At 36.5% G+C, this 287,208-nt stretch overlaps 7 protein-coding genes and 2 long non-coding RNA genes across 15 annotated transcripts; 3 read left to right on the top strand and 6 right to left on the bottom strand.

The window, feature by feature from the left end:
* Window positions 1-22,577: 22,577 nt before the first annotated feature.
* LOC106062039 (uncharacterized) lies at window positions 22,578-59,315 on the bottom strand. The gene is made up of 13 exons (XM_056004555.1): window positions 58,551-59,315; window positions 55,198-55,325; window positions 54,255-54,411; window positions 52,924-53,316; window positions 50,753-50,881; window positions 44,813-45,009; window positions 44,044-44,161; window positions 42,736-42,836; window positions 40,693-40,814; window positions 37,891-38,004; window positions 30,996-31,187; window positions 25,457-25,694; window positions 22,578-24,780 (listed from the first exon to the last, which is right to left on the bottom strand). The coding sequence occupies exons 1-13, from the start codon at window positions 58,684-58,686 to the stop codon at window positions 23,215-23,217; spliced, it is 3,591 nt and encodes a 1,196-aa protein (XP_055860530.1). The 5' UTR covers window positions 58,687-59,315; the 3' UTR covers window positions 22,578-23,214.
* A 5,050-nt stretch (window positions 59,316-64,365) lies between these two features.
* LOC129921704 (uncharacterized) lies at window positions 64,366-69,313 on the top strand. The gene is made up of 3 exons (XM_056004226.1): window positions 64,366-64,645; window positions 65,566-65,726; window positions 67,849-69,313. The coding sequence occupies exons 2-3, from the start codon at window positions 65,593-65,595 to the stop codon at window positions 69,032-69,034; spliced, it is 1,320 nt and encodes a 439-aa protein (XP_055860201.1). The 5' UTR covers window positions 64,366-64,645; window positions 65,566-65,592; the 3' UTR covers window positions 69,035-69,313.
* A 9,822-nt stretch (window positions 69,314-79,135) lies between these two features.
* On the top strand, window positions 79,136-89,746 carry LOC106066234 (uncharacterized). Its single transcript, XM_056004231.1, has 3 exons — window positions 79,136-79,282; window positions 79,620-79,691; window positions 87,197-89,746. Exons 1-3 carry the CDS (start codon window positions 79,276-79,278, stop codon window positions 88,123-88,125), a joined length of 1,008 nt encoding a protein of 335 aa, XP_055860206.1. The 5' UTR covers window positions 79,136-79,275; the 3' UTR covers window positions 88,126-89,746.
* Window positions 81,749-85,195, bottom strand: LOC129921705 (uncharacterized). Its single transcript, XR_008773690.1, has 3 exons — window positions 84,261-85,195; window positions 83,674-83,783; window positions 81,749-82,823 (listed from the first exon to the last, which is right to left on the bottom strand). It is a non-coding gene; the product is annotated as an uncharacterized LOC129921705 (long non-coding RNA).
* LOC106066232 (uncharacterized) lies at window positions 89,609-98,153 on the bottom strand. Of its 4 annotated transcripts, XM_056004229.1 has the most exons (4): window positions 97,955-98,153; window positions 96,354-96,516; window positions 95,356-95,409; window positions 89,609-94,057 (listed from the first exon to the last, which is right to left on the bottom strand). In XM_056004229.1, exons 3-4 carry the CDS (start codon window positions 95,399-95,401, stop codon window positions 93,171-93,173), a joined length of 933 nt encoding a protein of 310 aa, XP_055860204.1. In that variant the 5' UTR covers window positions 95,402-95,409; window positions 96,354-96,516; window positions 97,955-98,153; the 3' UTR covers window positions 89,609-93,170. The 4 variants fall into 4 exon arrangements, with proteins under 4 accessions (XP_055860204.1, XP_055860203.1, XP_055860205.1 ...); XM_056004228.1 differs by lacking the exon at window positions 96,354-96,516; XM_056004230.1 differs by lacking the exon at window positions 96,354-96,516 and having other exon boundaries at window positions 98,008-98,147.
* A 7,494-nt stretch (window positions 98,154-105,647) lies between these two features.
* LOC106066233 (double-stranded RNA-specific editase 1-like) lies at window positions 105,648-179,664 on the top strand. The gene is made up of 12 exons (XM_056004225.1): window positions 105,648-106,329; window positions 111,324-111,382; window positions 112,591-112,662; window positions 114,894-115,084; window positions 116,196-116,371; window positions 160,524-161,107; window positions 162,049-162,198; window positions 162,383-162,500; window positions 163,465-164,226; window positions 166,350-166,566; window positions 167,392-167,553; window positions 177,967-179,664. Exons 1-12 carry the CDS (start codon window positions 106,152-106,154, stop codon window positions 178,106-178,108), a joined length of 2,811 nt encoding a protein of 936 aa, XP_055860200.1. The 5' UTR covers window positions 105,648-106,151; the 3' UTR covers window positions 178,109-179,664.
* A 1,646-nt stretch (window positions 179,665-181,310) lies between these two features.
* On the bottom strand, window positions 181,311-199,529 carry LOC106076102 (cyclin-T2-like). 4 transcript variants are annotated; one of them, XM_056004220.1, is made up of 12 exons: window positions 199,405-199,529; window positions 197,165-198,188; window positions 192,888-193,045; window positions 192,442-192,523; window positions 191,233-191,445; window positions 189,730-189,790; window positions 189,048-189,110; window positions 188,856-188,907; window positions 188,662-188,752; window positions 188,226-188,301; window positions 186,373-186,446; window positions 181,311-184,652 (listed from the first exon to the last, which is right to left on the bottom strand). In XM_056004220.1, the coding sequence occupies exons 2-12, from the start codon at window positions 198,170-198,172 to the stop codon at window positions 182,664-182,666; spliced, it is 3,867 nt and encodes a 1,288-aa protein (XP_055860195.1). In that variant the 5' UTR covers window positions 198,173-198,188; window positions 199,405-199,529; the 3' UTR covers window positions 181,311-182,663. The 4 variants fall into 4 exon arrangements, with proteins under 4 accessions (XP_055860195.1, XP_055860199.1, XP_055860197.1 ...); XM_056004224.1 differs by lacking the exons at window positions 197,165-198,188; window positions 199,405-199,529 and adding an exon at window positions 195,355-195,438; XM_056004222.1 differs by lacking the exons at window positions 197,165-198,188; window positions 199,405-199,529 and adding an exon at window positions 195,307-195,436.
* An 11,820-nt stretch (window positions 199,530-211,349) lies between these two features.
* Window positions 211,350-214,661, bottom strand: LOC106059459 (uncharacterized). Its single transcript, XR_008773691.1, has 3 exons — window positions 214,515-214,661; window positions 213,885-214,021; window positions 211,350-211,654 (listed from the first exon to the last, which is right to left on the bottom strand). It is a non-coding gene; the product is annotated as an uncharacterized LOC106059459 (long non-coding RNA).
* Window positions 214,662-222,657: 7,996 nt separating this feature from the next.
* On the bottom strand, window positions 222,658-285,798 carry LOC106059460 (uncharacterized). The gene is made up of 3 exons (XM_056004297.1): window positions 285,780-285,798; window positions 224,027-224,181; window positions 222,658-223,010 (listed from the first exon to the last, which is right to left on the bottom strand). The coding sequence occupies exons 2-3, from the start codon at window positions 224,178-224,180 to the stop codon at window positions 222,796-222,798; spliced, it is 369 nt and encodes a 122-aa protein (XP_055860272.1). The 5' UTR covers window position 224,181; window positions 285,780-285,798; the 3' UTR covers window positions 222,658-222,795.
* Window positions 285,799-287,208: the final 1,410 nt, after the last annotated feature.

The following is a 287,208-nucleotide window of genomic DNA, read 5'->3' as shown; positions in this document are numbered from 1 at the left end:
TTAGATTGAGTCAAGACCATTCTTATAGAAGGTCACAACGTCACAACCTGAGGGCAGTTTAGACCAATATCTAGTTGCCACGTCGTATAGACCTGTTTCGCGGCAACGAGCTATTGGTCAAAACTGCCTATAGCTTGTGACGCTTCAAATCAGTGTTCATGCCATCTATAACGATATGTCTCGATTGAGCCCTGAATTCGAATTCAAATCGTACAACTTTTTTATGCATTTCAAAGCGATCACGGTAACATTCACACAGATACCCCATCTTTCTACGCCCTCCCCCTTTTTCTCTCAACTGGTTCAGACAAGTGATAGTCATAGCGCATTGAAAAGGCTCAATTTAAGCTTTGTTTTCGATAAAGCCTTTTTAAAAAAAGTTTCTTGTTTGATACTCTGCTTATTCTACTAAAATGAGATCACTCGGGTGTGACCGGCACCATCTCACGCATTTCTTTTTTTTACTCCTTTCTCCTCTTTCGGTAAAATTGTACTCGCGCACAGGGTTGAAAAGTGAATCTCTGCTGACGTCATGTGTCTGGTCTTGTGTCTGGGTCAAATCACTGACACAAGACCATGAAAGCCCAGGAGAAGCATGAGTATATTTTTTTTTTCGCTAATTTATTTTAAGTGAAAATAAGCGCTAAAAGGGGAGGGGGGAGATTTTAAAGCATCAAAGTTATTTGCCCTCTGGAGATCTTTTTTTTCTTTCTCTTTCTCTCTCTCTCTTTCGTTTTTTTTCTCTATATATACATTTCACTATATCTCTCTCTCTCTTCCTGTGTGTCTTTCTCTCTTACTCTATCTCTTCCTTTCTCTCTCGTTTTATCTCTCAGTCTTTTTCTCTCTAGCTCTCTCTCTCTCTGTGTCTGTCTACCTCTCTACCTTTCTCTCTCTCTCTCTCTCTCTCTCTCTCTCTCTCTCTGAAGAGGTCTAATTAATATTGAAATGCTGAAAATTTGCATTAGAATTTCATTTAATAAAAAATAAAATGCATGATATTGAAAGAAATTATATGGCGATTGTAAAACTTCATGGCGATTTCATTCTTCAGTATTTTTAGGCTAAGTCTTTACTAGAGTGATACTACCTAAGTTACAAAAACTCACTTATCGGATCCATCCACAACCCTTATGTGGCTTCAGCTCAGAGAGATGTACAATCAACATATTCTCTCTCGGTCAAAACATACTTAGCTAATTGAGTTCATTGACCTGGAAGAATAGCGCGTTAAACGAGAAATGGCTGTCTCCTCTACCACCAAAGCGAATGTTACCGTATTAACCTGCTTTATATGTAGACAGGAGCACCTCACGAGAATAAGGCTCCACAGTCACATAAAAAGTGTTTTACCAGTTGTATTATTGTCTTTCTACGACTGATGAAAAGGTCAATGTATCAATTCCGTGATAACTATATTTGATTTTTATTTATAAGATTTTGTATATTGTTGTCACAGCCTAGTTCTTGTTGTAGGCGTGATGACGCGAATGTCTCTGTGTGTTGTAGATACCTCTTCTGGTACTACTATAATGTTCTCTGACTTATTGAGTAAATACTTTCTCACACGCTCTAGATTTGCAGGTGCGTGAGAACACTGACATACTGGACTCACCGACCTCAAACTTTTAGTATCATTAATATACACGATGGTAGCAGACATGGATTTTATTGACACAATACGTAAATGAAATAATTCACAAAGATATTGGCGACTTCAGCCATCACAAATCATATGTCCATGAGGAATATATTCTGAATACAAATCAATTATAACAACATGAGTACATGTACATTATTCCACTGTAAAAGATATCCATAGCACTCCTCTCTCTAAGGGAGTCTGAAAACAACTGAGGTGTCCACCTCGTGGTCAGTCCCCGACCAAACAAAATCTCGTGCTGACAGCACGGAATAGTTAAGTGACTACTAGTCACCAAATATTACAGGGGTTCTAAAACTGATATATGACAATTGTCCATATGGTCATATATCTACAGTCTTTAACAAAGCGTACCCAAAGATGATTCATATATATTGTCACCACCTCAAAGTTGGTGCCATAGAGTAGAAACCCTAATTCTGTATTGTGTATGTTAATTCCATATTGTGAATCTTATTCACAACCCATGTAGCACTAAGGTGAACACTTTTGACCTTAGGTGAACCAGAGAGTTAAAGGCAGTCAGTCCACATAGAGATCTTGTAGCAAGCACTTGCATTGAGTCACTTAAGATATAAGCAGTAGAGTTAGATGTTTAAAGTAGTTGGTTATAGAATAAGTACTAAGTTGTGATATTCGTATATTACTGTTGGATTAATACTGACCATTCCTGGGTCGAATTGTATGGTGTATTCAATATGTGGTGTTATATTAAACTTATTGTGTCTGCTACACCCAGCGTCATTTCATTATTCAGTGATTTGTAACAAGAACCCAATGTCACCACCACGCCTACATTGATAACCACAGCCACATTCATAACATATAAAATAACGCAGTGACATTTATGGTGTCAGAAGCGGCCGTAAACGACATTTATGACAGCATTGTTCAAAGTCACTTTAACATGATATGCTGAGACAACCTGCGTGGACGAAACTAGACAACCCTGATCTTACAGCCTGTGTGGGTGAAACTAGACAACCGTGATACTACAACCGGTGTGGGTGAAAATATAGTACTACAAGTCATTCAAGTCATCGCTTGAAGACAGCTGATATATGGTCAGTCGAAGTAGCTGACATATTCAAGAATCATCTACATCAAGTGCTCGTCATAATTCTAATGACACACTCCTATTGTCGCTGTCTAACAGCACATTTAATAAGAGAGCGCTCTCACTCTTAGACCTCTCTTGTCGTCACTACCTAAGGTCATTTTAGTTATGTATATTTGTTTCAGCAACTGTACGAAACAGTGGATTACCTATCAAGCACATGAATTATTTATTGGATTACCTGTCAAACATCTGAAGTATTTATTGGATTACTATTTTTCAAGAACTTAAGTACCATATCTTTTACTATTGTACTGTGGATTTAACAAGTGGATTATTTATGAACTGTAACATTGTACTGTGGATTTAACAAGTGGATTACTTATGAACTGTACCATTGTGCTGTGGATTTAGCAAGTGGATTACTTATGAACTGTACCATTGTGCTGTGGATTTAGCAAGTGGATTACTTATGAACTGTACCATTGTGCTGTGGATTTAACAAGTGGATTACTTATGAACTGTACCGTTGTGCTGCGGATTTAGCAAGTGGATTACTTATGAACTGTACTGTGGACATATTTTATGTGGAGCATCACCGGAACTTTATGTACAAGTCAAGCATCAAGTGAATATTTAAGGGAAGTAACTTTAATTACCCTTAGTATTATCAGTATTGATTAGTTCTCTTGAACTACACCACAATTTTCTTCATTGTTTACATTTGTATTTATATATATATTTGACTTTAGGGACTAAATTTAATTATCTATTGAGTCTGAGCATTTATATTTTTTTTCAAGTAAGCATCCAGGTATTGGTAGGGACTCTTTAGATAAAGTAAATACTTGATCGTATAGCTGTATTAGTCAAGTTTGTATTTGTCAAGTATCTATCATATTGTTAAACTCTTGTATTGATATTGTCTTGTTTACATCTGTTGAATTTTCTTTTGTGTCATTGTTATTTCTCATTGTAATTCTTTTGTCTACTATTTCTACTATCTTGTAATGTCTCTTTAAAGCAGACTGTTTAGTATCTATAGTGTATTTATGTTTGTCTAATTACTTATTAATATATATATTTATTTTACTTCTTATTTCAACCTATTTTTTATTATTATCAACACTACACTACACACTTGATAAACTATGGGATATATTTTGATTTGAGATGGTGACAAGATTGATTGTATATAATATATACTCTGAGCACATTCAACTATTTTGATACTATTGATACATTGATCACTATTTATCAGACTAATAAGGCTCACATAATTGTGAATTATTTGTTGCAATAAATTTTTACATTGCAAGTGGAGATACTAAAAATACATAATCATATAATTGATCAGTAAAGTATTACATTACGAACTAGACAAAGTACCAAGAATAACTTAAGATACCTCATAACCTCAATTGTTTCGCACAAAATATATATCTACTATTACCTGTAATTACTATTTGAGCAATAATAAGTATTTATTGTACAATATTTCAATTACAAATATCTAGTACACATATCTATTACTAAACTATATTACTAATTTGAATCTTTGAAAATGGCTGAGTATGAAAAACTAATAGAGATAGTGGATAAACTAAAGTTAAAAGAAGATGATAGAGCTGCATTCATTAAAATTGAAATAGATAGAATTAGAGTAGAAAAAGACAAGCAACGGGAAGAAAGGCTACATGAAAGAAGACTGAGAGAGAAAGAACAAGAAAACTTAGAGAAAGAAAAAGAACGCCAGCATGAAATAAAATTAAAAGAACATGAAGAAAAAATGGCAAAACTAGCAAAAGAAAACAAAGACAATTCAGCAAGTCAAACTTCATCTCATCATCAGTATCATAGCAAATTTAGGAACTTTGACCCAAAAGAAACATTGGAAAATTTCATTATTCAATTTGAATACATCTGTCAAACAGCAAATATGAATAGTGCACAAATGGCTCAACAACTTCTAGCTAACCTAAGAGGTGAACCACTAAACATCATCGACACACTAACTATGGAGCAAAGAAAAGACTACAACACAGTAAAACAAAGACTAATTGAACATTTTGGCAAAACGGAGGAGCACTATCGAAAACTTTTTAGGGAAATAAAACTAGCAAAGAATACAGATTTAAAAAGAACAATACATGACATGCGCCAGAACATGACAAAGTGGCTACAACTCGCAAACTGCAACTTAGATGACCCCAAACAGATCTTAGATTTTTTTCTCATTGAGAATGTGTTAATTAATGTTACAGATGCAGCATTCTCATTCCTGAAGGAGAGAAAAATAAAAAATGAAGCTGAATTGATATCAAACTTAACAACATACAAGGACTCCCACCCAAACATCACCATTGACAAAAGGGAATTGTACAATGTAGCTGCAACAGTGACAGAAAACCATCCAAGAACTACAAATAAATTTAAATATGCCAAGAGCATACAATGTTTTTTCTGTGGCATACTGGGTCACACCAAAGCAGAGTGCAGAAAGAGAATGGCATCAGAAAAACAGCAATATGTAAATAGAAACCATAAATATGGAAGAGATAACAGAACTTTCAAGAGCTTCAGTCCTAACTATAATAGATCCTATCAACAACAATATAACAGAAGAACATGGCAAAGCTACAGTCCAACTAACAGTAGATCACATCAAACAAACAGAAGATGGCAAAACAACAGAATGTCTAGAAGAGATCAATTTCAAGATAGACAACATACTTACCACAATAACAATCATACCAGACAAAACATAGCAGCTGTAGCAACTGAAAGACCAATAGAATATGAAACAGTAGCATATATACAGACAAAGGTAGCCAAATTAAAAGTGTATCCTGCCTATGTGGATGGCATTAAGGTATATGCATTACGTGACAGCGGCTGCACCTCAATCATTGTAAAGAAATCACTAGTAAAACCTGAACAGATCCTAAAAGACAAGGTCACACTGACTTATGCAAATAAAGACTTATGGGAAGTATGTGAAACAGCATTAGTTTTCATTGAATCACCATGGTTCACTGGTCAATACAAAGCCATAGTAATGAACAACCCAGCTGAAGAACTAATTATAGGGAACATAGAGAATATAGTTGAACTATCAGAAGAAGCCTTAGTAAAATGGGCTAATAGTGTGAATCAAGAAAATATTGAGTTAGCATCAACTACTAATTCACATGATTACAACAATGTCAGTATACATGAAGCAACTAAAGATAATCAGTCAATTACAAATGCAAATAAAATAGATGTAGAAAGTCAAACTCATTTGCTAACAGAAGCATCTAAACTAAATAAAGATTGCCAAACAATTAACACACAAACAAATGATAGTGAAATACAAACAGATGAAATACAAATAGATGATAAAGATAAAGCTGAAAAACAAGAAATACAAAATGACATTAACACTAGCTCACCTAAAGTAATAATAACAGAAGAAATATTAGCCTTGACATTTAAAAACAGCAAACAGATAGAAGTATATGATCTAGAAGTCAATTATCAGGATGTTGTATGCATAGTTGATGAAGAATCCACAATCACTTTTGTAGAGCCCAATTTAGTAGAAAAAGAAGATTATTTGAATGATATAGCCATTGTAACCTTACCAAACTCTAGAAAGATAGAATGTAAAACTGCCATAGCTGAAATCAAATCACCATTTATAAAAGGGAAAATAAAAGTTGTAGTACTTGAAAATACTATCAGTCCAGTAATTATTGGATCTTATCCAAAAGTTAAAGTGCATCAAAAGCCAGTAATACATAAAACAATATGGTTTTATGACCTGTCTGATTCTGATTTTCAGAAAGAAATTTTTCAAATAGTATAAGATATAACTTGTGATTTTGGATATAAAAAAGTTTGGAAACATCCAGAACTTGGAGAGTCAATGTGGGTACAAATAAAAAACTTTGGCCATTACAAAGAGTTATTACATAAAATATACGGAACACCAATTAAGGGACTCACAATTAACATCAGTGTTGTTGACTTAATACATCGCATCTGGTAAACATTGAGCATTATTCTGTAAACATTGAGCATTATTTTGTGAACATTGAGCATTATTTTGTAAACATTGAGTACTATTTTTAAACATTGAACTAGAACTAAGACTTCATTTTAAAAAAAAAAAAACTCTATTTGTAAACAAACTTTGGAATTTGATTACTACATTGTAACCAACAATTTTTTTCACATTCTTTTGTCAACAAGAATAACATTTTTTGTACTCAACAATGTAAACAAACATTGAATTTTTTTCCCAACTTATTCAGTACCTAGCTTAATTTTTTCCATGCAATGTAAACATTATTTTTCCCATTGTATTGAGAACAACTTTGAATTTTTTTTCTACAGCTATTGTAAACAAGATTGGAATTTTTTTTACTATGTCATTTATCACAATTATATAACTTAGTCACATTTTTCAATACTATTGAAAAAGGAGATTGATTCATAATGTAACTTATTTATTCAATGTCAATTAGTGTAATTAAATATTGACATACACTTGTATTTTTTGAAAACATTTTTGTCAAACTATTCTTATGAACTTTATTTTTGTAACAATCATTGATGTAAACAAGAAGATTGTTGTACAAACTTTTTGATATTTCAAGTGCTGAAAGAGACACTTGATATTATTCTTTTAAATTGGACTTACACATTTTTTCACAACAGATTAAAATGAATACAACTAAACTAGTAGGATGTTATGCTTGTATATATATGCTTGAACAAATTAACGTAAACTCAAAGATTGTATCACAACTGACACATTTTTTCAGTTGAATCTTTTTTGACAAGAGTTTTTTGAACTTTGTACACAATAATTATTTGATAAACAATGTAACATTAAACTTTTGCCATTACTAGCTACAAATTATTTGAACTGTCATATGGAGAAATACTTAATTGAAACATAAGGTGCATGCAACAAGCACCATGAAAGATATTTATTTTGATTTGATGTTCATACTTTTGATCCAATATTTTGATACTTGAATTATACATATTTACTTGTGTAATATTAATGCACAACAATTTTTTATGGAGATGTCAAACCTCATATTGAAGTAAACAGATACATTGAATTGGTAACAATGATCATTAAACAATTTGATGTTGAATTTTGACACATATTTTGAATTTTTCTATACTTATCACTTACATATTGAGACTTACTTGTAACATTTTCTACATGATTTGTACATATTGTACTATTGGTGTTAAAAAACCAGACTTCTAACATTTCTATAGTGTCAAAGATTTTTTTTATAAATAGATATTGTGAATAAAAACTTGTATTAATTTTTCACATTGTGACATAGGAGATTGTCATTGAAATTTTTGTCACACTTTGCACATATTATTATGAAAAAGACTTGTAAATATTGAACACATTTGAACATTGATGTATATATTAGAACTACATGTAAAGAATTATTTGAGAGGTTAAGTATTTGACTCAGAGAATTATTTGAATTGCCTTACAAGAATAAGATGAATTAGAGAATTTTGCCCTTGTATGAATTTTTTTTGATTCAGCAAATATTTTGTGTAACACTGTCATATTATATATTTTATTGCAAGTTTGTAGTTCTATTTGAACTCTGCAATTGTACATTTCATAGACCCCAAGAATTCCAATTGATCCTACTTAGGATAATTATGTCGTCAAGCTGAAAAAAATTTCTTCAAAATTTTTTTTCAAAAGGGGGGTGATAGGTAATGTCACCACCTCAAAGTTGGTGCCACAGAGTAGAAACCCTAATTCTGTATTGTGTATGTTAATTCCATATTGTGAATCTTATTCACAACCCATGTAGCACTAAGGTGAACACTTTTGACCTTAGGTGAACCAGAGAGTTAAAGGCAGTCAGTCCACATAGAGATCTTGTAGCAAGCACTTGCATTGAGTCACTTAAGATATAAGCAGTAGAGTTAGATGTTTAAAGTAGTTGGTTATAGAATAAGTACTAAGTTGTGATATTCGTATATTACTGTTGGATTAATACTGACCATTCCTGGGTCGAATTGTATGGTGTATTCAATATGTGGTGTTATATTAAACTTATTGTGTCTGCTACACCCAGCGTCATTTCATTATTCAGTGATTTGTAACAAGAACCCAATGTCACCACCACGCCTACATTGATAACCACAGCCACATTCATAACATATAAAACCACTCAGTGACATATATATATGTATTCTTATTCTCCTTTATAACAGACAAACGCACGCTTTTTTTTATGGTTGGGATTAAAGGAAGACAAGGTATGGGGTACAGTGCGAAAAGTCTCTACAGCTAACTTAACTCTTTCTCTCCGCAATTATTTTTCCACGTTTTGAAGGAATTCTTCATTTGCTCATTACAATTTCACTACCCCTGTTATGATTGGGCTTCAATAACACACACCAGGGGTCGGCAACCTTTTGAGTCGGAAGAGCCAAAAATTACAATTTACAAAATTTCAAAATTTTAAAGAGCCACAAGATTTTTTTTCTTCCAAACAATAAATAGTACTCGCATAAATAAAGTGTTTTGATTGAATAAACGAATCTATTTATTCATAAGAAAAAAATATAAATGTATAATAGTCTTTTACACAACAAATTATATAAACACTAACATTTGTTTAATTTGGTCCGGCAGGGTTTCATATATATGCATGTTTTTCGTATTTTCTAACTATGGCTTTGCATGGTTTTAGAAAGTTTGGATAAATTTGGCTCATATCTTGTTTTTAGTTTCAAACACGGCTCTAAATTTCATTCGTTAGTTAGCTTCTTTTTTTAATTTAATTACTTTAATTTTAATTATATTTATGATAGAGAACGCCTTGCTGGCACGAATATGCCGATCCGATGATAGTCAGCTTTCAAAATGCCAACTTTTTTACCTGACTGTAGCAATCTGGAAGACTATTCCAAGCGTCGAATGTGAGTGCCTCATCTCGTGGCATTTCTTTTAAAGATGTCCACTTTTTTTGCGTTACATACATTTCTGGATCTTCAAATCTTCCATCCTGATTTTGAACTCTGTATATAAACACCATAAACGCTTGATTGAAGAGAGTCATAATAAGGAGAAAGTAAAGACTTGTACCAGTTACCATGTTATCACTATTTTGTCAAACATATTTATATGAAGGATTAATACTGACTATTAATGGATTATTATTTGGTGTCATTCATCAAGTGGGGATTTAAGATATTGTATTGTTGTAACTCCAGTGGCGGACTGATAGGGATAATGTGTGTGCGGCCTACTGACACACGCGATTCAGGCCAATCACACAGTCAACGGCTGTTGATAGACAAGGACAGTACACGCAAATATGACCCTTGCTATGGACTCTTGTGGTGGACTGATAGGGTTAATGTATCGAAAGCCTTCACGGACGAGAAACAGTTTGTAAGAAAGGTGAGTCCAGGACAGCCAAGCAGTAAGGACGGTGCGGTACCTTGTCAGTCCTCGAAAATGTAGCTGTACGAGGTAGAGAGACTAGTAGTGTTTAGTAGGTCGTTCTATTGTGTGTTTAGCAGTGTTAACAGAAGGCCTGATAGAGAAAATCGTAAAAGTATAAATTAAACGTATCATAATTTGTGTCTGATATATCAAGAGTTATTTCCTCATTTTGTGCGAGATATCTGAACGTGCAAGTATTCATCCTGATTATACCAACATTTAAATCATACATTCATCCATACATCAACGCCTACATGGTAACACTATCAGATGGGCAAGGTCCTAGAAACTGGCCATCCAAAATAACGCGATGACACAGTCTGATGTAAGAGAACTTAAGGCAAAAAAAAATGTGTGAGAATTCTTGTGAGGCTTGCTATTTCTAAATTCAAATACAAGAAACCTACATTTTCTGGCTTTGTTGGCCTACCCTTTTTGTAGAATTCCGAGAAAGTTGTTTTTTTTTTTGTCGACATTAAGATTTTTTTGAATTTTTAAAAAGTTTGCAATAGAGTTTCAATGCGAGGAGAGATGTCATATTTTTAACCTTTAACTGTTTCTTTTTGAGGTTGTAAAAAATGTTTCTATGCCTCAATTTAGTTGTATGTCTTCATCAATGATTTATTGACAGCAGAATCTGTAGGAGTTATAAGGAAGCCATTTTTCTTTCTGCTCCTTGTTCAAGCTGACATGCTCAACTAGGTAACGCAAGGTTTCCCAAACTTGTTTGACAACGGGACGCTTGACACATTCGGAAATGAGACACTTGCGTTATTGTCAGGATTTTATAAAAAATGAAATAAAAACAAGCAAGTTTTTAAAATACTTTTTAAAAAAACGACAATTCCTTCATTTATGAAGCTGCTGTTTCTTTATAATAATAATACTAATAATTTAAAAAAAATATTGTAAGATATGTATTAATAATAATAATAATAATAATAATCTTTATTATCCGTAAGGAAATTGGTCTTACAATTTGTGCATTACACCAAACAAAAAACATAACTATAAAAAAAAATGTACATTCACACCTGACTCACTTATAATTTACATGTGACAAAGTTTATACCAGATTGTTCTTATTTAATGATGCGATTGCCAGGGGAACAAAAGAGTGTTTGTGCCTGTTTGTCTTTGCTATCGGTGTCTTGTATCTCTTTTGTGATGGTAAAATCACAAAATCCTGACACAAAGTGTGATTTTTTATTTCTATAAACATTTTTTAGTTTTTTTATGAATTTTGGTCTCAAACGGCTGCCTAAATAGGGTTTGTTTTGACAATGATTTTACCAGCAGCATTTGAGAATCTATGAAGTTTATTTTTATTTCTAATGCTCAGATTGCCATACCAAGCAGTCATATTGAAACTTAAAATATTGCAGATGTGAGCGTGATATAACATAGCCAAAGCCTTTTTGCTAACATTAAACGAGGACAGTCTTCTCAGTAATCGTAATCTTTGCTGCCCTTTTTTGCTGATATAATCAGTATTAGCAGTAAAATTTAGTTTATTGTCTAGAATAGTACCAAGGTATTTAAAGGATTGCACAATTTAAATAGACTTTCCAGCTACAGAAACAATATCATTTTCCTTATTGTCCCTGCAAAAATCGATTGTCATTTCTTTGTTGTTGTTTTTTTTTTAACTTTCACAATAAAAAAAAATCTTTACAGTATTGTTCAATGTGTTCAATGCGAAATGGAATGCGCGGGGCCCAGGCTGGGTAGGGATAAGTATAATGTCAAAATTAAGATGTCATGTGGCCAGCACAACGACCAACCGCCTTTACTTTTCCATAACTAACGTTAGGTACCCATTAGAGCTGGGTGGACTCAGAGGCGCCCGAAGATCATGAAGTTAAAAATCCCAGTCTTCACCAGGATTCGAACCATGGATCCTGGTTCGGTAGCTAAGCGCCTAATACCACATTGGTTTAAGATAAAAAGGGGATATAAAGAAAGAATTATCTTTCACATTACGTTCATTGTTAGTTCTAGACTGCATTGCAGCCAAAATGGCCACATTTCGTTTTTATAAAAGAAAAAAAAGAAAATAAACTTTGACTCTTTTTTTATCTGCAGACAAAATTTTTTTCTTTTTTATAATGGAGAGGAAAAAAAAAGACACTTTTTGCAATGAGTGTCTTTGTCTCTGAGTCAGAGTGTTTGGAGAATGATGTCAAATTTGCAATGAAGCCTTATTCCCGCGTTCGTTAACAAATGTTCATTGAGGCCTTCGTGACATCGGCAGGTTTTTACTTTTGGCTCCCATGTGTGTGTGTGCGTGCGTGTGTGTGTGTGTGTGTGCGCGCATGTATTCAATGCCCTGCATGTATTTGAGGATATGCAATATGCACTTCAACCTAGGGGAGGTAAGCATTTACGCCCACGCTCTCCCTCCTCTCTCTTCGATGACATAGTAAACAAATAGCATGCAAAATATATACAAAAAAAAACTTATATAGGGGGAAAGGACTGTACATTCCCAGTCATATATCTCCATTCAGGGCCGGCCTTAGGCCACTGCAGCCTATGCGGTCGCAGTGGGCCCCGCGCTTTCATAGGCCCCGCGCTAATTCTAAGTGTAAATTATTAAATTAAACCTATATAACTTTTATATAATAACAGGGTTTCAGTGGCTTTCTGATTCTCAGGAACTATCCTGAAAAGGCAAAACATACGAAAAAGTCCTGGAAATCTCCTGAAATTATTAAAATCTCCAGAAAAAAATGGACAAGATTGTCATTTTTAGGGTGCCAATAAATAAAAAGAGCATTGTGGGCTTTCATTTAATAAAAAATAATTACAAAGACGAAATTATCTTCTAATAACCAAAAATCTTAATTTTGACATTATGCTTATCCCTACCCATACTAGGCCCCGCGTAATCCGTTTCGCATAGGGCCCCGCAATAGCTAGGGTCTGCCCTGTCTCCATTTCTGTAAGATTTATTTCCTTTTTTATATCAAACAAAATGAGTATATTTATTAATCGGTTAATTTATTGATTTATTCAATGAATAATTCTGCCAAATTTGAACGTGATCCTAGAATGGGACGTGGGAGAGATCACGTGTACAAGATGTGTACCAGACAGACAGAACGGAAGTGAGTTCATGTGAACTTTTGTACAAATGTTTAACAAAAATGTAATGGCAGTTTCCTTGTTGTGTGTTTGTTGTGTTGTTGTATAGTAAAGTTGCAATTATACATAAGACACTGAACCATAATCTTCAAATACAAAAACACAACCTAATAAAATGCTCAGAAAGACACAAAGATAAGGGCAGATTCATTGTTCCATAAGCTAGGACAAATTTGTACAAATTTCTTCCCTAGTGCTGTTAGAGCATGGAATGGGTTACCTGAGCCGGCCAGTAAAACCAGTAACTTGGCAGAGTTAAGTCATTGGTTAACATGCATGACTAGATGCATGACGTGTAGGGCGTTATCATCTTCTTTTTTGAGGTCTACATTATATAAGATAAGATAAGGGAAATAAAGTGTACTTGACTGTAGTGGTGGTATAAGCTGAATTAGTCCAACTTGAGGCTTACTGAACGCAATCATGAAATAGAAACAATAGATAGCTGTACAGTCAGAGTGGCAACCTTGAGGCTTTCTCCCCCTCCCCTTTCCAACTGGTCTGGACAAGTGCCTTTTTACCTGCCTGGGTGGATCACTTCGGGGACCGATTTTGAGTTTGTGTTTCCACACAAACTGTCTTTGTAACCTTGTTTTTTGTATTTTGCTTGTTTATTATTTATGATACTGAGTAACAACAATTAGACTGTATGTGTTCTAATCACGATGTTGTCAATATTTCTTAATTCTTAAAGCTAAAGACTGTCCACTGGTAAATCACCTTAATTAATCGTCATTAGTCAACTAGAGAGTTTATTGTAAGATCTAAACTTATAGATACACAAACTTCATTTAGTCTTACTGTATTTAAGGTTTTGAGAAACTCATGTTAGACAGTTAGTATACAGAGCCGCACCATAGGTGACGGACTTCCAATGCGACATATAGTGGTGTGAATAGATTGACAGGATTGATCTTATATATGTTACTATTAGTCAGTTGGTGTTACGACCTCAAGGTGACATCATCGTGTTTACGCACTTACACTCGACTGTGGCCTTTACCTATTTAACTTTATTCAAGTGTGTAAGTCTGGACCTAAGTTTTTTCAACTTTTTAATGTGTAGGCTTTGTACTAGGGTATTTTAAACACATCTAATATGACCGTACAAAAAACTCAGACATCTCCTGAGTAATCAGTCGAAGTTAGACAGCCATCATACAAGATTAAGGCCTACACCATGGGTAGCACGAAGGGGCGGGGGGGGGGAAGTAATAGTATGTTCAACGGGTTCTCGTATAGAGTAAGCGGGTAAGCGGGTGGCATGAATGGTGTGGGGATAGTTTTGGAGACAGAGGTGGAGAGCTGGTAATGGAAGTTGTAGTTTACTGAATCGAGGTCGTTCGTTATCGTAGCTTCAACACTGGTCTGCGACGTCACAACCTGTGGGCAGTTTAGACCATTAGCTCGTTGTTACGTCGAGACCATTCGCTATAGAAGGCCTCAACACCGACCTGCAACGTCACAACTTGTGGGCAGTTTAGACAAATACCTCGTTGCCACGTCGTACAGACCTGTGACGTGGCAACGAGCTATTGGTCTAAACTTCCCGCAGGTTGTGACGTTGCAGGGCAGTGTTTAGGCCTTCTATAAGGAATTGTCTCGGTTACGTCGTACTGTGACGTGGCAACGAGCTTTTGGTCTCCACTGACCACAGTTTGAGATGTTGCAGGTCAATGTTCATACCTTTTTTGACGATTGGTCTCGCCTGAATGCGGTGCATAACCACTAGTCCGATTCATTGATTTCACTGGACTATGTTGGTCAAATACAAAATAGTGACTACAATTGCCAGTTGATTTTTTTCTTTAAGAGTTCCAGCGTTCTGACTGGATATATTAAATCAATCTATAAGAAGATATCCTCCCAACAGCAAGTGACTAGACCAGATGCGTAGTGAACAAAATGTGCACCCGGGGAAAAGTACTTTATTGCCCCCCCCCCCTTTTTTCCAATTTTCCATAAACATCACATGAAATATTAGTTAGTATTAAGTTTCCCTTTCAGACATTGCCATTTATGGCATAGAAATATAGAAATAAACTAAATGATTGGTTATTTATTTTTGTTTATGACTCATGTTTTGATAGGTACAAGAAATAATTGTTTAAAGTATCAACTTGATCGTTGAATGCGTGAGGGAGAAATAGCGTTAACAATGATTTAAGTGGACTAAACTCAACAAATTTAGCCATACATGTGAATACTGAAGGATTAGTTTCCCTTGCTGGTATCAAACAAAATAATTGATTACAAGTAATTAATTGTCTAATTAGTTACTCTTTTTTTATTCATGTCTTGTCTATGCCAATGAATAATTGTGCGAAGTTTCAGCTTGAGTCGAGAATGGGTGTGGGAGAAATAACGTGCGCACACTTTTTACTAGAGAGACAGGCAGAGTGAGTTGATATAAGGTTTGTAAAAACACTTTACAAACAGTAACATTTGCTACTTGACTTACTTATGTAGACCTCATCTTTCATACTGTAACATATTCAGTACAATGTGGTTCAAATCTCTTTTGTGGACTTGTAGGGGAAAGGAGAGTCTTTTAGCTGCCTTTAAGCGCTCGGCTAATACTACTCAACTAGTGTCAAGATTTGAAGTCGGGCCCCTCTGATGGGTAGCCTAGCGGCTTATATCAACTCAGCCACACATCTCACTGCAAACAATGTGTCTGTGCGCAGCATAGTGTGCGTGTTGAAAGGGCTAGGGAGGAAAGAATCCAAGATGGAATAGTGTAGACTAAATTATTATTGATGTACTATTTATCGTTTACCAAGACTAAAGTATTCATCATCTACTATATATATATGAGTTTGTACATAATTAAGAGTTTCATCATCTCGTAACAGTGTCAATGTTATTCAAATCTGTCTCAGCGTATACCCTGCTCATAAAGAGTCAGTCCGAGAAACAGGAAAACTCCTAGATTAACTGGCGCCCCATAATCCTCTGCAAAGCATTTATCGAAAAGTGTCCCCCACTTCGTCCCCCCCCCATTTTCCCTATCTTCTCCTGAGCCACAGTGTAAAGTGGGATGAGATTTTCAGAGGCGGAGATGGGATAGCCGGATGACACAATAGTTTTGCTCACAGAGTCATTGGAACCCATCCGTCTTCTGTGCAGCGTGCTACGCCCTCGCACGCCATACTTCTTTGCTTTTGCTACATGAGAATACGGCGGAGTGAAAGAACGGTGGAAATCACTTCTTTGCTTTCGGCTTGCCAGGCAGATTAAAAAGCAGGCTCCAATCATCTGGTTGAAAAGCTTTCCATTACTTTCTATGTACAACTGACAGAGTGGAGCAGAGTCAAAGCGATGTTAAGATAAATGTTTCGAAAGAAAAACGTTGTATGTATGGTTTTGTAAAAGTGAATGCGCGAATAAAATGTTTGTAATCAAAATAGTGAAATCTTGCCTAGACTGGAAAATGGAAACAAATTCTTATCTGATAATGATTATATCACAGACCTATATATTTATTGAGATTGCTATGTACGTATCTCTTTTTCAAGCTGTAAAGGAAGTCGCCTTGAATCTAGGAGAATCGATCTTTTCTGCCTTAGAAAAGTAATGATCTTTAGTTTTCAGAGTTTAAAAATAATGCATACCATTTTGCGGATTTTTAATAGAATGGGCTATTATTAATATTAATCACAGGTTTACGCAAATCTATGACATGTTAGTTTCTATTGAGATGATGTTTAGAAAATCCTAGATCCAAATAACTCAAGCCTGTTGATTGTACATTTATATAGACTCATTGCTTAGATCTTTCTAGATTATGTATCTAAACATTGCAAAAGAATAATTATAAGACGAGAGTGCTCTTATTATTTGGTGTTCAGTTACATAGGTTAGGGTTGAAACAAACAACAACTTTACTTCTTATAACTACTTTACAAAACAACGCCTTGTTTCAGCTATTTTATATATATATATTTTTGTCACATTTTTTGTAGTGTTAGAGATTTCTATTTCTAGTCTAGGTATAATATATTTTATAATATAGGTCTGTGTTAGCAGGATGAACATCACTATTCGCAAAAAAAAAAAACCGCAAGCTTTGTATGAAATCTTTGCATTTTAGTTTCGTATTTTCCCAAAAGGTCACATTTTATGTATAAAGTCAAAACAGAAGTAGCGCAAAAATAGGGTATAATAGGTAAAATACATACATAGGTCTGTGGTCATATTTATTGTTAAAAAGAGAGTTGGTGAAGTAGCCTTAAACCTTGATTATTATAAAAAGTTGCAAAAAAAAAACAACAAATGACTAATAAGCTGTGTAAATTCTAGAAAGGAACTAAATGGAAATTTTGACTTCCATTCTCTCTTGAAATATTTAGGAGACCTGGTTCTCAAATTTAAAGAATGCAGACCTACTCTCGAAGTTCGTTTGATAGATTTAATTGGTTGCTTCGTTTAATTCATAATTTTTTTTAACAGAGCTTATATCAACTCTGTCTATTTGGTTCTTCTTCTTTGTTCTCATTTTAATGTTGGAGATGACAAGACCAATATATGAGATGAACTGCGCAGTGGTTTCCAAATCAAGGAACTCTCCATATAGCTTTCTTTCTATTGGGGTGTTTTGTGGCCAGAGTCTTGTACGGGCCTCTTGGTAACAAGAGCAGTTTTGGTTCCATTTTGTACACGTGTCTCCCACACCAATCTAAGATCAAGTTGAAATTTCGCACAATTATTCTTTGTTCCTGACAAAACAAGAATCAATTGAAAAAAAATTAAGCAAATTAGTTAATTAATTATATGTTATTAATTATTTTGTTTGGTATCGAACAAGGGAAAGAAATCGTTTCGGTATAAATAGAATCAGTCCCCTTTGTAGAGAATTAGGTCCTAATAATAGATAGCTATGAAAGCTTCTATTTTCTTAAGCACTTCGCTGGCACAGTGGTTAGTGTGTTGGCTTGATGAGGCTTGAGCCCTTGAGTTCAAATTCAAGTCGTACTTTTCAAATAAAAAAAAAGCATTTAAAAAGCTATCACGTTACATTTAGACAGATACCCCCTTCTCCCCCCCCCCAACCTATTCCCAATTACTCCAAACAAGTGTTTGGGTCCTAGCACACCGAGAAACCTAAAAGCATGACATTGCACTAAACAAAAACATTTTCTCAAAAAAAACATTAAGAAATAATTTTAAAAAAAGCGTTTATTAAGTGTTACTGTATCAACTAGGTTGAATCAGTCGTATTGACCTAGACATAATCAATCTCTGCGATAGGAAATATTTTTACCAATTATTTTTGTTTAGCTTTTAGCTTTCTCAATGCGCTATGATCCTATCACTTGTCTGGACCAGTTGTGAAAGGGGGAGGGAAGAAGGGGGTATCTTGGTGAATGTTTACATGATCTGTTTTTTTTTTAAATTCATAGAAAAAAAATGTTAACTCAAGGGGACTAATACAACCTATACCACCACAGCTGTCAAATACGATTCCTTTCCCTTGTTTAAGATACCAAACAAAATATGTAATTACCACTAGTTAATTAATTAGTTAATTTTTATTTTTGATAATTGTGTTGTCAGGTAAAAGAAATAATTGTACACAATTTCAGCTGACTCTGTTTTTTCATTCTAGGCTAACCAGACGTGTTTACCCGTAAGGGGGACAAACTCTTAAACATAAAAGACCAAAAGAAGATTAAACCCTTTACTATGATATAAAAGGAGGACCAATCCTTAAAAGGAAAAAATAACATGAAGGACAAACTTTTAAAAAGGACAAAAAGGACTATAAACACAAAGACAAACTAAACTTTGGAATTTAGATTTTCAATTTATTTGATGAAACATGTCCGTTTTAATGACTATAGAGCCTACTTCATTAACTCTATCTCTCCGTAATTATTTTCCGCGCTCGCAAGGAATTATTTATCTCCCCATTCGTATTTCACTAGACTGTTAGGGTAAAACTTCAAAAACGTTTTTCTTTTAATCAGAAAATGTTATAATTGGTAAAATTAGATACATGCACTTTTATCGAACACAATTTAAAGTTTATGAATCCAAAAACTCTGTTAATTTGATGGGGTCAAATCAACGATGGTATCGTCAATCCGGAGAGAAAGAGTGTAAAAAAACAGTCTATGAGATAAAGCGACTTCTCCTAGTTGATCATCATTTACAAGACAAAAAAAAACACGCGGGGGGAACTCAGAGCACGACATGGACCAGCGAAAGCACACATTCAAAGTTAGAATTATGACCAGGAATGCAGCGGAAAAAAAAATTATCCCCAGATCATGAGCATCTGTAAGAAACGGGTTTCTTTTAAACAGCAGAGAATGCATATCCATTATTTCAAGATGGAGGTTGTCCAAGCAACGTACAATTTATTTCTCTGGATGATTGAGTTAGAAGATGGAAGGATTACAAGATAATCATCATAATATACAATGTAGTAAATAGCTGAGTGTCACGAAATGATAATTGACAAGGTCAATGGCATGGTTGTTCTAATTTTATAAATAATAAAAAGAATGTTTACATTGTCATTGCCAGAAACAACAGTAAATTTCTAATGGTACCATACTAAATAATAATAAAGGGAGTTAAGAATAGTTTTCTGGGGGTGTTTTTTTTTTTGTAGTATTTTGGCGAGTAAATTCATTTGATTAGTAGGATTCTCTTAGGAAGAACCAAATGATAGAAGATAAAAAGGACTGATAAATATTTAAATGGCTGTCTTCCTGCAGAAGTTTAAAGCTAGGACATTCCAGTTTATGTGTACGCGTCAAGGTCTCATGCAGTGTGTACATGTTTACTACACATTAGTTTCGAGAAGATACTATACATCGCTCATACTACTAGAAATAAACACAGAGATGTATCAACAATAAAATTAGCTTCAAAAGTTGAAAAACAAAGGTTTAGTATTTTTCTACGATGTGAAAGAATTTTTTTTCTTCAGAATCTCATTTCTCCGGGTTACATTTGTATCTCAATAAAAAGAGTACAATAATTTTAATATATATATATTATTCTCAAAACCATTGTTTTTTTTTTTTTTTTTTTTTTTTTTTTAGCATAGCTGCCTTTCAGCTTTACAATTAACACTACTGACGTTTTCAACTAATATTTTATATAGGAATAAAACTTTGAAACTAGCCCGAACATCATGTATAGTAGTAAAAAGTATAAGTTCCCCTTTCAGACCTTGTGGTCTATAGGGCAGATAATGTAAAGGTCATCTGTTTTTGTGGCATAAGGTTAACAAGGGTGTCATGTGGCCAGCACAACGACCAACCGCCTTTACTTTTCCCCAACTAATGTCAGGTACCCGTTAGAGCTGGGTGGACTCAGAGGCGCCCGAAATTAAAAATCCAAGTCTTTACCAGGATTCGAACCCCGGTCCCGGTTTGGAAGCCAAGCGCTTTACCGCTCATCCACCGCGCCTCCCGAACATCATGTATAATTCTAATTAAATAATTAACATCCACAAACATATTTTCTGAGAAACACAGTGACAAAATGAAAGCATCTTGACGTGACCTAAATCCTAACTTTCCCAAGTATGGCAGGCTACCCTCCTAGAAGAAAAACTGAATTTAAACCTCCATGCCTTGCGCCTATACCCATACATAGTAAAGGCTTCTGGAATCAACACTTGGGGAAAAATCAGGGGCCGGTGACAATTAGGCATCTTGTAGCACAGACAGTGCCACGCTCTGTGGGAAGCTGCGATAAAGATGATACTAAACTATCGGCATGGCACATGACGTTCTTTTTGGAAACATCCTCTGGGAGGGGGGGGTTAACGCTGCGTTTGATACATCGTTTTCGATCATTGCTAATGCCCAGGCTTTGGTCTTATTTCTATGAGATGATACATGATTGAAAGAGTCCATATCCTAGTTGTAACTGTTTCTACACACAATTAACAAAGATTTATCTAATAAACATGTTAAGTTGGTCAAAATCAAAACAGAAAACACACAAGAATTAGAAACTTGAGACAAAACAACAATATTTCAAACACAAGATAAGTGGATTAAAAAAATTCATAGCTGCGTCAAAATATCCTGCCTCGGGTCAAAACTATGATACGAGATAGTGTCCAGAGATACGAGATGGTGTCCAGAGATACGAGATAGTGTCCAGAGATACGAGATAGTGTCCAGAGATACAAGAGAGTGTCCAGAGATACGAGAGTGTCCAGAGATATAAGATAGTGCCAGAGATATGAGATAGTGTCCAGAGATATGAGATAGTGTCCAGAGATACAAGAGAGTGTCCAGAGATATGAGATAGTGTCCAGAGATACGAGATAGTGTCCAGAGATATGAGATAGTGTCCAGAGATACGAGATAGTGCCAGAGATACCAGAGAGTGTCCAGAGATACGAGAGAGTGTCCAGAAATACGAGATAGTGTCCAGAAATACGATATAGTGCCAGAGATGCGAGAGCGTGTACAGACATATAAGATAGTGTCCAGAGATACGAGAGAGTGTCCAGAGATGGATGCAATGGATTAAGGAAAATGTTTATGAGTTATAACAACATTCTATTGCTTGCATCTTCAAGCGTCTAGCACTCTGAAGAGAGTGACACAGAATGGAGACATTGACCTCTTCTCTGACACCACTTCATTGTATGAACTTCCGGCTGCTTCAGAGATGGAGTATTTTGATTATTTAAAATAAAACTTTTGTAACGACATCTTATGAGAATAAAATCAGCTAAGCCTGTGTATTTACGCGTCTTAATTGTATTCAGTTTACATTTGAAGTTAGGCGCTTATACAATGAATGATGCTTTAATGTGTCATACATAACGGCAACGCTCTTTTTTAATTGAGAGAAAATGAAAAAAACAAGAATAACATTTTTTTAAAAATATATTAATTAAAACGACAAAACCTCCATTGTGTAACTTTAAATAAAATAAAAAAATTTTAAATGTAATTAGAACAAAAAAAGTTTAGCTCAAATTGGGTATTCAAATCAGCTTGTTGATCGAACTATTCTACCAATCAGGCCAGGGGGCATTGTATAACATATCTATTAGTTATTGGTACGTTTGTTACACGTAGAATTCTTAAGATCCAGTCTAGATATAGATCTACTTCTAAAAATCTAGCCTAGAGCTAGATCAAGAATCTATACTTTATATCTACTATACGGTACATTTACGTAAAAATATAAGCAAATCTTAGATTAAATATAAATAAACTTAAAACAACTTTAAATTTAATAAATAACTTTTATTGAATAACTCGAATGATGTAGATCTATACCTTTAAATCTATACTTAGAAGACGATGCGAAATTTTTTCCTGAACAATTAACATTAATTTATTAAACTAATGAATCAATAATTCCTAACATTTGGAAATTTACGAACGCCATTATCCTTTCAAGAACGCGATTCTCCTTTCAAAACCGATGTTGGCCCTAGATCTAAGTCTAGTTCTTAAGCCAAATTTACATTTATTTATTTTTTACTTGGGAAAATGATAAAGGTCCAACAAGAGTTTTCGCCATGTTGCCAACGAGCTAGTAATTCTTTTCTCAGCGATATACATCAACGGTTAAATTTCCAGGAAAATCGTTAGAGCCATTTTTGTGATCAGCGTCCGTACAGCTTCAAACTGTTCCAGGTTCCATGAAGTTTTGACTAGAATAGATGACCAGGGACACCATCCACGGTCCTCTAACGCAGAAAGCAATCATAAAAATCTTAACAAAAATCTCTAGTAACGGTAGTGTTACTTGTTCTGTATTTTCCATCTTGAAGTCAAGCACTCACATGACCACCAAATGTTAAGAAATTTTAGACATTTTTTGTTTTGTTAGTTTCTGGTCACTCCCTAAAAGTTTTTATCCACTTTCATCATTGTCCTCCTCACTGCTGCTTGTGGACAGGTCGCTGGTCAGCCGTAAACGGCTTTTTTCCTCCAGCTCTCGGTCTATCATGACCTGAAACTGACACAGTTTATTGCGCACATGTCTGAGGTCATACTGCAACTCCAGTTGGCTCACCTCAGATGATCCCGCGCGCATGTGGTTTGACGGGTCAACGCTCGGACTGCCACTCTTGGCCGCCGGTAAAACAGGGGAATTAAACGCTCCATTTCTTCTAACGATGTCTTCCATTCTGGTTGTGCTGAGTGGCCTCCCGTTTCGGGAGCAGGCGATCTGATCCGAGATATCGATTAGGAGATTACTCGAGGAAGTCTTGTCCTGCGCTCTGTTCTTCACTGACAGTGCTTCCGGTGCGGAGCGTCTCCTGGCATCGGCGTTGAAATTTAGCTCTAAAACATGGCGTCTGAGTTCAGGAGTTAAATTATTCCGCTTTAACTCCGAGATTCGAACCGACGGAAGAGTTAGGTATTTTTCTGGTCTATAGGCGTGGGTGGAGTTCGTGTTTACATTGGTTTCGGGGACAAAAGGAACCTGAAATCGAACTATAGATTTCGACCCATTGTTTTGTGAGCTTAAGGGTCCGTTCAGTTTTCTTGAGTCTGTGCTACTTCCCAGACTTTTCAACGAAGTCACACTTCGGTCCACTATAGAATGAGCACCAAGTCTATTTTTATCGCGGTCATGTAATGTGATTGCGTCGCGACGAATCGATTGACCAAAGTCCTGGTTTTTAACCGGAAAAGTTTTCGGGTCTATGTTTATTTCATTACGTCTGCACGGAGGGAAGTCAGGGCGAGAAGTGGCGCCCTTTCTACTCTCCCGAGAGGAGGGGGAACCTGGCGGTGCGTCGACGCAAGAGCGATTAAAGCCAGCCGTTTGGGGCATAGTCGCGTTTTCCAGCAGATTTTCGGAATCTGAGCCCTCAGCTAATCTCATCATCCTAATATTCATGTCTGTCAACCGCTGCTGGATGTCCATCATTGCGCGATAGGTTTCTCCGGCTTTCTCGGCTCGCATGCTGCTCTCTTCTCTTGCAAGTTCGTTTTTGGTGTCTTCGCCGTTGCCAGCGACGCACTGGAAGTCCAAACTACCGGCGTCCTCGTTTACATGCCGCGGCATAGCAGAAGTTTCCGATGATGTCATTTCTTGTTTGAAGTTGTGGTGAAGATCGCATGTAGACGTACTTTGAGCACCATCCCCAGAGGAATGCCTCTTTGTGGAAAGAATGTCAGATCCTCTCATGCCCAATTCAATCTCCTCGCTCTCACTTCTGTGATAGGATGTAATCCTGATGCTTCCAGCACCGGAACCGTTGTCGGAACCTGTCTCCCAGCTGTTTCGCATGGTTATGTCACTGGACTCGCTCTGTGATCTGGCGGCCACCTTTCGATGAGCGCACCTATACGCGAAACAGATGACCATGATCGCTAGGAATGCCACTCCTGCAACAGCCCCGATTATAATGGCGTCCAACTTCAGGGTGGCGTACTTCTCGTCATCCCAACTCTCGATGCGCTTCCGCTGTGAAAACAAGAAAACGAGATTATTAGCTGTAATGACGTAATCAGATTATGTAGTGTAGAAATCTAAAATACCAAAACCTCATTAGTTATGACGTAATTCAGAGAGCAATTTAGACTCTCAAAGCAGCTAAAAGAATATATTTTAGCGTAAAGCTAAATTGTCTAATAGACAAAGAAGAATCATAGAATCATACTTTATAGCATTTTCTTTTACTTTCTAATCTTATCTTTCGACATCACTGTGCATGTCCGAGATATATACTTACTTAGGTAAAGGAATGGCAAAATTCTTCTTTAAAGATTAAACAATTTCAATCCACAATCCACAAAGTGAAATCACGAACAGAATTTTATTTCAATAATACATTCACAACAGTAGACTTAACATGAAGCTTTAAAGTACTTCGACTGCTTATTATCTTCCCTTGTGTTGAGGGTACAGGTTCTCCATTATAAAAGGAAGGGCAATAACTCTATTTATTTTACTTACGTCTTTTTTTTTTTTTAGCCTTAATGCAAATTCGCCGTTTAATTCTCGAGACCAATTAGTAAGTAAACAGCTTGTTTGCACATCTCGAGAGACCTAGACGCGCACAATTATATGACGGATATTTACAAGTACATACACTTTTTTTTGAAAGTTTTATCACACATGTAAGAAAAAAATATATTACCACCAAATTGGAAGGGCTGGTTCTCCTAGCGCTGGTTTTGATGGAGCTAAGTTTTGCGACCGTAGAGGTGTATGCTTCGCTTGAAAGAGGCGTCTCCCACTTTGTCGGAGTAAGGGTGCTGCTCAGGGAAATGCTTACTTCCTGGGAGGGCAGTCTCAGGGCTTGAAAGGTGCACCGATCCGCATTCTTGGCTCTGTCCTTGACCTCAAGAGTAGCCTGAGTGTTGCAGCAGGTGAATCTAAGGGCGATAAAACATTGACTAGTACATGTTAGACTCAGAGTGAGAGTAAAATTCAGAGAGTGAAAGAAAGGTTCTGACAGTGAAAGAAAGGTTCTGAGAGTGAAAGAAAGGTTCAGAGAGTTTCAATAAGATTCAGAGAGTGAAAGAAAGGTTTAGAGAGTGAAAGAAAGGTTTAGAGAGTGAAAGAAAGATTCAGAGAGTGAAAGAAAGGTTCAGAAATTGAAAGAAATGTTTAGAGAGTGAAAGAAAGGTTCAGAGAGTGAAAGAAAGGTTCAGAGAGTAAAAGAAAGGTTCATAGAGTGAAAGAAAGGTTCAGAGAGTGAAAGAAAGGTTTAGAGAGTGAAAGAAAGGTTCATAGAGTGAAAGAAAGGTTCAGAGAGTGAAAGAAAGGTTTAGAGAGTGAAAGAAAGATTCAGAGAGTGAAAGAAAGGTTCAGAGAGTAAAAGAAAGGTTCAGAGAGTGAAAGAAAGGTTCAGAGAGTGAAAGAAAGGTTTAGAGAGTGAAAGAAAGGTTTAGAGAGTGAAAGAAAGATTCAGAGAGTGAAAGAAAGGTTCAGAGAGTAAAAGAAAGGTTCATAGAGTGAAAGAAAGGTTTAGAGAGTGAAAGAAAGGTTTAGAGTGTGAAGGAAAGGCTTAGAGAGTGAAAGAAAGGTTCGGAGAGTGAAAGAAAGGTTCAGAGAGTGAAAGAAAGATTTGTTTTTTTTTAAGTGATTTCTGTATTGTCATCGACTATGAATAAATATAGGCCTACAAGATTTCAACTTGATTCGAGAATTGTAAGTGGGAATAAAAGCGTGTAATATAAAGCCTCTTCTCTCAATAAGTTGAATTTATTTCCCTTGTTCGATACCAAACAAAATAATTAATTACTAGTAATTAATTGACGAAGGGATTTTTTTTTCATTCATGTTTTGTACAACAAATAATTGTGTAAAGTTTCAGCTTGATCCGAGATTGGGTGTACCAGAAATAACGTGTAAAAAAATTTTACCAGCCAGCCAACCAGACAGACAGACAGACAGATTGGGTTGATATAAGCTTAGTGAAAAGAAAGGAGCGTATGAGTGATTAAATGGAAACACATCTTATTCTTATCTTACCATTACTAAAAATTCTGCCCATTGTACGACCTCCCCATGCGCCTTTCATCGACACCCACTCCACTTTTGCCCACTCTCTCCCAGGCGCCCCAGTCAATGAATTGAATTATGGCTACGCGTCCAGACGATGGACTGTCGCTGTACCGTCCATTGATCTAATTAGTGGTCACAGTCAGTGGGAGAAAAGAAAACACAGAATGATATGGAGGTCGTGTTAATATCTTAATTCTCAGAGATCGCGTTCCCCCGCGGTAACACATTTGGTAGAAACGCGCTGTGTAAATTTATATGGATCAGTGTCTTCAAAACGAAAGTAAATGTTGGCGCGCGTTCTACGATACAAGGATCAGTAAATGTCAGCATGTTCGAAGTAGTACAAAAAGTTCAACGTGACTTTACGAATTCTTTAATCTCGATCCGTCATTTCCGGAAGATGTTAAAGGTACATTTTAATCATTATAACAAACTTATATCAAATCACTCTGTCTGTCTGTCAGTCTATCTGTCTGTCTGTCTTGTAAAAAAAGTATAAACGTTATTTCTTCTACACCCATTCTGTGGCAAAATTTGAAGCTCCAGAATGTCCAAGTTTATTGATAGTAAAACTAAAAAAAAATCTGGAAGGACAAAGGTATAGCCCTCGCTACTAAAATCCTTCAGATGCAGTTCTTGGTCATGTACACACTCTTGAATGCTTACGAATCTTGGACGCTGACTGCTGAGCTAGAGAGATGGATCCCAGCAATGGAATTAAGATGCTAAAGATCCTAGGTATCAAATATGTAGACTGCATCACAAATGAAGAGGCTAGAAAGAGGATCAAAGGGCCCCACGATGACCTGCTAACAACTGTCAAAAAACGCAAAATGAAACTTGCAAGCCATTTCACATGGTCCTCAAGGCTCTTAAGGACCTTCCTTCAGTACCAGGAAAAGAAGAGTAAGACTGTAAAAAAATATGGAAAGACAACATAAAATAATGGACAAACCTGTTATTTAATGAGATTCTAATCTAAGTCAAAAGACAGAGAAGAATGGAGAAGGTCAACATGTGTGGTGTCCCAACGGTTCAAATAACTAAGGGATAGGTGAAGCTGAAGCTGAAATCACAGCAGAGTCTAACTCAGCGGTTCTCAACCTTTTTAGTGCCGCGACCCCCTAATACAATATCCCACTAGGCAGCGACCCCCAACCGTAATTTTTTTTTTCGTTCATAGGCCTAGGTAAATGTGAATTTGCTAATGTAATAAATTCGTTATAGTAATGTCTATATCTGATACATGACGTATGTATTTTGATCGAGATATAATCCATTTGATCCTTGCATTGAAAAAATGTAATTCTTCAAGGTGAGAAAGGTGTCTACCAGGTCGGCTATTTTCTGATTAAAAAACAACAACAACAAACTTCTAAAAAAAAACTTTTTTAGAACTTTCCCTCTCGACCACATTGTCACACTGTGAAGTAGAAGAACACGCTAAACACAACAAACTCATTTTACAAAGAAGTAACTAGCAATGAGAAAAAAAACAACATGTTTACCTTCCAACAATGATGTTACACTCACTAACTCAAAATGCCATCCTGTATCCACAAACAGATTTATCCGTCTTCGTAAATATGTCACCCTCATATTTTTATTTTATTAAATTTATATTTGATGGTCGTTTCATAGATTATGAAAACATGCTGAATCTCAGTAATGCCCCTTTGTTTTGTTTATCAGAAATGAAAATGTATACCGACAAGGGTACAATTATGCTTGTTAAAAACGGCCCCCAAAAAATTCCGATGATAAATAGACCAAAAAATCCAAATTTCTGAAGGTCTTAGGCGACCCCTGACAAATTATCATTCGACCCCTAGAGGGGTCGCGATCCACAGGTTGAAGAAGCCATTTATACCATTAATTTATGTTGGCTATATATCTAGATCTCATGCGGGAAAGGGGGGGGAGGAGGGGGGAGTGTACAGGATTTGAACTTGGAACGCTTGTAATTGTAGTCCACATGCCCCGCGGTTAGGCAGCCATCAACTGGACTTTTGTTTGGTATAATCTTTTCTTATTAAATACAGACGTTACTTCGTATAATCTTTTCTTATAAACTACAGACGTTACTTCAAAAAAAAGAAGCTGATTACGTCCTATTCGTGTTCCTAAGTCAGTCATGCATATTAATCAATGACTTATATTCTGCCAAGTCACTGGTTTTCCTGGCTGACTCAGGCAACCCATTCCATGCTCTAATAGTACTAGGAAAGAAGGAACATTTGTACACATTTGTCCTAGCATATGGGACAATGAATGTGCGCTTATCTTTGTGTCTTTCTAAGTATTTTATTAGATTTTGTTTTTGTATTTGAAGATTATGGTTCAGTGTTTTATGTATAATTGCTACTTTACTTTTGAGTCTTCTATCCTGAAGGCTTACTAAATTTAGTAATTTTACTAAAGGTGTTACTCTTATCAAATGTGAATATGTGAATATTCGAAATCCTTTGTTATGAATCTTACTACTCTATTTTGTGTCTGTTCCTAGGTAAATCTAGTCATGCATGTTAACCTTGGTTAGGCCAAGAATAGAATATGCATCCTCCGTTTGGGACCCCTCAACTCAATAAAACATTTAGAAACTGGAACAGATACAATATAGAGCAGTGAGATTCATAACAAACAAATGTTCACATTTGACTAGAGTAACACCTTTAGTAAAATCACTAAATTTAGAAAGCCTAAATGCATGACGCGTATGACGTAATCATCTTCTTTTTTGAAGTAACGTCTGTATTATATAAGATAAGATAGGAACCGATGTCATAAATTCTCCCAAGTCACTGGTTTTCCTGGCTAGCTCAGGCAATCAATTCCATGCTCTAATAGCACTAGGGAATAAGGAGCATTTGTACAAATTTGTCCTAGGATATGGAATGTGTCTTTATCTTTGTGTCTTTCTGAATATTTTATTAAATTTTGTTTTTGTATTTGAAGGTTATTGTTCAGTGTTTTATGTATAAATATATCTTTACTTGTAAGTCTTCTATCACGAAGGCTTTCTAAATTTAGTGACTTTACTAAAGGTGTCATTCTAGTCAAATGTGAATATTCGTTTGTTATGAATCTCACTGCTCTATTTTGTGTCTGTTCTAGTATCTTTATGTTTTCTTGGGTTGAGGGGTCCCAAACAGAGGATGCATACTCTATTATTGGCCTAACCAAGGTTAAATAACATTTTAGTTTTATATTCTTTTTAATTTGTAGAAATATCTTTCCTAGTTTCCTAGTTATAAGCTACCTTGTTGTTTGGAAAAAAAACACTTTCCAATCAAAATCGATACGTCCTCCTCGAGGGCATTAGCAAATGTTACAAGATGAAACAAAGAAACATTAGCCAGACATATCTTTCAGCTGTTAGACAGCTTAGATGAAGACAATAAATGTGCCATACGATCGCGAAATGGCATCGCCAAAAGAATAAAATCGTGCATTTCAATGATTGGCAAAAGGGGGGGGGGGGTAGAATTTACATTGAATTACATAATAATTCAATTATGCTATATGAAATGATTTTTAGAACGCTGCTAGATCAATATCATAATGTTTAAATATTACAAAGATTATATCAACTCACTGTGTCTGTCTGTCTGTCTGTCTGGTAAAAAGTTTGTACACGTTATTTCTTCTAGACCCCATCTCGGATCAAGTGACAATTTCGCACAATTATTTCATTTACCTGACAAAAAAAGATTAATAAAAACAATTAGTTAATTAAATTAAGTATTGGTAATTTATTATTTTGTTTGGTATTTTAAACAAGGGAAAGAAATCGTACTTGACAGAAGAAGTGGTATAAGATGAAGGAATCTTGAGACCTGAGTGAACATTTGTTTTATGCATAAAAAAACAACAACTCATTTAGACACTCTCTAAGATACCCGCTTCTTCATTCCCCCTTTCACAACTGGCCCAGACAAGGGATAGGATCATAGCACATCGAGAAAGATAAAAGCTAAACAAAATAATAAATTAAAAATATTTCTATCACACAGATTTATTATATTTAGTTCAGACGGATCCAAATTAATCCAAATTAATTGATACAATTACACTTATTATAAGCTTTGTTATTTTAAAAAGTATGTTTTATGTATTTCTTTTTTCTTTTTAAATGACTTTATGCTTTTTATGCAAATTTTGTCTACCTGTATTTGGCCACTGCGGTCTCATTGTCGCTGGAATATGAAACCAGCACATCTGTTATGGATCCGGTTGGAGCATTGACGAACTCTGCAGATGACACCCCCGTGGCGTTGTCTGCAACCAACACATCGACTCCCCATTGTTGCAGATGGCAGGCAATGTCAGGCCTGCAGCCTCCCCGAGAAGACAACACCCTTGATTCAAAAGAAGATTAAGATGTTCAGTGATAGTTCAGAGACATTAAAACTGCTGGTTACATGATCGAAACCATTAGGTGTTTTCCAATTATTGTTTTTTAAAAGGGTGGTGGACTTACTATCAATACCATTACTTAAAAGCTAAAAAATATTAATATCCCCCATAAAGGGCCTCATCTTGCCTGTCCAATCATAGTGTGTTTACAAAGCAAGTGTAAGATGTAGGCGACTCATGAATGGAACTATTAAAATAGATCTAGAGCTATATGTCAACACGGCTTCACCGCTATAGCGAACGGATGTACGAAAAATGCTTTAGAAAAACAAATTTTTAAGGTTAATTTCATTAAAATATGAAATAAATTGACTATAATTAGTATGTTCATGTGTTAAAGTATAAAAATATTATTGCTAAGAAAAGTTTTATCATCTTAGAGTTGAATTAGACCTAGGAATAGAGAGATGTGCAACCTTTACGTCTTGTCTAATAAAAAAAATGTACGCCAGGACTTACCAATTCGCAGAAATAAGGAACGAATTTATGTAAAAATGCTTTTGAAACACAAATTTCAAGGTTAATTTCATTAAATAATGAGATCAATACACTATATATTTTTATTTTTATGTGTCAAAGTAAAAAACTATCTGTGCAAAGTGTAGTTCTTAAAATTAGATCTAGCTCTAGATTCTTTTGATCTTCTCTCGTGTAAACATGGTAAACATGGCCTAGATCTATGAAAACAACATATTTTCATACAATTGGGCAAATGTTTTTTTTTGAGGGTCTTAAGTTTGTTTTAGGGCTATAATACATACGTTAGGGTTCCAGTTAGTACCCAAGGAACATTTATGCCAAGTTTTATCAAGATTGGTGAAACGGTTTTGATTTCTATGCGGGACGTACATACATACATGCATACATACATACATAAATATATATATATATACATACATACGCCTTACCTTCTACTTTATAGTATAGATGAAAGGGGAGAGCTGGTATTTTCAAGTGTAAACAAGCAAAATACAAACAAATACGTTTTAAACCACAAAACATTTTAAACAAGAGTACAAAGACAGTTTGTGAGGAAACAAACTCAAAATCAGCCTCCAAAGTGGTCAGACCCAGGCAGATAAAAAGGTAGGTTTAAAAATTTTTAGAAAGAATATCAGAATGAAATTCTATCACAGGCAAATGACATAGAAAAATGGAGAAAGAAGGTTGACAGATCTTAGGTGGTGCACCAACGGTCCAGTAGACCAAGGGGATACATTTTTCGTTTTCAGAAAAGAAAAAAGTAGCGTTTGCATCAGAACTTTGAATGGTCTAAAATATCATGATGTCGGATTTTCAATATCTTTTCCAGTTTAAAAGATCTAAACGGGACGGAAGGACGGAGAGACAGATCACACAAAACTAATAGCGTCTTTTCCCCTTTCGGGGGCTACTAAAAATACGTTTTTTTTTTAAAGACAAAGATTATATTTAGTATAATTGTATTAATTAACTAATTTCTTGTTGTTGTTTCTTTTAATTCATTCTTGTGTTGGCATGTAAAAGAAATGACTTTGCGAAATTTCAGCTTGATAATAGATTTGGTGTGGGAGAAATAATGTCTACAAATTTTTATCAGACAGACCGACAGAGATAGTTGATAAAAGCTTTGCATAATAAGGACAAGCATCGCAATTTTAGACATTGTAATTTTCGCTCTATAGTGGAGTACATAATTGTGTTACAACCTTACTAATCCTTAAAGATGTGACTGCCCAGTGATCTTTTCACAATCTGCTGATGGGTCTCTATTTATGAATTCCGACTTCCCCAGTGAGCCTGTATGCTCTGTCTTCTACTAAAATATTTAAAGTCAAAACATTCCGAGGGCCCTAACGAATGCGTAACGGCTCTCTAGGGGCACTGTGGTGCATAAATTGTCTACATAAACCACTTAGCTAAATGACTGGGCTATAAACCCTGGACTCCTAGATATTAATTATGGCTATGGTTACCGTTAAGATATTTAGGAATTCGGTTACGATTTGGAGGAAACTGGGTTGAAGAAAGTTATAATACTATTAATTGAACACATAATTCTTTCATTATCATAGTTCACCATCTCTATAAGTAGGCACGGTGGCTGAGCGGTAAAGCTACTTGGCTTCCGAAGCGGGGGTCCCGGGTTCGAGTCCCATGAAGACTGGGGTTTTTAATTTCGGGATCTTTGGGCGCCTCTGAGTCCACGCAGCTCTAATGTGTACAATTATTTGGGGAAAAGTAAAAGCCGTAGGCCACAGAAACAGATGCCCCTTACATCATCTGCCCTAAGATCACAAGGTCTGAAAGGGGAAACACTACTTCTATTACTACCATCTCTATAGCATCATAGGTTTCAAAGGTTTCATTATAGTGTAATTGATACACGATACTCTTTTATTGTCTATAATAATACTCCTAAATGGCTCCAGACCTGTTCATTGAATAAAAGCCTTTCAAACGATCAACGGGATACTGGCGCCTTCTGCGGTACCTTTCCCTGAAGGAAGATTTTTGCGAGCCCTGAAGACCTTGTAATATGGCCTTAGAGTTTTAGTTTGCGAATTTACTTTTTTTTTAACAGTTAGCAGGTCATCGTGGGGTCAAATTGCTGTAGTAACTCTGTCTCTAATCTCTTTGTTTGTGATGCGGTCTTGAAATAAACTAATAAATAAATAAAACAAGATATTAAGTCCGAAAAAACTTCAACCACTGAAAGAGGGAAGTAGTATACCGGATTACGGTTACCAGAATTATATATTGTAGTAACTCTAGAGGCGACTGAAAAGGTCAATAGGTATGCTATCTACTGATACACACGACCCAGGCCAATCACACAGGTCAACGGGTCAACGGCTGTCGATAGACAAGGGACAATACTTGCTAGTTCACGCAAATATGACCCATTTTGTGGTCATGTGATCCAGAGCATTCACGGACTAGGTGTGTAAGAAAGGACAGTCGAGTCCAGGACAGCAAGAGAAGGACTGCGTTGTATCTTGTGAGTCCTCGAAAATGTAGCAGTACGAGCTAGAGACACTTGTAGTGTTTAGTTAGGCAGTTCTGTAGTGTAGCAAAGCATTTGAAGTTAGTGTAGCCAATTGTGTTTATTGGCTGTTGGTGTATTTGTAATTAAACCGCCACATTGTTTATCTTGTTGTCAAGTTGATGTTTTAGATGTGTTGTGTTGTTGGGCAGTGTTTACTGAAGGCCTTGTAGAGAAGATCGTAACAATATCTTTAGGGATAAAATAAAATAAAGGTGGTACAGTAGCATAAATAATATTTTACAACACCATCTAACTCACTACAATAATACAACCGTTCAGTCTAACGGTCTAGAGTCGTCTCCCTTAACTACGACCAGATGACAACTATGCCACCCTTGTTGCATCATTCATAACCAGTCGCTACCACCTTACCAACGACACCATAGAAACGCACTAACACACACAAACACTCCATAAAATCCCAGTGATGTTTCCCGAAGACAAAAAGTCCGGTGCATAGCAGATAGACCAGCTGTTTGAGTGCATCCATCTTCAGTTCAGACAAATGGAACCAAAGATAGCATTGTTCCCCAGTGGAACAAGTTGAGAACTTGCGTTACAAAGTAGTTAGAATGGAAACCAAGGTATTACAGGTAAATGTTTTTGTACCGAGTCAGACCTAAGGACCGCCAAAGACTAACGTACAGAGATGTCTGCAAGCGAGACATGAGTGCCATGGGCATCGACCAAAGTATGTGGAAGGAGATAGCTCAACACCGGACAGCATGGAGACTGTACGTGATGGTACGAACTTCGCCGAATGCAAAAGAAACGAAGCTGCGTCAGCCAAGAGAAAGAAAAAGAAAGCTGCCCTTCTAGATAGCCCTAACACAGATGCATATACATGCACGAACTGTAGCAGACTCTGCCGCTCCAGAATTGGCTTGATCAGTTACGCCAGATTCTTCGGGATCTCAAGACGTAACCAAAGCCAGTGACTTATCTGGGCGCATCCATTGTCTGCCATATATAGACTTGGTGGATGGTTTCATTTCACGATTAGACATAGATCTGAATCTATTTAATGTGCTCAATCGATCTTATTGCTATGTGTTTAGTTATGTTCGCCCGACTATCTACTGTTTCACAAGTTGTATATCATAGCCATTTATCAGAACCTTTATCTGAGAATAAACAAAATCGTTGTTGGTGCCTCGTGGCTAGGTGTCCTAAATATTTCATTGCTAAATTCTAGTGTTACTTTTATTAACTCTCTAAAACAATAATTATAAAAAAAAATTAAATGGTTTCATGTTGCATCAGAACTTTGAATGATCTAAAATATCATGATGTCAGATTTTCATTTTCTCTTCTATTTTCTGAGATCTAAATGGGATGGACGGACGGACGGACTGACAACACAAAACTAATGGCGTCTCTTCCCCTTTCGGGAGTTCTTCCCCATGGATAAGTTTCATTTTTTTAAAGGATTTTTTGTATTTTGCTTGTTCCAACTTCTAGAACGTCGACGTTTAGGCACTTTCAAGTATAAAAAAATTTCCCCTTTCAGACCTTGTGAACTATAGAAGAGGATGATGATGATGTTATGGTCATCTTTTTTTTGGCCACCGGTTAACGAACAGGTGTCATGTGGCCAGCACAACGACCAACCGCCTTTACTTTCCCCAATTAAAGTCAGGTACCAAGCGGCGTCCTAAAAATTCCGAGATTCAAAATCCCACTCTTCACCAGGACCCCAGGTTCGGAAGCTAATCACTTAGCCACTCAGCCACCGTGCCTCCCATCTCAAGAATAGAGAGACATATTGAAGATCAGAGCAAATAATTAAAACGATTAGAAATCACTAGAAGTGAGTCCCTGTGACTTCATAAAGTTGTATAGGCAGACTTTTCGAGGGGCTGGATAGCATCCACCCCTTCTCGGTCCGAATATGACCCACTGACCTCTGTTTGAGCATCAGTGTCTTTAAATATAACAAGAGTATGGCCCATGGTTAAACGCCATAAACAGGTCGCACATTAAATGCTTATACACATCATTAGCTAGAGCCTCGGAGGCTCTCTAGCAGTGCTTCGCGATCTGAGAGTAATTACATTTGAAGTGATCCTTAAGGCGCGTGAGCGCGCGAGCATGCACGCGCACACACACACACACAGAGTTTAAAATCACTGGCTGATTACAACTGTTGTACGCAAACTTTTCTTTTTCAATAACAAAATGAGAACTTCACCTCGATTACTTTCTGCTGCAAGTGGATCATTACTTGAAATTAATCACATCCTTAACTGGAAGAGGTCAAACGTGGATAACTTCATTTGTATTGATCTTCAATCATTGTGAGTTCGCCATTGAAAAGATCAAGTCCCTTTTAACATCAGAAGCACTTAAATTCTTTCCTGTCTTTTAGAATGTAATGAAGGTAGCACTTGATTTTATTGTCTGCGGGGCGATACCGTAGTAGTGGGAGCTAACTCGCCACAGTTGTGTTTTGCAACAATTACTTCCCCTTACATTGGAATAATAGTTTGACGCCATCAACAGCATGCGTCCGTAGTCACAATAGATTACAAGATTTTACTTTCTTTTTTTTTTTAATTAAATTTTGATCTGAATCTTATGTAAATATTGAAATGATTGGCATACTTTTAGAAGAAAATAAGCTGAGCATTTAAAACAATGAAAACCACACAAGATAATGAAATATTAACAAAAAAAAAAAAGATTTTTTAGCTTCAGAAAAATAAATTGATATTGACAGTATCTTTCCTTACAGAGAATTTATAATTATTAGGAGCAATAAAAAATTACTGAAACAAAACAAAAATTAATTATCTCTTTTCAAGATAAACCAATTTTTTAACCTAATTAAAAACTAACATTTGACGTCTGCTATCACCAAATGACACCAATGTATGAGTTATCATACCTTTTCTTATAAAATACAGACGTTACTTTAAAAAGATGAGTACGTCCCACACTGTGGTTAATCTAGTCATGAGTGCTAATCAATGACTTAAACTCTGCCAAGTCACTGGTTTTCCTGGCTGACTCAGGCAACCCATTCTATGCTCTAATAGCATTATGGATCCTAGAAATTGCAACAAGAAATGTGCCTTTATCCTTGTGTCGTTCTAAGTATTTTATTATTTTTTAATTTGTATTTGAAGATAACGGTTCAGTGTTTTATGTATAATTGCTTTTTTACTTTTGAGTCTTCTGTCCTGAAGGCTTTCTGAATTTATTGATTTAACTAGAGGTGTTACATAAATGTGAATATTTGTTTGTTATGAATCTCACTGGATTTATTGGATAACAACATGATGATCACGTGATGGAAAAGTATATAGTTCTGTACTTTTTAGAATATTATTGCAATCTTATTTGTTAATAAATCATTGTAAAACACTATATGTGAATTGGAGATACATATTCCAAAGTGCAACAGTTAAATAATTTCACCAACATTGGGCACACCAGGAGACTAGAGTCATTTTGATATCAACATAAAATGGAGCGAAATGAAATGGTGAACAATGTGGAACATGTTAGTGATCGGAAGACACAAGGCGAAAGTGATGAAATCATAGTTTGGACATTTATTAGTATTCACACACAAAAACAGTGAAAAAAAATTTTTATTGGATACAAGAGTTTACCTGCAGAACGGCGCCGTATGGTCCAATGCGTAGATCTCTGGCACCACCGAGATAGTTTCCAGTAAAGTTTCTGTCAGTCCGTCCAAAGTTCTTGTGGCAGTCAAGTTCACAGATCTGAAGCATAATCAAACACAAACGGTAAGGAAATGTGTGAGAACTTTTGCCAGCGTCGGAGCTTTAAATCGGAGAAGGAGAACATTTTGTAGCGATGTGACAAAATAGGTTTAAAAACAGAATAAATAATAATTTGCGCAAAGCACTGTAGAAGGAAATTATTCTCCGGCAGAAAGGCCACAAGTTTCAAAATCTCATTATCAAAATTTCAGAATCTGAATGTTATGAAGTGTGTGTATGTTTTTTGGTGACGGTGGGAAAGGGTTAGCGATTAGTTGTGGTACTAAAAGTCAGCAAGTACCATTTGTAAGCCTCCATGCAGTAAGGCTCCGTGCTGTGATTAATCCCTTATAGCAAGGTCCAGGTATCTGGAAGTGTTCTGTAGGGTTCGCTTGTCTCCGTACAGGGCAGGAGCCCCCTCATGCACCAGTTCTATCTGTTGTTTCAAGACTAGTATCTTCGATTGTGTTTCTGAGCATTCGTAGAGGATGTGTTCTACGGTCTCATCTTTCGTGTGGCAGTGTCGACATCTGGGATCGTGATTCTCTCTGACCGACCCTAGCGAAGTAGGCTCCTTTCGGACAGTGTCCAGTGCAAAATCGTGCCAAAATTGCCGGATCCTTTCTGTCTAATTGCCACCCTTCCTTTTTGGGCGTTTGAGAACCTTCCAGACTTCCAGTCCCGTGCTACAATGGTCCCTGCTATCGTACCAATTGGACTTGATCCATTCACAAATCCTGGATTTTGCACTTTCGTATGTTTGAGACTCCTCTGGTGGGTCTAGAAACGTTCCTAGATTGCCAAACTGTCTTTTACTCTGAGTCCACAATGTGAGGGAATCTATTGCCTGCTTTGACAGTAGTGTATACACGCGGTATAGATTGTTAGTTGCTTACAATGTTAGTACCGTTAATATCGTAGAAAGTGACCTCTTTAGGCTTTAGTATTAAAACAAAACTAAAAAGTAAACTCTAGCATTAAGTCACTCTTCTGTACTGAGAGATTGCTTATTGGCGCCAGTGTCTTCTTTGTGTTTCGTTTGAGTCTAGTAGTTCTCATTACGTTTTGTTTATGATGCGAGTCTTCTACCTGTAGACAGCGAGACATTCTTTAAAAGAAAGCTAAGCATTTCAACTGACAAAAAAAGACTGTGATTAGCTATTTTTTAAATAAACATATTACGTATGAGATATTTCATACCTGGCATTGATACAATGAAACAATACGTTAAGGAAACAAGAGATGTCATGATTTGAACTAAGATTTACATTCGTTAACTTTTTGTTTACTTTACATGTTTGTCTGTCAAGAACAAAAAAAAGATGAAAGAAAATCTTTAAACTCTCACACCATCTTTCGACACACACGCAAATAAAAGTAAAAAAGGAAACAAAAACTTAACTGTAATTCAATCTAAAAAAACTTGGTTTTAAATCTTGTCAAAGTCAAACTGCGGTTCTTGTGGTTTGGTTAAGTGATTTATATAGGTAGGTGAGCACTTTACTTTACTTTGTGAAACAGACACAGAGAAATTATATAAATCTTTTTTTTTCTTTTCTTTTTTCATGAACAGAAACTGTTTCGTGTTTTTATTTTATAAGTAAGGGGGCGAGGTGGCTGAGTGGTGAAGCGCTTGGCTTCTGAACCTGTGGTCCTGTGTTCGAATCTCGATGAAAACTGGGATTTCGAATTTTGGGATTTTTAGGGACCCCAGAGTCCACCCAAGGCTAATGGGTACCTGACTTTAGTTGAGGAAAAGTAAAGACGATTGTTCGTTGTTCTGGTCACATAACTCCCTTGTTAACCGTGGCCCAAAGTGTCAGATGACCTTAACATCATTTGCACTATAGATTGCAACGTCTGAAAGGGAAACTTAAACTTTATTCTATAAGGAAAGGGAGATATAGAGAAAGAGAGAGAAAAAAAAGATAATGAAAGAAAAAGAGAAAGACAAGGAGAAAGTAGAAGGAGGACGAATATTAGAGACAAAAAGAGAGAGGGGGTAGAGAGGGGAAAGAGAGACAGATTTTAGAGTGAAATAAAGAAAAGAGAATGTAAAAAAGATAGAAGGGGGGGAAGAGAAAAAGAGAAAGCAGAGATTGTAGAAACGACAGAGTCATGTGTGAGAGAGAGATAAAAAGAAAGAGGCGGAAGAGAAAGAAAGCACACGAGAGACGTGAGAAAGAGAAAAGAGAGCAAAAGAGAATGGACGAGAAAAAGAGGAGAAAGAGATAGAAAAGTAAAATATTCATCGTAACTCCTGACACTGGCAGAGTCCTGTGCATTCAGTGTGCCTTGGAAAAATTAGCATATACTTTTTGTCATACTGTTACTACTGACAAAACTATTGTCACGTTTAAGAGACAACCTAAGCCAATGACTGTGTTGCGATTCTAGACATTCGCTGTAAGCACTTCTTTGGGGAGCATCAGGAACACTAGATACTCAGACCTTTGTAGGCCAGAATTGACCACAACCAACATGTACTTCTCTGTCGTACGGCTGACTGGACTAATAACTCTTAACTACTTCAACTAACAACTACTAACACTGTTGTGGGATACTTCAGTCCAGGACTTCAATACTCAGACCTTTGTAGGCCAGAATTGACCACAACCAATATGTACTTCTCTGTTATACGGCTGACTGGACTATTAACACTAAGTACTTCAACTAACAACTACTTACACTGTTGTGGGATACTTCAATTCAGGACTGACCACCACTGTCACCTCCGTATTTTGAAACATGGGAGAGTGAAAACTTTTCATCCATTTGAGAATCGTTGGACGAACCTTGCCTGTAACGAACTAAATGTTGACAAAGCGCTGTAGAGATACTATAAGTCTTTTTTTTTAAGTCCTAAGTATTTTAATATATGGATAGCGCTGTGGTCGAGTAGTAAATCGCTTGGCTTCCGATCTGAAAAGTCTCGGGTTTGAATCCCGTGGGATCTAGAATTTGGGGATTTTTTAAGGCGCCCCTGAGTCCCTTCCCCAGCTTACTTTAATGTGTACCTGGCATTAGTTGGGGAAAGGTTAGGGCGTTGGTCATTGTATTGGTCATATGACACCCTCATTAAACGCGGGCCACAGAAATATATGACCTTTACATCGTCTACTCCATAGATCGCAAGATATGTAAAGGAGAACTTTATTTTAATACTTATATTTTACTCTACTCGCTTTTTGAATAATATTTGTATTATTGTTTCCATTTTCCAATAATACATCAAGAGGGAAACCAAAGAAACCCAATTCAGAAATAGTTTATAGGGTACTCATTTACTACTGATTCATGTAAGGTAACTGCACTAAGACTAGCGAATCTGCAGAATGAACTGCACTAAGACTAGCGAATCTGCAGAATGAACTGCACTTAGATTTGTAAATCTACAGAATGAACTGCACTTAGATTTGTAAATCTACAGAATGAGCTGCACTTAGATTTGTAAATCTACAGAATGAACTGCACTTAGATTTGTAAATCTACAGAATGAACTGCACTTAGATTAGTGAATCTACAGAATGAACTGCACTTAGTTTTGTAAATCTACAGAATGAACTGCACTTAGATTTGTGAATCTACAGAATGAACTGCACTTAGATTTGTAAATCTACAGAATGAACTGCACTTAGATTTGTGAATCTACAGAATGAACTGCACTTAGATTTGTGAATCTACAGAATAAACTGCACTTAGATTTGTAAATCTACAGGATAAACTGCAATTAGATTTGTAAATCTATAGAATAAACTGCACTTAGATTTGTAAATCTACAGATTTAAAACCCACAAAACTGCCAAATATCTTACAGATAAGAAGAAAAAAAAACTGGCTAGAATCTATAGATTTAACAAGCTGAATTTTAGAGTCGATTGGGATAAACCTTTGTAGACAATAGCCGTGGAATTGAGATGTCACAAAATTACTCCAGGCATCACATATGAAGACAGCATAACAAACAGGGAAATATTAAGCCGATAGGGTTCCATGACGACCTTCAGTGCTTTTAAAAACACCAGTTAATACTGTACGGCCATATGACTGGGCTTGAAAAGATTTTATTTATAAAACAATTCCAGGGAAAAGAATAGGCAGACACTCGATGGAAGAACAGCATTAAAAAATGGACGGGCATATGGAAGAGACTTTATTCTTGGCAAAAGACAGAGAGAAATGGAGATAAACGGTCGACAGATCATTTGTGGTGTCCCAGCAGACTAAGGGACGGGTGAAGGTAAAACTCTAGGTTTCTTAAACGCACATATAAATTGTCTGAAATTCTAGCAATTTAAGGATCTTTTTCAAACACTGTTTGAGACTCAATTGATCGCAATAGAAATGTCTTTCAAAAGTGATTACAATAATTTTAAGTTGAAATATTTTTTTCAAGATTCTCACAGCGCCATCAGTTGAGTCATTTTGAATCACGATAGTGTATAAGCATGTTTTTCAAGACATGGTTTGTTTGCTTTCTTTATCAGAACTATGAAATTTTATTGTTACTTTAGATCAGTGTTTCCCAAACTGTGTTCCGCGGAACCCTAGTGTTCCACGAGGCCCGAATAGGTGTCCGCGAACTACTGACATTATTAACTAGTACGCCACCACAAGAATTAATTTCTCTAAAAAAATAAGCAAAGTGTTCTGCTAATAAATACTCAAAATGTGCGAAGTATTCCGTTAATTAAAAAGTTTGAGAAACACTGGTCTAGATAATAAACTGACCTCATTATCGAACTGAACGGTAATTTTAATAGAAGCATCTTGATCTTCGTTTCTGATCCACAGTTTGAATGTGTCGTTCTTCGTGGGGGAGAAAGGTAGACCTGTAGATTGTAACAATATATATATATATATATATTTAACTTCCAATGAAAACAGCTGAAAAAGAACAATCATGGATTTTGCGATGGTCTTAGGCGACCCCTCGCAAATGGTCATCCGACCCCCAAAGGGGTCTTGACCCATAGGTTGAGACCCCCTGATTTAGAGGGATAACTTGTTCAATATTATAAAAAAAAAAAACTATAACTAATGTCACTTCATAAATATTTAAAAAAAAAAAGAATTTTTTTTATCCAAAAACAAAATATTATAATTTAAAACACGAAGCAAGGGTTTGAACCAGATAATCACGAAGAAGAAAAATGCAGTTTGCCTTTGAAATCTATAGCTACCCATTTTTAATAAATCTTTAGACATATATTATTAACAAGCCAAATAAAAAAAAAAAACTTTACAAAAACAAAAAACAACCAAGTAAAATGAAAAAAAGCACCGCATAATCACTGCCACATCTTCTAACACAGCAAGATTCATATCATTCGTATCCACTTTTCTAAACAAAAGTTTAATTAATTACCAATTATTGATTTACTTATTGGCTGATTTTTATTTTCATGTATTGTCTTCAACAATGGACAATTGTGCAAAATTTCGATTTGATCCGAGATTGGAAAGTGAGCGAAAAAACGTGTCAACTAATTCACCCAGACACGTGTCAACTAATTCACCCAGACACATGTCAAATAATTCACCCAGACATTTGTCAAATAATTCACCCAGACACGTGTCAAAAAAATCACCCTGACACGTGTCAACTAATTCACCCAGACACGTGTCAAATAATTCACCCAGACACGTGTCAAATAATTCACCAAGACACGTGTCAAATAATTCACCCAGACACGTGTCAAATAATTCATCCAGACACGTGTCAAATAATTCACCCAGACACGTGTCAAATAATTCATCCAGACACGTGTCAAATAATTCATCCAGACACGTGTCAAATAATTCATCCAGACACGTGTCAAATAATTCATCCAGACACGTGTCAAATAATTCATCCAGACACGTGTCAAATAATTCACCCAGACACGTGTCAAATAATTCACCCAGACACGTGTCAACTAATTCATCCAGACAGACAGTCAGCCAGAGTACGTAAATATATGCTTTGTTAAACTAAATTTATGTCCCTTGTCATAGAACTCGCGAATGTTGATAGAAATCAATCCATTTCAGACCAACCTTTTGTGAAATTGTCTGGAACTGACATGGCAAAGAGTCTGGGAACCACTCTTACTGAGCTCAGGCGTTGAAACGGAATTCCTCGTGCGTCGTATCCACGTAAACATAGATAAAATGGCTGGAAAGATATATAATAAAAACCCACAGATCTAAGTCTAAAAACACAAGTTTAAATCAAGTTGGTTAACAACTTAAAGATGCTAGATCTTCTATATTACAGAAGATAATTACTTCCTACGCATTTCATGTTAATCAATGACTTAAACTCTGCTAAGTCGTTGGTTTTCCTGGCTGATTTAGGCAACCCATTCCATTCTATAATGGCACTTGGGAAGAAGGAGCACTTGTATGAATTTGTTCTAGCGTATGGAATAAGATGTGCTTCTATCTTTGTGTCTTGCTGAGTATTTCATTAGGTTTTGTTTTTCTGTCTGTAAATTATGGTACAGTGTATTATGTATAATAGCTAGTTTACTTTTTATTCTTCTGTCCTAGAGTATCTCTAGGTTTTGTGATTTTACTATTGGTGTTACTCTAATCAAATAGGAATATTCGGTTTTAACAAAGGATGCATATTCTAATATAGGCCTAACTAAAATAAACAGCATTTTAATTTTATGTTCGTGTTTGATTCAATCTTTTGCTTGACTTTTTAAAATAATTTTATCAATATGGGGGTTCCACGATTGCTTCTCATTTATTAGTACACCTTGATATTTCTAGTTTTTTGGTCTGTGTGACCCTAACAAAGAGAAAATCTGAAACTTACCTGCGCGGGTGTAAAGAACATTGCTTGGACGCTGACAGCGTCTGCGTGCTCGTTCGACTGTTGTGTCCTTTGCAGGTTCGGGTCAATCATGGGGGAGCTGAGCAAGACCTTGCCGAGGTCATCGTACAGGTCCACTCTGGTTATGTTGAACAAGCAGATAAGTGACGTCATGTGAATAGTCACTATATAAGGGTCATCTGAAATGACAATAACACAAATACGGAAAATGGCAAATAGCCTAGAAAGCGAATAAACATGAGATGTAGCATGTGTCATATTTCTTCATCATCAGTTTAAGCAGTACAAAAAATCTTCAAACTCCATTTATGTTTTATTAGACTAGCAATTGGAAGAATAACAATTAACACATAAAAATGCTTTGTAAAAAAAAATGCTTATAGAAAGCGTATTTGTATCAATTAGTTTTGGATCAGACATGTAATTAAATTTGTAACAGATCTAGACCAACAACAATAAATCATAGAAAAATTGTACCTATTGTCTTTGTTTAACGCTATTTCATGCTTTTAGCTTTCTAAATACGCTATGAAGTTCCCAGTTGTCAACGACATTCAGACCCTCTCGTTGGATTCGATCTCAAAAACACTCGTTTTGGAAGACACACTTTAACACTAGACCACCACGCCACTATTATTAATTAACCGACAGAATCAAAAACAAGAGAACAATATTAAATATGCAATTTACAACATAGCCGTCTTCTTTTTCCAAACATGAAAATAAAATTTATCCTTACCACTGCGATACTTACAAAATTATAGATATGCGTAATATATTTTGTAAAAATTTCATAAATTTGTTAAAAAGACCTCTTTAGAGTGTATAAGCTAAAAACAATAGCTCTTTTTCAACATTGTGGTGTAAAATATAGGGCAGTGACAAAACACAGTTTAAAGAGGAAAATATGGGGCAGTGACATAACACAGTTTGAAGAGGAAAATATAGGGCAGTGACATAACACAGTTTGAAGAGCAAACTATAGGGCAGTGACATAACACAGTTTGAAAAGGAAAATATAGGGCAGTGACATAACACAGTTTGAAGAGGAAACTATAGGGAAGTGACATAACACAGTTTGAAGAGGAAAATATAGGGCAGTGACATAACACAGTTTGAAGAGGAAAATATAGGGCAGTGACATAACACAGTTTAAAGAGGAAAATATAGGGCAGTGACATAACACAATTTAAAGTGGAACTACATTTTTGTAAATCTCTTTATATATAACACAACTTTCATGCTTATAGCTTGCTCAGATCGCTCTGGTCCAATCTCAGCTGCGGACCGGTAGGAGCAGGTTTACGTGCTGCCTTTAGGCGTTCAGAAAAAAACAAATCTGCTCAACTAGGGACTCAAACTCAAACCGCTTTGTTAGCTAAGTCATCGACAAGCGGTTCTGGTCTCTCAGCCACAAATCCCACCCATTTCTAAATAAATATTCGTTGTTTCTCCTCAATTTTCTGGTCCTTTGGTCAAATCAGTCGTTATAAGTTCAGCACATGGCAATAGATCCGGTGCATCTCTTACGGAAGTGACCAAATAGTTCCCGCTGGGAATATAATCTCGACATCGCTCACGGTTTACGTCCCTTTTCCCGCCACATGCCAATCAAACTGAGGTCAGACGTTATGACTCTCGTTGGACTCGCACTGACCGCCGCCGACCCAATGGAAATGAACACGTCACACAAGTGAATATTTTGTTCATATCACTTCTGGGTTTATTTGTTCACGTTACGACCTTCCCACCAAGATGCCATTTTAGTATCAAGTCTACACAGATGAACTAAGATCACATTGTCAACACACTGGAGCATGCCGGGATATTAAGAAGGCAGAATGGAAAGAAGGATGTAACGTTAATGTTGAACAGGGCCGGTTTAAACATTGTTGAAGCCCTATACATCAAAAGAGTTTCATTCAACGTCTCCGCCTGTCCTTTCCAGTATTAAATAAATTTGTTTGGCTTTATGTCTTGACAACAACATAAAATGCAATGACCCTTTCTAAACTTGAGATGTAATCGATTACAAACTCTTGACCACATCGTGCAATGCATTGTCCCTTTCAAACCTGGAGATGTAATCGATTACAAACTCTTAACTCTTTATATTTTTAGTTTTGTTTTTCAAATCTGGGAAGTAGTCGATTACAACACTTGTAGTCGATTGCAACAATTGTGGTAACATGAATTAGTATAATTAATTCCCAACGTCCTACCCAGGGTCGGACTTAGGCATAGGCAAACTAGGCACCTGTATAGGGGTTCCAGTAATGAGGTCCTTGCAAGGACTAAAATAATGAGAGAAAAAATAGCGACACTTAGATCTGATCTCAAACATAGTAGAATAATATGACTTTATGATTATTAGATCTAACTCTACAATGGAAATTGCGAGATATGAATGTCAGTGATTTGTCGATCTACATATAGACGGGCAGTTTTCTAATAAATTGAGTTTAAAATTTTTTTCACAGTTTTTTTTATTTATTTTGGCCAACAAATTCAGTTCGCCTAGGGCATCCAAATATACAAGGCCGGCCCTGTCGTACCACACAAATTGCCCATGATATAGAGCACAAATACCAATCTTTCTGTACTTCCAAAAGCACGATAAATAAACGAAACAATTATCATATAACAGACTATAAACAGACTAAACATAAAACTCTTTTTACTATTCGTCCACTCCGATATCACACACTAATGGAAGTTGACATTATAATTCTCTTAGAGAACAAATCGCATCGTACTAAATTTACATAGGACTTAATTATCTCTTAGGACGAAATTATCATCTTTTTTTTTTTTTTTGAAGTAACGTCTGTAATATATAAGATAAGATAAAATAGTTGTTTCTGCAGTTGTTGGGATATTTATTGACGAACAAATTGTGTTATCAACTAATGTACAATTAAGTAAAAAAAAAAAAAACATTAAAAATACTTTTTTTTAAAGACAATAGCTCCTTTATGAAAAGTATTGAGCGTTTTGTTTTTCTCTTTAAAATTAAAGAATGTTAGATTTAAAAACATTTTTTACCCCGCCCCTTTCCCATTCCCCTTTCCCCGAGAAAAAATCCTGGTTAAGTGAATGTATAGATCATAGACATAAATAATTATAGACAGGCCGATTAAAGAGTTTTATGAAACGAAAATTTGTGACTTGCAATTTTGTGTACTTTATAATACAGCATTTATGAGCAGTATAAAAGTTAAGTGCTTTATTTTTAACTTTCTTTTTTTAATATACACAATGATACACACCTATATATATTGTAAATAGGGAGGCAGTGTAGTTTTGTTTAATCTCTAAGAATGAAGATCATGCAATTTTTCATAATTCGGAAATCCGAATGCAAAAGAAATACACGTTTTCAAGTTACATGAAGTTACTTCCTTCGGCCAGTCTATATTTATTTATGTCTATGGTATAGATCTAGTACACTTTGTAATATTCCAATGATAAGCATTAAATCTAGACTTAGAAGACGTTGCGCAAAATGTTCCTGGACATTTATTTAGTAGACTCTTCAGTCAGAAAAGCCTTTCATTCAAAAATTCCCGAAAGCGATAGTCCTTTCAAGAAAGCGGTAGTCCTTTCAAAACCGATGTTGGATCTAGTTTAGATATAGATCTAGCCAAATTTATTTTTTCTAATTTTTTACTTGAAAAATGATAACGGTTAAACAAGACTTTTCCCCTTGTGGCCCACAAGCTAGTAACTTTTTTCTCAGCAATAGGCCTATACATCAACTGTTACATTTCGACGAGATCACAAAGGCTGAATTTGAGATCAGCGCAAAAGCCCCCCCCCCTTTTTTTTCCCATGAAGCTATTACTTGAATAGAAGTTTTGTAAAAAAGAAACAAAGTAAAAAAAAAACAAAAGATTGATATGTAGATGCTAAAATTTTCCTCGTACATTGATAACAGTATAACTAAATCTATACCGGGTATTTAATATTTAACATATAATTTATTTATTTCACAGGTACCTGGGAATTATACAAAATCCTAAGGACATGAAAGTCTTTGGATTCACTGTAAGCACTCTTGGGTGCTTGAAGTTTCCCTCAAAAAAAAAAGCTTGATCTAGATCTAATTTAGATGTCTGTCATTTGTTTAAATTACGTAGTGCAAAAATAACTAGTGGCGAGAATGTAAAAAAAACCTATGAAGGGACATAACGCAGGTTAATTGATGGAACATTCACAGGGGAGAATTACTTCCCCTATTTTTGCAAATACATCTGATTGAGTGACCTACATAAGTTGATTGTCTAACTTAAGATATAAATGCAGCCTTAATATAATGGAGAATGATGTCAAGGTTTCTGTTTATCGACATTTTCAGTCCCGCTATAAGTTTAATCCAATCTTTTATACAGTTTCTCTTGTCAGCTTGCAAACTGCGTGTCTTTATAATTAAGATCTGGGTAGGTGAGAAATGATCTCGAAAACAGCTTTAACGATTTTTCTAGCAATTTGACAGTTTGTGGATATCTTCAAGGGAAAAAAATACTAGTCAACTGACAACACCGTGAAAACTTTGGTTTGACCGTTATAATTTTTCAAAATATAATCATCTAAAAATTATATTTTGGTCTATTTTGAACACACCTCAGAGAGGAATTCCCATAGTTCTTCAAGTCAGAGGGGAATAAATAAATTGACGTGGCGCGCCGTCTTATGTAGAAATCATCAGTTGGACTTCTAGAATTCATTTTTTCTACAATTTACATTCGTATGTAATACTTATACAATTTCTCAATACACAATATCAATAATGTATCTCTAACTAATACTATATCCCTAAAGCTCCAACTAGTAGCAGTATACTGTTTTTGACTACACAAATTTAATGTTTCTAAGTTAGTACTAACATAACTTAACTAGAATCTTCTCTCTATATTCAGAGTGGATCTTTTCAAGGTTACAAACTGATTTCTCTACGTTTGGGGTGGGGTAAAACTGTTCCCTTTGTTTTTTTTTAATGAATTATACATTAGTTATTAAGAACGAATTTAACTGACATAGAAGAGAGCACCTGGCTGCAGGCGGCCTCGGAACGAGACAGCTGAAGATCACTTACAAAGGCCGCGTGATTTTAGGACAAAGCAAAATCCACTGACACAGACGGCAAAATGAAAAGCAGTATCAACCACCGGTGGAAAATGGTTATTCCTACTCTGGATGTGGCAAAATATGTAGGTCGCAGCTGGGGCTGAGTAGCCATGCAAAATAATGCATTTCTCATTAATCTTTGGATTCGAAATTATGTTTTATTATTATTATTATCATTGAGGGCGAAGTTATCGCTCTTCTAAGTAGTCATTGATTATAGATCTAGTTACGTTCAATTCCTTTTAGTTTTTGTGTTGTTGTTTTTCTACAAAACTCACTCTGTCTGTCTGCCTGTCTGGGACAAAAAGTTTGTACCCAGTTCCGACATCAAATCTCGTATCAAGCTAAAATTTTGCACACTTATTTCTTTTACCTGATAAAAAAAAATCAATGTAAAAAAATTATCAATTATTTTATTAACAATTGGTAATTAATTATTTTGTTTGGTATATTGAACAAGGGAAAGAAATTGTACTTGACTGTAGGGGTTGTATAAGCTGAATTAATCATTTTTATAGGTCTCCGTTTCAAAGTAATTTTATACAATTTTCTATGCATTTATACAATTTTCTGTTTTTATAGGCGCCTCATTAGCAGAGTGGTTAGGATGTTGGCTTGAGCCATGAGTTCGAATTCAGGTCGTTGTATAAGGTTTGCTCTTTACAATAGTAATTTTTTTATGTTTCTCTTTTTAACTTTTTTTTTCTTATTTCAGGTAATGGCACAATATAGTATAGGACTAAATAATATTAGTTGAGCACAATGACTACTGCAGGACATGTCACAAGGACTTACGAGCAATAGGTGGAAGCTCCAATTTCTGCATGTGGTAATCTAGAAACTCAAACACAAAATCGAGTTCAGTGAATCCAAGGACTGTAATGTTCTTAGCATTTTGTATTATACCATTCAGTGTCCATGTTCCTGAAATAGAACAAAAAAAAAATAGAATTTGTTGAATAATGAATATAGTTTAATTTTACTGTTATCAATGTGCCGGAAAGATTTTTTAGAATCAACATAAATGTATTTTGTTCTTATAATTGTAAAATTATTCCGTTTAAATGTTTGTTGAAATAAGTTATGTCCGTCAATGTTTACCCAGTTATAATCACGTTACTAATAAGACGAATGTAGATATCTGTAACTTCAATGTTAAGGTTATGTATGGAGAGGAACGGAACCAAAAAAAGTACAGATCTTCAACAACTGATGTTTCAGAAATATCTCCACATTATAGTTCTATGAAAAAGTAGAAACACCAAACTCTGGGAGATGGTCAGATAGAGAAATATAGAGGTGCATATCTTAGAGAGAAAGTGGGGATGGACAGGTCACACCCTAAGAAAAGCTGCCAACTACAAAGCTAGACAGGCCTTAGATTGGAACGTCCATGGCACAAGACCAAATAGAACCATTACGAAACAGTGTACTAGATGAGGCTGAGGTGGTAGGAAAGAGATGAGAGGGTAAGAAAGAGCTGAGAGGGTAAGAAAGAGCTGAGAGGGTAGAAAAGAGTTGAGAGGGTAGAAAAGAGTTGAGAGGGTAGAAAAGAGTTGAGAGGGTTGGAAGGAGTTGAGAGGGTAAGAAAGAGCTGAGAGGGTAGAAAAGAGTTGAGAGGGTTGGAAGGAGTTGAGAGGGTAGGAAGGAGTTGAGAGGGTAGGAAGGAGTTGAAAGGGTAGGAAGGAGTTGAGAGGGTAGGAAGGAGTTGAGAGGGTAGGAAGGAGTTGAGAGGGTAGGAAAGAGTTGAGAGGGTAGGAAAGAGTTGAGAGGGTAGGAAGGAGTTGAGAGGGTAGGAAGGAGTTGAGAGGGTAGGAAGGAGTTGAGAGGGTAGGAAGGAGTTGAGAGGGTAGGAAAGAGTTGAGAGGGTAGGAAGGAGTTGAGAGGGTAGGAAAGAGTTGAGAGGGTAGGAAAGAGTTGAGAGGGTAGGAAAGAGTTGAGAGGGTAGGAAGGAGTTGAGAGGGTAGAAAAGAGTTGAGAGGGTAGGAAAGAGTTGAGAGGGTAGGAAAGAGCTGAGAGGGTAGGAAAGAGCTGAGAGGGTAGAAAGGAGTTGAGAGGGTAGGAAAGAGCTGAGAGGGTAGGAAAGAGCTGAGAGGCTCTATCCTGTAACACTATCTACTCGATAAAGGGAAATAAACTAGTAGTGAAATAAGTAGCCCATATTTCCATATGTACTATTTAGAAGTCTCCATCTATCGCAGCGAGTAGAGACCTAGGTGAGCACGCTTGGTGCTGTCAAAGGGAGAGCAATCTTGATTTGATTTTCGATTTAAAATACTCTCTTTTAAAGAAGACATCTCGATACGTCCTAGCCAGGCCATTTCTTGTGTCAACACTTTTTCATACGTCGGAACGGTCAAATTGTAGACGCCTGGAGAATGAATTCCTGAAGCTCAGAAGACACCAGATCCCGCTTGTAAGAGAAGCTCGCAGCGCTGCTCCAGACCCCCAAGATGGCTAAAGGGGATCGAAAATACATTTTAAGGGTGCTCTCACTATTAACGTTTTGGGAAACACAGATCCACAATCTATATAGTTTAACTTAAAAAAAATAAACAAGGAACCTAAGTCTTGGGAAAAGGGATGTGACTTCGTTTCCGAACATATGTGCATTGTCATGTATAAAGTTTATATCAATGATCAACGGACTCTTTCTGTGTTGTTCAACTTGTAAACGCCTCATTTCTCCCACTTCCCATTCTCAGATCAAGTTAAAACTTTGCACATCTATTGTTTCTAACAAAACATGAACCTATCCAAAACATTAACCAATTAACTAATTAAATAGTGATAATTAATCAATTTTGTTTGATATAGGGAAATCGATCCTACAGCATTGCTATATGGGCTGTAAATGTGGAGTTCTTGCCCTTAGATAAGCACTTATTTTAAGGTACTTTTTACATTTAGCTTGTTATTAATATTTGAATGCCTAAGGTTTATGTTTTTTCTTAAAACAAGCTTACCTGCATCTGGCATGTCAATCTGCCACTGACGAAGTCCAGGGTTCAGCTGATACATAGCTGCTGCTCTAAGCTTTCGTATTGATGAATTCTGGGAGTACTTTGAATGAGAGTGCGCAGGGTAATTAATCCGATTCGAAACAAGATTATATGGGTCTTTCGTCCTGAATTTGTGGTGCTGAAAATTTGAATAAATGTTTTTCGAATAGAAACGCCCTGATGTGACGTTGCTCTTGTCGGCAGTGTTTTGAAGTCGACTTAAAGTGCGACCTGTTGACAATCGCGACGAGTGGACTTGAGGTGCTAGTGAAGTCTGAACATTGATTGTGCGCTTTCTTTGGTCAATGTTGACTTCCGTTGACAAAGATCTTGTGTGTCTCGAACTGACAAACATACCTGTCCAACAGTAATAATAATATGAATGAATATTGCTTCATTTCGAACTTAATAATAATAATGATAATAATAATAATAAAACAGAAAGTTAAGTTCCCTTTTCAGACCTATAGGACCTATAGGTCTATTATCCTATAGGACATATGATATAAAGGTCATCTGTTTCTGTGGCTCACGGTTAACGAGGGTGTCATGTGGCCAGCACAACAACCAACCGCCGTTACTTTTCACCACCTCAAGTCCTTTTCCGTTCAAAGTGCCTTTTTAATTGTGTAACATTTCAACATAACATATATACACGGCAGACATTATATACAGATACCCAACTTCACTCGCTGACTTCCTCTCTTCTTGTTTACACACTCGTCACTTCCCCTAAGTCCCCTAACTCTCCGATACCCAACACTTGACCGTGTGTCACGGTTGACCGACCAGTAACCGTGTCCCGACAGGTACCCATTAGAGCTGGGTAAACTCAGAGGCGCCTACAGATCCCGAAATCAAAATATTCAGTCTTCGCAGAGATTCAGTCACCGCGCCTCCATAACGATCTGAAGGCAGAAGATATATAATATGTTAAGATACAATGCACACTACATTTATTTACAAAACTGAATGTCCACATGTTTGGACCAATGAAATGTTTGTATCTAATGTATATGTCCTTTTATTACTACCTCCACTATTCGACTTTGAAGTAAGGTATGTCATCAGAAAAAAAAAATGAATTCAAAGATTGTATCTGTTTTATTGACGGCGCGGTGGATGAGTGGTTAAGCGCTTGGTTTCCAAATCTGGAGTCGTGGGTTCGAATCTAGGTAAAGGTTGTGATTTTGAATTTTGGGATTTTTAGGGCGCCTCTGAGTCCACCAAACTCTAACTCTCCAGTCTAAAAATAATTCAATGGAAACATTCAGAGTAAAAATAACAATAGATACCGGAAGGATCCATTAGTTTAGGAGGCAGGGGATCGTTCTCTTGTACATTGATTAAAAGTTTGTAAATAGTTGAGTCCACGTTGAACTGGAAAGGGGTGTCAGGGCTCAAGGCTTGAATAGCTAAAGTTGAGATTCTTAACAAGGTAACAGGGTGTGGCTGCAAGGGGAAAAAAAGTCATTAATATATCTTGTACTAGAAAACATAAAACTTCAAAGAAAACCAATTTAAAGTACATTTGTTCTACTACTTATCGAATACAGATTAACAGGAATTATAATGCTCGTAGGTATATGAATGGTTAGCTTATTTATTCTTTATTTTTATTGTTTGTTTTTTTATTGCTTATTCAGCATTTTTATTGCCCCCATTATTACATAATCAATAAAAACAAAATTAAATAAATGTCAAATATCAGAACTGTATCATCTAATTGAATTACATTGTCAGAAATGTGTATGCATATTTAAAGATACACATTCCAAACTTTTACTTTATAAAATTTACTTTTTCTTGATTTATTTCGACAAATGAAGTCACTGTCTGTCTATCTGTCTTTCCAGTACAAATTTTGTACACATTATTTCTCACACGTCCCATCCTTGCATTAAGTTGAAACTTTGCACAGTTATTCATTGTCTATGACAACTCATGAATCAATCGAAAACTTACCAATTATTTATCAATTAGTTTTATTTAATTAATGGTGTTTTATATTGACAAATAAAGAAGACAGCCTTGTAGCATTAAGTAATGTTTGGTTCTTTCCCTAATAAAAACTTTGTTGTTGTTTTTTTTTAAAGTATTTTTTTAGATTTTGTTTGTTAGTTACTTTCTTTAGCCTAATAAATATCTGTTTACCTTATGTTATTTTACTTTATGTATTTTAATTTCTGTTATTTCACTTGTTATTTTTACTGTTATTATACAACGATGTCTCTGTACCTGAATGATAGACGAGAGATCCTGTGGTCTACAAAGTAACTGAGACTCAGATCTAGACTGCACATCAATTCTGGAGGATGACACTGATCCATTCTTGTTGTCAATGAACTGAGTCCTCCAGGCAGCACCTGGAAATATCCACAACAAATACAGTATTGTCCATTATCCATGGATATTTATAAGTACTGCTTCTATTGTTTGTCTTCCGTTTCGGGTGTTTCTTTTAGAATTGAAGATGCTTACGTCCTAGCCCGAACCTCCCGCAGGACGTCATGCGAAGGCGGCGGGAAGGGTTCTAACTCGTCGAGGCTACTGTCAATGGCATAGCAAGGGATTTGGAGGCCCGGTGGGGGTGGGGGGGGGAGGAGCTTGGCTTCTTTAATTGCCCCTTGCATTTTGACATTTGACATCATGACATGAGATAATGTACTTAATAATGTCTAATGTGTGGAATACTAGTAAATTGTCACTAATTAACATCACAACATAAAAAGCTTTATGTAAAAAAAAATTTTTTGACACTTGCAATTTGCCCACCCCTCAAGTGGTGGCTTGGGGGGATTTTCAAATGTGGACCCCCCCCTTTTCCCCCACCCTAGCTACGCCACTGACTACAGTCCAGAGCGCATACATGTATTTTTGTTTAGTTGGTTAGGGGAGATTTGCAAAAGTTTCTGTTGTTCCTTGAGAGTTGAAGGTGATCTACTTCCTGGCCCAAACTTTTCGCAGCACGACGCGGAATGACAGCGGCAGTATATGAACCAGAGACAATGGGGACGACCCAACAACAGCCCAGCGCCCATATCACACCACACGATGGGTGGATACGAATATGTTTACAAGTAGTAATCTTTATTAAATACTTACTTAATTGGGCCATTTATTTAAACCCATATCTAATCTTTGATAAATTCCTTTCGAGCTTAGATCAAAATATAAACTGAAGCTGCATTTAAACCGAAAAGTATTTTTCATCTTAAAAAAAAAAGCTTATCCAAAGGTGGAGAATTTCGTCCTTAAAACTATATCTACCAAAAATGTTCAAGTTATTTCCCTTAATTGATATCAAACAAAAATGATTAATTACAAATAATTACAGTAAATAATTGTTTCAAAGTATTAATATGATTGGAGAAAGTGCAAAGGAGAAATAGCGTTTACAATTATTTAAAGGGACTAAACCCATCAAATTTAGCCATATATGTCAATAGTGAAGTATTAGTTTTCCTTATTGCTATTAAGCAAAATAATAAACAAAATAATGAATTACTAGTAATTTATTTTCTAATTGGTTAATTTTTTTTTATTGATTCATGTCTTGTCCATGTCCATGTATAATTGTGCGAAGTTTCAGCTTAATCTGAGGATGAGTGTGGGAAAAATAACGTGTACACACTTTTTACCAGACAGACTGACAGAGTGAGTTGTAAAAGGTAGATTAATAAGTCTTTATGTTTTCTTAATTGTCTGTCTTAGGTAGCTAATAGTAAGATGTTGATGATGCAAAAGAAGGATGTGTTTTGGCGTTCAAACCTGAAAGTATTATCAATGGTTCAAGTGAAGACAATTATAGATATCTTTACACACACACACACAACCACACGCCACATATAGGCACTTTCACGACATGGTACAAGCCCAGTATACAGACGTGACATCACGGCAGGGCGATAGAAGGGTGGGGATATCCCATGTTATCAGCCAAACCACCTGGGCAGTGTTGATAACAAGATACGAAAGATGCAGGAAACTGGTGTTTCGCGCGCAATAGGACCGACAAGTGGCCAGACTGGCGAGGTGATTTGTTTTACTAGCAGATCGAACCACTAATGACCTTTTTGTTTTAGTACTTGGCTGTCTGACAAGAAAAAAAAATGTTTGACAAGTTTCGAATGTTCCTTCAGGATTTTAGATTATCTTTCTTGTACTAACCTCCCGCAGGACGACGAGGGATGGCAGCGGCCTTTGACATTTGTGACCAGTGATTGAAGACGGCTCTGAGCGGGTAGGGTTTGAACCCAGGACCATCGAGACGAACGATCGACAGTCCAGCGCGCATACCTAACGACCAGGTAGCCATCTGTGAACGCATCTTTTTTTTACATTTTTATTGAAATGAGACAGATTGACAGCCCACTAATGACTTCATAGTGTGTACTTAAGGATAGGTGAAAGAAGGGGGTATAGAACTTTTTTAAAAACACCTGTATGGGCTTGAGTTAGAATACCACAGTTCAGAGACTAAAGAACTGAAGTTACAATGTTAAGCATGGAAGGGAAGAACAAATAATGTAAATAAAGAGTACCTTTCAATCAGCTTTATATTTTTTATTCAAATGTTACCAAACCACAAAATAATCCAATTTCAAATATATATAATTACAATTAATTCAAATTCCTTTGTTCAATGTTACCCCTACATAATCAATTAATCGATGACTGTATCTACAATAGTTCCATACTATATGACCTCGAAAACGCTTAATATCAAATAAAAATACTTTTCAGTACTACAAGGGTACCCCTATCATAAAACTCATAGGTTGAAATTGACTAAAAAAAAACACCTATGTATTAATCAGACGAGGATCAGGAACCTTCAAAACAACTGAAAAACAATCCAGCGCGCATACCGCATAACCTCTTACAAGTGATAGTGTCCTTATGCTAAACCCGGTAAGGTCTGCTTGTAATGCAATAATGTTCTTACACCCAACCCCTAGTGCTATTAGAGCATGGAATGGGTTGCCTGAGCTAGCCAGGAAAACCAGTGACTTGGCAGAATTTAAGTCATTGGTTAATATGCATGAACAAATGCATGACGCGTAGGATGTAATCATCTTCTTTTTTGAAGTAACGTCTGAATTAAATAAGAAGAAGAAGAAGAAGATTACTGATATGTAATAATGTTCTTACAATAAAATCAGCAAGGACTTTTTAAACGTAATTGTGTTCTTATCTATATGTACATTAGTTGGTAGTTGGTCGCTGTGCTGGAAACAGATGACCTTTACATCATCTGCCCTATAGACCACATGATCTGGCAGGGGAACTTTACTAACTAACGATCTCCATTCCAGAGGTGATTAAAATATAAAAATAATAAATAAGTAAATACATCACTGTCCTCTGGTAAGAAGACTAAGGTGAAATGCAATATTTCGCGTGGATACGTAGACCCATCTGTGACTTACTTTTGTATGCCTCATCTATCGCAAATATTTAAATATTATGGTCATAATAATATAATTACCATTGCCTTAAATAGAGACACTGTTATCGGGGTAGGGGTTAAATCCCCTTCCAAACACACACACACACATAACTATTGTTACCCGCTGTCAATAACTCACCACGTGTGATGTCATCATGTACGTTTTCATTGACTACTGCTGAAGCTGCAGTCGCGACATTGCTTAAAGTCGACTCAGCAGATAGTTCAGCGACCCAAAGCCAAACAACATAAAATGCATGCAGCCTCCAAAACATCTTGTGTTTCCTTTTCAATTAGTGTTAATCCTAACTGTCCCAAATCCTAACGCAATCCAACAAATGTACAATCATGTAGCTACTAAACAACAATCTAATAATACCCACTGAAATACTTCAGTAATGTTATATAAAGATTGAAAATGTAATAACACTGCACATAATTTCTCTTAAAAGTGATGTACTATTGAAAATGTCTTTGGACTTTCTTCTAAATTTTGAAATTAACATTTTTCGAATTCTAGTGCCAAAAATCGTGTAATAAAAAAAGAAAACAGCTGATCATCGTTAGAAATCCTGGCATATAGAAGAGCAGTTGTTAGAAAAACGATTCGTTAATGTATCTCCCAACTCTTCCAGTGACTGCCACAGAATTATTATGAAAAAACTTAAGCTGATTGCAATGCTGATAATATATGACAACTTTTTATTCCTATAAGACTTAAAAACACGGAGACTTGATCCTATGAAAGATTTATTTCTCTCTTTAATAGAAAAACGTGATCACTTTTCAGGATCGTAAATAAACTGTTAACTTCCATGCAAATGAACAGTTTAAATGACATCTATATATGTTGTTAACAGCTTCCCTGGTCACATCTGATTGAGTTACACACCTTATCGTGAGAGATACACATTAGTAAATACGCATTAAATATTTATTGAACTGTGTATCCTATTATCTAGAAGTGATATCAAAGTACGTCACTCTGTCTAACCTTGAATGGTCGACTTCTCTGCGGGGCATCGTGTTTTTTTTTTTTTAAATAACAATTTTAGCGTTTATCTTGCGCGGCAAATTACTTTTGCTAAATTTAGTTCGCCTAATTAAGTTTCAGGCCAATCTATTAAAATGTTACACATTTTTTTTTTTTGCTCTTGATCGATAGATTAAAAGGAATTTAAAGATTATATAAACAGTTTCCTAGCCTGGGGTCCCGGGTTCGAATATCGGTGAAGACTGGGATCTTGAATTTCGGGATCTTTGGGCGTCTCTGATTCCACCCAGCTCAAATTGGTACCTGACATTAGTTGTGGAAAGTAAAGCCGGTTGGTCGTTGCGCTGGTCACATGACACTCTCGTTAACCGTAGGCCGCAGAAACAGATGACCTTTACATCATCTGCCCTATAGACAACAAGGTCTGAAATGGGAGCTTAATCTTTTTTATTTTTTTTTACTCCCACTAACCCAAACTGTGAACTCTTGTGTTCCACGAGACCTGAATAGGTGTTCCTCGAACTGCTGGAACAGTTATCTAGTCCACCACGTGAATTCATCTCTCTAAAAAATAACAAAAGTGAAGTTTCCCGTTGAGGAAAATGTTTGGGAAACACTGAGCATAGGGCCTCCAATACATATTTATCACTGAAATATAATACTGGACTTTAAAAAGGCCCCGAAAGGACATAGAATGTCAAAGAGTTTAGGGCTTTTTAAATTATAAATCTGGCACTGTTGATTTGTATTGATCTTAGAACTTTAGTTTGATGTTTAGGATAGGGGTGATAATAGATGAAAAATAGACTTACAGAACTAAAACTATATGTAGTATTTACTGAGGACACTAAACTAAAACACGAAGTTAAATCCTATTGACATGCTGGATAAATTATAAGATAGCATCTTTAAGTTTAGGAAACATTAAGTCTATATTCAAAAGGGGAGATTATGACCATTGACAACCTGGTCACGCTTTCAATAATAAGACACGAGTTGCTGATCATGAGCTTGTCAAATTATAAAACTATATAATTATAGGACAGCGAAAGTTGTCACCCTTGTCGTTACTATTTATAGCGTATTAGTCATCAAAATAATTCAGAAATGAAGACATAATGTAATCTGAATAAAAGATGCAATATAGGTCTTTGTTCTAATACATGTAATCCTTTGATTTTGTTATAAACATGTTTCTGAAAATCTTTAGATAGACTATTATTTAAAAATATTATATAATAATCTAGATTTTTAAAAATACAAATATAATATCGCAATGTAGAGTTGCAAAATGCTTATAAAATAATTTACATATATCTGATGTTCCTTCAAAGTTGAAGATCATTTACTCTTAGTTCAAACCTCCCGCGGGACGACGGAGGATGGGAGCGGGCAGGGTTTGAACCCTGGACCATTGATAAGTTTATTTTTAAAGCTTGTGCAATTTTATTCTTCGGCATATTTGAAGAGCTTTAGGCTATTAACTATAAACGCACAGTGTGATAACAGATTCGCAATATATATTTCTCATAGGAATTGTTGAGTAGTTACCCTTTTCTAGGCTTGTACACGAGTTATTTGGTTGTTCTTTCTAAATTAAATGTCATAAAAACATCAAAGGAAATACAAATTAAGCTCGAAAAGTTTATTCCTACGCAATATTAGGAAATAACGAGATGTTCAAGATAGTAGCAGAGGAAGAGAGAGAGAGAGGGAGAAAGAGGGGGGAGAGAGGGAGGGAGAGGAAGAGGGAGGGGAAGAGAGAGGAAGAGGGAGGGGAGAGATGGAAGAGAGAGGAAGAGGGAGGGGGTGAGATGGAAGAGAGAGGGGGAGGGGGAGAGAGAGGAAGAGGAAGAGGGAGGGGAGAGAGAGGAAGAGGGAGGGGGAGAGAGGGAGAGAGAGGAAGAGGGAGGGAGAGAGAGGAAGAGGGAGGGGGAGATAGTGCGAGAGAGGAAGAGGGAGGGGGAGAGAGGGAGAGAGAGGAAGAGGGAGGGGGAGAGATGGAAGAGAGAGGAAGAGGGAAGGGGAGAGATGGAAGAGAGAGGAAGAGGGAGGGGGAGAGATGGAAGAGAGAGGAAGAGGGAGGGGGAGAGATGGAAGAGAGAGGAAGAGGGAGGGGGAGAGATGGAAGAGAGAGGAAGAGGGAGGGGGAGAGATGGAAGAGAGAGGAAGAGGGAGGGGGAGAGATGAAAGAGAGAGGAAGAGGGAGGGAGAGAAATGGAAGAGAGAGGAAGAGGGAGGGGCGAGATGGAAGAGAGAGGAAGAGGGAGGGGGAGAGATGGAAGAGAGAGGAAGAGGGAGGGGGAGAAATGGAAGAGAGAGGAAGAGGGAGGGCGAGATGGAAGAGAGAGGAAGAGGGAGGGGGAGAGATGGAAGAGAGAGGAAGAGGGAGGGGGAGAGATGGAAGAGAGAGAGTGAGAAAGAGGAAGAGGGAGCGGGAGAGATGGAAGAGAGAGGAAGAGAGGGAGAGGGAGAGGAAGAGATGGAAGAGAGAGAGAGTGAGAAAGAGGAAGAGGGAGAGGGAGAGATGGAAGAGAGAGGAAGAGGGAGGAAGAGGGAGGGGAAGAGATGAAAGAGAGAGGAAGAGGGAGAGGGAGAGATGGAAGAGAGAGAAAGAGGGAGGGGCGAGATGGAAGAGAGAGGAAGAGGGAGGGGGAGAGATGGAAGAGAGAGGAAGAGGGAGGGGGAGAGATGGAAGAGAGAGAGTGAGAAAGAGAAAGAGGGAGGGGGAGAGATGAAGAGAGAGGAAGAGAGGGAGAGGGAGAGGAAGAGATGGAAGAGAGAGAGAGTGAGAAAGAGGAAGAGGGAGAGGGAGAGATGGAAGAGAGAGGAAGAGGGAGGGGAAGAGAGAGGAAGAGGGAGGGGGAGAGATGGGAGAGAGAGGAAGAGGGTGGGGGAGAGATGGAAGAGAGAGGAAGAGGGAGGGGAAGAGAGAGGAAGAGAGAGGAAGAGGGAGGGGGAAAGATGGAAGAGAGAGGAAGAGGGAGGGGGAGAGATGGAAGAGAGAGGAAGAGGGAGGGGGAGAGATGGAAGAGAGAGAGTGAGAAAGAGGAAGAGGGAGCGGGAGAGATGGAAGAGAGAGGAAGAGAGGGAGAGGGAGAGGAAGAGATGGAAGAGAGAGAGAGTGAGAAAGAGGAAGAGGGAGAGGGAGAGATGGAAGAGAGAGGAAGAGGGAGGGGAAGAGAGAGGAAGAGGGAGGGGGAGAGATGGGAGAGAGAGGAAGAGGGTGGGGGAGAGATGGAAGAGAGAGGAAGAGGGAGAGGGAGAGATGGAAGAGAGAGAAAGAGGGAGGGGGAGAGATGGAAGAGAGGAAGAGGGAGGGGGAGAGATGGAAGAGAGAGGAAGAGGGAGGAAGAGGGAGGGGGAGAGATGAAAGAGAGAGGAAGAGGGAGAGGGAGAGATGGAAGAGAGAGAAAGAGGGAGGGGCGAGATGGAAGAGAGAGGAAGAGGGAGGGGGAGAGATGGAAGAGAGAGGAAGAGGGAGAGGGAGAGATGGAAGAGAGAGAAAGAGGGAGGGGCGAGATGGAAGAGAGAGGAAGAGGGAGGGGGAGAGATGGAAGAGAGAGGAAGAGGGAGGGGGAGAGATGGAAGAGAGAGAGTGAGAAAGAGGAAGAGGGGGGGGGAGAGATGAAGAGAGAGGAAGAGAGGGAGAGGGAGAGGAAGAGATGGAAGAGAGAGAGAGTGAGAAAGAGGAAGAGGGAGAGGGAGAGATGGAAGAGAGAGGAAGAGGGAGGGGAAGAGAGAGGAAGAGGGAGGGGGAGAGATGGGAGAGAGAGGAAGAGGGTGGGGGAGAGATGGAAGAGAGAGGAAGAGGGAGGGGAAGAGAGAGGAAGAGAGAGGAAGAGGGAGGGGGAAAGATGGAAGAGAGAGGAAGAGGGAGGGGGAGAGATGGAAGAGAGAGGAAGAGGGAGGGGGAGAGATGGAAGAGAGGAAGAGGGAGGGGGAGAGATGGAAGAGAGAGGAAGAGGGAGGGGGAGAGATGAAAGAGAGAGGAAGAGGGAGGGGGAGAGATGGAAGAGAGAGGAAGAGGGAGGGGGAGAGATGGAAGAGAGAGAGAGTGAGAAAGAGGAAGAGTGAGGGGGAGAGATGGAAGAGGGAGGGGGAGAGATGGAAGAGAGAGGAAGAGATGGAAGAGAGAGAGAGTGAGAAAGAGGAAGAGGAAGAGGGAGATATGGAAGAGAGAGGAAGAGAGGGAGAGGGAGAAAGAGAGAAAGAGGGAGAAAGAGAAAGAGGGAGAGAGAGAGGGGGAGAGAGAGAGGGAGAGAGAGGGGGAGAAATGGAGAGGGAGAGAGGGAGAGGGAGAAAGAGAGAGAGGGAGAGAGATGGAGACTGGGAACAGAGAGGGAGAGAGGGAGAGGGAGAAAGAGAGAGAGGGAGAGAGATGGAGACTGGGAACAGAGAGGGGAGAGAGTGGAAAAGAGAGGGAGAGAGAAAGGGAGAGACAGCTCGAATACAGAAAGAGAGAGAGAGAAAGAGAGAGAAGGAAGAATACAGAGCGAGAGAGAGTCTGAAAGGACGAGACAAATTGAGATACAAAGAGAGAGAAAGAGAGAGAGAGAGAGGCTTAAAATATATAAAGAGGTAGAGAGGCTTAAAAAGATATAAAGAAGTTGCCGAAAACAAGTCAGAGACAGACAAAGATATTAAGAAAAAAGATGGAAAGAAAAAGAGAAAAGGGAATAAAGAGAACTATAGAGTAAGAGAAAGAAGAACTGATAGAACAATTAAAAGACTCTTAGCTAATTAAATGTGTCCAGTAAAAATTACATTTCCTCCAAGTACAAACTATAAACAACATATCGTACACTTGTGTGTGCGGGGAGGGGGGCAAGTAATTGGAGAAAGTCATCAGGAGAAATCAATCAATCACGTTCCCTAAGATTTCACTTGTCACTGGCTGTCTACATTCAATCGAACTGTGTAGTCCAAGTTTTCTTTTCAAACTTTAATTGCTGGACACTTTTATTTCTTTATAACAGAATTAATCATCCGTTTCGGGACACGTTCTGTTTCGGAAAATGACCTTAAATTAATAATAGTTGAAGCGAAATTGTAAACATATGGCCGATGTATGCTGGGCATATGCATCGGTGCAGCTAATGTATGGCGTTTGTGACATTATAGTTTCATTTTAAGTTATGTGTTCAATCGTCAGAAGAGGAAGGTCACAATTGTAAAGCAAGATTTGGAATCAAGACTTCACCCACGGGTGCAGACTTTCGTCACAACATTGATGGAAAGTATGCAACTTTTTTGTGTGTTCTTTCTACATGCTACAAGTTAATTCTTGGAACTATTATATTAATAGGATCCGATATATTCCTTTTGGATAATTTCCTTATGGATAATAATAATAATTATTATTATTTAAATGTTTCATTCATATTTGTTATTATTTTCATTGTGAACACATTCCCGAGAGAAGTGATATTGATAATGATCGAGGGCTTGAGAGTACAATGGCTCAGATGTCAGGATTTTTTTGAGTCTATCCCCATTTCAAAATAATTTTTTATCTTAGCTCAATTTTTTCCTTAAACTTAGCTTTACATTGAGTTTAGTTTTACCTTGAACTCATTTTTACCTTTAACTTAGTTTTACATTGAGTTTAGTTTTACCTTAAACTCATTTTTTCCTTAAGCTTAGTTTTACATTGAGTTTAGTTTTACCTTGAACTCATTTTGTCTTAAGCTTAGTTTTACATTGAGTTTAGTTTTACCTTGAACTCATTTTTTCCTTAAGCTTAGTTTTACATTGAGTTTAGTTTTACCTTGAACTCATTTTTACCTTAAGCTTAGTTTTACCTTGAGTTTAGAGTCAACTTGAGTTTCTTTTTACCTTGATCTTAAGTTTACATTAAGTTCATTTTAAGCTATTCCTGAATAGTTTTAACTGGTCGTGTGGTGTGTGCTCTGGACTGTCGTCTCAATGGTCCCGAGTTCAAACCCTGCCTGCTGTCATACCCCTGTCGTCCTGCTGAAGGTTTGGGCTAGGATGTAATAATCTTAAATTCTGATGTAACATCCGAAACATATCAAACAAACAAACAAGCAAACGGACCAAACTCATTTTTATCCTATGTTCAGTTTTAACGTAAGCTCAGTTTCACCTTGCGCTGAATAATAAAAATCTACTTTAAAAAAAAATCTTTTCTTTTCAGTTCTAGTCTACCTGGAGACACCTGAGTATGACTTTTCTGGTCTTCCCCCTCATGATGGTCTCTGGAGTTCTTTCAGACCTGACCATTACAGTCACACATAAGGACCAAAATCAACAGAATACATTCAAACAAATTCATTTCTCGGAAGCAATTTTAAATAGGTATTATATTTTAAACATATTTTTAGTTTAAGATTTATTATAGTTCATAATTATATTTTCGTAAATATAATTTTTAAAAAATAAAACAAATTTGCACACAAAAACGCCATAGTCTATAGTTTTTTTTTTCCTTTTGATTCTAGTGTTAAGTTCGTTAATTATTTATCATATAAAACTGCAGTTGAAGTTGATCATGCAAAAATTTCAGGATATGTGTATCACATGACTACGCAAATCCAGTTGCGACCAGCATATTTTTCCACTTCTGGAGCCTGTGAAACACTCATCCTTGATCTTCAGAATAGAAGACATAGCCATTACGTATATCATATTTGGATTTGTCAGAGGAGAATATTTACATGTATTCATATTATGTGTGCTCAATATGTGCCAAGTTGAAATCTTATCTTATATAATACAGACGTTACTTCAAAAAAGAAGATGATTACGTCCTACGCGTCATGCATTCAGTCATGCATATTAACCAATGATTTAAATTCTGCCAAGTCACTGGTTTTCCTGGCTAGCTCAGGCAACCTATTCCATGCTCTAATAGCACTAGGGACGAAGGAGCATTATCAGTTAAAACTGCAGTTAAATAGTCTAGTTCAAATAGGTATCGTAACATTAAAAACTTTTAATAACAAACGCAGCAGTTATCAACTATTTTGTCATTCTGCATTTAAAGAGGGTAAAGTATAAGTTATGGGAGTCAATATGTGCAATTGAAAGTAGCAGTATTATAAAATGTTGTTTTGCAATATCATGAATGGGGTTGTTTCGAATTTTTTTCTGAGTCGCGTGGTTTTTAATTTCTGTTTAAAGTGGGAATCTGAATAACGAGTTAGATCAATATTTAGTAGTTTTAATCGATTCATTTGCAGCAAACAATAATTTATTATTTGCAGGTACATCAAGTACACCCTTTTTATAGCTTACAGCTTATAATAGATGAAGCCCAAAACGTGCGGTATAATACATTCTAGTATTAGGACTTATTATAGAGATCTAGGTCTAAATTGGCTATTAGGTCTATAAAGATCTAAAAGCATTAGGATAACCAACGCTAGAAAAAAAAACATCTTTAATCCATATCCTTCCTGACCAAAATAGACTGTGTCCGACTGATTTTAACAACCAGATCAGATAGACCTACTGTACGAGTGTAGTCAATGATACTACAAGACTACTCTGTGTTGTTGTTTTTTTTTTGCGCGTTATGCAATAGTGTTAGCTTAATGTGGAGTGGTCAGACAAGTAAATAACACACTGGTCAAGCATATTCGTAGATCTACTTTACACTAAAATAGTTACACACCCTCCCTGTCCAGAAAGTAAGTAGACCATGTGTCCGACTGATTTTAACAACCTAGTCAGAGAGACGTACACATGCGTACTGTAGTGTGAAGTCCATAATGACAAGACCACCCCCATGTTTTTTTTTCTTACGCGTTTAACGGTTATGCTATATAGTGTTGTATGTTGAGTGGTCAGACAAGAAAATAACACATTGGCATTGTTAGTCAAGCATGTACTTTACACTAAAATAGTTACACAGGTCAAATGTTTCATAAAATTCCAAATATTTTCTTTCTATTTCTATGATTACTAGATCTAAATGAGAAATTCCTTATCTAAGTTGATAGAAATTTTTTTTTCAAAACGTAACAGGTAAAGATTTTAATTCAAGTCATAGATACAAGCCCACATATATATTTAGACATCTTTTTATTTTTCTAATTTTATTGTGCTTAACATTTGTGTTAGAAACATCTTCTTTATTACTGATTTTATAATGGATAAATATTTCTACAATGTTAAAAGAATTATATCAAACCCAGGCATAGGGTCGGATGATTATAGCTAGATCTAGATTACCCCCCCCCCCCCCAAAAAAAAAAAAGTTATAAAAAAGTTTGTTGTAGTTTAATATCAATTTTCTTTAGTTTAGTTTAATTATATTTTGAAATTCATGATAAACTTTTAGTTTAACTACTTTATTTTAGTTGAAACTTAGTTTTAGTTTAACATTTTAAATTTAGTTTAGTTCCCATCACTAGAAAAGCTTAGTGATGTTCAATAGATTTCTACCCAATAAAATATTTTCTCATTTCTGTTTCAGCTTCCAGAACTGTGTGTGTAACTCTACGTCTGCTGCCTGCGTCTTCACCTACTCCCAGGGCGCCTCCAAGACAACAAGGTACATCACCAATGTCGAAACCAAACTGTTACCTTCCAAGGAGCTCGAGACGCAGGTGGTCAACTATTACATCTGCGGAAAGGTTACGTCCAGGAATCAACTCTTGTGCATGAGGCAAAGAGAAAACAAGACCTGCCCTGTACTAGGGGTTCATCCTTATTACTTCAGAGAGGAGAATTGTGGGATGGAATGCGTTGGTCTCACGTGGATTATCAATCAATCAATGACTATCGACTACAATTCGAGCACCTTGCTTAAATTTGGTCAGTGCCAAAGTCCGTGTTCCTCGTCATCTTTTAAGCGCGAGGAGTCGACAACCATCTCATTGAAACCTGTTGGACAGTCTCCAAATTTGATGTCCAGCACCGATACAGGTCAGAGAGAACCACAGCAACACGATGAAGATGATGAAATCAACTACACGTTTATCTTCATAGGTGTCGCTGTAGTCATTGCTGTCGTTATTGTACTGACAGTCATCATTGTACTTTTGTGGAAGCGATACTTGGCTGAATTAAAATCAAGAAACGGAACTCCGATCCTGCGTTCTGGAGCTGCTGCTACCGGGCAAGCGAACGATATGACGTCAAATCTAAACTACTCTCAAACCAGCATGTATAATGACGTATTCATTCTGGATGAACAATTTATCGTAGCCTCAAGCTCAGACGATAAAATTATAAACACTGCTTCGTCTTCGGAGCCTGTTTATAGTATCGTAAACAAAGATTGCAGTTCCAGAAACAAACAAACTCTTAGAACAGGAAACATTCCTATATATGACAGTTTACGTGAGAACAATTCTGAAACAGTTACTGCGAGATATCGCTTTGATCAGAATGTTTTAAACGAAGCGACCTTATATCAGAATGAACATGTTTCTATCACAACAGTATCGAACCCAGACCAGATCGTTGTGTCTCCCAACAACGTTTATTCTAAACTTGGAGAGGAAGTGAGAGACTGTTTTAATATGTATGATGTTTTGACCAGTCCAGAAGCACACGCTGTTGGACAAAGCGAGATGTCTACGCACGCAACAAAGGCAGCATTCAAAGAGTATACCCTCGCGAAGCCAATCTCTGATACAAAGAGCTTACAATCTTAGTCAAACTTGAGGTTTCTTTAAGAGATGCTTTCAGAAATGTAGCCTCTAATTGAGGCTGAAAGTGGAATAAAGGATTTTTTAAGATTAAAAACATAGTCGTGTATCTTAATTAGAGACTTAAGCTCTGCTAAATGATCGGTTTTCCTGGCTGATTCAGGCAACCATTCCATGCTCTAATAGTCCAGTTTTATTTATTGATAGATTCTCTTGTTTATGGGTAAAGTATGAACTGTATTTTTAAGGAGAATGTAAAAAATTAAAGAATTTCATTAAAAATCATTATTTTAAATTCGTTGTTATAGAAATTAAAACTTAAGCTAAAAAGATTATGCACATTGTTATTTACATAATAAATGTGATACATAATACACTTTTTTACCATTTTTTAACATAACAATTTTAGAAGGAATGATTAAAAAATATTTTTATATTTTATTTGCAATTGGCTTTCCTTTAAAATAAACTCTCTTGGTAGAATAATATGTTTTGATTTTTTTAATATCAATTTAATATTAAAATTGTAAAAACAAAACCTCATAGCGCACTTGACTTGATTTGATAAGTAAGCCTTGTATCTTTTTTTCAGCTTTGGTATTCACTATATAGAGATGGAGAAACAGTAAGAAGTACCTTTAACTACTCAGAGAATTCAGTCCACATGGGTTGTTGGTCTCATTAAGCGACATGTTGGCTTTACTGTTAATGTTTACTACTTTTGAGCTGGAAACAAAGTAGAACAAAATATGTAATGATTTAATAGTTAAACGCTTAGAAGTTTGGGTTTAATCAGGGATTTCCTTAGTGACGCGAAGGTAAATTAAAAACATAGAACAGATATAGCTTAGAGAAGAACGTTTGTAGTAATGGTTAGGTAAGGACATGTTTGTTTTCTAGATCTGACGACGTGGACTGTGCACTTAATTGTAAATATAAAATTATATTACTTCAAAGTAGCCGGATTACCTTACTCTAATCCTTTTGTTTAAAGACCAGCTCAGGAGTCATTCGCTTTTACACTCAATGTCAGGTTAGAATTATCACATCTATGGTATGTGATGTTATCGCATGTCAAAACGTGTCTTTCTGTACAAGTGTATTTAAGTCAATGTTCTTGAACAGTGATGCCCGACCTAATGCGACATGCGGGCCATTTTATTTTCTGACACTCAAGTCGCGAGCCATATTAATGAAAAGCTACAGAAACGAAATGAAATTGACCTGAAACTATTTAATTAGAAGCCCGTGAATCTAGTAATTACATAAAATAATGGGAAATGTCACGTTCTTTTTCTTTACGAGCCAGAAAATGGCTTCTTTTCTCTACTAAAAAAATGAATAACATTGTAGCTAGCTATACCAACGACTCATTTTCTTGTTTCTTTTTTGTAAATATTCCCGTCGATCCTCCAATCTCTGGGCGTAGTTTAACAATTTTTATTTGGTGTTCAAATCAAGAATGCCCACATATTTATTGTATAATGTCGTTTATATGTTGATCTTTTTTTAAAGAACTGGTTTGATCATATTGTTAGACAAGACTAGCTGTAGAAATCATCATTTAAGATACAGAAGTAATAAAGTTACAACAAAAGCTAGATGAACATCTTGAAGTAATAAGTCTGCATCTTTCTTCACTTTTTAAGCTTAGAATAAATATTTATTAAGATAAATTTATTATTTTTAAGGTTATCGTAGTACCGAATCTCATTTTTTACACACAAAAAAAAAAGAAAAGGAAAAAAAAAGTGTGTTTTTAGAAAACGCCTGCTTGAAACTTCGAACCAAGTACCTTTGGCACTAAAAGCCAACACTCTACGTAAACACCACAGGAACGATGAAAATATTGCAAATTGAGGTTATATAAAAATATTTTGAATGAAACTCGCTTTTTTTTAAAGATAAATCTACAATTTTCTTTCAATACTTTTTTTTACAAAACATTATTTCAATATTTCTTCCAAATGCTGAAATTTGTAAAAATTAAAACATTAGATTTCATTTAAAACAGTTTAATTTAAAAAAATATAATGTTCTATGTAGTTGACATTTAAAATTGAAAAACTAGTAATTTTTATATAAATTAAAAATAGATGACATCTTTTTCCAACAGTTATTAGCCTTTGACGATGACCTTTTGGTAGATTATTTTCGTAGTACAATGATATAGAGAACTCTAGGGACATTTTAAATAGCAAAATTTTGCATTTTTCGTCAAAAAAAATGTTATTTAAAGTAAATAGACACATTATCACAACATATATAAATTATATTTTAGCATTACATATTATAAAATTTTTAAACAAACAAAATATATATTATAATCTATTTAAAACACAATAATAAAATATTTAAACTTGTACATTTTGAATAAAAACCAATTTTTCATTGCATATTTTTGTTATTTAATTTTGAAGAAATTTTTCTCTTTTCGGTTACGGGAAATAGAGAGAAATTTCAAATGTACTACTAGTCTTATTACTTACTACAAGTGGACAGGGACAAAATATTAAATTACAAAACAAACCCTAAAATCTATACAAGTATGTTTAGAAAATAAAAAAAAAAGTCAAAGGCGATTCAAACTTATAATTGGAATCTCCATATGTATTGCAAAATTTCTGGTTAATGAGCAAAGAAATTATGTACACTTGCCAAAGATTAGGTACATCTAATTTTTAACTTTTTTAAATAAACGTATAGACGATATCCATAGAAGTGTGGCGAAAATGCATTTTTCCTAATCAGTGGCGTTAAAGACACGTCTAGTTTGACAACTACGCTTGGCTGAGCATGTATCCTGCATTAGGATCTACCTTGCGCAAGGTTAATTACTTTGGCAAGATGAAAGTTGATAGGCGTAACAATGGTGACTCCCGAAAATGTTTAAAGACAAGCTTAGGCGCCATTCTTCTTGAACCATCATAGAAGAGAGATTTATAGATGCAGGCAGATTACGAACAAGGCAATAGCAAAATTTTGCATGTTGTGACAACCTGTAAACACATATTTCTTTGTCGTTTTAAACTTTTTGACCTGCATTCTCAAATATTTTAACGTTTGCAGAGTTTCAAGGGACGATATCTAGGGTTTGAACTCGGGACTATTGTAACTGAAGTCTGAAGCGCATTGTAAAATTAAGCCAGTCATCCCTTTGGCACAATGAAGGTCTCAGGGTAAAATCTTATCAAGTGTCTTATTTTATATTTAATGATGGATCTTAAATAATGGCGGCATTCGTTAACTATTAAAATTATTCATTCCTGTTTATATAAATTAGCAAATGACACTAAATAAAAATCGTTGATTCATCAGGTCAAAGCGTGGTCGAGAGGCTAAGTGCGCTTGAACTTGGCTCGTCTTGGCTACCTAGAGAGTTGTGTTTAGTAAGCGCCTAAAGGCAGCATGGAAAACCACTGGTCCACAAATGAGATTGGACCAAATCGCTCTGAGCATGCTAGTTAGCAGCTATATAGCGCTATATAAAAGCTATAATAATAATAATCCTAACAGTCAAAAATATCGATGTGGCAGAGTTTAGATTATCTTGTAAACTAACAAAAACAAACCCGAAGTTTTGGAATGTAAACATCAAATCAATGTTTTAAATGTAGTGCAAACAGTTACAACCATAAAAGAACAACTTTGATAAAGGAACATAACTCATGTTATTGTTAACACAGAAATTTCATCAACAAAGGTTATTGTTCCTAGCCTTTTGACCACTGCATTAATAAAGATTTTCGACAGTAGAAGACTGTACGGACGCACAGCGCTGTAGGACCTCACCACTAAATAGGACCTCCACGTTTCAAAATTATTTTTGTTATAAGTACGCAACTAAATAATGGAAAACGGAGCAAATTAGATTAAAATGTAGAAATCACCTATTTCTCTTTTCAGATATATGACATGCTTTTATATGTATCAATATTACCTAAAATGGTAGTGGGTCTCCGTCAAAATCTTGCAGTGGATTAGCTAGGGATTAGGGGGCCCCTGCATTTTGACATTAGAGATCATGACATGAGATAATGTATTTAATAAATATATATAAGTCTACATTTCAATTGGTACAATATATAAATAACATAAACATATCGTGTGCGGCAAAGGCATTTATAACATAATCTAAATCAATGCTGTCTAATATTTTTTACTTGAAGATTACATAACAGTGGCGTAATAATTAATGTAAAAAAAAAAATTAGGATATTAATTTGCCCCCCTCAAGTGTGAGCCTGGGCGGACTTTCGAGTTTGGACATCCTCTCCCCCCACCCTAGCTACGCTTCTGCATAGGGTCTACACTTACTAAAATCCGGGACTGATCATATTAATTATTTTCTTTACCTTTACTAATGCCAACAAGGAATCTTTTTGTTCTTGGAGTATCACATCTCATTAGCCAATAGGATTAGCTCGTTCAGCTATACCAAATTGCGATGTAAGAAGCGCGAAAAACTGTCTGCAATGTCGTCAGACTACCTAGAATTGGCTAGAATTGTTTTGATTTAATAATTATGCTTTCCAACGTCTTTAATTTCCCTTAATGTATTAAATATCCCCACGATGGATAGTACTGTTAGGACGTTGGATCTAGATCAAGAAACCTGTTTTTAATGTATGTAGCTAAGCACTTTGACAACTCAGTGTGTGTATACACATTTCTTACATGCAAGATCACTGAAACTTTTGACATTGTGCTGTGTATCGATCTCAACGTCGCCTAATTCTGCCCTTAAGTAAGCCTTATTTTTAATGAGATTGTATAGACATTGGTCATGATTGGTACGTGTCATTAAAAAGACCTAGAATTGGGTGTAGGATAATCTCATAGAGACATTTCTTATAACAGTGAAAACAAGATCATGGCATGAACAGTGATTGTGGGAAGCGTGGTCGAGAGGCCAAGTGCGCTTGAACTTGGCTTGGCTTGGCTACCTAGAAAGGGGCTCGAGGTTCGACACCCGACTCGGGCAGAGTTGTGTTACTCCTAGATACCCCCTTCCCCCCCCCCCCCCCCACTGGTTCACAAATGAGATTGGACCAAAAGCGCCCTGAGAATGCTATAAGCATGAAAGTAGCGCTATATAAAAGCTATAATAATAATAATAATAATTCTTGATCTTTACAGTTAAAAACAGTTTTTACTCAATGTTAGTACCTATGACATCAGATGTTCTTGATCTAACAGATGTGACAACCTATCAACGTGCCAAGTCAATCCTGGTTCGGTGATATAAAAGAATGGACCGGCCTCAAACTTGATATCCTACAAAGAACTGCTCCCGACCTGGAAATATGAGTGGACTTGGTGACTCAAACTGTCACGTCCTACGACGAAATTTAAGGGACAAATGCTGATGATGATGATAATAAATACCGGCGTTATTGGGGTTTGCCCCGATTGTTTAAAATGAGATTAAATATTAATTCGTGCTATTGAAAGACCTAGAGACAAGATCTAAGACAATTTATAACAACAGATTTTTTTATAAATAAAAGCAAGAACATGGCAATAAATTATTTATTAGTTGTCACGTATTAATTTAAAGTATAAAGTAACTTAAAATAAACTATGTCAAGGACGGGATAACAAACAGCAGGTAGCAGACACACGCCACAGGAAGTGATTTTGATTGGTTGAAGAAAACAATTTCATTGGTTAAGCCAAGTTTCAAAAACAAGGTCAAAAGGGTCGCCTTGGAGAACCTTCAGTCTGGAATGTAAATCTTGTAGAGATAAGACGTATTTTAGTTTTGAGTTAGAATTTGTAGAGATCAGTCTTGTATTAGTATTAAATCTAGTAGTAAAATTGAATATTTTATTATTGAACTTTGTAACAAAGTTATTATCTGATACAGTTCTATTTCTGTACAGTGATTCCAAGTTTCGAATTAAAGGTCTGTATTTGATTTAAAAAGGATCTTTATTTATTGAATTTCTAAGATAGTGTTTAGATCTAGAGATATACATCTATACAATCCCTGGCATGTCACAGTAACTTCTAACATCTTACATCTCAAGAAAGAGTCTACAACTTTAGCACTTCTCAGCACTACATTAGCACCTTCAGCAACAACAAGAATGGAAGAACTCGTGGCATTAGTAAAACAATTAGAATATTTCGACTTCTAAACATTCAATATATACATTTATTGGAGGCTGTCCATTAATACTTCTCTTTGTAATCTATTTGAAATCAAGTGACTTGGTTTATAGCATAATGTGTGACAGGGGCTGCGTTGTTGATTGTGCTTTATTTATGGTCGTCATGACTACATATAAAGTACGGTGGATGTAATATTTAAACTTTTCAAGCATTTCTACCATTCAACCACCAAATAATTATCAAGCATTTCTTCAACAAATTTGTGACAGCTTCTTTTTACCTTTACCTATTCTTTAGTCTGTTGGAACGTTGGGGCACCATGCAAGATTCGTCGACCGTCTTACTCCATTCCTCTATGTCTTTTGCCTTAGTTAGAACCTCTTTCAGATGCAGTCCCGTCCCGTTTATTCGTTTATGTTGTCCTCACATCGCTTTCTCTGTCTGCCTTTTCTTCTTAGCCCTGGTACTGTTCCCTGAAGGATGGTCTTTCCGAGCCCCGAAGATCTTGTAATATGGCCAGCTTCTACTTGGACCTTTACAATTATTCAATCATATCTTACTTGCTCTTCATTCACAAGAAATCACATAGGCAGTGGCGTAGCTAGGGTGGGGGAAGGGGGAGAATTTGAACCCAACCCCCACTTGAAAGGGTCCCCCAAATAAGTGTTTATTATATTAAATATTAATGAAAATGCAGGGGCCTCCAAATAGGTCAATTCCCCCCCCCCCAAATGATGGCAAATTCCTAGCTGCGCCCCTGCCGTGAGTTAAATAACGACAAAGTGTGTGCTTGTTTGTATTGTAGACGAGACATTGAGTTCTGCTATGTTTGAGATTTGATTCATGTTTCGAAAGTTTTCCTAGTTTGTCAATGGCCGGCCCCCGGCAGATGAATAGATAAAAAGGTGAGAACGGCAAATGATAGTTGAGAGACATTGTATTTGCTAATTTTGGCTTTTGAGTATTTTTTTAACGTTCGACATTTTGTTATTTCATTCGTGTTTCTTCTTTAGCTTTACTGAAGTTGAATAAAAGTTTAATTTCTTTTAAAAGAACGTTTCGATATATTTGCAAGATATGTGTGAAAGTAAATTTAAAGCTACACATTTCATTGGTTACTTCAACTATTTGTCTGGAGCTACTTCCTAACGACCACCTCTTAACACCCGGATGTAACCCAAACAATAACGAATAGTTCAACTTAACGGACAATATCTTACCGACATTAAACCAAAGTCGTAAAAAAAACCTATCTGACTCTGATATTGAACCTAGCCTTTATAGACTCTTCCAGACATAACATCTAGAAACATCAAGAAATCTACACTGGAGTTTGGACCTAATTTGAAATTCAACGACCATGTTAGATCATGGGATAAGTCCACAACTTACGCATGGAGACTGCAGTGACTAAGTAGGCCTGTAAAACAAGTCTCAAGTAAGTCTCAAGTAAGTCTCAAGTAAGTCTCAAGCAAGTCTCAAGTAAGTCTCAAGTAAGTCTCAAGTAGAGTGCCGTGATACGATATGATAACGAATATGCAAAGTAGATCTACTTATTAGCAAGGCTAGAATTTTTAGAGTTGGCAAAAGTTTCGGTTAAAAGGCAAAAGGATTTTTGTTTATGATGAATGAGCGATATAAGCTCTCTCTCTCTTTCTGACGCTTTCTCGATCTCTCTCTCTCTCTCTCTCTCTCTCTCTCTCTCGCTGTCTCATTCTTTCTCTCTCTCTCTCTCTGCCGCTTTGTCTCTCTCTCTCGCTCTCTCTCTCTCGTTTTTTTTCTCTCTCTCTTTCTCTCGTTCTCTCTTTCTCTCTCTCTCTCTCTCTCTTTCTCTCTCATTCAACACTGTATGTCTTTGATTTGTTACTAGAAAGACACCTCCAAATCTTCAAATGTTTCGTTGCATTGAGAGGCATAAAAAACTCTAATTGACAGTGTGAACAAATCTAAAAAAAAATATAATGGTTCAGTATTTAATTTATTAATCCTACTTTAGTTTTTATTATGTGTTTATACGATCGTTTAGTTTTGTTCTGTGGAAGTCTTTTAAAATTTTACAAAATTTCCATTAAAAAATGTGGATGTAAAAAGCGATATAAATATTTTTATAACGTTTTAATTTTTTAATCGAATTTTAGACATACATTTGGTATCCTTGATCATAAGATCGTAAATTCTATTAGATTAAATGAACAAGTTAAGTTGCGTTTTCAAAAATCTGTTTCAGACTCCGTTATAAAGTAAAAATGTTAACTGTGTTATAGGCTACTTCCCAATAAGCAGATCCCAATACCTAGATCCCAATACCTAGATCCCAATACGTTGATCCCAATACGTAGATCCCAATCATAAAAGATCGCAGATAGCTGTACAGTCTCATTAAGTTTAAAACGTTGCGGTGAATGTCAAACAGGAGCTTTCCATTTTTCATTCATTTCAGACGACTCGGCTATTTTTATATATTTTTTTTTATGACACGCTTGAGGAATTTCTGATACACTAAGCCAGGCGTGACTTCAAGAAGTCGTTCACTTATGGTGTCTTAACAGAAATACATGTTTCAGTTTCTTCATTTTTATCTTATTTTCTTAAGGAAAATTTGTTTATAGGATTTTAATAATAAAAATTTTCTCAGTATAAAACTTCATCACATTTCTTTTTTTTTTTTTCTTCTATAAAGAGATCTTAATTATGATATGTAACTTTACTGAGAAAAAATCAAACAAACGGTTACAAAAACAAAAATATATTATCTAATCCACGAAGAGCGTATCTCTTATGAGGGTGGTTCTGGTTTTAGTTTTGGCCCTCAGAAGACGCAGCGGTAGTGGCACACTCACAAGAAGAGCTTCAGTCACTAATGTCCCGCTTCTCTAAGGCTTGCAAAGAGTATGGCCTAACCATTAGCACAAAGAAAACTAATGTTATGGGACCACCTGCTACAGCACCACCATCCATCCTCATTGACGATAACAAGCTAGATGCCGTATTCGAATTCTGCTACCTTGGGTCTACCATTCAAGATGACCTGTCACTAGAAGAGGAGATTTTAAAAAAAACGCAGAGGGAAGGCCGCATCAACCTTCGCTAGACTCCGACCAAGAGTTTGGGAAAACCATAAGCTCACCACAGTGACCAAAATGGAGGTCTGCAAGGCATGCGTTCTTAGCACGTGACTATACGTCAGCGAGACGTGGACAACCTACACAAAACAAGAGAGAAAACTAAACTCCACTTGTGCTGACTTCGAAGGATCTTAAGAATAACATGGAAATAAAAAGTGTGTAATACTGAGATTCTCGCGAGAACGGGCCTTCCCAGCATCTTTACGGTCCTCAGGCAACGCTGCCTGCGCTGACTCGGACATGTTCGCCAGATGGAGGACAATCGCATCCCAAAAATCGGACAACTTGCGTCTGGCTCAAGAAAAACTGGTCGCCCCCCCCCCACCTCCGTTACGTTGATGTAATAAAAAGGGATTTAAAATCAGTGAACATCGATACTGACCATTGGGAAGACATAGCCTTAGACCGCACTAGTTGGAGAGAGACGGTGACTAAGAAAGCTATGGATAGTGAGAAAACAAGGGCCTCGTTTCTTGAAGAAAAGCGTGCCACACGGAAAATGGCCAGCTCCTCTACCACCAAAGCGAAAGTCACCTTGACCTGCAATATATGTAGACGGGAGTGTCTCTCCACAGCCATATGAAAAAAGTGTTCGAGATGAACCATAGTCGTTTCACGACTGAAGGAGGCCAATGAATTATCTAATCCTAATTTTTTTTTATTCTTTTTTACCTATAAATTTTGTGGAAGATTGGTCTATTTGAGTGCACCCGAATTCCTTTGTCCACAATGGCGTCTAAAGTGAATGACCCCTTAGTCAAGCCATCCTAGAGGGAACTTCCCCATTTTGTTTTCTTCATCGCAAGCTGACCTGAAAAAAAAAATGATTGACTAATGTTCTAAAAATAGTCAAAAGGATTTTTCACATTTTCGCGTCATGCTAACGTACGATGTAGGCTTCTACTTTATTTCTGTAGTAAAAGTAGATAGACACACGCTCTGTGAGGATTTAGTTTTAAAGTTAAACATATAGACCTAAATAAAAACAGAATGTGACAAGCATCTATGGAAAGTAGGTCGTTTCTATTTTTGCAATAGAATTGTAAACTCATATTTGATTGTAAAATAAGCGGATCGCGTTGTATTCTCTTGACGGTACTGCCTTACAATCAGAGTTAAGACTTAAGTGAAACAATGATATTTACCTACATTTCTTTTACTATCGTTATAATTTTTGGTTGGGGCATACAAAAGTCTAAGACAAATTTCCTCAATGATAAAAAAAAAAGATACTATAAGCTCATTGTGCGTTGCTGGTAAAGTATTAAATATGTATTTTAAGTGTTTTGAATGGAATGTGTTGTAAATGGCAGCTTGTTAATCAATAAATATTTTGTTTCATAAATAAGGTACTAACTTCACAAGTGAACAATTGCCGTTGTCCCCTCTTGAACTATCGGCAAAAGTACGTCAGGACCAAGGTAAATCTGAACATATATATATAGCGAAAGTCACTGATCAGATAAAAGATGGTTATATAATACATATTATACTTTTTTTTAGCTAATTTTAAAACTAAATAATAAAAACACTACTAACATTTCTTGACTAAAACGGTTTCAGTCACTGCTAATATTGTAATATAATCTCACACATGAACTTCTAATTGAAAACATCAATGAATTATTGCAATTAGTATATTCATTATGGCATAAGTACGAAGATCAAATTATGCAAAATCTCTACGTTTTTGTTAAAACATGCACTTTGTAACAAAGTAAAATTATGCATTTTCACCATAGACTATATATTACATGGACTGCCAACTCTACGCACTAAGCCTATATTTTTCAATAAACAAGTCCCGTTCACGGAGGCGTCCTTGGTTGCGTGGTAAATTGACTTCCGGTAGATTTTTTTTTTTACGTATAAAGAAACCATTCTCGAAGATTTTTACCACCACTTTTACAGCAAATCATGAATGGAAACTGAATTGTTAAAGAAGATGTTACAGAGGTAAGTGTGCACAAATCAATTTCTGACTTAGATCTATAACTGTAAAGCTTTATAGCTGATTTTCTTAGCCAATATAGACTAATTAGACAAGCCTGTATTTCGTGTATTTTCTTGTTTACGACATTGATTGAATTGAGGTTCTTGTGAGAGCATAGCCTATATATATATATATAAACCAAATAGTAAGACTTATTCAGAAGGATAACCCGGTAAATTTAGATCTATATGCTCTTACTATAATAGGCTAAAATGACCTTTCGTTTATAAGTTTTAAAAAAGTCCTATATTATGTGTAGGCCTAAAGTAAAAGTAATAAGTCTAGATGTAAAGTTTTCTCCGAGTTGAAAAATGTAAGAAAAGTATGTTTGGCATTTAGATGCTGTCGTTGATAAAATAGAAAAAGTACAATCTGTGATGTTTTATGGCAAGTTATTATAACACGGTGCAGGACAGGCCACTGTCCTGTTGCCTCATGTTTCTCACGGCTATGGCCAAATTTCGAATCCTGGTGCCCCCGTGCCTCATTTTCTGTTTGATTGCCCCAGACTTGCTGATCTCCGTCTCAACAGGTCAGAACAAAAAATTCTCAATCTGTATGGTGACATGTATGCACTACGCAATACAGCAGGGTTTCTGTCCAGGGCTTTTGCAAGAGAAGATTTGAGCCTCTCAAGCCCTCACTCAAATGGAGTTTGATGATGTTGACTTTTTATGCCCTTTTTCTGTCTTGGTGAGAGTTATTGTAAGACTGAACTATTGATCTGCAGCTGTCGAAGTATTGACTAGCCTTTGTAATAATTACTGCGAAAGGTAGTGAGAGCAGCATCGTCGTCAAACATCAGTTCCCTAATCAGGTTATGTAGTTTCCTCGTTTTGGCCAAGCCAGTTTAAGAAGCCTTCCATCCGATCTACTGTGGATATATAGGGCCTACTCCATCTTCCAAGGCGCTATGAGAGTACAGACGAAACAATTCCGAATAGTGTTGATGGCCAAAACCCATCCTTGTTTTACCCTGCTCTTGATAGATAATACTGGTACCTAAAAGTCTTAGATGAAGAACTGTCAAACTTTACAGTTCATATCATGTGAAGCTAACAGTAGTTTCAATAGCTTATTTGGACAGACAATTTTCACTAGTAAAAACCACTTCTGCTTAGTGTGAGCATATTGCTAAATGAAGTTCATATTTCTATTACTTTCTACTCAAGTCACCCAAGAGAAATGTTATTTAAAGCGAAAACTTTTTATAATGCATTTTTCATTGTTTTTGTTTTTTTTTACTTAAGGAGCATACTACTTCCACAAACCTGATTTGATTGTCACTAACTTTCAAATTGAAAGGGATCTACTACAAGTGAGATTTTTTTTTACTTTCTCCAATAACATTGTGTTATCAATACATGTATCACTTTAAATTGTAATTGTGAAATAATAGGTAAAAAATCTCCTTAAGTACATGTTATATTTAATCCTATGCATAAAATTTATTTACATAAAAAAAAATCATTAAAGCAGGCCTAATTGTAGAGAAAAAATTATTTCTTGTGATTGCATTGAAATCAACTTTAAAGATGCTGTCCATTGTTGTAACATAAAGTAGTCTTACATTTTTTAATTAGCAAATATATATATTTATAACATGTCTAAACTAGTTTGAATTTCTTTTCTTTTTTTCTCAGCTGCTCATTAATTTCGAGATTTTACAGCTAATAGAGGAACAAATTTTATCTGCTTCCACTTAGCCAAACAGCATGGAAATGTGCTATTGTAATGAGTAGAAGATATTTGTCATTTAGAGTATCATGCAACAGCTAATTATCAGTCCACACATTTCAAGATGAGGAAAAGAACAGTATAAGCTACATTCATTGATTCATTATTTATACAAAAATGTATAGTCAACCCAGTCATCACTCCATTTTTTTATGAAGCCAGTTACAGTTACCATGAAGGGATGAAATTTCAGATAATATTCTGTTTATTTCATGAAATGAGAATAGGCCTACATCAGAAATTGAAATGGTCATCTTCAGTATTTAATGTTTCATCTAAAAATGATAATTATATTAATACATATTTGATGTACAAACAAATGAAAACCATTCAAACACTTTTTTTTTGTGAAGTATAGAGGATTAAACTTGTAAGTGTCTGAACAATACTACATCGACATTAACTTATTATTATAGACTTTTTACAGGAATGTATCTTAAGCTGGACTGAAAGAGAAAGTTGCTATAATTTAAATAATAAAATTTAATAGTTTGAACATGTAACTAAAAATTGAATAATGCTAACATTTATTGACAAGTGAATATTGGTAATGATGTGCTTTCTATTTTAATAAGTCAATAATATTAGTAAGAACAATATTATCTTCCCTTTCTTAATATTATAAACACAATATTTCCTGAAAAGATTTTTTTAAATTATAGAAATAATGCTCAAGTCTTCAGAAATGGTAGTTTTCAGAATCATCAAATCAAGGACAACATAGTATTCATGAACTTCCAGCTATCAGCAAGCTCCTAGTAGGTATTATGGAGCACATTCTCCTTCAACTCAGAGGATCACAGGCACTGGACAAATTCTAGTACTGTTGATGGAATAGAAACAACATACATTAAATTCATAACAAGTCACCAATTCAATCTTAGTTTCATATAGTACCAAACTTCCATATGTTCAAGTCCTTTACGGATAAAATCAATTCTGAAAACATCTAACAAAACAGTTCCTTAAAAAGTATATTAGGAGTATAGTAAAGTATATTAGAGGTTTTACACAAAAAATGCTATGGGAACATATTATGAAACTAAAATATTACAAAAAAAAAAGGAATAGTATAATAATAACAATATTTAATCTTTGACATTATATTCAGTAATATTATGAAAATTTAATGAATGATTAAATGCACTTGAAAGTGAAAGGAACAGATTTTTAAAAAAATTCAGGAAATTTTCTGCACAAGCATGCTGAGGTAACCCAAATAAAGAGAGTCATTGAATATTGTACTGAGTGTTTGAAACATAATTTTTTACTGCATACATTAAATTATAAACATATCTTTGCAAATTTAAAGGGAGAATTTGAAGACAGCTTTTATTCTTTTTGCACTAAGATAAAAGTATTAAATTTTAAGCTGCCCTACTTACTGAAAGGAGGCCTGGTCGCTTAGCGGTAAAGCGCTTGGCTTCCGAACCGGGGACCGAGGTTCAAATCCTGGTGTAGACTGGAATTTTTAATTTGAGTCTGAGTCCACTCAGCTCTAATGGGTACCTGACATTAGTTGGGGAAAGTAATGGCGGTTGGTCACTGTGCTGGCCACATGACACCCTCGTTAACCGTAGGCAACAGAATGGTCAGAAACAGATGATCTTTACATCATCTGCCCTATCGATCACAAGGTCTGAAAGGGAAACTTTACTTTTTTTTTTACTTACTGGAAGTTTCGTAGGAAGAGTTTCTGGCATAACAAGTGAGTTTTGTGGCATTCATCCTATTGATAAACTCTTAGAAATAAGAAAGCATCATTTCTTCTTGAAATATACATCTGCGGAAAAGAAAAGAACAATTGCTTTTAATGTGAGCAATAATAAAATTCTAATTAAATTTTAAAAATCTCCAAAATATTTATAGTGACTTAGTTCAAAGAATTATGTAAAGACTTTCTTTAAGCATTTTCTCAACTCATCTGACATCCTTTTCCACCAAGATAACTGGTTAATCTGTATTTCTAATTGAGAATTGTTGCATAATATATTTAATTCTTATGCAAGAAAGTATAATTTGAAGGAAAACACCTTAGATAACAAAAGAGTGGTATTGGCCTGCATGAGAAAATTATCACTTTAGAAATACCCTGCACAGGCTGGAGGGAATATAATATGTTTTATTTACAACATAACAACAATATTGTGTAAATATTCACCTATAAGTTAGCTTTAAATAAAATAGCATATGGATTCTTACAATTAAAATAGACTTACATAACGTTTAAAAATAAATGATTAATTACTTAAAAACTTACTGTTAAATGTATTTATACAGCTTCTGGCACTGTGTGAAAACTCCTTTGAAAACAATAAGAGCATATTGTGGCAGTATCTGGGTAAATACTTGATTCCACACATTGAATGGTAGCAATAAGAGCCCTTTGGGTACCTTTCAACATCCTTTGTGTACTTCTTTGGTAGTTAAGAGAAAAGTTAAGATCTAGATCTACAGTGAATAAATAGCACAATTTGGTACCTATTGCCTACTAGAATATGTGAGAATAATGAAAAACGAAAATAGAACCGATTAGAATGTCTAGTCCAATCTAGTACAGTTGTTTATAATTTTATATCTAGGCAAGATATGAGTTGTGATCAAAAGAGCTAGATCTAGTACATGAGTAGGGCCTATGTTAATGGGCATGGCTGTAGATAGTAGTATTGCTCATCAGAAACATTAAATCTGTAGTGTATAAATCACAAATGGGAATAGATCTAGATACAGATTCTAGATCTAGATCTTATAACTTTGTCTTTATTATAAGTATAAGAGTCTATGTCTATTATTATCATATAAAATATAGACATAAACTAGATATAGATTAGAGTCGTTAGTAAAGATAAAGTAGATCTTCAAATAGTTTAAAGAACGATCTGTGACACTGTGAGCCAAGCACTTCCATTCATGATTCACATATGAAGAAGCTAAGGCTAAGGCGCCTAAGGCTAAGGGCTAAGTAAGACGAAGTTTAAGTTAACAAGTCAGGAAGTCAGATTAAAATTAATCATCATGATCAAGGTAAGATGAAGCTGAACATCTAGACTTGAAATTATCCTAGATCTAGTCTAGAGTCAACTAAAGCTAGATTCTATATAATAGGGGGCCTATATAGATTCTATATCTTCATTCTCTGGGTTTATCAGACACACAAAGATGATGAATCTAGAGACTCGACGTTCATAATATTTTTAGTCTTAATTTTGTTAAAAGTACTATAGGCATAGCCAGATTTTTTATAAAAACAAATTATTATTTTACAAACTTAAAAATGGGCATTTACATAAATAGTGTTTAGTGTTCTATTATATATATATATAGTAGTGTAGTAGTGTGTTGTGTGTAAGTTCGTATTTGTAGATAAAGTTTATAGCCATAGGTCACTACATCTGGGTGAAAGTCTACATGTTTATGTGTACAATCACTTTCTAGTGAAGTAGAGCCTAAATGATTCTAAAATTTTATTGGGCGAATATTTTCGAAACAATATCAGATCTTTTTATAGCTTTTAGAAGAATTGGATGTTATTTGGGATTCTAGTTAGTTAAAAAAAAAACACTAAAAACTTGAAGGCCGAAATTTTTATGCAGATTTTTCAGTTAGTCATACATACATCGTTGATTTTTTTTTTATGGTTGATTTTCCATTACTATAGATAAAAATGCACATTATCTTGAAATTAAAATCAAATTGAATAAACAAAATATTTGTAGATCTGAACAAAAGTTGGTAAAGATGTAAGATTGTAGGCTTAAAATTATTGACTCACTATATTGTTAATTTATTTAGACTGACTCATTCACAGACTTAACTTAGGCCTGTATCAAACTTAGGCCTGTATCACCCATTATATACAAAATTAATAAATGACACTCTCAGAAATGTATTGACTCTTTCAGTAAATCGCTTATCACATTTAAAATATACATTGTAAAAATAATGATAATAATTATCAAATGTGATGAAAAAAAAAAGAAAAACAAATAATCCAAACTGGCAGCACCAATTAGCAGACAATTAATGTCGTAAACAAGAATACACGAAATACAGGCTTGGCTAATTATCTATATTGGCTAAGAAAATCAGTTACAAAGCTTTATAGTCATAGATCTAAGTCACAAATTGATTTGTGCACACTTACCTCTGTAACATCGTATATGACAATTAAGTTTCCATTTATGATTTGCTGTAAAATTGATGGTAAAAATCTTCGGGAATAGTTTCTTTATATAGTAACAAATTCTACCGGAAGTCAATTTACCACGCAACCAAGGACGCCTCGGTGAAAGGAACTTATGCTTAGTTTCCTTAGTGTTGGCAGTCCATGTAATATATAGTCTATGATTTTCACCGAAGAGACTTAAAAACATGTGTTAGTACTCTAAAGAAGCGTTTCCTTGGGGCATCTCTGTTACGCCGACCTTATTTCAGCTCACTAAAAAAGATTGCCTTTGGCATATGTTCGTTCGTCCTCCTTACGGGATACCTGCCCAGCCCAGACTGTCGAACTATAAGAAGTTCATGCCGGCATTTGCAAGAACATCGCTGTTTGTAGTGCAGTCTTGCCACCGTATGTCCGTGATTGTGTGCAAAAATCTTTGGTGAAAGCGTTCAAGAAGTCTTAGTTGTTTTCTGTGAAGTACCCATTTCTCAGATTGACTTAAAGGGGTTGAGAGAACCACTGCTTGGCGGAGCGATTTATTTCGCCACACTCTCGCTTCGAGGCGTCCAAAAGCACAACTAACCCTAATCAGACGCTCCCTTAAAAGCAATGCTTCATTTGATACCATGCTTCCCAGATATGTGAAGTTGTCTACCACGTTAAGGAATGTCTATTCGCGGTGATCTTTGGAGCTAAGATTTTTATTGGGTGATTTCTGGAACATGACTTCCATTTTACATAGGTTTATAGTTAATATTGTCTGCAGCAGTGTAGCCCAACCTTTTTTTATTTGACCTTGCGACATCACCCTTAAATGTGTCGAAATCCTTGGAAACGAAACTCTGCGATTATTTAGTACTGAGGGCTTTAGTCTTGAGGGGCCCAAAAACAAAACGTCACGGACCAAATATGACTCGCAGGCCCTAGATTAGACATACCTAATTCAAAGCGTTTAAAAGAAGTAGATTCTGCTTAATCACATCCCCTTTCAAAATAAGCTCGATAACATTTATACAATTCTTTTGTTTTAGGTCTTCATGAGGCAGATGTCAGCTGTGGAGACGAAGCTGACTTAAGATCTATATTTAGAACCTGCACCAAAAACCCAGAGCATATCGGCTTCATCCCCGTGCATCAATTCGAGGCATGTCACCTTCCGCTTCTGTACAGGGACCTGAACTTCGTCAGCTATGTGCGGGCCATGGCGGGCTTCGCCGTCAGAGTTCTCGTTCGCTGCATCAGCACAAAACGACCCAAGGAGTACCCGGGAACGGATAACCCTTACCCTTTTTACCATTACAAGGGGGCTCATTTTTTGCGCGTAGGAAGCGGATGGGTGGATGGAGCTGGGATGACATTTTTACCAGAAAACAACAGGAGGTGTCCTTGCCGGAAGTGCGCTGCTTCGGAGAAGCCGTCGTACACGTGGTGTCAGTTCTGGGTGCACACGGCACTACATGTTGTGTACAACAGAGAAGAAGCTCAACACACACAGTGTGAGTTGTTTTATGACAGCGAGACGTCACGTGACCTCGTTTCAGTTCTGGACGGAGTGGACACAGTCGGCAGCTGCCTGGAGGACACCTGCTCCATCCTGTGTGTCACGCATGACATACAGGTGGTGGGCAAGCTCAACTTAATGTGGGCAGAGCTGCACCAGCTCCAAGAGAGTATGTCTAAGTCTCTGACGCGCTCAGACGAGATGGGAAGACTCTCCATCATCGTCTCCCACCCCCACGGCTCCAGTAAGCGAATCTCTGTAGGGGAGTGGACACACAGACAGAGCCACGGAGACGACTGGACACAGTACTACTACACCACCAATACATGCTCTGGTTCCAGTGGGGCCCCTGTATATCTCTTGGGCAAAGAAAGGGGGCTGCAGCTTGTCACAAACCATCCTCACAGTGCCAGATGTGAAGACATATCACTAAACACGAGTGGAATTTGGTGGGAATAGGCGTAACGATTCTGCTAAGCTACGCCCATGTCAGCTCTTAGCCTGCACCTTTTTAGTTGTTAACCGTCACAGAAAAGAACAGCAACTCCCCAATCATGAAAACAAGAATTCGTTCGCTCCCTTGGCATGGCGACTTGAGAGTTGATAGGCCGAATAGTCTATATCATGTAAAATCATTGTGTTTTGAATCTTTATAAGAACATCAAAACACAGGACAAGTTTCTGATGCAACCCGCACATGTAATGCTTGAGTTAGATTTTTTAGATCGTTAGATCTATTAACATGTATAATTCCTTTGAATCTTTCTAGTATCTTGATATGCTTAACATATTAATACTGAAATAATAAAACAAAAATAAAGCTACGCTTTTAAAAGATAAATCACAGACATATATATATGATATCTACTATTATCTAGACTGGACAAGGAGATCTTTTAACACTACAAAAAAATGGCGTGAAAATTTGTTTTTTAAGTTGAAATGGTTGAAACAAAGTGTTGTTTTGTAAAGTAATTTTAAGAAGTAAAGTTGTTTTTTTTTTCAACTCTAACCTGTGTGACTTATAGATCTGGATCTAGTAGTTGAGCACTCTCGTCTCATAATTATTATTTTGGCAATTTTTAGATCCATAATCTAGGTAATCAATCTTTTTAAATGTACATAAGATGACTAAAATCAATAGACGAGAATTATATATTTCAATTTAGGATTTTCGAAATATTATCTCAATGCAAACTAACAGGAAATGGCTGTATTTCATTAATTTACGTGAATATATAGTTATGTGATTAATATATGACAAACTATATATATAGGTCTGTGACTAAATCAATCGCTGATATGAATTTGTTTCCGTTTTCCAGTCTAGATATAATATATATTTATATATATGTCTGTGAGATAAATGATAATGTTTATGCACTGCAGAATCAAATTCCCTAACCTCTATCATAAGATAGTTTGAGGAGGAATCTTACTCTGAGTTAAAAGTTATTTAAAAACAATGGGAAACTTCTTTTTATGCATGCTACTTTACTTTTGTAATCTTCTGTCCTAATTTGTATCAAATTTAAGTGTATTTATTAATAGAGTTGCTCTAGTGAATAACATTGTTTAAGTGAATGCTGTATACATTGTTGCTGTTTTGTTTGTACAAAAGTGCATGGAGAGTTTCCAGATCTAGAAACCACTGCACAGTTCATCAGTTCATCACATATACAGGACTACTTGTCTGAACCCTCCAACATGTCATTGAGAACCAAAAATAAGTTCTTTAATTTGACGACATTATATTCAGATTGTTATCCAAAGTATAAGCTACTCCACAAGAGAATAAACTTCCAAAACCTTGTTTGCAACAAAGGCCTACATGTGTTTGTAGCTCTCAAATTTGTAGTCTTATTTTTTTAAAATGTTTGCATTGATGGCAAAAAGTAAAATTAAAATGAACAGAAATGTAAAAATATAAAAATAAACAAAGTAAACGTTACCTTTTATTTGTACATTAATTTTTGTATTAACTATTGAAATGAAAACTACAATAAATAAACAGATATTAAATATTGCTACACTTAACAGAAATGTAAAAATTAAAAAATAAACATTGAAGTAAATGTTACCTTTTATTTGTGCATTAATTTTTGTATTAACATTTGAAATGAAAACTAAAATAAATAAACAAATGTTCTCAAATATTGCTACACATAGGTTCACATTATTAGTAACATTGTCACACCAAATCAATCATTAGCTTTTGATGATATTTTAGCCATATCTGCTTACTATTTGGTTTGAGAATATTATTGTCCATAATAAGATTTTTTTTGCACTGGCCCTAATAAATCTTAAATATATACAAGTTTACTCTAAAAATTAGCCATTTTCTGGACATCTGACTCTTTTAACTCTTTCTCACCTAACTGACGATACCAGCGTTGATTCCACCAGAATGTGGTAAATAATTACGGAGAGAAAGAGTTAACCAAGCTTATATCAACTCACTCTGTCTTGTAACAATTTTGAACACTACACCCATTCTCATTATTTCTCCCACACCAATTCTCAGATGAAGTTGAAACTTTACACAATTATTGCACCTAAACAAAACATAAATCATTACAAAAAAAGTAACCAATTAGTTAATTAATTACTGGTAATTAATTATTATGTTGGATATAAAAAAGGGAAATTACTTCCACATTGTTGGAATATAATTGTAAATATGGAGTTCTTCCCCTTTGATAACCATTTTTTGTTTTTTTTTTAATTAAAGTATTTTTATATTTAGCTTGTTCATTTAGTGATGGACAGATTTGGGTAGTATTATAACACACAGTCATAAATAATAGAACTCATGAAAGACTTTATACCCTCAATACTGCCAGAATACAAATTATGTTTGGCATTCATGAAAGATAATAATATACAAAGGCATGATACATTCAGCAGCAACTTGCATTCAAATAATTTAGCTTGTGTTAGTCTGTTTTCTTAAATATAATAAGACCTACATCACATTTTACTTACAGAATAAATGCTTTAAATTCAAGACAATGATAGATTAACAAATGCCCTTCAAACAAACAAAAAATGTTTGTTTAGGGTGGCTAACTGGTCGTGCGGTTTGCGGGCTGGACTGTCGTTCAGATTTATCGATGGTCCAAGGTTCAAATCCTGCCCGCTCCCATCCCCCGTCATCCTGCGGGAGGTTTGGACTAGGAAGTAATTATCTTCAACTCTGAAGGAACAACCGAATCATGTAAAACATTTTACAAACAAACATTTTACAAAAACATTTAAAATTTAATGAAAGAAGTAACTGAAATGTCTAAAATTATCAAAGGACGAAGTAAGTTGTAAGTTGTTTTTTTCTTCAGCTAAAAAATGTATTATGACAATAGTTTTCATGGCATGGAGGCCAAAATGAGGACAAGCAAATAGGGACGACCTCATATAACTTGGTGCCAAACTTTCATGGAGGACCTCAGAGCAGTGGACACCAGGTGGGAAGAGGCTTCAGACATTGCCAGGGATAGATCTTTGTGCCAAATGGCGCTTGAGAATCTAAGTCTAAGTAAACTTCATTATGTAATCAGTTCTATGTCCAAAATTTAAAGCATCCATTGTCTTCATAAGTCTTTAGCAGGTTTAGCGAAATAAAAAAATCTGGATTCTGTCTATGGCTATGCAGTAATAATGTTATTTGGAGTCTGTTTACCAGTATTGTGTTGGCAAATGATACTAAGATATTATTAATTGACTGCAAGTGAAAAAGCTTTTAGCCTCTAGATATGTTTGATAGCATCTCAATCAATCAGTGATTTTTGTTTCAAGATTTCAATAATTACAACTGAGGGCAAGCCTCCTTTTTATTCTTCTGTCATTAGGTGAATCTAAAATGAACGGTACGTGACGTTTTGGCGACGCCGATTTGGCCCCGCCGTTTTGGCGATGGGCCGTTTTGGCGCGAGCCGTTTTGGCGACAGGACGTTTTGGAGCGAGATATCATTTGACGATAATTTAATAAGCACGTAGTTTTTTTTTAATGAACCCTTGAGTTCCAGCGACTTAGGCAAATAACCATGGTGTCTATGTATACTTAACTTAAAGTATTTTGAGAAACATGGTACTTGTATTATATTTTTACTTATTATTAGCAAGTGTTTGGTATTTATAGCTGGAGATACCATACAGTCATTAAACAAACCAACGTTAATGTAAACAAATAATTGCATCAATTTTTAGTCTATCATCGTTTCATTTTGTTTTTAATTTTTAAGTAATATCTTAAAAAACTTTTTTGAAAATAAAAGTGTGTCTCTTAATAAACACACATACACAAGCCAAAATGTTTATTAAAAAAAATGATGTGAAAAACAAACACACATTTACATTTAGTTCGTGAAAAATATGTCTTAACACAAACACTCATGCAAAACATAGATATGAATAATTCTTTTAAAAGAAATAATACATAAACGTACATAATATATTTCGCGCCAAAACGGCTCGCGCCAAAATGACCTTCGCGCCAAAACAGCGTCGCCAAAACGTCCTGCTTCGAAAATGAATTATATTTCCGAAAACTCAAAGCTCTACATGAACAAACACTTTTGCAAATTGGATTGAATTTGTGATAATAAAAAAACAGTGTGATATAGTGGGTTTGTGTGTGTGTGTTAAGTCAACAAAATTCATTGCATATATTATCACAGAAAAATTTATAAAATAAAAAAATTAGCATCAATACAAGTGCATTTTTTAAACACTTAAGAATTTTTATAAACATATTACATTTAAATAAATATAGTTATTAACTAAAATGGTGCTGTAATCTTAATAAGTATAATAAAGTTAATTAAAATATGAAATAGTAAATATCATTATAGTCATCTATTAATAAATAAAGATATCGGCACAATGGTAGACACATCAAAGTTGACAGAGAAATGTAAACAGAATATTTTTTGACACATTCACTTCTGGTAGCTGTACCCAGAAGAGTATATAATGTCGCAGGAGATAATTAAAAGTGAAAACATTGTATTTTATTTCGCCTATCATTAGGTTTGACAATACTCGGGTTGGAAAAACTATGAATAGAAAAGCTGAACTTGTTTCAGGAGTCCAAAGAATTCAATGAGTGTATAATTTTCAAGCTTCATGTTCAGTCTACTATCATGAATTTAGTATGGAACTGAATAATATTGTGTTATTACATGAATTACAGTGTGTTCTCTTGTTTAATGATTTCAACTTTAAAAATGATATTATAATAGTCAAAAAAAAGGGTTTCTGTTGGTTCTTCACCAACACTAGAATCCCTGGTGTACAATTAGACATCAGGTCGTCGGATTTAACTTAATAAAAAACCAAGACCTATTCACCACTCACAACCATTGTTACATATATTTGTCTATTTTATCCTTAAAAATGTGAATCTTACAGCTAATGTATTGTGCTACTAGCTGTCACAGTAGATTTTCCAAGCAGTATTAACGTTGAAAACCGAGTACAAATTTTTTCATTTATATATGCACTATTCAAAATGAGTTTGAAATATTTACAACAGATGTTTCAGAGTACTCTTTGCCGCGGTGAGTAAATGGTCGAGTTGCGTAGTGTCCTGTAAGTACAGGAGCCCCAGAGCTGCCTGTGCATGTGGAAGCAGTGTAGCGTGTCACTTTTTCTTTCTCCTTATCCTCTTCAAGAGACAAGAGCTTACCAAAGCTAATAACTTTGGCTTCACCGTGAGGGTGAGATATGACAACAGCATGTTGCTTAAACAGATCTTTTTTCTCTGGGCGAATTTTGCTCCATGCTGCAACCCTCTTTTTAGTAAAGTCCTGGACCATTTCAAACAGGTCTTTTTCATGAAAGATTATTTGCAGTCCCACAAGATCTTTTGCCACTCTGTGCTCCCTTAAGGCCTGGCCAAAGGCAAGTACTGTTGTTTCACCATTGCCTTGGACACCGCAGTGGTATACTCCAGCATTAATTTTGTCAAAAAACATAGGTGTAAACTTGCCTTCATTGAAAAAGAAACGCACTTGACAGGCTGCAGCTTCTTTGTCATTAGCAACAACATGGTGATTGGTGTAAACTATGACACCCCCGTATGATTTGTGCGGCGTGAGAACAGGGCAGTTAGAAACGGGACACTTATCATACTCATCAACTTCATCTTTGCCTATCCAGGCAAAGCCAGTGCCGGTGTGACCCTTGCCTTCCCCTGGAACTTTGATGTAGAGATGTACAACAAGTTTCTCCACAGCTGTAAGGAAGTCAAGTAGTGAGGAATCCTGAAGCTTATCTGGCAACTTTTCCAAGGTCAGCTGTGTAATAGGAATGAATGTGTTGGTTGCCTTGTCACACGAACAAGACCGTTCTTCGTTACCACTGAAACTTTCACAGACTTCTTCCACAACATCTAGAAAAATAAAGTGACAAATTAGAAAGGAAATATTCATAATGTTTGGGCTCTTTTTTCTTCTGTATAATAAATATTTGGAACAACAAATAAATATGAAAAATTAAATTTAATGAATTTACCAACAACTTCTCAAGCAATCATCAACTTATGAGTATGGTACTTGAAAAAACAACATGCACAAAAAAAAAAAGTTTTTTTTTTAGAACAGTAAAATGTGTTTAAGAAGGAAAGAGTGGTAAAGCATTTGGCTTCTAAAAAAGGGAGTCGAGTTTAAATCCTGGTAAAGACAAAAATTTTGAAATTCTGGATTTTTGGGATGCCCCTGAGTCTACAAAACTCTAATGGGTAGAGGACATATGTTGGGAAAGTACAAGCAGACGGTCATTGCGCAGGCCCCATGAAACCCTCTTTAACTGTCAGCCATAGAAACAGATGAGCTTTACATCATTTTCCATTATAGATTGCAACATCTGAAAGGGGTACCTTTAATTATTTTTTTATTTTTAATAAAATGCATTAAAGATTGTTTACAATTTTAATAGTAGTTGACCTTTCTTTAAGTCCTTGGTCAGACTTTGGTGTAAGCTAAGTTCTGCAACTCAGTAAGTAAAGGCAACTAAATAAGGTCAGTTCTGCAGGGAGCACATCAGTCTGATTTTAGTGTCAAGGGCTATACCTTATGTCTTTCTATATACCGATTTGAGTTTTGCAAGTGCTGCTGTGGACTGTGCAGTTCTGGCCGGTAGTTCAGGCTTGGTTCCTCCATCTCAGATGATAGCTCCAAGATATTTGAAACTACTAACACTTGTCAGCTTTTCACCTCCAATACTGATGTTCCTTTTAAAGCCCCTTTGGCTATTGGTCATAATTTATGTTTATTCGGTATTGATTTGCATACCATATATATGTCTTGTCTACGAAGATCAACAAGTCAGCTAGCTCTTCTTCTGTCCCTGTCAGAACATGTGTCATCTCCAAAGTGCAAGTTAGTAATTCTTCTTCCTCCCATGCTTACCAAACCTTCGTGGCCCACAAGGAAGATATTGTAATAACTGAAGTGAGGCAACTCAACGAGGCACAATATATAGAATCTTATTTTCTAAATATGTAATCATAGTTATGATTAACTCTGAATCTACAAGAATCAAAGATGTTAGCCCCAATTTCGCTTAACTGAATTTAAAAAATGCACAAGTTGAGGTTGTTGAACAAATAACTGCCTTGCCATGTAACATGCTATTGTGTCGTCATTTATTATATTTGTCTTAAACTTACATAACAATAAACATACTCACAAGATTCAGTACATTTTATTTCTTTGCTTTTTGTTTTCTTTTTCATGGTATTCCCTGTGGATAGAAAATTTACAAACTTAGAATTCGATGCATAATACTAATTAATTATAATTTTTTAAAATTCAAAATATTGACAGTGGTTAAAGAGGAAAAATTAAGAAGGAGCTGGAAGCCTTAGTTGATATAAAATAGTAAAAGAAAAGATTTCATTTTAAACATATTGTTAAATAGATATACTTAGAGCTTAGGGAGTTATCATCTTTTTTGAAGGAACCAAAGAAATTTGTAAGACAAAAAGAGGAGTCAGGTTGGCCTGGCTGAAAATATTAGTATTCTTTAAACTAGTCAATCTCTACAACTATTATTTATAATAAAATGGAATCGTCCAGAGAATGGTGACTTTGAATTATATTATATTATTATATGAGCACATTATTATTGTGTTTTTTTTGTTTGCTGACAATTCTTGAATATTGTTGACAAAGTGTACAATTCACTAAAATGTTTGTAAAATGTTTTACATGTTTCGGATGTTCCTTCAGAATTGAAGATAATTACTTCCTAGTCCAAACCTCCCGCAGGACAACGGGGGATGGGAGCGGGCAGGGTTTGAACCCGGGACCACCGATAAGTCTGAACGACAGTCCAGCGCGCAATCCGCATGACCAGGCAGCCATCCAATGTCCACTACAATGTCAATACCTTATTTCTCAGGCTGTTTTGTTTGACATTAATAATTCAAGATTATTGACATTATTATCAAGTATGTAATAATGTATATATTAGATCTATGCTATTGATCAAAACAAGATCATGATACTAGAATATAGATCTAGATCACTGATCAGTAGTATTCAGTACAGAGAGAGACTAGTGTAACTAGAAAGAGTAGGGATGGTTTGGACTTTGTTAGTTAGGTCTTAAACTTTAAGGGAAACTCAGATGGTTTTTCAAATTTGAGCTAATGATATATCTAAATTCTTGGGAAAGCATTTTACCTTTTTTATTTAAATGGTTGGAAACATTTATATTTATAAAAATTTAATAAATTAGACAAGACGTCACTTCCCTAAACAATACTGAAAGCGAATCTAGATCTAACCCATCATATCATTTCATTCTTACAGTGGCTGTTAGGCTTAGTGACAGCCTAGTCCATAGCTATGGTACATAAATATATATATATATATATATATACATCTAAAAGTATTAGCATAACCAACTTGAGAAAAAAAAGTAACCTTTTCATCTACACCCCTCCCTATCCCAAAAACTAAGTAGTTGTGTGTATGCCTGATTCTAACAAACTAGTCAGTGTAAGGCTAGCCTAGGCTAAGTGTAGTCAGTTGAGTCAAGACAAGACAACCAAGCGATAGTACTTGTTATGTGCTGAGTGGTCAGCCGAGAAAATATACACTGCCATGGAAAGTCAATCCATTTTTTTTCTTTGCTTTCAAGATCTAACTGCATAGACCAAGATCTATTTCTTTTATGAGATTGTAAACTTCACTGTATAGTTTTCCGTTATACAGTAAGTCAATTGATTAAATTAATAGGTTTATGTAATGTCACATAGACCTAGAATCAAGAAACCAGAAATGCCACCAATTAGGATGAATAGAAAAATTACGTCAGAAAAACATCAATTACTAAGACTAGATTGTCACTAGACCTAAGTAGTTGTGTGTATGCCTGATTCTAACAAACTAGTCAGTGTAAAGCTAGCCTAGGCTAAGTGTAGTCAGTCGAGTCAAGACAAGACAACCAAGCGATAGTACTTGTTATGTGCTGAGTGGTCAGGCGAGAAAATATACACTGCCATGGAAAGTCAATCCAGTTTTTTTCTTTGCTTTCAAGATCTAACTGCATAGACCAAGATCTATTTCTTTTACGAGATTGTAAACTTCACTGTATAGTTTTCCGTTATACAGTAAGTCAATTGATTAAATTAATAGGTTTATGTAACGTCACATAGACCTAGAATCAAGAAACCAGAAATGCAACCAATTAGGACGAACAGAAAAATTACATCAGAAAAACATCAATTACTAAGACTAGATTGTCACTAGACCTAAGTTATTGTTGAATAAAAGAATTAAAAGAATCATATGCTCATTTTCTAAATCAAAACACATATTTAAATTTAGATCTAGATTCTAAATAAAGTTTATCAAAAATTGTCAAAACCATTGGAGTTTTCCTTTAATCATAGTCTTCAACTTTAGTCTTGAGGATTCGATTATGCCTATGGCAGCTGAGCTATGACTATCAATATCAAGGTTACTCAAGTTACTGGGCTAACTGGGTAGTTTAACATTATTTTTAAATATCATTAAAATCTATCATTCAAAATCAAAATAATCATTAATGATAAGAGTGACTAAAACTAAGATTAGTTATATTAAGTTATAATACTTATAATAATAATAATAGTAAGATAATGACTAATCACTAATGAACTAATGTCAGTAATCATGAGTAATGAGTCCAAGTCAAGTACTCTAAGTCGTCTAAGTCGACTAAGTCTAAAGTCTAAGTCTAATCATCTCTAACTCTAATGTCAGTAAGAGTAATGACTGTTCAATTTCAATTAATGTACCCATAATTTAGTCTTAGATCTAGAGTAATCTAGACTCTAATTATTAGCTTTACAATCTTAGAATTTAGATCTTGATGTGAAAATAAATAACGTAAATAATAGATAAATAGCCCGAAGACAAGATCTAGGAATCTAGGTCTAGATCTAGTCTAGATCTCTATCTTAACTATCTTGTCTAGATCAAATTTATTCCGGCAATTTCCGATTCTATTTGTAACATAGATAGGCGAGTTTAGTAGTAAAAACTTAAAAAGTCTGATTATGTGATTATCATTATGTGTATTTGTTATGTAGATTCTGGATCTGTTTTTATTTTAATAAACAATTCAATTTCTTTGATTTTCTTTACATTTATTTATAATTTAGATATATTTTAGTTTTTCTACTTTCTAGGATAAGGATCTAGCTGTGCAGTAGATTTGACTTTCATTATTAATTATTTTACGTCTTTTACATACTATATCTAGATCTAGATCTAGTTGTGGTTTCAATTTTGTTTTTTACATAGATCTAGATCTAAATCCCTTACCCTGGCCTATGTATAGTAATATGTAGTGTCACTGACAGGTGTTTTCCACTAGATCTAGGTTTATATTTATTTTGCATTGATTCCATACATTAGACATCAATGGGCGTAGCCAGGATTCCCCCCCCCCCCCCGGGGGGCAAAAAAAAAAAAAAAGGAGTGTATGCGTACGTGTGACATCTGGCAATTCATCTTAAGCGGCTCATCTAAAGACTGTAATTTTAGAACGAAAAAAATATTACCATTGTACCAAAACTTTTTGGACAAGAAGCATTTTCTGAAAAAGAATGTTGACCGCATAGATTAAATGAATGTTATACACATCTATCAAATAGCTTTTTTGTTGGTCCTTAAAATTTCCTGTACTCTTTTTTGGCTCCATACACCGAACCTAAAAAAAAAAGTAAAGAATCCCTTTCAGGGCAGATAATGTAAAGCTCATCTGTTTCTGTGGCCCGTGGTTTACAAGGGTTTCACGTATCCAGCACAACGACCAACCGCCTTTACTTTTTCACAGTTAATGTCAGGTACCCCTTTAGAGCTGGGTGGACTTGGAGGCGCCCTAAAATCCCAAAATTCAAACTCTCAGTCTTCACCACGATTCGAACCCAGAATACTCGGTTCGGAAGCCAAGCGCTTTACAACTCAGTCACCGCGCCTCCATTCACCGGAGCTGCTTTTGTTTATATTCCTGATCTCGACATATCGTAGTTTCAAGCTCACTCCTTTCTAAACATTTTAAGATAGTATCTAGGTATCACCAGCTTTTTCTACCTTAAAATCGTATAACTTATGCATCGGATCAGTGGTAGGCCTACTATAACAGGTGTGCTTTCAAACAAAATTCAGTAATTATAACTCTTCTAAGTATATCTTTTTACGTGGTTTTCTAAAACATTTATAAACTTTTGAACATTATTAATACACTTTCAATTACGGGTTTTATCTACATAATATTTCCATCATCTTATGGAGATTTTCTATTCAATAAAGACTTTCGTAAATATGGTCAGGAAATGTTAACTATTCTGATTTTATAGAAACAGTCCGTGCAATATATTCTTTCATTGTTTTCTTCTTTACATCAATCATAGCTACGACTTCTTTGTTAAATGTATTTGTAGCAGGATGTTCTTGTTTTCCAATATTCCTGATGACTATTTTTCATACGTCTTTTGATAATCCAATTTCGGACTTTATATCCACCACTTTTTAAGTTACTGATTTCTATTTCATTTCTATAGAATTAGTTGAAAATAGTTGATTAAAAAAAACCTACAATTACTTGATATTAAGTGGCTAAATCATTCCCAATAGGAAGCATCAGAATCCTTCTTTTAACAACTGGCGAACTTTTCCTTTTCTCTCGATAATTTTCTACGCAGTTCATGTGAAATCCCCTAAAAAATTGAAGTCTATATCATTCAACATTTCAACATTGTAACATTTCCTTCAAGTTGGCTAGAGTTTCTTTTACATTCAACTTCTAAAATTACATCATCATCATCATCATCATCAAACTCCATTAGAGTGAGGGCTTCAGAGGCTCAAATCCTCTCTTGCAAAAGCCCTGGACAGAAACCCTGCTGTCTTGCGTAGTGCATGAATGTCGCCATACAGGTCGAGAATTTTGGGTTTCCCAGACCTGTCGAGACGGAGATCAGCAAGTCTGGGGCAGTCAAACAGAATATGAGGCACGGTTTCCTCTTCTTCTCCGCAGCGAGGGCACCGTGAATCGAAATTTGGCCATAGCCGAGAGAAATATGAGCCAACAGGACAGTGGCCTGTCCTGCACTGTGCTATAATAGCTTGCTCAGGCCTGGACAGCCTCCACCACGGGGAAGTGCGGTCAGGGCGCCTCATGCGCTCCCAGACTCCACGGGCTTTTTGGGACTTGTCCCAGCACTCAAACCACTTTTCCATTTCTGTTTTTTTGAATTATAGCCAGGGCTTGATGAAAGCTTACAGCCTGATCAGTGGGTGGAATTTGCCCTCCCTGGTGGGCCAAAGAGTCTGCGATTGTGTTGCCAGTCACACCTATGTGACTCGGTACCCACTGCATTATTACAGGGGTGCCATAGCGTTGTTTGATGTTATGTGAAGCCATGATGACAGTGTTGATATTGGGGGGCCATGGTCCGGGGCTTTGCAAAGCATGTAGTACAGATTTTGAGTCAGTGACCACAACAATCTGTGTTGCCCTCAAATGTCCCTCGCCGAGTTGAGAGTCAATGACTTTTAAGGCTTCACAGACTGCCATGGTCTCCGCATCAAAACTAAAATTACATCATCATCTTCAGAAATCTCAATTGTCAGTTATTTACTTTCAAATTCTACAAAATTTACATTAATTACATGTGAGATTTCAATAATATATTATGTCTGAAGATTGTCGTCATTTGTTAAACAGTGACTATTGGTTGGCATCCTGATATTACAATGCTAGCTACTATTTCAATAGATTCGATAAAAACATTTTTTTTTCAGTGTTTATATACATGCAGCTAATATACAGCTGGAAGTAAGGTTTCACATCTGCTTTTCATATAAATTATGATTGAACTTGTTGGACATTTTGTAGAATTTAATAAAAAAAAATTAATATGTTTAACCGAAATATTTTTTAATATATAGAGATCTATTTATCAATTGTGGATAACATGTTCCAATATTTAGTCACTGACATTTACTTTTTTTAAATTTTCAGGTATTCCATTTTTTTTTTACTTGGGTGTCACCCCCCTAACGAGTGTGACACCCGGTGCGGACCGCACCCTCCTAGTGACGCCACTGGTGCAAATTAGTGAGTCAGACAGTCTCCAGACGAATGACGATGCAGATACGGGTACATGATAAGTGAAGAATATGGCTAGGGCTTGTAGAAAGATGGATGTTGAATAGACCACCAATAAAAACGACGGATGGAGAGACAAGACGATCATCTCCATCTGTAAATAAACATCAGTTGAAGTCTTCACAAGTTTTATCAAGTATATTATAGATATTTGTTGTGGCCCTTGGATGTGTTCGGTCTCGCATTAGAATAAATGAAGTAGCATTAGACAACACACAAAATCCATGACAGGACAAGACAGGACAGATCCAAAGCTTGAGGAAATTGTTCTCTTTTTACCCCGTGAGGAACAGGTGTACCTTGTGTACTGTCTGGCTGTACTCTCTCATTAGATACAGTAGAGCCCTGTTTGGGTTCAGTCACACTCAGCTTATGGGAGGGGGCCCAACAAAATTCCGGAACCCGGGCCCACGGTACCTTGCTACGCCACTTCCAAAGGCATTCTCAAGAATCTGTATCTTCCAAACGGAGTATTGAATGTACACAAAAAAGAGCTTGATTCGTCCAAATGAATTTGTCAATATGTATCTTTTTAATCAAATATACTAAACACTTTTGCTGCTCCTAGTGAACTATTGATTTGATCAAATGTTGGTAAAGTGAAATGTATATATTTGTTCAGTTCTTGGGGATCTAAACACAACCTCAAAGAATTATCTTTCCTCTTTGCTATAACCAAGTTATGAACCCATTCTGTTGGTTCATCAACTTCGGTGATCACTCCATCTTTTTGCATTCGTGTGAGTTTTCTTTTCAATTCTTCATAGAGTGATGGTGTAACCCTGCCCGCTCATTGAATAACTGGTTTTGCATCTGACGTCAGAATATTGTGATACTTCATTTTGTATTTACCGAGTCCTTCGAATACTTGCTATATTTTTTTCATCAACACTTGTAAAACTTCATTCTGTTACTCATCATGTACTTCGACGTTTCCCTTTGCTTCAATTAAGACTAAGACTAAGACTGCCTTATTGATCCATATGGAAATTTGTTGTGATTACAAGGACTCTTTTCTCATATTAAGACAATTAGTTTTAAAGCAATAGATGTCTTCAGATCTAGTATAGGATTTATACTTTTCTTGATCCCGTACAGATCATCTTTAGCTTCTACATCGCTGACTATAAATGTGACCGATGCAACTCCCTTCAGTTCGGTGCTGTAATTGACTATCAGTTTCTAAAGTGTTCCACGTTGACTCGGATATGACATTAGCTTGTGCTCCTGTGTCAATCTTCATTTTGACTATTTTTCCCATAATATTGTTACGTATTTCTGAATCTTCTGGCTAAATGTATTAGTAGGCACACAAATAAAAACACTGCAAAGAACTTGACGACTAAACTTTCAGTTTCATATAACTTTATTGACTATTAACTCTAACATTACTGTAACATGTAGCGTAGAAGACTGTACAATATATGTCAGTTTACAGTTAGCTATACTTCGTTGCACTGCATCTCTTCACTTCGTTGCAATTCCTCTCTTCTCAATTTGCATCGAGCCGTATTCCACAGAACAGACCAACGACACACTTCCCAGTGTCGCTCCAGGTCTCCCAAAGCTGAACCAAGTCGTACTCAAGTCTACCGAATCAGAGCCGCACACGTCTTACATCGACTGTATCGACTGTAACGGCTCAAGTCCACTGTAGTTCGCTGTATAGACTTTAACGACAGTAGTCCACTCCAGTTAACTCTACCCTAGTTAACTTGCATCGAGTCGTACACATTTCACTTCCACGAGAGCCGCACACGTCTTACATTGTCTGTATCGACTGTAACGACTCACTCACGACTCCATACGACCGACTTTCACATTAACTTTCAGGCTTATATAGAGTCCCTAATCGCTTCTCTAAAGTTGCACAAACACTCCTAGTATCCTCTGGAATAACATGTCAGGAAACGTCACATCCTGTCTTTATTTATACATGTAGATTCCAGAAAACACTCGCTGCAGTGTCATCAAGTCGGGGTCACACGTAGTGACCTTTATCTGTCACTGTTCATTAGTAACTGTCCCCCTACTTAGATCTGTTCGTCCCCTGGAACAACACGTGAGGACACGTATAATCCTGTCTCTGTTTATACATGTACATTCCAGGGTCACACATTAACCTCTTCCTGTCACTGGTCATTTGTAACAATATTGACATCAACCATTCAAACTTTGACATTGTTGTCATTGCCTATTGCGTCAAACCACAACTCATTTACTTGGCTTGCGTGACTTTCATCTTTCATTGAATCAACAGCCTTGAAGTATTTCGAACGACGTGCGACGAAATTACTGGGTTTTTTGTTTTTTTTTTACATTCTCAGCATGTCTGTCCACATGCTGGGCAATTGTATAGGCCGTGAGATCTACCACAAGATCTGCAATTTCTAATGCTACTTGTTACATGATTCTTTGCCATTAGCCTTAGCCTTTTTACTGGCTTTCTATCTTCTGCCTTTAATTTATAAGCAGCATCTATATGTATTCTTTTCATATCTATCATTTGGTTCTGGGTATGCTCGTCAGCACGAATTATGCTTGCTGTTTTCTCTAAAGTTAAGTCTACATCTCTCAGAAGTCTCTCTCTCACTCGATCCGACTGTATGCCACATACCAATCGATTTCTGATAAGTTCATCTTGAAGGTTGTCGAACTTGCATTCTTTTGCCGAATTCAACTTAGTATAATACTATTCAAACTTTTCACCGTTTTTCTGATTTCTTTTGAATAATTTAAATCTATCATACACAGTGTTGACTTAGGCAAAAAAAATAAATTATTGTCTAATCTTTCAATTATTTTGTCTACAGTCTCATCTTCACATATTTAAAAAGTATTGTATATGTCTCGAGCTGGTTCACCGATCAGGTGTAACAATAAAGCTTTCTTCACTGGCTCGGGCTTCGTATTATTTTCCGTGACCACCATAAACAGTTCAAAACTTTGTCTCCATTTTGTCCATCTTTCCGATTGATTACCGCGCCTTCACCTTTTTCAACGACCTTTTATATACAAGATAATAGGCTACTAGCTGTAATAATGAATTAGCCTATATCAGTGATGCACAAAACCTAATTCAATCTGCGAGCCATTTTAATTTCCAACACTAGTGTCGCGGGCCACATAATGGAAAAGATACAAAAACTGAAATTGACCTGAAACTATTTTATTTCAAACCCTAGGGTCTAGTAGGCTACTTACATTGAATTATTGGAATATTTGAATTTTCTCTTTACACTTCAAAAAATGGCGTAAGTTCTGTTTATATTGTGTTGTTCTTGTTTTTTAAAAACAGCCAGACTTACTTTATAAAAACAAACATGTTGGCCAGCAATAGTATCATGTTTTACAAAAAAAAAAAAAAAAGTAAAGATCCGTTCACTTTTCCTTGTAGATTCTATAGTCTTATTTCATGAAGGCACAAATGTTAAATATTAAAGATACATTTTGAAAATTTGGGTTGGGGAGGGGGAATTTTCTATATTTTGTGCCGACTTTTTGGCGGGCCTGATGGAAGCACGTCGCGGGCCGGATCTGCCCCCCGGGCCGCATCTTGACTGGCCTATATCATAGAGCCACCCATTTATGATCTCCCAACAAACTATAGTAATACTACTAGGTTAAACAAAAATTAAGAGGGCTGTCTCAAAAATGGAAGGTCAGCAGGACCTGATGATAATCCAGCAGAAGCCTTGAAAGCACACCTGGAATGTTCAGTAGAACTGCTCAACCAGCTTTTTGAAAGGGTATGGGAGGAGGAGGAGGACATGCCAGCAAAATGGGGGGTGGGGGGGGGAAGAATACTAAATAAAGCGCCCCAAGAAGGGTGATCTCAGCAACTGTAATAATAAAGGCGGTTGGTCGTTATGCTGGCCACACGACATCCTCGTTAACTGTGGGCTAGAAGAACAGATGACCTTTACATCATCTGCCCTATTGATCATAATGTCTGAAAAGGGAACTTTTGTGTGCTACAAATCCTGTCTTCGAGTCCGCGAAGACTAATATGAGAAATGCAGTTTTCCCCGTGGCTACGCAGCTCCATCAGCGTCCTACAAACTTACAACCCGTCGCCCCTATTCACCTATTGGAGTATGGGCATGCAACAATACACTCTTCCCCAACCCACACTGAAATAAAAAGTTTTAATAATTTTTATTATTTCAATAAGTATTTTAATAACGCAATCTATTGTATCAGATCAAGGCAGTATTTTCTTCCTGGAATGGATTTATAAGGATCTATATAAAGTCTGGATTTTTTTTGGGTGTTTTAATATTTTTATTCTGGGTATTTGATCAAAAAATTATTGGATGTTGATGTATTGTATCGCGACACCTTGGTCAACTTGGTGTTGAGTGTAATAAATTAGTAGATCTATATTAGAAATAAATAATTAATAGACCTCTAGATCTATAGGTTTACCGGCAACTATCTATTCTAGATTATTATAATATTTGTATGATTTCTTTTTGGTAAACCTAGATTCAGATATAAATCTAGATCTCTAGATTCTAGATCTACTATCTAGCTAGCTAGAGACCAATTTTCAAATAGATCTACTTCAGATACTCTTGACTTGAGATACCGAAAGTGAGATAGATCTAGAGTACTAGATCTAGTATCATAGTAGAATATAGATCTATCTTAAATTAAGTTAAATCTTAATGAATTTATTCTTTTAAATTTTATCTTGTGGTGAAAAACTAGATCTAGATTTAGATCTATCTTCTATAAATTCTTCTTTGTTGACTATAAGTCACTATCACTATATATAGATCTAGACTCTAGATCTATATCTAGTATCTCAAAAAATGCGTGGTGGCAGACCAAGATATCGAGGAAGAGGACGAGGTTCTCAGCAACAAAATTTTCAACCACAGGCACAAACTGAATCGTTTCAAGATCCCAGTCCTCGAGCTAGTGGCAGAGGGGAAAATATGTCTCAATTTTCTCAAGAAACACAAGCTTCTTACGAGCGTTGGCAACCAGGTTATAAAAATTCAATTATTTCAAAAGATCTCTATTCTCGATCTATTTTTATGAATATGATTATAATTAATATTAAATCTAGATCTATATATCTCTACTACTAGACGCTAGTACTACATTAGAGTCATTAATATCATTAGATCTAGACTATTCTAGACCTAATGGATGGGTGGTCGAAAGGCTTTAAGTAAGACACTTAATAAAAAGTACATGCTTGAACTTGGCTTGGCTACCTACAAAGGGGGCCTTACGGTGGACACCTGACTAGAGCAGGGTTGTGTTTACTGAGTGCCTAAATGCAGCACGAAAAAACTTTCTCTCAGATACCACCCTCTCCCACCAGTCCACATATGAGATTGGACTTGATTGGACCATAGCGTTCTGAGCATGCCATAAAAAGTAGTGCTATATATTTAAAATGTTTATAAAAGGTTTTACATTTTTCGTATGTTCCTTCAGAGTTGAGTGACTAAGACTCTCTGTGAGTATAGTTCTTAGGCAGTAGATCTATCTATAGAGTATAGAGTCTAAACTGCACTCAATGACTAGATCTAATCCTTACTCTTCAGAATTGAAGACATTTCCATTCATTCAGACCTAGGTCAGTAAGTCAGTATATAATTTTATTGTATCTAGATCTAGAGCTATTAGAGCTACTAAATCAAGTTAATGACATAATAATATTTATACCTCTGTATCTAGATCTATTAGAGAGTACATGTAATGGACTTTATTCACAAATCGTAAACAAACAACATTTAGCCACGTGATAATATTGATAAAACAATGAAAAAAAACGTATCACGTGACAGCCTTTATGGATTACATATTTTGTATAGAAGAGATAGAGAACCATGTGGCTAAATGTTGATTGTTTACGATTGGTGAATGAGATCCATTTAATCTTTTTGTTTTACTTTCAGCTCTGACATTATTGACAGAAACTCAGAAAGCTGGATTTTTAACCATTTTTATTTTGTATGCCATAGATCTAAAAATATCTTACTTTTATGAACAGCTCAAAGTTTTCAAAAGTCAATAAAATTTCATATTGATCTTTGAAAATTATTTATTTGGCTGTTACAAATCATTAAAATATGCAGTACCTTCACAACCCTTTTCTATAAATATAGATTACTATATATCCTCAAATGTATGCTGTGTCTGAATATGTTTCGGGGTTAATGATAAAAAAACAAAACAATTAAGGCACAAGTCTAAGCCACAACTATTGCATGGTGTCACATCACATTGCCTTACCTGCCCTATGAAAACATGCATACCTAACTATTGGCTACATGAGAACCTTGTTGTTAGCATCATTAAACAACTGCAATGAAGTGGAATATGTATATATATCAGGACACTCAAAATTTAAGTGGCAAAAGATATTGTTGGTCACAAAAGAAAGCAACAGAAAATCAGCATCAACCTTTTGTGCTGGCAAGTCCTGTATCAAGTGCTCATAGTAACACAAAGAAACAGTATACCAATTTTATTTGTAATCATCCCACTCCTGATCAATCAATCAAATATTGTGTGAAGCATAATTGAAATGGCAAAAGAGATGAAAAGAAACACAAGGTCAAGTTAAAGTTGGTGTTAGTGGCATGTCAAAATCATTTTAGGAGTTTTTGGTTTCAGGCCTTTCAAAAATACACAAAAAAAGTGCAGCCTAGTTTTGAGAGTATCCATCCATCCATCCATCCTAGTGGCGTTACAGCCCATGGAGGGCTCTGGCCTGCTTCAACACATCCTTCCATTCAGATCTCTCCTGGGCCTTTCGTCTCCACGCCCTAACCCCAAGCTGTTGCAGATCTACCTCCACATCATCAATCCATCGCATTAGGAGTCTGCCTTTGGGTTGCCTGCTTTTTGGTTTGAATACAATTTTCGCTCCTCTGTTATCTGACTTTCTTTCAAGGTGACCTGTCGCTATTGGTGGGTCTTCATACTGAAGTGTTAAAGAAATATAGGTTTTGCTGTTAAAAAGATTTGATAGTATACAGTTATCAAATCAATCTTGATGCGGGAAAATGTCAATAGCCTGTTTTAACCTTTGTTTAACCCGATAGCGCCTGTTGTGGTAGGATGCGATTTTTACAAAATAAATGTCTAATGTGGTAGGATGTTATGGGAAGTTAGCAGCACTTTTTAAAAAACTTTTGTATAAAAAGCTCATCATATTTAGAGTTACCTCTCTTTGTTTAGGATGTAGAGGGTAGTTTTTCCAACTGATAATGGATAAGCCCTATTGGGTTAAAGGTGAGATATTTCAGAACACATTGCTACTTGATGCTAATGATTTCTGGTGATCATCATACATTTTATTTTATTGCTTTAGGTGACAACCATTGCTCTTACAGATGAAATGATTTATATATATTATAGCTTAGCTTCTATTTTTGCTTTAGGAAGCATTTTCTTTATTTAGGCTATATTTGTAAAGTTTTTTATGGCAATAGAAATCTACTTCCTTTGTACAATGATAATTTAGAATATAAGAGTTTTCCTAGGCGTGTGTATAACATAGATGTTTGTGTAGAAAGAAGAATATTGCCACGTTTATGCATTTAAGGTCATCAGACATCTGTTTCTTTTCCAATGGTAAATGAGTAGGGTGACATGCGGCCAGCACAATGACCAACCACCTTTACTTTCCCCAACTTAAGTCAGGTACTCATTAGAGTTGGGTGGACTCAAATGCACCATAAAAATCCAGGAATTCAAATTGTCTGTCTTCACCGAGATTCAAACCCAGGTTCAGAAGCCATGTGCTTAACCACTCAGCCACACCGCCAGATGACTTTAACATTGTCTGCCCTATAGATCAAATAATCAGAAAAGGGAACTATGTATTTAAAAAATGAAGCTAGATTGCTATTTTAATATTACTGTTACGATTTATGTCACAGAATGAGACAAGAGTTAATCTAAGAGTTGACCATACAATTGTAGTTTCTAAAGATTTCTACAGCATTAGCTTTCTGTTTATGGTTGGTGTGAATCAATTGAAGTTGTGCTGGCAACATTTGCCCCTGTGGACTTCAAACATAAACTTAGTTGTAATGGCAAATTTCGATTTAAACAATGACCTAAATAATCACATTATTTCCCACATATTATGTGACACTCTATTAATAGTGATTATTATTATTCTTTTAAATTTAAGCTACATTTTTGCATTTAATAACAGATTTTTTTTCTGAAACATTTAAAAAAAAAACCTATAGTTTGAGTGTGAGTGCAATAAGGCTTTCCAGGTTTCTAATGATGATAGACATTTTTCGTTTCATTTGTTTTGCTTATCTTGTGAAGACCTATAAGATGAAGTTACTTACAAATCCAGGTTTTACATTTGCTAAAATGAATTTTGAACAGTTTTCTCCATGCCATGTTCAATGTTTAATTTATTCAAATATGCTTATTAGATTTTAGTATGAACTATGCTCGATTGTTAAAGCATTGTGGGGGAAATGATAGTATGTATTGAGCTCAAGGATTTATTTGAAGAGTGGTCTTTGTCTAGACAGGATGATGTTGTCACTAGAGCTTGTAAATATTCCGAGAGTGTGACTTGCTGTGGACATTGTAGCCTTCCTTAGCCTGTTGATTCACTGCCCTGTCAGCTGCTGGTAAGATGAGTTTTTCATAACTCACATCCTCTTTATAACAATAAAAGCTGCAGATTGCATTGGCATCATGGCTGTCAACATATATAAAGGAGGCCTGCTTGGGAAGAACCAGTGAGTCTAGCCTTGCTTCTGCAGTTATTAAGAAATTCTCAGGCTATGCCTTTTTTCATGAATGTCACATTATTAACATAATATTGTTTTCCACACATCTCAATAAAAAAAAATTGTTTACAAGGAGATTAAATTAGTAATGCCTTACCTAAACACTGCGAATGACAGGGGATGTTACATTTGAACACTTCATGAAAAGGATAGCTTGGTATTTCTAACTGTTCCCTGGCTTGCCACTGGTTATACACAGCATGGCTCTAGTCTTTCCCAGCTGCAGTCTGCATACAACCTGTCACTGACAGCCACAGGATAACTCGCCATAGTCAAATTGTGTACATTGGAGAGGTAGCCAATTATATGTTAGCCATTGGAGCAAATATGTAATATATTTCATGCCTTATACATAGATGAGGGGAAAATACTAAATCTAGCAAGTACTATTGATCTGAGACTCCAGACTTCTAATGACATTTTCTGAATCATCTAAAAATATAATAAATTGCATTCTCGAACATCGTACATTTTCGCTTGATCTGTTTTTAAGGCAGTTTGGAATAGATTACATGTTAGACAATGGCCCATATTTGTGTTCTTATTTGCTCCATTTGACTAGGTTATCCCAAAACACATTAAGGTACTATATTATTACATTATAATAATTATTATGCCATTTTTGCTTATCATAACTTTCTGTAATTTTCATGTTTGAGTTTATTCTAATTAATTATTAATTACAAAATAAATCACAAAGATATTTTCTTGTTCTGAGAACTAAAAACATTTTTTTTTTATTTAGGAAAATTTTTGTTATTTATCTTATGCTTGCTAAATCCTTGTTTTTTCTTTTGGTGTCATTTTTTGAAATTGAACTTTTTAAATTTTTTTTTTTCAACTGTACTTCTTTGGGTTTTTATTTAACTACTGTTGTAACAGATCTTTAAAAACAACAACAACAAATGTTTAACTATGAATCTATTTCTGACTTATTTAAAAAAACAAAACCATGGTGTGTTTGTTTGTGGCGTTAAAGTAATTATGATGGTAATCTAAATTATTATTATTAATAATGTTTGTTTCAGGGCTAAAATCATTCTCAGGCTACATCTATTTGTGCTCCTACTGTTATCTTTCCTTTTCATTTCTTTAAGCCCACTTACATTGACAACAGTCATGGGTTTTGAGACAATAAAATGTTTTTTTGTTTTTTTTTTTACTCTTAAGATTTTTTTTGTTTTTCTTATCCTGCAGCCTCAGGTTCATCTTCTGCAAGTCATGTCGAGCCAATCCACTTTGTTCCTAGTCAAAGTGTAAGTGTTTTTTTTTTTTGCTTTTTATTTGACATTTTATTATGACTTACCCCCAAAAACGTTTTTTTCATAACGGGAATAAAATCAAGGTATTTGAACCTGAGTCGTGAATTGTGTAAACAAATGTCAATAAGTTAGAGAAAGGTAAAGGTTCTTGTTGTTTTATATAGTTCCCTATTGCTACCTTGCAAACAAAGGCAAGCACAATCTTAGGAGGGGACTTTATTTTGTAACATAGCTTACTTACAGAAGGAAAAACAAAACGACGTTTACAGGATTAAAATGCCGTCATTTATAATGACTTGGTTAGTTTGCACTTTTGAGGTCATTGGGTTCTTATAAACCTTGTGCTTAACCCATTTCATAGGATAGACTGATATCATTATACCATATACCTTATACTTCTTGTCTTTTTCTTTTCTCAAGTTTTAGTCCTATTTCTTTCATGACAGGTTTTCTTCTTCTTCTAGCCAGCTTTTTGCTGCTGAGCTCTTTTGCAGATTGTGCCAAGGAAAAATAGTTTTCTGTTTTCTTCAGTCGTTCAGCACTGAGAGGTTTTATAAGATGGCACTTCTTCCTAGACTTTAAAAAAATTCAAGTTGAAAAACTTAGCTATTAAGTTTAGATGAAACAATCTTTATGACCTTGTTTTAATGTATACTTGTGTGAGGTTTTATAAGATGGCACTTCTTCCTAGACTTTAAAAAAATTCAAGTTGAAAAACTTAGCTATTAAGTTTAGATGAAACAATCTTTATGACTTTGTTTTAATGTATACATGTGTGAGGTTTTATAAGATGGCACTTCTTCCTAGACTTTTAAAAAATTCAAGTTGAAAAACTTAGCTATTAAGTTTAGATGAAACAATCTTTATGACTTTGTTTTAATGTATACATGTGTGAGGTTTTATAAGATGGCACTTCTTCCTAGACTTTAAAAAAATTCAAGTTGAAAAACTTAGCTATTAAGTTTAGATGAAACAATCTTTATGACTTTGTTTTAATGTATACATGTGTGATTACGAGGTATCTGAAAGCCAGCAATTGTACAGCATAAGAGGTAAATAATTGCAATCATCCACAGCCACTGCTGTGACTCCTGAAACACAGAAGGACAGGGTTTAAACTCAGTTTTTCACAAATTATTTTCTTTGGGTTTTTCATAGTGCAGTTACACATTATTTATTTAATACTGTCTGCTTTTTTTCAGCCGCAGCAAAAGTATGAGTGCATTCATAGCGATGAGGAATATAGTAACTCTGGTCAGAACCCTGGTGGAAATGTGAGTTGTTACCTTTATATTTATAACTTATTAACTCTTTCTCTCCTAATCGACGATGTCATCGTTGCTTTGACCCCATGAAACTAAATTGATTTTTTTAATTTATAAACTTTAATTTGTGTTGTGTAAAAAGAGCATTCATTCTATAGTTTGATACCAAGCATAACATTTTCTAATAACAAACAAAAAGTTATTGAAGTTTAATCAGAACAGAATAGTGAAATACAAATGAGCAAAATGAATATTACTATCGGAATGAGGAAAATAATTACGGAGAGAACGAGTTAATTGCTGTTTTTTTCAAATTAGCACATGAAAGTGTCTAAAAAGAGAATAGCATGTTTAATAATGTCATTAAATTAGTATTATTTTTACACTTACTCAATCAGCTGTTTGCACTCAAGACAGCAATGTTGGATGTAAATAAAAAATGGTAATTGCATATTGTATAGTATGTTAAAAAGAAAGTTAAAAAGAAAGTATAGATTCACAAATCTAAGTAGAAATCCATTTGGTAAGATTTATGCTTTTTTCTTGGAATCTTTACTGATAAACTTGTGGATTACAATCATTGAATTAATACAAATTAAAATAACAAATGGAGTTAAGTGTTTTTAACACAGTCAAATGTAAGCTTTACATGTCCAAGGGAAGGTTCTGTACTATGAAACTTGATAGCCTTCTAGTACATCCAATGCAGGACCTGTAAAAATCGATTTCCCAACCTAACATTGAAGGAGGCTCTACTTGTATAGCCTTCCTGAGAATGGCTAGGTTTTTAACAGTTTCTTTTTTACATGTAGACAGAGAGAAAGAGACAAATAAACATTGGCTACTGTATGTATATGTTGTCTCAACTGTGTTTAAAGGAGAGATTGTTTATATTGTCTTCACAATCATATGACATACACAGATTCAGAGGTGCCTTAAGTTTGTACTACCCATTGCTAGGAAATGGTGAAGCCACTTAGCTCTGAATAATTTTCTTTTGAGTTTAAAGCCTTCAAACTCAGTTGAACAAAACATATAATTCAAAATATAATTCACAATGATAACATGAACAGAATAGTTGAATTAAAACTCATTAAAGATACAAGCGATTTAGTAGTAATCCATCCAGTTGAGAAATAGCACGCTAAATAATCCAATGGAACAATGTCTGATGACTAGAGACTGGCCTGAACAAAGACTGACTTATCACTGATTGACTGTGATAGGTAGCTTCTCTTTTAAATAGCTGCGTATATCAATCTTTCTGGATCCTTGGCATCTTTGATAGTACATTGTCCTAGCTTCTACCTTGACTGAACTTCATGTTTATGCAAATCAGTTGTCATCTAGCAAAATCTGCATAATTTTCTCCTGAACACTTAATGTGACCTAATAAAATTTGCTACTGCTGGTCAGCTGTATTGTGTGCTGACACTTTACACACACATTATTATTATTATTATTATTGCTTTTATATAGCGCTACTTTAATGCTTATAGCATGCTCAGAGCGCTTTTGGTAAATCTCATTTGTGGACCAGTGGGGGGGAGGGGGTATCTAGGAGTTGGTTTTCCGTGCTGCCTTTAGGCGCTCAGTAAACACAACTCTGCCCGAGTCAGGTGTCGAACCTCGAGCCCCCTTCTAGATAGCCAAGTCAAGCGCACTTGACCTCTCGACCAGGCTTCCCACACATGTGGCATGGGCATAGGATTTTTAAATAACAGAAACTATTACAGCAGTGGCACAACATTTAAATTTTGTATTTCCCTTATCTTTATGTACATCATTTGACCATTATTTAATTAATTCAGAAATGATGTTTGTTTATGAAAAAAAAACTTTGCATATTTAATTTTTAAAACAAAACAGTTTGCTTTCTGAAGAAGGGAAGTAGCTGTTGCATTGATTTGTTTTTAGCACAGTCCTGGCGATGGAGAAATAATTTATTCTTTAAACAGACAGACAAAATGCACAAATCAGATAGAGGCTTTTCCTCTTTCTGTGCTCCTAAAATAAAACTTAAAAAAAAAAATGGGGTAGGACACGTTAAAAAAATTTAACATCTTTTACATTCTGCAAGTTGGTAAGGATTTAGCAAGTGGGGATCTGAGGTTTTAATCTTGTGTTTAGAAAGTAGAGACAGTGCTGCAATAGACAACAGGTGTATTTAGTTTTTAGTTTTATCAGATCAAACACCGAATAATACATTTTAATATAACTTTTTTTTTCATTGTTTTAAGCAATATCCAGTATTGGATGTGTCAGAAGGTGTGTGGCAGACTGTGGTCTCAGAGAAAGATAGTCAGCTCAATGATGTCTCCAAACAGGAAGTGGAGAGTACCGAGCCGAAATTGGAACTGTCTCAAAAAATAGAAGGTGGAGAGAGGATAGTAACATCCAGACATCCGTGTATGATGCTGAATGAAAAAGAGTGAGTAATGATTTTGAAATTTATACCGAAATTTAAGAATAAACTTTGCAGGAATTTTTTTTTCTCTATTCAGCTTTTTCTAGAGCACCACTCAGTAAAATAAGGTACACAAGTTTTTAAAATATTAGAACAGCATAAATATTTTTTTTAAATATCACAGCAATAGATTAAATAAAAAAACGAAACATTATATACAATAAAAAAACATAAAAAAAAAATATATATATATATATATATATTATAGCTTTTATATAGCTCTACTTTCATGCTTACAGCATGCTCAGATTGCTATGGTCCAATCTTATTTGTGGGTTGGTGGGCAGGGGGTATCTTGGAAAGGTTTTCTGTGCTGCATTTAGGCGCTAAGTAAACACAACTCTCCTCAAGTCGAATGTCGAACCTTGAGCCCCCTTCATAGGTAGCCAAGTACAAGCATACTTAACCTCTCGACCACGCTTCCCACATAAAGTAATCACATATTGATTTCAATAACAAAAAGAGCCTTTGTCGTGCTTGAAAATGGATACAATGGCCATGATGAAAGTGTAGACTTTTGTCTTAAAAAGTAGACATATTATGTGCCTGACTTATTCATTTTTATAACAAGGAAAAAAAATGCTGTTTTAAAAATTCAAGTCCATCTTTAATGTGCTTGATAATGTTCAAAGACAAGCATTAGCTTTTCTTTTTAATTTTATTAAACATTATTTAAACTTTTACATTGTTAGCCTTGCTGGAAATAGGTAGCATTTTATGAACGTATAGAGTTAGCTGACATTCGACGGTTCCTTTCATTGCTATTAAACTTGTTAGACATTCAGTATCAGCGCCAACTAACTTCTATTAAGTTTTCAGCTTTTCGCCGGTGTTATTAGATCTCATATTACGTTGATTGTTACGTCCATTTGATTTATTTGCATTAGTCTGTAGACACCAAGGAAGCCCATAACAGATATTAAAAAAAGCCCATTCATTTCGGAATTCTTAAGCTAGTTGGCAATTAAGAAAGCATTAATAACAAAGTGAATGCCAATGACAAGGTTGGACTGTGTATTAGAAATGTTTAGATGCTTCATTTAAATTAAAAACCTGTATTGGTATGGCTTTACAGGAAACATTCAGTTGATTACGAGCTAGTTGATGAGGAAGCCCCCAATCAACAGTATGTCATGGTTTGTAAGGTTCAAGGAATGAGTTTCAAGGGGCTAGGCAAGAGTAAGAAGGTAGCTAGAGCTAGAGCAGCTGAGTTGGCATTGGTTGAACTCTACAACATAATATATGATCCAGGTAAGTGGAAATTGTACTAACTTTGCTACCATGAAAGGGAAGGATCACCCCCACAGTGTATAGGCTGTGGCTTTACACAGTAGAACATTTTGTGTACAAAAAATTTCAGTACTCTCCAAGCCTCAAAAATCTTGCAGAATAGTAGAAGAAGAATCTCCATATTTGTTTCGTCCTGTCTTCCAAATTTGGGATGTTCCTTGAGAGTTGAAGATTATTACAACCTAGATCAAACCTCATTGATTACATCCTAGCTCAAACCTCATTGATTACATCCTAGCTCAAACCTCATAGATTACATCCTAGCTCAAACCTCAAAGATTACATCCTAGCTCAAACCTCAAAGATTACATCCTAGCTCAAACCTCCTCCAGGATGGTGGGGGGATGGCTGCTGACATGGCTAGAATCCAGAACCGCCAAAATGGCAGTCCAGAGCGCATACCACATTACCAGACAGACATCCATAGTAAAATTAGCTCGGTAATAAGCATTAATTAATTATATAGTTATCCAAAAGATACATCATGACCTAGATAAAGCATAACCATGTAGTCTGGGTAAACCAGTGTTTTTTCAAGGTATCATATATCACAACTTTGGTGGAACTGTCTTGTATTTTTTTATTTTGTGAATTTTTTTGTGTATTTTTTTTTTTTTTAATTTTGTGAATTTTTTTTAATAGCATGCTTATCTTGTGGGAGTAGTATCATGATTTGTTTCTAATGAGCTTGATCTATCATTTCGAAATTAGCAGTATCTTATAATTGTCATTTGTGACCCTTATTGACTAGTTGAAGACTGGCAATTGGATTTTGCTTGCCCTTTACGCTTGATAAATGTTTAGTACTGATTTAGAAAATCTATCATGAAGTAGTAATATGTACATTAAGAGCAATATTTATTTGAGAAAAACTGTCAGATCTAACTAGCTTTTAAATAAAACTCTACATTCTACTGAAAGGCTTTATAGATCAAACATGAATTTCATAATTCCACATTTGATTATGAAATTGATTATTTGAGAAATAAGTTTTAATTCTTCATATATATGTGACTATGTTGTTGTACATACCAGCAAAAATCAGTTCATTGTTGGGAAGATCAACTTTGAATTGGACAATTTAAAAATAGATGTACATTTAAATAGAGGGTTAAACTATGTTCTTTTATGCTGACATTAAAATAATATTTTGAAGACATTAACTCATATATAAATATATTGTAAGCGCTATAGATTTAAGATATATTTTTATATTAATGTATTTTATGATTCATTAAATATAAATTTGACACAATGGGGAGTTTGTGTTGTTATACAAACTCATAAGCTGCAGGTGCACTCACACATTGTTACACACAAGCCTAAATTACATTTTTTTTGGAAGATAATGTGGATTAGATAAAACTTTTGTATTAGACTTGTGTATTTAGGCCTTTTCTTGTGACTGGGGAGTATTTAGGCCTTGTCGTGTGACTGGGGAGTATTTAGGCCTTGTCATGTGTCTGGGGTGTATTTAGGCCCTTTCTTGTGACTGGGGAGTATTTAGGCCTTTTCTTGTGACTGGGGAGTATTTAGGCCTTGTCGTGTGACTGGGGAGTATTTAGGCCTTGTCATGTGACTGGGGAGTATTAAGGCCTTGTCTTGTGACTGGGAACTGCTTGCCTATTTATGAGACTTTTGTTATTTGACAGTTATTCCAGTTAATTTAATAGCAGTGCCTAAATGTAGATTAGCCATCAGAAGTTTGTAATATTAGGCAAACATATTATTCCTAAGAATGTCTTCCACCATCTGATGTTTCACTAATAATGTTCAAATACACCAGCCTCTCTCGCTACTTCTTTGGCACATGACATGCAAAAGTGAATACTGCTACAAACACGCCCTCCTTATCCTTAGCAATCTTTTAGCTGCCTCCCCGTCTGATGACAACAAAACAGGATTTACCTTGTGTCAGTCATTCTTTGTTTGTACACATGTTTGTTTTTTCACATGACTTTCTTGTGGGATTAACATCCACTGCAAACAGAAATTGTTTATTGATTTTACCACTGGAGTCAGAATTACGTGTTTTTTTTTCTGTCTCTTTATGTTCGTCCTCCTCCTCCTCCTCCCCGTCGTCGTCTTCCTCTTTTTTTTTTTTAAACTCTCCCGGTCTCCTTGCTTTCTCCTCTAGTAACATCCACTTCTGCGTGTCCAGTGTTCTGTAACAGGTCGTCCTTTCAGTTCCAGCGAGTGACAAGTCACTTGAAAAATCTCATCACTGGGGCTGAAAATAGATTGGCTTGCAGGAGACGCTGAGGTGTGTGTGTGTGTGTGTTGGCCAGTCGGTCACGCGCGTAATCACCCTTTAAGAATCTCCTGATCGCTGGACGGCAATAACGCAGTGTTGAGAAATTAAAGAAATTAAGCTGGGGCTAAATTTGTGAGGATTTACCTCTGAGCCCCCTCCCCCCCCCCTTTTTTTTTTTTATAAATGGAGAGAACTGTAGCGAATTTGCCTACCCTTTATTATGATGAACCGTTGGGGCACCACACGTGATCTGTCGATTGTCTTTCTTTGTTCCGTATTTTGCCTTAAATAGGCTGTTTATTCGTATGTTGTCTTCCCATCACTTTCTCTTCCTCTTCTTCTTTTCCTGGTACTGTTCCCTGAAGGAAGGTCTTTGCGAGCCCTGAGGACCTTGTAATATGGCCATAAAGTTTTGGTTTGCGTTTTTTTTTTTGTTAACAGTGGTTAACAGTCAGTTTTTGAAGGGTTTGCAGGACGTCGTGAGGCCCAATCGCCGTTGTGATCCTGTTTCTTATCTTCTCATTTGTGATGCGGTCTTTGTAGGTGATACCTAGGATCCTTCTGTAGCATTTCAGTTCCATTGCTAGCGAGTTCTGACTTGATAAACAAGTTTACATGGTGAACACGACAGTATTTCTGAGCTTATGGCGCGAGGGTTTATGAATATTTGCAAACGTTTGAGGCACAGCAAGACTCTTTCTGGAAGCTTGCATGCAATGTTAATGATCGTAGCTGTCGCGAGAGTGTGTGCGTGCTGTTTTAAGTGCGTGTGAGCACGCTCTACTCAGCACCCAATTTACAATTCATATCATGTTATATTCCGTCGACCTTGGGCGCACACTTTGAGGGGGGAGGGGGTAGAGACGACTTTCTGGACTCCTTAGGAATAACTTTGTTATTGAATGTTTTTAAGCTATGGGCAGCTTGAAATGTTTATATTACCAAGTTTCTATCATTTTGAACGAACTCAACTATTTTGGTTGGATTTCTTTCCATTGCTAAGATTTTCGAGAAAGCTCAGCCTCCCCCCCCCCCCTTTTTTTCCTCGGGATCTCCCATGAATTTTATCTTCAAAGCAGAAAAAATCGTTCACCCTTGTGGATCCTCCCATGGGAATGGAGTTAGTACTCAATGTCTCATACAGTGAGGCCAACATAAGTAGAACATTGGATGGCTTCCTGGTCGTGCGGTTTGCGCGCTGGACTGTCGTTTGGATTTATCGAAGGTTCCAGATTAAACCCTGACCGCTCCCAAACAAATATTGGCCCTACAAACAAATTGAATATGTTGATTATTGTCGAGTCCAACCTCCCCACCTCCCTTCCCCAGGATCGCACATGAATTTTAATTTCAAAGCATAAAAATCGCCCACCCTTGTGGATCCGCCCATGGTAATGGAGTCTCATACAGTGGGGCCAACATAAATAGGACATTGGTCCTACAAACAAATTGTACATGTTGATTATTGTCGAGTCCAACCTCCCCACCTCCCTTCCTCAGGATCGCCCATGAATTTTAATTTCAAAGCATAAAAATCGCCCACCTTTCTGGATCCGCCCATGGGTATGGAGTCTCATACAGTGGGTCCAACATTGGTCCTACAAACAAATTGTACATGTTGATTATTGTCGAGTCCAACCTTTAAAAAAAAAAAAACTCATTTGAAATGTTTCAAGACTGACATCTCGTTGAATAGCTCATTAACTCCAAGCAAATCTTCAGAGCTAACTTCATCCAGCTAGGATGACGTCACACTCCATTGCGCGGCTCATCATGTGGTATGACAGCTTCTTGTTATTGATCGTTTTTCATTGGTCACTGCTGCTCCCTACGGCTAGGAACTACTTTTTTTTTTGTTTTCCTCCGCCCGTTCTTCTCTTAGCTACAAGACTTATCGAGATCGAGATCTAGCTTATCATCCCTAATGCGAAACTTTCTTTTAACTCTTAGATAGCCATGCGCTTGGAAGAGAAACGGCAAATTAAATCCCTACGCGCTGCATGTGTTAGCCGAAAGAGTTGATTGAAATTTATGTTTTCAGAGTGATCCAAAATATCTGATGATCAAATCTAAGTCGCTTGAACTCTGCGTTCAGTACACATACCTTTTGTAATTCGATCGGTGTGGCAACATTAGCTCCATAGTCAGAGATGTTGCCCACATGTTTTTTTTGTTTTTTTCAACATGTTTTTGTGATAATAAAGATAATCAGGGCATTTACAGCATGCACACCATTAAACAGCTTTATGTTCCACGGAGGATTACAAAATACTTTCGGCTGGTGTAGTTCATTTTTTTCAACATCACTGCTTGCTACCAGATAATCTTGGTCAATTCTTAAACAATTTTTTTTATGTAACCAGGAATTCGTTCCTAGACCGTCGAATAAAGTACAGAATAGCTTGATTTAATTTGACATGCTCACGTGAGTCAAATCTCTCTGTCTCTCTCTTCTTCTTCTAGATCTATTCTATCTTCTTGTAGTTCATTCTTTCCTTGTTATAGAGATCTCTTGGTTTATTCCTGGCCCACATAACGATTGGTTCGCTTGTTTTTTGAGCGCTGATGATGAAGTGCCCTTTCACTAGTTGCTGGGGGGGGGGGGGGGCCTCTCCTCGCTCTTGGTTTCTCTGCTCAACGCCGTGTTGGGATTGAGCGAGTGACCCGGCTAGAAGGCGACCAGAACTGATTCGAGTGGATTACCAAAGCGCACGTGACGAGTATGTGAGTAGCCCCGCCGCTGTATCTTGCTTCTAAACATCTACATGATGTGTTTACATATGTGCCATTAACTATCTGGCCAGATGTTTTATTCTAGATCTACACATCAGTGCCTATCGCGGTACATGTTATCTTATTAGGCATCAAGTGTTCACTTATTGAATTCATTCTTCGGCATATGAAATATTAAAAAAAAAAACACACACACAAAAACTCGCTATAATGACATTGAGCTGGGTTGATAAGATTGTTACAAATCGTATCTGACAGATGTGAAATCTCTGCATTCTGACTGGACTGGCTCTCTTCACAGCTACGGGGCATAACGAGGTTATACTTTACATATTGGGTCGCCGTTTGGAGACAATGACCAAGTATTGCTGACCAAGCGATGATATAAACTACGTTTAAAATCGCAGGCAATTCTGATGTACAGGTTTCACTACTGGGGTCAAACTTTCAGAAACATTTTTTTTTCGAAGTCACCTCCCCTCCTTCCTGTATACGACCACATCGGTCGAGTACAATTTCTTTCCCTTGTTTGATAGCAAACAAAATAATTAATTACCAATAGTTAATAAACGTATTAGGACGAAATCTTCTTTTTTTTTAAAGTAACTTCTATATTTTATAAGATAAGAAGATAATAGGTTATTTTTTTTTATTATTGATTCTTGTGTTGTCAGGTCAAAGATAATTGTGTTAAGTTTCAGCTTGATCCGAGATTGGTTGTGGGAGAAATAACGTGTACACACTTTTGACCAGACAGACAGACAAAGTTGATATTAGCGTTGTAAAAAAAATACTTAACAAAGAAACAACGCGAAATGGTATCAATTATTTTGAACCAATCATTACTTCACAATTGTGTAAGTTACTCTCCTGGTCATGTGACTTGTACGCGTCTGCTATCTTGTCTGCTATGTTCAATGTGTGAGTCCCATTCGCGGGGGGGGGGGGTCACTTTTCAATCTTTGCCACATCTTTTATTATTGCGAGACTTATCTCCCGTTAGCGTTGTACATTTTTCATATAAAACAAAATAGATGAATTAATTTTTTGACTTCTTCTTCGTTCTTATTTTTTTTTTGTCGGAGCGTACAGATGATTAGACCTATATATGAGATGAACTGCGCAGTGGTTTCCAAATCAGGTAGCTCTCCATATAGTTTTCTTTCTATTGGGGTGTTTTGGGGCCAGTATCTTGTACGGGCTTCTTGGTAAAGAGAGCAGTTTTGGAGGACATGATCAGCATTCTCTGGTGACACTTCACATGGGCAAATTTCACTGGTTCCAATTTTGAGCTTCCGGTTAATGTGTTGTCTCATTCTGTTATGTCCGGTCATAAGTCGAAAGATTAGACGTTGATCTTGTCGTCGGGTTAGCTTATAAATAGGCACCATCTTTCTTGTGATTCGGATGAGAGCTTGTCCATTTCTTATTTATTTTATTTACTATTAGTTTCTTCATTTCTTCTGGATGTTTGACTGTGTCACGTGTTGTGCAAAGGTCCCAGCTTGATCCGAGAATTGGAAGTTGGAGAAATAACTTGTCAAAGATTTGGTCGGGACGAACAGACGGAGTGAGTGGATATAAGCTTGGTAACAGAAGCGAAGCTAAAATCCGATATTTAAAATGGAAGGTAGTGAAAATCGGAGAGATTTATCAAAAAGTTTAACTTGTAATGGAACGAGACGAACTACTGGGCTATAATGTTTTATTTCTCTAGAGAGCTCCCCTCCACGCGCTGTAGATCGAACACTTGATCTGCTTCGTTTCACCAACCCCCATCTTAAATAAAAACTAGTTACAATATGGATTTAAAATAAAAAGCTTAATTAGAAATAGATTTTTATAAAGCTAGGTAAGATTGAGAGTTTGAAAACCAAAAAGTTTGGTTTATGAAATAAATCCTCACGTCTGTCAATTATTATGATATCATTAGGTTTATACTAATTTTTTTTATCTAACTACTTGGTTTTAAAAACAGGAAAAAGATCTTAAAAAAATACTTTTAAAAAATACAAAGCTTATATTAAGTGTTTTTGTATGTATTAGTGTGGGTTAGTCATGTAATTATGAGTATGATTGACCTTGACAAAACTGAGGGATTAGAAATATTTTTACCAATTGATGTAGTTTAGCTTTTAGCTTTCTCAATGCGCTGTGATCCTATCACTTGTCTGGACCAGTTTTGAAAGGGGTAGGCAAGAAAGGGCATCTTGGTGTGAATGTTTACATGATCCTTTTTTTTATGCATAAAAATATAAAATGTTCACTCACAGATCAAAAATCCTAACGGGGACTAATTCAACTTATACCACCACATCTTTCTAGTACGATTTCTTTCCCTTGTTCAAGATGCCAAACAAAGTAATTAATTACCAATAGTTAATTAAAAATAATTAATTACCAGTAGTTCATTTACTAATTGGTTAATTTTTGTAATCGATTCGTGTCAGGTAAAAGAAATAACTGTGCACAATTTCAGCTTAATCCTAAAAAAGTTAACAAAATTAATTAGCCTACAGTTTTGCATAAGTTTTGTACAAAATCGGGGTCATGTTGTCTGTAATTAGATATGTATTGCCTCTATGACTTGTGTGTTTTATTCCATTAAAAAAATATTTAAGTGATATGTGTGTTTGTGCTCGTGTGTCTAGAGGGAAGTGACGTAGGACGTAATCATCTTCTTTTTTGAAGTAACGTCTGTATTATATAAGATAAGTGAAATTCCTAACAAACATAAAGCTACATATCTTCTTCCAGAGGACGTGGTGGCCCAACAGTTCAGCCCCTGGATTCCTCTCCGAAAGATTTTAATCTTTGTAAAGTTTGGGATTTAGAGCTTCGGGATTATTAGTTTTACGAACCCTCCCAATTCCTATAAGTGACTTGAATGACATGAGTTGGAAAAAGTTGGTCTTTGTGTCAGCCATACTGCACCCTCGTCAACTGCCAGCCGTTGAAAAGATTTCTCCCTATAGTCGGAAATGTCTCAAAGGGGAAGTTTACTTTTACCGGTCATCCATAAATGTAAAAAGGTTACTGTAACACCTGCCTTCGGCAACACGGCGTCAAAGTTACTTTGTACAGACTGTAAAGCAGAATGTATTAATATTTCAGCATGTTGCTAAGCAATATCGGAGAGTATGCAAATGTCACAAACGTGTGTGTTCTGTTTGCATATAGTCCGTGTGCTTGCAAGTATCGCTTTAAGTCCGTGTGCTTGCAAGTATCGCTTTAAGTCCGTGTGCTTGCAAGTATCGCTTTAAGTCCGTGTGCTTGCAAGTATCGCTTTAAGTCCTTTTGCTTGCAAGTATCGCTTTAAGTCCGTGTGCTTGCAAGTATCGCTTTAAGTCCTTTTGCTTGCAAGTATCGCTTTAAGTCCGTGTGCTTGCAAGTATCGCTTTAAGTCCGTGTGCTTGCAAGTATCGCTTTAAGTCCTTTTGCTTGCAAGTATCGCTTTAAGTCCGTGTGCTTGCAAGTATCGCTTTAAGTCCGTGTGCTTGCAAGTATCGCTTTAAGTCCGTGTGCTTGCAAGTATCGCTTTAAGTCCGTGTGCTTGCAAGTATCGCTTTAAGTCCGTGTCCTTGCAACTGAATCGGTTTGAGTTAGAGCATGTCAGGTTTGTTATTCATTAATGTACTCTAGTTGGAGTCATTCTCAACTTCAACGGCTATATTCATGTTGTGTTTAAATTGAAAAAAAAATCTCATGCAGCTGGCTGCTACACTGCGAGTCAGAGCTTAGTAAGTACCGGTCGATTAATTGGTTCAGTGACTGTTTAGTTGGTTGCCTTTTGGCTAGCTTCTACCTCTTATTTTCAGTGATCTCTTATTTATACTATAAATACACTTCAAGAAAATTGATTTTCCTCTTTCTATTTTTTCCCCCTCTTTCCTTGGGTTGGGTTCATCCTGGTTCAGTGAAAGCGCGATAAACTGCTGAATAATTGAAGTGTTCGGCTTGTAGACACCTTGAGGCCAGAGTTGAGGTTTACTGATGGCCTTAGCGGCACACTTTCTATTTCATAGTGGGGTGGGGGTGGGGTGGAAAGAGAGACGGCGAAATTTCATCAATTATTAGCCGATCTGTCTCTGGGAGCTCAATGTCTTTGCGTGTTGCCTACAACTTAAAGATAATCCTGGATGGCCTGGCTGTTCAAGCTTAACGCCACACAGAGCGGGAGACTTTAGCCGCTGGGGAAAAGTAGTCCGTGTCATGCATTCATGGCGCTCACGGGGACCCGGCTCTTCGTCCAGAGTTATTGCGAGCTCTCAATTCTTTTACATCCTTCTTTTTTTTTTTTATGTATTTGTTTTTACCCATCTCTTACACATTCTCTCTCTCTCTCTCTCTCTTTCTCTCTTTCTCCGCTCTTTCATCTCTCATACTGCTCTCTTTAATTATTTTTTTTTAAAATTATATAGTTCTATTCCAACTTAACAAGGTTCTTTATTCTACACTTTGTTCTTTCTCTCTCTCTCTCTCTCTCTCTCTCTCTCACACACACACATACATAATCACATCCACACTCTAATGCCCTTCCTTTTTTCTGTTTTTTTTTTAAATTTATTTTATAGTTCTCTTTCTATCCCTGATCCGTCATGTTTCTTTTTTCTTATCTCTCTCTCTCTCTCTCTCTCTTTTCTTTTCATCTTTCCCTGGCTTTTCCCCTGTCCATTCCTTTGGTAATGAGATCTGTAGAGTCTAATTGCGGTCTTAATTTGTCCATTCGCTTTCTTTGTCATATCTCTGTTTCTTCTTGTTCTGTTTGGCTCGCACACACAAACAAACTTCTGGATCGATAGTGAGCTCAAGATTTAGAACTAAGAATCCTTATGATCAATTGTTAATGTGCTTTGTGAATGTATTGTTACTAGTCAGCAGTACATCTCACAGTAACGTCTAGCTTTAGGGACATTTGAACCGTTCAGCAGTACATCTCACAGTAACGTCTAGCTGTAGGGGCATTTGAACCATTCAGCAGTACATCTCACAGTAACGTCTAGCTTTAGGGACATTTGAACCATTCAGCAGTACATCTCACAGTAACGTCTAGCTTTAGGGACATTTAAACCGTTCAGCAGTACATCTCACAGTAACGTCTAGCTTTAGGGACATTTGAACCATTCAGCAGTACATCTCACAGTAACGTCTAGCTTTAGGGACATTTGAACCATTCAGCAGTACATCTCGCAGTAACCTCCAGCTTTAGGGACATTTGAACCGTTCAGCAGTACATCTCGCAGTAACGTCCAGCTTTAGGGACATTTGAACCGTTCAGCAGTACATCTCGCAGTAACATCTAGCTTTAGGGACATTTGAACCATTCAGCAGTACATCTCGCAGTAACCTCCAGCTTTAGGGACATTTGAACCGTTCAGCAGTACATCTCGCAGTAACGTCCAGCTTTAGGGACATTTGAACCGTTCAGCAGTACATCTCACAGTAACGTCTAGCTTTGGGGACATTTGAACCATTCAGCAGTACATCTCGCAGTAACCTCCAGCTTTAGGGACATTTGAACCGTTCAGCAGTACATCTCACAGTAACGTCTAGCTTTAGGGACATTTGAACCATTCAGCAGTACATCTCGCAGTAACGTCTAGCTTTAGGGACATTTGAAACATTCAGCAGTACATCTCGCAGTAACGTCTAGCTTTAGGGACATTTGAACCATTCAGCAGTACATCTCACAGTAACGTCTAGCTTTAGGGACATTTGAACAGAAGTGTGCTTGAGAAAAGGGCGTACACCAAAAGTAACTTGTACACCCTAACGTTATGTTTTTCTTTTAATTTGTGGCGCCGCCTTTGGTAAAAGTAATACAATTCTTTTCAGGACTTTCGATCTCTAGGACAGAGTATGTAAAGGTCGTCTGTTTCTGTTGTGGTCAACGAGGGTGTCAAGTAGCCAGCACATTGACCAACCGCCTTTACTTTCCCCAACTAGGGCCGCCTCTGATCGTGCTATTGGTTTGTCTTCCCGCGTGCGTGCTTTCCATTCTAACAGAAACTCTTTATGTTGATGTGTACGCTATTCGCAAGTCATTCTCTGGGTTAGGGTGGTTAGGGTTAATTTAACGATTTGCTTTTTATATAAGTTTTTATAAGCGTAACTCAAAAGCAATGATTCAAAACACTGTTTGTTATCTCCACTGAAAGACCTTTAACTAGATTTCATTCGTCCCTCTTTGACTTTGATCTAGATCTGCTGCCTAGTCGGTGCAAGCTAGCATCCTGTTCTGAAGTTGACTCATGCTTGAAGATAACTTAGACATCTCAACAAATTACTCGTCCTTTTTTGGCCAAGATCATGCTAATGTATCTTCAAGTAATTACATCTGTCATATTTTTTTTTTAGTCTGAAAAGCTTGTGTTTACGGGTTATTATAGCGGGATACTCTGTAACATGATCCTCTAAACTATCTTTGGAAGAGGAACATGATGTCACGTATCAGTAAACATTTTGTATAATAAAGTTTAGACACTGAAATGCAGGTACACACGGCAATGCGCTAATTTTTAAAATGTGTTTGTAAAAACCAAAGTTTATGTCATCATTACATTTCAATTGCAAGTAGGGGATGTTTTAATAAATTTCAGATGTACAGATATGTACAGATATAAGTGTTATACCTAGATCTAAGTATAATTTTTTTTTTTTTTTTACATTTATATTTTTTTATTTAAGTTCGCATTGTGTTTTAACTTTATAAAATTTCTTTTGCACCATGTGCATAGCGGGCAGAGATCCCATTTATGGCCGGATTCTATTTTGACAAGAGTTGTCTTTTCCTATTTTACTCTGTTGAGTTGTCTGTTCATTGTTCCCCGAGTTGCCTATTTGTATTTCTTTTCACTGCCTTGTCTCTACGTGTCGAGCGCCAGCCCTACGACGGCACATAACTACAGATCTAATTAAGAAAGAAAAACGTTATGGAGACAGATGGAAAATCAATGCCAAGGCCCGTCCATAATATTTGTTCTGGACATTCTCATTAAGACCAAAAAATGAATGCTGGTTTATGTGCCGAGAGACAGGACAGTAGTCCGTGAAAGCTGTGTCACGATTTTTTCTCTCTGACTTGATTTCCTCGGGCTGTGAATAAAGAAATGGTTTTTGTCTGTTGACAACGAGTGGTGTCTTGACCGAATTAATAGGTGTTGCTGGAAGTGGTTTTAAAGGTGTTTGGTTTGTTCTTGCATCTGTGCACTGATTTACAGCTGCTTCTGGTCTTGCATGTATCAGTGCATTGATTTACATCTGCCTCTAGTCTTGCATGTATCAGTGCACTGATTTACACCTGCTTCTGGTCTAGCATGTTTCAGTGAATTGATTTACACCTGCCTTTAGCCTTGCATGTATCAGTGCACTGATTTACACCTGCTTCTGGTCTAGCATGTTTCAGTGCACTGATTTACTACTGCTTCTAGTTATGCATGCATCAGTGCACTGATCTACACCTGCTAGAGACCCTGGCATGCGCCATTTCATGCTATTGTGTGTGTGTGTGTGTGTGTGTGTGTGTGAGTCAGGCTTATTAAACATGTATACATTTGTTTTAAGAATACATTGACAAATCAAGATCAAAATGTCTTCCGCTAGGGTTATGTTAAGTTAAAAGTTCATGTTTAAGGATTTACTCATTTGAGACCAAAAAAAAATGTAGATTCCTGTTAATGTCCCTACAACTAGGGATTGAGAAATGCTGCAAACAGAAAACAAAGGAAACCCTAACTACGAGATTTGTTTTTATTTAAATCTTGTGCAGAAGAATGTAAACGTTGGCAGCTGTTGAGATACCAATCATAATTGTTTTGAAATAACAGTCTTCTGAGTGTAGGGATGTTTGTTTAGATTAACCTCACCTGCAAGATTTGTCTTCCTATGGCTTCTAAAACTTGAAGATCAAGAAACAAACAGATGCCGCTGATGGGAATCTAGAGTTGGGTTAGCGGCGATTGAATTTCTTGTTGCACATTTTGTAACTCGCCATAACAGTGATGCCCAACCTGTTTCGGCCGTGGGGGTTGGTACATTTCTGGTAAAATGCGTCATGGGTCGCATCGCTAAAAATATTCGATTTGATTCTAATAGAAGTGATCCTTTGCGGCTTCACATGTTTTGAATGGCTGATTATGATTCGCGGGCCTTATGTGGACAGAACTTTGTTTATTACTCCAGTCTGTAACAGTTAATCCCCCCCCCCCTCTTGTTTGTATTTGTTCGACCTGTAACGGAGGCTAATCAAACACGTGACACGCTGGGCAATGTCTGAACTCACAGCTGGGGAGCAGCAGAATTGCGGAGATTCAGGACGTGAATGGCTGACTGTGAGGTAGCCAATACAAGCCTAGAGCAACGGTGTCTCTGGATGTGGAGTGTCTGATGTAGCCAATACAAGCCTAGAGCAACGGTGCCTCTGGATGTGGAGTGTCTGAGGTAGCCAATACAAGCCTAGAGCAACGGTGCCTCTGAATGTGGAGTGTCTGATGTAGCCAATACAAGCCTAGAGCAACGGTGTCTCTGGATGTGGAGTGTCTGAGGTAGTCAATACAAGCCTAGAGCAACGGTGCCTCTGGATGTGGAGTGTCTGAGGTAGCCAATACAAGCCTAGAGTAACGGTGCCTCTGGATGTGGAGTGTCTGAGGTAGCCAATACAAGACTAGAGTAACGGTGCCTCTCGATGTGGAGTGTCTGAGGTAGCCAATACAAGCCTAGAGTAACGGTGCCTCTGGATGTGGAGTGTTTGAGGTAGCCAATACAAGCCTAGAGCAACGGTGCCTCTGGATGTGGATTGTCTGAGGTAGCCAATACAAGCCTAGAGTAACGGTGCCTCTGGATGTGGAGTGTCTGAGGTAGCCAATACAAGCCTAGAGTAACGGTGCCTCTCGATGTGGAGTGTCTGAGGTAGCCAATACAAGCCTAGAGCAACGGTGTCTCTGGATGTGGAGTGTCTCTTGCTGGTTTCATCAATAGCTACTCATTCGTCAAGATTTTACACAGAGGGGTATTCCCGTGACCGGCTCAATAGCAAATTGGGTTCCGTGACCGATCAATCAAAGCGGTGACAATTGTTTTTTCCCGATGATGGAGCCTTTAAAAAATGTTCAGATTTATAAACCTCAGAATCTAAATACAATTTCGAAACAAGAATCTTTAAAACAGCAGGGGAAAATCTTAACACTGTTGTTTTTGAAACGACTATTAAATTATTAATAGTCTGATGTATTGTACGTGCTACTTTCAACACTTGACACACTGAAACTGCAGTCTTTGAAATTTTCCACACGGCTTGTTCATAAAAACATCTCTTGAACTCAATTGAATGTAAATTAGATTACACTTTTGTTCTCGTTTTGAATCCTCTCTTTCGTCTCCGGGCTAATCAAGTGCCAGTGCACTCAAAAGAGTTTCAGCTCTTCCGTGACTCACTTCTCAGTTTTTCCACCCAAAACTTGTGTGATGGAACGAGACGAACTCCTCGGCAATAATGTTTTATTTCTCTGGAGAGCTCTCCTCCACGCGCTGTGTAGATCGAGCATTTGATCCTCTTAATTTCACCAGCCCCATGCCTCCATCAACAGGTAAACGTTGGTCTATTTTCAGGCTCGTTAAGTTTCATTTACTAATCTTTCTATCAGGCGCTCGTATCAAATAGCTGTACCCCTGCACAACTTTGGCGTAGTTTTTGATGAATGCCGGGAGTAGAAAGAATATCAGAAAATACATTAGTGTGGGCTGTAGTCTTCAGATTAGACCAATTTATGATGACAGGATTAGTTTGGTGTACATTTGCTGAATTCCTTCCAAGACTCAAGTGTCAAGGGGGGGGGATGTGATGGATATTTGTTTTATAAAATAAACTCCGCGTTCTATATTTCAAGTTTTTTTTTTGTTCTTGGAGGAGACTCCGAGAGGGATAGTGATGCTGTTGAGAGGCAGGCATGGCTGCCTCGTTTTGTGGTTAACACTGGATCACCAAAATTCCGATTTACAGAACATAACCGCGACCTCACTGTGTATAGCTGGTTTTTTTTTTAGTCCAACAGATTTCAATAACAAACAATTCTATGGAACTTTTTGGCAGCGATGGTCCCGAAATCGAGCCCGCTTCCATCCCTTGCCGTCCGACTGGAGGTTAGGAATAGGGCCTACCTTGTCCACTTCCATCCCTTGCCGTCCGACTGGAGGTTAGGAATAGGGCCTACTTTGTCCGCTTCCATCCCTTGCTGTCCGACTGGAGGTTAGGAATAGGGCCTACCTTGTCCACTTCCATCCCTTGCCGTCCGACTGGAGGTTAGGAATAGGACCTACCTTTGTCCGCTACCATCCCTTGTCGTCTGGATGGAGGTTAGGACCAGGACCTGTTACTATTAGTTTCTGAAGTAAGGTCCGTAAAGTATAAACAAACCTTTGCTTCCGTAAAGACAAGTGACATTTTATGATACGTTTGATACAGTATCACCATGAAGTCATTGATTTACACGAAGAAAAAAAGTATTTTGGTAGTCTGTCTTAATAATGTTTACCTGTACTTAAGACATCGTCTGCTCACCACCTAGGAGGCTATGGCAGAGGATGATTAACTCCAGATATTGCGTTCTATCTATTGTACTTTAGACTTGACTAACCTGCCAGTAATCTGGGGAGAGTGGGGCAGGCGGTTATTAGCAAAGAGCAGATCAGGGGTTTGAATACAACTTTGGGTGATAGACACACAGTATAATGTTGTTTGTTGTTTGTTTTAAAGCTGAAAGTGAATGCGTGTAATTATGGCGCCCAACACAGTGATTTCCTCCAGTTTAATGAGCCAATGCAGTTAGGGCTTATCTCTCGCCTGCCAGATCGAGCCATATGGCCAGTGTTTATGAAGATTTAATTAAACGTGCTGAGTACACGTTCAGGTCAGGGCAGGAGAAATGAAATAACAATGAGGGAGACGAACGGACTCCCCCCCCCCCCTAACCCTTCACAATGTAAATCAGTTCAACATTTTCATATGCTCGGTTAATGCAGGCAGTACTTGAAAGTAAGCCGGTGTTCTTCAAGTTTAGTGCCAAAATAAAAAGTCTTTGATTTAAGAAAAAAAAAGTCTTGACAACCGGTAGCTAACTTGATAAGATTAGCTTCGTTATAATAAAGACAATAAAACGTGCGTATAGCTTTAAAATGGTGTCTTGGCTGAGGGGTAAAGTACATGTCTTCCGTACCATTGGGTCGCGAGTCCAAATCACAACAAAGACTTTGGGGGGACACTCATGGGTCCACACAACTCTAATGGGTCCACACAACTCTAATGGGTACCTGTCATACGTTGGGGGAGTAAAGGAGATGGGTCGTTGTGCTGGCCATATGACACCCTCGTTAACCGTCGGTGATTGGTGCAATTTCCATCATCTGCCCACATAGAAAGTAAGGTCTGAAAGGTGTACCTTGATATATTTTGTTTTACCTTGTGATATAGGTGTTAAATAATGACACGTTAAAGCAATTCCTTTTTAGACTTAGTTTGAAAAGGGGTGGGGGACTTTGTGATTGGGTGAGTGACAGAGAGGGAGGGGAAGGGAGGAGAGTAAAAGAAATAAAAATGGAAGTGTTTTTATTTAGAACAGAGGGAAATGGTGCAACCCAAAAAAAAAAACCTATGGGGAAAGAACAAGAGTGAGGGCTTCTTGCAGTTGTGAGTGGTCCGCGCGATGGGATTTATTGTAATCGCCGTTATCTCCTGCCAGTTGGAATTGTGACTATGTCTGTGGGGGGGAGCGTGTGCGTTAGTCTTTATCAGTCCCGAGATAACGACCAGTTTAGAACATTCAGTCCTGATAACATCGGATTACAATAAGGCGTGGTGAGTACATCGTCTCTACCTAAGCAGTTTTCAGGTGTCTTCATGTGTGTAGCGATGTGATTTGATTTCCTTGATTTCACCTACTGTGATCAACCCACAAGGCTAGTGCGTGTTTGCTTTCGTTGCTGTCAATGTTACCTAATGTGGCATTGGGTCTATCTCCATTACTTAGCGGACAGGGCATTTTTATTACGTGTTATAAGCTTCCCACATCAAAGTTTTGTTTAGTGTTTACCATTAGCGCTGTGTTGGCTGTGAGTTCAAAATCTTCCGCTTATTAATAATAATTAGGCTTGTCTTTGAGTCCGAAGATGAGTGAGGAATGAGGTATTTCCCGAGGTTACGCAGCCCCTGCTGTGACCTACATATTTTGCCACCTTCAGCGCAGCATAACCATTGACCGTCTGTGGTCGATTTAAATTTTCTTTTCTCCATCTAGTGGCGTAGCTAGGGTGGGGGAGTGGGGAAAAAAAATCCCCCCCGGCACCCAAATGAATGTCCGAAATCTGATTTTACACTAAATATTACACCATTATCTCATGTCATGATGTCGAATGTCAAAAAGCAGGGGCCCCCTAAAGAGATCAAGCCCCCAGGGCCCTCAAGTCCCTAGCTACACCACTGTCGCCGTCTACGTCTGTCTTCGGCAGCGGATTTTTCTTTTGGACTTAAATGTGTATTCACTTTTATTGCTGTCCTGTAGTGTGCGGACATTCCAGCAGGCGACTTTTAGAGGTATCCTTTTATCGACTCTGTTGCGGCCACTCATTTGTGGGCTAATTATATAAAATACTGTATAGCCTCCAGCATGTGCAAAGTATTTTTAAAACGATAATTGTCTCGCGCAGACCAATACCACTCTTTAAAGTTAAACGCAGTCCACAGTGGCACAGAGGTCTGAGGTGGCAATGATGTACTGGATTTTTTTTATCATGCAGAGTGTTTAATCGTGCTACGCAAGGTGATATACAACCGATGCGCTAATTGAGTGCAGTTCCTTGTGTCTAGGTTCCTGTGTTGTTTGACATTGATACTAGATCCATGTAGTGTACTTATTGATTCTGTTTTCTTGTGTATTTCCTGACGTTCGATTCATGCTTAATGCTTATCTTCTAAGAGACACTGTTGTTTAGTGTCTTGCTGATGTTGGCTTTATCTTATCAAATACAGATTTTAAAAAAAAAGGATGATTACGTCATACGCGTTTTCCTGGTTCAATCTAGTCATGCATGTTAATCAATGATTTAAATTCTGACAAGTCATTGGTTTTCTTGGCTGACTCAGGCAACCCATTTCATACTCCAATAAGAAACACAAGTTTGTCTTCGGTAAGGGAAAGAGCCTTGGACAAAGTAGTGAAATTATGAGTTTTGTGACAAAATAAATAATCTTGTCTAAGACCAACTCGGCACCCTTTAGTTCAGCCCCCCCCCTCTCTTCCATTCTTTCCACTGTCTCGCTCACTTTCTCTTGACCAGAACCCTTCGTTTTCATTTCCCTTCATGTGTCATTCTGGACGAAATCTTGGAGGATTGTGGACACGTTTTAAGGAAGAAACATGAAAAAATATTTTTAAAATACTTTAATAAAAAAAAACAACTTGTATGCGGTGTAATTGTATCAACTAGTTTTGAATCAGTCATGTCATTAAATGTGTTATAGATCTAGACTAACAATAATAAATCTGTTCTGGACCAGTTTCGAAAAAAAACAAGGTGGAGGGGGGAGAAGGAGATATCTGAATGAATGTTACCGTGATCGCTTTAAAAAAAAAAGTTGAATTCGAACTCGGGCACAAGCTACCTCAGGGGGGCTAATACGACTTATAGCACCACATCTGTCTACCATTTTCGATACCAAACACAATAATTAATTACTAATAGTTAAATAACTTTTTTTTTATATTCTTGTTTTGTCAGGTACTAGAAATAATTGTGCAAAGTTTCAACTTGATCCGAGATTGGGTGTGGGAGAAAAAACGTGTACACACTTTTTTTTTACCTGACAAAAAGTGAGGTGATATAAGCTTTGGACAAAGAGTGTGTAGAAACGTGAATGTGTGTGTTGGGGTAAAGAAGCTTGGTACTAGATAGTAACAACTTTTTAAAAAAAAAGTTTCTTCAGATAAAAAAGCTACAGTCTCGTATTCCTTGTGACTGCCCCAGACTTGCTGAGCTCCGTCTCGCCGGGTATAGGAAACCAAACAATTCTCCACCTGTATGGTGACATGTATGCACTACGCAAGACTGCAGGGTTTCTGTCCAGGTCTTTTGCAAGAGAGGATTTGAACCACTGAAGTCATCACTCAAATGGAGTTTGATGAAATATTGACAGTTGTGATAGTAAGTGTATGTGTTTTGAGTGGCTGGTAGTGCAGTGTGTGTGCCTGTGCATGAAATGACCAGTGGACCTTGAGTGTACATGGTTGAGTGAACAGTGTGTGTGCCAGGACTGTGTGTAAAAGGAAGTCAGTTTAGAGATCAAGTGGCTGGAGTAAAGAACAGAAATAGAGACGAATAAAATCATTGTGTTTATTGAAGCTCATGTTGTTTCAGTGTGGCTATTACAACCTTCACTTCACCTATCCCTTAGTCTGATGGACTATTTGGGCACCATGCAAAATTTGTCCACCGTCTTTCTCCGTTCCTCTCTGTCTTATGCCTTAGTTGGAACTTCTATCAATGGCACGCCAGTCCATTCTATTATGGTGTCTTCCCATCGCTTTCTCTGTCTGACTTAAGACTTGTATATTTTAAAAAAAAAAGAGCAGGTGAATCTACATTGTGTACGTATTTGTTTCTTACGTAGACATTCCTTCTAGTACTTTTGTTTCAGGAATAGTTTTGTTGGCATGGACCTAATCAACCTAATAATAAGCGATGTTCTAATTGCGCCATGTGTAATTTGGTCTTTCGCCCATTTACTATTGCAACTTTGAAAGATGCTTCTCTGTAGAAGTTTTGCGCGTGTGTGTGTATATATTATATATATATATATATATATAATATATATATATATATATATATATATATATATATATATATATATATATATATATATATATAAAGGAATGTATTTGGGTTTGTACAAAATGAATACGAAAAATTCTATATATAAAATTTAAAAAAACAACGGTTTCTCTATCATTGTTTTGTGTGTTCAAACCTTGGCAAGTACTTCATATATTGCATATATTACTCCGTGTTTTTTGTTTACTGTCATATTGATTTGAAATCCTACAGGAAATAAGAGACGAAATCCCAGAATCCACTGGCAGTAAAAAAAAAAAAAAGGCTCTTATTTCAGGTCGTTGCGGATTGTTATGGCCATTAGGGTTGTTAAGAGGCGGAGAAGAGAAGGTTAAAGGAAAAGGGGGCGCAGGGCGAAGTGATCGCTGATAGAAAGTTCCACAGAATTGTTTGTTAGTAAAATATGTCTGACAATCTGGCGGACCCAAGAAAACCTATACATGGTGAGAATGCTGTCAGTTTAGGTTATTCGGAATATTGGTGATCCGGTGTTGTCAATGCAGAGCCATTTGCTGTTTCAACATGGTGACGGGGGCGTGTCATTGAGTTCATGATTTTCATCTTCAAAGCACAGCAACTATTTTGTCCTGGTCTATATAGATCTATTTTTTTCTTCTTCTTGTCGACTGTGCAGCCTCCAGTGAACATGGTCATGGTGGTGGGTGTGTCGAAGGGTAAGGCTCTAGTCTTTGCTGTTGTCATTCTTAGAAACAAAGCCAGTGTTCGGAAATGCATCAGGGAACGTTCGGATATAACGTAATGCCAAGAATCATCTTTTTTTTTTTTTTTCATGTGTCTAAGTCAAAATTTATCTTTGCAAAGTGTAGTTCTTAAAATTAGATCTAGATTCTGTCGATTTTGTCTCATGTAAACATTAAATTATGACCTAAATGCACGAAATAGTAATACTTTCTTAGAGTGGAGCAACTTTTTTTTTTTTGAGGGTCTCAAGCTTGTTTTAGGGCTACTTTACATACGCTACGGTTCCAGTTAGTACCCAAGGAACATTTATGCCAAGTTTTATCAAGGTTTGTCAAACGGTTTTGATTTCTATGAGGGACATACATACATACACACGTACATGCATACATGCACCTTACTTCCTGCTTTATGGTATAGAAAGAAGATTATCATGGTTCACATTTGTCATCATGGTATCGATAGAAATGACGGGGAAGTATCGACTTCTTTTAGCGCCTCCATGACGTATTCAGTTGTTTTTTTCCCAATACTTTACATATACATCGGGTGTCCGCCGAAAAACCCGTGGTGTTAAAAAAAAAAGGGGGGAGTTTTTTTTCTATACCTATTTTTTTTTTTAATCCCGTAGTATAGCCCTTCCTCGAAAGTCGAGTCCACCAAAGTCAAGGGCCCCTCGGACCTGAAATATGTTATTGTTTTGTTACTTGTACAAATCTTCAGACCCCCTCCCTCCTTGTAACACATTGTAACTAATGTGTATACTCCTCCCTTTCCTTAGCCATTAGGTAGTGTCCGAACGTTCCTTTATTGTTGTGTAAGTAATAGCTTTCTCCACCCACCGGCAGTCCTCTTGGCATGGTTCCCCCTCCAACAAGAGACTACTTAGACATGTATACTTGAACTCATAGATATGGGGATCTAGACTTCATTTAGCCGAGTAGTTGTCCATGAGAATGACATAGATTTGGGTGAATGGGCAAGAAGATGGTTTGTCACCAATATTTAGTCTGTTCAATACTTGGTAGGGCTGTGTCTCAAGTTTCCCAAGTCAGAAGAATCCATAAGGAAAATGTCTTCTAGATATTTTGATATTCTAAGGTAACAAAGTTTAGATGTGGACATTTTGTCAAGTGTGTTTATTATTATTATTCCTTAACATTTTAAGAGTAGTGACTACTCTCGATCATTGCTTCCATATGTGACGATGCAACAATCAATTCTCTCCTTCATTAATTACAAGACTTGTGCACTGTGTGAAGAGATCAATCTATCTATTGTCACGACTTTGTTTGGCTTGCATTAATATTTAAATTTTTACTACCTTTACTATTTTAACTGTGAATAGACCTTGATTTTAATGATATGACTGTATAGAATCTGGCCCTGTTGTTTAGAGAGAGAGTAGTCCTTAAGGGACTGCAGGCACGACATGGCCTAAATTGTGCCGATGTGCCTCAAATCAAACAATCAATCAACTCTCGCCTTTCTCCTTCTCTCTCTCTCTCTCTCTCTCTCTCTGTCGTGATACATTGTTTTTAAAATCTTGGCTTCGAACTGTATCTAGGAGTGTGTCCCTGGTATACAATAAGAATGTCATATATTAGATCATACTTCAACTCTTTTACCTGTCAAATGTGAAACTGATATCTCACTTCGAAAATATCACTTGAATGCTTAATTTACCACAAAGGCTCCTATCTGAAAGGTCTCGCTGACGATCGTTGCCAGTCAGGCCAAACCTGTGTCTCGTTTTCAGCACGAGTTAACGAAGCCAATTAAAATATTTCAGAGCGCAAAATCAGATTGGTCTCTTATAGTTTCTGTTTAGCTGCTTTGTGTCTTGACCAAATAGTTTCTATCTAGCTGCTTTGTGTCTTGACCAAATAGTTTCTGTCTAGCTGCTTTGTGCGCTGACCAAATAGTTTCTATCTAGCTGCTTTGTGCGCTGACCAAATAGTTTCTATCTAGCTGCTTTGTGCGCTGACCAAATAGTTTCTATCTAGCTGCTTTGTGACTTGACCAAATAGTTTCTATCTAGCTGCTTTGTGACTTGACCAAATAGTTTCTGTCTAGCTGCTTTGTGCGCTGACCAAATAGTTTCTATCTAGCTGCTTTGTGACTTGACCAAATAGTTTCTATCTAGCTGCTTTGTGCGCTGACCAAATAGTTTCTATCTAGCTGCTTTGTGACTTGACCAAATAGTTTCTATCTAGCTGCTTTGTGACTTGACCAAATAGTTTCTATCTAGCTGCTTTGTGTCTTGACCAAATAGTTTCTATCTAGCTGCTTTGTGTCTTGACCAAATAGTTTCTATCTAGCTGCTTTGTGTCTTGACCAAATAGTTTCTATCTAGCTGCTTTGTGCGCTGACCAAATAGTTTCTATCTAGCTGCTTTGTGTCTTGACCAAATAGTTTCTATCTAGCTGCTTTGTGACTTGACCAAATAGTTTCTATCTAGCTGCTTTGTGTCTTGACCAAATAGTTTCTATCTAGCTGCTTTGTGACTTGACCAAATAGTTTCTATCTAGCTGCTTTGTGTCTTGACCAAATAGTTTCTATCTAGCTGCTTTGTGTCTTGACCAAATAGTTTCTATCTAGCTGCTTTGTGCGCTGACCAAATAGTTTCTATCTAGCTGCTTTGTGACTTGACCAAATAGTTTCTATCTAGCTGCTTTGTGACTTGACCAAAAAGTTTCTATCTAGCTGCTTTGTGCGCTGACCAAATAGTTTCCATCTAGCTGCTTTGTGACTTGACCAAATAGTTTCTGTTTAGCTGCTTTGTGACTTGACCAAATAGTTTCTATCTAGCTGCTTTGTGCGCTGACCAAATAGTTTCTATCTAGCTGCTTTGTGACTTGACCAAATAGTTTCTATCTAGCTGCTTTGTGCGCTGACCAAATAGTTTCTGTCTAGCTGCTTTGTGCGCTGACCAAATAGTTTCTATCTAGCTGCTTTGTGTCTTGACCAAATAGTTTCTATCTAGCTGCTTTGTGACTTGACCAAATAGTTTCTATCTAGTTGCTTTGTGCGCTGACCAAATAGTTTCTATCTAGCTGCTTTGTGACTTGACCAAATAGTTTCTATCTAGTTGCTTTGTGCGCTGACCAAATAGTTTCCATCTAGCTGCTTTGTGACTTGACCAAATAGTTTCTGTTTAGCTGCTTTGCGACTTGACCAAATAGTTTCTATCTAGCTGCTTTGTGCGCTGACCAAATAGTTTCTATCTAGCTGCTTTGTGACTTGACCAAATAGTTTCTATCTAGCTGCTTTGTGCGCTGACCAAATAGTTTCTGTCTAGCTGCTTTGTGCGCTGACCAAATAGTTTCTATCTAGCTGCTTTGTGTCTTGACCAAATAGTTTCTATCTAGCTGCTTTGTGACTTGACCAAATAGTTTCTATCTAGTTGCTTTGTGCGCTGACCAAATAGTTTCTATCTAGCTGCTTTGTGACTTGACCAAATAGTTTCTATCTAGTTGCTTTGTGCGCTGACCAAATAGTTTCTATCTAGCTGCTTTGTGTCTTGACCAAATAGTTTCTATCTAGCTGCTTTGTGACTTGACCAAATAGTTTCTATCTTGTTGCTTTGTGCGCTGACCAAATAGTTTCTATCTAGCTGCTTTGTGACTTGACCAAATAGTTTCTATCTAGCTGCTTTGTGCGCTGACCAAATAGTTTCTGTCTAGCTGCTTTGTGCGCTGACCAAATAGTTTCTATCTAGCTGCTTTGTGTCTTGACCAAATAGTTTCTATCTAGCTGCTTTGTGACTTGACCAAATAGTTTCTATCTAGTTGCTTTGTGCGCTGACCAAATAGTTTCTATCTAGCTGCTTTGTGACTTGACCAAATAGTTTCTATCTAGTTGCTTTGTGCGCTGACCAAATAGTTTCTATCTAGCTGCTTTGTGTCTTGACCAAATAGTTTCTATCTAGCTGCTTTGTGACTTGACCAAATAGTTTCTATCTTGTTGCTTTGTGCGCTGACCAAATAGTTTCTATCTAGCTGCTTTGTGACTTGACCAAATAGTTTCTATCTAGTTGCTTTGTGCGCTGACCAAACTATTGGACCTCTATTCTTAAATGTGTGTTTCAATGTTCCTGTGGGCTTTAATGTATTACTTTTTACTCCAGACTTGTATTTGACTCGAGACACTCGACTAATCAATAAAGTATTTCTCAAAATAAACACCAGCTCGTTGCTTAGAACCAGGCTATTATATAAACTTTATACAGCAGTTTATTGATTGAAAGTGTCCTTTACTAATCCCCAGTGTTGAACCAAATAAGCTACGCGACACCTTTAATTACAGTTAAATAATACTTCTAAATGTGATATCTACAACAACCGCTAAACCAGACAGTATCAAAAGCGAAAAGACAAATTGTGTGTCGTGGGCAGCTCCTGTGGGTCAGTCGTGTGCAAAAACACACACACACACACACACACACACTCACTCACTCACTCACTCACTCTCTGATACTTCACATAAAAGCTGCTGGTGTATGGGATCTGCCTACTGGAATTAGTTGTTAAAAGATGTACATATACGTAAGCGTATATGATTTGAAGAATTCGTTTTTAAAAATAGAATTGCGTGCTCCACTTTTGTAAATTCTACGAACGGAACAAACAACGTGTAATTTTTTGGTGTATATGGAAATCATTTCAGCTCAACTGTTTGCACTGACCCAATTGTCAAGTAACTGTTGCACCTTTTTTTAGCATCCTACAGGCAATGATGAAATCTACTCATTTGCAATTTTATTGAGGCAAACATGACGTATGGATAGAGGCTTTTTCAATTCGAGTTGAGGGGCGTTAAAAAGTAACAATAGCATACTAGTAAAAAAAAAGAAAAGAAAAGAAAATAATAATTAGGTCTCTCCCGCTCTCTCTCTCTCTCTCTCCAAAGTTTCCGGAAAAGTGTGTGTGTGTGTGTGGGGGGGGGTAACTAAAAGTAAACAAATCGTAACAATTAAATAAAAAAAATGTAAGCCGGGGTGGGGCAATTAAAACGCTTACACTGACCAGACAGTATCCACTGAAGCTCACGGTTTAGTGAACAGATACCTGGTCACTTTTTCAGAACAAAACAAAACAAATCCACTGGTTTCTAGAACTTGTGTACAATTTAGAACACTGTTTTAAAATAAACATGTTCAACCATTAAGCATGTTCAAACGCTGGATGATTTCAACGCACTCAAGGGGGAAGGCTCCATTCATTCTAATTAAAATTGATTAGAAAGTAAGTGCTTCGCACTTTTAATTGCAAGTTTTCTGGTGGGTTTTGTTTTTCCTCTCGTTTAGAGCCAAACTTTAATGTCCCCCCCCCCCGCCCCTCCCTTGGTATTTTATTGCATCTTTTGAGCCGTTTCAGTTTTTCGCCCTATCGAAGAATGTTGATGGAAACTAAAAATCAATCGATGCTGTCATTGATCTCAATCAAACCCCTCGTCTCTTCAAACTTAAGTTAAATCTTACAAACTAGGCAAGCAAGAGCGAGATAAAGGGGGGGGGCGTACCCACATGGGAGATAAAGAGTGAATTTTAATATTAATTTCTGCTTTCAAATAATCTCTATTTTAATATAAGAACTCATTTTAGTCCTGATGTAAATGTGGCAAACAGAACGGGAAATACAACTACGAATGGTCTTTAAAACAAAAAAGTGTGGCATTAATTCACTAGAGCTACGCGTTGATATATGACAAGACGGGACAGGGGAGTCTGTCGTTGAAAATACACAACAAAGATAATCGCAAGTTATTTTCGGGCGTTCAAACTAATAAGCTACGCTACACCTTGAATGATAAACAGCTGTGTGTATATCCAAGTACAACCTCAATGTAACCTGCTGATTATATTAGGTGTAAGCTGCTACTTATGTAAGATGTAAGCTGCTGCTTCTGTAGGATGCGGAGGAAGGGGTGGTATAAACTTTTAGTAAATGACAATTAGGCTAGAGAATACGCTTTTATCTTACTTTCCCGCAGTCGAATCAGTGAGCAGTGTACTTTGACATTGACTGAGTCAAAAGTCGTCCGAGTAACAAAGTGAATCTGTCATCCTGGTCTGTGGGTGGACTGTGTCTTGACAGCTGGTGGAATGGAAATAAACTACAGAGCAACTCTATTACTAGATAATAAATATGCTCTACTTTATTGTCTTCACATTCACGTATCCCTTGGTCTGTTGAATGGTTGGGGCACCACGCAAGATCTGTTGACCGTCTTTCTCCATTTCTGCCTTGGATAGAATTTCATTCAATGACAGGCCTGTCCGTTCCTGTATGTTGTCTTCCCATCGCTTTCTCTGTCTGCCTCTTCTTTTTCCTGACACTGTTGCCCTGGAGGAAGAGCTTCGAGAACCTTAAGTTTCCGTCTGTTTAGACAGCAGGTCATCCTGGGGTCTAATTGCTGCATTAATCCGGTGTCTACTCTCTTCATTTGTGATGCGGTCTTAGTAAGTGATACCTTTAGTCGATCTTTCTGTAGCATCTTAGTTCTATTGCTAGGATCCTCTGCTCGAGACATGCGGTCAGCGTCCAAGATTCACAAGCATATAATAATGCATTAAATAATTATGTGGCCGTGACCAGGGAGCGCATCAGTCTGAAATTAGTGTCGAGAGCTTTGCCTTTTTCTTTCCAGATTGGTTTGAGATTTGCAAGTGCTTATGTGGACTGTGCAATTCTGGCCAGAAGTTCAGGTTTGGTTCCTTTCTTCTGAGACAATAGCTCCAAGGTATTTAAAATTACTGACATTTGTCAGGTTTGGACTCCAATACTGATGTTCTTTTTAAAGCCCTGTTGGCTGTTGGTTATAATTTGTGTTTTGTTTCGGCTTTGATTTGCATACCATACCAGTAACTGTGTTTTTCTTTAGGGTAGTCTTCCATACCAGTAACTTTTTCTTTAGGGTAGTCTTCCATACCAGTTACTGTTTTTCTTTAGGGTAATCTTCCATACCAGTAACTTTTTTTCTTGAAGGTTATCTTCCATACCAGTAACTGTTTTTCTTTAGGGTAATCTTCCAGACCAGTAACTGTTTTTCTTTAAGGTAATCTTCCATACCAGTATTTGTTTTCCTTTAAGGTTATCTTCCATACCAGTAACTGTTTTTCTTTAGGGTTATCTTCCATACCAGTAACTGTTTTTCTTTAGGGTAATCTTCCATACCAGTAACTGTTTTTCTTTAGGGTAATCTTCCATACCAGTAACTGTTTTTCTTTAGGGTAATCTTCCATACCAGTAACTGTTTTTCTTTAGGGTAATCTTCCATACCAGTAACTGTTTTTCTTGAAGGTTATCTTCCATACCAGTAACTGTTTTTCTTTAGGGTAATCTTCCAGACCAGTAACTGTTTTTCTTTAAGGTAATCTTCCAAACCAGTATTTGTTTTCCTTTAAGGTTATCTTCCATACCAGTAACTGTTTTTCTTTAGGGTAGTCTTCCATACCAGTAACTGTTTTTCTTTAGGGTAATCTTCCATACCAGTAACGGTTTTTCTTTAAGGTAATCTTCCAGACCAGTAACTGTTTTCCTTTCCGGTAGTTTTCCTTGCTGATAACTGTTTCTTCCCAAGTAAATTTCAGCCTTGTAGAAACACACGTTTCACATTTCTTTTGTCCGAATTAATTTATTATTCAATCACATTCTTTGTTCACTGTGAGTTATACATCTCATCCATTGTGTTGAGACTTTATACGTTGAAGGTGTTATAAATAGTTCTTGCCTGAAATGTATGACATTTTGTAACTATTTACACAGCTCTGGCATGTTCCTCGTTTATTCCCAACAGTTCTCTATAGCTTGCCTTCATGCCATGCGGACAGGGAGATAACTGAAAACATTTCTTGTTTTTACAATTCATCTTTTCATTGATTCAACCAGTGGATTTTGTTTTCTTAAAGTTAACGTTCTTTGTTTACGATGATGAATGTCTGGCCAGAATTGAGATTGATTTTCAACCGACGAAAAAATTGTGCGGAATTTTAAAGCTCATTTTTAATGCTTAGAGCTCTTGGTATACACTCAGGAGTTCTTATTAATAGAGTGCAAACAATGGGCTAAATAGTAGTCTACTGTTCATCCCTTTTAATTGAGTGCGCAGGCTCCTTGATTGAATAATTTTGTTGAGTTCTGATAGACTACACAGGCTCCTTGATTGAATAATTTTGTTGAGTTCTGATTGACTACACAGGCTCCGTGATTGAATAATTTTGTTGAGTTCTGATAGACTACACAGGCTCCGTGATTGAATAATTTTGTTGAGTTCTGATTGACTACACATGCTCCGTGATTGAATAATTTTGTTGAGTTCTGATAGACTACACAGGCTCCAAGGTTGAATATTTTTGTTGAGTTCTGATAGACTACACAGGCTCCTTGATTGAATATTTTTGTTGAGTTCTGATAGACTACACAGGCTCCTTGATTGAATAATTTTGTTGAGTTCTGATTGACTACACAGGCTCCGTGATTGAATAATTTTGTTGAGTTCTGATAGACTACACAGGCTCCTTGATTGAATATTTTTGTTGAGTTCTGATAGACTACACTAGCTCCTTGATTAAATATTTCTGTTGAGTTCTGATAGACTACACAGGCTCCTTGATTGAATAATTTTGTTGAGTTCTGATTGACTACACAGGCTCCGTGATTGAATAATTTTGTTGAGTTCTGATAGACTACACAGGCTCCTTGATTGAATATTTTTGTTGAGTTCTGATAGACTACACTAGCTCCTTGATTAAATATTTCTGTTGAGTTCTGATAGACTACACAGGCTCCTTAATTGAATAATGTTGTTGAGTACTGATAGACTACACAGGCTCCTTGATTGAATAATTTTGTTGAGTTCTGATAGACTACACAGGCTCCTTGATTGAATAATTTTGTTGAGTTCTGATAGACTACACAGGCTCCTTGATTGAATATTTTTGTTGAGTTCTGATAGACTACACTAGCTCCTTGATTGAATATTTCTGTTGAGTTCTGATAGACTACACAGGCTCCTTAATTGAATAATTTTGTTGTGTACTGGTAGACTACACAGGCTCCGTGATTGAATAATTTTGTTGAGTACTGATAGACTACACAGGGTCCTTGATTGAATAATTTTGTTGAGTTCTGATAGACTACACAGGCTCCTTGATTGAATAATTTTGTTGAGTTCTGATAGACTACACAGGGTCCTTGATTGAATAATTTTGTTGAGTTCTGATAGACTACACAGGCTCCTTGATTGAATATTTTTGTTGAGTTCTGATAGACTACACAGGCTCCTTGATTGAATATTTTTTTTGAGTTCTGGTAGACTACACAGGCTCCAAGGTTGAATATTTTTGTTGAGTTCTGATAGACTACACTGGCTCCTTGATTGAATAATTTTGTTGAGTTCTGATAGACTACACAGGCTCCTTGATTGAATAATTTTGTTGAGTTCTGATAGACTACACAGGCTCCTTGATTGAATATTTTTGTTGAGTTCTGATAGACTACACAGGCTCCTTGATTGAATATTTTTGTTGAGTTCTGATAGACTACACAGGCTCCAAGGTTGAATATTTTTGTTGAGTTCTGATAGACTACACTGGCTCCTTGATTGAATAATTTTGTTGAGTTCTGATAGACTACACTGGCTCCTTGATTGAATATTTTTGTTGAGTTCTGGTAGACTACACAGGCTCCAAGGTTGAATATTTTTGTTGAGTTCTGATAGACTACACTGGCTCCTTGATTGAATAATTTTGTTGAGTTCTGATAGACTACACAGGCTCCTTGATTGAATATTTTTTTTGAGTTCTGATAGACTACACAGGCTCCAAGGTTGAATATTTTTGTTGAGTTCTGATAGACTACACTGGCTCCTTGATTGAATAATTTTGTTGAGTTCTGATAGACTACACTGGCTCCTTGATTGAATATTTTTGTTGAGTTCTGGTAGACTACACAGGCTCCAAGGTTGAATATTTTTGTTGAGTTCTGATAGACTACACTGGCTCCTTGATTGAATAATTTTGTTGAGTTCTGATAGACTACACAGGCTCCTTGATTGAATAATTTTGTTGAGTTCAGGTAGACTACACAGGCTCCAAGGTTGTTGAATATTTTTGTTGAGTTCTGATAAACTACACAGGCTCCATAATCGAATATCCTTGTGTTGAGGTCTGTATTAGATCAAAATTTTATGTATTTTTGTTGCCCGCTCCTTTTGTAATATTTTCATTTTTTTTTAATTTTCCTCCCATACGACACTTTGAAGATTTTTTTTTTTTGCTGTGCTCGTAAACTGATTGACTCAAACTGTTTGGTTTTTTCCTCCATTTTTTTTTTTTTAAATTTCAACGAAACTGTAAATTTAGAACCATTTCTTTTAGAATAGGTATAGAGATGAGAAACAACGCAATGTACACTAATGGATACAGTTCTACGTATGTAGATGACATCATGGTCTTCACTTCGCTAGTGATCCTACAAATCTGATACAGTGTAACGTCTGTCTGTATCTCCGACTGGTCTTCGTCTTCTCGTTACTCTCAGTGTTAGCCCAGACAAGCGCTCAAGCGAAATGTGCTAACTCCATGCGATAGTCTGGGCGAGCGGCCCAGTGAAATATGTCAATTACAATTAGATCAAGTGAATGGTCGATTGCTTTTTTTTTTTTTTTCTTTGGGGCCCACATGTCGGTCCCGAGGTAAATGAGACAGTGGACCTACGCGGTTATGAGATACCGCCTAACCGAATCAGGGAATACATTATTAATTACCTTTAAACGTGGCATTACTCGTTTTAAAATGACTTGTAATATTTGTGAATAAAAATGTTTGTTTAATAATTCTGTATGTATTTGCTACAAACTGCGAGATCCAAAAGGCAAAGAAGTTATTCTATACAAATAGTTTAAAAGAAAGAAGAAGAAAGAAGATTCGCGTGTTCAGTAAAGAAAGTTTCGTTGTTAGTTGATCCAACTTTTGAACCGACCCCAAAGTGCCAGTGAAGGAGTCTTAATGAGCTTATTGCCATTCCATACCTTCCGGCGTCCCATGTTGACACACTGCCAATTACTGCCACACTACAAACCGTCGTCTGGCGATTCACGCACGCTGACCGGTGGGGGACACAATCAATAGTAGCCAGCCAGACCCGGTAGTGGATGCAAGCTCTTTGACACTACCGAGGACTGTTGTGTACTTCTATGACGTGGCTTTTCGTGGCTGTTTGGTGTTGAAGAGTTTGTCCATTCGTACTTTTAAAAATAAATACCTGGTGAGGACCAGTTGTTGGTTAAGTTTGTCCACTTGGAGAACTAAAATGTTGGAAGAAGACATAGACTAGTTGTTGGTTGTTTTTGAGAGTTTGTCCACTTGGAGAACTAAAATGTTGGAAGAAGACATAGACCAGTTGTTGGTTCTTTTTGAGAGTTTGTCCACTTGTAGAACTAAATTGTTGGAAGAAGACATAGACTAGTTGTTGGTTGTTTTTGAGAGTTTGTCCACTTGGAGAACTAAATTGTTGGAAGACGACATAGACTAGTTGTTGGTTGTTTTTGAGAGTTTGTCCACTTGTAGAACTAAATTGTTGGAAGAAGACATAGACTAGTTGTTGGTTGTTTTTGAGAGTTTGTCCACTTGGAGAACTAAATTGTTGGAAGAAGACATAGACTAGTTGTTGGTTGTTTTTGAGAGTTTGTCCACTTGTAGAACTAAATTGTTGGAAGAAGACATAGACTAGTTGTTGGTTGTTTTTGAGAGTTTGTCCACTTGGAGAACTAAATTGTTGGAAGAAGACATAGACCAGTTGTTGGTTGTTTTTGAGAGTTTGTCCACTTCTAGAACTAAATTGTTGGAAGAAGACATATACTAGTTGTTGGTTGTTTTTGAGAGTTTGTCCACTTGGAGAACTAAATTGTTGGAAGAAGACATAGACTAGTTGTTGGTTGTTTTTGAGAGTTTGTCCACTTGTAGAACTAAATTGTTGGAAGAAGACATAGACTAGTTGTTGGTTGTTTTTGAGAGTTTGTCCACTTGTAGAACTAAATTGTTGGAAGAAGACATAGACTAGTTGTTGGTTGTTTTTGAGAGTTTGTCCACTTGTAGAACTAAATTGTTGGAAGAAGACATAGACTAGTTGTTGGTTGTTTTTGAGAGTTTGTCCACTTGGAGAACTAAATTGTTGGAAGAAGACATAGACTAGTTGTTGGTTGTTTTTGAGAGTTTGTCCACTTCTAGAACTAAATTGTTGGAAGAAGACATATACTAGTTGTTTGTTGTTTTTGAGAGTTTGTCCACTTCTAGAACTAAAATATTGGAAGAAGACATATACTAGTTGTTTGTTGTTTTTGAGAGTTTGTCCACTTGGAGAACTAAAATATTGGAAGAAGACATATACTAGTTGTTTGTTGTTTTTGAGAGTTTGTCCACTTCTAGAACTAAAATGTTGGAAGAAGACATAGACCAGTTGTTGGTTGTTTTTGAGAGTTTGTCCACTTGTACCTTTAGAACTAATGACTTGATGCTGTTGACAATTGACGTGTTCCTGTGACCTGATTATTTGCCCCTTTTTATGACATTGCTACATTTTCAAATAGACCACCCGTTTCCTTCCACCCACAATACTACCTTGTACCATGATTTCCTCATGGCTGTACCGTCTATTTCTCTACCAGTTAGCGTGTGACGTCATGTTTCACTTAAATGGACCCACTTGGGCCTGCCACTAATTTGGGAAACTCGTACACTCTTTGTCATTTTGTAATTTATTTACATCTGATAGTATTTTCTGTTCATGTTCAAAATGACTTTGACTTGTTGCTCGTATTATTGAATCATTTTTTGTTTATCAAGCTTATATCAACTCTGTCTGGTAAATAGTGAGTACACGTTATTTCTCCCACATCCATTCTCGGATCAAGTTGAAACTTCGCCCAAATTATTCATCGATAAAGACAAGACATGAGTCAATAAACAAAAGTGACTAATACGATAATTAATTACTGGTAATTCATTATTTTGTTTAATAGCAACAAGGGAAACTAATACTTTAGTATTCACACATATGGTTGTATTTGTTGGGTTTAATCTCCTTAAATAATTGTTACCGCTATTTGTCTCTCAGGCATTCTCTGGTCTAGTTGATACTTTAAACAATTATTTATTATACCTAGCAAAACATGAATCAATAAACAAAAAATGCTCAATTAGTGAATACATTATCGGTAATTAATTATGCTTGTTAGTGGAAGTAAGTTGTACATCATTTGTAGATATAGTTTTAAGGACGGAGTTCTTCCACTTCAGATAAGCTTTGTTGTTTTTTTAAGGACTTTTTATATTTTGCTTGTTAAATTCTGCCGTTAGTTTTTTTTTTATCAAATCACTATTTTTTATTACTTTAAATGTATTTATTTGTTGAAAGAAAAAAAAAGCGTATATGATGGAAACTTGTGTGGAAGATAAAAAAAAAAACCTGAATGTTTGAGGAAGTTCCTCGACTGTGGGGAGTCGGTTATTGATCTAGTCCGCAATCGATGGACATCTTGGGCTAACATTCAGAAGGTCAAGTGCTTTATTGATCTCGTCATGACACTTGCTCAGAAATGTATATCTATATGTGATTAGTAGAGGGCAGTCAGCTCTCCCCTGATGTGGCTCTGTTCAAAGGACAGCGGTGTGGACCGAAGATCTGCATGTCGGGGAGGGGGGGGGGGTTGGTGCTACTCAAGCACTGAGGAGTGTTGTGCGGACTTCTTAGTGGCACTTAGCAATGCTGTGGCGGACACTCCAGCGTTAGGGCTCAGTCAGTTTAAAGCCAATCCATTGTTTTTTGTTGGTGGCGCTCTAGTGATGTGAGTGTCTCTTTGGAGTTCAGTGTGGTTCTTTGGCGTGTCGTGTTGGTTTTGTGGTAATGAGACAGTGGGGGCGTGTGTGGACGTGGGGGGCAAGTCAATCATGGCTTCACTTACGAAGTCTTTGCCAACAAAATGGTGTCATTTCGTGTTTAGGACTTCTTCTTCATCGTTCTCATTGTTATGTTGGAGCGTTCAGATGACTAGACCAATACATGAGATGAACTGCGCAGTGGTTTCCAAATCAGGGTGCTCTCCATATAGTTTTCTTTCTATTGGGGTGATTTGGGGCCAATGTCTTATACGGGCCTCTTGGTAAAGAGAGCATTTTTCGGAGGACGTGGTCAGCATTCTCTGGTGACACTCCACATGTGCAGATTTCACTGGTTCCAATTTTGAGCTTCCGGTACATGTGTTGTCGCATTCTGTTGTGTCCGGTCCTTAGTCGAAAGATTAGACGTTGGTCTTGTTGGGATAGCTTATAGTAAGCGTCATCTTTCTTGTGATTTGGATGGGATCTCGTCCATTTCTCCTTTATTTTATTTACAATTAATTTCTTCAATTCTTCTGGATAGAGTGCAGAGTTTATTTGTGAGTGAGTTCTCCCACCGAGTGTGTCAGCCTTATTTCCTTCTAGTTGTATATGAGCTGGTATCTATTGTGTTTAGGACAAAACAAAGTGTCTTTTTCGTTAACTGGAGGTTACTACTGTAAATGCGATTTAAATAAGCGTAATATTAACAGCGCTGACCGGACGTTGGTCGTTTGCGCGTTCACGAGTCCTCTATTCTACAGTTGTTTTTGTCGATCGCGTGTATGAAATAACTTAGGAACCACTTTACGATAACTCTTTCCCAACCCCTTTGTTTTTGTTTTTTTTCAGACTGTGATTGATGCAGGCATGCCTCGCACTGTAATAAAACAAAATATTCTTCATCTGCTACTACACTCTAAACACTCATACATCTATTGTCTCGTTCTCTCATTTAAAACATTAAAAATGTGTTTTTGTTAGGGTATTTCTTTGGATTGAATGTTATTATGTTTCTGTAAGACCTATCAAATTGAAATGTGCGAATGTGTCTGATGTAAGCTGGCTTGGCGCCTTCGTTGTTTGATTTGGAAGGAAAGTTATAAACAAATCAGGCCCAGGCGTATGTCTATCACTACAAATATATATATATTGAACCAGACGGAATGTTGTTTTTTTAATTGGTGTATTATAAGGCTTGACTTGGAACCCAGAATTACAGAAAAATACAGTATTTGACTTTGTTACACAGAGCTATCTGCCACATCCGTCGCACTTATCTGCTGGGGGGTCTTTTCGCCGTCTTGGCCTGTACTTTGCGCTAGCTTTCCTTTAATCTTGTATTTGTGTCCCGCGGCCTTTGTACGAGTTCTCCAGCTGTCTCTTTCGGAAGCCATTTGGTGTCAGTTGGTTTGTGTGCCAGTGAATGCAAGTGGATTTCCTACTAGACGAGTTGTGTGTAGGAAGATAGTTTGGATACTTTTCAAACAAACTCTTGTGCTGAGAATGATGACATCAAAGATTTTGTTCCAGCATGTGGAGTAGTAATGTGCCTCTAGTATTGTAAAAGGTTATATTATTGTATTGGCAATATGTGTATTGTGTGCCGTTGCTATTTTTCTTTTTACAAAGCTTATATCAACTCACGCTGTCTCCCACTTCAATCTTCGGATCAGGTGGAAACTTTGCACAATTATTCTTTGGCATAGACAAGACATGAATCAATAAAAAAATATGACCAACTAGAAGTACGCACCGGCTACGCCCGTTGATTTGATCCCAGGCTTTTTATTTTTAATTTTTATTTTAATAAACGGGCCACATTTTTAGCCTGTGAATTAGTGTGTCAGTTACATTGAAATTTCACGATCTCTTTCCTATTCTCTCTCTCTCTCTTTTCGCTCTCTGGAACCCCCATTTTTTTTTTACCTCCGCATTGTAATTTCTCCAACGTAGACTTTTGATCTGGAAAGACCCGCTTCATACTTCCCTCCGGGCTCCCCCTCAAGAACAAAAACATGAGTCCTTCGTACACATTCCTATTACGATTTCTACATTTATTTTGGTATTTTCCTTAATCTAGATCAGTGGTATTTTCGCTTATATATAGTAGATTAGTCATTTAATTACTGGTAATTAATTATTTTGTTGTATACCAACAAGAAAATTAATCCTTCTGTATTCACAGATATGTAGGGTTTCGTCCCTTCAGATTATTGTGCTCAATTTTTCTCACACACCCATTTTCTGATTATTTATTGTACCTAACAAAACATGAATCAATTAAACAAAAAAAAACAACATTAGTCAATTAATTATTTTGTTTGTTATCGAATAATGGAACTAACTTCTACTTTATTGAGATATATGGTTGTAAATGCGGAGTTCTTTCACTTAGAAACGCTTTGTTTTATTTTTAAAAAATAGGATTTTAAAATATTTTTTTGCTTGTTGTTCCTTCATGTTGATGTTGATTTGTTGAAATAAACTTGGGAATATAATGTCTTTTTCTGTTGGGACCCGGATTGATATATAGAGTTTCAATAATGATGTGCCATATGTTGTAATAGATTCAAACTGACAGAATTTGACTTTTTCTTGGTGTCGGGGAGAATGAATGGCAATGATTCTGTGGTGAGTAGAAAATTAGTGAGTCGTGGAAGATGTTTGTCTAGCACGGGATGGCATTGATTTTTCTCAAGCAGTTTTATTGGACGGAGGGTTATATGTAGCGGTGATTTTTTTTGTTTCAAAGACTAAGGAACAGGGGGTTGAGTGGAGAGTGTTTCACTTCATCATAAATTAAGCATTGGATGGATCTTTTTCATGTTTCTATTCATAATGAGGTTCACCTGGTCTGGTTTAGTAGAAAAAAATGTTTATCTTGATAAATAGCAAGAATAAGCTGACTACATCACACGTTACGCTGACTTTATGACTTGAATTATTGCTGTTTTCAGTTGACTTAATGACTTATAGTTTGCTACTATTCTCAGTTGACTTTATGACTTGAAGTATTGCTACAGTTCCCAGTTTACTTTATGACTTAGAGCACTGCTACTGTTCTACGTTGATTTATGACTTGAAGTACTGCTACTGTTCTCAGTTGACTTTATGACTTAACGTACTGCTACTGTTCTAAGTTGACTTTATGACTTGAAGTACTACTGCACTCGGGTTAGCTTATACTTCTACTGTAATATAATTTATTTTTTACAAGTTTATTCTCTGAGAATTTTATTGGCTGATTTCCTTCAATTAGTAGGCATATTATTCTTATTTTTGTACTTTTAAACTTTTTTTTTATAGATAAAAAAAACTTTAAACATTTAAAACATTGGCACATTTCTTTATTGTTAGGGTTTTAATTACATTTGATCATGCGATATATATCGTTACAATGTCTTATCCTTCATTACTAATGCGAAATCCATTTCAAGATTATTCAAACTTTCGATAACAAGGCTTCCCCATCGTGGAACTGGGAAATGCAACATCCCAAGATTTCCTGCTATTAAAAACCAAGATTTCCTGCTATTAAAAAAAAAACAACAACTGGTTATCTAAATAATTGATAGCGTTGAAAGATGTCATTCTCTGGTGCTTGGGCGTGGTTGCCAGGTAGATCCACCTAGCTCCTGGGTTTCTCTGCTATTATTTGAACGCGTGCCCGAGTGTGTAAACACCTCTTGCTTATATCAACAAGTATCACCACTTTGTAGCTGTACACACGGTGTGGTGGACCCTTGCATTCTTTTGTGAGTGCATTCTAAACTCAGGTGCACACCTTAATGATGTTGATAGGACACCCTCTCCCTCCCTCGTTACCTCACCTATCTCGTACATAGCTCTTCACTCAATTTATTCTTCACCTTCACCTATCCCTTAGTGACTTAATCTGTTGAACGATGGGTCACAACACAAGATCTGTTGACGTCTTTCTCCATTCCGCTATGTCTTTAGCCTTGGATAGAATTTCTTTCACTGACGGGTCTGTCCATTATTTTATGTTGTCTTCCCATCGCTTTCTCTGTCTGCCTTTTTTTTTTTTCCTTGGTACTGTTGCGAGCCCTGGGGACCTTGTGGTGAAAGTCCAAAGTATGAAACCGAGGAAGAAGACAATGCAGCCGGACTCTGCTAAAATACAATTCGAAGGGTCCAAGAAAGTTTCCCCTAATGTCTCCGCAGCTACCACTGGCTCAGTCTCTTACTAATGTTTGTATCACCTCCTGACATTGAAGGAAATAAGTAGACCTGTGTATTCAGCGTTCTTTTTGTGTTCAAAGTTTCAAACTTGGGAGGCATCCACATCTATCGTAGACGCAGGTTTGACTTGACTCCTGATTTAGGAAATGCCGACATACAAACGTGATCTTTGATCATAGAAATGATTTCGCGTGGTTTTCATAAGATGAATGAAAACTCGCTAAGAAGCGCTTCTGTTTGAACTTGAAATGAGTCGCTCGGCAACCTGAGGGGGCTTGCATTGTGATGTAGGCTAGGGAGTTTTCAATTGGAGATTTCATGACCTGGGTTGTGATAGACTAAATCAGCACTGAAGCTTTTCACATATATACCTCTTCCTCACATATACCTCTTCCCCACATGTACCTCTTCCTCACATATATACCTCTTCCCCACATATACCTCTTCCTCACATATATACCTCTTCCTCACATATACCTCTTCCTCACATATACCTCTTCCCCACATAAACCTCTTTCCCACATGTACCTCTTCCTCACATATACCTCTTCCCCACATGTATCTCTTCTTCACATATATACCTCTTCTCCACATATACCTCTTCCTCACATATATACCTCTTCCCCACATATACCTCTTCCCCACATATATACATCTTCCCCACATATACATCTTCCCCACATATACCTCTTCCTCACATATACCTCTTCCCCACATAAACCTCTTCCCCACATGTACCTCTTCCTCACATATACCTCTTCCTCACATGTACCTCTTCCTCACATATATACCTCTTCCCCACATATACCTCTTCCTCACATATATACCTCTTCCCCACATATACCTCTTCCCCACATATATACATCTTCCCCACATATACCTCTTCCTCACATATATACCTCTTCCTCACATATATACCTCTTCCTCACATATATACCTCTTCCTCGCATATATACCTCTTCCCCACATATACCTCTTCCCCACATATACCGCTTCCTCACATATACCGCTTCCTCACATATATACCTCTTCCCCACATATACCTCTTCCCCACATATACCTCTTCCCCACATATACCTCTTCCTCTCACTTAAACTTTCCACATGTATCTCTTGCCAGACGTCTTTAGAAAGTGACTGGATTACAGCGCTCTGAGCATGCTATATCAGCATAGAAAGCAACGTTTACAAAAGGAATACTAATGAAGACAGTAGGTAGAAAACATGCTTTTGATCAGTTCACAGTGACATCGTTCTGAGGTGTTCACGTGGCCATCCTCCCCCCTCATGCTTTATGAATGTTTACAGCTTGCTGCTCTGAGAATTATGTTGATCTCGTGAAACTATTTGACGTGGAGGAAACAGTTTGTCGCCATCACACACGGCTGACTGGGAAGTTCAAATCTCATTTCTTTCGTGTTTCGTCCAAAATCTAAGGCTACGGTGATGTCCTGGTCGTCTGGCCAGGTGAGTGTTGTACAACAGTTACAAGCTTGGCTCTTTCCTGGGAGTAAACGAGCTGTCAAAAACTGACAACATCAGAAGCCGCGATGTTGATGAAAGGGCTGCTCCCAGAGACAATGTGTAACACTTGGCACGTAATGAAGACTTTCAGTTTCTTAGCTTCTTAATTGATGCACCTTCTTTTTTTTTTGTGTCTTTTTTAACGTTTTTGTGACTTGGGAAATACATATATTATAGTGGCATCTACTACCTTTAAATGTTAAATTAGTAAGGGGAAAAAATATGAATACTTTCAAATCCAGTTGGTTGAATTATGTAGAAGTAAAACTAATTGGTTATTATTGCGTTTTGTGTCTTTAAAGCTCTTCTGTTATTTACTTTTAAGTATTTAATGAAGTCTATTAAAGACAGTGATGTCCAAAATACGGCCCGCGGGCCAAATCCGGCCCGCGAGTTGCTTCCATTCGGCCCGCCGAAACGTCTGCACAGAATATAGAAAATCCCCCTCCCCCCCCAAAAAAAAAATGGATTACTACCAAGACATTTAACATTTGTGCGTTCATGAACTAGGACTATGAAATCTACTGGGAAAAGGGAACGGATCTTTTTTTTTTTTTTTAAACATGAGAACAACAAAATATAAACAGAACTTACGCCATTGTTTGAAGTGTAAAGAGAAAATTCAACTATCCCAATAGTTCAATGTAAGTACTAGAACCTCGGGTTTGAAATAAAATAGTTTCAGGTCAGTTGAAGTTTTTTGTATTTTTTCCATCATGTGGCCCGCGACACTAGTGTTGGAAATTGAAATGGCCCGCGGAATGAATAAGGTTGGGCATCATTGATTGAAGACATGCCCTGTGAATAAATCCACTGAAGAGAGCCCTAACTTAGCTACATGTTACTGTGTCCGCGAGAATGCAATTTGTTTTACATGACAAGCATTTGTTGAGACAGTGCAAGTTTCTCTACTCGTTGGGGAAAGATTCGTTAAGATCCGGTGGTGGGAAGCGTGGTCGAGAGGCTAAGTGCGCTTGCGGGGGTTCGAGGTTCGACACCCGACTCGGGCAGAGTTGTGTTTACTGAGCGCCTAAATGCAGCACGGAAAACCAACTCCTAGATAACCTCTCCCCCCCACTGGTCCACAAATGAGATTGGACCAAAGCGTTCTGAGCATGCTATAAGCATGAAAGTAGCGCTATATAAAAGCTATAATAATAATAATAATAATAATAATAATAATCCGACATGACATGATTTGCTTTGTGCCATAGAGTACTGGGCACTGCATCCTCAGCTGTTACTGCCGAGGTCAACCTTAATGTGCTGTTGATTGTACTGTACTGGATTGGCTATTCTCTAACAGAAATTGAAGATCGTGGTGGTGCTGCAAGGGTACAAACTATTTATCCTCTTTTTTTTTTTTTTTAGATTGTGACAGATTTGAAAAATACTTTTTTTGAAACATTTAACTATGATTGTCTGCCCTTCCTGCAAGTCATTACCCTTCCCCCCAACCCCAGTGGCAGTGTCGATGCCATTGTAAATGTCTATTGTATAGTTGAACACTATACCAGTCCCATGACCACCTCAAGCTCTACGCGCTTGGCGTTAATCTAGTTAGCTTATTTACCCGCCAAAGTCGAACATAAACTGTTAATATTTGATCACGTGTGTACGTGTCATTCTATTCCTCGCACGTCTGCTAGATGCTGCAGACGATATGTGTCAGGACTCTTTAAGCTTGGGACGTCTGTATGCAGCATTTTGTAACATTCTAAATATAACAACAAAAAAAAGATCGATTTGTGTGTGTGTGGGGGGGGGGGAGTTGGGAATATCGGTGGAAATATGAAGATCTAGGAGATGTAGAAACATAATAATAAATGACTTTAGCCAGGAAAATCAATGGGGTTATCTTGATGTTTGAGCCTCTATTGTCCCTCCAGACTACTCAAGAACTGCCCCAGTGTGGAAGGGCTAATATTAAGCTGAGAGTATTTGCTTTGTGATAAGGGCTGATCCTATTCAAAGTGCAGACCTTGGAGTTCTTTGAGTTATTGACATGTCATCTCTTGTTCGCTGGTCACTTGCCTATGGCTTGTCTTAAAAATAATTGGGGCTTTTTATACAAAGCTTAGACCAACTCAGTCTGTCTGTCTGTCTGGTGAAAAATGTGTACACATAATTTCTTGAAATTTGCACATTTATGGTTTGTATGTAACAAAACATGAACCAATAAAAAAAATATTAACCAATTATTGGTAATTAATTATCTTGGTTGATATCAAGGGAAAAAACTTCTACATTATTAAGATATAATTGTATGTGTGGTGTTCTTTCCATTAAATAAGTTGTTTTTTTAAAGCAGTTTTTATAATACCATCTAGGAACATAGGTAAAGTGTGTCTATTACTTTTGATAGTTAAATGTTTTGTTTTTTTTCTCCAAAAAGTATTTTTCATGGGTCTGTTTGGTAGTATAACTTTGCTGCCTTGTATTGTATATTACTAAATGCACATGCACACAAAGAAATAGGAGGCCTAATAAATAAACCTTATAAAAGGGTGGATCTTGCAAGGAATATATGAATGTACTGAGTAAAGCATTTCTCTACACACTGCCTAACTAAAACGGCCGGCCGGTAGCATAGTTTGAAGCCTAAGATTGAATGACTGTTTGAAGCAATGCTGTTACTTGCGTGGGTAACAAAATCAATTCATGAACATTGAACATTCGGTTTGATCACTAGATTCTCTTCACTTGGTGTTTAGAGATAGTGGCTTAGGGTTGGCTGCTCAATAAGGAAATCAATGTGGATGTGTGTATTGGAGAGAGATGGGGAGACAAATCATTGTCACCAGGTTTATGAACTGAAAAATGGAATAACTTCCCCTAGGGGCTGTATCTTCTCAACAAATGTCCTTTCTAGATAAACAAGTTTGGGGCACTCTGATGTAGCGTGTAAATTGAGTTTGACAGGGGAGGTTATCATTTCGTAGGCTCTGGACAGGCATCAATAAATGATATTACTTTATGCAAATCAAATAGTGGTGTGTATATCTTTTGCCATTTTTCACTTTGTGCCCCATGGCCTCAGCAACATGTAATCAATCTTCTCAATGTCCCCATAGAGCACAAAGTTCTTCCTTACAAAGGACCAAAGTCTCAGATCTAGCTCGTCTTCCTTGATGATCTATTCTGAGGATAATTTACCTAGACTGTTGTTCTTATTTCTATATGTGTACTATGTCAGGCCTCCACTGTAAGCTCTGAATGTAATGCATGGATTCAATGATGTTTCTGTTGATTCTGATCTCTTTTTAATTTCGTTAGGACATCTTATATGTTTGTGCCCTGGCCATCTTTTCAATGTATTTCTTTTCACATGACTCTAATTAGCCACAAGTATTGCAATGATTTTAATTTCTCCAGTCATAACTTGTGGCTGGCTAAAAATGAGACAAAGCGTTTCTCAAGTTTGGGTAATTCTTAGATTGTTTACAAAGTATGAAAAGCTGTTGTGGATACCTTTGTTGATGAAATACTTATGGAATTAAATTAAATAGCTACTGCATACACATGTAATAGCAAACTTAATTTCTCTTTAACCTTAGACCAGTACTTGAAAAGATATTCTCTGGATGAGATTTCTCAAGACAGGAAAGCAGATACTAAAACTTATCGCATAAAGAATATTTAAAAATTCACAAATAAATATTTTTGACAGAAAAAAACTTCAACACTTTCAAGCTGCATGCATAACTAGATGGATGGATTGAAATCATCTTTTTTCCTCTATGAGACAAATTATCTTGTTATTTGCAGACAAATTTTCAACCACCATAGTCTTCTTTTACATTTAATTAATATGTTGATTGGTCCATTATCATTCAATGAAATTAAAGGACTGAAATAATCCATTGTGTTCACTTTTTATGTCCTTGTTGTTACAGTTTTGTTTTCCATTATAATTTGACCTATCTTTTTTTTTCCCCACAGATGCCCCTGATGTTGGGGTTGGCAAAAAGTCGTTGAAACGGAAGGCTCCATTGCCTGTTCCGGAGGAGCAGTCTGCTGGTGACCTTGAAGCAAGTGGTGAAGCAAGTGGTGACCAAGGTGAAGACATGTTGGGCAAGAGGTCTGGGACTGGGGAAGCTAAGCCCAAGAAAAAGAGGCGACTGAATGGTCCTCCAGAGCCGAAAAATGCTTTAATGCACCTGAATGAGCTGAAACCTGGCACGCAGTTTAAGTTTGTGTCCCAGTCTGGCCCCGTTCATGCCCCTGTCTTTGTCATGTCTGTCGAGGTCAACAACCAGGTTTTTGAAGGTCGAGGCAACTCCAAAAAGCTGGCCAAGCTTCATGCTGCAGAGCTTGCCTTGAAATCCTTTGTACAATTCCCAGATGCCTCGGAGGCTCATCAAGCCCTTGGAAGAGGCTTCCTGCCTGCCACCGCTGATTTCACCACAGACTCTGACATGACAGGCTCAGACGTCTTATTCAATGACTTTGAAAACCAGAACCGTGGCGGTGGTGATGGTACACCTTCTGAGACTGTGGACACATCAGCACTCAACAGAGCTCAGGTCAGTGTTTTATTAGTCAAGAACTGCCCATTCAATTCTCGAACATTACTTTCTGCAATGAACATCAGGTACTGTAACAACTGGATGCTGTTAAGTTCTAGGTTTTAAAAAAAAAAAAAAGATTCATGGAATTTTCTGGTTTATCACATTGCCACCATTTTCCATGAGCTGTATCTCCACCAGAGATTGTGCAAATGACCCTACAATGCCAGCCTATCTCAGAGTGACTAGAGTCATTTGAAGGCTAATGAAAATAGTCTTTTAGAGAGTCAAGTGAAAGTTGTCTAATACTCAAAAGTATGAGGTCTGAGCTATCTGTGGCATTTTATGTCTCAAGAAACCATCTTCTCCCTTTGCAACTTCTTGTGTGACTAAAGAGGTTAATCCTTGATACGGTCACAGGTTGGGCATATGTAATCACCAGGCGCCGTTGCATTTTCACAATTCTTTCTGCTTCTGTTGTGTTTGGCATCTGCAATTCGGAACCCTTCCTTTATGCTCGTTCTCCATGTGGATCTATCCAGATCAATATTACGGTCATAAAAATCAAGCATATACCTTTATAATAAGTTTTAATGATTACCTAATAAAGCATAACTAATAATTGAGTCAAAAAGATTTAGTTTTTTCTATTAGAAACTAAACCAAATCTGTATGGATGAAACTTTGATCAGCTAATAAATATCAATGATATCCTTGAAAATAAAATCTGCAGTCTGTATATGATCTAAAATGTCATTTGGTAAAGTAATAGATGGTCACATTTGTGAATTGATTAAGATGTTGATTTCCCTATGACATACTATGTGTGTTTTACTGACCTGTGTTTAACACTATAGCATATGCTAGCTTGTTTTCTTTTTTTTTTTTTTTTTTTTATTTATTTCTAATAACTATTTCGTTCTTTCTTTCCACTTATCTAATTTTATTTATTCTTTTAGGCCATCAACATTCAGAGAAAACTTCAGGCCATTCCAGAGCAACAATCCAATAAGAATCCAGTTATGGTTCTGAATGAGATCCACAGAGGTGTGAAATTTGAATTGGTGTCAGAAGTGGGAGAGAGAAACTTCAGATTATTTAACATGAAGGTACAATAATAAATTAGCATTCTTATTTCCATCACCTATTATATTATTATCAGAAAGTTTATATTTTGGTAATTTCTGTTACTTTTTGTGAGGATTGTTTATTTTGGCATTTAAATACATTTTTGTTAAACTAGATCAGGATTAGTTTCAAATATCCAATGTCTCAATACTCTGATTTGTATAGGTGACTGTTGGTGCCAGAGATTTTATTGGTTCGGGTCGTAGCAAAAAACTGGCTAAGTATAATGCAGCATTAAATGCCTTGAAAGTTTTACATGGGATCAACCACTTTGAAAGGAGAGGTAATTCAGTATCTTGACATAAATTGTGTAACATTTGAATGATAATAATCTGGTAATAGTAAAAATCTTTTTTTTTTAATGTATAAAAATTATTCTAGCTCATAATGGTGTTGGTCAACTCTCATTTTATCAGGCAATGAGATTGTGCTAAAGACTTCTGACTTAATGATTCATTGCTCATTTTTTCTCTCCCCTTTTAACTTCCAATTTGGACTAGATCGTAAACTGTCACTTGAACATTATAACGTAGATATAATATTGTTACGATCCTCTCCTAATCAGGCCTTCTGTAAACACTGCTAAACACACACAACACATCAACACATCAAGAACTTGACAACAAGGCTCCAAATAATCTGGTACTTTAATAATGGTCAATTAAAACAGCCAATATGACACAATTGGCAACACATCAACAACTAAAATGTTACATTGTACATCACCATACAAAACTAATAAACTCTACTGTCTCTATCTCTTCCTGGACTCGTACATTCACTTCAGGACTCCACCAGGACTGACTTCATGGCAGACTAACAGTCCTGGTCTCCTCGGTGTCCTATCTTGAACTCCCTTTTCTTACACACTGTGTCTCTGGTCCACGCAGGCTTATGATCAGATGACCATAACAGGGGCGCTATTCACGTGCAAAGTTCATGCCAGTACTGTCCCTTGCCTTTCAATATAGCACGTTAAACTGTATCACTGGCCTGTGTCACATGTCAGCTGATCACACAGTTAACCCTTTTGCGTCGCGAATAGCGTTATAACAATATATACAATAGTTTTAAACAATTCAATATCTATAACTTATAAAGCTCAGATTTTTTGGTCAGACTCATAATACTTGTATGTATATTTTTATAATTTTACACAATAGTAAACCCTGTATCAAGACATTGTACAAAATTGATAACATATTTTGTCCAGCTAGAATGAACCTCTTATGTTTTGTTCTTAACAGATATGACTGCAGTGAACCCAGAATCCATCCAAGGAGACCCTCAGGTGCTTGCTGATCATGTGGCCCAACTGGTTTTCAACAAATTTGGGGAGCTAACCAACAACTTTAACTCCACCTTTGCCAAGAGGAAAGTACTGGCCAGCATTGTGATGACCTCTAGCAATGACGGTGACCCGGGGCAAGTGATTTGCTTGGGTACAGGCACTAAGTGTATCAATGGAGAGTATTTAAGTGCAGAGGGTAAAGGTGTAAATGACTGCCATGCAGAGGTCATCTGTCGGCGGCTACTAATTAGGTACCTCTACAACCAGTTGGCACTTCATCTCAATCCAGCCACTGCTGACCAGTCCATTCTGGTCCAGAGGCAGGAGGGTGGATACCAATTAAAAGAGGGCATTAAGTTTCATCTGTACATCAGCACTGCCCCTTGTGGTGACGCTAGAATTTTCTCTCCCCACGAGAGAAGCTCTAAGGAACAAAAAGAGGCTGAGTCCTCAGAAATATCTACAGATAATTCCTCCGGGGGTGCCAGCTCAGGAGAGGACCCGCAGACAAAGGACACTCACCAAAATGGTTTAGACAAGCATCCAAACCGACGAGCTAGAGGACTCCTCAGGACTAAAATAGAGTCTGGTGAGGGGACAATACCAGTTAAAATTTCTGGGACCATCCAGACATGGGATGGTGTTTTGCAAGGTGAGCGGCTACTGACAATGTCCTGTAGTGACAAGATAACCAAGTGGAATGTATTAGGGCTTCAAGGTAATTAATATTTTTTACTTGCTCATTTCTACTAAGTAGTCACATACAGTTGTTTTTTCTTTCCTACCCAATATATTACTGTACAACATTTTTTTTTAAACTTTTCCCTACTACTGCATATTATTTCAGCAAATATTGTGGCATATTTCTATAATAAAAGCTGCTTTCAGGGATCTGTTTCATAAAGAGCTCTTACAGTTTCATGATTGAAGTTAAAAAATCATATTGAATTAACAATTACAATACAACTATTAGTTAAGCTCATAGCTTATTGAAAAACATATTAAAAACAACTTTAATCTTATAAAAAAGGACAGTCAAATTATTTCTAACACATTTTCTGAAAGGACAAGTCAGCATGATGGCTGAGCACTTTCTGATAGTTGTAGCATCATTTTCTTGCACCATAATCTGTTTAATGTTAGGTTTCAAAAACTTGCTTTACATTTTCTTGTATTAAGTGGCACATTAATAATGAGTACTAGGTGACCGAGCATCGCTTGTTTGAATAGTTTGTTGAGGAAATATATTTACTTATTTTAGATTGGGTAAAGATTCCCAATTCGAAAAGTTGCTTTCGTGTTCTTTTAGTTCTAAATGTCAATGTATATGGCGATTGGAAAAAGTCTCTTTAAGTCCCCATACAGAACATGTGTAGGATGTAATCATCTTCTTTTTTGAAGTAATGTCTGAATTTCATAAGATCTAGAAAACTACAGCTCATGTCAAGCCGTTTACATCGGCTTAAAAATATTATGCTATTATTGGCTTGGAAAAAAGTCTCCAATGGTTACGTTCAGACATTAATATTGCACTTAGTATATTCATTAAGAGATGCTAAATCTCTGTATTATAGAATAAAACATGTACATTTTTTCCAAAGACACTTAAAAACTTTGCGTTAGTATTCTAAAGAAGCGTTTCCGTGGGGCATCTCAGTTATGCAGACCACCTTTCAGCTCACTCAAAAAAATTGCCTTTGGCATATGTTTGTCCCTCAATTGATTTATTAAAACTTGTTCTTATTTGCTAAAGAAATGTTTTAGTGTACTGCTATAAGTCTAGTGACGCAACCTTTTTTTTTCCCTTTGGCGACATGGAAAATTTTTATTCATAAAACATTCTAGCCAAAATTAATTTTTCTATAATGAAACATTTTCATAGCTATATAACGGTCGACCTTGAGTTTTCCCCTTGTGTAAGTGCTAGTCTTACTCTTTTGTTTTTGCATACTAAGTATGCAAATTGCATGCTAAAACCATTATGCAGGGTCTTTTCTCAAAAACCATGTGACCTATGGATAATTTAATTTCACTATCATCCTTATCAGGCTTGTAGTATGTGTATAAATAACATAGTGTACTCCAAAAACATACTATACTCTTAAGCTTTTAAAAGTAAGTATGATATGTATTTTTTATGCTTATAAATATAAATCATTTTTACTACAACATTTTAAAATCAGTTGGTGTTATGCACTGTTCTTTGTCTGACCCACAGGGGCCACCCAAGAGTTTACGTTTTCTTCAAACTTACTATCTGTTGTTTTGTCAAATGTTACATTTTTCAATTGCATATCAACATGTCACTTATCCCTTATATTATTTTTATAGCCACTAATAAGACAAGCAGTTACCTAAAGTAGCAACATTTAAATTGTACCCTGTAAATGGCTTTCTCTTTGCTCTACACTTAAAAATTTAAATTAAAAATAATAAATTTGTTCCAATTTTTCTGTTTTTAAATAAAACCGCACTAAAATTATTACTAATTACATTGAAGGAGGCGTCGTTGCCAAGTGGTAAAGTGCTTGGCTTATTAACCAGAGGATCCGGGTTTGAATCCCAGTGAAGACTAGGAATCCACTCAGCTCTAATGGGTAACTTAGTTGGGGAAAAGTAAAGGCAGTTGGTCGCTATGCTGGCCACATGACACCCTTGTTAAATGTGAGTCACAAAAACAGATGACTATTACATTATCTGCCCTATAAACCGCCTGAAAGGGGAACTTTAATCATGTTTAAAATGAAAAAGAATAGCTTTGGAAAGATTTAATTATTGTAGAACTTGGTTTTTCAAGTTTTCTATTGTGACAAAGAAAGTATTTTGTGTCTCTTCTTTTAGGGTCATTACTGAGTCATTTTATCACACCTGTTTACCTGAGCAGCATCATAGTGGGCAGCTGGTACCACAGTGAGCACATGGTCAGGGGTGTGTACAGCAGGGTGGGTCACATGACACTCCCCTCCCCTTTCTACAGGCTCAATAAACCTTTTTTGAGTGGCATTTCCAGCCCCGAGTGTCGACAGCCTGGCAAGACTCCAAACTTTTCAATTAATTGGTGAGCATTTTATTTTGAGTGGCTGAGAAAGGATTCTTCCTTTATAAAAGGAGTTTTTTGGGATGATCCCTTTTGATATTTTACTAGCGTTTTCCCTGCTTTCAATGGCATAGATTTTACATTACATAAATGCAAGCTTACTAAGTATCTGTGACAATATTTGTGATTTCTCCCACGTCCCATTCTTGAATCAAGTTGAAACTTTGCACAATAATTTCATTGTTCCTAACAAAAGAGGAATCAATTTTTAAAAATTAAAAATTAATTAATTTGTGGTAGCTTATTAATTTAGTTTAATATTGATTAACGGTATCAACAGTATTGATAGATATACAGTTCTTCTCGTTAGATCAGCTTTGTTGATGTTTTTTTTAAAGTATTTTTATTGCATAATCCCAGTCCATGCCAGTGTAGCTGTACCATTATTTGCTTAGTACAGGTTTTGGTTTCTCTAGGTTTTTAGTTGGAGTGTGTTCTAAGTGAAATGCTTTGTTTCAAAAAGAGGTCAAAAGAAGGAGCAGATTTGGGCAGATGGATAAATGGACAAACAGAGGGTGGGATTTAGGTTGATTATATTATTGCACAGTTTTGATAAGGGCAGAGTTTGATAGGAAATGTGTGTGTTAGATTGTTTTATGAAAGTAGAATAGTTTAATTATTCAAAAAGAATATTGTATGGGCAGGTCAAAATGAATACAAATTAGGTAGGCCTACTATAATCTATAACTGTCCACATAAGAATGTGTGACTTTAAGGTTAAAATTAAAAGGATGGCTCCCTGCCTTGTTCTAACCTTTGACCTGTTCTTGTTTTATCTGCTGCCAGGTGTATCAATGATGAAAATTTAGAAGTTGTCATCCCAACCACAGGTAAAACAAACAAAGATGGTGTCTCTCGGCTGTGTAAACAATACATGTTTAGACACTTTCTTAATTTGTATGGAAGGATCAGCTCATTGTCCAGTCAGGGTGTTCTAGATCCTCCCAAGTAAGTTATTATTTTAGTTGAGCATTGAAGGATTTCTTTATAGCTTTGAGAGTTCTTGAGTAAATATGTTTTAAGATACTTTTATGAGCAACCTAACTTTTTAATAGTAATCAAGTGAAGCTAACTATAAGATGTATAATTAAATGACCGCGATCAATTTTAACATTGGCTTGATGTGGACTAAAAAAATGTTTTACAAACATTTGGCTTCCAAAGAGGCAGATCGTACAGATTTCCATCCTGTGAAACATTGAGCAAAGCCTGGAATACCAACAAAAGCTTATGATTAGTTTAGTACATTTTTTAAAAAAGTGTTTGATACCACCCATTGTGAATCACACTGGAAAATAGTGAGGGAATATGGGATGCCTCTAAACTGGCCCAGTATTCTTACAGTAAGTCCAGCGGATGTGCCAGAATAGATGAAGCAATAACAAGAGTTTTTCAACATCAAGACAGGTGTGAAACAAGGCTTTATCTTATCTCCATTTCTTTATTGATATCCATCAACTATGATATGAAAAAAACAACATACAATAAAACTGCCATTAATACCCTCTGGAACCGAACTGATGGACGGACCTGGACTTCAAACAATATAACACAACTTGATACTACACAAAATGTATACTTTACAAGAGATGATAGAGAGCCTCGAAAGAGGCGGATAAACTTTGATGTGCCATTAATGTCCTGTGGAACCGACCTAACTGACGAACCTGAACTTACAAACAATATAACACAACATGATACTACACTAAATATCTGCCTTACAAGAGATGATGGAGAACCTCAAAAGAGGCGGATCATCATGATATGTGATATGTATTGTCTACAACTCAGCTAGTACCCCTATTAACATTGGTCATTCATGAATTGAATGAATAGAAAAGTTCACTTATTTAGGCATTATCATTGCAAGTGATGGCCATGTATAACAGCATTTAGCTTGCAGGACAGGAACCTTCTTTCAGAAAGTACGACCATTCAGGGCAAACAAATCAATTAGCCTGTAGACATGGAAGTCATCCATATAGGTCGAAAAGTGGTTAAACATGACTTGGCATGGAAAAGGATCCTATGTATAGCATACAGCGATCATGTCACCGTAAGCAAAGTGGTGGCTGAATGGTGTATGGCATTCGCAGGACAAATGAAAATGTTCCCAAAACAGCTTAAAAATGGCGGCCCAAAAAATGAAATTGAAAATAGCCATTCTCTATCTAACATGGCATGGCAGCGTCTTTAGACCTTTAAACCATAAGCTGGGAAGAAGCTGTGAATGTCACATAACACTGATCTCTGTGAAAAGAAATTGCTACCCTATGTGCTGAAGTACTGCAATAAATAGAGGGCGCAATGACTGAGTTGTAAAGTGCTTGCTTCTGAACCTGGGGTCCTGGGTCGAACCCTGGTGAAGACTGGGATTTTTAATTTTGAGATTTTTAGGGCGCCTGTGAGTCCACTTAAGTTGGGGAAAGTAATGGAGGTTAGTTGTGCTGACCGCATGATACCATGCTCATTAACTGTTGGCTAAATAAACAGATGACCTTACATCATCTGCCCTATAGATTGCTAGGTCTGAAAGGGGAACCTTACCATACTGTAATAAATAAATGTTATATATTCCTTCCACATTGATAGTGTGTCATGGGGGTAGTTTGGTTGTTGTTCCAGTTAGGTGTTCCAACATACAGTGTAGCCAGAGTTAGTAACTCACAAATTTGTAATATAAGTGCTCTTTTATAAACAAAACAACATACAACTCAGTTCAGTCTACTGTTTTCGCTGTCATGTGTTCTCTCCCTTTTCTCCCCTTTCATCAGCTGATCCAGTCTATTACACCAATAGCATCTTAAAGTAGAGGTCTTACTTCTGTCCATACACAAAGACTCAACACTGGGGGAAATGTTCAGGAAACTGAAAGTCTTTACTATTCTTTGATTCACTGCTGCTTTGACTTCTGTGTCAATGCACATTTTTTCTTTGTATGCTCTGACACCTTCATAGCAGTGCTCTAAAAACTGTTTGCTAGACCAGGTCTGACACCTTCATAGCAGTGCTCTAAAAATGTTTGCTAGACCAGCTCTAACACCTTCATAGCAGTGCTCTAAAAACTGTTTGCTATACCAGGTCTGACACCTTCATAGCAGTGCTCTAAAAATGTTTGCTAGACCAGCTCTAACACCTTCATAGCAGTGCTCTAAAAACTGTTTGCTAGACCAGGTCTGACACCTTCATAGCAGTGCTCTAAAAATGTTTGCTAGACCAGCTCTAACACCTTCATAGCAGTGCTCTAAAACCTGTTTGCTAGACAAGCTCTGACACCTTCATAGCAGTGCTCTAAAACCTGTTTGCTAGACCAGGTCTGACACCTTCATAGCAGTGCTCTAAAAACTGTTTGCTAGACCAGGGGGAAAGTAACTAGTCCGGTCTTCAATTTTGATGTTTTAGTCTGTGATTTTTTTCATTGCCTCTAGAAAGTTATTTTATTAGATCTCTAAACCAAGTAAGGAAAAAAAATGCATTCCAGTAAACATGAATACAGTGATTGTTTTATTTACGTCCTGTAAACATGAATACAGTGATTGTTTTATTTACGTCCTGTAAACATGAATACAGTGATTGTTTTATTTACATCCAGTAAACATGAATACAGTGATTGTTTTATTTACGTCCAGTAGAAATGAATACAGTGATTGTTTTATTTACGTCCAGTAGAAATGAATACAGTGATTGTTTTATTTACATCCAGTAGAAATGAATACAGTGATTGTTTTATTTACATCCAGTAGAAATGAATACAGTGATTGTTTTATTTACATCCAGTAAACATGAATACAGTGATTGTTTTATTTACATCCAGTAAACATGAATACAGTGATTGTTTTATTTACGTCCAGTAGAAATGAATACAGTGATTGTTTTATTTACATCCAGTAAACATGAATACAGTGATTGTTTTATTTACATCCAGTAAACATGAATACAGTGATTGTTTTATTTACGTCCAGTAGAAATGAATACAGTGATTGTTTTATTTACATCCAGTAGAAATGAATACAGTGATTGTTTTATTTACATCCAGTAGAAATGAATACAGTGATTGTTTTATTTACATCCAGTAAACATGAATACAGTGATTGTTTTATTTACGTCCAGTAGAAATGAATACAGTGATTGTTTTATTTACATCCAGTAGAAATGAATACAGTGATTGTTTTATTTACGTCCAGTAGAAATGAATACAGTGATTGTTTTATTTACATCCAGTAGAAATGAATACAGTGATTGTTTTATTTACATCCAGTAGAAATGAATACAGTGATTGTTTTATTTACGTCCAGTAGAAATGAATACAGTGATTGTTTTATTTACATCCAGTAAAAATGAATACAGTGATTGTTTTATTTACGTCCAGTAAAAATGAATACAGTGATTGTTTTATTTACGTCCAGTAGAAATGAATACAGTGATTGTTTTATTTACGTCCAGTAGAAATGAATACAGTGATTGTTTAATTTACGTCCAGTAAAAATGAATACAGTGATTGTTTTATTTACATCCAGTAAAAATGAATACAGTGATTGTTTTATTTACGTCCAGTAGAAATGAATACATTGATTGTTTTATTTACACCCAGCAAAAATGAATACAGTGATTGTTTTATTTACATCCAGTAAAAATGAATACAGTGATTGTTTTATTTACACCCAGTAAAAATGAATACAGTGATTGTTTTATTTACATCCAGTAAACATAAATACAGTGATTGTTTTATTTACGTCCAGTAAATATGAATACAGTGATTGTTTTATTTACGTCCAGTAAACATGAATACAGTGATTGTTTTATTTACATCCAGTAAATATGAATACAGTGATTGTTTTATTTACATCCAGTAAACATGAATACAGTGATTGTTTTATTTACATCCAGTAAATATGAATACAGTGATTGTTTTATTTACGTCCAGTAAATATGAATACAGTGATTGTTTTATTTACGTCCAGTAAACATGAATACAGTGATTGTTTTATTTACATCCAGTAAATATGAATACAGTGATTGTTTTATTTACGTCCAGTAAATATGAATACAGTGATTGTTTTATTTACGTCCAGTAAATATGAATACAGTGATTGTTTTATTTACATCCAGTAAATATGAATACAGTAGGGGTGCACCGGATAGTCCCTCCGGCTCCGGCTTCTGCCGAATATCTGGCATTTTTTACTATCTGGTGCTATTCGGCTCCGGTCGGATATCACTACCGGATAGTAAACCGGATAGTAAAAAATACACCTATTTAATATGCATAAAGTGGACCTCGTTCCATTACTGTCTGTTATAGAATGTATTAATGCTTATATGAAAACAAAATAATGTGCTTAAAAATAGAGCCATTATGAATATGCACCAAACTTCGTTTATTATAAAGACAAGGCGTGTTAATAACTTAATATAAATAGAGATGAAACTTTACATCATAAATGCGCTTTACATACAGAGCAGCAATGGATGGCACTTTTTTCAATTTGTCTTGACCTTTGAGTAAGTTAGTTAACATGTTAAAATGCTACATTCCTTGACTACGTCATGCTGACCAGACGTCTGTCTAGCTGTGCGGGTATATCTCCAGAGGTAGAGATGAACAACTCCCACCCCCTTTTATTTGTTTAGTCCATCACATTGAGTTTTTTATGGGTGGGTAACCACAAGTTAAATACGATGGACGTAGGTTTAATGTCAGCGTATTGACACTCTCTAGTGGTCACACCTTTCGAGGGAACTGAGTTTGTTTACTTAGTAGTTAATCTTTATTGGGGGGGGGGGGGGGGGGGCTGGACTACAAGAGCCACACCTCTAATGTAACCAGGTATATTTCTAGATGAACAACTCCCTTCCCCTTTTATTTGTTTAGCCCATCACATTGAGTTCATTGATTGACAGGTGACCCCAAGTCAGATACGATGGACATAAGCACTCTCTAGAGGTCACACGAGGGAACTAGGTTTGTTATTGGGGGGGGGGGGGGGGGACTAGACTTTACATTATAAATTCGTATTACATACGTAGCAGCGATGTCTGGCACATTTTAAAAGCTTGTCTTGACCTTTGAGTGGTCTTGTAAACACGTAATATTCCTTAACTACGTCACGCTGATAATCTGTCTAGATGTGCGGGTATATTTCCAGAGGTAGAGATGAGCACCCCCACCTCCTTTTGTTTGTTTAGTCCATAACATTGAGTTCACGGATAGGCAGCTGACCACATTAAGCCAGATGTCAACGTGTTGACACTTTCTAGAGGTCACATCTTATGAGGGAACTGAGTTTGTTTACTTGGAGTAGAATTTTTATTAGGGGCGGGACTACAAGCCAAATCTCTATAAGGTTAATCTGGTATGAGTTTGTTTATTATGAGATAGGTTGTCAATCAAGGGTCTGGTCCACAAACCAAATTGTTAAGACATATTGACACTGTCTAGAGGTCACTAGATGATGACACTAAGTTTGTTTACTTGAAGAGAAATGTAAATTAGAGCGCTGAACTACAGGACACATCCCTACAAGTATTTTGTTACACAAGCCACGGGTATCAAAGTGGCATGCAAGGGCATTTAGTAAATTAAATAGTAATAATAATGGCTGATAAAAAGTCATCACTTATATGGCGTTACTTTAATGTCAAAACAATGGACTACTCTAAAGCAGTTTGCAATGCTTGTAAAATAGTAATGTCACGTGGTAAACCAGGCAAACTTAAAGACTTCTCAACCACCACTATGATTAGTCATCTACGCTCGAAACATCCAGACTTATTCAACGAAATGACTGCATTGAAATCAGCATCAAGTAATATCACTGCCTGTGCCAGTACGTCTACGAGCTCCAGTGATTCGTCAAGCCTCACACACAAGCAGCAACCAGGGATTAAAGAGGTCTTAGACAAAGCTAAATTGTGGAATATTAATAGTGATAATGCTAAACGCATTCACTTGGCCATAGCAAAGATGATTGCACTGACATGGAACCTTACCAAGTAGTTGAGAAGCCTGGATTTATTGGACTTTTAAAAGTACTGGAGAAAAGATACACTGTGCCTAGTCGCAAATATTTTACAGAACGTGTTATTCCAGATATCTACGACAATATTTCCTCAAAGCTTCGTGAAATGCTATCTGATGCTAAAAGCATCGCTTTCTCAACGGTCACTTGGACAGCTGATAATACCACCGAATCATATTTTGGTTTAACTGCCCATTGGTTGAATGAGTCATTTGACCGAAGCAGCTATGTTTTGCATTGTACAAAATTTAATGGCCAGCATACGGCTGCAAATTTGCTGTACTTAAGATATTTACTAAGCCATTATCTGTATTAGATACAAACCAGAAGCGGTTTGTGGCCTTTAAAACACGAGCCTAATGACAAGTTGATGGTGTCAAATACATGAACACAAACATCTACCCACTATACAACTTAGATTGTACTTATGAAAGATTTACGCTATAAAACCAAGAGTGATCTTTACCTTTGAAAGATTTACATTAGTTACATATATGTTTATATATTCTGCATGAGTTATCCCACATTCTACTTTACAATACATACGCACACACCATCTCATTTTACAAAGATTAGTTTATGATAAACATATCTGTAAAAAAAAATGCTGTTCATTTTAATTTATCAATCAGTGATAGAGTTTAAAGTAAGAAAGTAAATAACAAAATAATATGAATATAGGTATGTTATATAGAAGATTTGCAAAAACGTCAGTAAAACGAGCTGTTTGAGTCATGTAGGTATCCGGCTCCGGCCGAATATCTAATTGTACTATCCGGTTATATCCGGCTCCGGCGGGATATCAAAAAGTACTATCCGGTGCACCCCTAGAATACAGTGATTGTTTTATTTACATCCAGTAGAAATGAATACAGTGATTGTTTTATTTACATCCAGTAAAAATGAATACAGTGATTGTTTTATTTACACCCAGTAAAAATGAATACAGTGATTGTTTTATTTACATCCAGTAAACATAAATACAGTGATTGTTTTATTTACGTCCAGTAAATATGAATACAGTGATTGTTTTATTTACGTCCAGTAAACATGAATACAGTGATTGTTTTATTTACATCCAGTAAATATGAATACAGTGATTGTTTTATTTACATCCAGTAAACATGAATACAGTGATTGTTTTATTTACATCCAGTAAATATGAATACAGTGATTGTTTTATTTACGTCCAGTAAATATGAATACAGTGATTGTTTTATTTACGTCCAGTAAACATGAATACAGTGATTGTTTTATTTACATCCAGTAAATATGAATACAGTGATTGTTTTATTTACGTCCAGTAAATATGAATACAGTGATTGTTTTATTTACGTCCAGTAAATATGAATACAGTGATTGTTTTATTTACATCCAGTAAATATGAATACAGTAGGGGTGCACCGGATAGTCCCTCCGGCTCCGGCTTCTGCCGAATATCTGGCATTTTTTACTATCTGGTGCTATTCGGCTCCGGTCGGATATCACTACCGGATAGTAAACCGGATAGTAAAAAATACACCTATTTAATATGCATAAAGTGGACCTCGTTCCATTACTGTCTGTTATAGAATGTATTAATGCTTATATGAAAACAAAATAATGTGCTTAAAAATAGAGCCATTATGAATATGCACCAAACTTCGTTTATTATAAAGACAAGGCGTGTTAATAACTTAATATAAATAGAGATGAAACTTTACATCATAAATGCGCTTTACATACAGAGCAGCAATGGATGGCACTTTTTTCAATTTGTCTTGACCTTTGAGTAAGTTAGTTAACATGTTAAAATGCTACATTCCTTGACTACGTCATGCTGACCAGACGTCTGTCTAGCTGTGCGGGTATATCTCCAGAGGTAGAGATGAACAACTCCCACCCCCTTTTATTTGTTTAGTCCATCACATTGAGTTTTTTATGGGTGGGTAACCACAAGTTAAATACGATGGACGTAGGTTTAATGTCAGCGTATTGACACTCTCTAGTGGTCACACCTTTCGAGGGAACTGAGTTTGTTTACTTAGTAGTTAATCTTTATTGGGGGGGGGGGGGGGGCTGGACTACAAGAGCCACACCTCTAATGTAACCAGGTATATTTCTAGATGAACAACTCCCTTCCCCTTTTATTTGTTTAGCCCATCACATTGAGTTCATTGATTGACAGGTGACCCCAAGTCAGATACGATGGACATAAGCACTCTCTAGAGGTCACACGAGGGAACTAGGTTTGTTATTGGGGGGGGGGGGGGGGACTAGACTTTACATTATAAATTCGTATTACATACGTAGCAGCGATGTCTGGCACATTTTAAAAGCTTGTCTTGACCTTTGAGTGGTCTTGTAAACACGTAATATTCCTTAACTACGTCACGCTGATAATCTGTCTAGATGTGCGGGTATATTTCCAGAGGTAGAGATGAGCACCCCCACCTCCTTTTGTTTGTTTAGTCCATAACATTGAGTTCACGGATAGGCAGCTGACCACATTAAGCCAGATGTCAACGTGTTGACACTTTCTAGAGGTCACATCTTATGAGGGAACTGAGTTTGTTTACTTGGAGTAGAATTTTTATTAGGGGCGGGACTACAAGCCAAATCTCTATAAGGTTAATCTGGTATGAGTTTGTTTATTATGAGATAGGTTGTCAATCAAGGGTCTGGTCCACAAACCAAATTGTTAAGACATATTGACACTGTCTAGAGGTCACTAGATGATGACACTAAGTTTGTTTACTTGAAGAGAAATGTAAATTAGAGCGCTGAACTACAGGACACATCCCTACAAGTATTTTGTTACACAAGCCACGGGTATCAAAGTGGCATGCAAGGGCATTTAGTAAATTAAATAGTAATAATAATGGCTGATAAAAAGTCATCACTTATATGGCGTTACTTTAATGTCAAAACAATGGACTACTCTAAAGCAGTTTGCAATGCTTGTAAAATAGTAATGTCACGTGGTAAACCAGGCAAACTTAAAGACTTCTCAACCACCACTATGATTAGTCATCTACGCTCGAAACATCCAGACTTATTCAACGAAATGACTGCATTGAAATCAGCATCAAGTAATATCACTGCCTGTGCCAGTACGTCTACGAGCTCCAGTGATTCGTCAAGCCTCACACACAAGCAGCAACCAGGGATTAAAGAGGTCTTAGACAAAGCTAAATTGTGGAATATTAATAGTGATAATGCTAAACGCATTCACTTGGCCATAGCAAAGATGATTGCACTGACATGGAACCTTACCAAGTAGTTGAGAAGCCTGGATTTATTGGACTTTTAAAAGTACTGGAGAAAAGATACACTGTGCCTAGTCGCAAATATTTTACAGAACGTGTTATTCCAGATATCTACGACAATATTTCCTCAAAGCTTCGTGAAATGCTATCTGATGCTAAAAGCATCGCTTTCTCAACGGTCACTTGGACAGCTGATAATACCACCGAATCATATTTTGGTTTAACTGCCCATTGGTTGAATGAGTCATTTGACCGAAGCAGCTATGTTTTGCATTGTACAAAATTTAATGGCCAGCATACGGCTGCAAATTTGCTGTACTTAAGATATTTACTAAGCCATTATCTGTATTAGATACAAACCAGAAGCGGTTTGTGGCCTTTAAAACACGAGCCTAATGACAAGTTGATGGTGTCAAATACATGAACACAAACATCTACCCACTATACAACTTAGATTGTACTTATGAAAGATTTACGCTATAAAACCAAGAGTGATCTTTACCTTTGAAAGATTTACATTAGTTACATATATGTTTATATATTCTGCATGAGTTATCCCACATTCTACTTTACAATACATACGCACACACCATCTCATTTTACAAAGATTAGTTTATGATAAACATATCTGTAAAAAAAAATGCTGTTCATTTTAATTTATCAATCAGTGATAGAGTTTAAAGTAAGAAAGTAAATAACAAAATAATATGAATATAGGTATGTTATATAGAAGATTTGCAAAAACGTCAGTAAAACGAGCTGTTTGAGTCATGTAGGTATCCGGCTCCGGCCGAATATCTAATTGTACTATCCGGTTATATCCGGCTCCGGCGGGATATCAAAAAGTACTATCCGGTGCACCCCTAGAATACAGTGATTGTTTTATTTACATCCAGTAGAAATGAATACAGTGATTGTTTTATTTACATCCTGTAAACATGAATACAGTGATTGTTTTATTTACATCCTGTTTTATTTACGTTCAGTAAACATGAATACAGTGATTGTTTTTTTTATATACAGTATGAATACAGTGATTGTTTTATTTATATACAGTAAAAATGAATACAGTGATTGTTTTATTTACATCCTAGGCTGTACTCTGAAGCCAAAGCAGCAGTGATGGATTATCAACTGACAAAGCAAGCTCTGATCACCGCCTTCCAGCAAGCCAATCTTGGACTTTGGGTGAAGAAACCTCCAGAACATGATGAGTTCCCTCTGGTGGATGTATAAAACCCTGACAGTGCCCGCTTGACCTATGTCTTACAGTTCTTGTTATCTTGAGGATCAGTTTTAGTGTTCAGTGTCCAATGTTGTCCATATTGTAAACATGTAGTCTCTCACACAATGGTTGACCTTTCACCTTATGTTGTTGTACACATTAGTATCAAATTGACTTGATGTCATTACACTTAAAAATGGATACCAGTATAGTGAAACTAAAATGTCCAAAGTTTTAGTTAATGGAAACATTTGCTCAGGCAGCAAATGTTACCAAATGAATGTTGAGGAAACAGGATAAGTAGATTTTTGTCTTATTTTCTCATATTTCAGATTTATCTATAACAAACGTTTGTTCAGTACAAGAACATTATGTCCATTCCATCCAAATGGTAGGAAAAAGGAAAATTATTCTAATTAATATCCAAGAAAATAGATTTACATTTTTCTGTTAGCAGTGGAATTCATTCTCTTGCTGTATATAAGACCATAGACCAGATTCTTTATACAAAATGTTCACAGTGAGTGCATAACAATATGATTATTATTTTATATATTGTGTATCACTGGGTCCCTTAACACTGCTGCCATAGACTGTTAGCTCTTCCAAGAATCACATCTTCTTTTTAGATGCTGGCTTTGATGTAAAAATCATAACATATTTATTTCCTGTGAAAAATTAGTTGCAACATAAAAATGATTAGTCCTTTTTTTTTTTAAAAAAAAAGAGCATAATGAAGACACTGTTTTTTTATAAATATACTGATGAATATTATTTTAGTAATATGTAAAAATCATAAACCTATTTATTTCCTTTGAAAAATTAGTTACAACATTAAAATGATGAGTCTTTTATTTGATTGCAAGAGAAGGTCATAGGTTATATTTGAAATATACTGATTTTAGTAATAAATCATATTACATGTTAAGAAGTAAAACAAAAACCAATGTCTCCTTCTGTCTTGAAGAACAATGAATGTGCCCAGGGGAACTACTGGTGTTTAGTTTAAAAAAGACAAAAGCTGAACGCCAACACTGAAATGTTGGAACTTGCCGTAGATGTAGATTTGGCTCTTGATGAGCTTAATAAAGGCGGGACTAAGTTTAGGCTTCGATGTGTTACAAAACAACTTTTGTAACTTTGTAACAAATGGAGAGGGGCAGTGATGCCATGACGTACATATGGGGACATTTTTAACTGTTGTTGTTATTTGTTTGAAAGACATTTTTAATATACCCCATCATTTATTGTAGTTTCAAGTTTGTAGTTACTATCTTTTATTTTGTTGTCAAGTTCCTGTTGTAAATGTAATGATTCAGTTTTTTTTGTTTGTGTATGACCTAAAAGAGTTCTTCTAGGGCAACTGACACCAAGAGTTAACTGACATTCCAGATGGTAATGTTATGTGTTAGTTCATGTTCTGAGACAGTTCAAAGTGGAGTTGAGCTATAATCACTTCACCACATAATTATCTCCCCTTTCATAAAGTTTGTAACCTACTGTATAAACAATTCTCTTAAAACCATAACATTGTTGATGTCTTTTTTTTTTTTCAAAGGCCTAAAAATCACACAACTATTAAACATTTATTATATGTGTCAATAACTTTTGTTGACTTTTATTTTTTATCAAAATTACCCCTATATGGAAGACCTAGCTTATCCCATTTTTTTTTTATTGTTTTTGCTTGGTACCTTGGCTCGTGAACTCTTGAATCTAGTGTTTACGTTAATTCATGAAAAGTTTATCCAAAACCAACTTTTAAATATCCAGCTGCATAGGGAGACGCCGAGTTGGAGCCCTGAATCTAAAACTCTAAATGTTTGTCCGTGAGACAATTATGTAACATGGGTTTCGCACTATTGATCACTGAAAAGTTTTTTTCTCACAAATAAGTGCTTGTTATTATTGTGATCATCGTTAACGCAGTAGCGTAGATAGGAAATTTGGGGCCCAGGGGGCTTGACCTCTATAGAGGCCCCTGCATTTTGACATTTCACATCATGACATGAGATAATGTAAAAACAATTTTTGGAAACTCATTAAAGGAAGCCCCCTCAAATGGGTGCCCGGGGGATTCTCAAATTTGGACCCCCCTTACTATTACCCTAACTATGCAACTGCGTTAACGCTGTTTTCGGAGATTTAGAAATGTTTCTGCAAGCAACACGGAGTAGAAATCCATTATCTGAATCTTGAAATTTGTCAAGCAGTGACGTCTAGCTTTGTAGGTCAACCAGTTCCAGTTGCAGCTCTGTCTGGGCACTTGGCACATTGGCCGCAGATGGATTTTCGACACCACGAACATTGTTCAATTTGAACACGATCATCATCACATGGTCCAGACTGAACACCTCACCACATAGATTTTGTTGGTGATTAATTAAATGAAACCAGAGGTTTGGTTCATTTGACTTTTTTTTTATAACTCTTCTGTCAGCCCTACTTGTTGCACCAACAGTTTCACTCCTCCCACTAATTTCTCCCAAGCAAGAGAAGGATCCTCTGTGATGGTTGAAACTTCTTTGACAGGACTTTGCTTGTGGTGGTCCTATGCATGCTCCTCATAGCGACCAACTTCTTCGATTTGAAAACATGTTTTTTCCATGAATAAATACCAAGATTTTGAGCGGTATCAGATGTCAGTAGAGTGGCAATAGAAAACATTTCGAAATCAGGCTTGTCTGTTGTATTTGAATGGAGATATCTACCCATATCTTTCTCTCGCCTCCCAAGAGAAATGTTGACAACGTCAACAAGATTCATTTCAAAACAATTCTTCAATCTATGCTATTATAGCAAGAAAATTTTTATTTTTTTGGGATTCGCCGTGAGAAAATGTTCTTTTTGGTAAATATTTTCATCAATCCACCATTCTAGGAGAAATCTAGCAAAACTGCAGCCTTGTTTGTTTATATGTTTGGTTACATAAAGCTATTTATATCCTTTAAAAAGAGCCAATCTATCTTTATAAAACCAAATATGTTGGCTTAGTGGTGCAAATCATTACTGTAAGGTAGAGAAATATAAGTTGTTTTTTCAAACATTTTGTGGAGAGGGGAATTTCTACTCTTTCTGCGGGCCGGTTGGTTGGTGTCCCGCAGGCTGTATTTTGGGTATCACTGAGTTTAGTAACAAGTAATACAATAGTAACACAGGGATGGATGAACAGAAGACAAAACAAAAATATACTTAAGAATGATTTAACACAAAGTTGTTTGTTTTTTTTTTGGTCAAGTTTTTATTAGATCTTTCAATACAATGGAACATAAGTTGAAAATATAAAGAAAAAAAAAGATGCCTGATGAACAAAAAACTAAATGACCTTTATTTTGAAGACACTGTGTAAAAAAATAATAAACTAGTCAATTCTTTTTAAAGATGCCAGTATTTTATATAACATTCATTTACAAGTCAAAACATTTCATATCAAACAATAGCATGAAGCTACTCTATAGTAAGTACAGGTCACCCTTAGGAAATATATAAAGGAAATAATGTCTGATGATATCTGGCTAGGGTGTTTTCAATTATACATCAGTCCAAGGTTTTATGTCACAGTATTTACATATTAAACTAGTCCCACTACATGGTGTGACCATCACAACATTTGATGTTACAGGGCATAGTGTACTGTCTGGTCGAGAGAGTAAACTTTCTGATCCAGTGGATGAAGTGTTTTTATAGATATCTTAATATATACAGAATTTAAGTTTACATTATGGGGTTGATTTTTAAAAAAATATGTCGAACCAGGTACATGAATTTCTGCCAAGCCAGTGAAATTTCTTTTAAAAATATGCCCCATGGGTTTGGAATCTAACCCTTACACAACACAGTATTTGCTGTTAGGTCATCAGTCAAACTAATTTTGATATCAACTATTCAAAGGCACAGCATACAAACACTTAAAATAAATAAGTTCCATGATGTTACAGAGTTTTTTCCTCCTTTGTCTTTCAAAACAACCAAATCATTCATAATATTCACATTCTAAAAGGCAACACTATGGACTAAATCTCATTCATTATATTCATTGCTAGTTTAATGCAGGTAAAACAAAAAAATGGTAGATATATAAAAAGTTGACATATTTAAACAAGTCAAGAATATGATAATGAAAGACAAGGCTATTGACAGGATCAAGTCAACTAACCAAACAGTCCAACTGTCAAACCAAGACATCACTAACACTCAGCCAGGCCAGACAAACAAGCAATACTGTTTTATGTTACTCCATTCCAAACTGAAGCTAAGTCTTGACACAAAGTAGAAAAATGGGTTCACAAGAACAAATAGACACAAACTTTTTGAGACCCACCAATTTCTGGATGGTCAACAAAAAATACTAATAAGAGATGATAAAAACACAAAATACAAGTTGAGCATTTCAACTTCAATGCCTTAACAATGAAATAAAACAAAACCAGCAAAATTATGGTGAGAATGGAATGGTGATTGCACCACACAGGAGACGGTTGTCTCTGACATGATTCTGTGCCACATAAACAAAACTTGAGGTGAAAACTTGGATGTCATGAACAATTCCTAAGACCAAAAGCGTGCTCATAAAGTTGGGGGAGATGGTGGGGGAGGGGGTGGCGACGGCGGAGGCAAACCTTTAGGCAGCGGCGGTCTCTTGTACTCCAACTTTTGGCGAGACTGTCTGTACATGAGGTCAGGCGGTGGGGTGATGGGAGGGTGTGCATGGGAGCCATCATCTTCATCATCATCATCAAATATGTTGTTGGGCAGGGTGGAGGAGAATGCATCATTGATGCTGAAACCACTGTTCTGGTGCTGCAGTACCTGAGATGAGACGTTCTCATGGTGCCTCCCAGAGGTTTCCAGCCTCATAGCTTTAGAAGGCCTCTCCTCAAGGTAGTCAGGGGCAGATCTCTTAGAAGATTTGCTCTCATGACGGGAGCGGTCGTGTTTAGAAGAATGCTTCTTGCTTTTATGATGGTGGCTGCGACTGTGGTGACCATGATGGTGTGATCTATGTGACTCTCTTTCGTGTCCATTTGAGCTATGGTCACTTTCTCGCCTGCTGTAGCTGCTAGAACTATCCCCTGATCTGGGAACAGAAAGGCGAATTTTCAAACCTTCAGATTTCTTCTCTAACGAAGACAGTGAAGGGGATGACTCGTCAATAATTTCACCTTCTTCAAAAGGTGTGTTAGATCTTGAAGACATTTTGGACCCACCAGGGACATGATCTCCATCAGCTGTATCAGACTTTAATGGTTTTATTTTCAGCTTCAAGCTTGGCTCTGTATTTTTCACATAATGCCTCTCACCAGATGGGTCAAGCTTCACTTTGATTTTAAGACTAGGAGCATTGGGACTGTCCATATTTTGAGGTGTGTTAGCGGCACTGAGCTTTAAGCTTTTCTCCACAGGAGAGTTGTTGGTAGACCCTGCTAGCGCATCAAAAACTGTGTCCTCTGCCATTACAGGAACTTGGCTTGAATCTTCAACCACTGATAGTGATTCATTTGCTGCTTTAGATTTGGCACGCTCTCTATACATGGACAAAGATAGTTTAGAAGCTTGCTGCTGTAACTGACTGCTGCTATCTGAAGACTTTACTTTTTGTTCAGGGGGTGTTGAGTGGCTGGGAGCTTTTGCTATTTCTGAACTATTAACAATGGCATTTGCATCAAATTCTGGAGGGCTTTGGGTTGGGGCAGAAGGGGATGTTGAAAAAGGTTGTTCTGTAGATTCCTGAGCAGATATATAATCAGCAGCAGACTTAGCTTGCTGGTGTCTGAGGGCTATAGATTCTTCACGACTGGGTTGGGATTTAGAGCCCGAGTCAGGTTGTCCCTCAGGACGTGGCTGAGTGTGTCGAGCTGGGTCTTGGTGCCTGTGAGGATCTTTCTGTTTGGATACATCATGGTTAATTCTTGAGTGATCATGGGAACGGGATGGATCATGTGGTTTCCCAGGGTCTGCATGGTGTCTGCTGGGATCACTGGTTGGTCTGCTTGATGTGTGACTAGATGAATGAGTTGTATGATGTTGATTAGATGGCCTGCTACTTGGAGCTGATGCTCCTGGATGTCTTGGCTGAGGTTTGCTGCTGGTCCCAGGTGGAACTGATGGTGTGGGGTTCTGTGGTCGTCCACTTGGATGTGAGCGATGCTGCTGTTGGTGGTTGTTAGGAGGGGCAGGGGCAGAGGATGACGTTGGCGGTCGCATCTGAGCATTCTGTGCACGAGAATGTGAGGAGTCCTTAGATTGCCCAATAGATGCTGCAGCACCAAGGCCACTATCACCAGCTGTGGTACCCTGTTTACCATTAGGACTGCCAGCTGCTTCCTGTCCCGTTGAAGATGTCTGAGAAATGTCTACATTTTGTTGTAATGGTCGTGCTGGGTGAGTTGCCAATGACGAAGATGAAGAAGGGTGACTGACACTACTAGCAGCAGCCGCAGCACCAGACGATGTTCCTGGGATCTGACTTGGTTTTGTTCCAGGAGGTGCAGTTGAAGGGCCAGCTCTTGGAGCTGCTGCTGCCTGAGGCCTGTTGTTATTAGCAGTTCTGGACATCTGAAAGAAAAAAAAATTGTCATTGATTTAAAACAACTTAATACAAACAACTTACTAACCTGAATCAACATAACACACAATATCGTCAGGAAAAAAATCACGAAAGAAATGGTGACCATTCTGACACCCTTAACTATGGAGGAAAATTTTGCAATGTGATTTTTTGTTTCAAACATTATGAAACAATTTGTTGTTTTTTTTGAGTGACTGATTGGTTAATATTTTAAGAATTTTTAATTCATTCACCAATGAAATTAAACATGCAGGCCTTACACCCTTTAAATGGACTTCTAATGAAATTGTAATCTAGTATCCTTTAACCCTCTTTCCTAAGCTATCCTCCTACCATTGAGTTGAACCCATCATTGACACTTCAATTGTTGATGCTTTAATGCTATTTGTTTTGTATTCTTTCTTCACAATAAAGTTTTCCTTTGCATAAATATGTTAAATAGCTTCCCTGAGTAAAACGTCCTTCCCCCCCCCCCCTTTTAACGTTTTTATAGAGAATGATTTTTTTTTTAAAGCCGGGTCTAAAATTTCTTAAATTAAATTTTCTTGATTTTTTTTTTTGATAAAGGTGACATGGGATAATGAGATCAATAATCATTTTGTTTTTAAATGAGTTGTACGCGCTTTTAGCCTGATTTTGCTTTAAACTCAGTGAGTACCGTAAGTCCTCATTTAACGCCACATCTGTTTAACTACGACGGACTTTCAGGAATAACCATTAAACTCCGACATACAACCAAATTTCAATGGCCGACCAAGCAATATTTTTACATTTCAGTGTACTGAGCAGTGGCAGCACAGTGGTGTGGTGTGTTCGATAAGCTGGGTTGAGACAGTTCATCTCAGCAACGCATTCTCTCTTTCTCACACCATAATTACGCAGCAGAACTGTTAGTTTTTTGTTTTTTTTTACAATCAAAATTTATCCCATCAACATGGATGAAAATAACATGTAAGTGGTTAGGGTCTACACTACAAGAGTAGAATGTTACCTCCTTTATTAGAATATTTACCACAAGAATATATAGTGCTGTATCAAAAGGGAAAAAAATTTACTACATACTCTGCTATTAAAAAATTATTAACACCTAACCCACATCTAGGGTCACACTTAGCAACGAAGCATGCTTTCTTGTCCCATACCCCATCTTTAAGCAGGTACATAGTGTAATTTACTTTATACACACATATTCAGCTATTTAATGTCTTCAAAAAATAGGATATTATTTGCTGGGTATTTTTTTTATGAAAGGAATTAAATCTACCGAGATGTCTTTACTTTACGCAATACGTAATCCAATAACACCAGCGAAAGGTGGAACAATCAATACAAGTCAACGCTGATGCTGAATGCCAAACAAGTTTAATAGCAATGAAGTAACCACCAAATGTTAGCTCTCTACATTTATCAAAGGCTTCCTATCTTTAATGCGTCCTGGAAATAGTCTGTTTACATCGGCTGATATTTCATTCTGTCTAAAACCTATTCTTGTTTTTACTAGTCACGTCATTGTCTCTTAAGTCAAAACTTCCCCGATTTCTGAAACATAATTCCTTACCGTACCATAACAAGATAAACAATTTTTTTTGTTTAAATGGCAGAAATAATGATGAGTCAGTCATTGGATTAGATCATTTACATATATAAATACATGTTAAAATTCTATTATTGCTAAACTATCGTATAAAAGTGTGTTGGGAGTCTTACCCTGGATAAATTAGTCATCCATGATGGCAGAAGAGGACAGCCTTTGATCAAATTGAGAAATTCTTCTGAAACAGCTGCAAAACAAATAGAGCACTATTTATAGACACATTCTACTGTATACATACAGACACAAGAATAATTGGAACTAAACTTCCAACAACCATACAAAGTCTTCTGTTGATACTGATCCAATCAAGCACTTGCTGGTTGGTTTTTTTTTAAAAACTTACTAACAAAAAAAACTTTTAAATGTTTAAGGACAAAGTATGAAACAACTACTAGACAATTGAGTTTCTCTAGTCTACAGAAACTCAATTGTATCTATATTTCTTTTTTAAGTTAAGGAATCTTTTTCATTTTTAATGTAGGTTTTTACAAGATCAAGTCATTATTCTAACATGAAAGCTAATTCAAACACCCATCAAGTGGGAAGTTTATAACATTGTTTACATGTTTTTGGCACAATTTAGGCCATGTCGTGCCCATTTACAATGCTACTGAAGACATGCCTACCCCCAAGACCCAGAATGTGGAACACTCGGGTTGAGAATGTGGAATTTTGGGCCCCCAATGTGGAACATACACGCGTTTACGTTTGTCAGCCATACTGTACGCAGTATAAATAAAACTTCAATTATATTACTTTAATAACAATACTAGTTTGCTTTTTATACATTAGATGTAAATAGTATAATATAATTAAAAGTAAGAAAACCTTTAATTCATAATTATGTCCTTTGTTTGAAATCAATAGTTCTAACTCCTATGTGATTATTCTAGATCTACTTGATTATCTATCCTTTTCTAGGGCTCTACTCTAGTCACTCTAGATGTTGGCTCTAGTGCTAGATCTAAAATAATTTAAGAGTCTGTCTACTAGTAGTACTAGTCTAGGACTAGACCTACATCTAATAAGTCCTCTAAGTCTAAGAACACAGATAATAATAAATATATCATAGATCTAAATATTTATGTCTAGATCTATGGACTTATTGAGAACTAAATTTATTACATATGATAATGATACATAGAAATCTAGAGATCTATCACCTTCTAAGTCTATTTCTCTAGATACTAAGATAGATCTAGATTTAGTATCATCTAGACTCTAGTAACTAGTTAAATCTAGTAATCTAGTGCTAGATCTAGATACTAATTTATTTAGACTATGTAATAAGTAGATATATAGCCTTATTTAGATCTAGGCCTTAGCCTTACTGTGTCTAAGTTAATTAATTACATTTAGATCTAGGTCTAGATCTAGATCTCTAATAACCTATTTGAAAAAAAATCCTTCTCTTAGAATAGAATTACCTAAGAAACCAGTTGAGTTAGTCACGTTAGTCAGAATAGCGCCTTTGTCGGGAAAAGAAAGGGATTTGAATGGAAAAATAGGTTTATTAGCACTTACTAGATTCTAAGAATAGATCTAGACCTACAGTACTAGATCTAGATGTAGATCTATGTCTAGATCTAGCTCAACCATATCTTCGTAAATTTAGGACACACCGGGTCCGGGAGGAGATGAAATGTAAACAATAAACACAGACCTAGATATATTTTATTTTGCATTCAGTATTTTCATTTCGCATTATTAATAAATAATGAAAAATCAGCGATTTTTTTTTTTGTGTCGGAATTCAGACTTGGCGGAACAAAAAATCGTGAATGCGGAACATGTGAGCTTTTTTGATGCTTTTGCGGGACGGTTCCGCATAATGCGGGACTGTGGGCATGTCTGCTACTGTCACATTCTGAAGAAAATGATTGATTGCTTGGCTGTCTCTGTTTACAAATGACAACATAATCTTGGAAATTTAGAACTAATGGCTAATTCTATCTTGGTCACTTACATTCAATTTCAGCAATATCAGTCTGGGAATGTAACACCTGGTACCATTTCACATTAGGGTCTTTCATGGAGACAAACTGGGGAAGAAACAGAAGAGGAAGGTTAGAGACAGTCATGGAGACAAACTGGGGAAGAAACAGAAGAGGAAGGTTAGAGACAGAGTGGAAGGTTAGAGACAGTCATGGAGACAAACTGGGGAAGAAAAAGAAGAGGAAGGTTAGAGACAGAGTGGAAGGTTAGAGACAGTCATGGAGACAAACTGGGGAAGAAAAAGAAGAGGAAGGTTTGAGACAGAGTGGAAGGTTAGAGACAGTCATGGAGACAAACTGGGGAAGAAAAAGAAGTGGAAGGTTAGAAACAGTCATGGAGAATACATTTAGCAAGCTAAGAACTGCAAAATATGAAAACACACAACTAAAAAGGATAAATCAACTTACTCTAACAGAATGAGCTTTAGAGGCGATGTTTAAACACATAGTAGCTATAGTCTCTGGTTTATATTTCAAACAAAGCATTGTCAACTGTGAGCTATAAAAAGATGGGGAAATGTTAGTAAAATGTTTTTTCATAGATGACATGAAAAGAATATTTGAGATCAATAATATTCAATTGTTACTTAGTAACAACCTACCTAGCAGTAGCCAAATTGTATGCATACTGAGATATATCTTTTATATTTTCAGCTGTAACAGAATTGTATGGAATGTAAATCAAATTTGCTTAGCCTAGTAGTAAAAATTGTAAAACCTAGTTAGTACTTCTTTCCACTATCTTATACACTAAAAGTTAATGAAAGTTTAGTAAACGTGATAAAGGTACATACCTCCTAACAGAGCACACATTCGTATAACATAATTATGTGGATGCACAATTTGGAGCTGGAAACCTGTGACAGTTAAAAAAAAAAGAAAGAAAAAAAAATCACATTAAAATCACATTTCTAAGAAAGTAGCTACAATAAAGTATACACTAAAATTTAACATTTACTCAACTCGAAATTCCATTTAATTTTATACCAAATATAACATTTTCTGATAGCGGACAGAAAAGTTAGTTTAATCATAATAGAGTAGTGAGATACAAATGAGAAAAATGGATAATTCCATAGGAGCATGGAAAATAATTACAGAGAGAAAGAGAGTTGATATAGTGCTAAACTAGGGAGTTAAATAAGAATAAGATTTTAAAAAGTAATGAAGTAATGTATCCAAGATCAGCCCATTTCTTCCTGAGCAAATCTCAGTTCAAATTGCTATTCATATATGGTTTCACACTGTTAAACTACTAGGGAACTGAGGTGGGTTATCAGCACATGTTTTTTTTTATTCATCTATTAATTCAACTGGCTCAATTGGGTCTATGAAATTTGGTGGGAAAAGCAAATGCACTCAGTCATTGCACTAGTAACAGGACACCCATAGTTAGTTAACCTATTGCCTTAAAAAATAAAACATCGTCTCCCCTAGGACCATTAGGTCTCAAAGGGAACTTTCTGTTTTACTTACCAATGACTGCATAGATCTCTGTCTCACACTCGAGGACAAGCTTCCTCATTTCCTGGTAAGCCTGTCGGACAAAGATAGACCCACACATTTACTAGTACAGGTCATATGTGACTTTGTCTCGACTTAACTATTTGCCATTATAAATGATTGTGTCTTAGAGATGTGATAATTACATCTGGCTGGTGTCAGTAAGGATGTTGCAAATGTGCAACTCACACTGACTTCTCAACTGCACTCATATTTAGAATACACACTAGCATTAACTTTTTGTTTTCTACTTTTCAATTAACTTTTTGATATTCAGTGATGGGAAATGACTGGAAAATATTTGAAGGAAATTTTCTAAATCCACATTTGTTAATGTGCATATTACAGTAACCTAAATAAAGAGATGCTGAATTCTTTTTAAATTATGTAGAATGTAATGATATTGACTATATTACTACATTACTACTGTGCTCACACACACAATTATCACAATTATTTGTACATTTAGATGGAGTATCTTTGACAGGTTTTCTTTCTTTTTTGCACTTGGCATCTAGCTTTATATTTGGTCCAGACGACCATAACAACCACTATCACCTTTCATTCTTTTATGCTGTCTTCACATCGCTTTGTCTGTCTCTTCTTTTCCAGGTACTGCTTTAGGAAGAAGGTTTTTGCTAGCCCTGAGGACCTTGTGATATGCTCATAGTTTTAGTTTGCATTTTTTTTTTACAGTAAGCAGATCATCGTGGGGGCCCAATACTAATCCTATCTCTAATCTCCTCTGTCTATGTATGTGATCTTTCTGTGGCATCTCAATTCTGATTAGAACATGATAGTTCCAAAGAGTTTAACTGGTGTTGTGACCAAATCTCTCAAACAACTATTATATGGTGTGTACAAAAAACATGCTTCACTTCTACAATCCTGTTTCTTTTACAAGTCATTTAAGTGTTCAGAAATGATAAAGAACTTGACTCTGAAAAATTGCCAGACAGTTTTTGAATTTTAACTGAGTTCTTAACAAAGAGCAAACAGATCAGAAGCAAAGCGCAAAAGGCAATATTAAGGTTTTCACTTGGTCCTGCTACCTGACATCTCAGTTGGAGGTTGTTTCCAAGAAGATCTAGATATACTAGACAATGTGCTAGTCAAGCATTTGCATGAATTAGACCCACAAAGATATTAACATCAACTTGATTACATCTATTGTCTATATCTAATAATCTATTTGAAAATCAGTTAATCTTATTTTGCCTAAAAAATTTAGTTTTTAATATTATCTTTCTTGTAAAAATATTTCAGATCTTTTAAATATTAATCTAGATTTAATCTACTCTATCAAAATCTAGAGCTTAATCAGATCATAGATTTAGACTAGAACTAATTCCCATCACTGATTACTAAAAAATAAGTGTAATAACAGGTTGTATTTTTTTTTTAAATAATAGAAATAAATAAAACATTTGCTTAGGTCTAAGTTTAATCAATCAAAATGTTACAAAAGTCACTTACGGTGGATTCTATGTTGCAGCTATTTTGAATCAAAGCTTCCATTTTCCCTCTCCACTGGCTATCCAACTCGTAGGTAAGAGGATCATTTCTGTCTAAGAATTCTCTATTTTTGTTGCTCTTAATGATTTCAATGGCTGTGCGTATCAAATGTTCCAACTTTCTGGCACTTTCTTCAACTTTACCTCCAGCAAAAGCAAATCCTAATGCAAGATGCTGAAATATAATGCAGTGATGACCTATACAGTGACATAAAAAGATAAAACAAAAAAAATAATTGATCTGGTCAAGCAGGTGAACTTGAAATTGCCTTAAACAAATGAATTTGGACAGTTACTAGTCCATCCTTTACATCTAAACATCTAACAGAATGAAAATGAGCACAAAGTGAACAAAGAAAAAATTTCAGGGTCTCGGAAAGTCTACAACATGAAATCTGTCAGCAGAATGGCGGAAACATTTAAGTATTAAGGTGCAGTGAAAAATGGCACAAAATTACAGAGAAAAAGAATGCACCGCTAGCAGAGAAAGAAATCAAGCAAATCGACAATCTTCAGCTAGAATGGCCTGTCCAGTGTGCAGCCAAACATAGCTCTCAGCAGACACATGGGGAGGCAAGCACTTCCCTCTGAAAGACAAAAGTGATCTTCATCCTATCACTAATCTGTCAGGTCATTAATGTTAAGAAAATAATAATAAGTCTTGGTCTCACACTTAAGAATATCATTCAAGGCATTAAAGAAAATCTCTTTAGGTTCTATAGGAGAAGGGGTATATGGGAGAAGGTTTCTGAGCTGCGAGGATATAAACTTATTTTGTTGGCAAAATTTTTTTCACAAGAAAGAATTTAAGAATTGATAGTTTGGACAAATAAAATAAGCTTTCTTTTTTAAATGCTTAGTCAAAGACTGTAACTGTAATCAATTCAATTACTACTTATCCTTGAACTTTATGCTAAAATAGTGTTAACAACAAACAAAGGAAACAGTTGTGTAAAAATTAAGGGTAGGAAAATGCTTTATATTTAACAATAAAATGCGACAGTTATGATTTATTTTTTTAATGTTCTTCAAATATTGATTATTGTAAGAGTAAAGTTAGTGAAGTAAAAGTTCCCCAGTAATTAATTTAGTAGCATAATAACTTTAAATATAACAAAAAGATGCCCCAACACACTTTTTTAAAATGAAATTAGCATTAAAAATTACTTACGACTCTAGGAAAGTCCTTGACAGTCCGAAACATGTAAAATCTGTGCATAAATATGACACTTGTGTTCACAGCTAACTGTGTTCTGGTAAGTAAATAAAAATATACATGTAACTAAAACAATTGAAAACCATGTAAGGTTATAATAACCTTAATAACCTGAAATAATATGGCCATGTACACATGGATTGTATCTACTTTCGCTTCGTTTTTTTTTTTTAATATTATTTTTAATTTTAACTGATTTCTACTACAATAGCATTTGGGACTTGGATCAAGATTCACCTGGCTGTCTACAGTGTATAAGGTGTGTTGGGATGGTAGTAGTATATTAACGTTTCCTATTTTTTAATACCAATAGCGTGAAGTTTATTCTTAATAGGAAATTTTAATTTGTTCTAGACAATAACAAATAAAAATAATGTCAGATTACTAAGAATCAAGCTTACAGGCCAGATTTCAATCCAATTGTCTGTATGAGCATGGCTTGCTTCTGACGAAAAGTTAATTCCTGCTCCAGACTTATACCACTTTCCACACTTGGTGTGTTCTGCAATTTCTCCTCCGAGAAAAGCCATTTAAAGTTGCAGCTGAGGTCTTCCATGTTCTATAACAATAAAGAAAGGGAAATTAAAACGTTTTTAAACCCTTAAGAAATAGAAAGCACTAAATTTTAATTTTAATTTATTTTAAAATATTGACTAATTAATAAACAACATCAAAAAGTAAGTCTTTTTACAAATATATTTTCTTAGTGGATATTATACAATTCAGCATAAATATGGAAAATATTAAAGATAATATTTTTTTACAAGTGAAAGAATAGAAAATGCAATAATCTTACACCCTGCTAAGCGTTAAAAATATTAATGTACAAAAAACTTTTCAGTATTTAGTAGTGACAAATAATGTTATGAATGATCAGTGGGGTTATTTGATAAAATAGGCAATTCAAATTTTTAAACTTGAGATTTTATTTATTTAAGTTTCTTAAATGCAATTAGCTTTTCAACAAAAGACCAGACTTAACAGCCTTCTTTGTTTTCATAAGAAATGAGATTGTGCTTATCTAAGACCACAATATAGGAGCTTCCAGAAATGTTTCTGTTCAAATATGATGCACCCCCCCCTACAGAGGATTCTCAGAGACAATATCTTTCTTCTATTTTTACTCCTAAAAATTGCAAACTACTGTTCAAAATATCACTTTGTTGAATTTTAGTTTATATGAAATGACATTTTTTCTTAGGTTTCATTAGCATTAACCAAATATAGTTCATGTTTAAAATCAGGAAAAATCAGTAACATGTTTTGGGTGAAAAAAAAAATGGATGAAGACAAAAAAAATAAATAAATAAATAAATAAAAACTTAGTATTTCTTGCGGACACCTTGTTAAATTACCCATAAACCTTTATTGATGTTTGTTTACAGCGAAACAATATTAGTGTGGTGTGCTTGTAGTAAGATCCCAAAATGAAAAACCTTGCTAGAAGCTACATAAGGTGTTGAAAGGCAGTTGGGAGTTTAAATGTATGTATCTAGTTTGAAACAAACCAATACTTCGATAAATATATTTCTCATAAATAGAAATCACTGTAATTGAAGCTATTATGCTTGTTTATATAACGCATTGCACATTATAAGTCTTTTTCATCAACAAGCTTTTTTTTTTCTAAACCTACAGTACTTTTAAGGGGAATTAAATTGATCATAGTGACATTACAACTGTTCCATTTCCTTACTTTTCTGTGCCAAATTGCTGTCATAAATTTTAACCACTCAGACTTATGCTATAAATTATCCCCATGTGCATGGCAGAAAATGATATTCTCATCTTTTAAAGGGTATTAAAGAGTTTCTTTTATATGCATTTTTAGTCCAATAGGTTATTGGTAATATTCTGTTTGATAGGTTTAACTCATCAAATACCACAAGCACTCAGCACCAATCTATTGCCCCAACCTGTAATATCTAATAGAATCTGCATCCCAATTCTTACCCAATACTCCTATCAATTAGCAATCAACATAAATGAAATAGCAGATAGAATAGCCACAAAATGACAAGCTAAAAATTGAGAACATTTAGACATTTTTGTGTGCTTGAGTGTCATACTAACTTCATCTGTGAAATTAATACTTCAGCATGTTAGTGATATTGTAAAAAGAATGTTTCTGTCCTCATTCAATGCATAAATAAACTTTATTACAAAATATAAATCTAGATCTATATTAATTCTTAATAAATGTTAAAATTTTTCTTGATAAGCATCTGTTGTTTTTTTAAATTCAAAGTGAGTAAACTAACATCAATGACAGAGACGTCAGAGAAAGAAAAAGAATGAAAAACCTAACACCCAGAGACAGAGGCTGATCTTATTCTCTAGAATTAAATTTAGATTGGTTCCTATAGTATAGCTAACATATTAAGAACAACTAGATCTAGATCTACTTGAAACAAATGTTTAGGCTTAGGATTAAAAATGATTGTGGGGAACACAAAATTTCAAACTGCAACTTTTAAAATTTCTATTTAATAATCTCTTGACTCTCGAGTTTAATCTACCTGATAGATCCTAATGAAAGTTTAGTCTACTGATAGATCTAAATATTGATCTACGACTAAAAACAGCTCATAGTGATTAAGTAGCAACATCAAATATTCTTGTGTAACACAAAAGTATCATGACTATTGAGTGTATTCTATTGCCCTAAAATTTAAAATGTAAAGACCATAGCGTCAGTCTTAGTCTTAGTGGGTAAGAAGAGCATGGTCAGGTTCCAAGACAGACAGAATGTAATATGAAGCAATGTTTACAAATGAATCTTAGAGATTCATTTGTATAAAACGATGCTATGACAAGTACATTTTGCTATTCTGGAAGCAAGACAGCTACGTCTTCTTGCTTTAATACTCTTATTAAAATTCCATGTTGCGCAGTTTATTGCAACCCGCAGTCCTTCGGTAAAATGGCGGAAAGAAAGCAATCTCGCATTGAATAAATTTGGAATTTTTTATTCGTTAATAAACGTTACTAGACCCATGAGCGTAATATTTCCTAATCAAATCAAGATTTTAGCTCTTCGGTTAATTTTGTAAATTATTCTTTTACAATTAACTTTTTTTAAAAATTATAATTAATTTTAAGTAGATGTAAATCTAGGTCCTAGATATATAGATCTAGTGCTTTGGAGGTCAACGAACTTTAAAGGAAATGGTGGATTCACATGGGTCGTCAGCACTAACGGTGGGGAGATAACTTTCACGCCTGACCTAGATATTTACGGATGTGATTTAAAAAAAAAAAAGGCATTTTTTCAATCTAATCTTTAAATACTAAAATATTTAATTATAGATCCAGATTAGAAGTATTTAAAAAAAAGGAAAAAAAAAAACTTTAATGATTTATTTCACAGACGTAATCTAGATCTAGATTTTAAAAACGTCTTCATATAGATATCAATAATTATAATAGATCCACATGGAGAGAGAGCATAAAGGAAGGGTCTCGAGTTGCAGATGCCATACACAACAGAAGCAGAAAGAAGGGTGAAAATGCAACGGCGCCTGGTGATTACATATGCCAAACCTGCGAACGCAGCTGTGTATCAAGGATTGGCCTCTATCACACAAGAAGTTGCTAAGAGAAAAGATCGTCTCTCGAGACGTAAAATGTCATAGATAACTCAAGACAATAACTTCGTATTGACTCTTCAATTCCAAGTATTCTTGTTATAGTAATAACTTGTAGGCCTACTAGATCTAGTAGTACCAAGAACTTTGAAATAATTTAATAAGGCAATTTTTTTATTCAATTTGAAGATATTAAACTGTTTAACTTTAAGAATAGAATAGAATAGATTTGGTGATAACTACGAGTAAGTAAGTCAGTTATGGTTATAAACAGAGGAGTGAAAGTTGAAGGACAAGCTGGAGAGAAATGGCAGAAAGACATGTAGTTGTAAAGTTAGTTGTAGTTTGTTTAAATTGTTCAAGATATCTCTATGCATCTACATTGAACTCTCTCTATATATATATTGTCATTAAAAGATACTGGTATTTATTCAAGTTTTCCTTAACTTCTGCATTCAGAAATTAATACAATAGGGCAGATATTAAAGGCCACCTGCCCACAATTAACTAAGGTGTCATGTGGCTAGCACAATGACCAACTGCTTTTACTTTTACCAAACTAATGTCAGGTACCCATAAGTGCTGAGTGGACTGAATAACATTTGAACCTGGGACCTCTGGTTCAGAAACCAGGATTTTTACCACTCAACCACCATGCCTCCAACAGTTGGAATGGTGACTTAAGCCACCCTGTCCCAATTAAGAGTCAGTCATTGCCTAATAGGTGCATACTTTGTGCGATTAAGAGGGAATTATGACTCAAGATGCCTCAACTGCAGGGAGGACAAGAGGCAGTAGATCACATTCTTGCGTGACAGAAGACAAGGAAAAGAGAGAGAAAGAAAAAAAGGTACATGGTAAAGTTACAGGTTTTTTCTTTCACATGCTTTAAAGAATACCTGTATTTATTAAGTGTCAGAAAGGGATTTTAAATAAGAAGCTACAACCCAAGAACATAGAGTTAAATATTTTTAGCCTGTTTTAGTCTCAGAATGATTATCATGGTACAAATGCCTAAATATTTAGAAGGTGAACAAAATTTCTAGTGATTGAAGAAAATGAAAAAAAATATATATAAAATTACTACTCACCTTCATTTTATCATACTCAGAAATCTCCTCTTCGTTTTCTTCTTCAATGTTCACCTGGTCCAAGTCAGGAATGCTGTTGGTGTCGCATGATGTTTCATCGTCTGTGGAACTCCACATTTGAGCTTTCTGGGTATCTTGTTTAGCAGTCGAAACAGATTTCACAGTGTCCAATAATTTTTTTTGCTCATTCAACAGTGTAGTCAACTCTAAACTACACTCAGGTTTTTTAACTTCTTTTACATTTGGTAATGGGAAACTAGATCTGCGATCCAATGATTTTTGGGGATTGGCAGGTGCTACAGAGTAAGGTCCACTCGATGGCACTCTTTGTAATCCTGGTGCTGGTTTGACATCATCACTGCTGGATGTTTGAGAGGCAGTTCTTGGTCTAGGCTTCAAGTCTTTGGTGGTCGGTCTAGGCTTCAATTCTTTGGTGGTCGGTCTAGGCTTCAATTCTTTGGTGGTCAGCTTAGATCGCCTTTCAGTTTGAACAAATGGAAGCTTAGTTGGGTCAAGTACTTGTAATGGTCCTTCAAGGACAACATTTGTGATTGGTTTTGGGGTTGAGGCAACCAATGAGGGCACAGCTTGAGTTGACACTCCATTAGAATTCACAACCTGATCTGGCTTTTTAAATTCTTGCTCAAATTTAGGCTGCTGCTTAACAGAAGGGAGATATTTGTTGATGGAAGCTGGCAAAGGCAAGGTTGATATAGCTTTTGTCTCCGACGAGGAGATAAATGAAATTTTGCTTGACGAGCTAGTGCCAGAAGAGTGACCAACAGAAAAGGATGGAGCTTTACTGGCAGCAGGAACAACAACATGATGGCTGTTTGCAAGGCCTCTACTGGGTTGAGATTCTGCTACAAAATTAATCCTGGCAAGCTGTGGTTGTCCACCATATGGCTGATCAATCATCACCAGAAGATCATAAGATGGCTGGCTGTGTTGGTACAGTGCAGGAGTAGCTGCATTGGCCATTGTATGTGATGCTGATGCTTGCAACATGTCAAAACATTGTACACTCTGTGTAAATACAAGTATACAAAATCATAAGGTTTAAATAATAAATAATGTTTAATAATGCATTACCAAATTAAGTTAACTTGGTAAACAATTTTAATCTAATCAAAATGTGTTAAATGAGTGGTGATAAATAGACACTTCTTAAGATGGAAGGGCAGAGCTAGACTCCTTTGAAATTTGTAAAGTTATACTCGGATTAGCCATAAGACTTCGACTTAAGCCTCATGGTTGTAAAAATGTGGAAACTGATGACAATTTAAATTGCATGAGTTTGTGTCACATTGTGCAGTTTTAAAATACCGGTAACTTGAATTCTGGTTTCTTGTAAAACAGTGGAAACTATTATAAATCTTATTCTTACTTCACCATAATTAGAACATAAATTTTCGTTTCAATTTGTGTAATTAATGTTGGAGTTGGAAAACCAGTATGATACAAGGAGCCCGGAAATGGGTTAGAGAGTTTTTTTTTAAAAAGGAAGCTGTGACCATTAGTACAAGCAGTCACGAGCTAACAATAAGTTTCATTTTAAACATTAAAAGCTACAGAAAATATATGTTGTATATACCGAGATATACTATAGTTTATCTATATGTTCTATATAACCTCAGTGCAACTAAATCTAAATCTAAATTTATTCCACGAATAAATTGGTCGTTTAGATCTATTTGGTGTTTCTAGGTTAAGTTACACGTGCTCTAATTTCTAAATACAGAATGAGGCTAACCGTTTTAGGAAATTTCCAAACGAATTGAATCACGTGACATTTTTGCTCATTGGCCATTAGCCAAAAAAATGCGTTTATGAACCCTCTCGCCAAAAAATAGTGGCTGTGGCGTTGCAAAATGTCTATATCTTGAAACTTATGAAACGAATCTACATCTCTAGCTTATAATATTATTTAGATTATCTAATATTCAATAAAATGATCTAGTTCTGTGTTATATTATTGAGGTTGAGGTTGATAATGGGAACACAAAGTCAATGTGTCTACGAGTTCTAAAAAATCATAAATTTTTCAGTTGACTTTTGACTACGTTAGAGACTATTCAAAGTATACAAGTAATAGTATAGTTAAATAATAAGTAATAACTTCATATTCTATGAGGCCAAGTTCAAACTAAAAAAAAAAGTTCAGTAAACTTTTCAACATCCTCGAGTAATTTATTAATTAGGGTTATGTAGCATTAATAACTGTAAATAGGACTACTTACAATTTAGAACTTTTAAATGATAGAAACACGAATCACAGGCAACAAATGAATAATCCAAAAGAGAATTATAATTCCTAATTAAAGAAATATGAGAAGGTAGCGTCGGTGTTAGTCCAGCAGCACTGTAAGAAATGGCGCAACTTTCAAAACGAAACACGGTGGGGTACACACCACGACTGACCAGTCTCAATCTCCGTGTAAATCTTTTATTTATAGCACATTCTTTACCTACGCGACGTAATCAGCCTTGGATTGTAGCCCTCGGGGGTGGGGGGAAGGGTGCGCCCACTTTCATTGTACCGTGACCTAGAGACTACTGACCAGCTGACCCGGCCTGAAGGCTACACGCACAAGGCACAAGCGAGTCTAGAAACGGTTTGGAGTGGAGGGGGTAAGGCCTACATTCGACTCGTTACACAATGGTCTGCAAGGCTGGCGTTACTGTGTAAGTCACGCTTGGATTTTTTTTCCCCGTGTGCAGGTCAAGCAGTGGTCTGAGAAATGCATCGGTTTGGCTTCATGTGTAAGCTCACTTTAATCAAACGAAATTCCACATTTGATATTAATGGAATGGATTTGGTTATTAATGTCTTATCTTGTAAATTCCAGAGGTTCCTTAAAAAAAAAAGATGATTAGTCCTGCGTCTTAATTTAGATTTTCCTGGCAGATTCAGACAACCCATTCCTTGCTGTAATGGCAGTAGGGAAGAGAATGCACGTGTACCAATGTGGGATTTGACCAAGTCACTGACCAGTGTGTTTTAACATGTACCTTCAGAGGGAGCAGACTGTACTTCAAGTACTTGAGATGCCAGAGTGCCTAATCGATGTGTTGTCAGCGTTTATTGATCCAAATTAACAGAATAACAACTTCGAAAAAAAAAAATAGAACGGACTTGCTATTAACATCGATTCCATTTTTTTTACCTTTACCTATCCATTAGTCTGTCGGGGCACCATGCAAGATTTGTCGACCGTTTTTCTCCATTCCTTTCTGTCTTTTGCCTTAGTTAGAACCTCTTTCATTGGCAGGCCCGTCCATTCTTCTTATCTTATACAATACAGACGTTACTTCAGACAAGAAGATGAGTACGTTGTCTTCCCATCGCTTTCTCTGCCTCTTTGTTTTTTCTTGTTAATGTTCCCTGAAGGAAGGTCTTTGCGAGCACCGAAGACCTTGTAATATGGCCATAGATTTTTTTTTTTTTTTTTTGGTTGTTGTTCAAAATACGAACAACATAAAACATAATTGATACTGTGGTGGATGTTGTGCAGTCAACCCAATCATCCATGGTATTTAACGATTGGTACTACATTTCTTTGACACTAACGAAGTAATTTTTACTGTCACCTCATAACATTGCCCTATTCACTTATATAAGTTACAACATGTCCTATTATTAAACAAGCAAAATGTAATTAAAAATAAAATGAAGGAACTCTGCATAGTTTACCTGTTTATTTATTCTATTATTATTAAAAGTATTGTTATTTTAAAATCTAACACTTTAGAATTCATTGAAACGCTGTAGTGGTAATTTAAGTTTTATATCACCTTTTAATACACTTTATTTGTTATAGAAATAAGGTTTACAACGATGTTATTTCCTCCTCTTTGTGAGCCTTTATGATGCGCACCCAGGGTCGGATCTAAGGGAGGGCTAGCGGGGCTGTATATACCTCCCACAAGAGAGGACAATAGAGATTTTTTTAAAAATAAAATCGGAATTTCGAATGGTCAGAAACATTGGTCTTAAATTTAATAATTTTTTTCTCATTTTTACCTACTAAACTTTAAATCTTACGGTTCGTAGCACAGTCCTGTCTTAGTTAATTAAAAAGAGTTTGCTTCTATATCTCCGGATTTACGGTAGTGCGTCAACCTATAGAGCCTTCCACAAACTCAGATAAATTGATTTTTATTAACGCTTTTGAAAAAGTGTAGTGGTTTCCACAAAATCCTGCCCCGGGGCCAACCACTTACTTAAATCCGGCCCTGTGCACACCCGTCTAGAAAAACCACAGCTCACGTTTAGTCGTTTTACATTGCAATTTTTGCTTAAAACTAATTTAATGGACTGTTTTGGCTAGGAAGGCTTCTCAAAAGTTTACGTTCAGACATTTAATATTGCACTTAGTATATTCATTATGGCTTAAGTACGATACATAAAAGTTATGCAAAATCTATATGGACTTTTTAACTGTTCATTGGTCCAAACAAATGGAAATTCAGTTTGACTACAATTGATCAACTGAGCGTAACTACAATGCGTTAGTATTCTAAAGAATGCTTAATTTAATGAAATTATTTTTATGAGCAGAAAAAGTCTAAATACAAATTAAAAAGTTATTTTTAGCGGCCCCCGAAAGGGGAAAAGACGCTATTAGTTTTGTGCGAAATGTCTGTCCGTCCGTCCCGTTTAGATCTCGTAAACTAGAAAAGATAGTGAAAATCCGACATCACAATATTTTAGACCATTCAAAGTTCTGATGCAACGGCTACTTTTTTTTCTGAAAGCGAAAAATCTAATTTTTAAAATCACTTATGCAAGCAGTTTTTTAAGGAGAAAAAGCTAATTAGTATGCATTATAAGTTAGACCTAATTTAAAACGAATAGTAATCTTGTAAACTGCATTTTCTTTATAATAATTAATCTGGTTGCCTTAATGAGAATTTGAATAAGACATAGAGCCTTTTCAAAAAATTACATCAATGATTAGACTTCAGTTAATTCAGGAGAGGCAAAGCGCTAGATAGGCTCGATACCGGGTGAAGACTGGGATTTTCAATTTCGGAACCCTTGTGCACCCCTTAGTCCACCCAGCTCTAATGGATACATGACATTAGTTGGGAAAAGTAAAAGCGGTTGGTCGTTGTGCTGGCTACATGACACCCTCGTTAACCGCAGGCTACAAAAACAGATGAACCTTACATCATCTGCCCCATAGACCACATGGTCCGAAAAGGGAACTAGTTAGGTCAGGTTCACATCTAACCTTGCATTCAATTGCACCTATCCCTTGATCTGCTGGACCGCTGGGGCACTACACAAGATCTGTCAACCTTCCTTCTCCATTCTTATCTCTCATTTGCCATTGATATAATTTCATTCGGATGTTCTTTCTGAAAATATTGAAGACTGCCTGGGTGGACCACATCGGGGGCCGATTTTGAGTTTGAGTTTCCACACAAACTGTCTTTGTAACCTTGTTAAATTATATTGTAGTATTTTACCAACAAAATAAAATACTACACAGTCTACTCTGCATAATTGGTATTTGAGTTTTTGGCACATTGGCACAATATAGACCATTTCGTGCCCGCTGCAAAATTGGACTACACTAGTTATTCAAAGCTATCTCAACTGGGAATAGTTAGCCATTTGCTGTGAAAAGAATATTTGACTTATTTATACGATTGTGAAAATTCGACATCATATTTTAGACCTTTCAAAGTTATGATGCAACGGCTACTTTTTTCTTTTCTGAAAGTGAATGATTTAATTTTTAAAATCAACTTTGTAAGCAGTTGTTTATTTTTCATAAAAATACACCATTTTTACAACTATTCAGAATGGATGACTGCCTGGTCGTGCGGTTTGCGCGCTGGACTATTGTTCAGTTGTATCAGGTTCAAACCCTTCCCTTCTTCCATCCCCCGTCGTCCTGCGGGAGGTTTGGACTAGGAAGTAATTATCTTGAACTCTGAAGGAACATCCGAAACATGTAAAACATTTTATAAACAAACGTTTTTCACTATTAATAGTAACAGACACGAGAGATTTTTAAGTAAGACAGATAGGTAGGCTATTTACCATATTTTAACACATTTATGCAAACGGTTTTAGATTTTTTGTCAAAAAAAATATTTTTTTTACAAATGTATTGCTAGGTTATGTAAGTTCTGTCATACTAACTACTACATTTCCCAAAAAGTTGGTTACTATTTTTTTTCAAAGAGACAAAATCTATTTAATATACATATAAGTGGAACATTATTTAAAACAACAATTAATAAGTAGTTTTTCATATTATCGTGTGAACAGCAGGGCGATGCAGAAAGTACAGGACACTTAACTAAGGATTTTATTTTTTTTACGGAATTTTGATTTTTTAATGAGGCTTTGAATAAGAGATTGACTCTATGCAAAATAAGTAGATCAATTAGATAATCATATATTACATCAGTTAGGCAAGGTTCACATCTAACTTCACGTTCACTTATCCCTTGGTCTGCTGGACCGTTGGGGCACCACACAAGATCTGTCAACCTTCTTTCTCCATTATTCTCTGTCGTTTGCCTTTGATAGAATTTCGTTCTGATATTCTTTTTGAAAATATTAAAACCTGCCTTTTTACCTGCCTGGGTGGACCACTTCGGGGGCCGATTTTGAGTTCGTGTTTCCACACAAACGGTCATTGTAAACCTTGTTTGTTTGTTTACGAGTTCAAAATAAATTACAAAAGGGGTACAAATGCTTCTTATTCTTCATTAGTAATATTAGAGCATTTAATCAGAGCCTGAGTCAGCCAGGAAAATCAATGACTTGGCAGAATTTAAGCCATTGATTAACATGCATGACTAGATTGATCTAGGAACACGCGCAAGACGTAATCATCTTTTTGGAAGTCAAGTCTGTATTTCATAAAATAAGATATTTGTCATGGGCCCGTAAGCAATGAACGGTTAGGAACCCTTTCCCGCCATTTTTCGCAAGTGGTGAGAATCTTGAAATGTGGCGATACAGAGTGTTATTTATTTTACAAAATTCATTTGTTGTTGTTTTTTGGTCGCGAAAATGTCCTCCTATATCAAGGTCAGCATATCATTAACACATTACAAATGCCATGCCAACCATACACTTTCAAGTAGGCCCATAATTGTTTCTAAACATCAACAAGTGGTTGATAGAAGAATTGATATAGAGGCTTAACAATTTAGGCTAAACTCTTTTATTTTTGTTCTTTTCTTGACAAGTTACTGACACGTCTGACAATGCTGGTATGGTAGATCCTTACTGTGTAGTCATAGAAGTGTGTAGTGTAAAATGCCGACAACAGCACATATATAAAGTCTGCTGGCGTCACTCATGGCCATTTTATTGTGTTGCACAAGGTTGGCGTTCCGGATGGTCTCATCGGAAAACAAAAGCATTGTTTTCTTAACCCAGTCTCAAAGGCTTTGCCACGCCAAGTCAAGGTGGTCAGTCTCTGGTCAGCCTGAAACTCCACAAGGGGGACGTTTTATCTGTGCTTTACTTTGCTTTGCTATGTCTACACCACAGACGCATTGTGTCTCAGTCCAAGATGGCGGATGAGACTTACGCGTCACTTACTCAGAAAAAAAAAATAATTAGTTGTTTTTTTTTGGGTTAGGCCCTTTATTTCTTTATCAGGTGTCATCCAATTCAAATCCATGTGCAGACCTGATATGTCGCCATATTTTATTTTTCTTAATCTAAGACGTTTAATAATACGTCCAGCCGTAATTGGTTACTGAGTGAATAAAGAATGCCCGGGTATGTTGCGCGCCGCGAAGCATTTATTGCTATGGAAAAAAACTCATCAATTTGGCTCCAACCGATAACACCCCCCCCCCAACCAGTGGCGTAGTATCTATGGCGCGAAGGGGTTCAATGAACCAGGGCCCACGGCCATTAGGGGCCCACAGCCTGAAGCGTAGCAATCAACAATGACGCAAAGGGGCTCATTGCCCATGGGTCCATGACACATGAACAGCTGGGACCACCATAAAAACTTGGGGATGACACCTAAGTGAAAAAATAAATGCACTTTAGTGAAAACCTATAATAACTAGAATCTAAAAAGCTCCCTCAAAATAGTGTGAATGTTGTACCAAAAGTTATAGTAACTTCAATAAAACATTAGCTTATGTTTTAAGCTTTAATGTAAGGTACCACTTTCCATCAGGTTTATTGTAAATTGTAATGGTGGCTAGCCCTATACGTGCGTTTGAAGTGATAATCATTTCTATATCTTCAGTTCATAAAACCATTGTTAGTATTTACAGGTATGGGGGGGGGGGGAAGAGGGATGTGGAGAGTTTGGTTAAGAATATATTAATGTGTTGTACAGGGGAAAAAAGGGGGAGGGGTCGAAAATAACAATTAGGTCTATTGGGAATTTGGGATAGTCCTGATAGTCACGAATTAAAATTTTGATACAGCTGCTAATTATTCCTTTTTCTTAAAGCTTAATCTGTTTTTTATTTTGTTTTGTATTTAAAAAATTGTGAAAGAAATCTTTATAGTTTCTGACTAGTACTTTCTAATGTTGCTGTAATACTAGTAAGATCTAAACTGTATTACTTTCATGTTCAGAACACTTTGAACTGTCACGATTGATATGTTTCCATTACTATTAAATCCGACAAAGTTGACACTGTAAAATAGTGTAGAACATTCTATCAGAACGACTGTTGTTGTCTTCTGTATTGTATAAAACAAATTTAATGCAATTAGAACAGAATTTAAAAAAAAGGGGGTAAAATCTAAACAAAAAAGAACACTAAATATTTATCAAGCCAGAGAAACATCCGAATATCACATGGGACTAGTTAAAATTAAATATGTTTGTGCTATTGCAATTAATGAGGACACTGATTTGAGGCGAAAGTTAATAACAAAGATCTAGAAGATAGAGAGATGACTAAATGAATGGAATAGTGTCTTTCACTGACCAATGCATGCTATTTGGTTGAAACTTGGTTCATAGATCTAAAGTAAGTTAACAATATTTAGATTTAGAAGATAGAGAGATGACTAAATGAATGGAATAGTGTCTTTCACTGACCAATGCTTGCTATTTGGTTGAAACTTAGTTCATAACTCTAAAGTAAGTAAACTATATTTAGATCTAGAAGATAGAGAGATGACTAAATGAATGGAATAATGTCTTTCACTGACCAATGCATGCTATTTGGTTGAAACTTGGTTCATAGCTCTAAAGTAAGTAAACTATATTTAGATCTAGAAGATAGAGAGGTGACTAAATGAATGGAATAACGTCTTTCACTGACCAGTGCATGCTATTTGGTTGAAACTTGGTTCATAGCTCTAAAGTAAGTTAACTATATTTAGATTTAGAAGATAGAGAGATGACTAAATGAATGGAATAACGTCTTTCACTGACCAGTGCATGATATTTGGTTGAAACTTGGTTCATAGCTCTAAAGTAAGTTAACTATATTTAGATTTAGAAGATAGAGAGATGACTAAATGAATGGAATAACGTCTTTCACTGACCAGTGCATGATATTTGGTTGAAACTTGGTTCATAGCTCTAAAGTAAGTTAACTATATTTAGATTTAGAAGATAGAGAGATGACTAAATGAATGGAATAACGTCTTTCACTGACCAGTGCATGATATTTGGTTGAAACTTGGTTCATAGCTCTAAAGTAAGTAAACTATATTTAGATCTAGAAGATAGAGAGATGACTAAATGAATGGAATAACGTCTTTCACTGACCAGTGCATGATATTTGGTTGAAACTTGGTTCATAGCTCTAAAGTAAGTAAACTATATTTAGATTTAGAAGATAGAGAGATGACTAAATGAATGGAATAACGTCTTTCACTGACCAGTGCATGATATTTGGTTGAAACTTGGTTCATAGCTCTAAAGTAAGTAAACTATATTTAGATTTAGAAGATAGAGAGATGACTAAATGAATGGAATAACGTCTTTCACTGACCAGTGCATGATATTTGGTTGAAACTTGGTTCATAGCTCTAAAGTAAGTAAACTATATTTAGATTTAGAAGATAGAGAGATGACTAAATGAATGGAATAACGTCTTTCACTGACCAGTGCATGATATTTGGTTGAAACTTGGTTCATAGCTCTACAGTAAGTTAACTATATTTATACAAAAACCTCAGAAAATCGTTATGAATATTGACATTTTCGTCATAGATAATAATATGTTGTTCTATATGAAAATAATACTTATAGTTTTTTGAGTAGCCTCATCACCACCCTCCCTCCCACCACAATACCATTTTAGCTAGGGTCTACTAATACCTAAATATTATCATTTAGACACTTGAAATAAAAGAAATATATCATTATTTGAGAAGAAACTGCCTGGCACAGTGGCAAGTATTTCAAACTTTCTTTTTAACCCCCTTTTTTTTTCTTACCCACAAACACACACATAAAGTACGTGAATTTTGAGGAGGGTCATTTTTTTAATTTTCTACCAGTGGGTAGCCACACTGGGTTGGCGTCTTTTCGGGTGTTAGATAAACACACACAACTAATAGGCTGTTTCCGCAAACAAGTTCAGGGGAGATTACGAGATGATTAAATCCCCTAACCAGCATGCCTCACCCTCCACATACAGCCCCCCCCCCTCCAACAGGTGAAAGTACAACGAACTTAAAACAGCACCCCCCGTAATGTCGATACAACAATAAGTAGATGTACCCTGATAAACGTCAGCGTGGGAGCCTGAGTGGTAGCCCCTCCTAATGGAAGGTCACGCCTGAGCTCGATGACACGACAAACAATGTGGACGCAAACCCCCCCCCCCCTTTCAAGGTCTGACAAGAGAGACACGCGTAGGCCTGTCTCAAGCAACCACATTGGAAAACAAAAAGTTAAACTCGTGGAGAGGACCAAGGCTTTTGGAGGAACGTCTGTAATTTACAAGATAATTTAAATCCGCCTTGCAAATATGGCGTGAGACATTTATATTTGAAAAAAAGAATGTGGAAGATAAAGGGAAATAGAATCTGAAGTTTACAAATAAGCAGTGCTTTTTTTTTTTTTTTTTGTAAAAAAATAGGAGCCGGTACTCAATGGTGGATTGCCTAACTTTTAACTACTAATAAATTAATAATAAACGTTAAAATACAAGAAAAACAAATATTTTTTTTCTCCACATTGAAAAAGGTGCCGGTACGCCGTACCGGTGCGTACCGTCACAAAAAAAGCACTGGATCTAAGTGTTTCTTATGTTTTTCTAACTTAAATATTAAGAAGTGCAGAAGAATCAAATTGCATATAGGCTAAATAATCGTAAAAATATGCCCTTCAATCTATTCTTTATTTGTTCCAAATATTTATATATAAAAAAACAGCATTGTCAGCTTTTATTTCATAAAAATTTATTGCAAAGACTAATGTATTTTCAAATACAAAATCTAAATTTTGAAATTAGCCTTATCCCTACCCAGACTGGGCCCTGCTAAATCCGTTTCGAGTAGGGCACTGAAATTAATAGGACCGGCCCTGCTACAGTGGATGCAATCATTTAATAAGGTGAATCGAACAGCCTATACAAATAATAATTTTTACAAAATTGTGAAAATAAAATATGAATGTTTAGTTTATTATATTATTTACACACAAATTAGGAATTGATTATAATTTTATAATAATAAGTTTAATAATAATTTTTAAAATATCCCATAATTATAATCAAGGGAAGTAAGGTTAGTAAGATAAAAGTAATTTTATTTTATATAAATTTGATTATCTCCCTTTGATAGATATGCATCAAATAAATATCTTTGTGCGTCGTCTATGCAATAATAAGTACATACTTATGATTTGTAATTTTAAATATATATAGTTCATAGATATTATAATTTAAAATGAAATGTTAACATATTGGTATTAAAGTGACGGTTGCAAGTAAAGGCCATAAAGACGTGCCTGAGAAAGCAAGCGGAAACATTAGGTCTAGTGCCATCAAGAACATCCTGTCAGTTTCCACAAATCCGCCACTTCTTTGAGGTGTCTTTGCAGGCGTAGCTTTTTGGGTTCGATCGCTGGCCACTTCCAAACCCCGGTCCAGTCGTTAGCAGGCAGGATTATAGGTAACATCGGTCTCGGTACAACCCTTTGCTCCTTGTGTGTGTGTGTTAGTCAATTACAAGGTGGTCAGTGCATACGTCATCTCTCGAACCTCAGCGAACAGAGATCAGAGATCCCAGAGCTGCACAGACTCCTCAAGTCCGTTTTTTTTCCCCCTCAAAACTTCTTGTGGGAAGACCATCAAGTTTTAGGGCCGAATCGGCCCATTGCATTTCAGACTGACGTTAATTTCGGACGGTCCTTCAGGACTGAAGATTATTAATTTTCTACCAGTGGGTAGCCACGCTGGGTTGGCGTCTTTTTGGTGTTAGCTAAACACAAACAACTAATAGGCTGTTTCCGTAAACAAGTTCAGGGGAGATTACGAGATGATTAAATTCCCTAACTAGCATGCCTCACCCTCCCCATACACAACCCCCCCCCCCCCCCAAACAGGTGAAAGTATTCTCCCCATCCAATACAACACACCTCACTTTTTCGGCACCCACATCCACCCTTTTTACAGATCACTAACCAGACACCTACAAAACAATGAAAATCTAATACACATTTACACAGCACTTCGAGATAACCTTAAAGAAAATTTAGAGCTTAGAATAAAATGGGGGGAGAGAATTAGGAATAGTGTTTAATACACACACAGACACATTCACGCAATTACACAATAAAAACATAACTCCGAAAGCACGGGAGGTGACCTACAGGCTAATTTATGGGATGACCCCAATGAAGAAGAGGGGCAAGGCGGTGACTGTACACGCAGAAGTAAGAGCAACACAATCACTTTCATTGTTGTGGAAAAAACAACAACAACAACATGTCAAATCAAGCACGATCTGAAAGTTCCTGCACATGTCTGGGGCAGGAAATGAAGATTACGAATTTAAGTCGTGCATTTTTTTGTCTTACTTTTTAATTTGATGTTTGATTAGCATTCAATCAAAGCGCTAAATAATGGAACACAGTTTTCGTCACGCGCTGACGTCTAGGATAATTCCTTATCAAGATTGACATGCTATTTTAAGACGATTCTAAGCTATATACGTAAATATATTTTTTGGTAATATTTTGATCCACTGTAGGATAAAGTTTGAAGAAGGGGGCGGGGGGTTGAAAAATAAAGGTGGCAGACAAGCAGTAAATTAATAATAAAAAAAAAGCACAACAATTATTATGTTCATTATTAATTATTTTCATTATTAATTATTTTCATTATTATTTTCATTATTATTTTCTAAACAAAATCCCTGTCCGAAGACGGGCTGGGGGATGGTAACGACCTGAAATCGAACTCATGGCTCTCACATCCGCAAGCCAACATACTAACCATTCTGTTAGTGAGGTGACAGTGAGAATAGAAGATTATATAGTTATCTATTGTTTGTTTTAAACTTATCTTATCTTATATGGGAAGCGTGGTCGAGAGGCTAAGTGCGCTTGAACTTGGCTTGTATTGGCTACCTAGAAGGTTCGACACCCGACTCCGGCAGAGTTGTGTTTGCTGAGTGCCTAGAGGCAGCACGGAAAACCAACTCCTAGATACCCCCCCCCACACACACACACACTGGTCCACAAATGAGATTGGACCAAAGCGCTCTGAGCATGCTATAATCATGAAAGTAGCGCTATATAAAAGCTATAATTATAATAAAAGAAGATGATTACGTCCTACGCGTCATGCATTTAGTCATGCATATTAACCAATGACCTAAATTCTGCCATGTCACTGGGTTTTCCTGGCTAGCTCAGGCAACCCATTCCATGCTCTAATAGCACTAGGGAAGAAGGAGCATTTGTACAAATTTGTCCTAGCATATGGAACGAGGAATGTGCCTTTATCTTTGTGTCTTGTTCAGCTTATACCAACACTTCAGTCAAATACCATTTCTTTTCCTTGTTCGAGATACCAAAAACAAAGCAATTAATTACGAATAGTTAATTAACTGATTTTATTTAAATTGATTCTTTTGTTGTCAGGTAATAGATATAATTGTGCAAAATTTCCGATTCGAGAATGGGTGTCGGAGAGATAACACGTACAAACTTTTAACCAGACAGACAGACAGACATAAGGTTTGTAAAAAGACATTAACAAAGCATTAAAATATAACAATCCATCTTTAAAATTTCGCACTAATTAAATATGTATTTCAGATGTAGTATTTTATTCATCATTTCAATGTAATTTGAACCTCGTAAAGCCAAACATATTGGCGCAACGTGAAGTCAATCCAAGACAAAAATGTGGCGCATGGTAAAGACTACCCTGGGAATGGGGCGACTCTACAGTTGCACAAATTGCCTCCCATTTGATCCATGCACCAGATTTCGCACCAGTAGCTCATGTCGAAGGTGACCGGCGGAATGGTCGAGCCTCTGCGTCTGCCCCAATGACACTCCGACTCTGAGGATATACAAGTATATACAAGTATATACACATATACCATATATCTATCACTTCAGTACATTTGAACATTATTAGTTTGGGCTTTAACTCTTTCACTCCTAACTGAGGATATACAAGTATATACACATATACCACTCCTGTCACTTCAGTACATTTGAACATTATTAGTTTGGGCTTTAACTCTTTCACTCCTAACTGAGGATATACAAGTATATACACATATACCATTCCTGTCACTTCAGAACATTTGAACATTATTAGTTTGGGCTTTAACCCTTTCACTCCTAACTGACAATACCAGCGTTGATTTTACCCCATTAAATTAAATTAATATTTGGTTTTATAAACTTTAATTTGTGCTATATAAAAAGAACATGCATTCTTCTATAATTATATACCTCATACAACATTTCCTGATTACATACAGAAAAGTTATTGAAGTTTAATGATAACAGGGGAGTGAAACATAAATGAGCAAAATAAATACTGCCATCGGAACGTGGAAAATAATTACGGAGAGAAAGAGTTAAGAATTAATACTAGCTACCGCTTGGATATAAAGAAAATCTTAACAAGTCGTTTTTTTTTTATTTCTTTAATTTGTTATTTACAATGCAATGGTCGTTGAAATAGCGTAACTCGTCAAGGGAATGGACTCTGGCAAACAAGCAAGGAAGTAATATACACATATGTATAGAGCATTTTGTGTTTGTAAAATGTTTTACATGTTTCGGATGTTCCTCCAGAGTTGAAGATAGTCTACAATATTCTACATCCTAGCCCAAATCTCCGGCTGAATAACGGGGGATATCAGCGTGCAGTGTTCGAACCCGAGACCGTCGAGACGACAGCCCAGAGCGCACATCACACGACTAGGCCACCATCATGCTGATGATCTCAGGATTAGAGTAGTTTAAAAATAGACTTTTTAAATATTATCATTATGTACGATTGTTGGCTATGTTGATCTACAAAGTACAATTTACAAAGTACAAAATTGTTTTTTAAAAAGTTAATTAAAAGTGAATTTTTGTGTGACCAGCGATTGTAAATAGCAGTACCAAGATGATCTACATCTTTGTTTTGTAGGTCAGAGGCTAAAAGCCTGGGGCAATAAATGGAACAGAAGTAGATCCACACTTTGGAAATACTATGAGACTTGAATTTGGTGGACTTTGTACAAAATAGCATCCTAAATAAATTATGCCGAGTCAGTGGCGTAGCTAGGGTGGGGGGAGGAGTGGGGAGAATTTGAAAATCCCCCAGGGTCCCAACTTGAGGGCCCCCAAAGGAGTGTTTTTTTACATTAAAAATTAAATATTACGCAAAAAGCAGCTCCCCCCCCCAAAGAGGTCAAGCCCCAACCCCCGGGCCTCAAACGATGCAAAAGTCATAGCTACGCCCCCATGCTGAGTATGTAACCATCGGAAAGAAGTGAAGCTTTAGTTACTGCGGGTATCTTGTCACCGAGAGATGGGAGTTTTTCTAGTATACACCGTCTAGTCAACTTAAGACACAAAGCAAAGGGTGCACAGTGTGTGAGTCGATGTCTCTGGGATTTATTTTTTTTTTTGGGGTGGTTAAATTTACATTGCAACTTTACAATTTCACAATTGTCCAGTTAAAAATTTGGCTATTGGCATTCGACGATCACAGAGCGTTTATAATAAACTTCTAAAAGACAGTCTGAACATTGTCACATAAGAAGTTAAGTCTAAGAACATTGTCAGGAAAGTCAAGTCTTTAAAGAGCAAAATACACAAACAACAACAACAACAAAAACAACAACAGCAACAACAAAGATTATATTAAATATATCAATTAGTTTGGATCAGTCATGTAATAAGTATCAGACGACAATCTGTAAAGGGGACTAATTCAGATTATACAACCACTACAATCAAGTACTATTTCTTTCCCTTGGAAAGGGGACTAATTCAGCTTATACCACCACTTCAATCGAGTACTATTTCTTTCTTGTTTGAGATACCAAATACAGTAGTTTATTACCAATAGTTAAAATAATTCTGCTAAATTTCAGCCTGATCCGAGCTTGATTGTCGGAGAAATAACATGTACGAACATATGGCAAGAAAGACAGACAAACTGACAGACAGAGTGCGTTGTTATAAGTTTTGTAAAAAAACCAAGTTTAGAATCAACAGTTTAATTTGATGAAAGGAGCGCAAATTATTAATCATAACTAAAAAAAATTACAAAAACTTACCGCCAAACTCCAAGATGGCGTCCAACATTAGTATTAGGTACGCCATGAAACATAGCCTGCTAAATTGATCAGCGCATTTCAGAAGCAACTTTAGACTCGGTACAACCAGACCTAGTTTGGACATCCTACAAGAGACACTGTTAATAGAACATGTAACACTAGACTGAGATAATTTATCCAAGCACGTAGGCGATGTATGAATGTTCTATGACATGATAAACCCTTTTCTACAAAGCTTATATCTTTGTCTTTCTGTCTAGTACACATTTTGAACACGCTATTTCTCCCACACCCATTCTCTGATCAAGTTAAAACTTTATGTAATTATTTATTTACCTATCAAAAGATGAATCATTTAAAAAAAATAACCAATTAGTCAATTAAGTATTAGTGATGAGGCGTCGCATGTGATAACAAAAAGGGAAACAAATTGTACATTATTGAGAGCTATACTTGTACATGTGGAGTTCTTCCCCTTATATAAGCTTTTTAAAAAAAATATTTTTTATTTTGCTTCTTTTACTCACAATGAATTTAACTACGTCATGTAAGCGACATGCATTTAAAAAGTATCATTAGAAGAAGTATCAGTAGTCGAAATATAAGTATAGTCAAACTTAAATAACTTACTTCGGTAGTGAAGATGACCTACAATTGAATCAACACCCTCAGGATTATGGGATAACTGTCTGTTCCCTTTGCTTCCTCGTCCTAGTCGATCTGATGGTCACGTGTTGCAGGGCTTCTCAGAATTATTGGTTGCACAGGTGGGTACGGGGGTGGGCGGGGAAGTGGGTCGACATTGTTGTTGTTGTTTTTTATTTCTCAATGAATCAATTAAAAGTGACTCCATGCTTGATAAGGTTAACAGTCTGGCGGATCTAGAGGGAGGGAAGGCCGATATCCCTACCCCTCTCCCAATTCTGGATTCGCCCTGAGAAAAACTATATTCATAGATATTAAATAAGGAGGATTCCAAACTTTCCTAGTTTGAATCTCTGGTGAAGACTGGGATTTTTAAATTTGGGATCTTTTAGGGCTCCTCTGAGTCCGCTCTATTTGGGTACTTGACATTAGATGGGGAAAAGTAGAGGCGTTTGGTCATTGGGATGGCTACATGACACTCTCGTTAATCTTGGACCACAGAAACAGATGAGCTTTACACCATCCGTCCCATAGATCGCAAGGTCTTAAAGGGGAGCTCATATTAATAAAAAAAACAGAAAGCTTTCTTTAAAAATTTACAACAAGGTGTTTCTTCATACAACGTCAGTGCATCTACCCTTCATAATTAATTTCAAGTCTCCATAAACAATAAGCTGACTAAAGCGCCCCCTAACGGTCAAGAGCAAAATATAATCCAACCAAGGGCGGAACTTACGGCCTCGAAGTCAGACAATCCTCTCCTCGTAAATGAAGTTTGAGTTCGAGTCCTTGTCGGGGCTTATCTATGTCTGCTAAGTTTTCTTCAACTTTATCTCTCAATAACCTTGCTGTCATATTTCTTCTGTTATATGTTACATGTGTAGGCCTATATATATTGTCATGTTTATTTTTATTCTAACCGAAACGTATAATGTCTCCCCAATGCGGTTAAGGCTTTCTCAAAATATTTAGTGATGACGCTAGAGACTTTTTCGTTCCCCTTTCAGACCTTGCGATCTATAGGGCAGATGATGTTTAAGGCATCTGTTTCTTTGGCCGACGGTTAACGAGCAGGGTGTTATGTGACCAGCACAACGACCAACCGCCTAAAGTCAGGTAACTAATAGAGTTTAGGGGGACACAGGGGCGCCCTAAAAAATCCTGGAATTCAAAATCACAGTCTTCACCGAGATTAAAACCCAGGACTCCAGGTTCGAAATCCAAGCGCGTAACCACTCCGCCACTGTTCCCTCGCTAGGGACGAAACAATTCGAATATAGTCTTTCTTTGTCTGAAAACTTGTTGCAATGAAAAGGTTGCTTGGTTTACTTTAAGCATTTCAAAAAGGGAGAAAGAAAAGGGGGGAGGGTTTGGTTCGAATCCCAATCTAATCTGTTTTGTTTCCTTTCTTATTATGTAGCTTTCCAATTTTACTTTTTACAAACACTAGTTGAGGTAGTTCAAATTGAAAGCATTGTTTCTTCCCCCCCCCCCTTTTTCTTCATCTACTTGCCAGGTTTTTCTCTGCTGAGCTGTAAGCGTGATTTAAAAAAAAAATTAAATCAGCTGTTCCGCACTGGAAAGCATTGTTTTAGTTTGTGAAGTTGTAAAGAAAAGATCAAGTCATTCATAACATCTCAACTTGCATAGAAACAAAGGAGACAACTCTAGATAGAACAGGATTTTGAGATATTAAAAGTCATATCTACAAATGTACGTTTCGATGGAATAAAAAATAAATAAGGCCGAAAATAATTAAGCCCGAGAATAATTAAGGCCGAAAACAATTAAGGCCGAAAACAATTAAGGCCGAGAAAAATAAGAGAGCGATTGGTGGATGGAAAAAAAAAAGGGGGGGGGGAATAAATGTAAAAAGAAAATGGATGGTGGGGAGGGGGGTATTTATGGGAACGTGCTTAATATCATCATCATCATCATCATCATCATCATCTTCCCTTTGAGTTCCTCGTGGAACCTAGGGCCTCTGTAAAAACACACCACTCTCCACGGTCTCCTGCTAGTTTTTTGATGGCTTCCCAGCTCTTTCCAGTCCTCTCGGCTTCCTCTACTGTACTGCCTCGCTATGTTCTTTTTTGGTCTTCCTCTACGTCTTGTGTCCCTGGAGTTCAAATCTAGGATATAACTATCTCTGTTGTCGGCATCTTCTTGGCTAATAAATCCTATCATTGAACTAAACTTTGCACGGACGGTCTCGATTTTGTGACATGAAAGTAAGTAAATACTTGCAGGTCGAATCCGAACAGATAGTAGAAGAAATTATTTGTGTTTGTTTCAGTAAGAAAAAAACAAACAAACAAAAACTAGTATTTTTAGTAAATAAATGTTGAAAAAAAAATCCTTCTCATTATAAATACAAAAGTAAATACACCTTAGAGACTTTAGGATTTAGGACGCCAGATGCTGTAGATTTCATCTGTTTTATTTGACCGAGGTTGTCATGTGGCCAGCAAATTATCTTTTACTTCCTAGCACATGTCAGATACCCTAAGTAAAAATCCCAGTCTTGGATTCGAACTTACCCCCTTTCGGTTCGAAAACCAAGCGCTTTATAACTCGGTCACCTCGACCCGTTAAGTTAAAAAAGGTTAACATTAAATCCTGGTGCGAACATTTTTTCCAGATATTCCGATTGTGTCCCATGGAATCGATTAGCTCCAGTATATCGCAATGTATTGGTTCATTAAAATGTGTTCCATGCATTGAAGAGTGGCTCAAATCTCAACGAAAGACGTCACGACCCTCGAATCGGACGCAAGATAAGGAGTGTCTTGTAATCTTTGTATACACCATCTCAGTAGTAAATCTCAAAGTTATATAAATGTAAAAGTCATCCCGTAGGGGGGGGGTGCGGTGGCGTAATGGGGTCAGCTTGACTTTTGAACCAAGGGCTCCCAAGTTTGAATCTCGGTGAAGACTGTGTTGTGAATTTCGGGATTGTTTAGAGCGCACCTACTTCACGTGGAGAAGAAATGAAAACTTGAAGGAAAAACTATTTATCTCCATACAAACTCTGCAAAAAAAAAAAAAAAAAGAATCATCAGTGGTGCCTCTCATTCCCCCCCCTCCCCCTTTTTTCACCAAACTTGAATAGTTATGCAGCTAGGAATCTAATTTTAAATTTAAAAAAAAAAGTCTTTTTACACTCATGACATGCTATGCTACATGTTTGCATTTTATATTCATATCGCATAAAAAAAAACTGTGTATCGGTTGATCCTGGACTTAATACACATAGCGTGAGAACCGTTTCACTTTCCCTTCACACATAAAGTAGATTGACACTCAATTATCCATTGACCAATCAGAAAGTGAGTAAACAAACAAACAAGAGATCGTGTTAGATAAACCACAGAGTTCAATGTCACCACAAAATGTGTAGCTTTATTTACACACACACACACACACATTCACTCATACACGCACACACACACACACGCATTCACTCACACACGCGCACACACACACACACACGCATTCACTCATACACGCACACACACACACGCATTCACTCACACACGCACACACACACACGTTTGGTTTCGTCATACAAAATGTAGAGCCTTTTCGTTATTTCTTAATTGCGACATTGGCGATTCTCAAACGTGGAAACAAACGCATTGATTTGCAAGCCTTTCCGTCTATCCGCGAGAGGGGCTGTGGCTGAGCGATAAAGCGCTTGGTTTCTAAATCGGGGGTCCCGGGTTCGAATACTGGTGGACTGGGCTTTTCAATTTCGGGATCCTTGGGCGTCTCTGAGTTCACCTCAGCTCTAATGGGTACCTGGCATTAGTCGGGGGGAAAGGAAAGGCGGTTGGTCGTTGTGCTGGCCACATGACACCCTCGTTAACCGTTTGCCACAGAATCAGATGACCCTTACATCATCTGCCCCATCATCATCATCATCATCAAACTCCATTAGAGTGAGGGCTTGAGAGGCTCAAATCCTCTCTTGCAAAAGCCCTGGACAGAAACCCTGCTGTCTTGCGTAGTGCATGAATGTCACCATACAGGTCGAGAATTTTGGGTTTCCCAGACCTGTCGGGGCGGAGATCAGCAAACCTGGGGCTAGTCAAACAGAATATGAGGCACGGTTTCCTCTTCTTCCCCGCAGCGAGGGCACCGTGAATCGAAATTTGGCCATAGCCGCGAGAAATATGAGCCAACAGGACAGTGGCCTGTCCTGCACTGTGCTATAATAGCTTGCTCAGGCCTGGACAGCCTCCACCACGGGGAAGTGCGGTCAGGGCGCCTCATTCGCTCCCAGACTCCACAGGCTTTTTGGGACTTGTCCCATAGGTCTCAAGGTCTGATAGGGGGGGGGGAACGTTCCTTTTTTTTTTTTTTACTTTACTTTTAGTGCATCCGGTGCTGATAAGAGAAGTGTTTTAATAACCTATATAATAATCTTATCTTATCTTATCTTATCTTATATAATACAGATGTTACTTCAAAAAAGAAGATGATTACGTCCTACGCGTCATGCGTTTAGTCATGCATATTAACCAATGACTTAAATTCAGCCAAGTCACTGGTTTTCCCTGGCTAGCTCAGGCAACCCATTCCATGCTCTAATAGCACTAGGGAAGAAGGAGTGTTTCTACAAATTTGTCCTAGCATATGGGACTAGGAATGTGCCTTTATCTTTGTGTCTTTCTGAGTATTTTATCTTTGTACACTTTTCAGCAAAATGAAAACCTCGAAGCACTTTTGCTTGTAGCTCAAAGTAAGTTGTACAATTCCTCTTATCAGCTTGCACATTTTCCATGAACACAACCTGGAACAAAGGATAAGTTTCACGAAAACGGATCCAACTGTTAAACTCTTCCAGTTTTCTATACAAATCTAACATTCTTTAGTGATTGGTGGAAGCGTGGTTGAGAGGCCAAGTGCGCTTGGACATGGCTTGGCTTGGCTACCTAGAAGAGGGCTCGAGGTTCGACACACCCGACTCGGGCAGAGAGAGTTGTGTTTGCTGAGCGCCTAAAGGCAGCACGGAAAACCAACACCCCATATACCCATTCCCCCCCCCCCACTGGTCCACAAATGAGATTGGACCAAAAGCGCTCTAAGCATGAAAGTAGCGCTATATAAAAGCTATAATAATATTTAATAGAAAAATTATCACTCTATTCAATAAAGGAGGCTATGTTTTTTTTTTTAATTTTTTTTTTTACAAAGCTTATATCAACTTTGTCTGTCTGTCTGGTATAAAGTTTGTACACGCTATTTCTCTCTCAAGCTAAAATTGTGTCCAATTATTTCTTTTACCTGACAACATAAGAATCAATTTAAAAAAAAATAACCAAATAGTTAAATAACTATTGGTAATTAATTATTTTGTTTGGTATCTCAAACAAGGGAAATAAATCCTACTTGACTGAAGTGGTGGTATAGTCTGAATTATTCCTATGTACAGGTCGCCACTCTAAAATAAAACAAACAATATATAAATATACAAACCTTTCGCCATAAGTATCTAACTAGCAGAGTGGTTAGCACATCATCCCGAGGAGGCATGAGCGACGAGTTTGAATTCAGGTCGAATCTCACTTTTTTTTCTTTCTTTTTTTTTGTTGGTAAATACTTTTAAAAACCAGTTATGGTTAATTGCACCCCGAATTCCTTTATTTCTCCCCCCCCCCCCCCATTTTCTGAATCCGAATCAATTGATATAAAACGTCAGCTTGACAGTATGTTATATAGTGATGGCTTAGGTTATCACCATGTAGCAATTATACATAAAACACTGAACCATAATCTCCAAATACAAAACCAAAATCTAATAAAATACCCAGAAAGACACAAAGATAAAAGCACATTCCTCGCTCCATATGCTAGGACAAATTTGTACAAGTGCTCCTTCTTCCCTAGTGCTATTAGAGCATGGAATGGGTTGCCTGAGCCAGCAAGGCAAACCAGTGACTTGGCAGAATTTAAGTCATTCGATAATTCTGCATAACTAGATGCAGGACGCGTAGGACGTAATCATCTTTTTATTGAAGTAACGTCTGTATAGTATAAGATAAGAAGACGATAAGAAGTAGGTAGTCCCCAATCGCCATGAGTTAGTCATCACCCTGAACTAGGCAAATAAACAGAGCTTAGGCCATTGCCACAACGTAGGCAGTTGCCTTGACTCACCAAGATGTAGGCAATAACCAGGACTCTAGCTATCATTGAAACTAATTCGTGTGGGAATCAATGTCCAGTTCATGACCTCAAACAGAAGCGAGGCTTTCACCGGCAGTGAAGTTATCTAATCAAAGTTTAAGCTACTGCTAATTGGAGCACCCCAACACACACACTTATACACACACTGTTGCAGACGGACATGTAAACACACACACACACACACACTACCGATTGTAACATTTAGGTTAAACATATACAATCACATATGTTTACATAAAAAAAAAACACTTAGCACACAAACAGAACAAAACAAAAAAAAACCACAGATTTTAAGTAAAAACTTAAACCTCCAAAAAAGACAACAACAAAGTAGCATAAGTGACAAGCTGCTATTGAAAGTATTCCAAAGAAAGGAACATTTTTGTAACCAAATGGCATGGACGTCAGGGGCGTAGCTAGGAATTTGCCATCATTTGGGGGCCCGGGAAGCTTGACCTCTTTTGGGGGGCCCCTGCATTTTGCGTAACATTTAATTTTTATTGTAAAAAACACTCATTTGGCGGCCTCCCTCAAGTGGGGGCCCGGGGTTTTCAAATTCTCCCCCCTCCTACCCCACCCTAGCTACGCCACTGTTGGACGTGACTGTTATCAGTAGATGACTGTTACGAAGGAAAGATGATGTAATCTTAACTTGAGATACCGCATGTCCTTCTGTTTTAGCTCGTGTCGTCCTGCGGACAGACGATGTCCTAAAGTCTGAAAATGTCCCGCTTTCATTTTGTGTTTACTTGTGTATCACTGCATCCAACTGTCAAATCCCAGCCTTCTTATATTCTGTCTGAAACAGACAAACTCGCTCATAAACAGCAAGATGGCAGAGGTCAAGAGGTCAAGAAATTATTATTTTTATTTGTATTCTCGGGAATGGTGATAAAAGGGAAGCCCATTTGTACTAGTTATTTTATCTTTACCTAACGATCTCTCTGCGCTCATGTGCTTTCTATACAGAGTGGGCTAGCGCACCACGACCTATCTAGGACAAATTATTAAATTTAAAAAAATCACAGGGAATTATATAGCAAACAAGGTCTATTCCCATTTGGGGGGCACTTAGAACAGTGGACTAAATAGAAAAAAAAAATCTTCATTGAATTAATGAAAGACTGTATAATCTGAAGAAACTGAGTTCCATTAGGAGGATTAACTGTTGAGAAAATTCGCTACGTACAAAAACAACCCACGATACTATGTGCTTGAATGTCATTGATTTCTGACACGTTTAATGAAGTAAATTGTTAAACTTTACTTTCGTAATTTTGTGTGTTTTAAAAAATGTTTTGTATGTTTCGGATGTTCCCACAGAGTTGAAGATAATTTAGTTCTTAGTCCAAACCTCTCGCAGGACGACGAGGAAGGCTGGGTATGAACCCAGGACCATCGGGACTAAACGACAGTCCAGCACACATACCGGAGAACCAAGCAGCTATTCAAGGCTTAGTCCTCCTTTCAATTCATACATGGGTGAGCAGAGGTCTGATAGTCCTATACTTAGATAGACTCACGCGAAAAAAAAAAAGGACGTGGTGGCCGAGTGTTAAAGCGCTTGGCTTCCGAACCAAGTGTCTCCAGTTTGAGTCCCTGTGAAATCTGGCATTTAGTGACAATTCTGCTTTATTAGGACGTCTCCGAGTCGCCCTTTAATGAGTCTCTGACATGCGTTGGAGAAAAAAAGGCGGTAGGTCGTTATGCTGGCCACATGACCCCCATGATAACTGTCTGCCATACACATCAATATGTATATGTGTATATGTATATGTGTATATGTATATGTGTATATGTATATGTGTATATGTATATGTGTATGTGTACGTTTCGAAAGAAGTGCCTTTATTTTACACAATTGTACAAAAGAATGGTGCATGAATCTGACTTTTTTTTTCAAAGTTACAAAAATAATTTAAAAAAAAAATTACAGTAACGTTATATAACCTTTTTTATTAGTATTAATTTCATTTACATAAATTATTGATTTCGCAACAAAGGCAATATAACCCTTGTTAAAGGGGCAATAACCCTAGTACGTCCATGAACACATATGAGTTTTCCAACGTTTTTATCTCCCCGGAAGATTAGGGTGGCTGCACTGACATGCCTCGCCGCCCATCTGTACCGAGCAAAGGAGGTCACAGATGTCCTCTGTCGTGGTCTTGGGGCTCGTGTTCGCGAAGGGCTGGACTCTGGCGTCGTCCGTGGGCAGCGTCGGATCAGGCAGCAGGTAGATCATGTGCTTACCTTCAACTGTGGGGACTTGTGGCTCGATTGTTGGGTCTGGGGGATTGCAATAAAACCATGAACATTAAATCAGAGAAGTCATTAAGGCTGAAGTGTGAGGAAAGATAATTAAAACCTTTTGGCATGCGCATTTCTCGTTGGGGTCCAAAACTGATTTTCAATGGCAATGAATGAGATAGCGATGTTTTAGAAAGTACAAAACAAAACGGTTGATTGGAAAGTACAAAACACATTAAATCAAATACTTAGTTGTTTTTTTCTTGTATCTTCAAGAGAAAGGACAAATTTTTACAAATTCTCATTTTTCCCTAGTGCTATTAGAGCATGGAATGGGTTACCTGAGCTAGCCAGGAAAACCAGTGACTTGGCAGAATTTAGGTCATTTAATTTAACATGCATGACTGGATATGGATGACGCGTAGGACGTAAGCATCTTCTTTTTTTTGAAGTAACGTCTGTATTATATAAGAGATTACATAAGAGAAGAAAGAAATCTTACAGAGGCTGTAAACACATATTAGGGGCCGGTAGCAAAGCTTTCGTTGAAGATCAAGCGCAGACGGCGAATAGAGGATTAAAATAGATCTAGATCTCCGGAAGACAGTGGCTTTTCTTGTTTTAGGCGTGACAACATTTAGAGTCTGTTACTGGGTCGTGAGCTCCTGAAGGGCGGGGAAAGAAGAGACAGGGAAGTAGAGAAAGATAAAGAGACAACGAAAAAGAGAGAATAAAATAGAGAAAGAAACAGAAAAAAAGACAGAAAGAGAGAAAGAAAGTGAGAGAAAGAGAGAGACAGAAACAGAAAAGAAGAAAGAGAGAGAAAGAGAGAGAAAAAAGGAAAGAGAAAACGAGAAAGAGAGAAAAAGAGAGAAAAAGAAAGAGAGGAATAAAAGGGGGAAAGAGACAAGAGAGAGAAAGAGAAAAAAAAGAGAGAGAGAGAGGTAGAAAAAGAGAAAGAAAGAGAGAAAAAGAAAAAGAGAAAGGGAGAAAAAGAGAAAGAGGAAGAGAGACAGAAAGAAAGAGAAAGAGAGAAAGAAAGATTATACACTTACGGTACATGCAACCACACATGAACTTCATCAACTGAGTTCCTTCCCCTGTCTGAGACTGGGGCGTACCGCAAGCACTCTGACAGAAAGCCAGCGAGTAGCCGTAGGTAAGAGGCAGGGAACAGGTCCCAATTAACACAAGCGTTAAAAGGAACATTCTGGAAAGAGAAATCACGTATTCATACAATCATAAACATAAAAGTTTTAACCGCCCTTACCATAGGACAGTATTTATGACATTATTGCACAGCCGTGTTGGGTTACTCGCCTTAGAAACTTAATTTGATAAGCATAGTCAACTAGGGGACGAGTATAACATGTTCTTAAACATTGGATTCCGAATACATTCCACCAACAGTTAGCTAAGTGAAAGTTTCATACCGAATTCGACTTATTTTAACACCTGTATCTCGAAATGGCGTTCACCCCACATTATGAAAAACAGCGGGTCTAAAACTTTACACTTGTATGACCACTTTTTTTTTTTTTACAATACCCCAATATGCGGCTATTCCCAAAAGTATTTTTACTAGTCAGTTCAAGTCACTGTGCTTTTGCTGATATCGTAAAATCGTAGTCATTATGTCAATATCTGATATGCATAACCAAAGCTTTATGTTTAACCACGAACTAATAATTTGCGTATTGTACATTTATGATTATAATTAATATACAAATATTTGAAATATAGTTATGAATTGCCTTTATTTACTTTTCTTTTGCATATTCACAATGTCCAAACCACGTACATAAGTGACACTTTGAAAAGCATGGCGGAGCACAGACGGAGGTTTCCACAAAAGAGAACCAATTTGTCAGCAATAGCTGCTACAGTCTGTGCAGACAAGCCAAAGTCGAAGATTGAGCTTGTTTCTGTCTTGCCAGATAAAGAATTCTCGAGGCAGTCTTTGCAAGAGTCACAACGAATGTCATCTTCTGCAGTCTAATTCTGTATTGAGATAACTAACATGCTGGGAAATCCCGTTTCGTCAAAATATGTTGTTGGAAGTGGAAGAAGAAGGCGGCACCACACAATCTCACATAGCACAGGGTTATGACTTTATGAGGGACAGTAATTTAATCTGTTCAAATATTAAGGCTGCGACAAAATAAAATGATTGAAGTCAAACTGCTTACAACAATAATAATTTAAAAAAAATTAATACCAAAAGGAAACTTTGTACACTGAACCATAATCTTCAAATACAAAAACAAAATTTAATAAAATACTCAGAAAGACACAAAGATAAAGGCACATTCCTCGTCCCATATGCTAGGACAAATTTGTACAAATACTCCTTCTTCCCTATTAGAGCATGGAATGGGTTGCCTGAGCTAGCCAGGAAAACCAGTGACTTGGCAGAATTTAAGTCATTGGTTAATATGCATGACTAAATGCATGACGCGTAGGACGTAATCATCTTCTTCTTTTTTGAAGTAACGTCTGTATTATATAAGATGAGATTTACATGTTAGAATAGACACACAATCCATATTACTGTTGGCCTTAAGTGGCACCTGGCTAATCATTATTTAACCCATAGGATGGGAACCGCGTTGCTAGCATGATGCAATTTTTGGGAAAACTTTGGCGTTCTTCTTATAAATTATAAGATCGGACTTTCTGCACTTGAGTGTGCTTATACAGCGTTCTTTTCACAATGTTTATTTGGTTATATGGGAAGGAGGGAACATTGAAATGCCCGCTTGTATGACGTAATTAGCTGATAGCTATCATAAAAATGGATTTTTTTTCCCTAGCTTTGAGATACACTTAAATTAGCACAGTGCTTTAAAAAAATAGTTGCAAGAGAGATAAAGAAATAAAGTTTTCGACTGCATATAAAATGACGACTTTTTTTTCGTAGGGAAACCATTCTCACCACTTTTAAGTTTACAAACTGTTCAATAAGTTTAGCAGGCTTCCACAGTAGAAAATGTGCAGCTCTATACAATTTGAAGCTCTTAAATATGATTTGATTACTGTACAGCGTAACCTGGCGCACCAAGTCCTATCTAGAAGTTTTAAAAAATCTTTGAAAACTACCTAGCAAACAAGGCTTCCTATCTAGATCCATGCCTATTAGGGGGCCCTAAAGGGACCCAGATATCGATGCAGGTTGGGTTAAACTTACATGGAGTACCTCTTTTAAAGCTTTTCTGAGTAAAATAAGAAGGGCCTGGCTACGACCCTATGTTAAGGCAGGATACTTAACAATAAGCATTTTCATGGCTCATGTTCTTACTATAAAAATAAATATTTAGATTGCCCTTTATCTAGGTCAGTGATCACGCTGAGAAAAAGATTTGATAGACAGATAAGAATTGTGTAGATTTATGAACATGAAAAACAAAATGCTCTATTACATTACACGTGGAAATCAAAGGGCGTACATTGAGCAGATGGGGGGGGGGAACTAATATATATATTTTAGAGACATTAATATATATAACTGTTTAATTTTAATTTTTAAAAAAGTAATTTATTCCCCAAAGTAAAAAAAAAAATAGGTGAGTATGTGTGTGTGATAGTGGGGAAGGGAGAGGTGGCCCACTAGTCTACGTCGATGTACGAATGAATAAATCGGGAATACAATTTCTAACTTGACTATTGAATAACTCAGCATGTTAGTTGCTTTTTTTTTTTTACAAAGCTTATATAAACTCTGTCTGGTAAAAAAATTAATTATATTTTTTTTTCCTCCCATTTCCCATTCTCGGATCAAGTTGAAACTTTGCACAGTTATTCGTAGTCGATGACAATACAGAATCAATTCTAAATTTTACCAATTAGTTTATCAATTAGTTTTAAATAATTAATTCTGTTTTATATGGAAAAAAAGGCGAGCTTAACAGCTATTTTTATATTAATAGCAGTAATAGCTCGGTTTTTCCCCTATATAAGTTTATTTTATTAAAGTTTTATTTTTTAGCTAGTTACAAAGCTTATATCGACTCACATTGTCTGTCTGTAAAAAGTTTGTACACGTTATTTCTCCAACAACCATTCTCGGCTCAATCTGAAACTTTTGCACAATTATTTATCGGCATAGACAAGGCATGAATTAAGTATTCACAAGTACGGCTAGATATGTTGGGTTGTGTCCCCTTAGATAGTTGAACAAAGTATTTATCTCACTCCCATTCACAGATCAAGTTGAAATTTTAAAATATTCTTTATTGTACCTAACATGAATCAATTAGAAAATTAACCAATTCGTCAATTAAATATTGATAATGAATTAATTTGTTTGATATCGAATAAGGGTAATAATTTCTACAATATTGAGATATACAGTGTAAGTGGTTTTGTTTTTTTTAAATGATTTTTTTTTTGCTTCCGTTTGTGTCAAATAAAACAGAGATTTACTACCCAAACGACAGAGGCCAGATGAGACTTATTTCACAGACAACTGAGGTCAGAGGTCAGGCGAGATTCACTTCCCAGAGGGGACAGACAAGACTTGTTTCTCACACATCAGAGGTCAGACGAGACTTATTCTTGAGAACAATGACAAGGAGGCTTTTTGAAAACGAGGCTCAAAGCTTTAGAAATTCTTTGTGAGCCTGATTTTGGAAATGACTATCAAATCTGGAGACCTTATCCTCAAGGATAATAAGAATATTATTATTATTATTATAGAAATCAAAACATTTTCATTCTTTGGCAGTGCAGGGATATGCGTCTGTCACTCCCTCTGGTACTGTCCAATGCAGTCCCTTTAACAATGTAGTCAGACGAGACTTATTCTTGAGAACAATGACAAGGAGGCTTTTTGAAAACGAGGCTCAAAGCTTTAGAAATTCTTTGTGAGCCTGATTTTGGAAATGACTATCAAATCTGGAGACTTTATCCTCAAGGATAATAAGTATATTATTATTATTATTATAGAAATCAAAACATTTTCATTCTTTGGCAGTGCAGGGATATTTTCCGGTCACTCCCTTTGGTGTTGTACAATGCAGTCCCTTTAACAGTGTGGTTTTAGGAAATTTTCGGGTTATGTAGCAGCAGTACTGCCTTCTGAAAGTCAACTAGAATGTTCTTAGGGATGTGACTTTGTGGTTAGTTGTTATTATCCCCTCGGTTGATATAACAACATGGTATATTATTATCATAGTAAGGAATTAATTTTCAATCTCAGTCACCGCCAGGGTCGAGCTTCGTTAAAAGGAAACAAGATTCTATGTAGTCTCCCCTTAACAGTGTCCACAGAGAAATTTTCTGACATTATTATTATTATTATTAAATTCGTTAGCATTCTCTTCTAAGTAAGTTATTTCTTTAAAAAGTCGTTTCGAGAATGGTTCGCCATGTTCTCTCCGTCTGGTAACCATATTGTCCTCTAGATTCATGGTTCTAACATTGGTTAGATTAATTAAAATTAATAGTAGGACTTTTTCTTATTGACTGAGTTATATTTGCCTATGATTTCTTCTTTAAAAAGTCGTTTCGAGAATGGTTCGCCATGTTCTCTCCGTCTGGTAACCATATTGTCCTCTAGATTCATGGTTCTAACATTGGTTAGATTAATTAAAATTAATAGTAGGACTTTTTCTTATTGACTGAGTTATATTTGCCTATGATTTCTATGTCGATTAGAAGTAATATTACGTGATGTCGTAACATTTATTTAGTTGTGACTTTTATCACATTCAAAAAATTTAAGTTTAATTTCTTAATATAATGTTTTTGTCACACACATATATAGCCATCGGTACGTAGAATGTCTACTGAAATGATTGTTTTTGCGATTGATTATAAGTCGATTATTTTGACAAGTCTGGTTTAAATTACCATTATTGTGCTGTTGAATTTAAATATTTTGTTGCTAAGTATTAACTCAATGGGGCTTTAACCAAAAAGAAAATGAAATATATTTTATATTATTTAAAAGTGATAATGTCCCTTTAAACATAACTGTTATTATCAATGTTTACGTTTGTATAGTACATAGCAATGTATCGGAGAATTTTATGTATTTCTTTTCAATCTGAATATTTAAAATTAAAAAAAAATATTTGTTAAACATTCTTGGGCAAAAAGCACTGGAATTACATTCAATTTCTGCTTCACTTTCAATAAATCTACAGAAAAACTTGTCACTCGCCGCCTACACACGGAATCGTGGTGGCTGGGTGGCAAATCACTTGGCTCCCGAGCCGAGGAGTCCCGGTTTCGATTCTCAATGAAGACTGTTTTTTTTTTTTTTTTTTGAATTTCGTAATTTTTAGGACGTTCCTGAGTCCACTGAACTTGATGTTGAAAGTAAAGGTCGTTGTGCTGGCATCATGACGCCTTCGTTAACCGTCGGACGTAGAAACATATTACTCCAACAGCGTCTTCTCCTTTGAGCGCAAGGTCTGAAGGGGGAGCTTACCTTAGTAAATGTTTTAAGTTCTTAGGCATAAATAGAATATAATGCCTTGATTTAAAATGAGGAATGGAATAGCCCATTGGAGATTTTTATCCATGGCGGAGAACTGTAATTAACTATATATTTGGATGTTTAATAGTGTTCAGAATATAGGACATCTTGATAATCTATGTATTCTAAAAAGCATATGATAATTTTCTTTTGCACCCTTGGAAGCGAGGACAGTGCCTTGGCTGAGTGGTAAAACGCTTGGCGTCAAAACCGTGGTCTAGGGTTCAAATCTTAGTTAAGACTGTTTTTTTTTTTTGTTTTTTTTTTTACTTTCGGAATCTTCATCAGTCCACCCAGCTCAAATGGATGCCTGACATGAGTTGGTCGTTGTGCTGGCCACATGAAGCCCTCGTTAAACGTGGACCAAAGAAACAGATGACCTTTACATCATCTGCCCCATAGATCACAAGCCCTAAATGGGGAACTTTAATTTTGTTTCTTTTTCTCTTAGCTATAAAATCAAATTTATAATCCCTTGGGCTTGCAGCACAAAGTAATTGTCTTTTTTTTATTCAGCAATGTGATCCTTCAATGTGGCGTCATTGACATTGTTTAGTTTGTTAATTTCAATATCTCTCCTAATCGCCTAGTTTTACTTTCTTACTTTAAAAAAAAATGTACATTATATTACCCCCACATTTAACCATATCGCTTCTTCTTCTTCATCTTTTATTATGTTATTGTATTTTGATGCATAAAGAATGTAAACATGTTCTGATAGGTCAAAATGTAAATAAAGAGGAGATTAATGTGTTCAAAAAATGTCTCGTGAAAATCCACAATAGTTCGAGAGCAGAGAGCGAGAAATTAATGCAGTGCTTGAAAAACGCAATAAAAATTCCTAAAAGTGTAGCAGGAAGAATGTAGCCGCCCCCCCCCCCCACTTCTTCCGAGACTAATCGTTAGAGTAGGCCTCAACACTGACCTGCGACGTCACAGCCTGTGGGTAGTAGAGATAAATAGCTTGATGTCTTTTAAGTTCGTTTTGAATCCTATATCAGAGGTACTAGTCAGAATTCAGAATTCGCCGAAGATGTTCTTGCATCAAGTTGCATGGTTGGGTTGAATTTGACAAGCATCTCAACCAAGCCTAAAAACTGACCTAAAAATGATGACAAGGGAATCTCCTATCGCGGGGCCCCCTTAAGCGCGGGGCCTGGGGCGGTTGTCTCACTTGCCACCCCCTAAGGCCGCTACTGCCCCTGATCATAGGTTGCCATGTCACAGGTCAATGTTCAGCCGCACTATGACGATTTATCTCGGTTTATCTCTTCCCTTCTTTTAAACTATGTAGAAATATAACGTCACGCAAATCCAGGGCCGGATTTAAGGTATTGTAGATTGTGCAGCCGACCAGTGCCTCACCCTCAAAACTTGGGCCTCCAACTCAAAGATACAAAAAAAAAAACTTTAAAAAATATGAATAGTTATATTAAATGAATGGGAAATAAGATATAATGTATTTGTATCCTAGCTTTAAATTAAAATTCAGAACTCAAAAGAATAAGACAGAATACGTTTATATATTGGGTTTGGGCTTTGAGCACGCGAGATGAAATATCCGATACTGTTTGTGATCAGGAGCGCACCAGGCTCTGCCAGGCTGTAGCACAGTGTGCCACAGTCAGCCTTAGGGTCATCAGCTCCTGATTTTTCCTCAGGGTTGTCTCCCGTAGCCTTTCCCGTGTTTGGGTATAGCCGCTAGGGAGTGGAGGTTTGGATTCAGAGTTTTCCTTCTCCTAGAAGGGTAGCCAACCAAGACTAACGAGCCCCTCCTGCCCGAAGCTTACTGGTTTAGGCGCCAGTTGCTCGCCTTTGTCCCTTCTCCTGTTGGTGATAACAGTTCCGCCGGACTCAGTATCTGAACCACACGTGAAGGCCAGGAGTTGGACAGGTTGTCAGAGGCTATTTGAGACTCGTACCATTGGAAGCATTTTATAGGTAATGGTGGGCTTAGAACCATTACCACTTCCGGTGTTAGCAACCTTGCGGAACCGACGGCCTTAGCTTAGAAAGATAAAATTGGGACTAGCGAAAATTGTCCTTGTGGACCGTCACCAGAGAATGCCGACCATATCTTTCAAAGTTGCCTTCTCTATCAAAAGGCCCGAACAGACTCTGTCCCCGAAACTCTACTATAGAAGAACAACTATAAGGAGAACTACCTGATCTCGAAACCACTACGCAGTTCTTCGCATAGGATCATACGTCTGAAACTCCCAACATAAAAAATGAGAACGAAGAAGAAGAAAATAAAAACTTTAAAAGAGGGTTGGGGATTTCCAAAAAACAACAACAACACTTAAATCAGCCACTGCTACGGACGTGCCTTTAAGGAAACAAAATAGCGTTCAATTTGAACTGCTACACACGCCCCGTCATGCAACACGCGTTGAATAATTCATGAGAGCTACTTGACCAGAGGAAGTGTCAACGTCTTGGCAATGAAACCAGCACTAAAACGTCTTTATTTGTTGACAATGACGTCATTAATACGGAGCATTCGTAACAATGTAGGTCAAAACAAGGGACAGTACTATCACCTTGCAAAGTGTGTTTGATATCAGATAAAAAGTCGCATCTAAATAAATTGCATAACCCAGTGCTGCCCAGATTTAGCTCATACACTCGGTGAGACGGATCACATCGCATCAAACAAATAAATTGCGTAACCCAGTGCTGCCCAGATTTAGCTCATACACTCGTGAGACGGATCACATCGCATCAAACAAATAAATTGCGTAACCCAGTGCTGCCCAGATTTAGCTCATACACTCGTGAGACGGACCACATCGCATCAAACAAATAAATCGTTCAGCCCAATGGACATAGCTTTGCATTGTGGGATAGCATCGCCTTATGGGCCGGATAGACCCACGGGTTGTTGTTTGGGCATCACCGGAGTAAGCATAGACGTTTTATTAAACATGGGATATGAAATTGAGTGGCACAAACTGCCTGGCTACACATCTAGAGAGCTTGAGTTTAAATCCCAATGTTAAGCAGGTATATATTTAACTGGGATTGGACGCGAGCTGAGTTGAGTTGGCAGAGCGCTCAAAGTCAGCTAGGAAACTGTCTCTCAGACCCCCCGTCCTTAACTCTAAAGAGCCAGGACCAGAGTACACATAGCTTGGTAAAGCACGCAAGACACGCTATAAGAAAAAAAAATGAGATAAGAGACAGTCATACCAGAGGGTTCAAAGTAAATCAATCTAACCACGAATATCAACGATTGTAAACATACTAATATGATACTGATTAGATGGATGTCATCAAACGGGACTTCAAACCAAAATGGACATCGATGTTGACTACTGGGAAGACATAGCCCTTGACAGCACTATGTGGGGAGAGATGGTAACCAAGAAAGCTTGGGACAGTGAAAAACGCATTCAACCTCGATTCTTGACAAAAAAGCGAGCGAAACGAACAACAAGAAAAAATACTCTACAAAGAAACAAATAAACAAAGCTTATGTAATAGGAAGAACTCCGCATTTAAAGCTATAGGTCTCAATAATTTTAAGAACAGTTTTAATCGATTCAAGTTATTTTTTTAGGTACGATAAATCGCAAGTTTCAACTTGATCCAAATAACGTGTACCATTGTCTTAGGGGACAAAACAATACACATTTAGCCATATCTCTGAATAATGAAGAATTAATTTCCATTGTCGGTAAAAAAAAAGAAAGAATTACTAGTAGTTAATTGACTACTTGGTTAATTTTTATTGAGTCAATTGTTGTCTTTGCCAATGAATAATTATGCAAAGTTTCAACTTGATCCAAGAATGGGTGTGGGAGAAAAAACGTTTTCAAACTTTGTACAAGACAGAGTTGATAAAGTGAGTTGATATAAGCTTTGTGAAAGATGGCACCTCAACCTGCGTTATATGCAGACGAGCATGTCTCTCCTAAAAAAGTCTCAACAGTAGCATGAAAAAGTGACCCACGAGATGGCCTATTGTCGCTCTACGACTGAAGAAGTCAATGCTACAGGTAGGCTTACTATCTTATAGCATCATCTACAGGCGAGTGGCAACCACAAGGTGGTCGCCCCAAACGACTGCACGTTGCGATTTTATCTATGTGTACTTTAATTTAATTCATCTAACTCAAGAACAGGCTAGAAACGCCCCTGATGTGTCAGCCGTTGTCAATAGTTTTCGGTCGATATAAAAAGTAATTACACAAAAAAGTATCAAGCTACATAGATGTAACAGTGGGTTGATATCATATAGCACTTTCGTAATTCTATTCCTATATAAACTCAGACTCTAGGCTTCGGTTTATAAAAGTGCTTACCAATGGGGGATAGGCAGAGAGGGGGGGGGGGTTGAGCAGCGAGGCCTCTAAAAAGATACGAATAAACTAATCTGAAGTATATCTTGAAGTTAGTTCTATGGAGACAGTATAAACCTAATTAGACAGGTTTACATTTAAACCTAGCTACAAGTTCAATTTACTGATTCCGTTCCATTAATCATAATTTAAAATCCGAATCTTTTGGTCCTATTATAATTTCGAACATGATTCCTAATTGAGGGGACTTCAACAGTGGCCATGTAGCCTACAGTATATCTATTTGTTTCCTTGTATTTCAGTACGCTCCTCTAACTGGATTTCATTTTCTTTAGCTCAAAACTAAAACATTTTAGAGTAGGAGAAGTATAACATATTTATAAGAGGCTGGATTGAGACAAGCATAAAAAAAATTTTTTTTTGGTTATCTAAAGGGGAAGAACTCCTTAAATTGTGTATCTCAGCATCTAAAAATAATGCACAAATTGTTTCCCTTATTCGATATAACAAAATAATTAATTACCAATAATTAATTGACAAATCGAGTATTTCAGTTTATTTATTCATATTTTGTTAGGTGCAATATATAATTGTTTAATTTGTTTGATCGGAAAATTCGTGAGGGAGAAATAGCTTTACAATTATTTAAGGGGACTAAACACCACACAATTAGCCATACCTGTGAATGCTAAAGTATTAGTTGTTGCTTTTAAACAAAATGATTAAATATCAGTAGTTATTTTCTAATTGTTGTATTTTACATATTAACTCACTTGTTATATTAACTCACTTGTTATATTTACTCACTTATTATATTAACTCAATTGTTATATTTACTCACTTATTATATTTACTCACTTATTATATTAACTCACTTGATATATTTTATCTCACTTATTCTATTAACTCACTTGTTATATTAACTCACTTGTTATATTAACTCACTTGATATATTTTATCTCACTTATTCTATTAACTCACTTGTTATATTAACTCACTTGTTATATTAACTCACTTATTATATTAACTCACTTGATATATTTTATCTTACTTATTCTATTAACTCACTTGTTATATTAACTCACTTATTATATTAACTCACTTGATATATTTTATCTCACTTATTCTATTAACTCACTTGTTATATTAACTCACTTGTTATATTTTAACTCACTTATTCTATTAACTCACTTGTTATATTAACTCACTTATTATATTAACTCACTTGATATATTTTATCTCACTTATTCTATTAACTCACTTATTATATTAACTCACTTGATATATTTTATCTCACTTATTCTATTAATTCACTTATTCTATTAACTCACTTGTTATATTTTAACTCACTTGTTATATTTTAACTCACTTGTTATATTAACTCACTTGTTATATTAACTCACTTGTTATATTTTAACTCACTTGTTATATATTAACTCACTTGTTATATTTTAACTCACTTGTTATATTAACTCACTTGTTATATTAACTCTGTCTTGAACACATTTTGTGCACGTGTCTCGGATCAAGTTAAAACTTTGCACAAATATTTCATAATCCACGACAATACTGTCACAATACATGGAATCAATAAAAAAAAGCTAAATCAGTTAGCTAATCAATTATTGGTAATAAATTAATTTTACTTTATATACAAAAGCGAGTTAAACCTTTCAGTATTTAGAGATATGGCAGTAAGTTTGCGCTTCCCCCCTCTTGTAGAAGCTTTATTTTTTAAAAATGTATTTTACAAATATTGTGCGTGTACTCTGTAAACTTTATGACAACTCTAATGACCTACTTACGTACGGATTTAAAAAAAACAAAACTTTCTTTGACCAGAAAATGGATTTAGAAATGTTGAAACGTTTGGAGTAGATTGTCGTTTACAACAGAAGAGGTTTTACAGTAAAAGCTAGTGCAATGTGAAGGAGAAATGCCAGGAGGTTAGAAAGATAGGACGAGAAGAAGAATGAGATTCAAAACAAAAACGACTAAGCTTTTGTAAGGAAAAGTAATGCACAGTTACAGCTATATATCAGAATACTGTAAGATGTATTTCCCTTTTTCTATTTCAAACAAAATTAATATTTTTTTTTTCAAGTGCAACATGAAAAAAAAAGTTAAAAAAAACAACTACTTTACTTTAAACTGGAACAATAGATCCCTTGTCCACAATATACAAATATAACTGGCCTAAAACATTAAGAATATCCTCTATAACTGCTTCATGCCGTCTGTATTCAGTTTTCACTATTAAAGAATACAAACAAACATGTCAACAAACAAACTACACACATACAAGCAGACTTACTTCCAGTGCTTAGTCGAAAAAGTCTGTTCCGAATTTATTCTTTTTTTTTTATATTTTTTTTTTTAAAGCTCACTTTGACTAACTCTTATCTTTAGATAACGACACAGGCTATTACAACTGCATATTTTAGTGTCCTGTGTGTGTGTGTGTGTGTGCGTCTACTGAAGTGTGTGTGTGTGTGGTTGAGTATGTGTGTATGTGGAAGTAAAAGAATATAGCTGTTTGTCACCCCTACAGTCTATATTTTGAAAAAAAAATGACTACACATTAAAAAAATACTAAACAGCTGTTTCTATGAAGACAGGGAGACTCAATCAATGAATCTATTGATACAGCCCACTGTATGTAGACTTTAGGACCTTTAGCTACTCGGTAAATACATCTTAGAAGAAGAATATTGTAGAATGTTGTCTGTTTTTGGTTCCTACGGCAGCGAATGATTCGGTTACACAAAATCTACATCTACGTTTTCGTGTCTGGACAACATTCGACATGGGCGTACGCCAAATTTTCTAATTTTTTTTTTTTGGGGGGGGGGGGGCGAGAAGAGATGCATAACAAAACCGGTTGTGGGCATGAGGAACGTATTCAATTCAAAATGGCTTACAACAGAGGCGTCACTAGGATGGTTGTCACCTGGTTCGGCTCGCACCTCCGCAGCCCCTAGTGACGCCACTGGTTTTTACGAAAAGAATGGCTTAAAATTTTGTGGCTTCAAGGAACAATAAAAATATAAAAAGTACTTAAGAAAAAGAGACCATTCCTCCTTTATTCATTAAAGAGCGATAAAAGGGACCTTAAGGCTTGTCAATGGAGTATTCTACAGTGTATTCCCAGCATTCTTTCTCGGTTAAGGGGGAAAGGGGAAAGGGCGAGGTAAAGAATGTTCCCCCTTTTTTTTAAAATCTGAACTTTCATTAGCTATTATATAAGTTGTATGAAGGAGGTATTGTCTTACAAGGGAATAAAATTCTAAATTTTTTTTCTTGTTACAATACCTCTGTTTAACTCGTAGCTTTGAGGAAACAAAAACCTTATCTTATCTTATCTTATATAATACAGACTTTACTTTAAAAAAGAAGACGATTACGCGTCATGCATTTAGTCATGCATATTAACCAATGACTTAAATTCTGCCAAGTCACTGGTTTTCCTGGCTAGCTCAGGCAACCCATTCCATGCTCTAATAGCACTAGGGAAGAAGGAGTATTTGTACAAATTTGTCCTAGCATATGGGACGAGGAATGTGCCTTTATCTTTGTGTCTTTCAGAGTATTTTATTAAATTTTGTTTTTGTATTTGAAGATTATGGTTCAGTGTTTTATGTATGATTTCTAATATACCTTTGAGTCTTCTGTCCTGAAGGCTTTCTAAATTTAGTGATTTTACTAAAGGTGTTACTCTAGTCAAATGTGAATATTCGTTTGTTATTAAATGGAAACTTTGCACAATTATTCGTTTACCCGAAAAAACAAGAATCAAAATTAAAAAATTAACAAATTAGTTAATTAACGTTTGATAATTAATTATTTCGTGTAGTATCTTGAACAAGGGAAATAAATTTTAATTGACTGATAAAGTGGTATAAGCTAAATTACCACCCTTTATACTTTTTGAGTTTTGGCCCGAGGCCAACAATCCATAACATTTAGATTCTAGATCTATTACAAATTTGGAGGACAAAAGTGGTCATCATGTAGCCGCAATGGATAAACTATATATATATATTACAAATTTAATTACATGACAGATCCAAACTAACTAGTAAAACTAAGCTAAAAGTTTTTACTTTTACTTTAAAGTATTTTTTATGTTTTTTTTTTAACTAAGTATAAAAAGAAATACATTTAAATTAGGTTAGAGAACTAAAATATATCTACCTCGAACAGACTCTACATCTTCGGGTATTTCCGCATGTAATTATTGTATTATTAAAGATTTTAATCTTTAACCATTAATCTTCGGACTCGAAGAGAAGCTTATTATTATTATTAAAGATTTTAGTACATTAATGTTGAGGAACATTATGCACACAAGTCCAGATTCATTCGATACGTATAGCCGCACAGTGCGCCAAGGCGATTTCGCTAGACTGCGTATAGACGCACAGTGCGCCAAGTGTATATTGTTTCTTTTAATGAGTATTTCTACTTTTTTAAGTACTTTTATTTTAAATACTTTTCATTACTTCTATTCAGAAGAGGTTCAGCTTCCTTTATGTTGTTTTGGTTTATTTATAGCACAGTTTTTGATTTGGTTATACTAGACACCATACCTCACATTGTTACACAAAAATTTTTGACAACAAAAAACAGCTGATTCAATGGCTTCCTCCAGTGGTAGCTCTAGACTGTAAGGATATTATATACAGATTTATAACGGCTGAAGAAACCAGTCAGATGATTCTATTTATTCTGAATCGGATAATGATAGATCTAGTGATAGCAAAATAGTGATATTTTATATCTAAATCTAGAACTTGACAGTCTTCGAGACTGTGTCTCTCAGTCTAAGTCTATCAAAAAAAGGAAGGAACCTGCTTTAGATTTAGATCAGAATCCATGTAAAAGCATGAAACAGAAGTAGTTCTATTAGACACCCTGAAGGAGGCTTCAAATCCTATTATGAAGGGCAATAACTTAGTTGGCTGTTGAACATTTTTTCTTTCATTTTGTTTACTACAGTCACAGTGTAAAAAGTTCAGTTGTCCTTAGAAAATGTGTAAACAAAATTCAGGTGTGTGGACAAAAAAAAATCATTTTTTTTTTAATTTCTTGTGATATTTCAAAGAAACTTTCCTATTGTCTTACAAACATATTTTGGTAAAAATTGTGTAAAAACCAGCTTCTTTGGATTAATATTTATGGATTTCCATAACCGTAAGTTGAGCTTAAATTTTTATTTTTAATATTTTTTTCCCACAGTGTTATACTTAAAGTTTAATAATTTTTTACAATTTTTGTAATTATCTTATTAATGTTTGATGTACAACATTCCTCATTCAATGACAAAAACATTGCTACTTGCAATAAAAACTAAAACAAATGATTGTATATAAGAACATACAATACTATCACTAGAAAATTTTTCAGCCATTTTTTTTTTTGCTCCGTTGCATTGACAAAAACTAACGTATGGAATGTGTTCTAAAGAAGTATTACTAAAATATTGTAAAATCTACATGATATATATATTCGCTTATTAAGTTTTTTCCAGGGGTTTGGGGGGGGGGGAGTGTGGGCGGGATAAAAAATCTAACATTCAATATGTTATTTAGAGCTAATCAATCGCTCTGTAAGTTGTATACAGGATGTATTTTTTTTTTATTTTTGCTTTTCTTGTTTATGTCCCCTTTATCAGTCACTCCGCTACTTACAAACACAAAGACCAAAACCAAGAATAAAACTGAAAATGTTTTCAATTAATAACAGTTCATTCCCATTTCAAATAGCAGACAAGAATTCAAAAGTACGAAATTTAATCATAGTTTACAAAATGACAATTGGAATACCCAACAACTACGGCATCGATGGACGGCGTTATGGGCAAGGCGCGCAACGTGTTAATTACTCTTGAATCTGAACTCATTAGCTGCTACGTGTCTTGGGTTCAAAGCGGAGGGGCGGATAAGGAAGGGCACCACCAACGCTTTCGGTTAATCTCGACCAAAACTCGTGCCCGCAATCATCTGGATGATTGATGGCTTGATAGTCTGTAGTTAGCCTCAGCTATTTTGGTGGTATTATTTCTGCTTTGAACTCCTCATGGCCAGTAGATTAATTAGACATTAATTGGCTGCTTTGTGGATGTTTTTTTTTTGTTTGTTTTCACTTAAATAGAAACACATTTTGGGGGGTTAAAAATAGCATTTGTCGTGAGTTTTTTTTAAAAGAGTAATGGGGTTGTATTGAGGGAGGGGGGGACACATATAGTTTTGCGTAGCGTAGACATACTATATTTAAATTCTCCCCACCCCCTCCCCCTCTCCCTGCAGCGTGCCGGACATGGGTAAACAAGCTCTCTCCGCAAAAATCATTCAAAAGCGACATCCGTAGCCTCTTCCCGGCAAGTGCTTATAGACTTTAACTGTTTCTCTCCTAATTGTCGAGGCCGACGTTGATTTGACTCCCATTAAACTAAATTGGTTTTTGGATATATAAACTTTAATTTGTGTTGTGTACAAAGAGCATGCATTGTCCTATAATTCGATATCGAGATAAAACATTCTCTGATAACTAACAAAAAAAAGTGATTGAAGTTTAACCCTAACAGGATAGTGATATACACATGAGCAAAAGCAAAATGAATAATACTATCGAAACGAGGTAAATAATTACGGAGAGTGAGGGTTAAATCTTCCAACAACAATTTTCGTGCTGATAACGCGAATGTCGTGGGTTCGGTCCCCCATACTGGCCACCATTTATGTGACGCCCTATTTATTTGAATGAGCGTCGTTCTTGCGTAATGTAAATGCCTCTTCTGGTATCATTGGAATGTTCCTGTCGTATTAATTAAATATCTTTGTACACCCCAAAATTTGTTGTTGCGTATGTGCACATGTAGATCTACTGAGTTATAAGACCACACAACATGTAGATTCACTAACAAACACGAGCAGAGCAGACGTGGTTTTATTTAACACACATAATATTTTATAATATATATTAGCAACTTCAGTCATCAAGAAATAGAGTAGAATATTTGATATAAAACAATAGTATAATCCAAGTGAATTCATCAAATACAACGTTAATAATACTTTCATCTTAAGTACAAGACACGTCTGTCTTTTACCATATCTCTAGGGTCCACTACTTGACCATGTGATTAACACCCCACAATTCACTGAGGCCCCTTCGATTTTCCCGTTGCGACCTCATACTCTTCATAAGACAAATGAATCGTAACCAGTTCATGTCACTGGCCATCAAACAATGGTGTGACAACTAGGTGCGACGCAACGTAGAATTCAGGGAGATATGGACACCTGTTTCTTCTTTTCGGTCTCTAAGTTATGGCTAACATTGGTGACATAGAACAGGTGTACAGAAAGAAATAAAGAGAAGCAGAACATTTGTTTGTGTTCTTCTTTGTCATAACCAGGGGCGGACTGGCTATATGGGCATTTGGGCAAATGCCCGGTGGGCCGGTACCCAAATGGGCCGGTAGAGCAACCGAAATGGCCGCATTGATGTCACTATGGCACGTATGAAAATGTTAAAGGTTTTATAATATTCTCTTATAAAAAGGCCTTCTGTGCGTCGAGTTTAAAAACAAATCTTTCACAGACTCTACAGTGTAATACCATTTTAATTTAACATATTATGCGAAGTAATGTAATAGCCTTCATCCTTAGACAGTGCTACTAGTAGGCTTCATCCTTTTAGGGCCTACATACTTAGCGATTAAAAAGCAGCAATAAGGCCTATATTTCTAATAAAGATGTTGAGTTCACTGTATACATGCATATTAATACATTACCAAACTTCAGATAATGAATGACAGGTAGACCTAGAAATGGATGCCCATCATATGATATAGAATTTGTGGGCCGAAATGCATAGAAATGCCCGGGCCGATTTTGACACTCAGTCCGCCACTGGTCATAACATTAAATTTTTAATTTTGTTTAATGATTTGACACCTGTCTCATTCTTTATGTGTGATTTTCAGAATTGGAGTCGACTCTGAATTTAATTTATAAAATACGAAACTGTTGATAAACTGTGTATTTTCAAAAGGTTATTGCAAAGTTGAAGAGCTCTCAATAAGGTCGAGGGGGGGGGGCACATATTTGAGAACAGTGACCAGACCCAAAGACATGCGCAGAAGACGAACATAAGATTTATGCAGACCTTCATGCACCACTTTTGTCTACATCACATTCGACAAATAAGCTGGTAGCAAATTGGGTTATCGTGGCGACATCAATGCACGAAATACTACTCTCATCTTTAATCTTTGGAATTGAAGATAATAATCTGAGATGTTAATCACGCATCCCATCATGCTTTGCTTTTCGAATAATGACATCATTTGATCATAACATTTGCAAAAATAGTTAATGATATTTGCAGCATTGTGTGGAAAATACGTAGCATATTACCAAGGCTATAACCAAGACCTAAACTGTTACCAAGGATATAACCAGGACCTAAACTGTTACCAAGGATATAACCAAGACCTATTACCAATGATGTGACCATTTGTTTGCGTAAACGTTTAGACAGCTTAATTAGCGGCCTCAGTGCAGTAATTTGAGGCTGCGACAGACGGACAGACAAAAGAGCAAACTGTTAAGGTAGATACTTGAAATGAAATGACACCTTCATAATATAAACAAAGAAGTAGCTTCTTTAATCAGCCATCTTGGCTCCCCTATGAATGGGCATAACTCTTCCGATTATATACAATATACTTAAAAGGGAGGTAATATACAATATACTCTATACTTTAAAGGGAGGTAATACACAATATACACTATACTTAAAGGGAGGTAATATACAATATACTTAAAGGGAGGTAATATACAATATACTTAAAGGGAGGTAATATACAACATTATGTGAGTTACCGAAAGGGGCGTAACATTTCATCCTCCTTGTTGATGTGTAATATGAGGAGGCAGTTACGGATGGAATGAGTGAGTGAGGAGACAAAAGGTGTATAGAGGAATGAAACTGTGCACGCTAAGTGGCAGGGAAGACAGAACGATAGAGCTACAACATGCGTCTGTGTTCAACTCAGAGCGATGATTTTCAGCAAGGTGTGATTCATGAATCTTTGGAAAAAAAAAATTTGTCAGCGGGAGATTTAAAAAAAAACAACAACTGACTAAATATCTTTGTGTCTACTCATGTATCTGGCGATTAACTTGAAGAGCGTCTAGCGAGCTACAATGAAACTAATAGCCGTGTTGTCGGGGAACAGTAAATCTCTGGGATTAGCTCAATCTCATCCATGTGTGTGAAGGGCTGGAAGGCTGGAACTTACTCTCTCCTACCCCCCCCCTTCTCCTGGAGCTTTCATCGCTGCAGTTATCCCCCCCCCACTTTCTCTTACCCCCCTCCCCCATACATTTCTATCTAGTCAAGATTTTTTATGTTACAACCCGGCCAGTATCTTAGGAGGCAGCGTCTGCATAACAAGCTGGTGAAATATTGAATGGCACTCTGTTTGGTGAGAACAGAGGGAGAGCTCCACGAGGCTATGTGTGTGCGAGAGAGAGATAGTGAGGGAGAGAGAGAGAGATAGAACGAGAGTGAGTTAAACTGATTTAACTTAGTTTTACTTTGTAGTAAATAATGGTAACTATATAGTGCTCATAATTAAGAGGGACAGAGAGAGAGAGGGACAGAGAGAGAGAGGGACAGAGAGAGAGACAGAGAGAGAGAGAGGGGGACAGAGAGAGAGAAAGATTTAAAAAAAAAAAAGAAAAATACGTAAAAATCAAAGCGCGAAAGAAAGGAAAATGTGAATTAAAGCAAAAGTCAGAAATTTAAAGGAAGAAAATGAAAGAGAAAGAATTAGAAAGAAAATATATAAAAAAAGAAAGAAGAATAGATAGAGAAGAAGAGAGAGACAAGAAGAAAAAAAGAGGGAGAGAGAGAATTATGAATCATAATATGCTAATACAATCCTCATTTATTGCAATTATTGTAACAATTTGTTTATTTTTAGGTAAGTAAATATACACAGGTGTACACCTAGCTTGTTCACGTACTTCCGAAAAAAAAATATGTTTCATTAAAAAAAAATGCATTGTTAATGTTCACTTTCGCCATTTCGTATAAAAATCTGGATTTATATGTCTATGATCTTGATACAATCTCCAGTTGGATTAACAAAAAGGCTATAAAGGCAGACAACCTTAATTACTTTTCTGATATTTCTCGGTTATCTCCCGTTGGTTACAAGACAACGTAAAATGTATTTCAATTAAGCAATGTTACACGAAGCTCAGCTTTAACAATGAGTTTTCGGAATCTTAAAAAAGTAAGAATACTCCACATTGAAGAGAAAAGAAATGGAATAATTTTTTCTTCTTTGTTCTTATTATTATTGTTGGATTGCTCAGATGACTAGTCAAGTATTATTCTTATTATTATAGCTTTTATATAGCGCTACTTTCATGCTTATAGCATGCTCAGAGCGCTTTGGTCCAATCTTATTTGTGGACCAGTGGGGGGGGGGGGGGGGAAGGGGGTATCTAGGAGTTGGTTTTCCGTGCTGCCTTTAGGCGCTCAGTAAACGCAACTCTGCCCGAGTCGGGTGTCGAACCTCGAGCCCCCCTTCTAGGTAGCCAAGACAAGCCAAGTTCAAGTGCACTCTCGACCACGCTTCCCACTGTCTGACAAGAATCCCCCCCTTTTTTTTTTTTTTTAAATATATAAGTATTTTAAATATGCCCAACCTGTGACCGCAGGATTGGCCTCTTTAGTCACACAAAGGGATATATTAATTGCACCAGACGTAAAATGCCACAGGATAAGCATTTTCAATTATGACAAGTGTGCACATCAAGTTCCCAAACAGATATTGTTCACAAACTTCAATGACCACATAAAAACATCAAATTTAGTAGACAACGACCACTTCAGTGTTTCTCCTTACTGCGCTGCCTTGCTGTAAGATCAAGCTGTTGAGATGAAGTTATTTAAAGTCGAACAATAGGTAGACAAGGAAACGATAAACACAACTGAGCCATAACGAAGCGAAACTACAACATTTTGGATCACTTTAACATTCCGTTCCACACCTAGTGTGTAGAGAAAAGTATTTCTTAAGTCAACACTTATTTTGAAAATATGTTTCCAAAATCAAAAGTCTGTCAAGTCATTGGCAAAAAAAAACAAAACCCATTTGGGCAGCTGTTTGAGACAAACATCGATAAAAAAGCTAAAAAGATTCTAGAAATAAAAAAAATCACCCTTTGTGTCAGGATTTTGGAATTTTACCATCACAAAAGAGATACAAGACACCGATAGCAAAGACAAACAGACACAAACACTCTTTTGTTCCCCTGGCAATCAAATCATTAAATAGAAACAATTTGATATAAACTTTTCATATGTAAGTTATGAGTGAGTCTTGTGAGAATGTACATTTTTTTTTTTGTAGTTACAATGTTTTGTTTGGTGTAATGCAGAAATGGACCTCATTCACCAATCGTAAACAAACAACATTTAGTCACGTGATAATATTGATAAACAACGAAAAAAACTGTCACGTGATAGCCATTGTGTATTAAAAATTAGATAGTAATTAGTATAGAAGAGATAGAGAATCACGTGGCTAAATGTTGTTTGTTTACGATTGGTGAATGAGGTCCATTGTAAGACAAATTCCCTTACGGACAACAAAGATTATTATTATTATTATTAAGTCTTGCATATTGTCTTTTGATTTTATACATGTAATTGTATTCTATAGAAAGTGTTTATATATACATGTGTTTGTGTTAAAAATATACAGTAGTAAATAGGTGTTTACGTTCACTTATCTTATCTTATCTTATCTTAAGCGCGACTATGTTTACATTTGCTATAGCTTCTAAATACTCTGTGTTGCTGTTACCAGGTTCTGTAGGCATTTTTTTTTAAATTAAAGAGAATAAACAACGAAATAGTCTAGGTTTATTTTCAAAAGAAAACCCAGCCCATAATCCAGAGTTAATCTTGAGTCTATAATTGAAATCCTTATATTTGTGGGTTTTTTTTTTTGTTGTTTTGTTTTTTTTTTCTTTCAAAATAACTGTAACTGATGTTAGCAGACTGTGTTTTTAAGTTTGAGCGAAATGAACTTGTCAGTGATGTGTGCCTGTGATAGGAAGTCAGACAAAATAGAGACACATCAGGCAGACAATTACAGACAGGAAGTTGACGCGTCTCTCTACCCATGATGCAAACGTTTGGAGAGCAGAAACACCTCGAGACTGGAAGAAAAGTGTTTTTGTTGTTGTTCTGTTTTTTTGTTTGTTTGGGGTTTTTTTTTTCGTTCCCTCGTTGAGAATTATGGAAGAATTAAGCAAGATTTTGTGTAAGACAGAAGAGCTACGACTAGAAAGGGGAGACAAATTTTGTTTGACAATGGAAGAAAATTGTCTATGAGATGAAGTTTCTGCCAGAACAAGGGAAAAAGATGGGTGTAAGATGTTGAATATAATTACATCATTACATAATTGAAGATGTAATATATATCACAAAATGTAATTAAGATGTTTTGACATAATTACACCATTATATAATTTAAACTGTAATATACATCTCAAAATGTTATGATTACGCAATTTATAAGTTAATATATATTACTTGCATTCAGAATAGGACAATCTAAAATGTAAATTACATTATATTATTATACCTATTACTAATTTACAATTCTTTAGATCGACCAGTTGTCACTCTCACAAGCCATTCTTATTAGAAATACATCTTTTTTCGGGGTGGTAGGACTTTTTTTTTTTTTAAATGTTGAACTATATGTATCTTGCACAACCATCTAAATAATGTGATACTTGAATTTGATGAATTCAGGCCTATCGAGGACCATTACTAGGCCTACAACACACTTAATATTTATATAATAATCATTGCCTTTTGACCCATTAACTTATGTGGGGAGGGGGGTATTTGGAAGAACATTTCCATGTTAAAATCAACACAACGCGAGTGAAATCCGACTCCGAGTAATTCACACATTTTTCACATTATTGCTTATATAGCACTACTTTCATGCTTATAGCATGCTCAGAGCGCTTTGGTCCAATCTCAGTTGTGGACCAGTGGGGGGAGGGGGTTTCTGGGAGAAGGTTTGCCGTGCTGCCTTTAGGCACTCAGTTAACACAGCTCTGGATTCAAACACGAGACCCTCTTGCGAGGTAGCCATGCCTTAGCCAAGCGGTCTTGGCCATCTGAGATGAACTCCAATTGGTGGCAAGGCTGGAAGGATCAGTCCTCCCGTAGAGCCTTGGCGAGAAACTCTGCTGTTAGGCGTAGTGCCTTGACTTAGCCATCAGAAATAAACTAACGAAGGCCTATGGGTGAGTGAATAGTAGAACTTGTAAAAAAATGGATTTGAAAAACTTGAGTGCTGTAATTATATGAAAACAACAATAAAAACAGCACCAGCGTACAATGGTTAATGTAACAGAAATCTGGTTGTAATGATCGTCGGATCTTACATATAATTCCTCTCAATAACCATAACCCTAGTGCTGTTTTTATATTTTATATATTATGTTCATTAACTACAAAGAACAGCGAATTTTTATTTAGTTCTGTAAAAATAGAACTCAATCCTTAAGATAATCCTGTACCCAAAAAAAAAAATTAAAAAAATAAAACATGAATAAACACGGACCTCGGCCACTATATTTAGATATTAAAGCAAGCTACTCCACCAATAGCAGAAAGTCGTTTCTTGTATCCCGAGATTAGGAATAATCTTCAAACTATTCCAATCAAAGGCTTCACATTTTTATTCACATAGTAATTGTTTGTATTCGCTGGCTGTTGCTTATTTGTCTAACCCGGCTGCTATTATTACTTCGCTTCGCGTGAGAAACGCGTTCCAGCGAAAAGGTAGAAGTTTCCAAAGACCTGGGTTGTTGTTTTTTTGAGCTAAGCTGTGTTAAGTATGGTTCTAATCACCTCCAGGAGATTGTGTTGTCATCCCAACTCTGCTTTCTGACTCCAGGTTAGCCGGTGATACGGAATCGTTTGGCCTAATTGTATCACTTCCCACGTGACAGGAGGGATTACTTGTCTTCGCGGATGTAAAACAAACAAATAGGAGAACAGACGCAGGAGTAAAATCCTTGAGCCTCAAAGAGATTGGGCATGACTGGAATGTAAGAGTGGGTGTGCGGAAACTTATCAATTTATTAGTAAACTGAAATTTGTCTAGTAGAGACTTTTTGGTTTGAAAAAAACATGTTTGCAAAATAAAAAAGATTACAAAGAGAGTTTGTGTTACACAAACTCAGAGGCGGCCCCCGTCGAAGTCGGATCCCTGTCGGATCTGCATATTCGCAAATAATATTCAAGAGGTGATTTAATTTTGATGTAAAATGTTTTACACGTTTCGGATGTTCCTTCAGAGTTGAAGATAATTACTTCCTAGTCCAAAACTCCCGCAGGACGACGGGGGATGGGAGCGGGCAGGGTTTGAACCCTGGGCCATCCATAAATCCGAACGACAGTCCAGCGCGCAAACCGCACGACCAGGCAGCCATCCGATGGTCAAAAGTAATAATGTTTCAAAGATTCATTTGCCGTAAATTTAAATTTAATAAAAAAAATAGTAGATTAGTTTTAGTATATTAAAACATTACAATATTGATCAAAACGTTTGGAAATGAAAATCTACACTTTTTTTTTTTACACTTTAAGTTTAGAAATTGAAATTCTACATCTTAATCTAGTCTATTTTAGTCTAAACTAGATCTAGAAATTCTAGATCTAGATTCTAAAATAATTTTAATTAGAATATAAATCCAGATCTAGATATACTGTAATAAAAATCTAGATCTAGTTTAAAAAATCTAGATTAGATCTAAATCAAGATATCATTCCTTTTTTAAACGCGAGTCACATAACGAGGCTTAATAAACATTACTATACCGAGTTCTTTTTTCATTTCATTTGAAGAATTAATTCCATATAACGTCAGAGGGAAAAAAACACTACGTCACACGGCCTAGCTAGACTAAAAATCGCCTTCATCTATAAGAGCCATTTATCGAGTGTTCATAGACTTTGGTGCACCGAGTGTGTTCTTTAAGCATTTCATTTAAAGAATTCATTCCATATGACGTCAAAGGAAAAAAAACACTACGTCACACGGCCTAGCTAGAATAAAAATCGCCTTCATCATTACGAGCCTTTTATCGAGTGTTCATAGACATTGGTGCACCGAGTGCGTTCTTTTAGCATTTCATTTAAAGAATTCATTCCATATGACGTCAAAGGAAAAAAAAACACTACGTCACAAGGCCTAGCTAGACTAAAAATCACCTTTATCAACACGAGCCATTTCTCGAGTGTTCATAGACATTGGTGCACCGAGTGCGTTCTTTTAGCATTTCATTTAAAGAATTCATTCCATATGACGTCAAAGGAAAAAAAACACTACGTCACACGGCCTAGCTAGAATAAAAATCGCCTTCATCATTACGAGCCTTTTATCGAGTGTTCATAGACATTGGTGCACCGAGTGCGTTCTTTTAGCATTTCATTTAAAGAATTCATTCCATATGACGTCAAAGGAAAAAAAAACACTACGTCACAAGGCCTAGCTAGACTAAAAATCACCTTTATCAACACGAGCCATTTCTCGAGTGTTCATAGACATTGGTGCACCGAGTGCGTTCTTTTAGCATTTCATTTAAAGAATTCATTCCATGTGACGTCAAAGGAAAAAAAAACACTACGTCACACGGCTTAGTTAACTAAAATATGTTTTCATTAATACAAGCAATTTTTTAGAGGGTTAATAGACATTGGTGCACCGAGTTCGTTCTTTTAACATTACATTTAAAGAGTCCATTCATATGACGTCATAGAAAAAAAATTCCATTACCTCACAATAGGCTAGTACCGGTACCATTAAAAAAAATGTCTTTATTTACACGAGATATTTAACGAGGGTTCATAGACATTGGTGCACTGAGTTCTAATAGATATTATTTAAAAAGGATCAAAGCCACATTGTTTTTGCGTTTTGTCTGTCAGTCGGTCTGTCCGTTATCTTGATATAAAAAAAACAACTAAAAGTTATTAAAAATGGATTAACCTTTATTTTACGTTTCAAAACATCGCAATAATTTTTAGGTATGAACACAATTGAAAAGTTTCTATAATAGATTGTTCCGGATGTTTGTATAAATAGTAAAAGAAAAAGAGAATTTCAGATAAATGTAATACCGTTAATTAAATTTTTTGGATGGTCTCGTATAAAAATTAGATGTACTACAGCCACGTGGAGAGATTTTCATACCTTACTTTGGTGTTTGGATTCTGTTTTCCTTAAAAATCGGAACATAATATTAACGATAATTAGATTTTTTAATGTTTTAGGTAGAAAGTTAAATGTACTGTAAGAGAGTAGTGAGTTAAAATATTTTTCATAAAAATCCGTAAAAACATTATTTCGTAAATGAGAAGATTATTTGTTTATTAATTAGAAGAGGGAGTTCAAACAATTATTTGGCGTTAGTAGATTTTTAAATAAATTCGGAAATTTCTGGCGACGATTTGTAAGAAACAAAATCCGGAACTTTCTTTATCGATTACAAAACTTCTATGTTATGTTTTACAAGAAAATTAAATGTCTAAAAAGTAATTTTCAGTAATCAATTCTAGTAAATTACTTTTTTTAAAAGCCTTATGCGATTTCAAACAATCATTAGGCATAATTCATGTTTTATAAAACAATATCCGGAACATTTTTACACTTAATGAAATATATGTCAGTATAGAGATTATGATTTAGCATTAATATGCTATTTACATAAAAAACGGAACAACATATTATTGATAATGTGTTTTTGCAACGTTTAAGCATGGAAATTGAATGTAATATAAGTTAGAAGAGCAAACAAACATTTGTTGGCGTTGATTAGTTTTGCACAAAAAAATCCGGAACAATCAATTTTAGATACTTAAAACTATTGAGATGTTATGGGAGGAACATTAAAGGGTAAATCAGATTTTCAATAGCTTTTAGAGTTCTAGTTTTTAAAATCTAATCGTGACGGACAGACCGACCAACAGACAAAACGCACAAAAATAAGCTTCTTTTATTCGGATGGGGGCACTAAACAAAAAATAAATAAAATCTGATTTTTAAAAAAAGTTTAAGGAATTGGTTTAGCACCTGATCATGTTGCGACGTTACGCTACTGCACGAAAATCGCTGCATAAAAAGTCCATTTAAAAAAATGTGCGTGATATTTACATACAAAGTGCATTATTAGCCTTTATAAACAAACAGAAATGTTTTCTTTTAATTTTAGCAGCTAGTTGACCAGAAAAAACGTCTTTAACTATTATTTGTATTTGTTGTAAACATTTCCTGTACATTTTAAAAATATATTTGACTTAGTGATACTGAAAATACACAAAAATTGTCCATCTTTGTTAGCATATTGTAACATTGCCTCCCTTACATTTACGTAATTGTTTTAGAATTGGTGTATTTTTATGAAAAAATCGCTTGCATAATTAATTTTATAAATTAAACGGTTTGCTTTTAGAAAACCAAAAGTAGCCGTTGCACCTAAACTTTTCAAGCCGGATTTAATGATGAAATAATATTTTTCATATCTCTTCTAGTTTTCGAGATCTGAGTGTGACAGACGGACAGACGGACAGACGGACAGACGGACAGACGGACATTTTGCACAAACCTAATAGCGGCTTTTTCCCCTTACGGGGGCCGCTAAAAAGAATCCTTTAAATCATAGTAGTTTCCCCTGCTTACCACCTTTTATAACTCCACACAGCTAAGTGCCACAGTTTCTCTATAAATTATCATCAACTCACACACGTATTTCTAATTAAACATGTTATCTCTGGCCCCAGAACACACCATTTCAAAGTAAACATGGTATCTGTGACTCCAAAACAAAACATTTCAAAGTTAACATGTTATCTGTGACTCCAAAACAAAACATTTCAAAGTTAACATGTTATCTGTGACTCCAAAACAAAACATTTCAAAGTAAACATGCAATCTGTGATACCAGGAGACACTTATTTGAAAGTAAACATGCTATCCGTGACTCCAAAGCACACTTATTTCTAAGGTAGCATGTTATCTTTGGCTCCATAACACACCTAGTTCAAAGTAAACATGTTATCTGTGACTCCAAAACAAACTTATTTCAAAGTAAACATATTATCTCTATCTAGAACACGCTTTTTTTACAGGGCAGTGGTATTTCGTTTGTTTGTTTACATAATTCGGATGTTGCTTCAGATTTGAAGATTGCGACATCCTAGCACTAACCTCACACAAGACAACAGGAGAAGGAGGCAGGCAAGGTTTGAACACTGGACCATCGAGCGACAGTCCAGAGCGCATACCGCACGACCAGGCAGCAGTATTTTCTGTAGCATCAGTACACAATAAATTCAAAATTGTAATCTGTGGTTCTAGCACGTAATTATTTCAAAGCAAATATGTTTTATCTGTGGCCCCAGAACGCAGTAGATTCATTTCTTTATGTGTCTCCGAAACATAATAAATTCAGACAGAGATGTTATTTGTGGGTGCAGGACACACACGGTCTTCAATTATAAAAAAAAAGTATCAGAGAAAAACTTTTGAGATAAGATAAGATAATGGGGGGGGGGGGGAAAGGGAGGGTATGGATCCGATGGTGTGAACATTCTATTGACATTCTCTCCCCCATCTTACTAAAGCCTAAGCTCCGCTTTTAACTCTTAACCTACCAACTCAAGTCATTTCGTTCTTCACCACTTGACGGATGTTCGCTTAGCGCAGTCTAGATCTTTATATCATTTCTGTTTAAAAAACACCATTTACTCTCATTTTGTGTGTGTGTCTGTATGCCAGGAAATTATTGCCATAGCGACATCGACAGGAGCAGACAAGCAACACTTGGTGAGACTATGTCTGCCAGTTGTCTGCCCATGTTGGCAGCCCACAAACTCAACAAGGCCTCGGGAGGGTGTAAACAAGATGTTGAAACCAAAGAATGTCTTTAACTGAATCATTTGTACATTTTAAAGAAAGAAAATAAAAACAAAAAAAAAAGGAAAAGGGGGAGATTATTTGAGGGGAGGTAAAAAATAGATTTTCTGGATGGAAGGAGGTTATAGAACTTTGTTTCAAATATAATAGACTAGATTGTCGACTGCAGAGATAGTAAAATTGTTTTGATCAAGGAACAGCCTAGGTCAGTGGTTCCCAAACTGTGTTCCGCTCAACCCTAATGTTCCGTGAGGTCTGAATAAGTGTTCCAGGAACTACTTGAATAATTAACCTCTCTAAAAAGAAAAAAAAAAGAAAAGTGTTCCGCTAAATGCTCAGGAGTGCCAAGTTTTCCGTTAAGGAAAAAAAGTATGGGTAACACTGATTTAGATTTTAGAAGTCATTTATCATCTATTTAAAATATTTATTGGGAATTAGTTTAAGAAAAACACAAATAAAGTTCCATTTTATTTTCATTATGCCAGAACTAATTCTTACAAGTCTTTGTTCTGTCATCGTGCGATCAGAATTTCAGTTTCTGATAACATTTAAACTTTGCTGAGCTTAGGTATCTAATTAACATGCTAACTTAGCAGAGTTTAGGTATCTAATTAACATGCTAACTTAACAGAACTTAGGTATGTAATTGACATGCTAACTTAGCAGAGCGTAGGTATCTAATTAACATGCTAACATAGCAGAGTTTAAGTCCCTAATTAACATGCACAACAAACTTAACACATAATCTTAATTATCTTCTGTTTTGAAAGAACGTCTGTAATTTATAAGATAAGAAGATATTGTTTACAATGCCTATGAATCTTCTAATTTGCTTATTTATTTTCATTTATATTTTCATGCCATGAGACTCGGGTGAGAGTGACTGAGTGGAACGAACCTCTTAACCACCTTGCTGGGAGCTGCTCGAGTTCGAATCTTAATTATCCGATCCAACAGGAAGTAATGATACCCCATTTACTGGGACGCTAACTGAAAGGGACATGACTAAAAAATAAAATAAAAAGTGGCGAGAGGGCTGTAGATGGCAGTCTTACGATTTTGTGTGTGTGTGTGTGTGTGTGTGTATTTTCTTTTTATCTTCATGAAATATGGAGGAATAGAGAGAAAGAAGGGGGAGAGAGGGGACATCTAAAGTGATTCTTAGACTAATGTATGTCTCTGTTGAATGATTTGCACTGTTTCCGTCTCGCATAGGAGAAGAACAAAAGGGGCGCAACTCCTAAAAGAAAGTTACGAAGGCGGGTGATTCCTGGAGAGTCGCCTCGCTTGCGTCTCGCTTGATTCCAGTGGAAGATAGCAGGGGAGTTACGTCATGTGCCTGAGTGTATCCTCCCAGACGACATGGAACTCAATGCCGTCACGTGATGAACGGTGTGTGGGTGATACACTACCAGGCCTACTCAATATAAATTAGACAGCAATGGGGGAGACCGAGGAGGGGGGGGGTAATAATAGTCGGATCAGGTGGTCGGGTTCTGGGCCGAGATCTAAATTATCAAAGCAGGATTTTTTTTTTTTTTGTTGTTTTATCTTGACATGTGTGTTCATGTATTTTTTTTTTTTTAGTTTTTTGACTATTTTACCCTATTTTTGTGAAAAATTTCACTTTTTAAAGTTTTTTGTTTTAAATATTTTTTTCATTATTAAATGATCCATCCTTGTTGATGTCAAAAGGGCTGAGCCGAAGGCTCTTCGAGCCCTAAGTTTGAAAAAAAAACCTGCTTGGACGCCAAACAGTAAAAAAAAAAAAAACCTGTGTGAACACACAGTTCTGTTTGGGAGAGACCCTAGACAATGCCTATGTAAAACATTGCTGTTGACCGATGCATTTGGCCCCCAATGCGTGGGCTAGACACGGCCGAAGGCCGAGAATACACCGGGATCTTCTGCCATTTTCCTTCAATGTACCAAGCTAACTGTGCGGGACCCGCCATTTATGTAACGGTCCCTTTGAGGAACAGCGCATGGATTGGTGACATGTTTGTGGGGACTTTATTACAACCCCGCCCGTGCAATGAGTGGACTCTCGTCTACCCGTGGGCATCCCCACGGGAGTCCTGTGTTACCCATTTAGCCTAGCCACTTCCTCTAGTGGCCGTTTCCACGCGAGCGCCATGATGAGGCAGGGCAACGTGCTCGCGAATGATCCATCCAAACATTTAAATAGTGACACTTAAATAGTGACAGATTTGTTGATATTTCAATTTGGGGGTTTAACCTGCCCTTAATGTAAGAGACAGAATATATACCCTTCTGCAATGCTTAGTTTGATCATGTAATAGGCAAAGGAGTTCCCAACGTTCCTGTGAGAAACTTTAACACTAATTAATGCTGCTTCTACAAACCAGTAACAAACTTACTTCTTGTAAGAACAATCAATTAGCTCTCAATAACAAGGTCTCATCATTGTAATATTATTTTCAAACCCACTCCAATCCCCCCCCCCCACCTTTTCGCTTTAAAACCATCCTTGGGTTACACCCATGTATAAATCTACTCAGAGTATAGACAATTCTAGCTTTGTGATATAAATCCACTCTCAGAAACATTAAAAGACTGTCGACTAGAATATTGGCTCTCGTTAGAGATATAGAAAACTAGTGCTGATTTTGTTTATTGGTGAACTATATAACTGTTCTATATTTATATGTTATTGGAAAATTAATTCAAGCAGTTCAGTTAACGATTTGTATATAAAACGTTCCTCAAAATGTTTATGAGTGTCTATTTAGTCCAATCTGTGTTAAATACAAATAAAACATTTGAGACGAGTGCGGGAATACCCGCTCAACGTGTGTGTATATATAGGGCCTACTATAACCAAATTTAATTTTAAGATGACTATATAAAAAAAAAAATTTATAACTACTATAACTACTACTATTTTAGATGAATGGCCATTTAGTAGTAAACTGTCATATTGATAGAAAAATTATTTGAGTCGTTTTCATCCAGCCAAAGTTTGCAAGCTTATAAGAGGAATTGTAAACTAATTTTCATTTCTCACAATCAAGTCTGATAATTCATGATATGCTTCTTGACATGAATTTAGGATACATTTATCCCCCTTGCAATCAGAAACACTTATAACAAGATACGACAGTTTGAAAGAAAAATTCAACGTAGAGATAATTACTTGGCACAGACAAAGAGTGGATTGACAGATCTTCACAGAAGGATCTAGAAAGAATGTGTTCATGGTAATTATATTATTGTGAAAAGTTGGAATGTTACAAATTTCTTAATCTAAAATTGAAATTTTACATCTTGTTGTTTTGAATTTGTAATCTAAAAAAAGTAAATAGTATGCAGCGGACTACAATGGTTCGGTCACTCTCTTTCTATATTCTTATGTGAAACTACAATCTTGAGAGAGATCTCATGAAACTATGACATGAGGAGAGAAATTGTGCGAAACAGAGAAGCTATGGCCAATAGAGAGGTTATGGCCAATAGAGAAGTTATGGCCTATAGAGAGGTTATGGCCTATAGAGAAGTTATGGCCTATAGAGAAGTTATGGCCTATAGAGAGGTTATGGCCAATAGAGAAGTTATGGCCTATAGAGAGGTTATGGCCTATAGAGAAGTTATGGCCTATAGAGAAGCTATGGCCTATAGAGAAGTTATGGCCTATAGAGAAGTTATGGCCTATAGAGAGGTTATGGCCTATAGAGAGGTTATGGCCTATAGAGAGGTTATGGCCAATACAGAGGTTATGGCCTATAGAGAGGTTATGGCCTATAGAGAGGTTATGGCCAATAGAGAAGTTATGGCCAATAGAGAAGTTATGGCCAATAGAGAACTTATGACCAATAGAGGGGTTATGGCCTATAGAGAAGTTATGGCCTATAGAGAAGTTATGGCCTATAGAGAAGTTATGGCCTATAGAGAAGTTATGGCCAATAGAGGGGTTATGGCCAATAGAGAAGTTATGGCCAATAGAGAGGTTATGGCCTATAGAGAAGTTATGGCCAATAGAGAGGTTATGGCCTATAGAGAAGTTATGGCCAATAGAGAGGTTATGGCCTATAGAGAAGTTATGGCTAATAGAGAAGTTATGGCCTATAGAGAAGTTATGGCCAATAGAGAAGTTATGGCCAATAGAGAGGTTATGGCCAATAGAGAAGTTATGGCCTATAGAGAAGTTATGGCCTATAGAGAAGTTATGACCAATAGAGAGGTTATGACCAATAGAGAGGTTATGGCCAATAGAGAGGCTATGGCCAATAGAGAAGTTATGATCAATAGAGAGGTTATGACCAATAGAGAAGTTATGACCAATAGAGAGGTTATGGCCTATAGAGAAGTTATGGCCAATAGAAGGGTTATGACCTATAGAGAAGTTATGGCCAATAGAGGGGTTATGACCAATAGAGGGGTTATGGCCTATAGAGAAGTTATGACCAATAGAGAAGTTATGACCAATAGAGGGGTTATGGCCTATAGAAAAGTTATGGCCAATAGAGAGGTTATGGCCAATAGAGAAGTTATGACCAATAGAGGGGTTATGGCCTATAGAGAAGTTATGGCCAATATAGAGGTCTAAGTAAAGTGAGGCGTTTTAGCAAAAAAAATAAAAATAAATAATAATCAATGTCTTGTAATATATAGCAAAAAAATAAATAGTGATGTCTTTTGATAAATAGCTAAATCTAACTAGATACCGAGGTTGTAACAACTAGTGAACTAATAATAAAAAGAGCGGCTGCTAGAAATACACAAGTCAAAACAACTACCTATACATGAAATTGAATTATGTTGTTCGCTTTTTAAAACTGTCCGCTTTCATTGTCTACTCACTATTAGACCAGACCACCATGCTCAACTTCTCGCTCAACCGCTGAAATACACACACACTCACACACACGCTCTAATAAACACATTGGTAAATGTACTCACTCTTTTAGTTTTCACACACACACACACACCTACCTTTTTGTATGTCATCACCTTAAGCACATTGTAACAGACTCCCCCGTCTGTCTTTGTGGCTCCGGCAGAGGGTATCGTCTCGACACTGGGCACCCCTTTTCTCTCCCACCCCCAGCTATTGTCAATATCTCAATTTTTCAAGCCGCCCCTTGCCTGTGAGTGTCAAGCCGTGGCGCACACACGAAGGAGAAATTAGCTGTCAGTTGCCTGCGTCTTACAGAAGGAAGAACTGTGAGGGTGTCGTGCAGACGATCCTTGTTACGTCTTTGTTATCTGCTCGGCTTTTGATGTAAAATTGCACCTGGTAATCTGTGTGAAGATCTGCATGGGTAACTCTAAGAAGTATCTTCTTGCGTAACCCCACGGCCTTCACCTCGGCTGTTGACACTCTGTGTTCAAACGATGTAGTGATTCTAGATCCAGCGAATTGTCTGTGCTCGCTTAGGTGTGATGCGCATAGGCGTAAAGGGGGGGGGGGGGGGGCAAGAGGGTGCAAACAAAACTTGAATCGCCACAGAAGCGTAGCTAGGATGGGGGGGGGGGGTAGCACTGGGTGCTGCAAACTGCCTTAGGGTCGCCAGCTCCTGATTTTTCCTCAGGGTTGGCTCCCGAAGCCTTTCCCATGAATATGTATAGCTGCAAAGCAATACAGGTTTGAATTCAGAATTTTCCTTCTCCTAGGCCTAGGCAAACGAGTCCCTTCTGCTCGAAGCTTACTTAGTAAGGCGCCAGTTACTCGCCTTTGCCCCTTCTCCTGTTAGTGAGAACAGTTCCGCCGGACTCAATATCTGAGCCACAAGTGAAGTCCAGGACTGGTTGTCAGAGGCTATTTGAGATACATGCCATTAGGAAGCAATTTATAGGTAGTGGAGTGCTTACATCCATTACCCCTTCCGGCAAAGACAACCTTGCGGAACTTGTAAGTTAGTACTGAATAATAATCACCAAGTCATTGAAGTCAGTAATCTTGAGAGATGAAGTCAAGAGCATTAAACAGACACACATTCAAGTACCCTGGACACACTTCATTAACGTCACGTGACAAAATCAGTAGTGAGATACGATCTTTATTATAAGTTTGTTTGTAAAATGTTTTACATGTTTCGGATGTTCCTTCAGAGTTGAAGATAGTTTATTTCCTAGTCCAAACCTCCCGCAGGACGACGTGGGATGGGATTTGAACCCTCGACCATCGATAAATCCGAACGACAGTCCAGCGCGCAAACCGCACTATCAGGCAGCCATCCATATTGTTTAACTGCCTAACGAAAGTCTCTACTGCCATTTTTCTAAATCAACAAATTGAATGGATTTCAGTAATTTCCATTACACATGCTTGCTGTGTTTTCCCTTAGATTTGGGTGTGAGACTTTCTGGGTTTTTCCCAATCATTGGGCCTTAGAGCGTCGAAAAAAACAAAAGGCGAAAAAAACCCTCTTGATTGATCTATCATTACACCTATTGTCGCTGGCTTGTTTCCTACTCGAGAAAGATTTATTAACACCATAAATCACAAAGTATTAGCTTCACTAACGCTAAAACTACTCGGCTTTTACTCCTTGCCTATCTTTCAAAGTCTAGTCGCCATGTCACAGTGAAGTGGCGGTGAATACAAGAACGGTAATCGATGTAAAAAAAATAAAATGACAAGCGGTAATAAAAGATTACCTGCTCTTGACTAGAGGATAGCGGAAACTGAGTCACGCGCACACAAAACATTTAAGAAATAATAAAGAGAGACCTGGTCAATAATGCCGCATTAATGCTAACCGATTACGCCAATATTGTTAGACGTTCGATCCTATGTACTGATTCCAATATTCGGCTTTGCTTTGAAATCGGTTTCACAAATAATCATAGTTGATCAAGTATTGGCCACATTCTTAGATGGTTGCAAATCTTGGACGCTGACTGCAGAACTAGAGAGGAGGATCCTAGCAATGGAACAGAGATGCTGCAGAAGGATCCTAGGTATCACATACAAAGACCGCATCTCAAACGAAGAGATTAGAGACAGTGTTACTACAGCTGTTGGACCCCACGATGACCTGCTAACTACTGTCAAAAACTCCACTTAAAACACTATGGCTATACCAGAAGGTTCCCAGGGCTCGCAAAGACCTTCCTTCAGGAAACAGTACCAGGAAAAAGAAGAAGAGGCAGACAGAGAAAGCGATGGGGAAGCAACATAAAATAATGGACAAGCCTGTCATTGAAAGAGATTCTATCCAAGGCAAAATAGAGAGAGGAATGGAGAAAGAAGTTCAACAGATCTTGTGTGGCACCCCAGCGGTCTTACAGATAGGTGAAGGTGGTGAGGTTAAAGGTCAACAAAGACGACAAAGGTATGCCAATCAAACGAACCAAGGCAGAACAACGCAAGATCAGTCTAACTCAATGTTTCCCAAACTGTGTTCCGTGGAACACTAGACCCGAATAGGTGTTCCACGAACAACTGGAATAATTAACTAGTAGGCCACCACGTGAATTAAGATCTCTCTAAAAAAAAAAAGGAATGTGTTCCGGTAAATACTCAGAATGTGCGAAGTGTTCCGCTAAATACTCAGAATGTGCGAAGTGTTCCGCTAAATACTCACATGTGTACGAAGTGTTCGGCTAAATACTCAGAATGTGCGAAGTGTTCGGCTAAATACTCAGAATGTGCGAAGTGTTCCGCTAAATACTCACATGTGTACGAAGTGTTCCGCTAAATACTCAGAATGTGCGAAGTGTTCCGCTAAATACTCACATGTGTACGAAGTGTTCCGCTAAATACTCAGAATGTGCGAAGTGTTTCGCTAAATACTCAGAATGTGCGAAGTGTTCCGCTAAATACTCACATGTGTACGAAGTGTTCCGCTAAATACTCAGAATGAGCGAAGTGTTCCGCTAAATACTCAGAATGTACGAAGTGTTCCGCTAAATACTCACATGTGTACGAAGTGTTCCGCTAAATACTCAGAATGAGCTAATTGTTCCGTTTAGGGAAATGCCTGGGAACCACTGGTCTAACAGAATGTAATGTACCATAATAGTTTAGTAGTAGGGTTCATTCAAAGAAATTTCTATAAATCAAATAAGAACATAAAACTAAAATCTTATTTAACTTTGGTTAGGCCAGTTATTGAATATGCATCCTCCGTTTGGGACCCGTCGGTTCAAGAAAACATTAAGAAACTGGAACAGACACAAAATAGAGCAGTGCGATTCATAACCAACGAATATTCACATTTGACTTGAGTAACACCTTTGGTAAAAATTACTAAATTTAGAAAGCCATCAGGATAGAAGTAAAACATAAAACACTGAACCATAATCTTCAAATACAAAAACAAAATTTAATAAAATACTCAGAAAGACACAAAGATAAAGGCACATTCTTCATCCCATATGCTAGGACAAATTTGTACAAATATTCCTTCTTCCCTAGTGCTATTAGAGCATGGAATGGGTTGCCTGAGCCAGCCAGGAAAACCAGTGACTTGGCAGAATTTAGTTCATTGGTTAGTATGCATGACTAAATGCATGACGCCTAGGACGTAATCATCTTTTTTGAAGTAACGTCTGTATAATATAAGGTAAGAAGGTACATATTGTAATCATGGAATTAGAAAAAGAATCCAATGGATTCTGCGTTATTGGCTTCGCCTGTTGATGGGTTTGATGTGATTTTAAGGATCTTATGTGCATATCGAAAGTATTATGATTATAAAGTATATATTATTGGATCTAATGACTTGTCAAAGGATATTTTCTTATTTATTTAAGAAAGTTTTCATGTAGGATTGAACTATAATTACATTCGTTGTGTGGATTTAAGTCTTAATGTACGTTTAATTTTAAATTATATCGAATTATACGAAGGATATAAAACTTACGGATTAATTACATTGTTATATGTGCGTGTATGTAGAGATTGGTATTCCGTCCTTTATTGCGCTTCACCTGTATAATATGAAACATTTGAATTGTGTTTGACTTATATGCATACTAAATAGGGTTTTTTTTCTTTCAAAAAATAGTAAACAATTTTTTTTTAAATGTAATTAGTTTGTATGACAGAAAATACTTTATTTAGTAATACAAAGTTCTATAAAAAAACTTTTTTTTTTGACAAAAAAAAAACAACAACTAACAAACTAAACCCGTTTGTATAAATGTGTTAAATCTGCTAAATGGCAATCTCCCTTACTAAATAGTCTTTAGGTCTACTAGTGCTAGACCTAAATGTCCATATATTTAACATAGCAATTAATCATGGCATAAAGTAATCTCGCTGGCCGATTCACAAAACGCGGACGTTCTACAAGCATCTGAAGGCGTCACGGGTTCGATGCCCGAATTGAATCAAATATTATTTTAATTATGTTTTTGAACTGGCTAATTATATTTGAAATTTGATGATGGAGGTATTGTCTTTAAAAAAAATGTTCCTTAAAATGGTTTTCTTGTTAATTTATTTTATAATTTCTTTCTTATTGTATATGTATGTCATTGGGTCTCTATGAAGAAGAAAACTCTAGCACTTTCTCACCCATTTTTCACAGTCAATCTATTTGCACACTCTAGACCAGGGGTTCTCAACCTGTGGGTCGCGACCCCCTTAGGGGTCGATTGACGATTTGCCAGGGGTCGCCTATGACCATCGATAAATGGATTGTTTTCGTCAATTCTTCTATTGCTGTGTGTGTGTGGGTGGGCGGGGGTCGTGGTAGAAGAGTGAGGGGTTGTAAAAAAGGGGTCGCCGAGCTTAAAAGGTTGAGAACCGCTGCTCTAGACTGTAGGTATTTGTATAACTTTTAGACCTTTGAGCTCAAATTGTGTCGGCTGAACAGTAAACACCGTCCTACTACACCATATCATGAAACTTACAGCCAGTGTAACTCTGTTGACAGCCCTTCCTAGTACTACTGTTTGTGAGTGATTGTTGTTTTAGTAAAGCCTAAAAATAATGTTCGCTACCTTGATGTATGAGATTTGATTACAAGCCGTATAGCACGACTACTGAAGCCTACTTATATTTAAAATAGAATGTAAAACTGTCTGTCCATCGAGTAACTTTAGCTGCCGTTCTTAAGTCCTAGCGATATTCATCTCGCCACCTCCAAGTTCTCTCCCTTTGACATAAGTCCTCTCCCTTGGCATGATTAATTGAGAGTATACATATTCATTCATGGACTTCATTCCCTTCGTGGAGCCCCCGTGACTCAGATTGGAATCGACACTCGTCATGTTTTAACTGAGTCCAGCGAGCACCCTCCCCCCCCCCCACCCCCGTCTAACCACAGTCTATGAACGACAGTCTTGTGTCTATCGACCCTTGGCTACCTAATTCTTGCATTCTTTTGTTCCCTCCGTAACCCCGAGACTTAAAGTATTTGCTAGTCGCGTGTGAATAGACAGATGTGTATCGGGAGAAAGGACTTGGCATTGAATTGACTTATCTGGCCAGGAACTGTGGTGTTAAGTCCACTGCGGCCAACCCACCCCTGGCCTAGAATGTCTCATTTATGAGGTTTTTATGTTCTCTTTTCAACGCCGTTTAACTTTCAACTTTTTTTTTTTGAATACGAATTTCAGAAGGTCTCTTGGTATTCCTATGTTGGTATTTCTTTTGGTATTCCTATGTTGGTATTTCTTTTGGTATTTCTATGTTGGTGCTTCTATGTAGATATTTCTATGTTGGTATTTCTGTTTTGGTATTTCTATGTTGGTATTACTGTGTTAGTATTTCTATGTTGGTATTTCTATGTTGATATTACTGTGTTGTTATTTCTAGGTTGGTATTTCTATGTTGGTATTTCTATATTGGTATTTCTATGTTGGTATTTCTAGTTATTAACTTATATATCTGTTCTTTTGGGGGTTTTGGATAGAGTTTCTTCATTAAAGATGTGCGCAGTGGCATAGCATCCATGTCGCGAAGGGGTTCAATGAACCCTGACCCACGACCATTAGGGGCCCACAGTCTGTAAAGTAGCAACAATGGCGCGAAGGGGTTCATTACGCTTGCATCCATTACTCGTGACTAGATGAGGTCCACATGTAAACTTTGGGATGACACTAAAGTGAAAAAAATAATAACACTTTAATAACACAGCTTTATAGGGATAGTCCTGATAGTCACGAATAAAAATTTTGACACATCTGCTAATTATTCAATTTTTTCAAAGCTCAATTAGTTTCTTTTTTCTGTTATTTAAAATACAATTTTTATAAAATATTTTGTACTGCAAAATTGAATTCTAAAGTTGTTTTAATGGACATATGACCGAGTGATGTATTCAATTAATTGTTTTGGTTGATTAGCACGGTTTGTGGTACATATCATCAGTTTCAGGAATTCAATCGCTCCAACAAAAACATTTATACTGCTTGGAATCTTTGGTCTTCCATAAGAAATAATGACAGATCCTTCCGAAAGAATCCCAAAATCTTCGTATGTCTACAGCAGAGGACAATGGACAACCCAGTGATCGTCAAGTTTGGACAGTTTATGAACAATTTTAACGTGAACTGTTGTGTAAACCGTAAACTTATGTTAGTATCTTATGTGTTGTTGGCAATGTAATCTCTTCAGTACTGAATTAAAAAAATAAAATAAAATTTAGGATTTAAATGATTTTCATGTTGTAGGTAATACCGGAACAGATGGAGAGAGACAGTGACCAAGAAAGCTATGGACAGTGAAAGTACATGGGTCTTAGCTCAGGAAGAAAAACGTACAATCCGAAAAACGGCCAGCTCCTCTACCACCGAAGCAAAATCCACCTTAACCTGCGTTATCTGTGGACGGGATTGTCTCTCCAAAATAGGGCTCCACAGCCACATGAGGAAGTGTGCTCTGAGATGAACCATAGTCGTTCTACGACTGAAGGAGGCCAATGAATGAGGTAATTAAATAACGAGCCGCAGCACTTAGAAATATTAAGAAACATTCGGGAATGTTCTGCTTTTTGTCCAGTACTAAAGTGTAAGCACTATCAACGTTGTGTTAAAATTGTTGGAAAGTGAGCAGCAAGGTCTACATAGAACAGAAAATCAACTGAAGAAGATCTAGACTGAAGTAAATCATTGTGTTTTAAAAATAGAGGCTGCTGCAGCTGGATCTTGATACAGTTTATTTTTTTGTTTTGTTTTCGCTCTCCACGATTGCGGAAAGATTAAAAAGTCAATTCGATGAGCCTATCACTAAGTACTAGGAAGAGAAAATTCAAGAGAAGACTTTTCAACTCAACGTACCTTATTGAACTATCAATGCCATTGATTCTCAATTATAGGACATATTTCATGTTTCATGTTTAGTCGTTTAAGCCCAGTTTCATAGTTTTCATCAAACGCTAAAGAGTTGGATGCCGTCAGCATGCTTCTAGTCTCATCCGGCGCAGATGATATTGATATAGAACATTGTTCAGAGATGCAATCCTTACAATAAGCCTTTCATAACGACATTTCAAGTCTGTGTTGAATACGACATTGGGCTGTTTATTTTTTATGGACTACTACCTGGGATTTGGTTGTTGTTTTTGTTGGTGTTGTTTTTATTTTCCATTTTATCATCAAGTTTTCCAAACATTTTATTAACATGCATGTTATTTCTCACTCTGTCTCAGTTTGTTCAGCATAGCGGTCATTTTCGAAATTTTGATTGATCAAAAATCATTGTAAAATTGATATGATACAGAGCAGAATCGGCTTCGCTTGGTATTCTTTCCATAGAGAAACAGGCAAACGTTTAGACTGACTTGTTCCTGACATTTCTACTTAGAAGGCCAGAAAAATGTTAGTAAATAAATGTTGGGTCTATTTTCTGTTAAATCACGATCGTAGAATCAGATAATAGTTTGTATCAATGTTTGATACTTTTACACCTACAAGTGTTTTCGTAATGAAATTGTGTATAGTGGGAAATAGAATTAAATTATTCTATAAACACTAGATATTGCTTTAATATATTGCATTACCTTCATGCTTATAGCATGCTCAGAGCGCTTTGGTCCAATCTCATTTGTGGACCAGTTGGGGAACGGGGTATCTAGGAGAAGGTTTTCCGTGCTGCCTTTAGATGCTCGGTAAACACAGCTGCTCGAGTCGGGTGTCTAACCTCGAGCCCCCTTCATAGGTAGCCAAGCCAAGTTCAAGCGTACTTAGCCTTTCGACCACGTTTCCCAGCAATAGAATTCATAAAACATTTCTTTATTCATTTGAAACACCTTTAAGTTGTTTAAATTCTATTAAGAAATTGTAACAAACATGACTTTAAAGACACATAACTTGTTGGAGTCTTAACTGAATCAAACGTAATGACATAATAAGGCCTACGTATTTAAAAAAAAAGGGCTACACTAGGGTTTGGAATGTCTTTTGGTAATTGTGCCAATACATTCACATTACTCAATTGTTTTGTCACAAACTTCATTCGTCTTATTATGGGAGAAGGGGGGCCCTCCAAGATATTCTTGAACCCGGGCCCACGGATACCTTGCTACGCCACTGGATGTGCGATGTACTAGATAAAACGAAAATAATTTTTAATATAAAAGTAGGCCTATCTCAACTCAAGAAATACTGGGGAATTAATATTGAAAAAAAATGATGATCGGAGTTAAGAATGAAATGCTGGATTCAAGATCTGAAAATATTGATGAATCCGGATAGAAACACTCTTGAGCTTACATCTTCATCGTAATTGTCCTAAGAGTTGAGTCTAAAACTCTTATAGCTCTTTGTCTAAGGAAGCTTGCCTCCAAGTCTAAGACTCTTGGAGCTCTAAAAAAGCTTGCCTCCAAGTCTAAGACTCTTGGAGCTCTTTGTCTAAGGAAGCTTTCCTCCAAGTCTAAGACTCTTGGAGCTCTAAAAAAGCTTGCCTCCAAGTCTAAGACTCTTGGAGCTCTTTGTCTAAGGAAGCTTTCCTCCAAGTCTAAGACTCTTGGAGCTCTAAAAAAGCTTGCCTCCAAGTCTAAGACTCTTGGAGCTCTTTGTCTAAGGAAGCTTGCCTCCAAGTCTAAGACTCTTGGAGCTCTAAAAAAGCTTGCCTCCAAGTCTAAGACTCTTGGAGCTCTTTGTCTAAGGAAGCTTTCCTCCAAGTCTAAGACTCTTGGAACTCTTTGTCTAAGGAAGCTTTCCTCCAAGTCTAAGACTCTTGGAACTCTTTGTCTAAGGAAGCTTTCCTCCAAGTCTAAGACTCTTGGAGCTCTTTGTCTAAGGAAGCTTTCCTCCAAGTCTAAGACTCTTGGAACTCTTTGTCTAAGGAAGCTTTCCTCCAAGTCTAAGACTCTTGGAGCTCTTTGTCTAAGGAAGCTTTCCTCCAAGTCTAAGACTCTTGGAACTCTTTGTCTAAGGAAGCTTGCCTCCATCTGCTCGTAAACTTCTGAAAATATTGATGAAGCGGGACAGAAACACTCTTGACGCTACACCAGCTTACGGTTGAACGTTGACACCCTAGTCTTTAACCGTTGGCCCAATAACAGATGACCGAACCATCATCTGCCCCATAGATCGCAAGGTCTGAAATGGAAAACTTTACTTTTTTTTAATAACTATTACCGATGGCTCGTATACCAAGACACTCGAATCAGAAGTGAGGCCAAATTCAACTTACCAATATAAGGTATGCTCTTGAAGGATACAATAGCCTTATAATCATTAGACCTTCAACTTTCTAACGTTTCTGTCTGCATTCTATTATTAAGTGCTAATTAACTGTACAAGACAGGTGACCTGCTAACCACTGTCAAAAAAAAACACGTAAACTTAAACTCAATGGCCATATTACAAGGTCTTCAGGGCTCGCAAAGACCTTTCTTCAGGGAACAGTACTGTCACAGTCCAGTTTTAGAACCTCTGTGACATGAAGTGACACTCAGTCACCTAATGTAACATTCCGTGCGGGCAAGCACGAAGTTATGTGAATAAGTTAAAGGACTCTGAAATAAGGGTAAAAGTTAGTTAGTGAAGAACTCCAGCAGAGAGTGGATGTACGATTTTCTCTGTCTGTAATATGAATGAATATTAATGAATTTGATTTAATGTTAACTTGAGAGTTTTCTTTGGACTTGTATTTTGAACATTTCATAGATGTGACTACTTATTCCACATGGCATGAACAGCCAGTATTTATTGGTGTATATTTTGTGACGGCTGAAGTCGCCAGTATTTTCTGTAATTTATCTATATACATAATAAATTCCACGTCTGCTACCACTGTGTTCACCAGTAATTCTAAATGTGTCATTGGAGACTTTAGTATATTAGTAATGTTGCGCACTTGCAAATCTAGTGCGTCTAATAAAGTACATCGCTAAGAGGAGTATTATAGCCGTACCAGAAGAGGTACCTACATCACACGGACGTACCCACGCCGCTACACCTACACGAAAAACCAGGTAGCGACATTTGGTGACCAGTATGGATCTACAACATAGGTGACATTTGGCCTTTGGTGACCAGTAGAGGAGTCTTAAAAGGATCTCAATCGCCTCTATAATAAACAGCGCAAGACTACACGTTAGACCGGTACTTCTTTCTCAAGATGGCGGCTAACTAAACAAGGACGAAATCCAGCCTGCCCACAAGATCTTATCTTCTTATCTTATATAATACAGACGTTACTTCAAAAAAGAAGATGATTACGTCCTACGCGTCATGCATTTAGTCATGCATATTAACCAATGACTTAAATTCTGCCAAGTCACTGGTTTTCCTGATCCATTCAAGTAACACCTGCATCCTGAGATCCATTCAACGCCAACCCTGTTCCTAGATCTACCTTTGACACCTGTCCGGTGTGAAACCGAAAACAGAAGTCGACTCGATTCCTATCTAGAGCTACAGATGTCGTCTGAAAGAAAGAGCCATACCATTCAAGACATCGCTTGATGACACTAATCACAGATACACCGCTTCATCACTAGTGCTCGCCACTATTATAATTCATCATTGGCACACTCGCACCTTGATATGGTCGTACCTACCTGTGATCTTCCTGATCATTGTGGATTATTACTTTGGATTACTTGACAGAGCATTTGAGCATTTGAGCCATCTTATGGCATTGAACTGGATTATTTTTTTTCTATTACCACTTTAATGCTCATAGTAACGTGTATTCTTAAATTGGATTACTTATACATGGATTATTATTCTTAAATTGGATTACTTATAGTATACATGGACATGGATTATCATTCTTAAATTGGATTACTTATAGTATACATGGACATGGATTATCATTCTTAAATTGGATTACTTATAGTATACATGGACATGGATTATCATTCTTAAATTGGATTACCTATACATGGATTATTAGCGAACCACCCAAGCTATAAGAGGATTAAACTACACTAGTCGACAAGAAAAGAGTCTGTAAGTCACTATTAACAAATTAAATACATGCATATGATTATAAAGTACATGGATTTTGCCTTGATGTAGCAGTAATTAAACTTGATTGTTAGTAGAGTTAGTAATTGATAACTCTTGGCATTTTGGAGCCATATTTTGATTTCATTTTTCTAAGTGTTCTTTTAAGGGTGGCTGGAGAGGGACTATTGTATGAACTATCATAACAATAGGATCTATTAGGGTCTATCCTATTTGTTCTCTAACCTCTATAAGGCCCAATGCGTTTGAGGCTCTCCTTGTTGGTACGGAGGTCATAGAATATAGTGGGAAATTATTTATCTAGCTGTTGAGTCTTGTTTGTATTTCTGTCAGTGTACTTAATCTGTATCTATATTGTTGTTTGTTTAAAAGTCCTGTATCCATATATCTGTATTTCTCCTGTCACATTTCTACTTTTTATTAATTTCTTTAAAAGCAGACTGTGTTGTTCTCTATATTGTTTCTGTGTTTGTCCTTTTACTTATACTGTACATATATTTTCTTTCTTTTACTAATTTACATTTTTTTCACTATTTTACTTTGGCATAACAGCACACATGTATAATATATATTGATATTTATGACTATTGAATTTGATTAGTTTATAATTGAGCAACTGAGTAAATTTTGATCTAGATCTATACATTGGACAATTATCACTACATTCTTTAATTACATTGTAACCATTGATTGAATTTTTTATATTATTGTGTAATATACACATGTTAAATAATTGACACACACTGTATTGACAAGTATAACACAGTACATTTTTTCTTTTCTCACTTAATTAACTACACAAAGCATTAATCATGTCTTCCTATGACAAAATTTTAGAGCTAGTGAAAGTCATGGAACTAGAAGGGGATGAGAAAAAGGAATTTATTAAAAAAGAATTAGAAAAGGCTGAAAAGAAAGAAAGGGAAGAAAGGGAAGAAAAGAAACAAATTAGAGATAGGGAAGAAAGAGCTGCTGAAAGAGCTCATCAGAAAACATTAAAAGAACTAGAAACTAAACAAAGAGAAAGCCAGGACAAAGTAGAGTTAGCTAAACTAGAAGCTGCCAAAACAAATTCCAACATTAATACCCAACAGTCTACAACAAAGCCATTCATCTCCAAATTCCACAAATATAATTCAAAAGATGAAACACTTGAAAACTATTTAGTCCAATTTGAGCATATAGCCTCAACCTATAGTCTTGACAATGAGGACATGGCCAAACACCTACTAGCAAATTTGTCCGGAGAACCCCTCAACATCATTTCCACTCTAACTGTAGACCAAAAGAAAGACTATGCAGCAGTAAAGACTAGATTGCTAGAACACTTTGGAAAAAACTCAGATTTCTATCGTAAGTTGTTCAGGGACACTAAATTGAAAAAAGATGGGGACTTCAACAGGATAATATTCGACATGAGGACTAACATGATAAAATGGTTAGAGCTAGCAAAATGTGACATCAAAGACCCGACACAAATCCTAGACATGCTACTTATTGACAATGTCCTTAACAACGTGACAGACTTAGTATTTACGTTCCTCAAAGAAAAGAAGATCAAGACAGAGACTGAACTGATAACGAATCTAAATCTATTTAAAGACAGTCACCCTGGACACACGATTGACAAAAGAGACCTACACCAACTAGTAGCCACAGCAACAACATTCAACAACAACAACAATGACAAATTCAAATGGTCCAACACCAAGACTTGTTTCAATTGTGGGAGAAAAGGTCACGTAAAAAACCAATGCAAAGCTCCTATAAACTACAATAACAATTACAGATACAGAAGTTACACTAGTTTCTACAACCCAAACAGCTACAAACAAAACAACAATAATTACAATAATAGACCACATAGACTACACCAGAGTGCAAGTCCCAATGAAAGAAGAAGTTTTGCAAACAGTTACCAACACAATAGCTATAACAGAAACAGGCAATCTAGAAGGGACCAATATAACTACCACACAAACAACCACCCAAACAACTACAATAGAGGAAACAATAGAAACAACAGTGGCAATAACACCAACACCCATAGAGAGGAAAATGTAGCCTACATGCAAGCAAATAAGTCCAAAATAAAAGTCTTTCCATCCTATGTTAATTCTAAAGAAGTAGGATCAATTCGCGACAGTGGAGCCACGGCAATAATAGTTAAAGCCTCTTTAGTCAAACCAGGACAGTATTTAGAAGAAACAGTAAAAGTGACCTATGCAAATATACAAAAATTCGATATTTGCAAGACCGCTAAAGTCCTAATAGAATCACCCTGGATTACAGGAGAACTAGAAGCCATAGTCATGGACACCCCAGCACAAGATCTAATAATAGGCAATGTAGATGGTGTAAAAGATCCAACACTAGAAGAAGTTATGCAATGGGCGGAAGATAGACAAAAATATTCCCTATTTAAACATGAGGCACTATTAGCTCAAACCAGATCACATAAAAAAATAACACCAGAAATAGAATGCCCCACTGTATTATTCAATGAAATAGGCATAACTAGGGAGGAACTGATAGCTATGCAGAAAAATGACACCACAATACAAGACCTCTTAAGCAAAGATTATAACAAGATAAATTTAAATAACCACCATATAGAAATAAACAATTTAGCCATTAGATATAACAGGAAAGAAAACTGTACTAGACTTCAAATCCTGATCCCTAAAACTTTAAGAGCTAAAATATTAAACATGGCACATGATGACCCCACAGCAGGACACTTAGGAAAAAAGAAAGTATATGCTAAGATAGCCAATAAATTCTTCTGGCCAAAGATGGGAAAGGACATTAAGAACTATGTAAACAGTTGCACAGAATGTGCCAAACAAAAAACAGTGACTAGAGCCCCATTAGAAAAATCAGATAAATCTCACTATTTTTGGGACAAAATTGCCATGGACATAATGGGACCCCTAACTACCAGCAGTAAAGGGAATAAATATATTTTGGGTATCATTGACATGTCCACTAGATGGGCAGAGGCATTTCCTCTAAAAGATATAAAGGCTATTGACATATGTAATTGTTTAAAAACACTTTTTCTAAAATTTGGATTCCCTAATAAGTTACTGTCAGACAATGCATCAAACTTTAAGTCCCACCTTAACCAAGCATTTGCAGAAATGACTAACATCCGCCTAGTCCATAGCACTATCTACTCACCACAGGGAAATGGGGTAATAGAGAAATGGAACAGAACTGTAAAACAGATGATATATAAGCTAGAAAGAGACTCAATGAGTACCTGGGACCAGACTCTTAGCTATGCTATATTTGCCTACAACACTAGCATCCATGAAACCACCAAATTCAGCCCCTATGAGCTTGTATTTAACAGAAAACCTAAAGGACCGTTAGAGTTATGGGCTGACAACATGTTAGACTTAGAAAACATAGAACAGTACCATCCTTGGATAATTCAGACCAAAAAACAGCTTAGACAAGGAATAAAACTAGCAGAGATTAACATGGACAAAAATCTAGAAAGGCATAGGAAAATAAAAAACAGAAATAGAAAACTAAGAACACTAAATGTAGGTGACCAAGTTTTTGTTAAGATAGAAAACAAACACTGTAAAGATAAGAATGAGGGACCATTTAAAGTTATAGAGAGAATTAATAACAAAGTGTACATCATTGATAAAGATGGTAGAGAATGCAAACTCAATATTGACAAACTTGTTAAATTGGATAAGAGACAAATAACTGACACAGACATAATTGAACTTGATGTAGAAACCAAACACAACATACAAGAACATATAGTAAGCACTATAAACACAACACACAACAGTAGGCCAAATATTGAAAATGATATGTTACAGAATTTGACAGTTAAATATAGTGATGTAATTACACAAAAGCTAGGATGTACCAATCTGATAGAACACACAATAAAACTGAACAAAGCACTACCAACTAAGACAAAAGCCTATAGTATCCCCAAAGCATATGAGGACTTAGTTAGAACAGAAATGACCAACTTAATTAAAGATGGGAAGATAGAGAGATCAGAAACATGTAAATATGCATCACCCATGGTCATTGTAAAAAAGAAAGACAGTGGAGTAAGAATCTGCTGTGACTTTAGAGAAATAAATAAATGCACAGTCATAGACCCAGAACCCCTACCAGACACTGACAGCATAATTACAACTTTAAGCAAATCATCCCTATTCACAACAATGGACTTAAACAGAGGCTTCTGGCAGATTAAAATGGACCCTGACTCTAAGGAATATACAGCATTCAAATGCACTATGCCAGGCCTAGAAGGTATCTATGTCTGGAATGTCATGCCATTCGGCTTAATAAATAGTACAGCCACATTTCAGAAATGCATGTCAAAATTATTAAAAGGCATAAATAATGTATTGTCTTATGTAGATGACATTTGTGTTTTCACCAACTCACAACAGGAACACATTCATGTACTAGAGCAAATATTTTCAAGACTAAGAACACACAACATGACATTAGCCCCCAAGAAATTAAACCTAGCTAAGCCTGAAATCCAATTCTTAGGATATTGCATTACCAATGACAAAATTACACCCACTGAAACAAACCTAACAAAGATTAAAAACATAAAAGAACCTAGGACTAAGAAAGACATGAGATCATTATTAGGACTTTGCAACTTTTATAGAAAGTTTATTCCAAATTATGCACAGATAATTGAGCCCCTTGTTGAATTTACTAAAAAGAAGCATGGAAACACAATTTGTATAGATGAAAAAAGTAGACTAGCATTAAGCAACTTAAAAGATAAATTTAATGAGAAACTAGAATTAGCCAGTATTGACCCAACATCAACACTATCACTATACACTGATGCCTCCAACACTGGTATTGGGGCATGCTTACTACAGCAAAGAGAGTCATTTTTTAAGCCAATAGTACACATCAGTAGAACACTGTCTGAAACAGAAAAAAAATACTCAGTGATTGAGAAAGAATTATTAGCCATTGTATGGTCAGTTGTAAAACTCAAGAATTACTTGTTAGGTAGATTTTTTAGCATTAAGTGTGATCACAAACCATTACTGGCACTAAAAAGAAAAGATCTAAAAAATGACAGGATAAACAGATGGACACTCATTCTCTCAGATTACAAATTTGATTTAGAAAGCATCCCAGGACATGAAAATGTAATAGCTGACTTTTTATCCAGATACATAATACATGAAAATGAAACAAGTGAAAATAATGACATTAAACACATTAGCCAGGACATTCTGATAGAGTAAATAAGCAGTACAAAGCACTTAGAAACAAGCAGTAGTAGTCAACTTAGTCAAATTAACATTCTACACATTTTGCAAATAGGTCATGACACTTTATTGTTACACTTTTCTTTTGGGTCATGATGACATTTATGCTTATGATCAATAACAGATCATCTATTTTCTACTCATTGTATTTTATTGTCAACTTGTAATATGACAAATGCCAGATGTGTTTATTTTGTGTGTATATATTGTATTTCATTACTGATTGTGCACAGCAATGTAAACAATGAGATGTAAACAACAGTGAACTACTTGAACTGTTGACCTGAATCTTTTTTTTCATAACAACTCACAGATGTAAATATTGTCTAAAATTTTTTACACACCTGAATACTACAATGAATGTTTGTAAACATGGAAATTTGTTTACTATTGTACCTTAATACTACACTCAGACTATTTATAGTAGTCTTATGCAAGGTCAACCTTGAACTGGATTGACATGTATCTGAAAACTTTTTTTTATTTTTCTTGATGATGACAAAACTTAGGATAATATTTTGACACAGCACATCACAGTTGTAAATAAATATGAAATTTTTTTTCTGTAATCATTTGGAGTAAATTTACTCAGTGTGTCAAATGATACACATTGATAATGTTGTGCATCTACAATTATAGTAAAACATTGGATGTGGAATAACTTGTATATTTTTCTCTTTTTTATATTCATTAGCATGTGATTGCATGTACAAATATTTTTTTTTAAGTACAAATGTATGCATAAAGTTTGTTAACACTTGATGGAGGTACTTTTCATTACAATTAATGTTACATTTCAGTGATTTTGCTCCCAGTGAATTAAGTATATAAATGATTTTTTGGACTCAGTAATTTATATGATGTTATACATAATTACTAAGATTATATAAGATGATATGAGCAATTGAAGTGAACTTACAGCACTTGATAGAATAATGGACTAAGCTCATATATATTTGTACAGTGATATTAATGTAAAATATATTTGTCAAAGATTTTTGGTCAAAAATCTTTTTGGAGTGTTGGGCGTATGTCACAGTCCAGTTTTAGAACCTCTGTGACATGAAGTGACACTCAGTCACCTAATGTAACATTCCGTGCGGGCAAGCACGAAGTTATGTGAATAAGTTAAAGGACTCTGAAATAAGGGTAAAAGTTAGTTAGTGAAGAACTCCAGCAGAGAGTGGATGTACGATTTTCTCTGTCTGTAATATGAATGAATATTAATGAATTTGATTTAATGTTAACTTGAGAGTTTTCTTTGGACTTGTATTTTGAACATTTCATAGATGTGACTACTTATTCCACATGGCATGAACAGCCAGTATTTATTGGTGTATATTTTGTGACGGCTGAAGTCGCCAGTATTTTCTGTAATTTATCTATATACATAATAAATTCCACGTCTGCTACCACTGTGTTCACCAGTAATTCTAAATGTGTCATTGGAGACTTTAGTATATTAGTAATGTTGCGCACTTGCAAATCTAGTGCGTCTAATAAAGTACATCGCTAAGAGGAGTATTATAGCCGTACCAGAAGAGGTACCTACATCACACGGACGTACCCACGCCGCTACACCTACACGAAAAACCAGGTAGCGACAAGTACCAGGCAAGAGAAGAAGAGGCAGACAGGATAGCTATGGGAAAATAACATCAAAGAATGGAAGGGCCTGCCATTGAAACAGGTTCTAAGGCAAAAGAAAGAGTGGAATGGAGACAGATGGTCGAAAAATCTTGCCTGGTGCCCCAGAAGTCCAACAGGCTAAAGGATAGCTGAAGGAACTGTAAATGTTTTTTTTTAGCTTAATGTGATGCTCAGATTTCGGCATCCAGGTCAAATACGACCCGTTACGCGGAGCTGTCCTGCACGCTTAACTCTTTCTCTCCTAATTGACGATACCACCGTTGATTTGACCTCATTAATTTAAATTAATGTCTAAGTTTATAAACTTTATTTTGTGTAATATGATAAGAGCATGCATTCCACTTTAATCCTATACCAAATACAACATTTTCTGATAACAAACGAAACAGCTATTAAAGCTTAATCATAACAGGGGAGTGAATTATTATTGAGCAAAATGAAGAATTCCCTCGAATTGTGGAAAAATAATTACGGAGAGAAAGAGTTACAATTCCTGATCAAGGTCCATAACAGGCTTCAGAAACTCAGTTACATTAGATTTGGCTTTTTTTTTTGTCGGCGATCCGGCAGGAAATCTATATTCCCCCTTCCCAATTAACTTAACTTGAGTCAGTACTGGGTCACTAGATGCAGTAGAAAACATTCAACGACCTCCTATACAGGACTCACTTGATTCCACGATCTTCGTTTGAAATATTCCATTTTCAAAATCTCCCCCACTTAATTAGTCGCCTAGTGTTCACACTCTGAATAATGATAGCAGTGTAACGTCAATACTGAACAAGCAACAGAAGATGAAGTTACTTGTGTATTCACACAAAATTCAAAATGACAAAAGCCACGAAAGAAATGTGTATTCAAATGTCAGCGGTTGAAGAGCGTTACGATAGGAAACTACCCCCAATCGTTGACATCTAGAATGGCGATTAGCAGTGGAGATAACTCGGCTTGAGCTTCATAATTCTAGAGTAATCTGCCCTAGGCTATTGTTCCGGCAAGAGAGACTCCATTATCTTGAGAGATCTACCACCCCAGGACTTGAGGATACAGATATTAGATCTGCCATTAGCCCAGAAAGAGGCTCGAAGTAAGAAGAAAAAAAAAACAGAAGTACTTTGAGAATCAAAACTTGAACAGGATATTTAATTTGAAATGACAAATGACAATCGAATTGACATGTACATTTTTAAGGATCTTGACTTGAGATGGAAATCCCAGCAGTAGTAACTACGCCTAAAAGTACATTTAAAGATTTCAATGTTTGTTTGTTTGTAAAATGTTTTACATGTTTCGGATGTTCCTTCAGAGTTGAAGATAGTTTACTTCCTAATCCAAACCTCCCGCAGGACGACGGGGGATGGGAGCGGGCAGGATCTGAACCCTCGACCATCGATAAATCCGAACGACAGTCCAGCGCGCAAACCGCAAGACCAGGCAGCCATCCTAATGATATTGATTGTCAAACTGGATGTGCATACAGTCTTCCTTTTTTTTTCCCCCTCAAATGCCTTGGATGAAAATGAAAAAAAAATTCAAAAGTCGCTTTTAGTTTTGTGCAGTTGGTCTGTCCGTCTATTCACGCACTTAGTTTTTCTGTAAATTTTTGTTAAGACAAAGGTACGATTAGTTCTTTATAAGAACAATTACTTCTGGCAAATGTTACTATATAGTGACATATTTATGTCTCAAATATGAAAAGGGCTATTAAAATCAGAGTTTACTATGCTTAAAAATATCAAAACCTTGCAAAACTTAGGAGAGCAGCGGACCACGGGATAAAGTGTGGGGTGGGCGCAAACCAGTTAGTGTAAAAACACAACTACTTTTATTACATTTGCTTATATTACTTCACTATATACCTTTAAGTTTTAACTGGTGTGTTTGATGGCAGGGCCGGCCCTAACTATTGCGGGGCCCTATGCGAAACGGATAGCGTGGGGCCCGGTCAGGATAGGGATAAAGATAATAAGTAAAAATTAAGATTTTGTGTAAGAAAATAAAATCCTCTTTGCATGACATTTTACAGCTAGAATTAGCCCGAGGCCTTGGAAAGTGTGGGTCCCACTGCGGCTGCATAGGTCGCAGTGGCCTAAGGCCGGCCCTGTTTGATGGGCACGTTCTGGGGTATTGGCTAATGTAATAGTGTAAGATGCTGGGAGTTTGGGGCTTATCTTATTCATGGTAAACCAGTAACACAGACTAAAAACGCAAAATACCTAGGTGTTATAATAAATGAAAAACTGTTATGGAATCCCCATATTGATGAAACTGTCAAAAATCAAACATAGAATTGGGGTTTATTAAAAGAAATTTTGTAAATCAAGAACATAAAATTAAAATGTTATTTAACCTTGGTTAGGCCAATAATAGAATATGCATACTCGGTTTGGGACCCTTCAACTCAAGAAAACATTAAGAAACTGGAACAGACACAAAATAGAGCAGTGAGAGTCATAACAAACGAATATTCACATTTGACTAGAGCAGGGGTGGGCAACCTTTTTGTATCGAGGGCCGCATTAAAAAAAAGTTTGGGAATGGCGGGCCGCATATATGTATATATCTTAGAAAGATACGCTCGCTAACTGTGTAGAATGTATTTTAATTCCTATTTACACTGTATTATAGTCAGGTTTCTTTCTTTTTTGTTTTCACACTCCGCGTTGAGAAATTACAACAAGAGTTTGCAGTTTTTGAAACCAATTTTACGATTTGTTTTAATTGCTGTTGTCTTTTTATATCACAATATCCCCACAAATTACATTTCTACTTAATGTGCAGTATTTTACTTTTTACACTCGTGCATAATGTTCGTAACTGTGAAACTATCTTACTAGCTGTTACCCCTGTGCGTGACTGTTGTCAAATTACAGTCAGTCAACATTGACCAGTGATTATACTTGTTTAGTTGTCAAATTACAGTCAGTCAACATTGACCAGTGATTATACTTGTTTAGTTTCCACAATAAAATGATTGCTCACTGAATGAGACAATTTATGTTCCGGAAGTTAAATGTCGGGACGAGGGAAGCCTGCCCTTGTGGAGCATCACCAGAGAATGCTGACCATGTCCTTCAATGGTGCATACTAAATCAAGAGACCCGAACAAGACTCTCCAAAGACTATTCGGAGAATTGCCTGATCTGGAAACCACTGCGCGGTTCATCTCAGATATAGAATTACTGATCTGAACCCTCCAACATGTAAAATGAGAACGAAGAAGAAGAACAGATGTATGTGTACCCAAATAGTGTGAACAGCAGCAAAGGTTTTTAAATTTTGAATATACAGCTTCTGGCACCCATAAGACTTCCGTGGTAGTACTGACTGGAATTTCTCTTTGCTTGGAGTTATGTCCTCTGGAGCTGAATCAGCTGCTGCAATAAATGGTGAGCTGTTAATATTGAAAACTGATTCTTGACGTCTTAAACTTTGCTTTTATAAATTGCACAATTAAGGAATCTAACTAAGTGTTGTACTTTTAATGATTTCACTAAAAAATAGTTTCACCTTTCAGCAAAGGAAAATGACAAAAACTATTTTCTTTTGCTTGCCTGTAGAAAGGGAAAGCCTTGTTTGAAAAGATTTAACATGCATTTATATTTCACATATAAGCAACCGATTGCAATATCAGTTATAGCAAATATGAAATCTTTCTTCCACTCTTCATTAGAAATATTGGTAACAAAGTCACAGTCAATGTCCTTCAAGCAACATAACTATTTCTTCCTTGAGTTTTATATTCTTCTCATTTGCCTATCCCATGCTAAGCTCGCGGATACATTGGATTAATTTGTTCATAAATCGGAACTACCCGTGGTTAACATCCCTAGATCTAAAAAGTTTGATTGCTACAGGATTCTGACCATTATAATGATGAAACTTTTATGCAGCTATGTGCAAACTTTTCTGTTTTGAATTTATGTTTGGGATATTTAAAAAAAAAATATTTTTCTCAGTCGAAGATCGAGTTCCATCAGTTGTTACACTTGCCATTTTGTTCCAAGCCTACCCAACACTCAGAGATTGTGTCTTGAATTGAGTGTATTGATGTATAGGCAATAAGCATAATCTTCGTTTACTTAAAACTTTTATAATGAGATAATTTCAATAATTCATATAGATATTATTTTTAATATTTGCATTTGTATATGTATATACAGTGGGCACACCCGATTTCAATAGGTGTCGGCGGGCCGCATAAAACACTTCGGCGGGCCGCATGTGGCCCGCGGGCCGTAATTTGCCCACCCCTGGATTAGAGTAACACCTTTAGTAAAATCACTAAATTTAGAAAGTCTTCAGGATAGAGGACCTAAAAGTAAAGTAGCAGTTATACATAAAACACTGAACCATAATCTTCAAATACAAAAACAAAATTAAATAAAATACTTAGAAAGACACAAAGATAAAGGTATATTCCTCGCTCCATATGCTAGGACAAATTTGTACAAATGCTCTTTCTTCCCAAGCGCTATTAGAGCATGGAATGGGTTGCCTGAGCTAGCCAGAAAAACCAATGACTTGGCGGAATTTAGGTCATTGTTAATATGCATGACTAAATGCATGACGCGTAGGACGTAATCATCATCTTTTTTGAAGTAACGTCTGTATTATATAAGATAATGTCTGAAACCTCCTCCCACCTGGTGTCCACTGTGCTGAGGTCCTCCATGAAGGTGTGGGTCTGAAAGAAACAGTTCTTACGAAGCTCGCGGGACACACATTTGAGGCCCGAAGAAAAACAACTAAGACCGGCGCAGAAGTCAAAAATTTAGACTTAATGAGACCCCCCCCCCCCCCGGCGGACAACGGCTTTGTCTGCATAAGATGTGACAGAATATTCAAGTCACAACAAGGTTTGAGTAGTCACGTGAAAGGCTGCACTCATCTTCCAAATCGAAAATACTGCTTTTGTTTAAACTTTGCAATTCTTCTTTTCTAAAAACTACATTTCTGCTATGCTTTAAAATTTATGTTACACAGACGAGCAGGTCGTATATACGAAACCAGAGCTTGGACTGATAGCTTTCTGTCAGACTGACAAATTAAATCACAACTATCAGTTATCGGCTAATCACGCCCCAACTGTCGAAACGCTACCCCCCCTCCTCCCTCTATTGACTCCTGTCGCCCCCTTCCAATGTTTGACAACTTGGTTCCCCCCCCGCCCCCCTCTCCACCCTTTCTAAAAGCGACTCATCGGTGCAACGATCCCAGATCATCTAGCTGTCAAGCCCATATTCAGTGAAAGCTACGCGATGGGGTAGCTCAGGACGCAGAGTTAAGTCAACTTTCAAAAAAAAAAAAAAAAAAAAGAAAAGAATTTTCAAATTTTTTTTCCCAACATTTCCATCGGCGTAGAGACGCGCCGTATCAATTTACGACATGATAACATCATACCGCCATTTTGTAGACCAGCCGGGGCGTTCGTCAGCAAGCTCGGGTATCTTCGGCTGCAATCAGATATTTCAATATGGAGTTCTGTTCCCCTATTCTGTTCCCGCCAAAAAAGCGATGAGCTGCGATGAATTGAAACTGGTTTGACAGAACCATGGGAACTCAATTTTTGTTTAGAACCAAGTGAATGAGTCTAAAGCAGAGGTTCTTAAGTTTTTAGTTGCTTCCTCCTCCTTTTGCAGTCTTTTGGCCTCTTTCTTTGCTTTCTTTGCAGTCTCTTGTTTTTAGTAAAGAATGAATCAAATGCAAAGATGAATTTATTTTCACTTATTATCCGTATCCCTACCCAAACTGGGCCCCGCGCAATCCGTTTAGCATAGGGCCCCGAAATTATTAAGACCGGCCCTGCTTTATCAACTCATTCTATCTGTCTGGTAAAAATTACTGTCACCACCTCTCTTTGTATCCTAACTGTCACCACCTCTTTTTGTATCCTAACTGTCACCACCTCTTTTTGTATCCTAACTGTCACCACCTCTCTTTGTATCCTAACTGTCACCACCTCTTTTTCTATCCTAACTGTCACCACCTCTTTTTGTATCCTAACTGTCACCACCTCTCTTTGTATCCTAACTGTCACCACCTCTTTTTGCCTCTTTACTGCCACCACCTCTTTTTTGTATCCTTGCTGCCACCACCTCTTTTTGTATCCTTGCTGCCACCACCTCTTTTTGTATCCTTGCTGCCACCACCTCTCTTTGCCTCTTTACTGCCACCACCTCTCTTTGCCTCTTTACTGTCACCACCTCTTTTTGCCTCTTTACTGCCACCACCTCTTTTTGTATCCTTGCTGCCACCACCTCTTTTTGTATCCTTGCTGCCACCACCTCTTTTTGTATCCTTGCTGCCACCACCTCTTTTTGTATCCTTGCTGCCACCACCTCTTTTTGTATCCTTGCTGCCACCACCTCTCTTTGCCTCTTTACTGTCACCACCTCTTTTTGCCTCTTTACTGTCACCACCTCTCTTTGCCTCTTTACTGTTACCACCTCTCTTTGCCTCTTTGCTGCCACCACCTCTCTTTGCCTCTTTACTGTTACCACCTCTCTTTGCCTCTTTGCTGCAACCACCTCTCTTTGCCTCTTTACTGTCGCCGCCTCTCTTTGTCTCTTTGCTGTCACCACCTCTCTTTGCCTCTTTGCTGTCACCACCTCTCTTTGCCTCTTTGCTGTCGCCGCCTCTCTTTGCCTCTTTGCTGCCACCACCTCTTTTTGCCTCTTTACTGTCGCCGCCTCTCTTTGCCTCTTTACTGTTACCACCTCCTTTTGCCTTTTTACTGTTACCACCTCTCTTTGCCTCTTTACTGTCGCCGCCTCTCTTTGACTCTTTACTTCCACCACCTCTTTTTGCCTCTTTACTGTTAGCACCTCTCTTTTTTTTTAATGCATTTAAAAAGTGATCATGGTAACATTAACACAAATAAAGTTATAGTTTATAGTTTAAACACTAAATCAATGTAAATCTTTTTTTTTTCAAGACTGGACATAACTAATGCGAGGTTAGGACAAGTATGAAAGTTTTAAAGCGAAAATGTTTGTGTTCAAAGGCCTTAAACAGGAAATGACGCAAAGGTTGGACAGGAAAAAAAAACTGATGGGAAAGTTGGACTGGAAGAGACTGTAATTGGCAGATACCTGAAGTGAAAGTACCACATCGTGTCTAGTCACGTGAACAATGCTCGTACATCTACTCTGTCATTTTTTCCCGTCCCAGAAGTGACAGTCCACGGCAGCAGATCAACCAGATCGCTGGCCAGGTATTGTGTACAGTCCAAGTGGGAGGGCAAGTGGCGCTATGAGCATGACAAATGACTGTTGGTAGAGGAACTCTCAGGTGAACTAAAACACGGGTGGAGACTGCCCTTAGTCTGACTCCCTTCTCGGGAGCCGTAGGAAGCAGTGCGCTTTGAAAAGATACCTTACAGTTACAGCTAACGCCGACCTGTGAGACTTGCTTTTTTTTATTCAACATTGTACTCAACATGTTTAATTCAAGCCAGTCTTAAGCAGCTGGGGATTTTCACACTGAAAGTTAATTACAGGAATCTGTTCTTCATTCACTAAGATTTTAAGTTTCATTTCTATCAAAATAGTGAAATAAAAGAGAAATCATTATTAAGAAGTGTGATAGCCAATATATATATATATATATATATATATATATATATATATATATATATATATATATATATATATATATATATATAAAAATAGCAAAAATATAAAAACAAGCAAAAAATAAATAAAAAAATAAAAACAAGGTTACAAAGACAGTCTGTATGAAACACGAACTCAAAATTAGCCCCTGAAGTGGTCCACCCAGGCAGGTAAAAAGGCAGGTTTCCATATTTTTAGAAAGAACATCAGAATGAAATTTTATCAAAGACAAATGACAGAGAAGAATGGAGGAAGAAGGTTGACTGATCTTGTGTGGCGCCCCAGCGGTCCAGCAGACCAAAGGATAGGTAAAAGTGAATGTGAGTTTGGATGTGAACTTGGTCTAACCGATGTCTTATAATGAATATCTAATTGATCTAATTGTTTTGTAAAGGGTCAATCTCTTATTCAAATCCACAAGAAAAAAACATTTCGAAAAAAAAATTATTATATTCCTATAGTTAAGTGTACTGTACATCCCTGTGATCAGTAAAGGTAGAGTGATAATAAGAATAACTACTTATTAATTGTTGTCTTCAATTATGTCCAACTTATATGCATACTAAAGAGATTTACTCTCTTTAAATAAAAAGAAACATCTGTTACTATTAATAGTGAATAGTTGTAAAAGTGGTGTATTTTTATGAAAAAACTGCTTGCATAAGTGATTTAAAAAAATTGTTTTTTCGATTTCAGAAAAGAAAAAAGTAGCCTTTGCATCAGAACTTTGAATGGTCTTAAATATTATGATGTCGGATTTTCACTATCTTTTCTAGTTTACGAGATCTAAACGGGTCGGACGGACGGACGGACAGATACTTCACACAAAACTAATAGAGACTTTTCCCCTTTCGGGGCCGCTAAAACCGTGAATACTGAAGTATGAGTTTCCCTTTCCCTTAAGCAAAATAATGAATTACCAGTAATTAATTGTAACAGGTTACATTTTTAAACTGATTCGTGTCAATAAATAATTGTGCGAAGCTTCAGCTTGATGCGAGAATGGGTGTGTGAGAAATAGCATGTACACACTTTTACCAGACAGACAGACGGACAGAGTTGATAAAAGCTTTGTAAAAAAAATAAAAATAACGAACAGATAGGAGGAAGATTGGAATTTCTACTTTTGGGATCCACCCAGCTCTAATGGATACCTGACGTTAGTTGGGGAAATAAAGGCGGTTGGTCGTTGTGTTGGCCTCATGACACCTTCATTAACCGTGGGCCATAGAAACAGATGTCCTTTACATCGTCTGCCCCATAGGTCACAACAGTGCTTTTTTTTTTTTTTTTTTGTAAAAAAAAATAGGTGCCGGTACTCAGTGATGGATTGCCTAACTTTTAACTACTAATAAAATAACAATAAACGTTAAAATTCGAGAAAATTAGTAATTTTTTCCCCACATTGAAAAAGATGCCGGTACGACGTACCGGTGCGTACCGTCACAAAAAAATGCACTGGGTCACAAGGTCTAAAGGGGTGGGGGGGGGGGGGCTTTACGTTTTTTTTTAAGCCATATTTTTGACTTAACAATTACGTATAACTTACAGGGCAAATTGTTTTCATTTAAGCGTCCCGTTCATGAAAGTCTGATTGCAGGTTAATTTGAGATAGGCAGAATACATTATACAATCCACCATTCCTTTGCCTGCTCTAAACAAACAACTGACCATCACCTAAAACACAACTATACTTAAAACAGAACTGACCATTACCTAAAACACAACTGCCATTACATAAAACACTACTGACAATTATTTGAAAACATAACAGACAATTACTGAAAAATACACAACTGACCTTTACTTAAAAACACAATTGACCATTACTTTAAAAAAAACTGACCAATACTTAAAAAAAAACTGACCAATGCTTTAAAAAACAACTGATCAATACTAGAATACACCACTGACCATTACTTTAAAGCATAAATGGCAAAGACAGAACTGGCCATTACTAAAATACTCAAATGACCGTTATTTAAACCATTACCTAAAAAGCGCATGTCTTAATAGAGTGTAACTTTTTTTTTTAGAGCAATCGAGTTTAAAAAAAATACAAAACAATAAAAGTGTACAGTTTAATTACCTGCTGCCTAGACAACTATGGCGTGGTTTAGGTGTTGACAGCTATCTAGATCTACTTCCTAATCTACTTGTGTTCGCTGCCTGATAGCAGGTGATCCTCTTGTCTGAATCAAGCTCTTGAGAGATGCCAGGAGCATAGGGAGAGATAGGCTAATGGGAGGGACTTTTTTTTTTGTGGTCTTGTTCTTAACTTGGACAAAATATTTTTTAAAAAAATATGTACTGTTTATTTAGAAATAATGGCATTTAGAAGAGAGAGAGAGAGAGAGAAAGAGAAAGAGAGAGAAAGAGAGAGAGAGAGCTGACTGACGCACTCATTTATTGTCGCCCCCCACCCCCACCATCGGCTTTTTTTTTTTTTTTACGAAACGAAATTTGTATCAGTTTTTTACTTACCATATACTTGGAGCAACAAAGCACTTTTCACTACTGTAACAACAATTACTAGATATATCTGTAAGATATTTACTTGTAACAATAGGTTGTAAAAAGGGCAACATACAATTCTTAAATAGTACAATACGAAACTTAATTTGAAAAAAAAAAATAGTACCATTTTTTTTAAGAAAGAAAAACACACCAATTGAGATTTATTGTTTTAAAATAAATAACATTTTAAAAAATATTTTGTTCCTACCTATTTATTTAGCGGAGGCGCGGTGGCTGAGCGGTAAAGCGCTTGGCTTCCGAACCGGTAGCCGGGTTCGAATCCTAGTGAAGACTGGGATTTTTTATTTCGGGATTTTTGGGCGCCTCTGAGTCCACCCAGCTCTAATGGGTACCTGACACTAGTTGGGGGAAAGTAAAGGTGGTTGGTCATTGTGCCGGCCACATAACACTCTCGTTAACCGTAGGCCACAGAAACAGATGATCTTTACATCATCTGCCCTATAGACCACAAAGTCTGAGAGGGGAACTTTACTTAACTTTATTTATTTAGCAGACGGCAAGAGTTATGATTCTTCAAGGAGTGTAAAACCAACATGTTTTTTTTTTAAATATGTTTGCCTTTCTAAACCTCTGTGTGTGTGTGTAGGTATAAGTGTGTGTGTAGGTATTAGTGTGTGTGTGTGTGATATCTATCTTTCGGCACGTGTCACGGAGCTCCAGTATCAGGGCTACAAAAATTTAACCGGACACTGAAACAGTCACTGGTCAACGGTTGACGTTCGTACCTGAACTCCAGTAGTTCACACCTTCCCTGAGTAGCAGACGTTTTCATTGCCCCATTTTTCTAACGCCGACTCCTAAAATAGCAAAACAAGTTGCCAGTTAAGAGTGTAAAACATTATTTGTTTTTAATTGAGAGTTTAGATTTTACGATAAATAGCTATATCGACTAGAGTGGTGCAAACTTTTAAGCCGTTGGCTTTTAAGTGTATTTTTAATGTTACACATTAAGTGGAATGTTCGGATAATACGTAACGGCT

This window comes from Biomphalaria glabrata, chromosome 11 (assembly GCF_947242115.1).
Source record: "Biomphalaria glabrata chromosome 11, xgBioGlab47.1, whole genome shotgun sequence".
Lineage (NCBI taxonomy): Eukaryota > Metazoa > Mollusca > Gastropoda > Planorbidae > Biomphalaria > Biomphalaria glabrata.
The sequence above is the reverse complement of the archived record's forward strand: the minus strand, read 5'-3'. Positions and strand labels throughout refer to the sequence as shown.

Bases quoted from the DNA above. Each gene is read 5' to 3' on its own strand.
- LOC106062039 (XM_056004555.1), bottom strand. From the start codon at position 58,686: ATGTTTTGGAGGCTGCATGCATTTTATGTTGTTTGGCTTTGGGTCGCT. The intron at 40,815-42,735 runs GTCAGTTTATTA...GTCAACATTTAG, and splicing joins CCGTTCAGTTCGATAATGAG to TTCGTTACAGGCAAGGTTCG. The intron at 25,695-30,995 runs GTAGACAAAATT...TATCGCCCTTAG, and splicing joins ACCGCAGTGGCCAAATACAG to ATTCACCTGCTGCAACACTC.
- LOC129921704 (XM_056004226.1), top strand. From the start codon at position 65,593: ATGACTTTTCTGGTCTTCCCCCTCATGATGGTCTCTGGAGTTCTTTCA. The intron at 65,727-67,848 runs GTATTATATTTT...TTTCTGTTTCAG, and splicing joins TCGGAAGCAATTTTAAATAG to CTTCCAGAACTGTGTGTGTA.
- LOC106066234 (XM_056004231.1), top strand. The intron at 79,692-87,196 runs GTAAATCTGAAC...CTTTTGTTTTAG, and splicing joins AAAAGTACGTCAGGACCAAG to GTCTTCATGAGGCAGATGTC.
- LOC106066232 (XM_056004227.1), bottom strand. From the start codon at position 96,825: ATGCAGTTAGATCTTGAAAGCAAAGAAAAAAAATGGATTGACTTTCCA. The intron at 95,410-96,734 runs GTACTATCGCTT...TTCTATCCACAG, and splicing joins GACCACTCAGCACATAACAA to GGAATACCATGAAAAAGAAA. The intron at 94,058-95,355 runs GTGAGTATGTTT...TTATTTTTCTAG, and splicing joins AATAAAATGTACTGAATCTT to ATGTTGTGGAAGAAGTCTGT.
- LOC106066233 (XM_056004225.1), top strand. From the start codon at position 106,152: ATGCGTGGTGGCAGACCAAGATATCGAGGAAGAGGACGAGGTTCTCAG. The intron at 111,383-112,590 runs GTAAGTGTTTTT...GCTTTTTTTCAG, and splicing joins ACTTTGTTCCTAGTCAAAGT to CCGCAGCAAAAGTATGAGTG. The intron at 161,108-162,048 runs GTCAGTGTTTTA...TTATTCTTTTAG, and splicing joins CAGCACTCAACAGAGCTCAG to GCCATCAACATTCAGAGAAA.
- LOC106076102 (XM_056004220.1), bottom strand. From the start codon at position 198,172: ATGTTGCAAGCATCAGCATCACATACAATGGCCAATGCAGCTACTCCT. The intron at 191,446-192,441 runs GTAAGTAATTTT...ATTATATTTCAG, and splicing joins TCAAGGACTTTCCTAGAGTC to CATCTTGCATTAGGATTTGC. The intron at 189,111-189,729 runs GTAAGTAAAACA...TAACTGTCACAG, and splicing joins AGAGATCTATGCAGTCATTG to GTTTCCAGCTCCAAATTGTG.
- LOC106059460 (XM_056004297.1), bottom strand. From the start codon at position 224,180: ATGTTCCTTTTAACGCTTGTGTTAATTGGGACCTGTTCCCTGCCTCTT. The intron at 223,011-224,026 runs GTAAGTGTATAA...GCAATCCCCCAG, and splicing joins CATGTGTGGTTGCATGTACC to ACCCAACAATCGAGCCACAA.